Source organism: Centroberyx gerrardi, chromosome 12 (genome assembly GCF_048128805.1).
Source record: "Centroberyx gerrardi isolate f3 chromosome 12, fCenGer3.hap1.cur.20231027, whole genome shotgun sequence".
NCBI classification, from domain to species: domain Eukaryota; kingdom Metazoa; phylum Chordata; class Actinopteri; order Beryciformes; family Berycidae; genus Centroberyx; species Centroberyx gerrardi.
In genome coordinates, this window is record NC_136008.1 from 7,174,371 (window position 1) to 7,412,464 (window position 238,094).

The window sequence follows — 238,094 nt, forward strand, 5'->3', positions numbered from 1 at the left end:
CGACCTGAGTTGGCTGACACCAATAAAACCACACAATGGAGCGAGCCACATTCAAATGCATAGAAACATTGCATGCATGGAGTGTGAACTGAGTTCCACGTTGTCTAACAGTTCTATTCAATTTCTTGTTGTTGTTGTTACCACTAACAAACTTTTCCATACTATTACCACCAGTCAGCCTAACAGGCTTGAACCCCTTTCATGGCTGCTTGCGGCTATATTTATTTATTTATTGATGTATTTAAATTTTCTAACAACAACAAAGGACTGAATTCATCCTGAATAACTCAAATACCAAATTTCAGTCAGACAGATTCTTTTCACTTATCCATTTAGCAAATATTGACTTATTCTGATAGTGTTATCAGGAAATAAGGTCTCAGATAGATAAAGTCCCACTGCATGTCTGGCATAAGCATAACTAATAGCTTTATGTGCAATAACCAGTGTTTTTATTTCTAACCAGCTGCTTTCTGCCTGACTTGGCAAGGTGGGGCTACATGCTACTAGCTGTGAACAAAACAAAGACTGGTGGTTACACTTTATGAAGGATTTTGTTCCAAAATGCTCACTATTTGACAAAATAAGTGGGACAGTTACTCTCATGAAATGATTGAAACAACAAAAAATGATGGTACTTTTAAAGGATAGGACACATCTTAAGTCACTAAAACAAACAACCACTTCAACACTTTAACTGGATCCTGTAGTCTATATTTTAGAGATATTAATGATAAACTTCAGTAAATGATTTCCCCCCCAAATGGATATAAAGCATTTTGGAAATTAACTGTTTCCTCATTTCCTCATGTGTGTCATCTGCCATCTTACTTGGAAAAAAAACAAAACAGTAGTCATCTAAGACTGCAATTGTGTCGCTATCGGGTGAATTTTATCAGCAAGTCTTGTAATGTGGCTGAACGAACTCCGCAGAGGAAGAAAAAGTAAAAAAGCAACTGCTACAGTAGGTAGACTACTAAACTGAACTGTCGTCGTTTCAGCTTCACCAAACCATAGCCAAAATCACAGCAGGCTTTGCCATGATATACCGCTCATGTTTGCTCGCTGTGTTCACCCCTCACCCCCCTGTCTGCTCTGATGTAGCCCAGCTTGTTAAGCCAGCCCACTGGCCTTGATCCAAGAGGGATAATGCCAGATTGGAGGGGTGAGAGGCAGGCTAAGAGTTTACCACATGATACAGCCGGGACGTGACACAGGGCAAAACAAACCAGTCACACTTTATTGGCTTTGTTAAGCTGAGACGCCTTGAGTCTCAATATGTTGCGTCTCACTACATGATAATAGCATTAAGAGATAATAAACAAATAAACAGAGGTAAGACAAAATGAAGAGTTGTATTCCAAAACACTATATGGCCTAACCATTTTTGGGAAAAAAATAATTATCTCCAGTTCATCATTCAATATCTCTACAATATAAACAATCCACACAACTTTGTCATCCATTAACTTATCCAATTATTAAATAAAATAATTAAAAATACCATCATTTCTTTGTGCTATTGATTTATTTTTATTTTTTAAATTGGTGGATACTTTCTGTGGGAACTTAATCAAAACAAAAACATTATGTACTCTTCATGTTTCAAAATGAGATATCCACCACTTGAAAAATGTGGCGCCTACTAAGTGGGCGAGTTAAGTCTGGTTGTCAAAATAACACTTTTCCAAACTGGATCCTTGATATTTTAGAGATATTGAAAGTTTTATTTCATGATTTTTTTCATGATCAATGATTTTATTTTTTATTTAAAATGGATATATAGCCTTTTGAAGATGAACTTTTCAAACAGCATACTCATACAAAAATATTCAAATAGCATACCCATAGGGAAATACAGGGAAGTAATGTAAAGACAGATGCACAACTCTATGGACAGGCAGCTTTTTTGCATAGTTAGTCCAAACTATGGGCTCAGCACTGGCACCTGGCAATGGTGATGAAACCATCTTATCAGAACACAAGCTTTGCTGCCTCTGCTCTTTGGCTCCCGCCGCGATATCGTATTGCTGAGTCTCACTTTGCATGAGAAATCGAAGTGCCGTCCCGTTCTTTATGGCCGCTGCCTGCGACCTTTGTCAACCCGGCGAATTAACCTAGAGGCGTATCAGCTGCGCTGGCCCTTTTCTCCTAGAGCCTGTCCTATTAACTGAGTGAGGAGCGCGGTGCGGGTCACACTTAAGTAACCTTATCTTGTAATTGGGTTCAAGGTTAAGTGACCCCTGAGCAGGGAGGTCCGGGGGTTAAGGTCACCGTGTCAGGCAGAAGGGGGTGCTTTTAATCACTGATGGGGCTAGAAATCAAGACCCAGGCTTCTGCTATCTGGCTAGGCCGGACCCACCCGCCCCCATCACCTCCAGCCTCACCCTCATTCACCCGCATCCCGCATGAAGCTGTCCATGCAGGGTGGGGTGGGGTGGGGTTTAGGGGGCCGAATGGAGCAGTTGCCAGGCAACCCGTATCCAAGCCAAGGTCTTGGAAGCTTTTAACCTTAGCGCAAATCGATATAGACAGCAATTGGGCTAATATTCATCGAGCAGATGGGAAAATTAGGCGCAAGTCTGGCTGCAGGAGATGGAGGAGAGACACGCTGGTGGCCTAACAGTCATAGCATTGCTCACACTCCTCTAATTGAAATGTATGCACAGCAAGGGAAAAGATGTGAATAGTGAGAGAAAGATGAATGGGAAATAGCTGTGACAAGCTTTTTAGCGAGGCGGCACCTCATCGCTCTCTGGCACTTTCTTTCTCTCCTGTGCATATCCTTCTTCTTTTCATCATGCATATCACTTTCTATCTCTTTCATCACTTCCCCTGTTCTTTTCTTGTCACTCTCTTTCCTGCCTTTATAGCCTATCATCTCTCTCTTTCCTCATTTATTCCCTCCTTCCCTTTTCTATCTCGTTCTGTCAAGTATCTCCCCTTTCTTAGAGGATAATTCATTTTTTTGCATGAGATATTGAAACGGTTCTTTGGAGCCAGGTTAAACTGGAACACATTATTTTGTTTTCTGATAATATACAAACACCAGCTAGAATTGGTCATCATTAATGTTGAATTAATCGGACTCATAAAGTCAATTGCAATGTCTCAACTTCCCCATAACTTCCATTCATTTAGCATTTACGGTGGCTAAATTTAGCTGATTTTGTGTACTGATTACCAGTAAATCGAACCATGAACCATAATTTCACGTTTCTCAGACTGTTCTCAGGCCAAAGAACCATCTGAACATCGCATGAAAACAACAGCCATCTTTTAATTTGTCACCAATTGCTCTCTTCCTCCCTCCTCCCCCCTTCTCTCACTCCCTCTCTTTTAGAGTAGGAGATGGATGACCAGTGGTGAAGGGGTTCAGGCAGCATGACCCATAGACCTATCCATTGCCAAGGGCAAGGAAATAGCCCAGATTAAAGAGCTTGTAAATAATGGCCCATAAACATCTGCCTGTTAGCCCGGCCAATCCATCTCAGTCTCCCATCTGGTCCTCTCTTTCTTTCTCTCTCGCTCTCCCGCTTTTGATTTCCTCATTGTGCAAGGTCCACAGGGCAAATGCATCATCAGACCAAAGTTAGTCATATTCCAAAACAAACAAACACTGAGATTGACCCTGGGGTCGTGTACAGTTCAGATCCCCACCGGTCACAGCCACCATGACTCAACCCAAAGACAACAATGGAGCGCATTAGCTTTGTTTTCTTTCCTTGGGTTTCCTTCCATTTATTAGACCCTCTGTGTAGCTTTGGTAGATTAGCATATGGCAAAAGTGAGTGCATCGGAAATACTTCAGCATGTATTTATGTACAACTACAGCCATGAATTCTGCTAATTGTTTTTGCATGACTACAGTTGTTTTTCAATCTGCCCTCTCCTTTGCCAGACCGTACCCTTCACTGGGGCTCTTGTTAGCGGGGCCTCGTTAGCAACCCCGCCCTAATTAGTGATTAGGCGTCGTTAATGGCGAGCTCCCAACATCTGCTCCGGGTACTGGCCGCTTGCACTCTCCCCGATCTCCTCCCACGGCGATGTAGTCTAGCTTGAGCTGTGTGAATCCGACCAAACGACCCCTGGCACCGGTATTAACCACCTCATTTGTGGCCCAACTGCAGGTGGCAAATTAAGCCAAACAAAGGGCCGGGCGCAGGCAGAGCGAGGCTGAGCTCTCGCCAGCAAGCCTCATGTACAGTGAGTGTGTCAGCTTTTGTCACATCCAGGGTTTCACTGTTAATAAGTGGCAGGCAAAAAGAGTTTTTATACTTTGTTCACTCTTGGTTTTAGCTGTGTTTATGTCCTTTGCTGCTCTGAAGAGCACTTTGTGACAAACCTGTTTTGTTGCAAGTGCAAATTTAAATAAATTTGACTTGAGTGTACTGTGAGTAGCTTGATATTTTTTTTTCCAGGATATCTACTCACATCCTTATCTATTTAAATACAAAGCACAAGCTATAGACGTAAAACATGGATATCTGATGTGTAATGAAATTTACATACATATAGGTACATGAAGTGCCTAACATCTTAACCTCACTGTCTTCATGTTCATGCTCATATCTTATGCAGCTATTACGCTTACCTTGGCAAAGCGGCTCCTTGATGTTAGGAAGGGACTGGTGTGGATGTAATTGTCGTCTGCAACGCATGCAAAATTGAAAATGAATGAAATGCAAGCTAAGAGAATCACCAAATAATGTATTGATCCCACTGAACTTCCTAATTTTAAAAGTAGCAATCCTGTCCTTTATGAAATAGCTCAGCAGAGGGTGAACACTAACATGTAACTTGGAGCTACATGTCATGTAGACCAAGCTCCAACTTTGTGGTGTTAGAAAAAACATAACATAAAAGCTTCTGATGGCAAAGGCCTTGCCCAGCTCAGATATGCCAGTCAGTAGTAATTGCAATATGAGTTTAGGCTGTAAACATATAAGTAAGTAAGGGATAATGTACAGCGAGCTGGTCAGTATCGCTAAATAAGCCCCGACAGGGTGAATCAAGACCCGGGCCTGACGCAAAGCAGATAATGACTGGCTCCCTGTACATTATCCTGCTTATTACACAACTACTTAACAAATACATCAATCATTTGACATGAAATGTTGACTTAGAATGATTTTATTACAAGCTAAAGTAATTTACAAGCTTGCACCAAAAAATAGTTCGACAGGACTGCAACCATGGAAAGGTCCGTATAGCTAGCATCCATAGAAACATACACAAATCTGGTAAGATAGCTGTTCAGCCTCTAACCAAACTAAACTTTTGCACTCGCCGAATAAATTAAAAGTTATTGGAAAAATCTTCCTTGTCTCTTACCTCAGTTAATCAAGTGTTTGCAAGTAACCAAGGAGTTCACATGTCTTTGGCAGAAAGTGTTGCCAGTTAACACTAGAAACACCACTAGATTTTTGGTGCCTGAGAGAAGGCCAACAACCTGTTAATTCAAGGGGGTAAATATAGTAGCAATTTCCTTGCATGATTTTGAAAATCCAACAACACTGTTTTGTACAGAAGGTGGGTGTAGGAAATTGAGTGACATCATGAAATAAATTTAAATGCTAAAATTCAAAACAGCCTTTCTAGTATTGAAATCAGCAAAAAGGAGTGGGCTTCTTGACTGCGGAGTGATATGATTAGATGTGGAACAGCAGTCTGTTTTGTGTGTTATTCAGAACTAACAGACCTCAGAAAGCGCTCATTAGCCAATCAGAATTGACTATTCAACAAAGCTTCCACAACTTTCCTTTGTAAACTTCCATTGAGTCTGTCAGGAGGTTTCAGTCACCAGTCATTCTGCTCGCTGCCACTCAATATCACGACACACAGTGCGCACGCCAGCCGAAACACGACGGTGCTCATAAGTTTGAAATGAGAGGTAGGTAAGTGGATTTTCCAGGCAGGTGAGCTGTAACTAAAGCTTCATGATCTCACGGCGCTGGGAGGGACACTGCCCTTCACTTCTTAGATGAGCCCTCTAACCTCAAGCTGTCAAAATGACTGATATACCGTCTTACCGCGGAATCTCACTCAAGGTAAGGTCTCCCATGATGGCTCCTTATGTGTCTTGCTTTTATGCGTCTCGAAAGTGCGCCATCTCCTATTTTAGATTTTTTTCTTTCTTCATTTTTAAACCCACCTCTGATCTCGCCCAATTTTTCACCCCGAACCCTCTTCCCCAAAAATCCGTATCTTGTCCTCTCCCTTTTTAGTCATGCTTACCTTCAATTTATGAGCTGCCATTTTTGACCTAGTGAGTGACCCCCTACCTTAAACACATTTCAATGGAGCCAACAAATTTATTTGGCAGATAAATCACTGCTTACCAAATGCTGGCATGCGTGCAGAAGGTCAAAGTTGTGGAAGGGGATAAAAATGAAATTACAGAGATAGTGGGTGCAGATGAGAGGTGCCAACATCAATGTAACATGTGATGCAGTCTTCCTCTTTTGGGTTGGTGCTGGTCCCAAATCGCCTTCAATCGCCATTTTACACACATTGTAATTAGGGATTTATCCCTCTTAGAGAAGGATTTCACCACATGTGTTGCGCCTGGTGCAGGTAGGGGTCGGTCAAGTCAAGTCAAACTTTATTTATATAGCACATTTCATGCGCTAGAAGCTCAATGTGCTTCACAGAAAAGTAATTAAAAATAATAGTAACAAGAGAAAGTAGTAAAATAGCATTAGAAGAAATAAAAATGCACAACACAAGATAAATAAATAAAAAGGAAAAAATAAAACAATACAGCAATAAGAGCAATACAATATGAATATGAAATATTTTGGTGTCTTGTGAACTTTCAGTGATGGAACCACCAAGCCAAATAAGGGAAGCTGCTGCTATTCTGATGGAAGAGCAGGTTATTGTTGATTTATTTCAAGAGGAAGAATACATTTTAATTCTTGTCAGAGCTGAAGAATTCTCATTGTGATTAAAGCAGAGGGGATTGCAACTCAAGAAAAAATTATTGAGCCTGTGTTTGAGCTTCCTACACCACAGCACCATCTATGATCATCAGTTCATCGATTCATATTGCAAAAACAATAATGCGGCATCAGAATCACCGAGTATAATAACGTACAGGAAAATGTCTTTGTGACATAAGGGACATTAAAGGGATTGAGAAGAACTAAACTTGCTCAAACAGCCTGAGTCGAGATTCTGTCTATAAAAATGTCAGTGAAGAGAACAAAAGAGTTTACCGCAAAACGCTCGTTCAGTAGAAAAATATAGACTCTATTGCATTAAACTTTAAGGGATTCACAGGTCATAGTGACAAACATAAAAGCCCAACAGGACCTCGCATACTGCGCAGGTGGGCAGTGCATATAGGCAGCATATTATGGATAGTAGACGACAAACTTCACTCTAACAATTTACGTACAACGTTTTATAGGATTTCTAATGAGCCTTTATTAAATGGGTCCCATCGATATGCGCTGGTCAAGTACAACGAGGGTGAATTAAATGAAATGTGCGGCCACCTCATCTAATTCTTCATGGGTGGTGGTTTAAGAGGGGATCACCGGGGGATGCTAATTTGATTTGTCTGACCAATCAGCCAATAGGGCGGCTTATCCGTGACCTCTGAACCTGTGAGTTTTCCAGTTGGCTGGTCAGGGCGAGAACCTTCACTTGACCCCCTCAGCCTGTATGGTAATGTCGCACAGGGGGAGGGGCCGTGATCGCAGAGAAAGACGTTGGCTGGGGCCACACAGCGCGAGCTCAAGGCCAGTAGCCTCTCTCCATCTCGTCATATACATATATATATCACTGCTGTCCAAGAGAAAACATGCAACTGAAATGCTGGTGTTTTTCTTTCTCTTACTTGAAATTAAAATTGACATTGTCATTTATATGTTGCATGAGTTTCACACAGCCCTAGTTCACTTGAAACCTATTAAAAAACCCTGTAATTTCAAGTATAATTTCAAGTGAGAAAATAAACATTTTGTTTAGTCCTGAAAAACTTTTAGAGTTATTTATTACGCAGGACTTAATGCTCTACACCACTTAGGCACTTGAGACACTTTAATAGTTTATAGTATAGTCATAGTTGTATAGTTTTATATTTATTTATATTGCCTTATATCTTTCCTGTACTATTTTTTATTACCTTATTACCTTTCCTGTACTGCCTTGGCATTTCCCCTAGGGGATCAATAAAGTGCAATCTTATCTTATCTTATCTTATCTTATCTTAACTTACTCTTTGCAGATGTGTGGATTTTGCCTCACTACGTCAATAATGCTTGAAATAAACATTATTATCATCTACAACCATTGTGATCTAGGATTTCAAGAAGTCTACAATGACGTTAGTGATATTTACCAACAATGATCTGATGCAACTATCCCTTGTGCTATTTTGGGCGAGTACCTACGTCAAAACCTCTCGTCGATGTTACAGGAAACGGGGTATGAGTGAGAGCAGGTCTGTCATCGGGGTTATCAAGTGGGCAAATCCCATCACGGATGTTTTATTGAATCAGGCCCAGAAGCAGCAGCCCTGTCAACGCTGATCAGACCTGGACTCATCTACTCTGCACTATACCTTTACACCCAGTTCACAACATTATCTATAATCTCACAGTGTTAAAGGAAAAAACCATCCTCGGATACTCTTACGCTGTTAGACATCATCAATCTGTGATGCTCAATGCATTCCAGGATATTTTGTGATGAAGTGTGAACCCGCTTTCCCTCAACCTGCCTCCTCTACTTCTACTGCAGTTAGCGATTTCCTGCATTTCCCAGAATGACTTTCAACAGCCCCCAGAGAACGGGCCTGAACTTGTCGCATTCAGGACGTGTAGGTGGAGAGAGTGATAATGAGAGCAAGAGTTTTTCAAAAAAGAAACAGCGAGAGTTGCACCTCTTACTCAAAACACAACATGTCTTGTGGCTGCATTGCATTCTGGTCTATTGAGGCTAATGTCAGTGGAGCAATTGTCTCTCTTCCTCTTCTCTCTTCAGTGGATTTCTCTCTGTGTGATTGTTGAACATCAGTGCAAAATGGTGAGTCCAGAAAGAAGCTCTTGTTCTTTGATTCTGAGGGACTGACACCAAAACCTCATGTTTACCGTTGATGTTATAACTGAAAGATTTTCTGTTATCAAACTTCATTGTGACTGCTGGAAATATCTGTATGTCACATTACGTTGTCTACATTTGGCCAGTTATCCACGGGAGTAAGAAAAATACACCACTGAACAACAAAATGGACCCAGAAATGCAATTACATTGTCAATAGCTGCCAACAGTGTTAAAGTGTTTTAGGGTGGATTTTGCCTTTAATGCCTGCCGGTTTCTAGTCAAATAAGTTTCTGAGTAATCCTACAACTCATCACTTACTGCTTCAAAACAGATCTGCAATCTGCTTACAGATTACTGTGTACAGAATGAGATGTTTGCACTTTCTATCTATCTATCTATCTATCTATCTATCTATCTATCTATCTATCCCATTCATAAAAACAAGAGGCACACATATGTGTACATGTGTTAGAAGATCTGGATAATCCCATGTCGATGATAGCAGGTAGACAGTAAAAGGGATTTCCTGGTCAGACTCTAAAGCCCTGTGAAAGCATGCAGGGCTTTACATGGAAGCGCTGCGATCAGAGCGCCGGGGCTCAATTAGCTACTGTTGTGGGTGGGAGCCGGGGGGCCGAGAGCAAGCAGAGGTCCAAATCCTCTCCTCCGGGCCCAGCTGGGGGGATTAAGAAGGGTTCCTGTCCCGTGGCTGACCTCTTCAAAGCCTGCGCAGATGTCCTGACCCCCCGCCCACCCCAACACACACTCCAAACACTCCCTCTCCTCGAACTCTCTCTTGACCCCCCGCCGAAACAAAGCACTCAGGTGACATCTCTTATCACAAGAGCTCTCTCTCCCCCCGCTTTGAATCGGTATCTCCGGTATCTCTTCATCTCCCTCTACAGTACATCTCTCTCTCTGTCTCCTGGTCTCTCCGTTTGCCCTCTGGTCCTGAGAGGGCTCGCCTCCCAGTGTCGGCCGTCCCTCGACACGACACGCGGTCGGGTTTCTGAATGACCTCAGGATGGAAATGAGTCTGTCAGTCTCCATCCTCTGCTGCCCTTTTGGTTGCAGTGTGTTTTCAAATAGCCAACCAAGGTCAAGAGGCACTGGTGAAGACGCTTTGCATGAGACTGCGAATACCACATCTGGATCAAAATGTAAAAACATGAATCTTTTAACTTTTTAACTTAAAATCAAGCTCACCCAAAGGTTCTAAAATACGACAATTGCTGATTTAGCTGCTAATTGATGTATTTGGAAGCATACACTTCATATGGAGATTACCAAGAGCTCCTCTGAAGTTTGTGGTGGCCCTTTAAGGTTGTGACCCTTTTCTGGGGATATAAGTCACTTGGTCTTGGTAGGATAATGGCCACCCAAACAGAACTTCATTGAAGGCTAAAGGGGCATGGACAGATGAGCGGATTAAATCACCAGGTGGCACAATCCAAGCTTACTTTCAATCAGCAAAGACCCTCAGATGTTCTGAGAATAATCCAAATGTAAGATTAGGTGTTTAGATAATTATTTATTATAGGCTCAGGCTCCATGTGTTCCAAATAAGATGGGATTCATCAGTTTAACAATGTGGAGGTGGGATCGGACGGTGACACTCCTACAGCAGGCCTAGGCACACTTTTTCATTTCACCACATCAGTGTGTCCAGTTTGGGACAATGTTTAACATAATTTATGGCGATAACAACCCATATTGATACCATTTATGTTATTACATGAATGCGTGTCCTTCCAAAACTATACATGGATGGGTTGAATGTCCTTTTTAAAGGGGAATTAAGTACGCTCTTTACTGTCCCATAGCACAATGACCATATCTGCGGGGGTCAATGATTACTTCTTCAGGTAATCATTTCTTTCTGGTTTTCAAAACTCACTTTCCTGGCCGTCCTCTCTGTTTCTACTCACATTTTCAAGTCCTAAACGATGGAGGACGCTGCTGCATGAGAAAACAGCTTCACAAGACATTTCAGCTATACGAAGACTGAAAAAAGCAAGTGACAAAGCAATATTGTTATTCCAGTATTTTGCATGGTGATATATCACCTCTTCACTAGACATTTCTGTTGGATCTCTGCTCTAATTAGCCAACTTACTTGTCTCTTTTATGAAAATACCACTTTATTGTTTGTGTAAGTTGTGCCGGAGACCTGTTGATGTTGCAATTCCTTGGTCGCTGATAGAGGTTGATAAAAATCCTAGATTACTTAATGCCCCTTTAAGAGTGAGCATATAGGCCTCAGTAGGAGATGGAGTAGAATATATTAGTTCCTTGTGGTCATAAGAATGAAGTGCCGAGACATGGATGACTGCCTGTAATGTTTTGAGACTATTGTCCATTCTTTCAAACATCTTTTCCATCTTATCAGCTATCAACTCCTCATCTCCCTTGCTTATCCCCCAATCTCTCCATCTGCAATTTCCACTGTCACCTTTACATTCATCACATCTGCCATTCCATCCCTCCATTTCTCCATCCCTCTTCCTCATTCCTGCCATCTTACCCCCCTCCCCCTTAGTGCAAGGCTGTCAGAGTTTTAGGGAGCCATTGAGCTGTGAAATCGCACAAATTGCTGTTGCTTTGCGTCTGGCCCAGCGACAGAGGGGGAGATAGAGAAAAGAGGCAGTAGAGAGAGAGAGAGAGGGAGAGAAAGAGAGAGATTTTCTGCTCCAACACTTCTGAACCTTTTCTGCCAACCCCCCCCCTCCCCCCCCCCCCGCCCCTTCCTCCTCTTATTCACTCAGACATGGACAAGCACACGCACAGCTGCAAGACTGCATATCTACCAACACCCCCCCTACACACACACACACACACACACACACACACACAACCAACTTCTTCACCCCCACCACCACCACCTCTGAACATACACACACACACACACACACACACACACAGACACCCTCCATGCTAAAGACACCTCCACCACTTTGCTTCAGTGTGCGGGTCACTTCACAGAACAACTCAACAAGAGCAGCCCTCAAGAGCGATAAAAACCCCTTCTCGACCTGAGGAGAGCTATTTCAGCCACCTCTACTGAAAAGAGCAAACCCCCCCCCCCACTCCTGACACACACACACACACACACACACACACACACACACACCCACGGCCCCCAGCCCCCCACCCACTCCCTACCCCCCAGCACCACCCTCCAAAATGTGACGCGAAGTTGTAAAAGGTCAGAATTGTTCATGTTGTGTCTGTGTTTGCACTACTTGTATTTTTTCCGCTCTCTTGTTCCAGGTAACAAGCAGGTTTACATCACACACCACAGAGCGAGGGTTACTGACATAACCTCTACTGGGGCATTATGGGACTTTATTATTGTTGTGCACTGTTGTTCTCGCACACTTAGTTATTTAGATTGTTTTATTTGCACATAAGACATAATAAAAATGTATCACAATACACAGTGTGGAGTGTGTAGGCAGGTGAAGCTCAGTGGCTCCTCTTAGTGGTCACATGTTACTGATCATTGATAATAAAACACATAAATAAATATAAATACTGATGTATAAGGAGGCTTTGTATTCTTTTTTTTTGTTTTTACTATTATTTATTTCTTTTACATCTAATTGATGTGTTGAGGTTGTTATGCTGATATTGTTTGGTTTGTTGATTGAATTTGCCGTATTTGACTGTAAATTGCTGGCGTTTCAATAGAATAAATAAATTAATAAATAAATAAAATACACATTTGACATAATACAAAGACAATTACACTCAAGACATCATGTGAGGACATTAATCATTAGAGAAAAGCAAGTAAACGTTAAGTGAAAGACAAACATCATATGAAACTTCAAAACAAATTGAGACAGAAAACAGGAATCTGGACCTTGTTTGCCAGCTGAAATCTATTACTATTCATTTATTATAAATGTGTTAAATAAAGTGCTTGGGGAACTGTTCTTAGGACTTCTCCCATTACTCAGCCTGCTGTTGACCATGTATCCTATTATTTAAAGGACGTTTCTGTATACCACAGCTAACCTGGCAGCACATCAGAGTCACTTCATTTGCCAAGTACAACAAAGGTGCAGGAGTTTGTCTTGGTGACATTGGTGCAGGAACATATCGACAGCTCCCAGTGACATAAATGCATCCTGGCTCAGTGGAACAGGGACAACAGGACTGACGTACAGAACAAAGGGACAGTGCAGGACACACAATAGACAGTAGACTATACATACCACTCTACATATGTACAAAAATACACATCACACATCAGGCTGTCCAAATACATTTGAAAAGCAGCTTATATGTGTATTGGACATAAAGCAAAACCATTATTATCTAGGCTGCTGTATGCTGCCCTCTAGTGGAGCAAATCATCTATTTCACTGAGCAGCCAAGCCCCTTTTGGGTGGGCATAAAGACAAAAGTGCATTTGAGTTATGTAAAGATGCTATCATATCTTTTTTCAATATTGATTTGTTCATGAGGAGAACACTTAATATAAATAGAAGATGTGTGAAGATTTGTGATGACAGAGTAGCCTATCTGCAGATTTCAGAAATCCAAATGAAGCTTTATATACTACTCGGATTTAATTTAAGACAAATTCAAAAACAACAATAAAGAAACAAAGCTGGTAAAACCAACCTATCTCCAATTGAACATAGCTAATGAAAGTTCTGAAACTATAAGATAGCACTTTATTGATCCCCTTGGGAAAATTCAGGAATGGGCAGGAATGTGAAAAATGACAACTGGAAATGAATTATTGAAATGAATTAAGAATAGAATGCATATTATACTAGCCTACTAACAATGTTCTGTATTGATCTTGGACATGCGGTGCAAAGAAACATGTCATTACATTGGTAAAACAGTAAGACATCTAATAACAGTACTCAAGACATTTTAATGTGACTCTTGTTTTCATTGTGAAATAATAGGAGGTGCATTGGTTTGTGCGCACGCTTTATTTGGTTATTCCCCCCCCCCCCCAAAAAAAGCCTATTATTTGGAGGTTTATGTATCCAAGTTGCAGAGACATCACTCTGCCACACGGCGGCGCTGTGGTATTAACACAGTCTGTGCGCACAAATAAAGCAAATGCATGAAGAAGTGGTTCAGAGAGAGGCGCTGCAGCGTTAGTAAACATGGCCATGCTTTAGGTGAGGCTGGGCTTCCTGTCACTGTGTGTTTTACCTTTCGTTTTGGTTTCGTGTCTTGTTATAAATAGAAACACTGTCTTCGTTTACTGTAACTACCAAAAGCGCTTTACTCAATAAATATCCAGTTTGTTGTGGAGCGTTGCTGTGCCAAAACCTGCACTAGCTAACATCGATGCAAAATGAATTATTCCTCTATTAGAAAAATAAACATACACTTATATACAGAAGAGGAGGCCTTCGTTGTTGAAAATGTCGTCAAAACCGCTGTACGCGCTGTAATGGACACAATTCACAGAATCAGTGATGCTAAACTACATGAATACCAGAGGATGGTGGTCGAAAGGGACAAAGAGATCAGACGGCTGGAGGTCAAGCTGGAGCAAACTGAAAATAAACTGAATGCGTTACATGTGCGAGCAAGCCCGTGTGACTCACTGTCAGGGAAGGACTGCGGCTATATCCACAACTCATGCTATGGGAGAGCTACTGGTGAAAACGAGGGGATAAATGAGCAAGATGTGAAAACGGAGTTCCCCAGTGAGTACGTGCTCGCATAATGTCGTTACAGCACTTTCTATGTAGTTATTCCCGTTATTGAGATGAGAAGGTGTTCAAGCCAGCTGTGTGCGTGTGTGTGTGTGTGTGTGTCAGTATGTTTTGACAGTCATATGTGTGGTTGGACAATAGACTCTTAAGACCTCCCTTTAGGGTGGGACAAATTTATGAAAGCCAATACCAATACTGGCTGATACTTATTCAAATGTGACTATTTTCATGTCAGAAATTTCCCAAAAATGACAAGTATTCAGTGTTTCCCCCAAAATGTTATTCTTGTCAGAGTGGAAAGTCTCCAAAAAACTCCATTTAAACTAATTAAAGTCTTTTAGGGGGTTTAGCAGCTCCTTAAAGCAGGATGAGGCAGGTGTTATTGCAGGTTTCACAGACTTAAGACACCTGAAACTGTTGAGTAAAATCATATCCTCACCTCCATGGAAAATATTCACTGGCAACATCCAATTTTATATTCCAAGGCCAATATCGGCCTGATGCACTGGTCTAACCCTACCTCCCTTGCATGAAGACATCCCCCTTTTTGTTTAGTAACCTTATTCTCTCTGTCTGCGTTCGAGGTCCCGGGACGAGAACGCCTCCGTCAGACTCTGCAGAGTGCGGCGATGGCGTATCTGCGGCGGCGTCCCTCCAGCTGGAGCTTGAGGAGCAGATCTCCCGCTCCTCAGAGGGAACGACGGACTCGGTCTCGCCCGCCAGTCGAGTCAGCGGCCCTCTGGTCAAAGAGGAGCATCTTCCCGTCGAGACGGTCTTCATCACATGGGAGATGTGTGAGCCGAGGCTTGGAGGCCGGCAGGAGGGCAAGCAGGGCCACGGTTGTCGGGGGCAGAATCCCATGAAGAAAAGTAGGTTTTTATTGCACTATGACTTATAATTGGCCTTGTTTTCAATTATAATCAAATGCTATCCAGATTGGAACTCCTAATTTCCAAATCTGTTGTGTAGGTCTTGTCTTCAGTCATCATCTAATAGCATCATGATGGTTTTTTTGTTTTTAATAAATGTAAAAAGATTGTTTTGATATTAAAGCTGCACTTGGCACATACTTTGCGATACCAAATAGCAAAGAGAGGCAACTGCTTGAAAAATTTTGAACTTCAATACCCAGAAATCCTGTAACGTGACATCAGCAAACTGCACACAGCAGGCTCATGTTTACCAACCTGGCTGGTCTGTGATCAGTTTATGCCAAAGGAAACCAAAGGGATGTGAGAGGCAAAAGATCTAATGTTGGTGAGTCCACTTGCTGCTGTTTAGACAGTTTGTATTTTTATAAGTTTTGATTTGTCACTTTGTCAGAATTCATTTGGGCAAATAGGGAAAATCTTCGGTGTAAGTTAGGGGAGATGGGGCGCTTTTCTTTCTTCCACCCAAACTTTGTGCTTTAGGCTTATTTTTACATAAAAATCTTGCTTAGTGCTGCACAACTTCACATTTTGGCCGCCCCAAGTGGGGGATAATATTTGAAATTTTGAAAGTTTGAATCAGAGCAAGTGAGTGGAGTGGTGATTTTAAATTCCCTTCATCGCTCACAGCATTGAGTTAGAAGCCCGTCATTTGAACTTTGGCATCACCCACATGGACCAATGAGAAGAATGATCTCACCTCTGTCATTAAACAAAACTCTTCTTACCGTGTGGACACTATTGTAAGTAAACTTTATTTATGTAGCACTTCAGACAAGAAGTCACAAAGTGCTTCATATGATAAAAACAAACAATGTAAATAAACTAAATTAAAGAGCATGCAAAATTCAGGTGATGCAGTACAGTACCAGCTAAAAGGTACTTCAATGCAGATTAGGGCAGCACCAGCAAGCGCAACAGATACATGTGCAATAAAATGTAAGGAATCAGATCAAAATACATTATATGTGCACAGGATGGTAAATTTTGAAGGAACAATCCACTTCATAATTAAAAATCTCTCATTATCTACTCAGCCCATGTCAGTCTCTAAACAGCTTGTGCAGCAAAGTGTTTTGTAGCCAAATGTTTGCATTCTCAGGCTGTGTTTACCTCACTGACACTTCTTTGTTGTTGCATGTGTCAGTGATTCAGTGGTCGCCTGCCTTTTCATGTTCGCTCGCTGTGCTACGTGCTTCACCTCGCTCCAACACAGACACCTTGCTGCAAACAGTCATGTTGCCAGCAGCTCTGCAGCAGAGTGCAGCACCAATGTTTTAAACTTTTACATATGCGCTCCACGCTCAGGCTAATATATGGCTGCTCTGCTCTGAGGTAGATGCTGTGGTTTGAAGGACTTCATTACCCAGAAATCACGTGACATCAGTAATCTGCACACTCCTTGGACCTAAATATCTTCTCCTTAGTGGCTGCTAGAGGTGGAGATGGTGAAAATAAACTTTTGGCAGCAGGTTCAACCATCGTTAGTGAGTCCAGCTTTCTCTTGACGGAGCTTTCGCTCACAGCTATTAAGGAGAACGTTTTGTATTTTGCTCGTAGGTTTTGATTCGGCACTTTCTGTGTGCCGAGAAAATTTCCCGGCAGTCTTCATATCCGACACCTGAAATTGATTTGGGCAAATAGGGTGAATCTATGCTGTTTCAATTAGGGGGGATGGACGCTTTTCTCTGCTGCAGCCCCAATTTGTGATTTAGACTGATGGGACGGGTGTATTTTTATGTGAAAATCTTGCTTGGTACAACTTCGAAATGTCAGTAATGTTAATAAACGTTAAAACAGAAGGGCGCTACTTCAGAATTCTTTCTCTGACCGTAGGAAGGCTGACGAATGCAGAGAGACAGAAGCGCTACAGAGAAAGATGCCGTGCTACTCCTGAAGGTCTGCGTGCGTACAAGGAGAGGGAACGTCTGAGGTAGCAGCTTTTATACAGTTCACTGATGTGTGAGTCTCCATGCCACTTCAATTTTTCATGACCATAATTTGTCATCGTTTCCATTGTTTACTGTTCAGGCCCCTTGTAACGGTCTGCCTGAGGAGCTTAGGCTGGCAAAATTGGTGACATATTATAAATTAGGCTACTTCTTAAAAATGCAATTTGTATGAACAGGGTTTTATGTAATAGTTTTAACCTGTTTTAGGTTGCATCTGTTTGTTTCATTATTCTGTAACCTTGTTTTTTATTCATGTTTTGCATTGTTATTGTTTTTCTTGTTGGTTTTTAGTTATTGTTGTATTGTTTTGAGCACTTTGTTGCTCTTCGATTAGTAGTAGCATAAGTAAGGCACAGGTTTTAGTTTATGACTATTTTTCAAAATCTGTTTGTCCCATTCCAGCTACATGAGGAAAAGGGTCCTAATATCAGAGATGTCTGAGGAGACCAAGAGGCAGAAGAGCGCAGCGTGGAGAGCTGCAGCCAGACGGGCCCGTGATCACAAATTGGTCCAGACAGACCTTCCACAACCTGGGCACGCGGCCCAGCTGGACCCCTCAAAGTCCTGGCCCTTCCCCCAACACACAGACACGCCCAAATACACACCTAGATGTCCCAGAGGCAGATCCCGCACTAACAGCGGTGGAGGACGACTGCACAGCTGGTGTCCAACATACAGTAGCTCAACTTAACGCCCTCTGGAGCTTCTGTGTAAAGTGGATTTTTCGTATTCACAGTTCCCAGGATGGGAAGACTTGGAAGACTTGTTGGTTGGTTTATCATTTTGTTGCTGCTTAGAGATGTGAGTTTTTGCAAGGTAACTGTAATCACACTGGACACATTTTTAAAAATTGAAATATAAAATGGCATTAAATGGAAATAAAATCGGTTCAAAAATGAAGACCATTTATAGCTCAGAAGATACGAATGCCACACTGCCAAGGTTAGTTGTCCGGTTCCCACTGGGGCTACGACCGCTTGTAAAAAATATATGCGCACAAGGAGATTTGGATAAAAGGGTTCCCTAAATGGCCAATGTTATGCTGTTTATGAAAGGTTGTCATCATAGAAAAACATTGTTGTGTGATTTCAAAACCGGAAACACAGAGCTTAAAGCTTGTAAGCGTCTCCACTAGAAGCATAAGTAAACACCATCATATGCTTTGTGGGCTGCAGTGTTGTTTAGATAGAAGATGTTGATTAGGTAGCAACAATGTTCATTCATTCTTTCATTCAAACCTTTATTTAAACTCGAAGAACCATTGAGGTTGCCCTCATTTACAATGATGTCGAGTTACAGACAAGTTAAAAGTTAAAAATACATAGGACAAGACATAGATGAGAATAAAGAAAATCAGTTAAAACAGTTACACATTGAGGCAGGGAGGTTTGTGATCATGGTTTTAAATTGTCCATAGGTTAGTAGAGTATTGATTTTTAGCGTGTGTTAAAGATCATTCCAAGAATTAGGGGCACTAAAATAAAAGGCTGACTTTCCAAATTTAGACCGTGCTCGTGGGACCTTAAGCATAAGCAAGTCATTTGAGCGAGTTTGATAGGGTCTAAAGTTCCAATCCAGCATCATTGAGATGTAAGGTGGTAGCTTTCCAACAAGGGCTTTATATATATGCAAATACCAATGTTTATTACGCCTCTCTGCCAGAGAAGACCAACCCACTTTGTCATGCAGGATACAATGGTGAGTACCATAGCTATCACCAGTAGTAAATCTGAGGGCAGAATGATAGACCGTGTCTAGGGGTTTAAGAGTGGAAGGAGCAGCACTTCTATAAATTACATCGCCATAATCCAACACTGATAGGAAAACTGCTTCAACATGTTGGAGACAACATGCTCAGACAACACTTACAAACTGTCTTTTATTAGAGGTGTAAATGAAAATGATGCAGTTTCATTGTAGGTATATTAATTTAAAGCAAAGTCAGTAATCTGATAACATTTCAAAATCAGTTTCCCCATATGTATATGTCTGTATGCATGTGCACACAAAAAGACCAATATGATACTTACATCCTAAGCCCCTAAGTAAAGAAAGGGAAGGTTGAAAAACGGTTAAAGAATTGTTTTTCACAGTTTACCTCCAAACTGGCCAAAGCCACAGACTGGCTTTGTGTAAGATTTGGTGTCTCAGAATGACAATTGGCTTTGACAAATAGCGATACTGTGACATTTGAGAAGATGCCTACACACGGCCAGAGTCAGTTTGAATCCCACAGGAGCCCACCCATGGTAAAAAAAATAATAATAATAAAAAAAAATGGTGTCATAATACTGTAATGCAGTTCAGATTAAAATGCCCAGTAAATGGCAAATGTTATGTAGACGTGGCTCATGATCCTCATATGCTGCTACTCTAGACGGTGTATAGTATATGTATTATGTAGCATTGAAACTGACTGATATTAACATTTAAAGCCACCTCAAATCCCCCAGTGAACTTTGAGGGGCTCTACAGCAACATTACAACGCGTGAGGGGCATGACTCATTTATCTACGGACACACTCTGCAAAAAAACTGCAGAAAACCCCTGATAAACTGTTGTACTTTTTGCAGACATGTAGGTGTAAAAGATAAGGGTCTTATGAAAGGTATCTGAAAACACCCAGCGTGCCTGTAACCCTGTTTCACTACTGAGAATCGACTCAGAAGAAGACAAGAAGGATATATTGGGTCATGTTTTGAATAAATGTGTGACATTACATGAGCAAGGAGGTACTGTGTAGTGTAATATATTTTAACAGCATTTTTGTATACATTTGATCAGAATTCATTTCTAAAACACTACGCTCCTTTTGGAAAGAATTGATTGCAGTTCATCAGTATCTCCAAAATAAAAAAGGATCCAGTCTGTATTGTTCAATCATTTAGTCGACCAAGGACTTAATTTACCTCCTGTTGTTTAAAAAAAATAATAATTACTTGACTATCTTTTCATTTGTCTCTAGCCTTGTTCTCTGACTAAGTAGTGCATATTCATAGCAGCAGTGTGGATGTGGTGGGAAGGCACCACACAGGCACGGCTCAAAGGTCTAAAACCACATCCTTAGTCACACCACTGATGATGACGCTGTCAATGCGTTGGAGCCCGAACATTGTTCCATTAAGCACGCTCAGGCGAGCGTTGGTGCGTTAGTCTCCGTTAGCCTGTTGTGGCACAATCCTAAAATAGGAAAATAAAAAAGGTAAGATTGTTTGATTCTTTCATGTACTTTTACTAAAATACAGAAAGTGAAGTTATCTTTAAGATGTTTTAACAGATTAAGATGGAAGCCATTCACTATTGATACATTAATTGTTAATGTTGACTAGTAAATGCCGATGCTCTTTTATGAAACTATTTTATTATTGATTATCATTGATTAGCTATGTCAGTGAGACCTTAGATAGATATTTGATATTTGAGCCTTTGTCGCAACTGGTCAGCTAGTCCCAGATAAAGTCAAGATTGCAATGTTGGTTTAATGAAGTGATTTCTACTAGAGATCAGAGTTATAAGTACAGAACAGAGTTATAGAACTGTTATAACTACAGAACAGAGTTATAGAACAGAGTTATAACTACAGAACAGAGTTATAACCACCATGTCTATATTTAATTTCAGCTGCTGTGTTGCCTTCTGTCCAACCAGCGGATGAGAATAACTCGTCCCCATGGCTGTTAAACTTTTGTCCTTATTATTGTTGTGGAACCTCACTTTCTTGATTCAAGATGGTAGGCTGGCTTGTCATATTTGTTTAATCAATGTCTTGTTATTCTCATGTATTGTATTTTCAAATGTAGATTGTTTAGGGTGCTTTGGTGCCAAATTAATTTGAATACAAATAGGCTTAGTATTTTGCTTTTTGTACATTGTTGAGTGTTGTTTGTTTTGATGCTACTTGTCTGGACAGGTTTAAATAATATGAAATTATCTTGAACAGGGCAGAAGAAGTTCACACAACATTGTGGATAAAATTAGCAAATGCAACCGTGTAAAACTGACCACACTTTCCTTTGTGTTGCAGTGACATCTTTCTGCACTGTCACCTGCACAACAGACTATGAAAAATCACTGAACTGTTCCTGCTCAGGCTCAGTGCCGACATTTCCCATTCTACTAGAAGCCAAGTGCAGGTACAAGTTGCCCTCAATGTCTGTGTTTGTGGATATGATGTATATTCTATTATACAATATGAGGCTTCATCACAGCACACCTAGCTTTAACCCTTAGAGTAACCTGGAAGCCAGTTCATCTATCTTCCTTTTAACCCCTTTGAAAGAACACAATCGCAGTAAAGATCATCCTATTGGGTATTTTTGCTACTGTATATAGTGCTATTAATAATATTAGGATATTTGTGATCTTTATTTATTTATATTTTTCAGGATAGCTCTAAAAAAAAAACTGTTTTGTGCATAGCTTGGCATTTTTGGTAGTATTATTTGGTACTTGTTATTTTTATTTGTAAAAAGTAAAAATGAACCTTGTTTATTAAGATCATGATACACAGTGCAACAATGTCCCTGGAGTTGCCTCAGAATTGTTGCTTTAATCACATGGGAACATCTTGTTGCCAGGAAGCATCTGAATAGATTTTTGCCTCCCTGGCTCATTTTGTTGCTTTCTGCTGAGAGTGTTGCCCAGCTGAAATTACCCAAAATGTTTCCAAGTATATCAACATCCTTCACGGACACAACAATGCACAATTCATCCCATGTCTGATTGACACTGTAAGGAGCATTAAGTGCCAGTATAGTCCTGGTCAATGCATGCATGGAGAGTCGCCCGTCCTTAAGTGATGTACACTGAAACATACAAACATGAAAGTACTATAGCACACACCGAAAGGCTTCAGATCTGTTCCATTACTGTCAAACCTTGAGTGGATTTGAAGCCTTTCAGGATGCAGCAAAATACTTTTGTTGCTGTATGGATCATTCTTCCTGCTCTAACCTGGGCAACAGGGCAGCTACAAGCTGATCTCAGAGAGCACTACCGATTCTGGTTGTAATATACAGTTTGTCTCTTGTAGGGATTTTGAAATGGAGGTTAATGGCAGCTGTGAAATCAACCCCCCTCAATCCTGGTGCCTAATATATCCAGAGGAGTTTTATTTGATTGCATCCATTGGAACCACTACCTGTACTGCAAGTGTTCAACAAGACAATCAAGTCAAAGTGAATGTGAATGAGTCATCCAGCTGGGTACTGAGTGATATGGGTAAGTCAACAACATGATGATTTGACCTTTCGCTATTCATCACTTCTGATGAACAGATGAAGGGATAACACAGAAATGGACAAAGGTCAGAGATAACAAAAGTCTGATTGTAATTGACATTTACATCACTGATGTGTCAAAAGGCATCAGGATATGTCTCTGTAACTTGTTTTAAAGGATGAAATATTACACTCTTGTTTTACACATTTTAACCATTTGTAAAACACACTTTAAATATGTTGTCCTCCTGTTGTGTACGGCAGACCTGGGCCAAATAGTCTTCACAAATGTATAGTTTTTTTTAGCCTACTTTGGTGACAGATAGGTGGAGTGTGCCACATAGGACAATATGAATGCCAGAAAGTCAAAAAGAAGTCAGCAAATCATAGTATTTCAGGACAATTCATTGTACCTTTTTGTGCTTGACAATTTACCCAACCTATCCAAATTGTGACAGTAAACCTCACCCATCTGGTATTCCCTTAACACAAACATTAAGAAATATTTGCCGCTTGTGGTGTAGATTATGACTGCCCTATACCCATTTTCAGTTTCATAATGATCCCCTTATCCCCTTGGGTCTTTACTTTCACAGTGAAGCCTCTGGAGCCATCCGACGTTCAAGTGAAAACTGGTTCAGAGTTCTTCAACATCACCTGGGATATAAACAACCACCTTGATGACTGTCTTAGTTACAGGGTGCGGATAAGAGCGAGCGGAGACTTGTCAAAGGTAATCTTTGAATAAAAGAAAACTGAAATTGAGATACCATTACTGTACAAAATTGTCATGGTGACTCCCTGCTGACTACTCCCATGCAAAGACATTCTGTTTTCCTTTCCTTCCTTACAGGATCCAGTTAATCCCCTATCAGTAGACCAAAAGTACGTATTGATACACCGTACTAAACTGCAACCATGTACCAAGTATACTGTGGATGTTCAGGCCTTACTGTGTCCTGATGCGAAGTATAAGGGCCCCGGGAGCGAATGGAGCCCCACTACAGAATGGAACACTATGGGAACTTATGCGAAGACTGAATGTCCAGGTACAATTAGATTGCTTAATTTGCAAATTAAATTATGTATCTACCTGTGCATGTAGAAAAAGTCTGTATTTTGCACAGATGATAACTTTTTTGTTGCGCTAAACGAGGCTATTGACTCCCTGTCCCGTCCTATCAACAGATGTGTGTCCATGTTGTGATTTGTTATGTGCTTTTATTGTATTTTTTTTTTTTTTGGCTTTTATTGTGTTTGTCTATGTTTAAAATCTGTAGTCTTCCGCACAGTCTTCACTTACAAGGGTTTTATTTCAAGACAATAAGTAAAACCTTTGTAAGTGAAGAAGGAAAGTGTGCGGCACATACTGGCACATACAGTTGTGCAAAGATTATCTTTTTAAAAGTTTGTCTGTTTCCCCATATGTGTTTCTGTATAAATCCTTTATACAGACATTTATCCTTATGGGAAAATACATTTTGAATTTAACTGAATCAAAGTGCAATTTAGCAAGTAACCTAAGTCATGCAGACAGGGGTGAATTTGTTTATCCTCATAGAATTTTATTCAGTTCATATGTTTATACTTTTTACAGGCAATGATGCTCACTGGTGGTACCTCTTCCTATTAATGATTCCTGTCCTTGGTCTCCTGGTGCTGGGTTACTCTCAGAAGCCGTGAGTACAGTAAACCCTGCAGTTCTTTTAGTCTTTCAGGAAGTGTTTCTTTAGAGAGAAGACAGAACATTCACACTCTTAGAGCCACGTCATTTACATACTGATTGCTCAGCTTTAGGAGTAAACGAGTCTCTTCTATGTTCTGTTGAATTTTGGTTAGACCAAAAGTTCAGCAATAAATATGAAAGATGTATAGATTGCTGGGTGTGTAAGTATTCTCTTTCCTCTTTGGACTTCATTGTAGCTCCAGCACCTTAGCAAGGCTTTCTACAAGAAGTGTTTCTTTGGAGTATGAGAATTTAGCATTAACACATGCCATTTGGTAGATGCTTTTATCTAGAAGCATCTTACAGTACCACATTCATTTTTTTTTTTTAGCATGGTTGGCCCCAGTGAGAATCAAACCTCTAACCCTGGCGGTGGTGTTAAAGCCATATTCTATCTGTTGAATTATGCCTTTTTTCATTCATATTGTATTCTAAACATCAGTGGATTTGCATTTGAATTGCCAAAATACAGTATATCCATTTTTTATGTTTTCCCAGAGCACAATGGGGTTTGCCACTTCAAGATGTTTACAACATGAGATCAAAAGCACAATTCCTTTCTTTGAAACTAGTGAGCCTAGATGTTCCATGATAGCTCTAGTTTCTAGATTTTGGAGAAACTTGCTTACATTCATAAATTAAGACTGAATGAACGACCCAGTATCATAGAAATAAAATGAATGATTCCTGTTTAAGGGTGAATTTTCCATTTAGGTTTATACGGTAAAGTTTATCCCCATACATTGAGAAAACAACTAAGCAAAGCAGAAGTATATGAAGACTTAAGGTCCTCAACACTACATTTTGTCTTCCAGTAAATGATCAGCTAAGCCTCTCACTACTTCGATTTACACTTTCCTGGCATCACCTCCCACATATAGAGAAACCACTGCTGCGCTTTTTGTGCAGAGACACGATGCACCAAAATGGCTAGCAGACATAGGAAGTCATGCAGAGCATCAGTAGAAACAACAGACAGCACTTTATTGATATAGGTCTTACAGTCACAAGAAAACTTGCTATGAATCTGCTGTTTGATGTTTCTATCCAAGCTAATACTTTTATTATTGGATAATCATGAACATTGTTCCACTTTAGGTAAAGGATGATGTGATATGAATACCAAAACACATACAAAAAAAGAAACACCAGGAAACAATTGAACTTTTAATACTCATAGCACATGCAGTACCTCGTGTACTTGCGGTACAGCACATCCAGTACCAAGTAAAACTCATTTGACAGCTGTAATTTGATATGTTTCTTATAAGGCTTTAACAGTCTGCTTGAATGCCTGGTAATAGCCGTGGGCAATAATGATTTGAACTTTCGTTTTGGTTCATGCACAGCTCACGAAAGTTCTTTGCAATGCATCTCTATGGGATTTTTAGCTGCGGTCTGCATCTTCCTTGCAAACGTCTGTGACATCGATTTTTGGCACAGTGATTAATGTTATGTCCTGGCTCTGAGCAAGCGAAGGCACTCAAAACTATCATCTTCTTACTGCTGTCACTGACAAACATGGGTGAAAACTGACATTACAAGTGAACACTGGTGAATTGGCCATTGTCACTGTGATCTGTGGTGGTAGTAAGATGATAGTTTTATGATAGTTTTTACTTTCTTAGTGTCTGGTATATAAGTTAATATATGAGACAAAAGTCTATGACACACCAAACCCCCATTTTATGAAGATGATTCATTCCACAGCTACCTACTTTAAGAAGCAACACTACATCAGGATATACTTTATTAAGCAGTGAGAGCTGTGCATGTATTAAAGGCAAAGTTTAATTTCTTATGGTCTTGAATCTCTGTAAGAGTGTGACCCTCACTTACAGGGAACATTTTGTTAAAATTGTTGCAGTAAAATTAGATTTTGCTTGTTACTGTACAGGAGATTCACTTACCTCTCCATAAGATACACAAACATCTCATTATTCTGTTTTGAGTGATGAAAGAGTTCAACGTTTACAATTATTTCACCTGATCCATTATGTATATTTGAACTTGATGACCTCAGCTCGCAATAAAAAAACATGAGGAGAATACTTCACATGCTTTTCCTTGCCACTGTAGGCAGTATTGCTAGTTATGCATTGGAAAGCTATTGCTCTTGGTCATTACTTACAGCTCACCTACAGAGAAAGCGAAAACTGACAAACCACTGGTTAAATATAAATGGATGCCATTTCATTTTCCACATACTAATCACTTATTTTGTCGTAAACCGCTTTGTTTCAAATTTGTTTCAGGTACTGGTTGAAAAAACTCCAGCTGATTACATACATCCCCAAGCCAAATGAGTTTTTCGAGCCCCTCTACCACACCTATGAAGGGAACTTCAAGGTAAGAGAAAAGCAGAACAAAAACAGCTCATCGTGGCTTGTGTAACTTCCAAAATCGCCCAGCAGGTGCTGCCCAAGAGGGGACTTTCAGCACATCTGGACCCCGTTTGGTGGGACTTTCCCTTGACTTGACATATGAAGGCCCTTTTGTTGCGAATGACTCAGTGTGCAGGGGCTTCAAGAGTCTTTTCTTTTTCATCTGTCTTGCATGCTGTGGGTAGACATTTGTGTATGACAGTCGTGTGCATCACCACCAGACCCATTCCTCCCCAGTGGAAAATACCCCCGGTGATTTTAACTCAGATCTTTGATGTTTCCGTGAGTTAGACTAAATACAGTTTGTTTTTCACTCTAGGGGAACAGAGTGAGCATTGTGTGGTTCTTCCTCATGAGATTTGTTTTCATTCTTTATTCTTATTCTCACAGATGTTCTGGTGTTTTTGTGATTATCACCTCCATTATTTACATGTTTTTACATATTTTTTCTCAGTGTAACAACTTCTATCTGCCATTTGACATTAGAGATTTTTTAAAATGAGTTTTACTTACTGTGCATATTGAAGACTTAAAATGAAAAATCCTATATTACTTGGCAACAGCTGCCTAGAAAAGCATATGCTCCCTCACCTACATGTTTGGTAACGGCTAACCAAGGCAGATGGAGTGAAGACTGTATTTCTGCAATATAGGCATAAATGCCTCAGAATGATAAGAAGTCACACCTAACCTCTAAGAGATACCTGAAACATGTCCTAAATCTGCCCATAAATATGTATGAGATACTCAGTCATTTGGTTAAGTGTATACCCTAGAAGTAGTAGTAATGGTAATGGATTATTGTAATTTACAAAGGTAAATAGAGCTCAGCTCGCATTGTACACATAAGAAGCTGAATTGTGAGTACAAGAAATGCATAAACCTACTAATTAAATTAAGTTTGGATAAAAAACAAAGGATACAATAAAGCTTAAGACAAGAATCAGGTTAAAAAACATGAGCGTAAGTATGGGACAAGTGTTCAGTATGATGAAGTTGCCTAACTGTTGGAAGTAAGGAAACTAGATCAGGTAAAAACTGGAGTGAAAAGAGAAAAGGGACACGGTTTACCTACTGCATGCTTTGGTTTCTGAACTGATGAGCGGCCTGTTTCAAACCAGCAGGGTCAGCTGTCCCATTAGGCCAATTTTGTTGCGCAACTAGGGACAACTGGGGATAAGTGGAATACAACAGAAAATCCACTCTGGAAAAGCAGGAAGAGCGCTTTGCTCAAAATGTCACTTCTTAAAGTAAGGCTCCTGCAATTCTTCATACGAGAGCGTTCTTGCGTGCAGATCTTCTGTTGTATTCCACTTGATATTTTCTTTGATCCAGCACCTATGTTTTGGATGTGCGTGTCTTTTGTTTGATTTTGATTTTCAGTGGAACCAGGGATCAGCCTTAGCGTCTAGTAGGTGACTTTAGCTGTGTTTGGGATGCCAGAGCTTCCTGTTGAGCCTTCTGGAAGCGTCATGGGTCTAATTCAGTGAAACATCTGTGATGAGAGGAGCCTGTTTGATCACCCCAGTGACATACCTGCACTCACACACTCAACCCTGCAACACTTAGATTAGTTAGTGTCTGGTGTGTCCTGTAGATTTATGACAGCACAGCCTAAAGTACCCATTTGTAGGTTAGTGCATCATTCTGTTAATATTTAAAGTGGGCTTCTGCATGGATGTTTGCCCTGGATTATGGCACAAGGGTTTGTTGCATCACACCTGCTGTACTGGTAAATAGTCACTGTTGGGGAAAACCTCAATCTCCAACTTTTCAGGAATTAAGAAAAACAGTTTGTAGCTTGACCACCATGCATTTTTGAGTTTATGCAATGGGATTTTAAAGAGTTTCAGGCTTGTGGAAATTTCTCACCCCATATACTGTAGAACCGTGTAATCTTTCAAGTGAAGTTGCAAGGTTTTCGCATGACGGATGAGACATGTAGCTTTAGAACTGATGTGGTTTTTTGCATTTAAAATCAGTAGGGGCAGTGTCAATCTCTGGATGCCACTGCAGAATATCAATAGAAATCCATGTGCAGTTATACAAATATTCAGCAGAGTGCGCTAAGTCAATGAATAAAGAGAGGAAGCATAAGAGTCAGAGAGGGAGGCAGGAAGAGAGAGAGATAGTGAAATAGAAAGTGCTTTTATACTTAGTACTGCTGTACTTTGATCCACTATCTAAATGTACTACACTGTACTAAATGAAGAAGATTTAGTGCTATAATTAGCACTTAGTACTAAATGTGCTAAGGTACTCCACAAGGCAAATCCCTTAATTTTTCATCTTCCCCTTATCATAAAGAATTGTTCCTTTTCAAAGAGGAAAGTGTCGTGTTGATTCTTTAAACATTACTGAACACAGTTTATTGTTTCTTATTTTCATTTACGATATAGTGCAGTAATGCATCAAAGTCATACCAGGATTCACCAGAAGTTCCGCTATCTTGTAAAACATCACTGAATCAGTGATCTTTGCCCTTCATGCATACCACAGCTTGTCTGACTGGAAATGCCATGGGCAGGATGTTCATAGTGTGCACAGTGCACAGACAATTTTACCAGGCTAATTCATAATGTGTTTCCTTTTTTTTTGCCTGCATTTCACTCCAGAAATTGCAGGCAAAAATGTAGAGACTGCAAGAAAATGGTTTAGGAACACGGAAATATTTATTGGTCCCACACATATAACTTAACTTCAAACTTTTTGGTGTGCAGCTCAGTTTGAGCATTATTTACAACATTTTCTAAATGCTGAAAGTGTTTGCCCTATAGTTTCATAAAATCCATATACCTCAGCCTTCAGATTGTTATTAGTCTATCCTATCATGGTGCAGAGCTGAAGGAACAACACTCCTGACAAACACAAATGCTTGTAATTGATGCTCTTTATAGTATACCTCTTTATAACCCTTTGAAACAGTCCGCCCACCCATGTTATGTTAGGTAAGCAGAGATCAGCTTCAATAACAAGCCCCAGTATTATGTTGTATTAAAAAGCCACCACACAGCAAAAAGGGATATTTTGTCTGCAGTTGCTCATATTTATTATTTATCATCTCCTCAAGATCACTGCCACATACCTAAACAGCCCATAAATTTGCCTTTGCTGACTCCTGCAGCTTTGCTATCTTACCTTTGTGGCGGAGAATGCTTACGTTTTCTCAGAGGAGCAGAGACGATTCCGTTGTATCTCAGGATGTGGTGTCCTTCGCCTGACGAAACCGCGTGTGCTTATCTGGACATCAGCTTGCCCTACGGCGGCTCCGAAAGTTGTACAAAGCAGCTGTCCTCACAGGCTGCAGAACATAAGAGTTCATAGCAATCAGAGAAGAAAGGTTTCAATAACATGACTTTATCTAAAGCATGTGTGAAATAGTTTGGACTTATTTTAGCTTTTGATCTTTATCAAGCACTTCTCAATCATATATGATCAATCTAGTGACTATAGGGATTGTAATGCGTTGCTTCTATTAAAGGACACTATGGAGTTGATTCTTGCAATCTTTACTATTTCTTTGTGATGCTGGTGATCTAGGAATTTAAGCTCATTCTTTGGTCACACTCACTTTAAGTCGTTCTGCATAAGAGTGTACATTTTTTCCATGTGAAGTTATGAAATTGTGTTTTGGATCTAAAGATATTAATTAGCATACTGGCATTACCGCAGGAACCTCATGTAGTTTTTCCGTACTGTAGTGCCATGCTGCACCTGTACTGGGCCTGTTATGACTATGGTACAACATCTTTTTCCATAGGAGCCTGATGTTCAGATGTAACCCTGCTGCATCCTTTGAAAGAGAGCCAGTATCAAATATGCTTGGGTACTTGCCAGCTTGTTTCCAGCACACTAGAACAAAGCAGATTGGTGCATAAAATATAATGGAAAAACATGCCACACTGTGCTAGCATGCTCACAGCATAGCATGGTGCACTTAGGGAAAAAAATATATCAGATAAAGAGTAGGTCCTGTCCTTTCATAGATTGTGTAATAATTCCCTTGATTGTACTTTGCAACCACACTTTGACAGGTTTTTGAATATGCAAATGTAAAGGGTATTTTTGACTTTTGTTTTTACTAAATGTTTGTGAGTTTATGGCAAGACAAAGTGATCTAGTGATTGAATGGAAAACAAAACCACAAAACAAACAAGATATTAGTTGTAGTATTGAATGCAAGTCAGTAAAAGTGAGTTTTCAGTTGCCTCTTAAAAGAAGAAGAAGAGTTAGATGAACTTCAGGCAAATTGTTTCCAAGTTTAGTCATTAGTTTGGTCCGCCGATCCAAGATTGGTCTGCCTATCTAATTATGCTTCAGCACCATGGCATTTATTGCTTTATTAATTAACGGGAAGTCAGTGCAAGGTGGCTTAAATGAGACTAATATGATCTCTGCTTTTAGTTTTAGCCTGGCTGCAGCGTTCTGACCAAGTTTCAGACAATATAAAGCTTTACGGTTGAAAAATATATTCAAAGGCCATGCAAATCTACAAACATACATTCAGCATTCATATGCAAATGTAAACATTTATTTAGGCATATACTCCAAATTAATGTCTTCCATTTGCCCCATTGTAGGAGTGGGTGAGGCCTGTATTCAGCGAGTATGATGTCCTGATGATCAACACACCTATCGGGGGGCAGCATGACGTCTTTCACTGGAATATGGAGAAACAAAGCTGCGGCAAGGATGAGACGAAACAAGGTGGCTGCTCCCATCATAGCTTTCAGCCTCACAGTGCCTCACTGCTGCACTTCCATGAGGGCGGTAGTTTGCACGGCACCGGCCACTCCACCGGACACATCTCTATCCATACGGTAACCCTGTCTGGGGAAGAAGAGTTTGAGGCGGAAACTGTGTCTCGGAGCTCCATAAATACCCTCAGAAGTTACCAAGATGGCGAAAGCTTCGGTTCATATGCAGGAGACAACAGGGAGCGTGCTGGCTATGATTTAGGGGAACCTCAGATGTCCAGGATGTTTAGAGAGGGCGGGTTATTAGGACAGGACGGAAACCAAATGTCCAATCACTTATCAGTATCAAATATGAACTGTCAGCCCCGTGCCCATATCATGGAACCGGAGAGGGTCTCACTTGACTCGTTCGCCTCCAACGAGCAGTCGGAGGATGGCTACCCTTCCGTGGACTTGGACACCATTGATAGTGGTTTTGGAGAGGCGGACTGCAGCAGTCCTGTGACCTCAGAGTCCAACACAGCGGAGCAGATAGACTCTGATTTATTTCATGAGGGAGGAAACTCAAATTCAAACTACGTCAAGCAGTGGATGATATGTAGCACTCTACAAGAAGACCCCAGCGACTCAGCGAACACACTCCCCAAAACACTGTGATTCTCAACACACCAAGGAGAAGCATTGTAGATTTACTGTCGTAAGTGATGTGGGGTATGTAATGAAAACATAGAGGTCATTACTGGACTTTCCAAGCTAGTTATTTGCATCAGAACAAACTTGGTTTATCCAGTTATCCTGTATATTTCATGTGTTCATCTTGAAACTTCTTATTTTGTGCACTTTCTATGTATATTGTCATATTTCAATCATATCATTCTTATAGTCATAACTCAAACACAATATATTGTGTATTGAGAGTTGATGTATAGTATTGTTTACATTTTATTATATTTGTGTACACAGCTTCATAATCTTGTGGTCTTGCATGCTTCATTAGCTCGTGACACCAGTATGCACGCCACCTTATCAAGATCCAGTTGTCTGATAATGTCTGCTCTTCTTGCACATGCACTCCTGCAGCAACCACTGTAACCATCCACCTTGTTTTGTGCCTTTATCTGTAAATCTGCAGCAGTTTTTCTCACCTCTGGACACAAGACAGCCAGTTGTTTTCTCCGGCCTCCCTCTTCCCCGTTGGAGAGAAGTGGAGAGATGGGTCAGAAAAGCTTTACCAAACTCTTCTTTAACCTTTATTTAGGGGGAGGGAAGGTTTGCTGAGCACACTTCCTCTCTTTCACCACTGGCACTCTCCACACCTATACAGTTACATACACTTGCAACTGGGAGCTCCCAAGTCCAACCACAGTCTTCTAGTCTTCTACCGTTCAGTAAATAACTTCACAGAAGCTATTGGAGGTCAAAGGAAAAATCCACCCTAAAACATTTTAACACTAAACAAAACCGCTATTTGCGATATACGTTGCATTCCTGGGTCCATTTTTGTGATGGGTGATGCATTTTTCTTGTGGATAACTAACTAACGTAGAAGATGTGACGTCACCTCAAGATATTTCCAGAGCAGCTACAATAGAGTTTGATTGCACAATATTTTTCAGCGATCTAAACCCCCCCGTTAAACATCAGGTTTTGGTGTCAGTTCCTCAGAATCAAAGTGCAAGGGCTTCTTTCTAGACTCACCATTTTGCTCAACAATCATACAGAGAGAAATCCATCGTAAAAGAAGAAGAGAGACCAATTTCTCCACCGAAAGCCATTGAACCAAAAGTCATTGTTGAAAGGCATTCTAGGAAATGTAGGAAATCACTGACTGATGTAGAAGCAGATGAGGCAGGTTGAGGTAAAGTGGGTTCACCAAATCACAACACTTCATCACAAAATAACTCCTGGAATGCATTAAACGTTATATATTGATGAGATCTAACAGTGTAAGAGTATCCAAGGGTGGATTTTTCCTTTAATTGACTTGCTGAAGGGAAACTGTATTGGGAGGAGAAAGCGTGGCTCATTTACTTTCATAGATGCCTCAGGATCATCGAGGCACAAGTCTGCTTCTTTACCCTTTAGGCTACCGCTACAACACCTCACTCTGGCACAAATTTTTCACAATAACAGAAATATGACTAAGTTAAGACAACTTTGTCCCTTTAATTGAAGCCACTCCTGACATTTCTCTCACTTCCCAGGCTACTGCTGGGACTGGGACTACATAAACCATGACTCTCTCACACCTTAGCTGCAAAGTTTCACCTCCCACCCTCGTCTTAACGTATACAGCAATAACTATACATCATTGCAACATAGTAGAAACAGATTTCCAATCCAGTTACAAGTGGATTTCAATGCGGTCATGCATTTGCTTCTCAAAATCAGCAGCAAGATATGAGACACTGGACAAGACAAAGATCTATTAATTGCCAGAGTACCGTTATGAATTTTAGCATTGGCATGAATGGGTGGTGTCGGTCTGTCTGCTTCCCTGTCTGGCTGCCTGACTCACGCTTGTGCTTCTGATTTTGTGAATTTTGTTGAGTCTTTTAATCTTGTACAGTCTGCTAAAAATAATAATAAAAAAAGTCAAATCCAAACGCCCTGCTCTACGAGCATGAGTTATGAAAGCTACTGTGTTATTATTTTGTGGTTTTAGCATAACTACAATGATGTGGTGTCTCCAGGGAAATCACGGCATCCTTAAAAATAATGATACCTGATACACTATTCTTAAAAAGATTAAATCAATTACAACATATATGTTCTTAAAAGAAGTACTGGATATTGGATTGATGTGCCACAGCAAAATATAACCAACAGTGACATGAAAGGACACTATTTTAGTATAATGGCCATTCAATTATTATTATTAATCTGAAGGACAATACTATTAAATGATGCTGATGGAAACTGAAGATCTTTAAAAATTAGAATAACACTCAGATGCTACACCCACGCTGCTTGTAATGTCATTAAAGGGTCATGAAGGAAGGAGTCACAAATGGCAGTCATGCTTTACAAAGTGGAACGGGGCTGAATGAGTCTGATCTGTTTATAAGTCTGTGAAAGGTTTGTAGTGCAAGTAAGTACAACTGTATTTAGCCTATATAGCACTTTAAAGACGATAAGTCTCAAAGTGCTTCACGTGATAAAAACAAACAAAAGAGAATACAGAATTCGGGTGATGCAATGGGCGTAGGAAGCACGGGGGACAGGGGAGGACAGGGGGGGACATGTCCCCTGCAATTTTAAAAGATGCTTAAAATGTCCCCCTCAAAAAAGAAACCACAAAATTGTGTTAATTTGCCTCCGCATTGAAAAATCAACCGCGGGACTTTTATTTTGAAAAGCCTTTGACTTCGTGGCAGTGCATTGTGGAATGAAGTTGAATGAAGAGAGTATCTCCGTATGAAAAAAGTGCGCCATAAGAAATAGACTTGATAGGGCTTCATTTAAGCAGACAGCATCATACAGATTAAAGGCAGCGCTCCGCTCACACACGGTGAGTCAAACTGCAGCCGAAAACAAAGCTGCATAGATCAAGTGAAGAGGTGTCACTCTGGCCCTAAATTATAGCCTCTTGTAATTACGTGTTCTACAATATTAAAACCATTCTACTGACGTTTTGCCCCGCAAAGGCAGATTGTAAAGAATATAATGGCTTACATTCTGATGCAGGACTTTGTGGGCAAAACGACAATGGAATGATATTAATTGTGTAGAAAAAATAAATACATTTATATTGTGAGCAGAGTGATGCCTCTTCACTTGATCTGATGGAGCAGAGCAGTCAGTGGAGCACAGGGCCGTTAAAGTGTCAATCATGAAGAAATTCATGGTAATCAAACGCCAATATGTCCAATCAACACTACTGGTCAGGTGCCAATAGAGAGAGAAAAGAAAATAGAGGATGTGCAAGCACAAATGAAAGTTATTGCGCCAAGGAGGAATAAATGTACGTAAAAAGTTACATAATGCTAGTTTTCTTATATCATGACTGCCAACAACAAAAAGTCAATATTGCTTTGTTGCCACTGCCTCCAAAAAGCACAGACAGCTCTGTCCGTCAGTTATGTAAAGACTAGGCTATACTGAACTGGGTGAGGTAATGTTAGCTAGTTTCTTTGCATGGCTCGTTATTCTACTGTAATAGAACAGGTAGGCTACTGTGCTGGCTTTTTGTTTGTACTTTATAATTAACATCTTTTCATACTAAAGCCAGTCAGTGTTGTAGCAGGGCTTGGAGAAAAAACACACTTAGCTCTTAAAAAGGACCAGTGCACCGCAAAACATAAATGACTAGAAACCAGATAATATCAGTGCAGGTAGTTGGAAGGAAAATACAACTACATAAAACACTGTAATTCCAAGACGGAAATTATTATTATTGTTGTATTATTATTATTATTATTATTAATAATGAGAAACAGGCCAAACTAGATAGATTGGCTGAAAGCCTGCTGTAACCAATACGTTACGGCGGATTTGTCATTTGTTTAGCACCTGAGTCATTCTTTTTTTATTTTCAGATAGCCTTTTTAAAAGTTAGGCCTACTAGAAATTAGTATTGCAGAGCTGTTTTTTGAAAAATGTTCCTCCCGGGGGAGCATGCCCCCGGACCCCAGTAGTCAAATCTGCCCTCCCCCCCCAATGGCCAACTGCTTCCTACGCCCGCTACCAGCTAAAAGATCAGAGTCTGTCACTCAGCCTTATCAATCTCCTGCTATCTGCTGTGATGGGGTGATCTCACACCGAAAATGTGATTTCTCAAATCACGGATGTAAGCCCAAAATTATCTGATGACAATCGCAGCCTACAGTCGGAAAAAAACACAACATCGGATCTGGTTTTGTCACTGTTGTAATCGAGTGCAAAGTCTGTTTTGCTTAATAAAATGTATTATTATTATTTTAAAAAAGAGCGCAAACAGCAGCTACGCACTCAACCCTTTGACAATCTATGATTCAACCCATCCCACCACTCATCATATAAACCTCAACTTCTCTCTCCCTCCCTCCTTATCTTCAAGCCAATCTCAGTCTTAACGAGAAGCGACAGCCCGTGTGACATGCAGTGCAGACTCCGCCCAGCCGGTGCGTCAGTGATCCACCGGCAGCCCTTAAACGAGTGCACCCTCTGTCTCTTCTTAATATAAAAGTTGTTGAGCCTGGAGGGATACAGTAGCACAGGGCTTGAAGGACCCAGGGGAGGAGGGCGCACCTGTGTTCTCTAAAACTTACCTATGACCTAACCTCATGTAATCTACTGACTACATCAATATAATGAAAAACAACTTTATTGATTACTCAAAATATAAGAACAATATCAATTGAATGTGTAACAGAATAAAAATAGCAGATTACATTAAAAATGGAACATACAATTAGGAAAGTGTCAGTGTGTGTGTGTGTGTGTGTGTGTGTGTGTGTGTGTGTGTGTGTGTGTGTGTACTTGCTCAGTGGAAGTGGGGGCTTTTATCGGAAGTCATACCAAGGCTCGCCACATAAAACAATCAAGGGTGCAAGTATTACATCACGTTAGCCTACTGTAATTAGCTTTTTGTGTAGTTGTATTTTTTTATTTTTATTTAGTTAAGTAGTTTTACTTAAGTAGCCTATACATTTTTACGGAAGTAGCCTTTTGTACTTAGCTACATCGATCATATCCATTACAGAGGACAAACTTTGTAGGGTCTTCATAAGCAACAGAAACTGGACAATTATAAATTGTGGAGCCATTCGCAGTGGACAGCAAAGAAGAGAAGAGTAATCTGGCGTTACTTTATTTGTGCATTTTATTTTGTTATTTTCCAAAATTTCCATTGAAAATAATCTAGTTTGAACTCTTTCCTCTCGTTCTTTTAGTGTTGCATGGGAAAGATCACAGCTGACAACGTTCTCTTTTCTAAAAAGTAACTCAGTCACGTTTACTCTGAGTACATTTTAAATGAACTACTTTTTACTAACGTAGATTTTTACACCGGCATTTTTGCTTCTACTTAAGTAAATAACAACAATACTTCTACTTGAGTAGCCTATGACATTCTAGTCCTACTCTTCCCACCACTGTAATCAATGATATTATATATATATTATATATATATATTATATAACAGTCACTACGTTGGTCATCTACTACATAGGATTAATAGGCTAAAACAGAAATACTGGAAAGCGTAGCACAACAACAAAACCGTTAACCCTAACACATTGCTAAAACACTACCTGCAAGGCATCACGTTGCCTCGAAAAACAAACAAAAACAATAATGCAGGTAATTGCCGATGAAAATATCTGCTCAGTTTAATTCTGAGCGGATCAGAACAGCGCATACAGACAGACAGACATAGTTTTTTTTTTTCTTTCTTTAGACAGAGAGCTTGTGTAGGACCTCTGACGTCACACGAGGCTCTGACTTCCTCTGATGTAACCGATAAGTTCGATCTTAGAGTTCCATCTCTGGTTCATTCTCGCTTTGAGACGTCAGCAGCAGCAGGGCAGCCCCTAAGGTAATACAGCGCTTTTCCACTTGCCACCTGAACTTTACATTTTACAGGTTTATAGCACTAAATCTCAACTGATTCTTTTTATTTTCTTTGTCTTTTTCTCAAATTACTCTTACCTAGTTACACAGTTATTTTTATGCCTGTGTAATCAGATTGCCATGTTGCAGAATGATAAATTCCAATTCATAGTATTCCCATTCATATGTACAGTATTTCCTGCCAATATGGTGCTTGGTACAATATACGCACCTCATTAGCTTTGGCTGTCATTTGATTATAATCACCTGTTAATTTATTACAATCACCTGCTATTTACCTACTAAGATGATGTAATAGAATACTCTGAATATAGAGGCTGGCATAGATTCATACAGCACTATCCATTGAACCAGTTTCTTCTGATTATATTGTCTTGTGCCACAGAAGCAGATGATAGGCTGATGTAACTTTCACATAAAAAAAACACAAGACAAGCAAACAACAAACAGAATATAGAAGGAGTAATGTCATGTTAATTTCCACAGAAATCCATGGAAATATGAAGTCTCTGCAGCTTCTGTTTGTGTGCTGGTGCTCCAGCCTCTTTGCGGGGGCTTACTGCGCTGAAGGTACCGCTCACTTGAGGCATCCTGAACAGACAAAATGATGTTTAGCAAAATTATGTTTTCCCCTGAGCTATTTGTGCGAAATATTTTTGCGAGATTATGTTATGTCATGGCTCCTGTCATGACATGTGTCTTGTATTCGTGTGATCCATTTCTTCTCTTCATACATATGATCAATTTCGACAAGATTCCTTCACTTGTGTCCCATACGTGCCTTTCATCAACTGCAGTAGAAATTCAAAGAAGGCTCAAGGCAAATGTTATATCCTTTAATTATCATGCTATAATCTGATTACCATCTATGATTATTTTGAACATTTGAGTAATATATTGAAATATTCCACACAGTCTCTACAATGCTGTGACTGTCCTACACGTGTGTGTGTTACTTTTCAATATGTGTTGTGTCAATATATATTGTTATTAAGATATGTTATTATGGAAAGTTTTGCCCCAAACTAGACACAGAGATGTGTTGAAAATGACACAACCTTCTCATGAATGTGTATCTTTTCTTCCCACTTTCCAGCTGTAATTGATCACTATTCCTGCAAGACTGACTATTGGCTTACAATTACTTGTGTTTTGAACATCACTGGAGATCCTGCAGGACATACAAAGACCAATTACTCGCTGCATTTCGAATGGGATGTTGGGTAATTGCACTTTATCTCATTACATTGATGCAAAATGGTAAATTCCAGTATAGAGAAATTCATGTTCTCTCTTCCACAGAAAAGTCAAAATCAATTTCACCTGTCCACTTGTGAAGATGGATCATAGTTACAGCTGTACAGTTGCTGCAATCAAGACCTCCTACAGGACCTTCACGACTGATCATAGTTTAATCATACGCCTTTGTAATGAGACTGGCTGCCTAACTGTAACAGATGGGTTTGAGCCAGCACAGAACAGTAAGTATGAATTCATTGTAATTATATGTGTATACTGGGATGTGTGTTAATGTTTGCGCATGTGTCGTCTTTGCATGCAAGCATGTGGGTGTGTCTGTGTGTGTGTTGTTCAAAAATAATATATTTAATGTAATATTTCACCCACTTTTATAAGATTATTAATAGCACAACATTACAATAAATTATTTTATTTTCTAAAGGGCAGTCTTTAAAAAAGACCTCTGCAAATATTGTTTTTTTGTTTGTTTTTCTATGACTAGTTCAGCTAACACCTCCGCACGATGCTGTGGTCCAATGGACAGCAGAGAAATTCATCATTACTTGGAAAAGTGGGTATGAAAACCATCGCTACTTTAAACAACGAACAAAACAAAGCTGCATTCACTACGAACTCTCACTTCAAAAATCTTCCGGCATCGGCAATAAGGCAAGCTATGCTGTCAAAAACTGACATACTTTGATATCTTGCTTTGCTCTAATAAGATCTAACAATAATCTAAAAATCATCTTTTTTTCCCCAACTTTTTCTCAGGTTCACACGCTCGTCTCAGAAACCAATTCTACTTCAATTGAAAGATCTCAACTTGAACCACATACTAAATATTGCATCAAAGTGAAATCTCGAGTGAAGCCTTCTCTTACTGATTATGAAGCAATTTGGAGTGAATGGAGTGAACCGATATGTTGGACGACTGAACCCGCTGAAGGTAAAAAGCCATTTATTCTTCAGTGTAACGGCTTCATGGCACACTGGCTCAGTACTCCATTTGTCTCTCACTACACTTCAATGTACATGCTTGCTGCCACACTGTAAAGTATGGCATGCACATAGATGTTGCACATGGATGTGTAGAGTCTACAGTCTGCTGCATGTCTTGCACTGTGTGTGAGGTCTTGTGGTTCCTGTATTATGTGTCAGTCATGTTATGTGTATGTACTGTTAATCTATTTAGGTTGCTGAGTTGTTTCAGCACCAAAATTACCAAGAATTTTCAAGTACTTAGTGAGTAAAGTGAGTCTGAATCTGATAGACCAGCAGCTCCCCTCAAACAAAGCATTTATCTTTTCCAACACCGCCTACATAGAACAATAGAATCAGATTTTGGACATCACCCACCTAAATGTCTTACTGTCATATCTGTAGTATGCCTCACTAATTATGTGCTGTTACCTAGAACCTGACCCTGACCCTGAACAAGAAAATATATTACTCATCTTGATCAAGTCTGTGGGCCCAGTATGTGTGATTGTAGCAGTCCTGCTGTTTATATTCTACAACCCCGCCACAAGGTAACTGGTCTGTAGCTCAAAATGTTGGTGATCTAGGAATTTAAGCTTATTCTGCTGTTGTACTCATTTTTCAGCTCTGGATAACTGTGTCAGCTACATGCCTAAATTGTAAAATATAACTTTCTAATCATGATGTGTACTGCAGAATGAAGATAAAAACTCTGTTCCACACACCATCCCCGGCCCCTTTCTTCCAACCTCTATTTCAAGAACACAAAGGCAATCTCCAGGTGAGCTGTTAAGCCAACTCCACTTTTCTACGGTCTCCATTAACAACAGAATGTAACTTAGCAGTCACTTTTACAGGAAGATTGTACTATATTAAAGCTACAATACCCCACAGGGTGTTCTTATTATAGGTAAGACAGTGATGCGGTCGTCAGCAGTAATCACAGTGAAGTCCTCAAAGATGTTTTGGCTTTCAATTCAGTTCAGTTCAGTTCAGTTCAATTCAATTCAATTCAATTCAATTCAATTCAATTCAATTCAATTCAATTCAATTCAATTCAATTCAGTTCAGTTCAATTTAACTTTATTGTACCAGAGTGGAAGTTCTCCTTTCAGCCAAAGGCCTAATTAGCATAAAACCAATAAAGATAAGAGCATACAAAAGCACAAGACACAAGGGACATAAGTTATGAAGATCATCTATCCATAGAACAGCATTTGTAGCGTTCATACATCAGTTATCAACACTGGCTGAAAAGTTTTATTCAAATAAGTATACATGTATAAGGAGAAAACAAGGAAGATTGCCAGCTAGCATCCTGGTTACCAAACGAGTTGGCATAGCAGCCAGTATGGGAATTTTTTGTATTTATAGTGATGAATCATGTATTTAGTTTTCACATATAGGTTATGTGTATGTTGTAATATCAGTAAGTTCTTCCTGCCACCCAGCCAAAGACCCAATGGAAATAAGTCATGTGACTTTAACATGCCGCCCTGTGGTTATAGTCCTGTATTCTTGTTGATGAATTCTAGAGTATCACATAAAGTAAATCAATCAATCAACAGCATGTCTCAATGCTATTGTATTTACAGGAATGGCTTTCACCTCGAGGCAATGTTATATTACAATACAAGACAGACGAAATTGTGACAACCGATGCTTTGATTATTGTGCCGAAACCCATCACAAAGGACCAGGAGCTGCAGGACTGCTCAGTAACACAGCTGATGTTCACTCAGTGTCAGACTTCTTATGTCGGCTTACCTGGGATGGATGGGGCCCCCCTTCATTTAACTGGAAACTGTCAAGCGGACACGTCTTACACTCAGCTCCCCTGCGCCGCCCTGAAGTTCAGTTTCGAGGAGCTGGCTGTTGTCACCTCTTCGCCTGAAGACTTCCTGGACACCAGCCGGACCGACTCGGGCTGCGGGAGCGAGGATCTGACCCAAAGCCCAGAGTGCAGCTTGCCGAGCAGTCCTGTACCTACTAGCCTACCGCAATGCCTCTGTGATGATTACTGCATTCTTAACAAAACAGCAGCAGGCCTCATTCCCGTTTTACTAAAGGAAGTAGCCTAGATGTTCCACCCGCATCCCTGCAGAAGGATGAGAGCTAAGAATCAGAAATGATCCGGTCAGCTGGTTTGTGGAAAGAGAGCTGACTTAGACTCGTAACCCTGATGAGAATGGGCAAGGCATTCTCGCTGTATATTACACCAAGGAAAGGCTCACAATCAAGCACACCCTTACTAATGTACGCACACAAGTACAGACACACACACACACTCGCTTTGTTATTGTGGATGTGTTCCAGTTGGTGCTTTTCTTATATGTAGAATTAAGCCGAGGCAGCAGGCAGGTTATTTGTTGTCCTTTTGCCTTGAATTTCCTCCAAGCCCAATCAATATATTCCACTGTCCCTCTTTTTGTGGTGTAAACATGACATGGCATGACATGACTGCCACTGCTTTAGCTAAGCTCCACTTGTGTTAGTACCATACTGACTGCAGGAGGCTACTGTACATCATGGCGATGTAGCTGACGTTCACTTCAACTTTCTATGAAATGTATTTTTGTGTAGCCAAACTTTTCTCTTTACTTTGTTTCCATGCCATGTTTTTAATACCTGCACATTTCAATAAAGATTCATTAATCATCTCTAAATGCCAGTGGGAGGGGAGTTTTTGTTCCAAAATAGAGTTTGGGTCGGAAAGTGAGTTTTGAAAGACAAAAATCTGAACATCACTGATGTTCACTGTAATCACTGATTCAGTTGGTATTGATCAACAACCCTATCGACCCCACACAGATACAGGCTATAGTGTAATGGTCATTTTATGCCATGGGGCAGTAAAAATCTGATTTATTGCACCTTTAATTTAATTGTTCACAAACAGTGTGTGTTGGATGAGGCTGTTCTAGTAAAAGCATCACAAAATAATTTCTGGCCTTGATACAATGTAAAATAAGAAAGACTAAACAGTTTTTTTGAGCCACACGCAGTTTGTGAAGGCAACTCGAACCGGTATTTAGAATAATTCAGCAAACATCCTGCATTTGGCGGTAGTGCGCATTTTGGCTTGCCAATCGCAATAATGCACAAAAGAGGAAGAGGGACAAGACCAAGCAGAAGCATATCCATTGGCTTGAATTTGTTTTCTTTCCTCATGGGTATTTTATTTTCTTTGAGCAAAGCGTCAGAGAGCGTTTTAGCAATTTTAAGCCATTGGCACCAGATTATCACTGTGGATGTTTTCTGCTTTTGTCGTTGGTCGGTCGTTTGCAGCCAAGTGAGCAAAACAGAGAGAAGTATTATCATCTTACAGTGTTGAGTGACTAATAACGATGAATAACAACCTGACTGTCCGTGGAATGCACCCACGTTTGCATAACGAGGACGCATCTGTAATTGAAAATGCCATTAGAGCAGCAGTAAACACTGTACTGAACGTGATGTGCGGTGCCAGCAGCTGCAGAGGGACTGAAGATCAGAGGATGGTGGCAGACGGGGATAAAGAGATCAGGAGCCTCGAGTGCAAGTTAGAGAAAAGTGAAAGCGAATTGAAAATATTACGTCTACACAGAAAATAGACTTTGTCGCGGTGTCGCCGGCGCGTCTATGGCCAGGTTCAAGGGAAGGGAAAGGGAAAACTTTGGTGAAGCTGTCAACCGCGGAAATGAAACAAGAGAGCCCACGTGTGAAGTGAAGCTCTCGTGCAAGTAGGCCTATTAAAACTGAAATTAATTGTTAAGTGTGTGAGTGAGCACAGCTAAACGAAGAATAATAAGTGCCACCACCACAGCTTCACCTCGCCACCCACACACGTTTACTCTCTCGCTCTCTCTCTCTCTCACACACACACACACACACACACACACACACACACACACACACACACACACACACACACACACACACACACACACAGGTGGTTGGAGGGACCCGCCCACTGACTTTCCTCAGTTTATCTCTTCATCAGGAGTTGGTGGAAGAAGAACTCCTCCACAAATTTCCTCCAAGTGCCACAACACATCATCCCCGCCGGCCTGTCCCAGCCAGCACGCCTCTGCCTCTCTTTCATCTGAGGCTGCAGGGGCTTCAGAGGGAACTGATGTTAGAGGAGCCTTCTGATAGGCTATTGAGACAGTCATGAAATGGGAAGTAGGCTATGTGAGGGAAGTTTACTGGACCACAGTGAGGGTCGGTGGGGAGCAGAGTGTCAGCACAGAGAATAAACGGCAAGAAAAACTAAAGCAGGGTTTCTACACAAGGCTGGGGGAAAATAAAGGGCTTGAAAAGTTTCAGGTGACGTAACGCACCCCCTGGCGGCCATATGGGGGCATGGTCCTCAACTCTTTGGCAACATCAGCTGTGAGCAGCTGATTGTGTTTCGAAGTCAGGGTCGGGGCCGTTTGAACTGAACTGAGAATGCATAGTAAATTACAATTCAGTCGCTTAAGTTGGAATTGGAATTGGAATGTCACCCAGCTCTAAGGAAACAGAATTGAATTCCATTAAATTCCATTAAATTCCACTTCTAAGAGAGTTTGTCTTGACTCGCTAAACATTATAAATCAAACATTATGAATCAAATAAAAGACAGTTAAATCAAATACATTCAATCATAATGTAGGCTATGTGTAGTGATTACATGTTATGTATCAAATACCAGCTGAAAGGAACCATTAACATTTTATGATATTCAGTATTGATAATATAGGCTATAACACTATGTGTAATCTCAGGTATGTGTTAAGAAAAAACAAATAAACATGGAATTTCACGGAATTTCATTGAATTAAATTCAACTTCCTGAAATTCCAATTCAGTCCCAATTCTGTAGGTTTTTTCAGATTCCAATTTCAATTACACATTTGAATTGGAATTCATGAGTTCATTCATGAATAGGCCCTTTCCACATCGTCATGGTAACAGCTTCCACATTGAGAAACCGGTGCATTACAACTTCCTGTTGCCAGCTATAGCCTTCACTAAATCACTCCACAACCAAAAGTACAAAGACTTGCTGACCTGTTTTCAGTGACTCCTGGATCTAAACTGAACGGCTACAAGTTCCCTCTTTGATTATGAAAGTGAGTTTTAGCTTCAGTTTCTCCTCGTCTGCTGTCATCTCTTGGCAGTCATCACCTCATTTGCATAACATTATTACATTATGTCTCTAGTGCTAGTAACCATTACCATTTTGTTGTTTTTGTTATCACACAGGAAGTTGTGACGCACCGGTTTCTCAATCTGGAAGCTGTAACCATGACAATGTGAAAAGGGCCTCAACCCTGTTTCATACCGTATGATTATTTTGCACAACAACAAATATCACAATACATAAAATACCAGTGGAAGTATTGTGTTTTGAAAAGGTAGCATGTGTAAGAACCATACTATTGATCTTTGTTTTTTAATGAACCAATCCAATATGTGTTGAAATAATACAATAGCTAGGTAATACAATGTGTCAAAGATGTGTTCCTATAACATGGTGTTTCATTTTTCAACACATTTATATTCAATTCACATTCAATTAAATTACATCAAGTCACATTACATCCAATTCACTTTTTAAATTATTGTGCTGTTTTTGTGATTGTGGAATCGAGTAGGCCTATTGTAGACCAGTGGTTCTCAACGTGGGGTCTAGGGACCACCAGGGGTCCTTGAAGACGTTCTAGAGGAATGAATATATTTGATACAGAGACAGTGAGAGCTGCTATTTTTTTTAAAGACACATCTACACCATGAAACTTTCTGTACACATGTATGGCCTTCTGTTGACTTCTTAATGTGAATATGATACACTTTTGCACATCATATTGCTTTAAATCTTAAACTTCTTTCTTCTGTTTTCCCATATATTTCCCATATAGGCTTACTATTCTTTTGTATTATCTCTAACTATACATTTCATAATGTTTCCACTATTTCATACTATATACATGTTTTCATATTTAAGTAGGCTAAGCAATCGAATCTGTTAGTAACACCTCCATATTCTTTCCCATACATGTTTATATTTGTGCTTATAATCTATTTCTCTTTTTCCCCAGCAGTATCCTATTTTGCTGCTGCAACGACCCAATTTCCCCACGGGGACCAATAAAGCTTAATTGTAGTTGAGCTGCCAATGTAACCACCAGGTGGCGCTGTGGCCTCCGGTCCACCTGAAGGGGTAAAATACCAGAGAAGAAGAAGACACAGGAAGCAAGCAGCATCCCTGGCTCGCTGTGTTGATGTTTTCGTGTTTTACATTGTAGAAAAGCCTCAGATTCCTGTATTATTTCTAAGGCGAACTACTTTGCATGTTTTTTTTATTTACGAGTGTGTGTATTTGAATAACGTCGACTCAGTGTGGCGCAGCGACGTATCCTCACATCCTTGTAGGCTGCCCGTTTAGCTTGCTAACGTCAAACAGCTGATGTGAAAGATGAATTTAGTTCAGAACCGAACTATGCATCCACACCTGCGCGACGAGGAAGCTCTTGTGATCGAAAACGCGATCAGACTAGCGATAGATTCAATCATAAACGTGCTGTACAGTGTCAACAGTGCCAGGACGCACGAATACCAAAGGATGGTGGCCGACAGGGACAAAGAGATCCAACGGCTGGAGTGCAGAGCGAAGGAGATTGAACGTGAGCTGCAGGTTCTGCGGCGACAGGGACGCACATGTGGACTGTTTGGAAATGAACACATCCTCGACAGCTCACACACCTCCAATGAGCCTCAGCAGGAGGAGCAGAGCAGTTTTGAGCCCAGCTGCATTGACAGTGAGATGACAACAGAGCAAGAGTGTGAAATGAGCATCTCATGTGAGTAAGCTTTAATAATAATCATAATAATAACAACTAGGGATGGGATGATATGCTAGAATGCTAGAATGTAAACAGCAATGTAAAAATGTTGTTACAAGGTGCACATGCTATAATTTCGATGGAGAGCTTGTGAAATTGTGATGGGCAAGCCACCTCATTTGTGATTACTAGAATAAAATGGAGCTAATATTGATTCATTTTTCTGGTCCACGATACATATTGTCACTTTTTTGCATTGCGATATATTGAATTTCGATATATCGCCCCATCCCTAATAATAACTTTCTTTATAGAGCACTTTTCAAAAAAGTGCTTTGCAACCAAAAATTAAATATATATAGCTAAGAAAAAAAAAACATCTTTAACACAACAGCAATCTACTTAATCTACTTATGGCAGCAGTCATAAGTAGATTCAAAATAATCAAATTCATTCAAAGCAACCCTGAAAAAGTGGGTTTTTAAGAGTGATTTAAAGAAGACAGTATTGGCAAACCTGCTACTTCCAGGTTGCTACTACCAGGATGAGAGTATGTTGAGGATGAGTGCAAGATATTATTCACTGATTAAAAAGTGTCTGTTTCAGAAACTTGGCTGATGCAGTTTAATTGTTTTTTTTGTTTTGTTTTTGTCGTCTCACTCCACAGTAGGCCTTTTCGCAAGACCTCCTTCACACTTCTCTTCCCAAAGCCACGAGTCGGCTCCCCCGTCATCTCCCAGCAGGACGGGCCTGGACCGGACCTGCACCTCGCACTCCTCAGAGGTGTCGGGCGTGTCAGAGGGGACAAGAAATCTGCCCGCATCACCCGGCAACCTGATCGTAAAAGAGGAGCCTTGTGATATCGATACAGTCTTAATCAAGTGGGAAATGAGTGAGCAGAGGTTCGAGGACTGTCAGGAGAGCGCAGGCGCTCCGTGTCAGGACGAACCGAGTCCCAGCGTGAAAAGTAAAATACTCTTAAGTTATTTCCAGTCATTTCTGTTATTTGTTAACATTCTAAGGACTTGAGTATTTTTTTTTTTTACATCTGTTGTCTGGGTGATGTGGCTTTGATGCTTGCACACCCTATTGAGTGCTTGTAATGTCACTGATCTAGGTTTAAACTTATTCTACTGTTGCATTTAGTGCATGTAACTCAAGAGAAGAGCCTCAGCCAACTGCCATTAATGTAAAAAGCTGTTAGCATGGTGATACTGCTGTTGCATGATTGTGAAGGTGTTCATCCCTTTTGACTCCTTTAGGAAGACTTGAAAACAGAGAGAGAATAAAGAAGTTCAGGGAGAAACTTTATGCAGATCCAGACAGACACCATGCAATCAAGGAGGGAGAACGCCTGAGGTGGGTTACACTGCAGATACAGACCAGCCAACAGGATACTTATGGGCTGGGCTTGTGTGGGCTTATTATAGAATAAGATTCTAACTTAATATGATTAAATACAACCGGCAAACACCCCCCCATCCCCACCCCACCTGCTCTATAAATAGTGCATGATAAGAAGAGGATGTAGTGAAACACAAGGACCTCAAAGGAAGTGTCATTTTCAAATTGTGCATGTCCATTCTTTAAAGATAAGTTTATTTGTTCAAGGTGGAGTGTATTGGTCAGTTCACTGAGCCCTAATTTGACAGTAGACATTTATTTCTTCTTCCAAAACATCAAACATTTTTAGCTCTAATTAAACCATAGGAAAGAATGTGTGTTCTCTTTAATATGGATGTGTGTTCTGGCACTCCCAGTACAATTAGGATAGGATCTGGTTCAATATGGACAAGTAGTTCTGCAAATACATTCTCACTCCTTGACCTCCTCAGGAATGGCAAGAGGAGCGTGCCGATGTCGGAGCTGCCGGAGGAGGCCCAGAGGCAGAAGAGGGCAGCGTGGAGAGCGGCGTCTAGGCGGTATTACGCCCGGAAAGTGGCCCGCCAGCAGGCAGGCCCCGCACACCACGGCCCCTTCCCCCACGCCACAGACTCTCCATGTCTGCTGCCAGTCTCTTTTGTGGATAAGAGGAAGAGGACACTGATATCTGAATTGCCTGAAGCGACCCAGACCGTGCAGAGGGAGGCGTGGAGGGTGGCGTCCAGGAGGTACTACGCCCGGAAAACGTCTCGCCTCCAGACCGACCCCGCGCAACTCACCCACCTGCTCCAGAACGCGAAGCCGTCCGGGGAAACCGCGGGGCCGAGCGGAGGCGGATCACATGCTAACAGTGGGGGACTTGGAGGAATAATGTGTAGTTGATAGACAGTAATGCAGTTTGAGGTTGAGTTCATGCTGGGTTTTCTATTTTGCATAAGGAGAGCTTCATGTCAGTGTGTCAAACGACGTAGGATAATGAACGGACCATGGGGATGTTTGTATTTTGTAATATTTTCTGTTGAGATGTACTGACGGTGATATGAGATTTGTCTCAGATCTTCCAGTCTGGTGAGAATGCTGTGAAATTGGTCATTTGAAATGGAAAGCTTGCATTGGTGTTTTTTCATGGTTTAATTATTATTTAATTATTAATCTATGAGTCACTGAGGACACACATCCAGTGTTCACATTATTCACATTACAAAACCATGTTGTTACTAACTTTTCAGTGTTAGTTTTATTCTTTTTTTTCATTTGGACTTTATTTTGTATATCACACTGCATGCCTGTACAAAATGCTTGTTACAAATAAAGCTTGATTGAATGAATAAATTTAATCTGAGGAGCCAATGTGAAGTCATTGTACACACTGTCACTCATGTCAGAACAGCCCTATCAATTTGGCGCCCCCTGGAGTCCAATTTACAGTCATTTCATTAAAATCACACAGCACCAGTCATGATATATGAGCTTGAACCAACATCTTGAACATCTCTTCATGATGCTATCAATTGGTGATCAATTACCAATTAATTAAATTAAAATTTCACTGACAAAAATCCAAACACTTCTTTAAAGTTAATAGTATTTTTTTTTGTGAATCATCAAGTAGATATAATTACCAGTGAATGAAAACTAGGCTACTTTCCCCCTAACATTTAGGATAATTACAGTTCAACCAAACAAGTATCTTTCAAAGGGAAATGCCAAGAAAATAAAATACCACACTGGTCAAAACTGCACAAATTCCCGTAGGAATCAAATAATCTTGTCATTAAATTCAAACAATTTCGTCTGTGATTCTACTAACATTCATTTTATCAGGAGGTATCAGCCAAGTATTTGAGTCCCTGCAGTTAAACCTGAAGCAATATGACCTTATGGACTCAAATAAAGGGTTTGTTGTTTTAAAACTGAGTTGTTTTATGGAACTCATGCACAAATGATGAAAAACATAAAACATTATTTTTTAAATATAATTTTATTTAAACATTTACAATTCACATATCAAATACTGTGAACTCGTGGATTCACATGCTCATTGTATTTATCAATGTATTTATGTAGTGTACTGTTGCTGCATCACGTGACATGCATTCAGGTGATGTAATCGGGGTATTAAGGTTTCTCCAAATAAACACTGACTGAAGAAGAGACATAACTAACCACGAATAAAACGTTTTCTAGATCCTTTGCTGCAGTGCATCTTATTTGACTAGATATTATAATGAGGTAGCCTGTCTCTCCTGGAGATTTGTTTTTTTTTTTTAGCTCTATGCCTCCTGCCTTCTGTATTCTCTCCTAAAGTCGTTGTTGTGGGTTGTCACAGCCTCACACTGTCAACAAACCCCTCCTGCCCCCAAGGGCGTCTTCAACAAAGGTGGTGTGTTCACCCAGCCTCAATATTGCGCATTTTGACCGCCGGGCGCACAGCTGATCTTACACAAGGCAAGGCTAACGGTGTGGTTACTACAGTATTATCGGGGACTTGTGTGCTGTGACTATTTCCCTCGTTGTGAATTCAGTCTGAAATGTGATCTGCCTGACAGCTGCTGCGGCAAACGCGCAGTAGAGACAGGCGCGCGTCAGGCTGCAGCTCCGGCTGTGCTTTGGTAGCCTAAATTGTGGCACTGACTGCTGTAGGCTACACATATTCCTGTGTATTTTACAAGCAATAAGGTTTGCGTCGCTGTGGGCAGCCGTTGCTGAGCAGGTATGGGAAGGATTTTGTCGTTTTCAGCGGACACTCGCGTTTTATTCCAATATTTTTCTCCAGTTTCCACTAAAACTCGCAGGGTGGAGTGGGCTTTTGTATCGCTGTTGCCTGAGGCTTTAGCGTTACAGAATGGGGATGTGGGGTCTTCCCTCCTGGAGGCTCAGGTCTGGACACGCAGGAAAGCAAACGCCTATTCTGTTTTTTCAGTATCTGCTGTTGAACTAGACCTATACATCACCTCAGGCTTTTCACAGAGGATTGTCCTTCAACGCCATGCGGGCAGCTGCCAAGAGAATTTGCATAGGGGTTTATTTTGGGGTAAATAACGTCAAGCACGCGCGCTGTCGTTTTCCCAGTTGTGAATCTAAAGGGTTACATTTTCCTGAATGGTTTTTGCATTTTATTTTGTCTGCAGGACTAAATTCATAATGATGTAGCCTATGAAGAAATACAGGCGCGTTTCAGGACTAGTTTGGCGCACTGCTGTAGCTTACTGGACGATGCAGCTGCAGCTCAAGTTGTTGCTTGATGTTGTTGGATATATGATCTGTAGTTTTGTGTGTAAGCTGTGCCAGAGTTCTGTCAACAATATCACATCTATATTAAAATAAATAATATATTTAAATCAGTGATATGAATAACTTTACCCTGTGCACTGCACTTTGTGCCATTTGGTGTACTTTCCTTGTTGCACTTTGCTTACATGGGGACCCAAAATATGGTATTCCATTTGTGCAACTTTTAAATTGAGCATAGAGTTGGCAAAATTTAAAAAGAATCATTGTAATAATTACCTTTTTAAACTGAGGAAACTTCTCCTTTTTCTCCTTGAGCTTTTGGAGAGCTCTCTGTCCCCTTGGATACACCTGTGCACTTTTGGAGACGTCCATTTGGAAACATAGATCTCCTTTTGCCTGCTTGGATTCTACTCACATGAAAACATTTTCTTTCCGGTTTCTGTGGTCCAGTCCACAATAAAAGGGTCTCTTTGAGTCACAAATACCCTCCAATGGGTTATTTGTGGCCACTCAAAGATGCTCCAGGGCTTGGCAGATGCACAATATGCAGTAAAAAGCCTCAGAAAGCTCAGCTGCGCACTGACTGACAATTGCTCCTCAGTATCAACTGTATGACTACTGGATGGACCAAAATAAGTTGAAACCCTAGGGGGAGGACACAGTGTATTTGAGGAGGGGGTTTTACTGTGTAAGGCCATTGACATGCCATTTGAAAAGGGCAAGTTGGAGCTTGTGTGTATATGGGTCTATTATGGCCCTTTCTGGGTGTCAGGGGCTCTCTGGGCTCTTTAGAAATGGTTTAGTCCAATTTGAGCACCCCTACATATTCAACTTACATGGAAGTGTCCTTTTTTGCAGGGATTGCTGGGAAGAAGAAGGAGGCTATCGAGATTGGGACTTTGGAGAGGGAGGTATAGGGAGAGGCACTCTCACAAGGTAAGAAATCCTATGTTCTACTGTAGCCAAAGGTGCCCAAAGTTGGATAGAAGAGAGATGGAGACTGTATTCTCCACATTTAGCCAGAAAAAGGGAGGTTTTCAGGTGTAGTTTGGTGTCTGTACATTGTGATAGAGCAGGGAGGGACAGGGCATTATGGTGTGCAATAACAAGGAAATATGGAGGAACGGCTAGGGGGAGCCATAGCTGGGGAGGAAGGCAGCCTGCTGGCTCTGGGCTGCTGGGAGAGGGGATGTTAGCTTGATTTAGTACTCACAAACACAGTAGACCTCCGGAAGAGACAGCATTGTTGTATTTTAGTCTTGATTGGTTAGCTATTGTTTGAACTTTATTAGCCTCAGGGTTGTGCTTCATGGGAAATGTGTCCCAACTGCCAAACAGGCTCTGTTCTGTAAAGAAAAAGAGGAAACTGTCATGGTGCAAGAACAGGTGGCAGAAAACCATTTAAATAAGTCATGAACATGTAAATCCTGTACTTTAGAAAATATTTTAATGTAATATAACGTGTGGAATTTGATTAGCTTAGCATTGCTATGAACATAGAGAGAAAACATTCAAGATGGCTGCTCCACTGCTGGAAACTGGTGACAGCAACCACTCACTTCCTGATTAGACAACCGGAGCTGCTTTGTTTACAATCCTTACCTAGTCAAATATGTTTTAACAAATTTAACTAGAGCTTTAGCTTGGCTTAAAGCTAATTTGCATAGACATACATAGTAATAGTAGCATAAGCTGAGTCAGGACTTAGGCCTGGGTTTACTGACTCAGATGTGGAAGTGCTGTCGTCTGTTTTCTTTAAAGGCCATGCTGTCAAACGGCAGTGATTGGTTGACACAAGAAGAAGGCTTCAGCACAGGAGGCACAGGAGGCCTCATCTGTTCACACTCGACACTGAGCATTTTCAGTTATATAAAACACATGCAAGTATAGCTCATTCATTATTTCTGTTCAAAACACTTAAAATGTGTCAAAAAGGATGGAGCACACTAGTTAAGAAATGTTCTTGCAGGTGAAGACTCAGTTTAAGAATAATTTCATCTGCACAAAGGGTTAATTTTCAGTTGCAACTTACAGTACTGCTCTCGAAGGCTGCTGAATTGAGCAAAAATATCAAATTTATGATAAATTTAGCACAGATTATTCCTAGGTACTTAATTTTTTTTTTATTTTGTAGTGGTATTGTTTAAGACAGGTACTTTTTATCTAAAATATTGATTAACCCTTTCATTACCTGCATCTCATCAGACAGACTGGCGTATTGTGTTGAGACATGGGTGTTTTGTCTTGTAGAACTTCATCTGTGAAAATAGGAGCACAAAGAATATAAATATATATCATATAGCCTTACATTATTGGTAATTTAGTAGTTACTAATTGGCAAATATAAAACAAACAAGTCATTTTATAGGCTGTCACGATAAAAGAAAATCAGAAGATGGGGGCATTTTGGGGCAGAGAGGGTTTCAGGACATAGTGTGATTTAAAAATGACAAAATCTCCTCAACATTTTCCAAAATATCCTTCAAGAAACAACTCATGGGTACTTCCTCTGCTCTTGCACAATGTTGCATGTTTTTTTTTTTCAACTAGTTGAAGAAGTTAAAGATTTGCTCATATTCCTGTTGATTACGTCCATTTAAACCCACTGGCTAATGGTAACCTGAAGCTAAAGGGTTAAATCCTGGTCCTGAGTCACTGCTTCTCAGTCCATAACGGTGGTGCTGAAATCACATGGGGGGAGGGTGGGGGTGTCTTTAGGTTATAGGTAATTACTGCCCCCTCTGGTGGACACAAGTATTAAAACAATATTGGTCCACACAGACACACAGACACACAGATACACACACACACACACACACACAGACCACTCTGTTCATTATAGTGTGCCACAGTGTTGTGCTTCCACACTTGGGAGGCCTTGTTACAACTTGCACAGCCTTGTGGGTCATCATCGGCTGTCTGAGCCCCCGGTGTCGGCCCACGTGTGTTGTAATCTCTGACTGGTATGTGTTTGTAGCGCATGCTGATCCATAACTGACAGTCAGTGAGGTGTGGGAGACGAGGGGATAATGAACACACTCATTCTTCCTTTTTGCGTTGACAGTGCTTTTAGTCTGTCAGCCAAATTTAGCTCTGTGGCTGATACCACTGTCATACATTAAGCTTCTGCTGTTGAGGAAAAACATCTCAACATTATCAGCTGTTTTAACAAACATGAGTGTTACGTGCAAACAGAGCTATGACTGGTTACTGTTACAGCCCCAGCAGACGGTCAGCTCATACAGTTTTAAACTTAGCATTTAAATCCTTCCTCTTGACTAGCTTGAAACCACATCACTTCCTGGATAGTAGTTTCTGTTATTTAGTAAACAACGTTCCAGCCCAGATAGCCGTGATATCCATGTTTCTTTCCCCACCGAGCTGCGGTGAAAAGAGTCTGCTGTTGTCTTTGCTTTTCTGTGTCCCGCCCAGTTTGCTGCTGCTAGCGTCTCCCATGCACTTAACTGCTGTCTCAACATGCCTTTCACATTTAGCCCGCTAGTGCTACCGTCGCTGCTGCTCGGGAGCTATCAGTTCCCTTCATAGAAACACATAGGAAGCAGCCTGGTGCTGAAAAGCTCAAGTGCTGAATGGAAGTCGGTCATGCTGAAGGAGAGATAGCTGTTAACTCCTTCATTGCTGAAAACTGCAACCAGCCAGTCAAAAAATTGTAATTTCCTGGTTGAGAGAGGCATACTGATCCACATTCAACATTGGACATTTTCTCAGCATGTACTTTGAAGTCGTTGCTGCATTTGGTGTCAGTAAGGCAAATAAAATACATTTCTGGCTTAATGTGAAATTTGAATTCATTCAACTACACTGAGTACATTTGGATGGCTTCCTGACATCTAATCCCCATCTCTTTTTGTTTCAGTAATCATCTTGATCAGGACCAGCTTCACTTTGAAAACACAGGACGAGGTTCCTGTGTGTGCTTGAAGAGAAGAAATTGAACGTAAGATGCTACAACTCTCCCCCATCATTTACCAGCAATGTTGCTACAGACTGCCATCATAATCACTGGTTTATCATGTTGGCTTATTCCCTGAAACGGACCTAAAATGCTTATCATCTACTCCATGAAACTGCCATAAAATGCTTTTCATGTTAGATTATTCCCTGAAAGTGCCATAAAATGCTGATGTTCTGTGGTTATCAAAACGCCAACAAAACTGTTCCCGCCATAACGAACTGAAATAATCAATTTGTGATGTCGGGCCATTGTAGAGCTCTTGTGTGAACTCATTGTAAGTTGCTCCGCAGAAGAGTGTCAGCTGAATGCTAGCAAAATGTAAATGCTTTCATAGGGTTGGTTTTGCTTTTAGTCTTTATTATGTTTTATAGAACTAAGGAGTGGTGTCAGCTGCATGACAACTGTGAAACAAGTTACTCAAGCTTGGCCATTAAACCATAACAATGGACATTTGTTCAGTAATAGTTCCTTGGAAATAACTCTGGTGCCTTCTGAGGAAACACACCCGCACCTAAACATCACAATACAAAACAGAATATACTATTATCATTCCAATGATTCTTTGAGTCTGCGTGAATCTTAATCGACCCAATAAAAGAGTCGTTCATATTTTTGAGTCACTCCCACGTCCTGCCATTATAAGAGCCGGGGTTTGCCGTGGTACAAAGCAGGGTGAAGTCTGCTGGCTGAGACCACAAGGAAATACACGGTCCGCTGACTACCTTATACAAGGTAAGACAATTAATTCTACACAAAGTAGTTAACTCCAAGGTCCTTACTTGATTGAACAGAAAATAGTTTTCAATATCTATATCTTGCTTTTACAGTACAACAGTTTAACTGTTGTTAGAGCTAAATTTCTGAATAATAGCCATCCTCAATCTTTTGCAGTCTAGTGCCTGTTTGTACCCGATGCTTATAAAGCCTTGATAACTGATAATGAAAAAAGTAAGGCTGAAGTACATTTCTCTTTCTTTTTTATGTACCACAGTGAGATTGACTTGCAACATCAACTATGGCTGACAAGGTACAGCTCAAAAATGCAGCAGTCAGCCTCCCGACAGGAGTGGAGAAAGTTTCCTCTTTTGCTGCCACCATCAATCCATTCATCAGCATCGTCACTTCTATGGTGAGGTTGGCAAAGAAGGGACTAAAGGACGACCTGGCAACCGCAGAAAAACAAAAGATTGACGAAGACTTCAGTGCCATCCGTACCAAACTGGACATCATCTCTCAGACCAACCAGACGATACTGAGCCAGATGCTGCTGAATGAAGTGAACGAGACCTATGGAAAGTACGAAGAAAACATCAAACATCAGTACTCTGCTCTCACTGAAATGATGGAGCAGATCAAGAAGAACCCCGACAACTCCCAACGGCACATGGAGGAGTTCAAGAAAACGTTTAATGAGGATAAGGTGAACGATAGTTTAAAGGTCTTTTACGGGGGCATAACCAATAAGCAGCTTTTTGGAAGACCGTTGCTGGAGGTGTACTTCAAGCACTGCGATGGAAACAGAAACATCATGGAAGCCAGATGCTCCCATCTCATTCATCTCTTCCACATGGGTCTCATGGCACTGATCACATACACGGCTGTCACAGAGGGTGATGAAGATGAAGTCAAGAATGATTGGGAGGGAAAGTTGGAGGAGATAGAAGATAAGATGAGCTGGGAAAGTGTATCCAAAACTGAATCTGAAGTTCAGTTTTCTAAATACTGGGCAAACTATAGAGGGTGTAACTTCCTTAGTTAAGATTGTGTAAATAGGATGGTGAAGGGTGGTTTTGAAGATAAACTTACCATAGGTCAGGGTCCAAGGAATCATGGATATCTAGAAATATGTTTTTATTAAGTGGTAGACATTACGATGGATTTAGTGGTGTATCATTTATATGTTTTATGGGCAAACAGGGTCTATATTAGAAGTGTAACACTTCATTTATAAATTAGTATTTTTGATGTATTTTGCAATGTCAAACTTTTTTTAACATTGAGTAAATGTTGAATAAATTGTTTTCAAACTTGGTCAAGTAATTTATTCCACTGACAAATATGTACACTAACGTTACCTCAGAAACTGTTTTTTAGGACAGCCCACAAAAAAATAAAAATAAAATAAAAGATGTTAAGGGTTACATTTAAACTAACAGGACAAAACATTCTCATAACAAATGACAATGAATTGAAAATATGGTTGTGGGTGGGTGGGGGGGGGTGAGAGGGGTCCTGGTGGCTCAGTGGTCTAAGGCACATACCATGTAACTGCGATGTTCTGGGTTCGAATCCGGCCCAGAACCTTTGTTGCATGTCATCCCCTTCTCTCTCCCAATATTTCCTGTCTATCTCCACTGTGAACTCTCCAATAAAGGCTTAACCCCCCCCCCAAAAAAAAAGGAAATCTTCTCGCTGAAGGTTTCTCCTTTATTCATCCAGTCATATTAGTCATATACTATGTTAAAATCAGACAATACATTTCCAGAAGTATACAGAATGCCTGCAAACCATTAATGTATTTTTTCCTTGAGTTAAACTGGTTTCTTGCACTCAAAATTCCTCCACTATGGATGTCATGCAGAAGATCTGTAGAAGCTGGGTTTTGGGCAAAAAAAACAATCATGCGCACAAATTTACTAAAAGTGATTGCAAACTTTTTTTGGGGTTCATATTGATGTAGTAGCTACTAGAGACTAGAGTCCTTACTCCACCCAATTCGTACCTTTTTATGCTACTTTTGAAATGGAACACTGTGTCAGTAAAACACTGTGTCCTACGAAAGAAGCTGTTGTCAAAATGCTCTCATTTTGATTCGTCATTTGTGACTACAGCATCATGAATATCATCAGCTGTTTAGTAAAATGTGATTACCATCAAATAGTGAGTTTGTATACATCTGACTCTCTTTCTCTCCCCCCTCTCTCTCTCACAGACGTCCATATTGAGATCTTCACACAGTGACCTCAACATCTTCACCCTCTGAAAGCCATGATGTCAGAGGAGATCATTGAGGACAGGGCCAAGCTGAAGCAGGGCCTGGTAAAGGTACTGGAGTGTGTGGCCACAATCTCCTCAGCAGCAGCCGTGGTCAACCCCATTTTTGGCGTGGCCGGTTCCCTGATCCGGGTGGTGCTGCACCATGTGGATGATGAGGACATCCGCACCCTGAAGCGCGAGTTCGGCTCAGTCAACAAGTCCCTGGACGAGATTTCCCAGCAGAATCGCAGCGCTCTGCTACAGATCAAGAAAGAAACGATAGACGGCCAGTACTGCCGCGTGGAGGAGAACCTGCGTAACCAGTTCCGAAAGTTCATGGAGATGGTGGACGCACGGCCTGAGCACCGCGAGCGCAAGAAGGACGACTTTGAGGAGAGCTATGCCAACGACCTGGGCGACCAGAACCTGCACACGCTTTATGATGGTGTGGTGGGCAAACCGAAGCTCTTCAGCAAGCCTATCCTGGAAGTCTATCTGAAGCATTCCCAAGGCGACCGCCGCACCATGGAGCGACTCTGCACACGCCTCACCTACCTGTTCTGCATCGGGCTCATCGCCCTCATGGGCTACGCCGCCATCATCGGGGACGACGAGGAGGGTCTGAGCGAGGAGTGGGCGGAGAAGATGCAGCAAGTGCAAGAGAAGATGCAGGAGGCTCTTCGGAGGTGCAAGTGAAGGAAAGGAAGGAGTATTCGCGTCTGCTGCTTTTCCTTCATATTCAGAACTCTGTCCACATTCGTTAGACAGATTCCTTCCTCATTCTCTTATATTTTTTCTCCCTATGAGCACTGTGTATGCATACTCACTCACTGTCTGCGTGACCCATTAACAGGAAAACCCATCTGTCAGTGAGGAAGATGCCACTTAATACTCAACAGTAGTCCAATATTTTGTGATAGAGCTGCATACACTGTGGTCTTTGAATCAGAGGGGCGTATATTCAGGCCAGGCTGAGATATCAAGACACCAAAATCATTGGTCAATATTTGCCTAAGATTTTGTATTGGCTTTACATCACCATTGGCTCAGATCCACAGATATTGCAAATGCTTGTAGATATATGATAAATCCACAACGATAAAAGTATTGTGGTTTGAATTGAGATAGATAGATAGATGGAAAGAACTTCTCTGTCCATTTAGAAAGTGATCAGCCATTCGACCATTACAGTTCATCACACATTTTCTCTGAAAGCTAAATTTGAGCAATGTGAGGAAATGGCATCGCAAAAAATAGATCAGTTCTATCAATATCTGTTCTGGATCCAAAAATCTTGTATCAGTCAGGCCCTAAAGTTGCCATTTAAATCCCTGACCATTCATGCACTTTTTGCCAATTTGCTATTTATCAAGGTTTTAGGAAAATGCATTCATTACAATGAAATCAAGATGTTGGAATTGACAACTAGCCTGTGGAGTTAAACCTGAACACTAGAGGCATAACTTCATGCAATTAAAGGGGAATAGGAAACAAGCTTAGCTTATTCAAACTCTGTCATTTGAATGTAAGACCACTACAGGGCATCATGTCAATTCTTAAAAATTAGATAGGCCTATACCTTTATAATTGTGTTGTAGTATAGCATGCTATTGATGTAGTAACTGCTACTACATATGGCAATTTTTTGTTTTGCTCGCCAAACAGTGGGAGTTAAGTTGCCATTACATAGTTGATAACTTTAATCTAAAAAAAACAAAAAAAACCCAATGTGACCAAAGCAGGAACAAGGAACAACCATCCCAAAGTTTCCAGAAGTATGAATGTAACTACAGTGATATTATCATAGCTACTGCTGTGTGCAAATCAACATGTACCTGTGTGCTCCTTATACACTGCATGTATGGTCATGAGCTCATGATGTGTCTATGTGACCGTTGTTGTTGAACACTAAATTTCATCTCTTTTTACACTAATATTTCAGACAACTGCTGTACTGATTCCTGTTTGATTTTGTTTGCTTTTTAGTGAACAATTTGGTAGGACACTTAAATGACAACACTAATCGTTCATATAAAGCCTGATTTGATGCAACACTACATCTGGCACAGTAAACACTTTACCACGCTACAGGAAGTATACACACAGCAGGATAGCTATTCGCTGAACATCATTTTCCATCCATGAGGTCAAAGTAAACGGTGGCTTTACATGTGCTTCCATTCTCATCACCAATAGTAAAGTCATAACTGTTTCAGATATTTATTCAAGACTAGGCCTAATTTGTTGTGAGGAAACTGGCATTTCTGTTTTATAGGAAGTTATACTGTCGCTGGAGAAATCTTGCCACTCTTAGTTTGTGCAATTCTGTCACTCAGTATGTATTTTATGTTCTATTCAATGTATACTATAGCCTAATAACAATGCAAGAGGTGCACCTAGTATTCTACTAATATACATAAAAAATACCAATGGGTTTGTCTGGTAGGCTATATTGTAATTTGTGAAGTTTTGGAATTTGGTAAAATGTAAAAATGTACTATAACATAGTTTGGTTTTCCCATTCACTTCCTCATTTGACCAACAGTGCCTAAACATGTGCTGTGAGTTTTGTTTTAATTTTCTCAAAGGGGTTTTGTTTTGATCAGCTAACTATAAGATATCAGGCATTGTGTTTTGTACAACCCATTTGCTACTCCAAGCAGGTTAAAATAAATTCATTTTTTTGCACATAATATTTGACCCACGTGCTACTTAAAGATCCATTACTGCTCTCATGCTTTCAATACATAACTATACTATAATGGTTTTAGGTTCTGTGGCATTGCTCCCTATCTCTATTGTTACAATGGAGACATATACTATACATAGATTATAGTCATAATGCTGTTGATGGAAGAAAATTATATGAACCTGTTAAGGCTTTTTGAAATGTTATATTTGTGAATACATTGCATTTTTTGTTATGAATCTTTGATGCCTGGTTGTATACTATGCAGCACTATAAATAAACACTTGAGTGAATTATACTAATTTGTAGTCAATCATTTTAAATGAATAATACAGGTCTACTTTTCTGCAGTATGGAAATCAGAGTAATCAAGTCAGAGAAGACACTGAACATATAACATGGTCAATTTGAAAAGCATTTTACTGTTTTCAGTTTACTGTTGAGCCTCCTGCAGGAGTCCTGAACTAAATTCAATTAAATTCCAACCCCATGTTAACGGTGACAGCGGCCACGTTGCCGTTGTTGGAGTGTAGCACAGGAAGAGACAAACCTAGCTTTTTAAGCATTAGCTGCAGGAGAGCTGCAACTGAGGTTGAGCTATTGGGTTCATGAACAAGTCAAATATGAGAGTTTCTCAGAATTAATGTTGAAGTGCACGCCTTGCTCAAGCGGAAGTGTTAACAGAAGAGAAAAGGTACTAATTTCCCCACCAACAGACAGAGAACAGGCATGGTTTGTGGTCAGGTAGGCGTTGTGGTTTTAAGGTATAAAAACTTTTAGATTTAGATTTCAGATCAATTGCTGGCGGACGCTCTACCACTCAGGTTATTCTCTTTCTCATTCTCTTCACTATGATCTTTGATTCTATCTTCTCATTCTATAACCTTCTTAAATATTCAATATTGCTTGTTAGAATCTGATACATTTAAATTAATTGTTTGCATGATTTTTCATATCTTTTCATTATTGATTCAAGATTATTGATGACCTTTCATTGATGACTTTTCACAATTCTCAATTCTAGATTTAGTGACATTTTCTATTTTCTTTTTTGATATAAGACAGATTTAATTCATCATGAATTGAGTATGTTCTTGTTTTATTACCTTTTTTGACACCATTGTATATTCTACTTTGATGAACATTTAATTTCATACTTCATATTTTCCATACTTGGTTGTGTGATGTATTGATTATGTGCGTAGACACGCTTTGGCCAACACAACATGTGGCAAGACAGTTTTTCCATTATGCCACCCAAAAATATATATAGTAGTAATAATATATATAGAAAGCACGAGGGACAGAGGGGACATGTCCCCTGCAATATGAAAACAAGTTTAAAATGTATTCCTCAAAAAGTAAAATGTGAGATTGTGAATTATTTTGCCTCCATGACCATTATTCATTTTTTTCCAAATTTGCCAGTTAGACTAAATTTACTTTCAAATGTTTTCCTGTGATTGTCTAAACTTTATGGTGCACCTTGTATTTGCTGTACTCCAAGCAGGTTAAAATAAATTCATTTTTTTGCAAATGATATTTGACTCAGGTCTGGTATTACAGATCCATTATAACTCCACATAACTCTATACTATGGTTTTATGTTCTGTGGTGTTGCTCCCTATCTCTAATACTGTTACAACGGAGACATACTATAGCCTACATAGATTATAGTCATATTGCTGTTGATGGAAGAATATTATATGAACCTGTTAATCATTTTAAATGAATAATACAGGTCTACTGTTCTGCAGTATGCAAATCAGAGTTAACTCAGAGAAGACACTGAACATATATCATGGTCAATTTGAAAAGCGTTTTGCTGTTTTCAATTTACTGTTGAACCTCCTACAGGAGTCCTGAACTAAATTCAGTGAAATTCACACACACACACTCACACACACACACACACACACACACACACACACACACACACACACACAGTTAATAGTCCGTAAAAGTGTGATTGTGTCTATAAGCAGTATGAGGAATCAACAACAGTGAATCAGAGGTTTAAACCTAAACCTATGACATTAAATGTGAATAGCTCTATATGTGTTGTCTTAACCAGGCTAGAAGAGGTCCACGTGGCTAAGAAGTGAGGGTGCGATTCACTGATACGTCCACAAGGGGGAGTGATTAGCCAGTTTTTCCATTATGCCACCCTACAACAATTTTCAGAGTTTATTCTCAGAATTCTGACTTTGATCTCAGAATGCTGACTTTAATCTCAGAAATTAAACATATTTTGCAAGTGGCCCTAATCCTCTTCCATACACTTCCGTAGTACAGTGCCTGCGGGTTCATCTCTAACATTTTGCTGTCTTCAGAATGGCAGGACTGCATTCGTTTCAAGCATAGAATTATTATATCTCAGAATTCAGAATTCTGACTTTATTCTCAGAATTCTGACTTGATTCTCAGAATTGGATACTGCGTCAGTAATAGGCTAAAATAAGTCAAAATGCTCTCATTTTGATTCATGTGACTACAGTATCATGAATATCATCAGCTGTTCAGTAAAATGTGATTACCATCAAATAATGAGTTTGTATACATCTGCCTCTCTTTCTCTCCCCCCGCTCTCTCACAGACATCCATATTGAGATCTTCACACAGTGACCTCAACATCTGAAAGACATTATGTCAGAGAAGAAGGACACGGACAGGGCCAAGCTGAAGCAGGGCCTGGTAAATGCACTACAGTGTGTGGCCACAATCTCCTCAGCAGCAGCTGTGATCAACCCCATTTTTGGCTTGGCCGGTTCCCTGATCCGGCTGGTGTTGATCCATCAGGATAATGAGGACATCCGCACCCTGAAGCGCGAGTTCGGCACGATCAACAAGTCCCTGGACGAGATTTCCCAGCAGAATCGCAGCGCTCTTCAACTGATCAAGAAAGAAACGCTAGACAACCAGTATCGCAGCGTGGAGGAGAACCTGCGTAGCCAGTTCCGAAAGTTCATGGAGATGGTGGAGGCACGGCCTGAGCACCACAAGCGCAAGAAGGACGACTTTGAGGAGAGCTATGCCAACGACCTGGGCGACCAGAACCTGCACACGCTTTATGACAGCGTGGCGGGCAAACCGAAGCTCTTCAGCAAGCCTATCCTGGAAGTCTATCTGAAGCATTCCCAAGGCGACCGCCGCACCATGGAGCGACTCTGCACACGCCTCACCTACCTGTTCTGCATCGGGCTCATCGCCCTCATGGGCTACGCCGCCATCATCGGGGATGACGAGGAGGGTCTGATCGAGGAGTGGGCAGAGAAGATGCAGCAAGTGCAAGAGAAGATGCAGGAGGCTCTTCGGAGGTGCAAGTGAAGGAAAACGTCTGCTGACTTTCTTTCATCTTCAGGACTCTGGCCACATTCCCTCTGTTAGTCAGATTCCTTCCTCATTCTCTCGTATTTTTCTCCTTATGAGCACTAGGCTATGTAGAATAGGTAGGCTGTTATGTCTTGTTAAAATTTGCTATTGTGTCTTGTGTTTTGTTTTGCTTCCTTGTGTTTGTCTTACATCATTCTGTTCTAGGCTCATTCTCTGTAAAGTCCTTTGAGACATACTTGTGACAAAAGGCTATAGAAATAAATCAACTTGAACTTGAACTTGAACTTGAATTAATATAGCTGGAAAGAACTTTTCTGTCCAATTAAAAAGTGATCAGCCATTGGATCATTACAATTCATCACAAACTTTCTCTGACAGCTAAATTTGAGTGAGTAATGTGAAGAAATAGCATGCCGTCACAAAAAAATATATTAGTCATACCAGTAAATGTTCTGGATCCAAAAATCTTGTATCAGTCAGGCCCTAATATGAATGTACCTTTCTCTCCAAGAGTATGAGATTGCAATTTATATCCCTGACCATTAAGCACGTTTTCAAATTTGCCAATTTGCAATTTTATAGACTAAATTGACTTTCAAATGTTTTCCAGTGATTGTCTAAACTTTATGGTGCACCTTGTATTTTCCTTTGTTGCTACCCAACCCATTTGCTACTCCAAGCAGATTAAAATAAATTCATTTTTTTGCAAAATATATTTGACTCAGGTCTGCTACTTACAGATCTATTACTGCTCTCATGCTTTCAACACTCTATACTATAATGGTTTTAGGTTCTGTGGCGTTGCTCCCTATCACTAATATTGTTACAACTGAGACATATTCTATACATAGATTATAGTCATAATGCTGTTGATGGAAACAATGTATATGAACATGTTAATCATTTAAAATGAATAATACGGGATAATACACACACACACATACACACATACACACACACACACACACACACACACACACACACACACACACACACACACACACACCCACACACACACACAAATCTATTCAGAACAAAAAAGTTAAAAGTCAGTAAAAGTGTGGTTATGTCTATAAGCAGTATGAGGAATCAACAACACTGGATCACAGGTTTAAACCTAAACCTATGACATTAAATGTGAATAACTATATGTGGAAAAATCTCTTAACCAGGCTAGAAGAGGTCCAAGTGGCTAAGAAGTGAGGGTGCGATTCACTAATACGTCCGCAAGGGGGAGTGATTACTTCACTTGTTTCAACATCACATCTCATTTCTTTGAACTCCCCAAAAGCCCACAACACACAAGCATCACGTCTGCTTTCCAAACGGAGTGGCCAAAGCTTAATTCTAGCTTTATGGCCCCGGGTTTGCAGCATGGAAATCAAGAGTATGACTTGCAACAGCACAGTCCCGATGAATCATTGAAAAAATAATAATAATAATAATAATAATGAATTACCAGGTGAGGTGAAATGGAGACAAAGAGGAGCACAGGCTAAGTTAAGCGCCTTTGGCATGCCCCTCATGCATCATTATCCAGTAAAACAGGTTTTGACTTAGCCTACCGTCCTGAGTTGGTGGACCAACACTGGAATCTGTGCACTGTCGGCTTTTGAAATGCAGATTACTGAGACACAGAGGTTTGAAGTGCCTTACCTGCCCTGCGGATTGATGCGTGATGATCATCCACCGACGCACGTAGCCCGTCATGTGATGGAGCTCATTTTTCTGCCTGCGATGAGCTCATTTTCGAGAGTCAACCCAATTATTTTCACCTGAAGAAAATGGGATTGTTTCAGAAAGCCAAATTCAAACAAAAGCCTTAAGTCTCAGACATAAATCGAATAGAAAGTATTCTAAATGACGAGACGTCCTTCATGGCTTAGGGCAATGATTTGCGTAATGATTTTTTGGTGAGGGAGGTGATCAGCTTGCGCGCTCACAGGGCGCGTCGTGTGCGCACAGAGGAGGGGGTTGTGGGGTTTAAATTGATCTTCGTGAGGTCCTCTGAATAAAACAATTTTGGTTTGTATTTACATGTTTTTGAATGGATAGTTTAGCCCAACTTTAATTTGTCAAATGTGATTGCAAAGCATAGGAATGCGTGCTGTTTAAATAAGCACTGTTTGGCAGACAAATCTGCTACCCAAAACAATTTGCTTTAATGTACCGGTAGCAATGTAAATCTTAATCTAAAGCTAAACGTTAATGCAAGTATATTTCAACGCGGAGGCTTTGCGTACAGCCTATTTAGCACATCCTTCTGCTCACAAATTCTGTTTTGAGATGCGGTTGAGGTATGAGGATATCTAGCCATTATGTCAGGTTGTCATATTTCAGTACTGAAAAGACAAAACACAACCACAGTTTTCCAGTACTAGTCTTACCTTAAATTTGAATCCTTTAACAGTCAGAAACGTTCAAGTTCCACATGAGAGGGCATGTTGATCAGATATTTGCGCCAAGTGCGCAAAAGGCCGCTGTCGAAATATTATAGGCTAATGAAGAAAAATGTAAAAGGATATTTTATAGCGAAAAAAATAATTCCGGTCCGTTTCATTGAAGAGACTGAATCATCCTTTTATGTATGGTGACACGAAGACAGGGAGAGGAACATGGAACCGACGAGATATTTCACCGCTTACAGTGCGCTCGCGCTCTCTCTCTCTCTCTCTCTCTCTCTCTCACTCTCTCTCTCACTCTCTCTCTCTCTCTCTCTCTCTCTTTTCTCTCTCTTTTGCACATACTCAGGCTCATTGCAGATATTGAGTGCGCATCTCTTCTTCCTCTGTGGATCTTGTTTTTGGACCCCTCCTCAGCTCCACAGCGGATGAGAGAACCGTGGGAATTTTCTCAAACTTGGAGGAAGGAAAAAAAACAAAACTTGTTTGCAGCTGTTGGAGCTCATCAGGCGTGAAGGACAAGCCATTTCGTTCAGGTACAGAAAAAAACGCTGTTATTACAGGAATGTGAAGAATGGGCTTCTCGTCCATCAACAGGGGTAAATATACTGTAAGGTGTGTCCGATGCTCTCAGGGGACTTGTGCGTAAAATAGCCTACCACTGCGGATTTCTCTTGGGTGCGCATGACAGTTAAACATGGTGCATTTTAGACACATAACAATGTTTGTTTCATCAGTTTATACCTAGGATGTTTTTTGCGCATACACTGGTACATCATTTGAATTATCAGGTTATTAAATTTGCGTGTTTGGTCGTCTTAATTTTAATTACAGAAAATTGCAACAACTTGATGTTGATGTTCTGTGCATTTTATTGAATTTGTTGACAAGTTGGATGACGCAGCATCTGGGGTCTATGTAGACAAACGTCTGAACAGCGGACACGGTAATTTATGTCAGGTCGCAAGCAAGGATGAAAGGGGATTTTTAAACATGGTTTGGCCTTGGTCTGATCTGCTCTGAAATGAGTCATAAACAGACCCAAGGGCATGTGTGTCATTTTCTCATTCACGTATCCCAGGCCTCCATATTATTTATATGACATCATTACCTGCTTCCCTTTTGGGCAGATCCCCATTAGTTACTACTAAGATAACAGCTATTTTCCAAATGAAACATTTTAATGCATCTACTAAACTAAGACTAAAAATAAAGATTAAGACTTGAACATAGGACATTAAAATTGAGCTTATGTCACACACATTTCTATAGTTTCTTAATTATGCATGAACGTCTGACACCACATTTGATTTTGATCTCTTACAATCACAGAAACAAAAAGAAAATACTTTAACATTATTACATATAAATATGTAGTATGTACCAGTATAAATAGAAAACACTGTGCAAATGATCAACCTGTACATGGTAGGCTATTTTTATAATAGGAGACAGGAAAGCTTTCTGATGTTAAACATAGTAGGGTTTTGTGCTCAATGGAAAAAAGGGTCTCCTATAGTCATGAGGAAAAAATATCCAAGGTACTCCAAAAGATATTGATTATGAAAAGTTGAACAACAGTGCCCGTTGCATTTTGGCCCTGTGGCCTTCATCAGGGAAAGGAAGCGTTACATTTTCTGGGAGGTGAAGACTAGTGCTTCCTTACCCTGATGAAGGCCATGGGGCTGAAATCTGTTGGGTTCTTCAACTTTTCATAATGAATAGCCAAATAGAATAAAGACTTTTAACCTATTTGCTTTCTCTGTCTCTCAGAACATGACCAGTCCACTGGAGAGGGTTGTGGCCCAGAAAAAGGAAGCCATTGAGGCAGTGATGGACATGTTTGAGAGGGGGGCTGAGGTGTTGGCCAGCGCTGTGGGGGAGCTCTTCCCCCTCTGCGAGGCGGCTGCCCCTGTTCTTCGACTGGCCTTAGACAATGTTCAGAGCAAAGAGGTCTTCTACGTCAAGGAGCAGTTCCTGACTGTGAGGAACAAGCTTGATGTGCTCTCTACCCAACTGGACGACATTGACTGCGAGATCAAGAAGGGGAGATTGGATTCCCAGTACTTTTCCGTGGAGGAGAACATAAGGAACCAGTTTCGGAAGTACGTAGACATCCTGGAAGCAAAACAGCAGTTCCGGGAGGTGAAGACCAGGCTTTTTCTAGAGCACTTTGCCAAAACTGGAGGAGAGAAGAACCTGTATGTGCTGTATGATGCTCTGATGGGGACCAACAGCTTTGGGGAGTCTGTTTTAGAGTTGGTGGAAAGGTAAAGGGTTGTTACACAATTTATATTTCTGTATTTATTGTAGTTCTCCTCATCCACACCAACTGGATGGGTGGTCTTGATGATGTCACTTTGACACTGCTGTAATGTAGGCAATCTAGGAATTTGAGTTTATTCTACTATTGTACCTATTGAACATTGCTCTAGATAGCTTCACCAGCTAAATGCCTTAAATGTAAATGTGGTGTAAAATGGTTCCTCCACTTTGCAGGTATGTGGCAAGGAATCGGCGCCTTCTGGAAGACTTCTGTGTTCGGATGAAGGAACTCTTCTGCCTGGGCCTGATTGCTCTGCTGGGCCACTGTGCCCTAACCCAGGGCCCAGACGAGGAACAGGACAAAATCCAAGACTGGTGCAGCAAAATTGAAGAGGTAGAATCCAAGATGAAGACAACCATCGAGTCCTGTGTAGCAGCCTTCCCGGAGCAAGCAAAACTAGATGCCCAACGCCTCCTCCAAGAGAAGGAAGACCAGAATCTTCAAGATACCACCCAGGAACTTCGAGAATTCCTGACAAAGAAGTATGATTGGGTCAGCTGGTCGGTGCGACTGATTAACCATTCAGGAAGCACCTACCGCAACTGGCGAGCTGGGGAACACTTCCATCATGTGGCGGGACGGAACTGGTTTGAGGTGCTCCAGGTCAACAACATCAACCTGGTGGTGTCGTACAGCACCAGACCCCAGCCGGTGCCCCGTGACTGCATTCAGCAGGTGATGGACAGCCAGGGGAAGAAGGGAAATGCCCAGGCAGTGGTGGAGGTCTTGGAGAAGCAGCTCTGCGGGTTTGTTGTCCATGCTGTTAGTCGCCACAAGGAGAGCGCAGCCGCATGGAGCTTTCCAGAAGATTGCCACTACTGGGAGAGGCACAAGAACGTGGTGGTGTGCGTGCACTCAGAGTAAAGCTGACAAATGTTTAATATATAGGATTATTTGAGAACAAGTAATACTGTAGGGTGTTGTATTCAAAACAACATAGATTTGTGTTGAATTCTCCATCTGTGGGACTGAGCTGAGGATATCAATATACAAGTTTATCATAAAAAGCAAAGATATTGAATCTTAGACGCAATTTATTTTAGGTCTGTTTTTTTGTATTTTGTCAACCCTTTATAGACATTTAAATTATAGACATTTGAATATAGTGTACATTTTTGTTTATATTATGTGGTAGCTGTTGAAATATTTAAATGCTTGCACATTATGAACTGCATAAATATATATCCATTTGTAATTTATGACAGTGACAAATCACCTTATGTATAATTATACTTTAACAAATTTCACTATAATCTATATAATAATAGTCAGAGTAAATGCTTTTTACTTCAGCTGCATACAGTAATAATCCAAGCTCTCATGAGAAATGGCTACTGTACCCACAGCTCCAAAGACATGGTTTTGCTGAGGCTGCATCTACTGAGCTGTGTGCTCCCATTTTGACTCGGCACGGCAGGCTGGCCTACATAACACTGACAGGGAGCATGGAGGTTACTTTTTCAGCCGTGAAAACAAGAGGCGAGGACTTGGCACCAGGAATGGTACAATGTGCCTTGTGTTCTAAACACACTGAAACCCCTCACTGTTGAACCAAAACCAAGAATGCTGCAACAACTGAACCCCCACACTAATGCTGTGCCTACAATTATGTAAATGTTTGTGTCAGGTGTTCCAGCATTGACATGAAGTGATTTAAAGTGGTAATCCGCGAGATTCTTTTTTTTTTTTTTTTTTTGGCAACATCTTTGGTGACAAGTGGTCATTACTGTGGTGGTTTTTGCACTGCTCTTCCTACAGCTCACAATCAAACAGTGTGTCCACTACTGTGATGTCTTTTTCCTTGGATTTTCTGTTGATGAAGTTTGAGTTGCATAGGTGACGCTCCTTTCCTTGTCTGTTCAGCTATGGTTGTTATCACTGTTCGTGCTAACTACCTGAAAATGTCATGGATTACTACTTTAACCGCATCAGCTTCTTGATCCCTACCAAATCAGTCTTAATAAAATCAATGCATGGTGAATGTTCAGCATGATTTTTATACTTTATGACAATTAATGACCACACACGAGAGTTATTAGATGTGTAAACAAGTGTAATCTAATATCTGCCTCTATTTTCTTGTATAAACATTATTTATGAAGCACTGTTGGTATCAATACCCATTAAAATAAGTCAGAGCACCCTCAGCAACAGGGGCCCCGACTAATTTAATTGATATTTGCACACAAGTCAGCATTTCCTGACCGCGGATTTAGTTTGATAGTCTATGAATAACCTTTGGCTGAGCTAATATACTGGAGACGAGCAGTAAAGTGCTTGGCTCAGCGGGATGGAATCAGTCATTACGCCTGGTGTAGGTGCAGTGCGGGTGGAGACGGCCATCATTTCATAGCTCTATGGATCTGCAAGGGTCTTTAGCTGCTGGGCTTCTCTATCGTAAATCAAGCCTGTCAGAATCCATCAAGCACTATCTCTAATACATAGTGCAGGAGGAAATGGACTTTGTTGAATCATCCTGAGACTTCTCTATGTGCAGTGGAAAAAACTACTGTACGTGTGGGACATGTTGGGAGGATGAGGTTGTTTGCAGTTTCAGATTGTTGGGACTGAAGTTCAGTAGCATTGCTTTTAAAAGGGTCTCACAGATACATTTTGTGCTTATGACCAATTTCAAGCAAAATTTTAAAAATCAAAGCAAATTTTAATTAGATTTTTGATTGATCTTGATGTCAAGCTCAGTGGGTTCCACTGATTTTGTCCAGTTTTCTGTGACATAAAAGCTAAACCTAATTTCTAAAATTATCCAAATTATTAATAGATATTATTTTTATTTGTTTTTGTTGTGCTCTTTGCAATTATCAGGACTCTCCGAGTTGATTGCATCCCATAGCAGGTGATTATAGCAGATGATTGTAGTAATAAAACTTACATTAGGTAATATAACACACAGCATTGCACCTGCTACGCAGGCATAATGCCTTTTTATAATTAGAAATCCCAGACAGGTGACTAACACGCTTTACCACCTTTGATATCTCAGTACTCTAATCCTACGTTGAAAACACACAAAATGTAGGCAGACAGAAAGATGGGTGTGCCAGACAATAGCTAAGAATGAAATCCCTGTCTTCAAACACACCACAGAACCAGTCCCACAGAACAGACCACTGAGATGTCGCAACACAACAAACAACAAGCTTAAACCTTTCTCTGGTGTGAAAGGACATTGGCACCCGCTGGTAGCCAGCACTTCTTTTATTCATCCTTTATGCTTCATATTTGAGGTAATCTTGAATCAAATTCTGTCATACTTAAACACACATAGTCTTGATCATTGTAAATTTATTTTTTTAATGCAATATGGTGGATTTATTTGAATGTTAATTTTTATGTTATTACCAGAGTGTTAAATATTTTGTAGGTTTATCTCTTGTGTAGATATGGATAGCAGTGGCAGCCTGTAATGTACGCCAGTGGATTCATTAGTGGTTGTGTGGGCTTTGCCTAGGTAACAACTATTGATCCAAGAGCCTCTTCCCCTGCATAAAAGGCTTTGGCTGTGGTAGTACGTCAATCCTAACTGTCATTATGGGAAGACTAAAGCATCTGTTTACTGACAAGATCAATTGCATCCATCTCATGGTGTAGGAGCCAGAGTTACCTTGCTTTGCGGTTAAGCAAAGGTTAAGATAAGGTTTTCACCATACAAGATTGAAATCTGATGGGGAAATGGTACCAGAGCTGCTTTGCAGACAGAGGGCGCTATCAACATACAGATCAACAGTCAAGCATGTTGTTTTCACAAAACCAACACCAGAATTTCAGTAGTTTACTACTGTCAGTATGCCACTATGGGCTTTCTTATATTCTCATATTCATAGGGGCAGATTTTGGAGCACATCTTCATATATTACAATAAAACAATGTTTCACCATTGCTCTGTTTGGTTACATGATTTGTAAGACAATAGGTTTTTAAAGATGAGAAATTTTCAAATGGAGCAGGAAGCACTGATTTCCAACTGATTCCTTTTTTGCTAAATAATTTAGGGTTAACAGAGTCATACTCACTATAGGGAGCTTCCATATGCAGCTGAAGTGCAAGTGATGGTAGTTGTGAATGTCACAAGAGAGTATTAATCACCCCGGTCCTGATCTTTAGCATTATCCCAAGATACAACCATGAAAAACAGGGTACAGCTGTTTTCTTTTTTCAGCTGGATTCATAGGACTTGGCTCAATACAACCAGTTTCAAATGAGGAAAAACATAAAGAACGCCTATATGGCATCAAGTACAAAAGATTTGTCCTGTCTTATGATGGTTACTCTGATAATGATAAACTGATTATCTTTACCCAAAACAAACCCTGCAGTACACAAAACACAAAAAGCCTTTTCTAGCATCCCCAACCATTCTCCTCTCCATCAAGCTGAATTTCCTGTTCTCCAAGAGGAGATAGCAGCCAATATCAATATTTCATAAACAAAATGAAAGACTGGATGGAGGCTAGCATCAGACTGGCCCTGGAGGGGAGAGTCGATCAATGGTAGGATAGCTCTGTCCGCTGGTGTCTGCCAATCCCAGCCCTGGATAATGCTATTACCCATCAGTCCGAGTGGACCATCGACCAGCCTGCTGCTCTTTAAGTGGACTAATTCAATAAAAAGCATTAAAACATTTGTTCTGTGACACACTGGCTGCAGGTCCAGACCCAGAACTCAGGACAGACTTTTTTCAAGATCCATCCAAGTTGCCGATTCTACCTGTAAAAGTTTTAATTCTGTAGGACATCAGTGCACCTTTGTAGGACTTCAGGGTTTCTATCTATAGATGCAGTTGCATCACAAATCTAGTAGTGACAGTGTCTGACACCATTATGGAGGTCCAGTGGAGAATTGGCTGTGTGCAAACAGTGTCTAAATATAGAAGAAAGAAAAAGAGAAATACCTAAAAAATATTGACTTGGTGTTTGCAAGTGCAATATGAGTTGTAGCTTGAGAAGTGTCAGCTCAGTCAACCTGTTTTTGTTTTTGGCATTGTTTGTGAGCTAACTAGCCAGCAGGCTAATTTAGCAAAACAACTGATGTTAATATTAACATGCAACTACTAGCCACTACTAACGCTAGCTTTCTACAAGATACGTTAGTGTGTATTTTAGATGCGTCAGTTCTGCTGAGATGGTGAAGTTGTTTTAGACATGCAACTAGTGGTTCACAGCCATTGTTGGCAGGTGTGTCACGTCACCTGAAAGCCCTCTAAAGGTAACATCACTGTTGTCACATGAAAACCTTGCGTCTCCAATATGTCAACTTTTCAAGAACTAAGAAAAGCAGCCTTGTTTTTAGCTTGACAACCTTGCATTTTTCTGTTAAGCTGAGTTTTGAAAGGTTTTCATATACCCAGGGGTCATAACATTTTCTCAACCCATAGAGGACCATGTAATCCTTCACTTTAAGTTAAAACATGAAAATCAACTATATTGGAGTTACAAGGTTTTTACCTGGCAATGACAATATGCCATTTGGTAGACACTTTTATCCAAAGCACCTTGCACTACCATGAGTGGATACAGTTTTAGCATGGGTGGCCCCAGTGGAAATCAAACCCCTAATCCTGACAGTGTTAGTGGCATGCTTTACCCATAAAGCTGTAGAGGATCACTGTGTATATGTGCCTGGATGTGCCTGGAATGTCTGGAGAATCCATCTGCGCAGCAAAGTTTCAAAGTGAAATTCCACCGGGTGGTGAACACGCGTCTGGGCCATCTGCAGTGCCTCAAAATTTCCCTCATGTTTTCCAACGCTTCCTTTCTCGTCTGATGCCCACGCTGTCTGCCTTCCCCCTTCAAGGCCCCATTTAATGTGTGTCATGCTGCTCCACTCCCCCCCCCCCACACTGTTTTAGCCCAAAGCTCCCCTAGTTAGATTCCTCACCCCTGATATGCAGCAGGTCATACACTCTGTCGACACTGAAACATCTCAGCATATTTGTCTGTGTCATTGCTCTCTCTGACCTTTACTTACTTCCCTCTCTCTGACTCTCCAGCTAACCCATCTGTCTTTCCTCATACACAATCTGCAGTTCTGTACCTGTCTATCTGTCTTCTCCCATTCTGTTATTCTTTGTTTGTGTTATGGGATAAAAGCCAGAAGCCCTCTATGCTCCTAAAAAAATGAATACCACCCGCTGTTCACATATTGTGGCAATTTGTGACCATGTCATTCTAGTAACTGATTACAAATAATGATCCCATTATCAGAAGACTGGGAACTGTGATGTGTTATGTTCACCTTAAAAAACATATCACATTGTCGATTCTTGTTGCATCAGTCAAAGATATATTTGAAGGAAAAATGCCACTGAGTATGTGAGATTACAGCTCATAAAGTCATTTTTGTCATCTTAAATAATTGTTGATACTATTTGTAGATTATGATAATAACATAACATAACTATAATTTAAATTATAGTCTGTTAATTGGAATGTTCTCTTAATAGCATATTCAATATTTTTTAGGCAAAGGTGCCCATAAGTGGTCAGACTGTGTTACTGAGTTTGAACATTGAACTGGCTTATGTTTCTGGTTAGGATCTGGTTATAATACAAGTAATCAGTAATGTCTGATGAATTACATTTTGAAAGTAATCTTCCCAATCCTGTCTATAGCTCATCATTTTCTGAGGTGAATATAGTTGTTTGGAAAATCCAATTTCGATGGCCTCATCAACAACAGCCACTAGAGCTGGGTGAGAAACACTAAGGGGGAGGGGTCTGGGATAATGTCCCCATGGGAGACTGTGGGAGTAGGGTGAGTAAAAGCGTGAGAAAGAGGAAGTGAAAGAGAGGAAAACCAGGAAACACCCCATCATAGCACCATTGCCTTCAGCAGACATTGGGTAAACCTTTGCAATCTACACCAAATCATCATGAGAACGTCAACAAACACAGAGGATCAGATGCAGGGGTGGACTTAGTGATTTGGGGGCAATAAGGCAAAGGCATGGGGGCATGGGGCCCCCTGAATACCAACTCTCACCCTTTTCAATCCATCATTCAAAAAAAAATTCCTTCCAGTTGAGACCAAGCAAAGTATGCATGCAAGGGCTGCTGTTCCATAGCAAGAGTAATGTGTTGACAAAAACACTTTACACAAAAAATTATACACACATGGTGTCACTCAACATGTTTTGATACTGGTCAGCATCATCCTCACTTTCATCATTACCAATATTTTTAATATGATTTGCCCTTGGCTCTCAGCATCAGTTGGCACAGAGATTATGTTTACTTAGTAGAGCTTGTTGAATAGTGGTGATATAGCAGCAGTTGATTCTTCGATGAAAAAAGTTCTATTTTTCTCTCTCTTTTTTGTTTTTCTCCACCACTTGGGTAGCTTTGCAGCAACTGGTGCAGTGGAAAGGAAAATTAACTTAAAGTCAAGTGCAATAGCTAACCACAGCCTGACTAAGTGGGGGTGGAAGTGGGGGTGGGGGGGTGGGGTGGGGGGGGGGTGGGGGGGGGGCATGACTCAACATCAAGATAATGTAAATGAACAAAAACAGGTGTTTTTCCAAAGATAAATTTCTTTTAAATGGCTGAAAAATAAGTATATAGTTCTATTATAGTATTTTATTGGGCGTCCTGGCTGCTGAGGCCTAAGGAGGTCTCCTATCTTTGCCTAAAGGTAAGACCGCCCCTGACTGGATGTAACTAGTCCTTATTTAGGGTCAGCACTGATGCAGAAACCTGGGTTGGATGTTGGAGGAAAGGTAGCTGAGTGAGATCAGGTATGTAATACTGAGAGAGCAACTCACATTACAGATGTTTTAGTTGGATTAGGCCCAATGTGTGGGAGTTCAGTCTGTAACTAACACAGTGTGGTTTTCAAAAGAGATGGTATAATTTTAGGAGAGGGATGATGATGTTGAACCTCATGTTGAATCTCAGGGAGGTTCTGAAAGTTTCCCCCCCAGCAAGACTATAAATAGTCCCCGAGGCTTTTTTGTCTGTCCACAAAACCATTAGCGAATTAAAGTTGTAATCGCTATATTGATCTGCTCTCTAAAACATCTCAACGCTCTCTCTCTCTTGCATCAGTCCCTCTCTCTCCCATAGTTCTAGTGGCCCCTACATGCAAAGATACATGCAAACAATTTTTTTTTTCATAAATGCAGCAGTTACACTTAGGCAAAACACATTGATCACAATACATTTTCACATTCTACTTACCCTGTCTGTTGGTAAAACTCAAATCCAAAGCAATCCTTTTCGCTGCGATTGAAAGTAAAAAATGTGTCCAAACACTATGACTGCTTATTGCTGCATGCTATTTCTGAAATTCACACTCTGATATGCCTTCTCTCTATGAATGGCTGTAGTTGTTTGGCTGGCATAGCGTGGGGTTCTTATGATTGGGGCCCAAAATGGGGGACCAGTCAGATAACCAATGGGACAGTAAGGCACATAGAGAAATCATGTAATTCTCAGTTTGGACATCTCAGTTTGGACACGACAAATATAGATAAGTGCAAAGTGTAAACCAAGCTACTGTATTGCATTGTGGCAATAAAGAAAAAATATCAGAAAAGAGTCTAGCAAAAATGAAGTATATTAATAAAATTAGAGAATAAATTCACACAACTAGTGTATTGTCTGTGCAGTCTGACATGAAGTTAGAACGTACAGGCCATTTTTGGAGGCTTTCCGTAAGAGGCAGTAAATCAGGCGTAAAACAATATGATTAAACAAAATGCCTGCCAGCAAGAGTAATTGGATTTCCAATTTACATGGAGCTTGAAGGTGGTTTGACTCGGTTTTGTAAGGGCAAAGATGGACTCGGGGGTGAATTTGCCTGCAATCAATAAGCTGCCCTCTCCCAGCCTCTGAACATTTATCTGTTTCCTCAGATCGAGCCCGGGTTTGTATTGATCTGTACGAGTGACAGATGGGCTTGTATCCGCCTCTGTGGTTGCAGAGGCAGACTGACGTCCCTCACTGCCGGAGTCACTGTTGTGCATACAGATCAGTGATACATGACTCAGACAGGTCAAAGTTCAGTTGTGTTATGGATCATGAACCAACTGTACACAGCAACACAATAAAAAGAGGGTTAGTCCAGGACACTGTAAATTTAACACTGATAACCTTCAAATGGATAATTAGTGATACTCAATGAATTATTGCTAGCACAAAATTAAAACAAATTACAGTACTTTTAAAAGGATAGTAGGTATCTTAAGATTGACAAAACGATACAGACTGGATTGTCCATATTTTAGAAATAATGAATGATTTGGGTAATGAGTTTTAGTTTCCAAATGCAGTTTTAGTGCAAATGCAGCATTTTGGAATATAACTTAATGTCGTCTTCAGTTCTATTTAATGATTAGCTAATAGAAGTGCCTTATTAATTATACTCATGTCCGCCCGGTCGCACTAAAAACCTTTCATGCTCTCTTCTTTGCAATTTCTCTCACACCATTGAAATATACAGTATTTCAAAGTTGGACTTCACACCCAATGCTCAAGCTCCAGCTCAAGATAGGCAGTGAATAACAAAAAGGAGTAAATAGTACGTTGGTCCCTTTTATTTTCTGTGGTTACCGCCCTTTCATCCAACTAAGGAAGTACTTTCCCTCTGTTCCTTCCCCCCTTGACTTCTTCAAACCAAGTGATGCCCAATCTGTCGCCACACGCCCTGTTGTCAGTGACCTGGAAACATCTGGAGAGGGGAGGGGGAAGGCCGGCGTTCCAGACAAGTTATTCAGAATGAAAACACCACCTGAAACCAAAACTAAAGGGACATTCCTATCAAAATATATGCTTGCCTGTTATATGGGTTGAGTTATTTCATCACAAAAATTCCATCAAGGCCAAATTCAGACACAAAGGATTAATTATGTCGCTCGTATTGCAGTCTCCCCTTGTAGAATAAAACTGTGTGTATGCGTGTGCGTGTGCATGTACTTTCCCCATCTCTGTGTGTTTGTATATGTGTTTATATGTGCGTGTGTGTGCTTTACTCTAACACAATCAGTTCTTCATGAGATGTTGCATTGAATTATTTTGAATCGTATTGATGCTGTGCTGATATCCATGTAAGCATTTTACATGGCTGTGATGTTCACCTTCTTGGAAAAGAAACACTGTGCTCCAGCAGCAGGAGCAGAAATGCAATCATAAAATATTCAGAAGCACAAAAGCTGAAAGAGGCCACAATCTCTCTGTCCATTAAAAACACTTTTGTAACCAAACAGTACTTTTCATAAAGTGTGTGGATATCCATTTAGGAGGGATATTTAGCTTGCCAGCCAATTAAATATGATATTATGAAAAAGGATACTCACACACTGCACTGATGTAGTCTTAGTAGTTTACTGAGCAGTGTTTACACCTCAGGGTATTTGTTTTCTATTTCAACGTCTCACCTTTTGTATCAAGCACTTCTGAATACTGTCCTTCTTGCAGTTTAAAACAATGCAGAATTGATGGGAATGAGAATAGGTGATAATCTGGACATGGCCCAACTTTCTCCCTGGTGTTAGGGGCCTCTGGCAATATCCCACAATTAAGCATTCATTAAACCAAGAATAGACTTTAATTTTGGTAGCTGAACCGTATTCAAGGACTTGTCAGTCCGGCCCACATTTATTTTCCCATGGGAGTTGCCCAAATCCGGTCAGGATGACGGTTGCTAAATCCTGTCTTTCCCACTAACAACTTTCTAATCCTTCACTACACTCAGTTAATGCTACAGTATAGATATGTAGAACAAGAAAGCCAAGTTGTGTAAACACACAGTTATTGCTTACCATTTAACTTTTCCTTTTTATGTGACTGACTACAGCATCTATTTTAAATTACTGACTGCATACTAGTCTGCATAATACTGTGCTTACCACCTAACAAAATGTTTTGCAAATGTGTTTGGTGAAATTTACTCGTAAGGCTATACAATTTGCACAAAGTATTACAAGACAGTATTTAACTTTGCTGGTCTAACCATCAACATTTTTATCAACATTATTTCTCTCCTCTCCTCTTTCATGGCTCTGCTAACAGCCAAAATTAAGTATGTATTTCACTCTCAGCATGTATATCCTGTTATGTATAGTTCTATTTTCTTTTATCATGTGTCTAGTATCTCTTTGCCCTATGTATAGTAATCTCTCTTCCTCTTACTATTTCTTCTTAAGTATATTGCGTACTATCTCCTCTTATGTATTAAAGCTGTCTCTTCATCTCATGGATAGTGCTACTGACATCATCGCATAACAGCCCTTCCAGAAAATAATGTGTATATTCTGCCATGGGATGAGCCGCTGGGGGCTTTTCCTGTGAACTGAAGAGACATCTTGTGGTGAGGAGGAAACACTAGCCATTGGGCAAGGTCAAAAAGATAAAATGTGGTCAATAGCTTGACCGGACAAGGAAGTCATTTATCATTTCAATATCCAGACACAAACAACAAAGACAGGACAACCTCTGTGATTGAATTTTATTATTTGATTCATTTTCATGAAATAAAACAGTTATGCACTATGGTTCAAACAACCTAAATGCAAGAGAAAATAATTAAATAGCCTCTATTCATCGTGTATAATGGCCTTGCAACTGTGCCTCACAATCAATAACTTGATTAACCCGATGAACCTGATCATTCACTATTTACCCAATTAAGGTCACCCAAATAACAATCAACCGTAGTGCAGTAAATTAAAGTTACATTTATCATTTGGTGGACGCTTTTATCCACAGCATCACAGTCTTTGTACAATTAGTACGGTGGCCCCAGAAGGAATCAAACCCCTGATACTGGCAGTGTTAGTGCCTTGCTGCCCACTGATTTACTGGGACCACAAACTAGTGTATCAAAAAATGTATCTATAACTTCAGGCAATCCCTTTATTTCAGCTTTTCAGATCTTTTTTCAGATTTTTATTTTTATTCAACCATTATTTAACCAGGAAAGCCTAATTGAGATCCAAGATCTCTTTTACAAGAGGGCTGGCTAAGAAAAGCAGCATCAATGACAGACATAAAGGTTACCAACACACAACATAAAACAATACAAAGCATAAAAACATAAAATAAAAATAACACCAATTTAGGACATTAGCTTATAACAAAAGAGATCAGTCGATCAAATCTAAATCGATCAGATCACATAATTTCAAATCAAAGTGCAAAGAGTTCCAGGTAGTTTTGCAGGCATCTAACATGCTGAATGCAGGATTGTTTACCTGATGCATCTGCAAGCTGAGTAAAGCCAGGCAAAACAACAGCTAGATGTACACAGACCTCTCTGCCCCACCTTCCTCAGCTGGTTGTCATTATCTGGAATATTTTACCAGTGTTCCACCTGGTGTGCTTGAAGCCACAAACAACAAAGGCAAAGCTTTTCTACAAAACCAACACTTTCCATTGATGCTGCAGCGGGGACCTCTTTAAAAGGCCATGCTCTTTGTTCAGCTCCAAGCTTCAGAAGTTGAGTCACTGTGTACGGGTTGTGGATCATTTTCAAACTTTGTCAAAGTAACATAACTTCAAGTGCTTGGAAAGATAGGGCAGGAGAATAAGCACGCACAACACCCATAGAAAGGAAGTGAGGCTTTCCAGCGGATTGACATCACGCTCAGGCCTCTACAGTGCATGTTTACCAGCGCCAGTCTTGTACCGCCCATCACGCCACATACCGTTGAGTCCCTGCGAAGCCTATTCTCCCCTTTCTGATGGCAACAAGCTAGCAAAGTGTGAGATCTGACAGTGGGACGACACAGGGGAGACCCAAGGAAACAGGGAGGTACCAGGCGTTCTCGCCAAGCCCTCCTCTGCCCAGCTGACCAGCATCAATTTGCTACAGACGTCCCCTCCTCCTCTTCCTCTCTCCGCCTCCTTATGTTCCATTAAACAGCAGAGCTGATAGTGATATCAGGCTGTATGTGGCACTGTCTGGTTTATAAAGCACAAAGGCCATGAGTGAGCACTGACTGTCATGGTGTGTACTCAGAAACACAGAGGTCCTTTCACTGGTCGGCACTGTGACGGACTGATTCTTAAAGTGCTGCCGCCGCAGGGAGGATTTCATCCCTCCTTACAATGCTTGAATCCAGCGACCAATAACTTTCCTTCACTAATGATGCGATTCTCGGATTGAAGTAGTTCAACATTTACCATATCATCTCAAAAGTGTTATTCTCATTTTGCTCAAATAGCATTTTCAGATGATGCACAGAAACTAGACTTTGGCTGCGTGACTGTGTAACGTCATTATTTATGTTACTAACCTACTCTGAATACCAAATAATCAGCAAACTGGGGAGCTGAGTTAAGCTTTTGAGCATGCACAATCTCAAAGAAGTTAGAGGAACGAGTGCAGTGGCCATGGCAACCTCGGTGGAACCACAACAAGAAGGGTTTTGTGCTGATGGCAAAGGGCCGCTTAGCTGCCCTACTGTGACTGGTCTCCTTTTCATACTCTCTCTCTCACTCTTTATATTCTCTCTGTTTGTGTGTGTGTGTGCGTCTCTTTCTCCCTGTCTGTCTGTCGCTCTCTTGCTCTTTCTCACACATATACACACAAACACACATGCGCACACACATACAGAAACCAGTCTATTTTCTCTGTTTTCCCAGGGTGCATGGTGTCCCTGCATGGGGAGTGTTTACAGGATGTTATCTGTCTCAGTGCCGGCCCCTCATCCCTCTGAGTGGGTTTCCGTGGAATGCTGGAAGGGGATGGAGGAGTTCCAAAGGGGGAGTGACAAGAGTGAGAGAGAGACAGAGAGAGAGAGAGAGAGAAAGAGAGAGAGAGAGAGAGCCTATATATACATCCCAAGGAGGCTGGTGCTCAAAGGCACAGCTGGACTATTGGATAACTGGACCCCACTGGATACTTTAGTTTGTAAGGTGAGTTTATATTCTGTTCTAATTTGTCTTTTTCCTGAAAATTTAATTTAAAAAAAATATATATTATTAAAATTTGTTTGCTCAGTTTTTCTCATCATTATGGCATGCTGACCTTGATTAAGAGCTGTGGGAACTTGTAGACCTTTGAGAAACTGGTTTAAAAACAGCTTAAATTAAAGCACATATCAGGGGTGGAGATGGTATAGATGAGACATATGGTTCACGGATGTGGTTTTCATAAGAGACCACATCCGTGAACCATATATCTCAACCATCTCGAAAGCAAATTACATTGAACAGGACACCAGTGTCTCATTGAGTGTTTGATCAAGCACTGTGTGGGACTCGCCTTTTTTTCTCTCATAAAGTAATTCTACCTCTGGTGTGCCTTTAAAGAAGACAAACTTTTCCAAGCACAAACCAAGATAATTATTCAGTAAGTATTTTCTTTCTCTGTTATTTTTCTTCTTCTTTAGATTAGAATGCCTTTTGTACAATTGAAAATGAGTCACAATTGAATTCCACCATGTAATTCTAAATTTGAATTTACAGTTGCACCCTTTTTGTCATTTTCATCAGCTGGTTCATGAAGGAATGTGAAAAATTGTTTAAGCTCTGATGGTATCTGACTGAACAAAGCAAATCTAATTAGTGCAGTGATAGCCCTGAGAAAAGCCTGTAAAATGACACCATTGATCTCATCACTGCAGCAATTACTGGTAAGCCCAGGTTCTGTGGCTGTAGATATAAACCTGTATTTTGCTGTTATTTCATACCGGATCATTATAAAATGTAATATTTTATGTATTTGGTGATTGGGGTTTCAACCATATCCGAGGCTGTTATGAGGAGGGAAGTGTGGTTGTCATTATAGAACAAGTGCAGTGGTGGGGATTTTTTTCTCTCAGACCTGGGTGTGCCTTTTTCTGAACTAGATATGGGCTCCAGGGAATGACATATGTGTTAGGTCATCTCTCTTGTGTATTTTACATAGAAAACCATAATATAGTTACCAAAGTAAATCCCCTCTTTTTCCCATGTTGTGAACATCTGTGTTTGCTTTGGGTCTTGGCTATTGTTAGGGCAGTAAATTACATCCCAAAGGGCCAGTACTGCAATGTTGCGCAATACTCCACGTCATAATTCATGAGTACACATACCATGTTTGATGTTTGTTCTAAATTGTCATAAATGTTGACTGTGTGCCTCGTTTGTGTACTCTCATGCACTTTTTGATATGTGTCAATGCCACCAAGGCTCTAATCGAGCCCCTGTCATTAAATGAGACTCCAAGGGTGCGGCATGAAACTGGATACCTACAAGTGCTGACATGACCTGCCGTTTGCTTTATTGTAGGGTTTTGTTTGTCAGGAAACTGTCCTGTGAAAAAATGACTAAATGTCCATTGGTGTCTCTTGATAATGGGTTTACCCAATGTAATCGAAAAAGAAAAAGAACAGGACAGACACATTTTCTCTGAAATGTTGTAAAATCAGATTACAATGAACCTTACAAGGGTTTCGTGTTTCTTCTTCTTTCAGGCACCAGCATAGTCTCTGGCTGTGGAAATTCCAAGTTTGGATCAGTTAGTCTACAACAGATAATCTAAAGATGACCAGTGTGGCAGATTGGCTCCTACAGAACAGGGGCAAGATTGAGAAAGGTGTGGAGATCATGGGGCAAGCCTCTGAGGTGCTTGCAGCCACTGTAGGCCAGCTTCACCCTGTCTTGGAGGCTGTGTTTGTGGCTTCTGCCGAAATACTCAGCAACCCAGAAGGGAAAGAGGCTCGTTACCTGACAGAGCAATTTGACTTGGTCAACCAGAAACTTGAGGGAATCCAAGATGAGATTGATAAAATTGGCCTGGAGCTACAGAGGACAACGATGAACAAGCAGAACTTTGATCGAGAGGCCCAGATGCTCAGCCAGTATGAGAAGTTCCAGGACTTTGTCAATGCCAAGCCTAAGTTCAAAGAGAAGAAGATGGAGAAGTTCCTCAGCCATTACGAGAACACAGACGGTGACTTGAACTTGGACAGCCTCTACAATGCTGTCACTGGGGAGAACACCTCAGGAGATCCCATGCTGGAAACAGTAGTCGCCGTAGAGCAGAGAAGCAGAAGGGCAGTTGAGGATTTCTGTGCCCGACTGAAGAAGCTTTTTGTGGTGGGCATTATTGCAGTGATGGGCCATGCCGCTCTCAAGAAAGGGGCAGTTGGGGAGGAGATGGTGAAGAAGTGGCAAGAACGAATGGAGGATGTGGAGAAACGAATGAAAGCTGCGGTGGACGACTGTATGGAGAACTTTGCTGATCAAGCCAAGCTGGACATGGAACACCAGCTTCAGGAGAAACCTGGCAGTGTTGACCTTGACTTCACCAAATCCCTTTTGGATTCACTTGTGAAGAAATATGATTGGGTGAATTGGGCCATCAGGGTCTTCAATGACAAGGAGCGCATTTTCTTTTTCAACTGGTTGGCAGGGAAGAAGTACCACGGAAGTGGAGGAGGAGCTAACTACTTTGACGTTTTGACCAAGAACAACATCAAAGTGGTGGTCTCTTTCTGTGTTGACCCAAAGCCTTTTAACAAGAGTCAGATCCAAGAGGAGATTGAGAGCCAGAAGCTGAAGGGAAATATGATGGCTGTGGCCCAGTCTTTGAGCAAGAGCTTCCCCAGCTGCCTGGTTCATGCTGTCAGCCATTATAAGGAGGTGGTGCAGACCAACAACTTCCCTGAGGATTGTTACTACTATGGAAAACACAAAAGAGCCTACCTATGTATTCACCCTGAGTAGCTTTAAACAACATAGAGTAATGCAAAGTAAAGCTGCATATGAGGAGAAACAAGCTCCAAATACAATTCATGAATGTTTTTACCTGAGTTCTAGAGATGTCTTCACTGAAATATAGTGATTATTCAAAAATGCTATCTATGCTCGTAATCTGCTCTGTCTGGGGTCTGGAATGTGAATCATTGTCTTACTTCCATTGATTTGTATCCTTCTATAAATGTATTCATTTCTGTGTTGATAAGATACAGTATTTACCTAGATAACTTAGAGATTTCACCTACATGGTATTCCAGCATTTCAGAGCCATACATATCCATGCCAGCTTCAACTTAATGTTTAGTGTTACAGAAAACATATAGTGATTATTTCCCCATTGGGTATTACAGTATAAAAATGATTGATTCAAAACATGTTTACTGCTTCTGGTACAACAGAGTACTGCAGCTCAAAGTTCTAATACCTTTATTTTTTTTAGCTTGCTTTCATTTGTAATAAATCAAATATGAATTATTTTGTCATCATTGGTCATCATTACTCCGTTACTATTTTTTTTGTTATCAGCTGAATTGCAACTGTCAAAATAATTGTGTATTTAGCAAAGTTTCTGCTAATTGCATTTTGAATTGCAAATTCAAAGTTACTTCAACGGTTGTATGCTTTAATAACATGTGATTATTTATCAAAGGGGTGGAGGTTTCTCTTTAATAATATGGCCACAGCAACAACCTATTATGTTCAACAACTTTACTTTCCACCACCCAAGTTTTTCTGCCTGTCTGACTGGGTGTGCCTCTTCTCTGTAACATGAGAACCACATGACCAATAGGAAGACAAACAGTCTGGAAGTTAGTATATCTTCCGCAAACTTTATAAGGTGAGTCAATTTCTCTTCAAAATGATTAACAGTAGCCAAGTACCTTTAACTGTGTCTGTAATAATTGGCTCCTACTTGACACTTTAAAAGAAAATGATCGATTTATCTCACGCCAGTCGCTCGTTACATAATCGAGCACTTGGTACTTTTTCACTTGGGCCTGGTCGTAATTCCGTTTAAATGCCATAAACGCCTCCATATTTTGTGGGTCCAGCTTCGTTAATGAAGTTATTGCTATGCATGGAGTGATTAGATGAAGTTGCAAAATTTTACGCAGATAAAACAACCATTTCTTTTCTAATGGGCGTTGGTTGCCAACTTTACCGCTGCTTCATTTCTTTTCCAGGAAGTCTTTTTTAAATGCGTAATAGACCCGTGCTGCATGTGGCAATGTTGTAACATAACCCAATCGGTCGTGTTAACCTGCGATGTTTGTTTGGCTCGCTGTCCTTAGACGGTAAAATGATACAATTAGAGCCCTTGTACACGAAGTGATCAATACATTTTCCATTAAGAGGGCGCATTAACAGACCGTTTAGTTTTCATGTCAGCTGCAGGGTTTTCTCAGTGGTCAGGCTGGACGGTCAGCTGTCAGAGGGGTTATTTGGCCTTTTTACTGTTCAGAGAAAGCATTGGCAAATGATCTAAATGAAACATGCACTTTTCTCCCTCCAAAAGAGCCATATCCTACTGTTGTGTTTACTTGTAAATGTGTGTTCGAAGTAGATGGCAGCATAGCTACAAAGCCATCATGATGTGTTTATAATTTGTATATATATATATATTTTTTATCGTAATCTAAGTTAAATGGTCTTCATAGTATCAGAGAGGAACATATGTCTGTTGTGTAAATTGAATGCAATCAATACTGTGTGCAAACAATACATTCATAAAACTGTATATTACTGATTACAATTGGAAAATCTGTGTGGTTATGGTTCTTGTCTGTAGCCTAACATTCATATTTCTGTTACACGAGCTGTAAATGCACCTCCACGTTTTTGTGTCTGTAAATGTGATTTCTTCAAGCACTTCCTAGTTATACTTGTAATGTCTATGTGGAGGTGCTTGATGTGCACTCAGACTACAGTTAAACAACCCCTGGGACCCTGAGAGAGAGGACTTCAGTGGAAAACAGGAATCACATGTTTTGAGCATGGCCAAATCAAATGAGATACAGCACTTGTAAATGCTCTTACATTCTATTGGCATTTCTTGTATTTTGTTGTTTTGAATCATAAAAGCCGATTATGCAAGTAGCCTAATAGTTTTTTTCTGTATCACAGTTATAGCAGTTTCAGCTGTGTCGTTAACATTCATAGTATGCTCATGAATTTAAGTTGGAAACATCAGAGAGATAGCTTTGTTGCCGTTTAAGCACCAGTCCAGAGATTCTTGTTGTCTGTGTATGCTTCAACACCCAGAGCTGCCTCAGATAGCTGCAGAGGTGTGGAAGCTGAGAAAGACCTGAGAAATGGGTGCTGTCTCACTGCCGTCTTCTGCAGTGTAAAGAAACCCCCTTGGGACAGACCTCAGCAGAGAGAGGAACGAGCTGACAGAATATTTTCCATTGTCTGGTTGCCTTGGTTACTTGCTGAGTTGCGATGGAAAACGCACCCTTGCCCAGCAAGTTTAACCTCTTCCAGTTAATCACTTCCCACGCTTGCTGCTCTAGTATTGACTGGGCTGGCCGAGCGAGAGACAGGACTGCTGTTTAAAGGGAAACACCACCCAGTGTAAGAATTGAATGTGAACAACTCTCTCAAAGCCAGGAAACGGAAACCTAGACTGAAACTTGTGATGGCATGTCGGTGTCTAGAAATGCTCCTTTGACAATGAATGGGAGAATGAATTTGTGCAGTCACAGAAAGATTATTTGAGGGTTATTTAAACCCTAAATTAGTTTTCCTCTGGTAACCCTATACCCTAATTATCTTTCCCCAGTGTTGCACCAGGAAATGTACACTTGTACACCACAAAATCGACCTGGGGTCAACTTGGGTGACTGGGGTGCAGTCACCCAAGTTTCAGTTTCTGGCTTTGGGAGGAGTTATTTGTTTTCACAAATATTGATTTGACTGTTCTAGACCATAGGAATAGCAATTAAGTTAGTTTAAGTATAATTCTTAAATTGGGTGGAGTTCTCATTTTAAAGGGCTCTAGACAGGAAATTATTTTCCTCCATATCAATAATCTACTTATGTCAAAAAATACATTAATTTTCATTTAACCTTTATATAACCACATTAGTACCAGTGAGATCAAGGATTTCTTTTCCAAGTGAAACAGCAGCAGAAGGTTTATTTGCAGACAGAACAACAAAACATTTTCATCCTATGTAACAGAAAAGTAAAAGATAATAGAAGATAAGAGAAACTGTGGCACTTGCATTTCATGATTTATTGCTTATTTAATGTGTACTATAATTATCATTTATTATATTATAAATGTAGCAGTTTGTGGATAGCATAGTCCATATAAAGAAAAAAAAAAACAGTTGCCTTGGCTTGGCATAATGAAGCCAAACTGTGCCGCTCCATGTTGCCTTGACATTCCAACAAGAGATACAAGATACACTGAAGTGGTACATGGGTCAATGCAGTATAGCATCCACTCCCCTTTTGCCGTTCTCACTATGCTCAAGATAAGAAACTTAACAAATGAATTGGCCTTTTCACTTAATTGTTGATATACCAACAGTAAACACTTCTGTACCATTTCCAAATACAAATGTCCCAACTCCTGACGCAATTCTACCCCTACTGGTCTTCCCTCACTGCTGAATTCCCTTTGCATTGTTGACTCATTGCTCACTGGGTGTGTCCAGATATAATCCCAGCAGGCTTTGCGTTTTCTGCACTGAAACTCACTTTGCTGTTTCTGTCTTTCCTTATCAGTTTTCGCCGTGTGGTGAGAAGAGCAAGAGAGCAGGCCACAGTCCAACAATTCCAGAATAGAACTGTAAGTAAAGCAAGAAAACACAGTATTTGTTAAGAAAGAATTGGGATTGTATCAGTTTGTCATATTTTTGTGGTTATATTATTGTAAGTCACTGTGGACAAAAGCATCTGCTGTAATGTAATGTGTCAGTAAATTTGGTTGGTATTGTTTCCCTTACATTTTTGTTTGCTTTTTACCTCAACCAATATTGTTCTTTGTTAAAACATGATTTGCTATTTGAAATTCACAAAAAGACTTTGACATTTTCTTAACCATGCCAATATTTTTTTTTCTTGTTAGACTTTCCTGAAATCATTTTTCATCGCTTAATCTGAGCTACATCAGCAAAGATGGCAGACCAGCTACAGAAGCTTGTAGCAGAGAAGAAGAACGTGGTGGAGACTGTGATGGATGTTTTTGAACAGGGAGCGGAAGTAGTGGCCAGTATCGCTGGTGACCTCTTCCCCGTTTTCTCCATTGCTGCTCCAATTGTGAGGTTGGCTCTGGACAATGTGGAAAGCAAAGAGGCCGCATACATGAAGGAGCAGTTCCAGAAGGTCCGTGAACGCCTGGAGGTGGTCTCAGAGGAGATTCAGCGGATCACTGATGAGATCAAGAAAAGTGGAGTGGATGCTGCGTATTTCTCAGTGGAGGAGAACATCACTAACCAGTTCAGGAAGTACATGGACATCCTCAATGCCAAAGCCAAGTTCCGTGAGGTCAAGAAGAAGCTTTTCCTGGAGCATTTTGTCAAGACTGGTGGTGACAAAAACCTTCACACCCTCTACAATGCAGTGACAGGAGATAACTTCGGTGGGGAATCCGTGCTTGAGATCACTCTCAACTATGAGGAGAAAAGTCGGCGAGCAATGGAGGACTTCTGTGCCAGGCTGAAGAAGCTCTTCTGCATTGGTCTCATTGCCCTGATGGGCTACACTGCTCTAAAGGGATGTGATGATGAGGAAGAAATTCTTAAAGACTGGGGGGAGAAGATGAAGGCTGTGCAGGATAAAATGAATGTTGTCATTGAAGATTGCATTGTCAGCTTCCCAAAGCAGGCTGAGCTGGATTCTCGTCGACTGGTGAGAGACCAGTCAGACTTAACCAACCAGCAGCTAGCTGATGCCATCATACAGAAGCTAAAGAAGAAGTATGACTGGGTGTGCTGGTCTGTGCGTATATTCAGGTCCCCTTCAGGCCTGTTTGCCAACAAGAAGGACTTCCATTGCGCAACGGGGAAGAGTCGCTTCCAGGTCCCTTCATCGGATGAGAAGCTTATTGTCATGGTGTCCTACAGTGCCTCGCCTGAGCCTGTGGACAAGACCCGTATCCAGCAGCTGATCCAGAGTCAGAAGAAACCCTCGGTGGTGGGTGTAGCAGAGCTCCTGTTTGAGGAGTTGCCGGGTCACTGTGTGGTCCACACGATCAAAACCTGCAAAGACCTGGCCTGCTGCTGGAGCTTCACTGATGAGCTTCACTACTGGGAGGAGCACAAGAACTTCTACGTCTGCACTCACTCTGCTTGATGTTTTAAACGGCTCAGGAAAGAACAAGCCATAGATCCAATGTTTATAGTTTACTACATATTTGCACAGATACTGACTTTGCCAAAGATTCTGTCACTGCCTATCTACTCTGCCTTAGCAAAAAGTACACCAAATTTGCCTTAAAGTTGCACTTCTCTGATTGTCTTTAATAATTAAATATTTCTCCTTTCCTAAGAATTTTAAGTTTTTAATTTGTTGTAGACATATGGGTAATTTAAAAGAAACCAATGTAAGTTAGCCTCTTTAGGTAGCAATAGTAGATCATCATCAATGATGATCAATAGAGTGATCAATAGAGTGATCATAGTCATCCCATACTACAGTTCTTTCCTCATGGCAGCCATCTTCCAGGACAATGACCATTAGTTTGTACACAATGCTTGTGATGCTTACAATATTCCAGTGTTTTATCAATCTAGTAATTTGTGAAATTTAGTAATCTCCAAGTTGATCATTTATGATATTATGCCAGAATTTGTCGTAACATCTAAGACTGCATTTTCTACCACCATTATAAATTTGAAGGGGCCAGATGATTGTTTTGTTTATAGTGATAAGCTACATACTGGGATATTTGTTCATTTGAGGGATGGGACTCAGCTGTCATAGAGACATTATGTTATGTTAATAGTGATAAGCAGTGACCTCGCCCACTTGAAGATACAGAGCAAAACCATGCCAGAAAAGAACTCTAGACCATGAGAGATAGAGTGAGGGAAGTCTTGATCCTATTGTCTTCTTTATTTTTACCTCACTTATATTCAACTGACAAAACTAGTGTGCCGTGTTATTGGGGGCTACACAGTATGAATAGTTTCACTTCAGCACAGGTGCAAGCTTCAATACAGATTGTATGGCAGTGTGTTCCCATTCAACAGCAGAAAGCACACGTGACAGCAACCTCAACCCAATCAACATTTGTTGCCCGTCCTCCTGTTTTCTATCCCTTCGCTGCACTGAACTGGTGTCCATTTCCTGAAATTCTATCCACCCTCTCTAGGGGACAAGGCGTATTGATGGTGTGAAGATGGCAAGAGTGTGATTACCTACAAATGTCTAGCATAAGTGTTCTTGTGTCAAATCTTTACCTGTGGTGTTGTGCAACAGAAACTGGAATCTTGTGTCTGCTCAAAACCTGCAGTCCAGTCTTTTGTGTTGACTTTGTTCTCGATATTTTGTGTAATATTTTAAACCACTGTAAATGTGTGCTTCCACAAGACAACACATCTTTTTTCCTCTTCTTATGTATAGTGTTTATATACTATTTTACATGTTTTAAGTAATAATGAAAAATCGTTGAACATTTGATTAGCTGAACAAACCATGTCACATATTTACTCTAAAATTGATAGAGAATTTTTATCTGGATTTCTATTTTATATTATTCCCCTTTTCAAATATCGAGAGATATTGTGAGATACAAATCTTCAAGATTGAGGAGTTTTGTTTTTTATGGTTTGTCGGTGTCTCAGTTGAAATCCCTTTATCATACAGTACATCAAAACAATGAATGTAATAAATCTTACAAATAAACCCTGTTTTACACCATTCCATTGAGTGTGTGTTTTGTGAATGATTTTCACTTAATGTGGTACTTATCATCATTGTGATGAGATTGCACCAACTGGTTGTTGCAAGGGCCAAACCTCTGACTCTGTAGTTACAGGACTGTCTCTCCAAGAACGAGACCAACTTGGCCTTTTGTTTTTCTAAACCACTGATCATGGTTTTGCAATGGGTTTTTGTGTTTATATCTACGTTTAGAATAATCATGAACCATACCAGTACTGAATAGCTGAATAGGCTGCTATATATACTGTTAATCTGTTGAAAGCAACAACTAACTGAAAAATGTAATATTAAAAAGGGATAATGTTGATTGAAAAGTTTTATGAATGGGTATTTAAGAACACTGCTTAATTGCATCAGGTTTTTTCATGATCCTGCAGTTCAAAACCAGGTGAGATAATGTAAGTGTGACTGCTATTATTTTTTGTGACTTTTTCAAAAAAAAACTTTAGCCAGGGAATGTGTACTGTGCATGCATGTTCTTCTCAGCAATGCCCCACTTCACACTGTTTTTGTTGTTGTTTTGATTTTGAGATACTTGGATCTATGGGTCAGGGCCAGCAACAGAACAGCAACGATGGAGCTCGCAGGGATTCAGTGTCTTGCTCAAGGACACTTCAGCAGGACGGATGCTTGCGGTCATCGGGGCTTGAATCTGGGCCTTCTGGTTGTAGGATGGTCTCCATACTTGTTTCCACACCTTGCTTCCCAGTTATACACACACACTCATACCTGGGAGCAGCCTAAAGCCAGTCGTTTACCATTTGACTGCTTGCTGGTAAGGAACATGTTGGGAAAATCTGAGAGGGGAAAGGGAAGTGATGCTCTCCACTCCATCTGCAGCTACCACTGAGGCACCATAGAGCAAGGCATTTAACCCCTGATTGTGCTGGTGGAAAAAAAAAAGCTTATAGCTCACCTAAAAGAGAAAAAGAATGTTATGGTTTGCTAGTTTGGAAACACCCATGTTGCTCTGTAATTATGTGGTTGTGGCTTTTCTATCTTTGGTATCTAAAGTCTCATGTCCCTACTTTACATAGGCGGGTCAAGTGCCCCACACGGAAATGAACAAGAGCACAGAAAAACAGCTGTGTCAAACTTTTTTTTCCAAATGCATTTTTCCTGAGATAGTTTAGTCTCTTAGCTGGACATGAGCAGAAGGGCAGTTATATTGATTAGGTAAAGGGAAATCATTAACACCTCTCTTGTAAAACGTGGATGACACAGTTTGTGTCCCTTTCAGTGCCAGTGAATATATAATACTACATTCAAGATTATCAAGACTACAAGATTATCGTATTTTGGCATTTTGAGCAGAGGAGACATACTGACCCTCACAAACTCCTTCTGTCTCTATGGTGATTTGATCAATCAACCTTCTGTCAAGGCAACTTCCAACCTCTCTAGGCCAACTGGTGACCATGGCGAACACTGGCTAAATGGCTCGGACCTCCCGCCTATGACACCATGAAAACCGCAAAACAAATCAAATTTACTCATTAAGACGTTTTTACAAAGCTTTATTTCTAAATGCTTGCGACAAAGAGAAAACTAGTAGTATCTTTCAGGATGACAACGTCCCTTAACCACCAGTCTCAGTCTCGCCAATGTCTTTTCTACAGCATCTAGTCCCTCTATAAGTAGGCCACATCTAGTTCTGGAGTGTGCATCAGACACTGCATCATAAATTGGAGGGCTCGGACGATCGATATTTTCGGTACAATAAGCCACAACCTTGCCTTACAGGAGATGAACCTTGTTTGGATATGGATTTGGTATGCCAATGGAGACAGACGTAAACTTGTCACTTTGCTTCTTAAAGGATCACACCAATCTAGAGTTTTTCAATATTTACAATGGCTACAGTTACATCTATGCCACTTATGTTCCATCAATTGCTTCATCAGAAACTTTGTAAAGAACAAGCTTGAAATAAATCAGCTTTTTCCATATATACAGTGACACTAACAATGCTATACCAGAGTGTCTATACGTATTACGTATAGACAGTGCACTCTATCAGTTTTGAACGGGAAAATCTGTAACGCTAAAGATGGCGGCTCCGACAACGTAGGGACGTGTTGTCAGCGAAAGTGGCCAATCGACACACTTAGTGTGCGTATCATAAACAAAATCTGCCAATCATATTTTCAGGTTTACACAACGGCACAACTATGTTATGACAACTAACGTTAAGTAGCTGCCAATATCAACCGTCCCTGCCAGCAACCGTTTTATTAAAACATTTGAAATAATTTAATAACATGATATTCTCAGATAACCGTCATCTCCCTACTGTGGGCTGCATGCATGACATGACTGCTGACAAGTGATACAATGGGAAATGTGTGTATGGGAGCCGTAAACCAGATTTATCTTGAATGTTGTAATCTCACTGTTTCGTGAAGCAATGGAGGGTGCATGCATACAAGCATCAGTAAGTCTGTGACAACAGTATCCTTTGAAACAAATTTTAACACTCCATGTTGTTAACAAGTCATCAGTGTTTCTAGTAATGCAAATGATTGTCAGAACTTCAGATATAAACGACTCTCCATTCAAAGTGATAGGAGTCTTGTCTTGTTAGTCACAAACTTATTGCCTGGGGGGCTTTACCAAGATGGCACCCGAGTGAAATGACCTTCCTTAAAGGGATTTTGGCTATACTACACTGACAAAGTATTTGCAATGATGGAATTCTGAAGACTCTTTTAGATGGAAGATATATTAGATGTAAGTGGATTAGAGTCAATGGGATCCATGAGATGAGCACAACCAATACCAAGACACTTGTGCATAGTTAGAAATGGCGAACAACATAAGTTAATGTATAGAGACAGACACACTGAGATTAGGAAAATGCTCAATAATGTCAGTGTAACCCTTTAAATGCAAAAGCCAATGAGGAACTTTATAAATGCCCTATATTCATCTAAATCCATGCAATACATAATTGTGAAATTATATAAGATAATATATATCTTCATAACAACCGAGATCTATCTTATCTTATATCATCATTTATTATCATTTATTATCTTATACATCTACTGAGAAGTGTATTACACTTCTCAGTAGATGGAATAGAGTTCATCCAATAGAACCAATACAATTATATAGGCTATGCTCACATACAGGCAGCAGCTTTTTTGTCTGATACTTCAACTCTGTCCTCCATCTGCATGGGATGGCTCTACAGGCTAGTTTCTGTCCACGCCCAGGTGGGTTAAAGTAGCTGCTCACACACAACTGGTGAATAGGCAAAGAGATGCTTTTAATCAGACCAGAATTACTCTTCCATGAATATGATTTGGCCACACAGCCCTGCATTGAGCGTGGCCCATCAGGTGACCTCAGGAACGCAGAAAAACATCACGAGGCAACGAAAAGATTCGTCCGCCATGCAGGAATACATTGTACTGCCACCCGTCACCTCAACGTAACCCTCAATTTTGACTTAATTCGGTCTCAATGGAAATAGCATTCATTTTTTCCCCATAAAAGTGCTTACAATTTTTTTTCAGATGGTGGGTTCCACCAATTTGCTGGCTGCATCACAAGGCCTTAATGCTCGCTGCTGGGAGTGGTTGGGTTGTCATGGTTTGCTGAGATGCATCATGTGCTCAGAGCTCTGAATGCAGCACAGTTTAAGACCTGGAATCAAATATATTGGGTTTCTACCATGAGGAACCTGACAGACTGTCAACTGATGCTTGAGAAAATCGAGGGAGCAAATCACTGGAGAGACTTCAAAGAAAACCCAATGAAGTTAGTATGTTACCAAGCTCCTGATTAGGGTAATGATTAAGTTCTCTTGCTGAGCAAAAGGTAACTACACTGTAAAAATGACCCTTTTTGAGTCATTTTTTTTTAGCTGAGCTGTCAGCTGTCAGTCAAATGTCTTGTTTGACGACAGGTATTCTACAACTGAATGACTCACAGACATGTTTAGCGACCAATGTTAAGATGCCTACCGTACCGTCAAATGTGAGAACCAAGACATAGTGTTTCTGTTTTTTTAAATATTTGTCTTAGAAACTCCAGCGTAATTGACCAAGAAATACTGTATGTATCTGTGACGGATGCACCTGTTATTTTGTAATCTCAAAGAATATTCAGTTGAAAATAACCCAGCTGCCCACTTGACAGAGAATTCCTCTTACCGTAAAGAAAATCCAAAGGGTATTATGGCAATCAAACAATGGTTACCAATGCATGTGTGTTGTCTCTAAGGTAGTATACATATATACTCTAGGAATAAAAAGAGATGACAGAAAGAAAGACTGTTGATTTGTTCCCTTGTTATCATGAGAGTTGTCATAGCAACCAATTAAGCACAGCTAGCTTAGTTTGTGTGAGTTATCAGCACGATTGGAGCGTTGTATAAGTCATCTTGCCTAGATACTTACCATGCTTCTCATTAGCTGATGTTCTACCAGGGCTGCTTGACAGTTGTAAAAGAGAGAGAAAACACAACCATGTCATCTTTTATGCTTTAAGATGCTTTTCTCTTTAAATAGTCTAAAATGTAATTTCCATAACTTGGTATTCCATATGAGACTGTATCTTGCATGAAATTGGATTTGGATGTCTTCAGGGAAATACGTTCAAAAAGTTGACCCAAAGCAAACAGCTTAAAGTAAGACCTTGTTATGCTTTCCATGGATCACATGGTGCAAATCATTTGTTCCTTTTCCATACATGTTTGAAAATTACTACCACTTAAGAAAACTCTTGACTGGTGTAAACCCTTGGATAATGAAAATGTTATGACTTAGGCTTCTGTCTCTCTGACTAAATAGAGAGCCATGACAGGAGGTGGAATTTGTGAAAAGACCTTCTGAAACGGTGAACTCCTTGACTCTGTCCTCAAATACCATGGTTTCACTCTGCCTCTCTTAGTCCCCTTATTCACGCATGTTACTGCTGTCCTCTGTTACTCCTCCTTGCATACCAATTTCTGTGCAAGACCCAACAAGCTTATCTGGCACTGCCATCTGACTGTGTGTGAAAGAAATCCTCTACTATGGAACTTTATAGATGGTATCACAGTGAAGTCTGCTGTTGCCTGCAAAATGTAACCTGAGGCTTCTGTCAGAGCCTTTCATGCCCCTTTAAAGTCAAAGGGAATTCCCTTTGTCTTTAAAAAATACTGCATAAACAATGTGTTCACTGTCTCTTTTGCAACCTGATTACAAACAATGATACCAGCACAAAATAAAGTTTTTTTTAAGTCACCATTTCCATCCATTCAACACTTACAAATAACTGCTGATGGGTTTCTCTCCCAAGGGAACAATTGTCTAAACTTTAAGGCATGATGAACACCCTGAACCCTCTCTGACAAAGTACAGCCTGTGAACAACTAAACATAGAGCCAGAGGTTGATAGCAGCGACCCAAACGTTAGCAAAATGGACTTGTGACTTGAAGGTGGTGGGTCCAGATTTTTGAAGCAGCTGGGAAAAGCTGTGCGGGAAAAATAATGGAGTAATGTTTTCCTCTCCCTCATATGCTGTCGATGTGCCCTTGAGCAAGGCTCTTAGCCCCAGCTATTCTGAAGCAGCACATCTGCAGTGAACAGCGGAAGACTGTGGTTGTACTGGGCAGCTCCCAGTTGTGAATGTGTGAAGCAGGGCATTGCTGAAAAACAGCATGTGTCCTCAGTAACACTTCCATGGGTAAATAAAGGTTAAAAAGTCCTATGTCTCACCTTTCAGGATTGATAGTACATAAGAAACACAGACATACCTGTGGCTCTACCTTAAGCTGCTCTCTCACTGTCTTTGTTATTGTATTGTGCAACAGGAATTCAGCATGCATCAACAAGTCCAATTCAGGCACCTGCTGCCATGTATAGAATATTTTCAGATTGCACAATATATGACAGGTGCCTCTATCATATTGTAGAGTTTAGTATACAGAGATATAGAGTTTCCAAGAAAAATATATCTTCTGAAAAAAAAGTCCCAAATTCTGTATATCTAGGTGTGTTCTTACATTGTCACTTATTTGGCAGTGTGCTGTAAGTGTCTTATAATAGCATATCAACACTGGCAGCTAGCCATATCTGTGAGTTAGTTACAAAATATTACCAAACAAGAAGCTTGCCTGACAGATAAACCAAAAACAAACTCAAATGTGATCATTTTTTAAATGTAGTTTGAATGTGTTAATTGGAACAATTTACCAAAAAACGCGCTCAACCCTCAGTTGGATTTTTCAGTTATTTATGTGGGTGCTGAATCCTCAAAAAATGTGTAACAAAATATTCCAGGACAGCACTCCAATTAATTTATATTTATTGCCGCACAGACGTTTCGGGCAAGACGCCCTTCTTCAGTGCGCTTTTTAGGCAAACAAACTGAATCGGTCACTTGCATTTGACTCTTATTGGTAATCAGGCTGACGCAGCAGCCACAAATCACAAATTAGTTATATCATTTTTTAGATGTACTAACAACAACACTCAGAGGACATAAGGCCTAATCGTAACGTAATGTGTTAATTGGACAAACTATTATTTTTAGGGTAGTTAAAATGTAATTTAAATTCTTTGACAGCGAAGTAGTTGGTAATTTGGTAAATTACAGTGTCAATGTAGTTTCATTAGTTAGTTGCATAAAGATAGACTAAGATTGACTTATATTATTAGTATTGTTCAACTGCTTCCCATTACTACTATAGAAACTTGTTCTGAACTCAAAATGCTTGATTAATTAATATCAATGAATTAACAATATTACTAATATTAATATGAATTAACTAGATTTAAGTCCAAGTCTCAATCACCAGACCTTGAGTCAGTCTGGTCCACCACATCTACGAGACAGACTCAACTAATCCTGCTCTCAATCAAAACAAATGAAAACTACTAGAACTCTTTGATAATAATGGTTAGTTTACATTGAAACAAACATTGACTGTCGAAAAACATTAGACATTTTTTCTTTTGTAAGGGTTAATATGTTAACAAGCAAGGATTTATTTGCACTAATGTATGATCCAGTATCCTTTACAAGTTTCCCCACACATTTTCAATTGTTGAGTATCCTATAACAATATTTACTTTTAATAACATTTCTTTCATATTTGAGATGATTGTGTATGTATTTCAAAATATTTAATGTGCTTTTGCAATGTCCTTCTTTTCATCACATCGCCACCAACATTTCTCTCGTAAAACTTGAAACAATATCAGAAAAAAATATCTGATTGTTTGTTCATATTTAGCTGTCATAAATATTTATATTTGACATTCCATAACCCAATATTCTACCAGTTTCACAGATTTAAACTACATATTGCCAATATTGCCCCCATTATCTATCAGTTATGCAGTCCTGCTGAGAATGAAAACAGTCTGAATAATGGTTAAAAGAGAACAAAAAGAGGAAAACAGAAAAATCAACAGAAGAAACATTTTAAATAAACATTACCTTCTACTACTGGTAACCGTCAAAAGTTAAATTGGATGTCATACTTTGCTTCCTCTGATAGGCTATTAAAAGTCAATTTATCTGTGAAGATGCTTCTTCTTGGTTTGTATTTACCAAAAAATATTGAACTCAGTGGGTATTTTTTGCATAAAACAAAGCATGGAGATACTAATGGGTATGTATATGTATGTTCAAAATACATAGTAATAACTGTTGCCTACTCTAAATATCTCAACAGTGCAAATGGTAAAATTAGGTAAAGCACACTGTTCAGCAGATACAAAGTTGGTATTGTGTGTACTTAAGGTAATCACTGCCACCTAGTGGCAATGTTTAGAAAGCATAATTTTTACTACAATTATAGTATCACAGGCTGAATTTATGTGAGTAAAATCACAAGTTACTTTAAATTTTAAACAAAACAACATGCTTTTATTTAAGAAAGGAAAAAAAGAAAGGCACACACATTGCCTCAGTCCCCACACATCCTCCACAACCATTATACCCTCCTGCCATTTAGGATAAGATAACAGTCTATGGCCTTTAAAAAAAAAAAAAAGCTCCTTGTGCAGCTTTGTGCAAATTTGTTCAGACCTCCATTGTTTGTGCTGTTTGAGCTTGTGTGGCTATGCAAGATTAATGTTTCACTTAACCCCAAAAGCAGATTGAGCATTGACTAGAAGCCTCTTCTAGTCTGTAGTATGGCGCCCAGAGGATTTGAAACAGCGTAGGCCAAGTAAGTACGTTGGGGGTCAACGTACTCGGTCTCCACTGTGTCAAATCCTCCAGGCCCTTTGCTACAGCCCGTTATGCTGCTCTGTGTCTCAGAGATTGAAGACGCTGCTAGCCAATGCTCAATCTGCTTTTGGGGTTAAGTCAGACAGACAGAGAGCGAGATAGATACCAAAAACACATCAGTGTTCTCACTAAGAGGACATCAACCCTGTTTCTCCCCCACCCGGTGCATGTCAAACACTGACCCAAAGTGAGTTTGTCCCCAACACACACAGGCTGCCAAGTTTGATACTGATTTTACAAATGTACTTAGATCAACAAGCTATTACATGGTTATTACCAAATGTCATTCAATTTCACCAACTGGATTAGGACATACAGTTTTCTGTTCACCATGTTTCATGATGATTGGACAATCGGTCGCAAAGTTATAACAATTTAGTTTACAAGCCACGCCTCCCCAAATTTAGCAGTTAATATGAGCAAAACGAAAGCAGATCTTAAAAATCTAAAAATTTTAACAACTTTTAAAGAGTTTGGTCCTAGTGCCCTGATCAGACTGATTGGGTAAATATTTCTTGAACAGCATTTGCACATCAATATCTATGGTCCACATTTGATGTCTCAATCTACCAGCTCACATCAATTTGAGAAACAGCAGAAGAAGAATAACAAAGAAAACAAATAATAACAAAAAAGCACAAAAACAATAGGGTTTCAGCCCTGCAGGCTTGTACCCATAAAAAGAGAATAAGTTGAAACCCTATGGGGAGGACAGAGTGTGTTTGAGGAGGGGGCTTTACTGTGTAAGACCATTGACAGGCCATTTGAAAAGGGCAAGTTGGAGTTTGTGTCTATCTGGGCCTATTTGGCCCTTTATGGGTGTCAGGGGCCCGTTGAGGTTTTAAGGAATTTGAGCATCCCTAGATATTCAACATACATGGAAGTGTCTTTTTTTTTTGCAGGGATTGCTGGGAAGAAGAGGAAGACGTAAAGGGAGAGGCACTCTCACTCTCTCTCTGTTCTACTGTGGTCAAAGGTGTCCAAGGCTGGATAGGAGAGAGATGGAGACTGTATTCTCCACATTTAGCCAGGGAGGTTTTCAGGTGTAGTTTGGTGTTTGTACAGTGTGATAGAGCAGGGAGGGACAGGGCATTATGGTGTGCATTAACAAGGAAATATGGCGGGACAGCTAGGGGGAGCCATAGCAGTAGATTTGTGTCTTGCCCGGTAGTTGCTGCTAGCACCTCTCATGCATTTAACTACTCTACTGTCTCAACATGCCCTTCACATTTAGCCCACTACTATAGCTGGTGCTCAGGAGCTCTCAGTTCCCTCCTCAGAAACACATAGAGAGTGCTGAACTGAAGTCTGTCATGCTGAACGAGAGTAGTTCTTAACTCTTAACTAACATTGCTGAAACTACAACCAGTCAAGGACAAAAAACTGTTCATTTTCTGGTTTAGAGAGACACACTGATCCACATATAATACTGTACTTTTTCTCAGCTTTTCTCAGACTTTGAAGTGATTGGAGAATTTGGTGTCAGTATAAGATTAAAAATACATGCTTAATGTGAAATTATACTGCATTCCACTGCACTGAATATATTTGGATGGAGCTTCTGTATCTGTTCCCCATCTCTTTTGTTTCAGTAATCATCTTGATCGGGACCAGCTTCCCTTGCTTTGACAACATAGGACGAGGCTCCTGTGTGAGCTTGAAGAGAATAAAGGACAATGTTTTTCTAAAGATTATTTTTTAGGATTTCCGTTTTTCTCTGCTTTGCAGTATAGAGAGACAGGAAAGATGGGAGAAGTGCTCACATGTGACATGGTCCTGGGTCGGATTTGCACTGTAGGATATAGTGTGGGGTGCACTACTGAGCCACCAGGATGCCTTAAGAGAAGAAATGGAACCCAAGATGCTACAACTTTCCTCCATTCCCTACCAGCAGTATTGCTATAGAACGCTTTCATAATCATTGGTTTATCATGTTGGCTTATTCCCTGAAACTGCAATAAAACGCTTATCGTGTTAGCTGATTCCACGAAACTAAAATGCTAATCATGTTAGATTATTCCCTGAAACTGCCATAAAACACTTATGTTAGCCGATTCCATGAAACTACCATAAAATGCTAATCATGCTCATCAAGACAAGAATAAAAATGCAAGAAGAATAAAAACACATAAGAGCAGAAGAATAAAATAAGTAGACATATACACACACACACATATGCACACAGCCATGAGTATACATACATCCACAGACACCTGATACATTTTGCCGGGAGACTATTCCACAGTTTTATCCTGGTTCCAGACTCTTGAATCGCGACCCGCCCACTCTTCAGATTTGGTTGAGCGATTCAGAGAGTCTGATGTTGCTCTATTCAACGGCGATTTCTCGATCACAAAAACGTTCGGGCCACTCAGTGCCTTTGTGGGCGGGACTAAAGTTTGAACTGTTTATGCCATGGTTTTTAATTGCCGTTTCGGCAGAGTAATATTTGTTGAAATCACCCCTTAACCAATATATTGTCTTTGGAAAGATGATTTTTTTGTCAAAAACAACCGACATTCTTGGTAAAGTTAGTAAACCCAGCATCAGTGATAAGTGTCTGTAGATGTCTATCTTACTGACATAATGAATATTCTCATAACAGAATGAGCCGACATCATGAGGTCGTTCTTCTGTGTATCTTTACTGTTCAGTCACATGTACAACAACAACACTGACTAAAGCTACGTCATACTCTATTAGACATGCACACTCCATGTCAAGGTAATAAAGTGACAGGACCTTCTGATCATAACAACTTTCATTCATTACAATCCTCTCAGGCCCTCTCACCAGATTTCTTTAGTCAAGACCGTGGAATGGCTAGCAGACGTTTGCCAATGGACCTAAGGGGCCAGTGTGGGGGGTCAGGAGTTCAGAAATCGTTGTGAAAATCACAGTTGTATTCCACAATGACGCCGGTCACGGGGTCTCACAGGTTTCTTTGTTTAACCATCCGAGAAAACCATCACTCGAATCATTTTTTACGTATCAGCACTGGGGAGAGAAGCTACAGCAGCACGAAGCCCGAAGCCCGAAGACTAGTGTAAACAAGGAAGTGGAGGAGATTCACGACTGCGCACACGCAACCTTTTCCTACCGTTTTGCTTTAAATAATGGCATCAATATTGGTCATTTCCACTCACTATGCGATCGTTGGCTTCAGGAGACTTGGATTATGCTGCAAGAACTGTATGGAGTAATTATATTGATATTTTCTGCTCTTTTCAGAACTCTAAAGATTGGTAACCATTGACTTCAGTGCTGCAACGAAGTTGTTGCTCCATGCAACGAAGAGTTTACATTTTTTGGGTGAATTATTCCTTTACAAAACTCGCACTTGCCTGTTATCGATATTTATGTCAATACTCAGTCAATCAATTAGAGAGGGAGCAAAGTATACACCCGTTAGTATTTTTTCATTTTCTGGCACTGGGGCTACCCATTGTTTAGGCTTTAGGTTTGTATTGGGGATTCTGCCTTTAACTATGATATAGGCTAGCTCAACCAGTATAAATAGTTTCCTTTTTCAACTAAGCATATAAGCATTTAATGTTTGTTGCTGGTCTCATTCAAATGAAAAACAGTTGTTTAGCTTTTGTTGTCTTTCAGATTATCACATATCACAGCTCTGACACTCACTCTTCTTCTAAGTAGCCTACGTTTTTGCCATTTTTGCCTTTATTGGACAGATCAAAGTAAAGAGAGAGAGTAAGACTGGGAAGACATGCAACAAAGGTAGCCTACTGGACCAGATCCAAACCCAGGACATCACATTTACATGGCACATGCTTTGGACCAGTGAGCCACCAGGACACCCCTCATTCATCTTACAGTATTTGTCTGTGTGAATTGGAAAATGGAGGATCTCAGGTGGGCGGAGCTAGCTTGAGGTGTGTTTGTTTTTCTGGCACTGTTCTGTTCTCTGCTACCTGCTGTGTTGCTACAGAGGCTAAGTTTACCCACAGCTAACGTTGGATTAGACAAACATGCTGCAATGGTACAGTATGTTGCTGGAGACATGATTTTGGACAGTTTATTACATTTTGTATGTGACTAAGATATCCAACTTAGTTTGATCAGCTATTTATAGCAAGCCTAAAGCTAGCTAGCTAGCTGATATTTGCTAGCTAAGCTTGTAAACTGTTGTTGACATCTTAAAACAGTTCTCTATTTAACCTTAGCTTCTATCACATTAGTGCTTTGCTAATAGCTAAATAGTAGTTTGCCAAATGAAGCCTCTGCTGAGTCTGTGCAGTAATGCTACACAGTGGCTAGTGTCAGTAGCTAAATACATAGGCTACTGTTAGAACGTTGTGTTTCAGCTTCTAGTTATCATGTATGTGCCTTTGCTGATTCAAGAAGAATATAAGTGGAATCATAACTAACTTTAGTGTGCATGTGTATGTGTGAGTGATTGTGAGTGAGTGTGTCCATCATGTGTCCATCATGTGTCCTCCCTCAGCCACAGACCTCGACACTGTTGAATGAGGAGCTCAGAGCAGCATGATGCAGGAGGAAACATCAACCCCACAAGATGTTTCATTCAGCCCCATAACTCCTTATATTTCAACTATTGTCTTTTTTTTTTACATAGTAGCCACAAATAAAACTGTGGCTGTGCATAACTTCTCTGATGCCCTCACTGCCCTTGCTTTCTCATACTTCATTTTGTGGTAGCAGTATCCCAAAATGTACGACTGCACATTTAAATGTATACAGATACAACCCTAACAGATAATATATGGATACTATGGATCAGTCCCTGTCTGTTCGTCCGTCTGTCCGTCCATCTGTTCGTCCATCATGCAACATTTTGGATGCCACTGAACCAAAAGGGTGCTACAATGTTTATTTATTATTGTGTAATTGTCTATACAGTATACAATATAATTGTCACAGGATATCTTTGACTTTACTTATGATTTTGTATGAAACATAGGGACATATGATGTATGTCATTGCTTCATGACAGGCATTTTCAAAATTGTACTAATTGGGCTAAGGATAGCCCTACAATACGATATCTTGAATGCTGCTTGTTTATTGATGAAACTAAGATTTGTTTGTGACAGCGTGAATTATAAATGAAGCATACAAAAATGCCTGTAAAAGATATATTTTTCTGTCCTGATTTGTAGTAGCTAAAGCTATTTTACCTTATTGAACAATATTTGACAAATAGGTAAAATGATTGATACACCATATGAAGGTGTATCGATATGAAACAATGTAAAACAGAGTTACTGCTAAAGATAAACATTATAGTGGTGCTTGGAGTACATGAGAAAAGGGATTAAATGTAGCCTACCATAGTGGTGTCTGGAGTGTCGTAAAATAAGGTATCAAAACACCGTAGTGGTGTTTGCAGTCCATAAAAGTAAGGTATCAAAACATTTAAGTGGTGTTTGGAGTTGAGGAAAATAAGCTCCCAAAACATCTTAATAGGTTTCAGAGTTCCAGGTTTTACAGACCTCGAAACACTGTGCAGTCTTTCGAATCTCTAATCAGGGTGGTCCAATCCTGGACATTTGTAAGGTTTATTACATTTATTGCTTTAGTGTACTGTATGATAAAGAGATTTCAACTGTGAGACACAAACAAACCATCAAACAAAACTCCTCAATCCTGAACATTAGTAGGCTATCTCCCACTTTTTGAAAAAGGGAAAAAAAAAAAATAGAAATACAGATTACTGCATTCTCTATCAATGATGTTTAGAGTAAATATGTGCCCTGTTTTGATTTTTCATCATTATTTCAAACATAGAAAACAGTATATAAACATGACACATAAGAAGATACATCACACACCCAATCAGACAGCAAAAATACTTGGGTGGTAGAAAGTCAAGTTGTTAAACTTAATAGGTCATTGCTGTGGTCATATTATTAAAGAGAAACCTCCAACCCTTTGATAAATAATTATGTTATTAAAGCATAGAATCTGTTATAGAAACTTTGCATTTGTTCTAAGAAATGCGAAGAGAACAAACATTGCTTACCACAAGTATAATTATTTTCAACAGGGTTAGATAAGTACAATTCAGTTGATAACATGGAGAAATGATGATGATGCACTAAAAGCATTGTGTGGAATGTAACTTTTTATACTGTGATGCTCACGGGAAAATAATTACTATATGTTTTCCATAACACTAAACATAAAATTTAAGCTGGCATGGATATGTATGGCTCTGAAATGCTGGTGAAATCTCTATGACACACGATCTTATCAACAGAAAAAATGAATACATTTTTTTAAGGATTAAAATAAATGCAAGTAAGACAATGAGTCACATTCCAGACCCCAGACAGAGCTGAACATGATATCTCTAAGACTCGGGTAAAAACATTGATGAATTGTATTTGGAGCTTGTTTCTTCCCATCTGCAGCTATAATTAGCATTATTCTATGCTGTATGAGGCATCACAGGGTGAATACAAAGGTAGATTCCATTGTGTTTTCCATAGTAGTAACAATCTTCAGGGAAGTTGTTGGTCTCCACCACCTCCTTACGGCTGACAGCATGAACCAGGCAGCTGGGGAAGCTCCTCCTCAAAGACTGGGCCACAAGCTTCATATCTCCCTTCAGTTTCTGCTTCTCAATCTTCTGTTGGATCTGACTCTTGTCAAAAGGCTTTGGGTCAACACAGAAAGAGACCACCACTTTGATGTTGCTGTTGGTCAAAACATCAAAGCAGTTAACTCCTCCTGCACAGCCATGGTAGGTCTTCTCTGCAAACCAGTTGAAAAAGAAAGTGCGCTCCCTGTCATTGAAGACCCTAATGGACCATTTCACCCAATCGTATTTCTTCACAAGAAAATCCAAGAGGGATTTGGTGAAGTCAAGGTCAACACTGCCAGGTTTCTTCTGAAGCTCACGCTCCATGTCCAGCTCGGCTTGAACAGCAAACCTCTCCGTACATTCATCCACAGCAGCATTCACATGTTTCTTCACATCCTCCATTCGTTTCTGCCACTTTTTCAACTCGTTGTCCCCCCTTTCTCTGTCCTTCTGGATGGCATAACACACGACAACAATAATGCCCTTCAGAAAAATCTTCATCACCGTGCCACAGAAATACTCAACTGCCCTTCTGTTTCTCTGCTCAATGATAGCTCTTTTCTCAAACATAGGGCCTTCTGAGTCTGTCTTCCCAGTGATAGCATTGTAGAGGCAGCCCAAGTGGAAGTCTGTATTTTTTTTCTCATAATAGCTGAGGAACTTCTCCCTCTTCTTTTTGTTGTGAGGGTCATTGACAAAGTCCTGGAACCTTTCATACTGGTTGAGGATCTGGACCTCGTAATCAAAGTTCTGCATGTTCATCGTCGATCTCTGTAGCTCCAGGTCCATTGTATCATGCTCATCCTGGATCCCCTCGAGTTTCTGGTTGACCAAGTTAAATTGCTCTGTCAGGTCCTCGTCTGGGTTTTTGACTATCTCAGCAAAAAAACTTTCAAACAGATCCAAGACAGGGTGAAGCTGGCCTACAGCGGCTGCAAGCCCCTCAGAGATTTTCCCCACGATCTCCATACTTTTTTAATTTCCACAGCCAGAGACTATGCTGGTACCTGAAAAAACATGAAACCCTTGTAAAGTTCATTTTAATGTGATTTTAGAACATTTTAGAGAAAATTTGTCTCCCCTGTTCTCTTTTTTTATTACTTTGCATAAACCCATTATCAAGAGACACTGATGTACATCAAGTCATTTTTTCATGGAACTGTTTCCTGACAAATAACTGTACAATAAAGCAAATGGCAGGTCATGTCAGGACTTGAAAGTATCCAGTTTCATGTTTCAGTTTCTTATCAAAAAGTGTGTGAAGTACACAAACAAGGCACACAGTAAACATTTATGGCAATTTATGGCAATTCAGAATTATGACCCCTTGGGATGTAATATGCTGCCCTAACAATAGGCAAGACCTAAGCACATGTTTGGGTCTTCCTATTGTTAGGGCAAGACCCAAACATGTGTTCCCATGTTCACAACATGGGAAAAAGGGATTTACTTTGGTAACTATATAATGGTTTTCCATATAAAATACACAAGAGAGATGACCTATATCTCTTTCCCTGGAGCCCATATCCAGTTCAGAAAAAGGCACACCCAGGTCTGAGAGAAGGAAATCCCCACCACTGCACTTGTTCTATAATGACAACCACACTTCCCTCCTCATAACAACCTCTAATATGATTGAAACTCCAATCACCAAATACATACAAAATACAATGTTTTACAATGATCTGCTTTGAAATAACAGATACAGGTTTATATGAACATCCACAGAACCTGGGCTTGCCAGTAATTGCTGCAGTGATGAGATCAATGAGAGCTTCCTAAGGACTATCACTGCAGTATGATATACTGTAGATGTGCCTGTTCAGTCAGATACAATCAGTGCTTAACAGACAAAAAGGGTGCAACTATAACTTTGAATTTGAAATTACATGGTGGAATTCAATTTGAGACTTATTTTAATTTGAGCAAAAGACATTCTAATCTAAAGAAAAAATGTAACAGTGACAGGAATTTTGTTTGTGCTTGGAAATATTATTTTTCAAGTAATTTAACAGAAATACTGCTAATAACATGTTTGCCATCCAGTATTTTCCATTCCCCAGGGGACAAAACCAACCTACAGAGCTATTATAGAGACCACACTAAGACAACAATACCACATCTGTGAACCATACCAGCTCCACCTAAGACATGAACTTCATCTGTTTTTCAGTACAAAACACATTTTATGGTGTAGTCAAGTCGAAAGGAGATAAAGGGCTCTTTTAAAACCAGTTCCTCAAAGGTCTCCAAGTTCCCACTGCTCCTAATCAAAGTGTGCTTGCCATAATGGTGAGAAAATCTGAGCAAACAAATGTTCATATTGTTTATTTTTTTCATTTCATTGTCAGGAAAAAATACAAATTGGAGCACAATAAAAACTCACCTTACAAGCTTCAGCATCCAGTGGGGTCCAGTCCAGTTGTCCAGTAGTCCAGCTGCCTTTGAGCACCAGCTCCCTTGGGATTTATATATATGTGTGTATATCTCTTGTCACTCCCCCTTTGGAACTCCTCCATCCCCTCAAGTATTCCATGGAAACCCACTCAGAAGGACTAAGGGCAGGCACAGAGACAGATAACATCCTGTCCAACACTCCCCATCCAGAGACACCATGAACCCTGGCAAATTTGAGGAATGTGGAAACATTGCTCAGTAAAGTACTGAGACAACATCACTGCAGTGTGTTGTTATCATGGCTGGCAAGCTACATATCCATCCTAAATGGATATGCACTGTTAATGGAGAGAAGGAGTGTGGCCTCCATCTGCTTTTGTACTGAATAGTTATAGAATAGTTTATTTTCACGTTTCTGCTCCTGCTGCTGCAGCACAATATTTCTTTTCCATCTTCCATCTAAAGGATCACTATGATTCAAAATAGTTCAATGCAAAACCAAATGAAGAATGGACTGAGTAAAGCACACACACACAAATGGCAAAGTACGTGCACACACACATATACATTTTTACATTCATACAGTTTTATCATTTTTTATTTAGACTGTAATAATATTAATGAAATTGTTCTTGAGGGAATTTTGGGGTGAACTAACACAGCCCAGGTAAGTATATATTTTAATAAGAACGTCTGTTTTGGTTTCAGGTGGTGTTTCATTTTCAGTAGCTCATCTGGAATGCCAGCCTTCCCTCTCCCATCTCCAGATGTTTCCAGGTCATAGACAGCAAGGATGTATCGTGACAGATTGAGCATCACTTGGTTTGAAGAAGTCAAGGGGGGAAGGACCAGAGTAAAAGTACTTCCTTAGTTGAATTAAAGGGCGGTTCCACAGAAAATAAAAGGGACCAACGTGCTATCTACTCCTTTTTGTTGTTCATTCACTGCCAATCTTGAGTTACAACTTGAGCAATGGGTGTGAAGTCCAACTTTGAAATAGGCCAACTGTATATTTCAATGGTGTGAGAGAAACTGCAAAGAAGAGCTCATGCCAGATTGTTGTTGTAGAAGAGTGAAAGTAGCTAACTGACTGACTGACTACTCATTGTTGAAAGTCGAGAAGTGGCGTCAAGACCTACACAGTTATGGTGGTATACGTGATATCGCGTTGTTTGCACTGTTCGTGTTACAATAAAGTTGAATTGAATTGAATATCAAAATGTTTGTTTACATGCACTTCCCAGGCAGAAACCATTAAAATTGTACAAAGTGCCACTTATATGTGTGACAGTCTGGGAGAACCCATCGGATGTCACCGCTACACATTGTTGGCAATGAGCCAAAATAGATCAAAAACAAGTTTTGTGGGCATTTTGAGATTTTGAGCGATTTTGTTACTTTTATCTCTGTATTACATCATGGTGAATAATTATTTTCTGAAAACAAAAGGGAAAGTATTTATTTTTGTGGTTTTGTGAAGGGTAGTTGGCTAGCAAAACAAGTTAGTCTGTCCCTCGTTCCGACTGCTGACTGCTGACTGCCTCCGCACCAGTGCATGAGAGGAGCGGACTTAACGTTACTAACTTAACGTTACAGCTAATGTCCAGGAAAAAACACAGGCTGCCAAACACACCAAACACAGCAAAATGACAGTAACCTACTCATTATGAGTGTTAGCTAACAAGCGGTAGGACAGAGTCACTTACTATGAACAAAGCTACAGGCGGCTTTGGTCGTGTCAGCTATCCATCAGTCATGTCCACAGACAGATGATCCACTCGCATTATTCCCCTGTTACTGATACAACTACTACAATACATACTACTACAACTTATTGCAAAAACTAATAAAAAGCTTTAAGGCACAGATAACTGATCCCTTTTCATTTCAATAAATTAACTTTGACTATATAGATAGCCGCACTTGTTACTCCATTCTATTTTTGCCTTCTTCCTGTTTACCTTCTCACCACTAAAGCAAAGATAGATAAGTGTCCGATAGGTGTAAAGCACATCCACAGACACACACGTAAGGCAATCCTATGATTTCAGATTGCTGTAAGGAAGTGACCAATTTATTTTCAGTGCTGGTGTGTTTGTTCCTTACACTCTCCTGTAGACTAACTTGGAACGCCACTGGAGGAAAGGCAATGTGCTGGAATGTTTAAAGCCATTTTTCTCAGTTTTTACTTTTAGACACATATCACAAATTAAAAATGTCAAATTTTCATCATGTGAAGGGTTTTTGCAGGCCACCACACTTATAGTATATCACTACAATGCAGAGGGCAGTACAGAACACCTATTATACTAGGGTGCGAAAGCCAAGGGGAGGCCAGACATCAATGGCCCGGCTTGCACTAGGTCTACCTAGTCTTGATAGTGTTATATTTATCTATATTGCCTTTATCTTTCCTACAGCACTCGACTATATCCCTGGACTCAACTCACACAGTTTATATTTATCTATATTGCCTTTATCTTTCCTACAGCACTCGACTATATCCCTGGACTCAACTCACACTGTTTATATTTATCTATATTGCCTTATATCTTTTCTGCATTATTTTATATTCTTATTTACCTTATTATTTGTTATTACCTTATTTCTTGTACTTTGTTTCGCCATTGTACTGTACACCGCTGCTGTGACACCCGAATTTCCCCTAGGGGATCAATAAATCAATTAATCTTAATCTTAATGGCTGTGCGTAATGATACATTAGCTGCTTTGGCCTGTTAGATATGCCAATGCATCACTAAGCAGAGAACGAGTCTGATTTTTCTGGCCCATGATGAGGATTGATGTTTATGTCCCAACCAGGTTGTGAGAATATGCGATCCTCCACGCATGCACCATGAGCCAGGGACCATATTGACAAACATTCTGAGAATACTCTCAGAGAGCTCAAACTTTCTAGCAAGGACTTCTAGTTTAGGAGTGATTTAGGAAAGTTCTTAGAGCAACTATAAGCAAGGAATGGACAAGAAGTTTTATCTTAGTGAGGAGGTGTGGTTGACCCTGTTGCTAGGTATGATGCTCTCTTTTAGATGCTGTCATTGGTCCCTCAGGAAAATTTCAGCATGCCTCTCAGTCATTCAGAATGCACACATAGAAATTGATAATCACTCAATTTACAGTGTGGTTTACCTATAATGACAAAAAGGAAAATCCCTGTTTAATAAAAAGTTGGGGCAATCTAACGATTTAGACAAAATGTTTGAAAAGACGTGGTACTTACAGCCTAATAAGTGATGCCTTGTGTGGACACGGTAATGTTATTTTGACTTGTCTATCAAGTTGACCAAAAGATGTTTTGAAAGTGTCTCAAGACTGACTAGTACAATTGCTGGACTTTATCTGGAAGCCTATATGAATAGGGTTGCTGAACAAGAGTAGATTGTCAGTGATGCAGACGTGTGTCCCATCAATGTCTCATCAGTGACCCAATTCTGCTGATGGAGGGTTGCATAGACTTAAATCATCACTTCAGCAGTGTTACATTTTGGCTGTTGCCAAATTTCTTAACATTTGATCACTTTCATTTCGGCCAATATTATGTTGAGTGGGAGACGTGAGCGCATCTCTAATGAGATCAGCAACAAACATCATCCATTAGTCCATTAGTTAATGCTTATTAAGCATTAACTAACCCTTAACTTAGTGACCCTTATTGTAAAGTGTTACCAGTGAGTCTATTACTTTCTTCATATGTTGTTGTAGTTTAATGGTTATTTGTATATTCATGTAGATAGAATGTGATCAAATGCTTGACCAGTGTATCTTTATTGGTAAATGTTATAATGGTCACCTTGCCTGTTTGCCTTGAGACTACAGATTTATAGTATTGTACAAGTGCGCAATGCACATGATTTATTAACTGTAGTTCTTAATTAAGGAGATGCAACTTCTAGGAATCCTCATAATCTAATTTAGAATGTTGCATTTCTTTTATTGTGTAATTGTTAGATGTAATATTTCTGTAGTACTCTTTAATTTCAGCAGTGGTAGGCCTACCTCTCACCCCCTTGGTTAGAGTACTAATATTCATTGTTCTGTTAGGTACCTAATTGTGTTAATTGTGTGATGTTATACATTGGGTTACTTGTATATTGTAATTCTTGTGTGTTTTTCTGTTTATCATTTATGGAAAACCATAACCGTCCCAAGCCTCATCATCTCCTATTGCTCTACATGTGTGCATGGTGGCAATAAATGGCTTAAACGGAAACATCAGTCTACATTATCGATGTACCATGGTGATGCTCAAACTCCTGTGAGATAGACTCTACAGTAGATATGTATCACTAGGGAATATGCAATACTATGATCTTTACCATAAAAGCTCTGTGGTGTTTTAGTTTTAATTTGATGGGGAGTTTCTGAGGGAGAGATTAGGGAGTGGTGTGTGTGTGTGCTGTAACAGGGCCATGGATCATATATCTCGGACTGAGCCCAAATGCGACTTTATATGACTCATATACTAAACAGCTGACTATTAAAAGGCGCATTCAGAATTTTAAGAGTCTTATGCTTTTGATCATGAACAAATGCTCATTTCAGAACAAGACATTCAAGATTTCATCACATGTGTGTCTGTGTGTGGAGGGGGTCTGAGGAGAGGGATAAAGGGTGTAATGTAAGGTATTTTTTAAATTTTTTTATTTATCTTACCTAAGTATTTATTTCACTTGCATTCACTTATTTATTTCATTTGTTTCTTTGTTTCGCTTGTGTGATGACCTGCAATATATTTTGTTCATATAAGAATTGAATCTGGAATATAATAACTTTATAATAATAACTTTATTTATATAGCACCTTCAAAAACAGAGTTTACAAAGTACTTTGACAGACAAAATAAAAGCAGAATACTCAAAATATGAATTTAAAGGCAATAAAACTATAATAAACAGGGAATAAATTCAGAGGAGGACAGAGGTGGAAAAGAGTAACATTCAAGTAAATAGTGATATAATCATAAGGTGAAAACCAAAATAAACGGTAAGGTTCAAATAAAATAAAAGTAAGATAAAATTAGGATAAAATTAGGATATAGTTAAAATAAAAGGATAAAAGATGTAAAAAGGCAATAGCAAGACGATAAAAAGATGATTAAAAAGACAATAAAGAGACAATAAAAAGACGCTTGAAGATAAAAAAAAATAAAAAGACGACATCACATAAAAGTAAGTCCATAAAAATAGGTTTTAATAAGAATGGAAAAGAATGGGGAAAAAATAATAAAGCCAATACAAAAAAAAGAGATGTTTTTAGTCAGTGAGATACATATATTTCCCCACTTGTTGAGTCATTGTTGTGGCACAAACACATTATGTGAGTTACTTCACCTTTGCCACCTTCAGTGTGCTCCACACTCCTTGACAATTATCTTTAATCAATTGTTGTTAGAAATCATGTGATAAATTGAAGACAATAACACATATTGCTTGCTATCCTGGATTTTGAATTTTTGGCAGAGGGTAGACTTAAAGTCCCCTCAGTAAATATTTATTAGACACTTCCACCTTTTCCACCATGGTTGTTTTTAGATTTCTGATGTGACTTTTGTTTTTATTTTATTTTCCAAGACTCGGTTTTATTTCTTTTTTTTTTCCCAATCAGTAATTTCCTTTTCTCAACTCTCAAATATTTTAGGAGGACGTTGTCTGATGGTTTCACCTTAATTTTTAGCTTGCACTACAGAACAGCTTTCATTAGAAAGGATGATCTGGCATGTACAGCATATGACTAATTTGACTGGATGAATAAAGGAGAAGCAAGCGTGAGGTGTAAGTAAGATTTCATATTAATTTCCATTTCTCAAGAGAAATTTGAAATGCATCTTTTTTTATTTGGGCTGTCATTATAAAAAGGCTACTTGGATGTAAGGCAACTTTTGTGTAGATATTTTGTGTTGAGAAATAAATTACTTCACCAAGTTTGAAACAAGATTTATTAAATGCAAGAAAGCCAGTGTTTTGGCAACAAACATCACAAATACAAATTTAAAGAGTATAAGTGCTGCAATTCTGATTGAGAAACTGCTTACCCCATTTAAAGTATAATGATGCTTCACTAAAATAAACATAATGACCACCGCTTTCTACAGACCATTGATTATTTTTTAGACCTTGTCCTATGTTAGGTTAATGCTCAAACAACCTTTTACTGTCTCATTCAAACAATAAGGAAGTTACACCCTCTAAAGTTTTCTGAACATTTAGAAGTGCTTCAGATTCAGTTTTGAACACACTTTTTCAGCACATCGTCTATTTTAACTTGAATTTCTTTCACCCTGTCTTCCCATTTCTCCTTGACTTCATCTTCATCATCCTCTGTGGCAGCCGTGTGTGCCATCAGTACCATGAGACCCATTTGGAAGAGATGAATGAGATGGAAGCATTTGGTTTCCATCTTGGTTTTGTCTCCACCATAGGCATCGAAGTACAGCTCCAGCAGTTTTCCGGAAGACAGCTCCCCACAGATGCCTTTGTAAAAGGCATTTAGACTATCTTCCAACTCATCTCTATCGATGTGATCCTTGAAGTCTTCTGTGTGCTTTTGGGAGTCATCAGGGTTCTTCTGGATCTTCTTCACCATTTCAGTGAGATGATTGTACTGATTTTTGATGTAATTTTCAGACCTTCCATAGTTCACCTTCAATTCATTCAGCTTTATCTCCTTCAGTAACTTCTGGTTGGTCTCAGAGATGTTGTCCAGTTTGGTGCAGATGTTACTGAAGGCTTCGTCAATGTTTTGTTTTTCTGCATCTGCCAGGTCCTTATCTACTGTCTTCTTTGCCACCTTCACCACGAAAGTGACGATGGCGAAGAGTGGATTGATGTTTTCAGCAAAAGAGGACATTTTCTCCAGTCCCCCAAGGACAACGCTTCCTGCCCGTTTGACCTGCTCAATGTCAACCATGGCTGTTGCAAGTCAATCTCACTGTGGAACTTAAAAAAAAAAAAGGGGAAAAGAAAAATATTCAGCCATATTTTGTTATCACAGTTACCAAGGCTTTATAACTATCATGTACATACAGGCACTAGATTGCAAAAGATTGTGGATGGTCACTATTATTCAGAAACTTAGCTCTAACAACAATTCAAATATTATACTGTAAAAGCAAGATATTCAAAACTATTTCCTGCTCAGTCAAGTAAGAACCTTGGAGTAAACTACTTTGTGTAGAATTAATTGTCTTACCTTGTATAAAGTAGTCAGCAGACCGTGTATTTCCTTGTGGTTGTAGTAATCTCAGCCACTTCACCCCACTTTGTACCACAACAACCCCCCGGCTCTTGCTTTATAACAGCAGGACGTGGGAGTGACTCAAAAATATTAATGAATCCGATTGGTTGCCCATGTGTGGTTCTTTTATCCATGCCTGATTGGCTGAGATACATCCTTCTGTTGTTAGAGCAAATCAGTACACACAGTTTCTACAAATTCTTACACATACTCATACTTACGCATATTCAAGGAATCATTTGAATGACAAGAGCGTACTGTTTTGTATTGTGAAGTTTAGGCCTGAGTGTGTTTGATCAGAATCAGAACCCGAGTGGTGTCTGAAGAACTAATTGGACAACCATTAAAAAGTTATACTGAACAAATATCCATTGTTGCAGTCTGAGGGGCAGGCTTGAATAAATTGATTGACAGCTGTCATGCAGCTGACATCACTACTCAGCTGTTCAATAAACAGCACAAAGACTAAAAGCAAAATCAACTCAATGATATAGTTTTCATTTTGCTGCCAATCAGCTGATACTCTTCTGGAGAGCAACTAACAATGAGTTCATAGCTCAACAGTAGCTATGAATTCATTGTAAGTCGATTATTTCAGTTCTTTATGGTGAGAATAGTTTTGTGGGTGTTTTGATAACCACAGAGAATCAGTTTTATGGCAGTTTCAGGGAATGATCTAACAAGATAAACATTTTATGGCAGTGCCATGGAATAAGCTCAAATGATAAGCATTTTAGGTAAGATTCAGGGAATACGTCAACATGATGAACCAATGATTATGATCGCAGTCTGTAGCAACACTGCTGGTAAGTGATGGAGGAGAGTTGCAGCATCTTTGGCTAAATTTCTTTTCTTCAGGCTCGCACAAGAGCCTTGTCCTATGTGGGCAAAGTGAGTAAGGGACATTGATCCTGATCGAGATGATTGCTGAAACAAAAAAGATGTGGATCACATACAGGAAGCATCTATGTATTCAGTGCTGGTGAATGGTTTATTATTTCACATAATGCCAGAAATGCATTTGATTTTGCGTATACTGAAACCACTTGCTGCAATAACTTAGTACATTTTGAGAAAATGTACAATATTGAATGTGGATCAGTGTGTCTCTGAACCAGGAACTGGACATTTTTTTGTCCTTGGCTGGTTGCAGTTTTCAGCAATGAAGGAGTTAACAGCTATCTCTTCTTGAGCATGACAAACTTACATTCAGCACTTGAGCCTTTCAGCACCAACCTCCCTTCTATGTGTTTCTATGGAGGGAAGTGATAGCTCCGGAGCAGCAGTGATAGTAGCACTCGACTAAGGCGTGTTGACACAATAGAGTAGTTACATGCATGGGAGACGCTAGCAGCAACAACTGAACACAGAAACTCTTCAATGCAGTTCAGTAGGGAAAGAATCATGGGTGACATGGTTGACTGAGCTGGTGTTTTTCCCATAGGACAGTGGTATCAGAGTTAAACTGGGCTGATAGACTTAAAGCACTGGCAACGCAGAGGGAAGATAGACTGAAGGCTTGGTTATACTTTCGCCTGGGTGCTTTCACGGATGGCGCGCACACTTCAACAGAGCATGAAGGCATTTTATACTTGTCGCATTCTCCATTGCAGTATTCCTCACAAAGACAGGGGTCGGTAGAGAGAAAATACCCTGTAAAGCAGGAAGTTTTGGGCCATTTGATGCTCTTTGTAATCTCTCTATGATGGCTTGTACAAATGCTGGTATGAGCATACCAGCTCAGCAAGTCTTCCCTCAAATTCATCCATTCAACATTCATCCAACAAGTTACAAAATCTGGGAGGTGCGCAACCAAGCGAAACGACCAAGCGAAGCAACCAAGCACGGGTCTGACGCCAGGTTCGCGATTGCGTCATTTGTGGCGCACGAACCTCGTGACCTAGCGACTGCGTCAGGTATAAACTAAGCTTGACTGTGCTCATTATCCCCTTGTCTCCCACACCTCGTTTACTGTCAGTTATGGATTGGCATGCCTGCACTACAAACACATATCACTCCGAGATTTCAGACACTTGTCTTTTACCTGGCAGTGGACGAGGGTTCTGGCCCACCTGCCGAACTCCCATTTCCTGCTTCATCGTCTTTGTCTTATTTGTTTTGTTGTCTCATCATAATTGTCATAATTGTGTGAAAAGGTTTCTCCCCTATCTTTTCACCTGACCCTATTTTCCCAAAATTACTACATTCTAGCAAGTTATGTAAACTTACCTATGCAGTGTCTTACCTGTGTGGCTGCATCCCTTGCTTACTTGTAGGGCCTATCTCTTCACCAGCATGGATTTGGGATAAGACTGCACCCAGACCATCAAGAGAAGCACTGGTGGAAAGGATGAAAGGCCTGTCAAAGTCTGGGTGGCCCAGCAGTACACTGTTGAGGAGAGCGCTCTTCAGATCCTCAAATTGTTAATTACAGGCAGGATTCCAGTCCAGTGGTGTCAGCTCATGGAATGTTCCAGCCCTCTTACAGCCACCAGCACCCTTAACGGTCTATTTCTGGCCCGCTGTCACAGAAAGGAGAGACTTCAGGAATAATAATATAATAATAATAATAATAATAATATAGAACCATTTCAAGGGAGGCTCTGACTTTCCGCTGAGATGGAGTGCCAATGTCGATGTTCATAAGAGTGTTCTTCTTGAAGCTTGAGATGACTCCCACCTTCTCCTGGTCGACTGAGACACTACCACTGTCCACTACATGGCCCAGGAACTTCACAGACTTGCGGAAAAACGATCAGGCCATCCAGGCAACAAAGGAGGCTGGAAAAGTTCAGGTCACTGAAAATGCTGAACATCATACGCATGAAGGATGCTGGACTGTTGCACAGGCCCTGGGGGAGCGTGTTGTACTCATACAGGCCTAAGGGTGTTGTCAAGGCTGTGTACCGCCTGTCAGACTCATGGAGGGGGATGTTGTAAAACCCTGATGTTAGATCCATGGTACTAAAGAGGGCATTCCCAAAGCGGCAAGACAGTCGGCTTGATGGGGCAGCGGGTGAGCATCCTTGACGGTCTTGGCATTGAGCTAGCAAAAGTCGGTGTAGATCCTCAGATCACCCATTTTCTTTCAGAGGATCATTGGCAATTGACATATTCACTGATGGACTTTAATGGACGTTAATGATGCCCGTCATGAAGAGAAGGCACGATGAATCTGAATCCATAGACAAAAATATCCAAGTCATAAACACGCTTAGGCTACATAACAAGGCCACCACAGCCAACAAGCACCACATATTCTGTGCCTGGAAGATCTTTGGAGCTGACATCTGTTTATTTTCTGTTCTAACAGTTAACAGTTCATCCAAGTGCATATTTGTCACTCTGTCTCCTCTCCCATAGGGGAACACAAGAAAAGGGGGTAAAGCTAAGATCACAACGGGCTTGTGGCCTAAACAATGGTATGGCGCCACTCGTACATGCAGCGGTACTTCAAGACTTAAAAAGAATATGACATAAAACACAGTAAACATACCAGACATGAAATGTAAAAAACAGTTCCTCTAAGTGAATATTTGTCACTCCAGTTCCTACAAAATTAAATTAATTAAGGAAAAAAGGGGAATATTAGCTTAACACAGCTTTTAGGTAGCAACTTTAGTTCATTAAATCTAACTTTACCACAGGGCCAATACAAGAAAATCTAACAGGTGCATCCAGACTTTATCACACTAGGGATAACAAAAATATAAAATTATCAGAAACTATAAGATGGGTTATGATTTTATGAAAAATGACACCCACCTTTCCCATAGGGGAACACAGCAAAAGGGAAGAGGAACAGGAAGTTTATGGGGGCTAGGAGGAGGAGGGGTGCAGGAGGTGGGGCTCTTATACACAGCAGCATTGTCAATGGAGGTAGAAGAAAACAGTCAGGTATCTAAACTAAGATGACAGATTTAGTGTAATTATACAAGTAATCACAACTCTGTTGCATGAGCCCTTTGGAGGTCGGTAGGTGAGGATTTGTAGGCAGATCAGCGTTTGCACTTCTAAGTAAATTAGGCATCCGTGGATGGAGCTTAAAGCAGGCAGTTAAGAATATGTCAGAAGCAGCCATGTGAGCTAGTGAGTGGTTGTGGATGAGGAGGAAGCATGCTATTTGGGGCACAAAGTAACTTAGGTAGATAGCCTAACTGGGTTAGCCTTGTTTTAACAATTGCTTGGTAGCACGCTTTTACATTAGCGTAGTAAGACTTAGAGCCCGTATAAACAGGCCCATGTGTTTAGAAGGAACACTGAGGTAGCCTTGTGTTAGAATTAGCCTTGTAGCATTCTTGTACATTAGTGTATTTGTCAGAATTTGTTTGCACATATTAGTTTGGTAGTAGCCTAATACTTAGGGCCTCTGTGTAATTGTGTGACTTGGTTAGATACAGTGATGGTGGCTGGACAGCTGAGCGGGTCCTGACATCCAGATGAAGCTACTAGGTAAGTCAGCAGGGCCAGCCAGATTTAGGTTAGCCTAAGCAGATACAATGTGAATATGCAGACTGAGCTGGCCAGGTATCTGCTCTCTGCTTCGGCCAGTGTAGGGTGCAGATGTAGAGTGTAACTTTGTATATTGTAAACTAGCATTGCTGTGTAGCAAAAGGTGCAAGTGACTGTGGCGCAGTGGGCTGCTGAGACTGGGCAAAGAGAGAGGTGTTTCTGGGACACTGGAATACACTGTTGAGCCTTTTTGAGATGCCCTGAGCTTAATTAAAAAAACAAAAACAAAAAAAAAACAGAGGAAAGGTGCCCAGTTGATAACCCCACTGACTTGCCTACACTGACTCACCCTGAAAGCTAGAGTAGGTGGTGAATGTCGCTGTCTTGTTCCTGTAGATTTATGATGGTATTGCCTGATGCTTGCTATGGTACTCATTTACATGGTAGTATATCATTCTCTTAAACTCTGAATTGAGCCTCTAAATGAATGCTCACCTTGGATTATGGCACAGGGGATAATAACATCATACCCTGCTGGACTACTACTGAGTAGGCTGCTTTCTTTTACCTGTTGTAAGCATGAACTAACTGAAATTCTTGAAACATTAAAGAGTATAATGTTTTCTGATACTTCAACTCTGTCCACCATCTGACTAGGCTAGTTTCTGTCTATGACCAGGTGGGTTAAAGGGGCTGCCCACACAAAGCTGGTGAGCATAAAGCATCAAAGAGATGCTTTTAATCTGACCAGGATTACTCTTCCATGAATATGATTTAGCCACACAGCCCTGCATTGAGCCTGGCCCATCAGGTGACCTCAAGAATGCAGAAAAACATGACATGGAAACAAAAAGATTTGTCAGCCATGCAGGGATACTGTACTGCCACCCGTCATTTCAACATAGCCCTCAATTCTGACTTAATTCACTCTCAATGGAAATACCATTAATTTTGTCCCCCCACAAAATGTCACTTTTATGCTTTTTTGGATAATTTTCTTTATGACTAGTCTAAAATGCCATCATCATAACTTGTTATTCCAAATGAAATTGTATTTTTTCTGTGTTGCATGGAATTTGTCTTGGGTATTTTCAGGGAAATAAATTCAAAAAGTTCACCCAAATTGAACATCTTAAAGTAAAACCTTGTTTCTGTTCTACATGGATCAAATGGTGCAAATAATTTGCTCCATCTTCCTCACTGACTAAATAGAGGGCCATGACTGGAAATGGACTTTGTGAAAAAACCTTCTGAAACGGTAAACTGCTTGACTTAACTTCACTAATCTCTGTCCTCAGATACCATGTGTTCACTCTGCACCTTTGTCCCCCTATTTACCCAGGTTACTGCACCCAACAAGCTTATCTGGCACTGACTATGTGTCATAAATGGTATTGTTTAAGCCAGGTACTGCTATCCTTTATTACTCCTGCGTGTATGCCAATTTCTGTGCAACAACCAACAAGCTTATTTGTCACTGACTATGTGCCAAGGAAATTACCTTCTCTGGAACTTCATAAATGCTATCACAGTCAGGTGTGGTGCTCCTTGAAAAACGTAACTAGTTTTGAGTCATATAGGGCAGTGGTGGCCTAAAGGTTAGAGAAGCGAGCTTGTGACCGGAAGGTCATCGGTTCAATCCCCCGGACCGGCAGGATAAATCTGGGTGGGGAAAGTGAAAAGCAGCGCTTGCCCCTCTCTCATTACCACCACTGAGGTGCCCTTGAGCAAGGCCCTTAACCGCAACCGCTCCAGTGGAGCTGCTCAGTGGCCAGCAGATCAGACTGTGGTTGTACTGGTCAGCTTCCAGGTGTGAATGTAATCAGGGCGTTCCTGAAAAAGAGAGCATTGCTCTCAGTGAAACTCCCCTGAATAAATAAAGGTGAAAACACTGTTCAAACAATTGTGTTAAGGAGGTTTGTGATGTGCAATGAAATTATTCAGTCACAAATATAATGTCACGGTCAAGTTATTGAGCAAGAGCCCAAACAAGTTACAGAGCAAGAGGGGCATGACAACGACCCAAAGGTTAGCAAAATGGACTGAAACATTAAAGAGTATAATGTTTTCTGATACTTCAACTCTGTCCACCATCTGACTAGGCTAGTTTCTGTCTATGACCAGGTGGGTTAAAGAGGCTGCCCACACAAAGCTGGTGAGCACAAAGCATCAAAGAGATGCTTTTAATCTGACCAGGATTACTCTTCCATGAATATGATTTAGCCACGCAGCCCTGCATTGAGCCTGGCCCATCAGGTGACCTCAAGAATGCAGAAAAACATGACATGGAAACAAAAAGATTTGTCAGTCATGCAGGGATACTGTACTGCCACCCGTCATTTCAACATAGCCCTCAATTCTGACTTAATTCACTCTCAATGGAAATACCATTAATTTTGTCCCCCCACAAAATGTCACTTTTATGCTTTTTTGGATAATTTTCTTTATGACTAGTCTAAAATGCCATCATCATAACTTGTTATTCCAAATAAAATTGTATTTTTTCTGTGTTGCATGGAATTTGTCTTGGGTATTTTCAGGGAAATAAATTCAAAAAGTTCACCCAAATTGAACATCTTAAAGTAAAACCTTGTTTCTGTTCTACATGGATCAAATGGTGCAAATAATTTGCTCCATCTTCCTCACTGACTAAATAGAGGGCCATGACTGGAAATGGACTTTGTGAAAAAACCTTCTGAAACGGTAAACTGCTTGACTTAACTTCACTAATCTCTGTCCTCAGATACCATGTGTTCACTCTGCACCTTTGTCCCCCTATTTACCCAGGTTACTGCACCCAACAAGCTTATCTGGCACTGACTATGTGTCATAAATGGTATTGTTTAAGCCAGGTACTGCTATCCTTTATTACTCCTGCGTGTATGCCAATTTCTGTGCAACAACCAACAAGCTTATTTGGCACTGACTATGTGCCAAGGAAATTATCTTCTCTGGAACTTCATAAATGCTATCACAGTCAGGTGTGGTGCTCCCTGAAAAACGTAACTAGTTTTGAGTCATATAGGGCAGTGGTGGCCTAAAGGTTAGAGAAGCGAGCTTGTGACCGGAAGGTCATCGGTTCAATCCCCTGGACCGGCAGGATAAATCTGGGTGGGGAAAGTGAAAAGCAGCGCTTGCCCCTCTCTCATTACCACCACTGAGGTGCCCTTGAGCAAGGCCCTTAACCGCAACCGCTCCAGTGGAGCTGCTCAGTGGCCAGCAGATCAGACTGTGGTTGTACTGGTCAGCTTCCAGGTGTGAATGTAATCAGGGTGTTCCTGAAAAAGAGAGCATTGCTCTCAGTGAAACTCCCCTGAATAAATAAAGGTGAAAACACTGTTCAAACAATTGTGTTAAGGAGGTTTGTGATGTGCAATGAAATTATTCAGTCACAAATATAATGTCACGGTCAAGTTATTGAGCAAGAGCCCAGACAAGTTACAGAGCAAGAGGGGGATGACAACAACCCAAAGGTTAGCAAAATGGACTGAAACATTAAAGAGTATAATGTTGATTGAAAGATCATTTTTAGGTAAGCCAATATTTATATTGATTATTATGATTGATGCTGCTTGTCAATGGAGAGTGAGTGGATTGTTAAGAGAAAAGAAAATTCTTACCCTCTTATACTTTATTGGATAGTTTCTGACTAAAATATCATCTTCATAACCTTTGAAATGTTATTATTTCTTTTTTGCATGAAATTTGTCTTGGATGTCTTCAGGGAAATATGTTCAAAAAGTTGACCCAAAGCAAACAGCTTAAAGTAAAACCCTGTTCTGTTCTACATGGATCACATGGGGCAAAAAATTAGTTCCTTTTCCATACATGTTTGAAAAAGTCTACCACTTAAGAAAACTCTTGACTGGTGTAAACATCAGATAATGAAAATGTTATGATTTAGGCTTCTGCCTCACTGACTAAACAGGGAGCCATCACAGGAAATGGAATTTGTGAAAACACCGTCTGAAATGGTAAAGTCCTTAACCTGCAATCTCTGTCCTCAAATGCTCTGCACCTCTGTGTCCCCTTATTTACCCATGTTACTGATGTCCTCTTGCTCCTGCTTACACGCCAATTTCTGTGCAACATCCAACAAGCTTATCTGGCCCTGACTATGTGCCAAAGTAATTCTCTTCTCTGGAATTTCATCAATGTTATCACATCAGGTCCTTGGAAAACATAACTAGTTTTTTGTCTTTTTGTCTTGCACAACCTCTGCCTTTCAAACACTGCGCAAACATGTGTTCAATGTCTGTTTTCCAACCTAGTTACAAACAAAAATAATAATATTAATGTTTATTTATATATCACTTTTAAAAACGTGCTTTTGAAAGTGCTGTACATGGTATAAAAACAAAAACAGAACAATCAACAAAACTGGTGCACAAGAAATTTTAAGAAGCTAAGTGAAGTATTACACAATTTCACTCAGGAAGACTACTTATCATTCATTCATTCATGCTTTCTCTTTACCCAATCAGAATTAGCCATCACTTCCCTCTCTTTTTCAAAGAGTCAATCGTCTAAGTGAGGGGAGTATACACGTCACTTACTATGCTATTGCCCTTCTCTCAGATCTATGCCGTATGCTGCTGTCATTCCAGTCGCTGTGCTTACCTTCGTCCCTCCTCCACCCCATCACCACCAATGTCCAGGCTCCAGAGGAACTCCCCAGGGGGACATCCTAATTCCTATGTCCACTCCGGATGTACTCCTAACTTCACGAATGGGAGTCCGAGTTCCTCCATGGAGCTTATGCCAAAGTTTCCATCATGTTTCATGTCATGAATAAAGTTTTTCATTTGAGCATTCACCCTAGTCTCTCCTGATTGAAACAAAGTTTGTAAAAATGTTTCCCGTTGTGACTTAAAAGAAGAGAGATTCAGACATTCATATTTCAACTGGAAGACTCTTCCAAAGTTTAGAAGTTTAGAGGCCCTGACTGCAAATGCTTGAACACCTTTTCACTTGAGTCGAGAATGGGGACAGTCAGAAAAGCTTTGTTTGTAAATCTAAGGTTACACTTTTGTTCACAGGAAGAGAGGCTCTGCAACATCAGCCAATGCAGGTTTGTTAAAATGGGGGTTATATGATCTTTCTTTTCAATTGTAGTCAAACACCTGGCTGCTGCGTTCTGAACTAGCTGCAGACAGTAGAGAGTTTTTTGATTGAGACCAGAATACAGAGACTTAGAATAGTCAGTGTGAGATGAAATAAAAGCTTGAATAACTCTCTCTGTGTCAAAAAACCATAGAAAAGACATACTTATGGAGATGTTTATTAATTGATAAAAACAACACTGATCAACCCTTTGTTTTCGCAATTCAACCCAGAATCAAAAATGGCAGCTGATTTGATATTACTTTGATTGCCGAGATTGTCATGGATAAGGGAAAATGCATTTGGTGGGCTAAATATAACAGCCTCTGATTTATCTTAATTTGCTCAAGGTTTCTTCCATTGTTTTGTTTTCCTATTAAGGTTTTTTCTTGGAATTTTTTCCTCATACGTATGAGATTCTAAGGCGGGTAGTACCAGTCCTCTTTAAGAAAAAGAAGGGATTTATACTGCATTACATTTATCTGTGAAGCTCTACTTTCAAAGCATGACTTTGAAGTGGAGAATTTGGTGTCCGTATAAGCTTAAAATACATGCTTAATGTGAAATTATAATGCATTCAACTGCACTGAATACATTTGGATGGCTTCCTGTATCTGTTCCCCATCTCTTTTGTTTCAGTAATCATCTTGATCAGGACCAGCTTCTCTTGCTTTGACAACATAGGACGACGCTCCTGTGTGAGCTTGAAGAGAATAAAGAACAATGTTTTTCTAAAGATTATTTTTTAGGATTTCTGCTTTCTCTGCTTTGCAGTATAGAGAGACAGGAAAGATGGGAGAAGTGCTCACATGTGACAAGGTCCTGGGTCGGATTTGCACCTAGGATGTTGTGTGGGGTGCACTACTGAGCCACCAGGATGCCTTAAGAGAAGAAATGGAACCCAAGATGCTACAGCTTTCCTCCATCCCCTACCAGCAGTATTGCTATAGAACGCTTTCTGTGTTCCGCCGACTTCCCAGTCCTCTCCTACGCACCTGTCTCTCTGTATAGGTGTGCAAAGAACCACAGTTTCCTCAAAAATCATTGGTTTATCATGTTGGCTTATTCCCTGAAACTGGCATAAAACGCTTATCGTGTTAGCTGATTTCACAAAACTACCATAAAATGCTAATCATGTTAGATTAGTCCTTGAAACGGCCATAAAATGCTAAATACTTACTGAGCGGATTTTAAGTCCACCCCCTGCCAAAAGTTCAAAGCTCAGGATAGGAGGCAATATATGTTATTGTCTTCAATTTATCAAGTTCAAGTTCAAGTTCAAGTTTATTTATACAGCGCTTTAAAAAACAAAACAAGTTTGTACCAAAGTGCTTTACAGAGATTGGTTATAAAAAAATTTAAAAAAAGAATAAAAATGCAAGGAATAAAACAAGACAACAATAAAAATACAAGAAGCATAAAAACACATAAGAGCAGAAAAATAAAATAAGTAGACATATACACGGCCTCACACACAGATACGCACACAGCCATGAGTATACATACATCCACAGACACCTGATCAATCAGGACAAAAAGCTAGCGAGTAAAAGTGGGTTTTAAGACGATTCTTAAATGTGCCAACCGAATCAGCAGATCTACTTTTTTTTCGGGAGACTATTCCACAGTTTAGGACCTGCTATAGAAAAGGCCCTGTCGCCAGATTTCTTTAGTCGAGATGGTGGAATGGCTAGCAAACCTTTGTCAGTGGGCCTAAGGGGCCTAACAGTGGTGTGGGGGGTCAGGAGGAGTTCAGAAATGTAGCCAGGGGCGAGACCATGCAGCGCTTTAAAACCAAACAGGAGGATTTTGAATTGAATCCTGAAATGGACAGTGTAGTAAAGCCAGGATTGGTGTGATGTGGTCTCTTTTTCCCACGGCGCAGCCGAGGGCATCACACGGCAACTTCAGGTCATGCATTCAGTCAGTCAGTCAACTGTCAGCCAGTCAGTCAGTCAGGTAACGCTTAGTGAGATGTCGCTTCGTGAGATGGCCTCTAGAGGGTGTCTCTGACTAAGAGATGGGCTCTCGCCTATGGGCGCCACATTCAGCGTCATACACTGATAATGCCATATTGGATCTCACTAGCCCGAGTCTCTTGACAGAGGAAACAAATCTAGGCTATATCCAGGTGGTCACTGGGCCGCAACGCACCGGTACACCGTTCCAGGAGTGAATTTGACGACTACTTTTTCTAGGTCTGAGAAGGACAGAAAAGGCCTGATTTTGGAAATAACCCTAAGTTGGAAGAAGCTAGATTTCACAACTGTGTGCCTTCAAGTATCACCCCTAGGTTTTTGACATGTGGTTTAACATAGTTGGATAACTTATCCAGGCTTTGGGTAATGGTAGTAGTGGAGGCGGGGGGGGGGGGGGGGGGGGGGGGGGGGGGGAGAAAACAATAAAACCTCAGTCTTATTTTCGTTCAGTTGGAGGAAGTTCTGTGCCATCCAGGATTGAACGTCCTCTAGGCACTCAGTGTATGTAGCTCAGCCTGATTATCAGGTTTGAGCGGGAGGTAGAGCTGTGAATCGTCAGCATAACAATGAAAGGATATGCTGTATTTCTAAATAATTTTACCTAGTGGAAGCATGTATAGAGAAAACAAAAGGGGGCTTAAAATTGAACCTTGGGGAACCCCACAAGTACAGGCAGGGGTGGAGAATGAGTTGCCTACAGAGACAGTGAAACTCCTATTAGAAATAAAAGTGGAGCCAATTGAGAGCTGACCCAGAAAGGCCTACCCACTGCCTTAAGCGGTCGATAAGGTTTGTGTGATCAACAGTATTAAAGGCTGCACTGAGATCTAAGAGGATCAGGATAGAGCAATCACCTGCATCAGCTGTAGGGAGGTCATTTGTTACCTTCAACAGGGCTGATTCTGTACTATGTTGTGCACAAAAACCAGATTGAAATTTTTCAAATATGCCAAAAGTTCAAAGCTCAATGATAGGAGCACACTGAGAGTGCCAATTATGAGGCAAGTCACCATATTATACCACGTGTTTCTGTACCGCAACAAAGAGTCAACAAGTGGTGAAATACAATTATCTCACTGACCAAAAATGTTGGAGCTCAGCTGTTATGTTTTTATGATATATTCATAGTGTTAAGCAGTCCTCACCCTCTTTAAGACACATAGACCAAAACCATGCTAGAAAAGCACTCCAGACCACAAGAGAGACAGTGAGGGAAGTCTTCATCTTTTGTGTCTTCCTTATTTTGACCTCACTTCTTATATTCAGTTGGCAGTTGTTATAGGTGCTATACATTATGAATAGTTTCATTTGAACATAGGTTCAGGTTTCAATACAGCTTGCATGGCAGTGTATTCCCATTCAACAGCAGAAAGCGAAAGCACACAAGACAGCACTTCAATCAACATTTGTGGCCATTCCTCTTTCTGCTTTTTTGTGACTTTGCCGCTGAACTGGTACCCATTCCATGAAATTTTACCCACCCACCGGAGGGGCATGACAAGAATTACAGATGGTGTGAAGATAGCAAGAGTGCCCACAAATGCCTATAGCACGTATTCTTGTTAAATATTAAGCTGTGGTGTTGTGCAACAGAAACTGGAATCTTGTGTCTCAAAACACTTGAGTCCACAGTCTTTTTACTTTTATAGAGTATTTATAGGGTGATTGTTTCCTTCATGTTTTAGCCTACAGGAGAAATTCTACATTTAGACCATTCCTCAAGTCCAATGTTGATACTCAACTATCAGGTGACAAGAAGTAGATGCTAAACAAAGTGTCACTTGCCTTTTGGTGCATGTCCACAGACTATGTAACCCTAACCCTGACCTTAGCCTGACCCTAACCCTAACCCTAACCCTGACCCTAATTCTAACATTAATCCCAACCCTAGTCCAGACATTAAATTATCTATAGCCTTGATTTGAAACTTGTAGACTTTCTAGTGACACATTATAGTAACTTAATAGTAAGTTGAGTACATCAACATTGGACTATCCAAATAAAGTGTGACCATACATTTTACATTTTGTTTTGGGCATTTGTTTTTCAAAAGATTTTGATTTTGATTAGCATAACATGACCTGTCTGTATAGGTAGCACCAGCGGGCAAAATGCCCTCAGGGACACAAGGCAGCCTAAGTAAATAAAAACTCGCTTGGGTACTTTATTTTAAGTAGAAAATGAAAGAATGAAGTAGTCAGGGCTTGACCAGGGCTGGCAGTGTGAGAAGGAAGAGAGAGGGAGCCAGGTCGGGGAAGTGGAGCCTGGAGGAGGGAGAGATGGACTGTAGCCTAATTACATCCGTGTTAACAAAGCACGCCACTACCATCTAGTGTTTCGATGGTCTACGTGCACAATCACTGACGCAGAACCATGCGCTCGCACCGCCGTAGGCACCTACACCGTTGCTAAGGCGGCAGAAGTAAATAATTTTCCCTTTTGGCTTCGTCGAGGTGATGGCAGGGCTGCGTCTTCCTCTCGTGAAGCGGGCGCTGGCCGTGGTGCTGAATGTTTTGTAGGCCTGCACACACTGTTTCCAACAGTATATTTCTATTAATGCTGTAAGGTAGAAGAAGAGACTGTGTCGGTCCCGAGCTAGACGGTGCTATAGGGCTGGTTGTATGACAGTGAAAAGAAATAGGTTTTGGGTTTGGATTTGAAGGTTTCCATAGCTTCCGCAATTGCAAGTTGAAGAAGTTGGTTCCAAAGATGCGGAGCTATAGGAAAACTCTGCTGCCCGCCGATGTTTTCTTTCTTCTAGGGATACTAAGGTAAGCAGCGTCCTACGATCGGATCTGTAAAATACCGAAGTCAAGACACTTCAACCAGTGTATGATGCTATTTAGTTTTTTTTTCCTTTTGGTAATTTCATTATATGTCTTCTTGCATTTTGAGGTGCAAATGCTGAACATATTTGGACTGGGCTCAGATTTGAGCAAACGAAATATAATTCACTCCCATCCTAAAGAAAGTTCAAGAGACTTTAATCAGTGAAGAATGAAATCCATCAAGTATTGTTGCTGAACTTAGCTGTGTTTGATGGCTGGACAGCTCTTATCATGTAGGCTACTGTAACTGCTGCAAAAGAAGAAACGTAGGCTATATGTAAAAAAAAAAAAAAAAAATGTAATATTATTATTAAATTTAATATTATTAGCCTATAATTTAATTTTAAAAAAAGATTAAGAAAGAGTGGTGCAATACTGTCATCCGCCCTTTTTACTAATGTTAACTCTATGTTTCAACTGTTTGTGTATTTTAAAAACAATATAGCCATTTTACATGTTTGGTCACAAAGTCCAACAATAATTATTGTAGGCTCCTACTAAAGAGGACAAATCCGACAAAATAGTGGGCGTGTTCAGAGTAGGCATTACTTGGAAAGGGAAATACTTAGCCTAAATATATCACATATTTGCAAAACTTCTAAGCACAGGTGTAGGTGTACCATACTCATTTCACGACTTTTTAAGAGATCATGTTGCAGGTGGTTGGTCTGAGCTGGGCTTCCTCATCAGCGGGGACAGGATGCAGCTCTGGCGGCTCAGTGGCAGCAGGCAGGCGGGGCAGTGCTGTCTGTCTCTGTCCGTGGTGCTCAGGCTGTGCTAACCGTCTGCTGCCAGTACGGGGCGGAGCGGAGATAGAGGGCTAGAGGCTGTGCCGTTTTTCCACACGTACTCCACGGTCACTTGTGTAATAAAAAAAATCTCCACTAGATGGCGGATCGAATCCCCAATTAAATATGTGCCTTTCTTCTGCTTTCCTGAAGCTCAGTGCTCAGTAGTGTCTGACAGTGATTTATTACCCGTTTTTTTACTTTTACCAGCAACTCTTAGTTCACCCGTTTTAGACAAGTCCTGAACACGTTTATGGAATAATGTGCTGAAAGGCATCAGTATTATTTATCCTCGACTCAGCGTCCTGTTACAGTCAAGCCAAAAATCCCTTACATCAGTGTTTTGGTTTTGGTTTCTGAGATAGTGGAGATAGATTATGCTTGTGTTTGTTGTTGTTAATGTCAGTGCAAATCAAAACATTTCTCTGGAAAAATCTGATATGCTGCACATCCCAAAATTGTAGGCCCTTATGGTTTGACAGCTGTGTTCACTTGCACTGACAAATACTATTAACCTCTGCTTCTGATATCTCAAAAACCAAACCTGAAATGTTACAATGGACTGAATGAAGTGAACTCAAGCTTCATGATAAATCAGTCTACTTAATGACCTCACCCTTTAAGGTGATAGGTGCATACCATTTTTTAAACTAGGATGCTGTCGGGCCGACAGCAAGGGTATATCCCCAAAATTCCCCAATCCTCGAAGGACCCATTAAGTCAAATGTAATAAAAAGCCATTCAATAATCACACAATGAGACTCCAGGGTTAATCTTCCCAATTGTATTGGTTGTATGTCCTAACTATTTTTATTTTGCCAAATAATACAATTTTTCCTTCAGGGCTAATCTAGTTGTTAAGCTAAAATGTGATAGGCCACGCCCACTTTCCCTTATGATGACCAAACTTCAGATTTTGACTAGGACATGGTCCTAGAGCATGTATAGCGAATTTCGTGCAATTTCACCTATTGGATTAGAAGATATAGTTTTCTGGACGTTGTGGCGCCCCCTATTGGTCAGTATTTGAATGGCTTTGCACACATGTTCATTCGTTATATGTGAACATGTTGTCCATGTTTTATGATGATTGGACCATCTATCACAAAGTTATAACAATTTAGCTTATAGGCTACACCTCCAACTTTAAGAGTTAACATCTTCAAAACTACAGTAGATATCAACAATCTATAAACAAAATTTAAAGAGTGTAGGACCATAGATGCTGCTGACTGATTTTGGTGGTAATCTAGTCCCTCCAGGAACTTGCGATTTTGCAATAATTAATGCAAATTCAAGAAATCTCCGCAATATTTGCGAGAGCTTGCAGTTTTGCAAAATTGCCACAACTTTTCCGCATGAAATGGTCAAATCAACAGACCGCTTGTGATTTGGACCAATTGTCGCATTCGGTGTCGTGATAACTTACGTCATTGCAGCGCGCATTCAGGTGGAAGATGAACAAAGCTCACCTGCCAACAAAAATTACTGCCATAGACCGTGCAAAACAAAACAAAAGCAGCAAGAATCGAGGTGAGTGCAAAATTCAAGCTCTTGGAAGAGTTAATAGCTTAAACGGAGAGTGGGAGAGAATAGGGAGAGGCTGTGTGTGTGTGTGTGTGTGTGTGTGTGTGTGTGTGTGTGTGTGCGCACGCGCGTGCGCAGAGAGTGAGAGAAAAAAAAAATTTTTTCCTTTGCTTGCAATTTTTCCCAATTCCCGCAATTTTACCGCAAAAAGAGCACATAAAACCTTGCAAATTGTATCGCAATTTTCGAGAAAAGCCGCAGCAAAATCAAGCATTTTTGGCCGCAATAATCACAAAAAAAATCTGCGAAATCCTGGTGGGACTGGTAATCGGTCAAACGGTGTAGGAGGAGATGTTAAAAATTTGTTTTAATAATTCAAAATATCTCAAAAATTTTCGAGGCGGACCTTGAGGGTCCCTATGGCAAATTTGTAGAGTACGGTTAGGTGGACATGTGTACCAAGTTTCATGTAAATTGGACAAACGGTGTGGGAGATACAGCCCTTTAGACTTTGACCTTTAATTATAGCGCCACCATCAGGCCGATTATAATCAAAATCAAATCAGTTCTTCCTCTAGGGGTCATCAATGTCCATACCAAATTTGAAAAGATTCTTATAAAACCTGTTCAAGTTATCGCGTTCACACGAAGGATCTGCAGCGGACGAGACGGCGGCGGACGAGACGGCGGCGGGTGGGGTGAATCCATAATATCTAATATATAATATATAATTATATTTCGGGGATATAATTATTCACATTATTTTCTAATTATAGGATATTTACCCTTACAAAAAACACAACTGTAGCAATCCAATAACACATTTTAGAAGGATAAATATCACATTGAAACAAGAATGTTATTCTAGCACATTATAGTGACACCATAGAACGTAAAAAAAAAAAAAACACAGTATGATACAGTCACTTTAAGCTCTACTACCATAGACACACTGTGAGTTGTCATATTCTAAAAATGTTCTCATATCGTTTTGTTTCTTTCCAAAAAGACCTTTTCTTGCCCTGATCAATTCACTTATCAGGATTTGTTCAGCAGGTAGAAAGTTGGTATTGGCTATTTGAAGGTTGAAGGGAATGTCTGCCATCTAGTGGCAATGTTTAGGCCTAACCCTAACCCTAACCCTTCAGGGATTTGTGTAAGAGGAGATAAGTTCTGTCGAAGTTGGTGTCAATTCCTACTGGTAGAGGTTGATACAGGTAATAAAGGTTACAAATTACTGAATACCCCTTTAATTACAAAATAAATAAGATGATTGCTGCAACAAACTTTGCTCTCCACTACAGTTGTGTAACTTGTGTTTGCTGTATGGAAACAGCTGAAAGTCACCAACAAGTTGTAAAAGAAACTCTGCTATTTTCCTGTAAAGTGATACATTTGTAAAATTCCCTGATATTCTCTGACTCCCCCAGATAATTAGATAACTTTCCCTGCTTGCAACACACTTCTCAAAACTCCATGAACTTCCATGACCATTGGGAATCCTGTGGGAGAATTCTCCTGGAAAAGACAGGTTACCATTTTATTAGTATGAGAGTATGATATCTAAAGTATTGACCAAATGTATGTTTTACTTAATGTACATGTATGTGCCGTAATCTAAAGTAGTCCTATCTGGGAGGAAATCGATAGGGGGAATATTGTAATCATACTAACAGATTGGATTTTATATGAACCAGTCATGATCATTTTCTTTGTTGTTTGTTAAAATAGTTCTGACATAAATTGTACATTAGTAAAATAATTGATAGTCTCTCATTTTGAATGAATGTACCCTGGTTTTGCAGCAACAGACTGTCTAAGAGTATCTGCTGTTAGTTAAGTTTTCACAGAGGACTTTTTCTAGACACCATCAGGGTAGAAACTTGCTCTGTGGCTTTGTAATGTTGGAAAGAGGATGCAGTTACAGGTGTGTGTTTTTGTGTGTGACTGCCACCTACTGGCAGAGACGCCTGATATGTGTAATGATGCCACAGTCACAACAAGTTATAAAAACTATTTTATCTGCAGAATAATCAATACAAATCACTCTTCATGAATTCCTATTTAAATGCAAGCAGTAAAAGATTCAAATGTTCCATGAAAGTGAAATATGACTTTAAATGTGTCATTAGGGATTACCTTCTTTTAAACATGTCAAACATAAACATCTACAAAGAATATGATTATTTATTCTTAGCACTGTCACACTGTAAATGACCCACCACCCAGCATCTGAACTATTTGAGGGAATTTTTTGTCTGCTTTTGGGAGACAAATTTCACGGTTCCATAAATGGTCTGCGTGAGATTATTTCAGCCCAGGTAAGACAAAAAAAAAATCACGTTCATAAAAGTTAAATGTAGAATTATCCAAAATATGACCTTAATGTTTATTCTACACAGTGATAGAAAAGATTATTAGGCAAACATTTATAGACAGGTGATTCAGTTTGTGAACTTGCACAGTATCAGTTGTTGCTGTAGAGAACTGTATTACTAAGTATTATAAGTGGAGTACCTCATACCATGAAAGAACGCCACAAATATATTGTTACACATTGGTTGCCTGAAAAGTCAAACATTACATACATTGTAATAGTCTTGTGCTATACATACTTTTTATATACATAACTATAAATTGGGAAGTGGACATAAACAGTAAAAACTCAAAGTGCAATTTAGTGAAATCAACTCATCTTCATCCATTAACACAATGTATATATATGTGTTTGTCAATTTCAACTTGTAAGTGCCAGTTATGAGCTTCATGACATATAATCATGAGTTCCCGTCTTGTGACTTAAAATTATGAGTTGAAAGAACACCTTCCTACGCATTCACTATACTGATCATTATATAGTTTATTAAGAAACACTGGTAGCTTATTAGCAGACTTCCCAGTATGCATTGCATTTGGTTTAACACTCCAGACACTCTTCCTTCTTCTGGTTTGAATTAAGTTACAGGATGGAGACTTGTTATGTATGTATCTTATGTGAATCATAGGACAATTTATGATTTAAAAAAACAAAAAAAAAACAGGATTCAGATTTAGTTCCAATTTAGATTTTGGAAGTTCTGTAAGGTGAAGCAGGCATTCTCTGTTACACATGGCAAGCACTATCCACTTAAAGCACATGTATTGCAGCTGCATACTTTATGCCAAACAGTGTAATAATCATGTGATACATGAGCAACTCACACTAAAACCTCCCCACTAGTGAAAGAATAAGTCATACTGGAATGCAGCTCATCAATTAATGCATTCAACTTGTAAACACTTATCAGCATGACTAGACATTTGTTGATTGAACTTACTGTCTTAAGTTGACTCAGTTCTTCAGCTGACTCAGACTCAATGATCTTTGACCTAACTTTTCAGTACCTTTCAGTCAACTCACAATTTTAAGGCAGCAAGGAAACTTATGTTTTTAAGTTGAAGTGCCCTAATATTTAGTCTGTTGTATGTCTGTCACATTCCACTGTATTTTATGTCTTGTGTGTGTCAGTGTGCTGTGAAACTCTATAAATTGCCACTGCTAGACAAAGACAAAGTCCTGTATAGTACATTTACTGTATTAAGTGAAAAAAAATGATTGTGATAGTGATGTCTCTAATCTCTACACCAAGCTCAAACTAACAGAGTGCTTCCTTTAAACCACAGGGCTAGTGGTGCTGGTGATGTCCAGAAGTGGCTTGTAATATTTTACTTCCTCTGTGATCTGGCAATGAAGAACAACATTAGTGACATGCAGAAGAACAGGATTTTCAAATGGTTCATATAGGAGACACAATAATGGGGGCTTGTCAGTGCACAAGAAGGTTATCCAATTGCCATACATCTGGCTTAATATAACATATTCCTCTGAAATACTTGGCCATGGATCATGTGGACAGTCTGTCATTCCTAATTTAAAGGGGAAATCCATCATGAATCCAATGCACATACTGTATGTTATTCCTGTGATCCTGGACAGTTCATTCAAGATTTTGGAATATGAGCACAGCACTCCAAAAGCCTGAAGTCAGAAAACCAAGGCCCTAATGTGCAATGTTATCAAGCGGTAAAACTCAAGTTACTCCCTTAATCTGTGGAGTCACAAAATATTTGTTTGAGCCTTTATATGCAAATGAGCTCCAAAAAGATATGAACCAAAGATGTGTCCAAATAAAACCCTGGCTCATATAATCACCCTGGATACTGTCTCTGTCTTCACAAATTCAGTCTTCCATTCACTGTAAATAAAGCAACTACAGAGTTTGTCTTTTGATGAGATTATCAAGACTTTTCCCTTGTTTTAGGGCAGAGATGTAAATATGTCTAAAATCCTGTTGTTCATTTGGATGATCCATTTTTTACATAGCATACATCTTTTTATACTTATGTGTTTTACTCAGTAAAGATTGATTCATACCTCGTTCTGTTCCTGCTGGTATTTGCACAAAGCCTTGATGCTCAGCACAGCAGAGCTGATGGAAACACATAGCTGGAGGACGGCTAAGATGATTAACAAAGCATCCAGGCCTCCAAGCAGCATCTGAAAACAGATTAAAAGAAAGAACAAACATTATACAAACAACAATAATAAAAGTAAACTTGACTTTTATTGTTTCAAAACAGAGTTACAAAGAACTCTGCAAAAAATATTGCAATAAATGAAATACGATAAACATTAAATCCCTGAATTAAAAACAGGGTTACAATATTCAAATATTAACAAAAGCGTAGTCCCACAGACGAGAGATGTTTATATTCTCAAATTAAATTCTGATGCTAAGCATGAGTTTCAAAAATACTTGAAGATATTTATGTTTTTTATATGTTTGTGTTGTTTATAAGTATTGAGTGAAATATATTGTGAAATAACAATTTGAAGTATGATAGGATGAGTCATATATGATAGAAAAAGTGGCAAAAATCTCATTTTATTTCATCTGCAAGTTCAACCAATAAGGGAATCTATGTGATGCTGAGCTCATGCATCCTGGATTGGAGCCTCAGTGGCTCTGTCTGTTGTTGTGCTCGAGTTCATATTTTTGTGTTATGAAAAAAAAAAAAAACCCTCACCATTATAATATACTTGATTTCATGATATGTTCGTTCTTCCTTCAATGTCCCTCTCAGCATGTCATTGCGATACCAGTAGCTGAGTTTGTCATCTCCCAGGTCCCAGGTCGGCATACAGCACGATGCCAGTGATGGACAGGGCAGCGCTCAGCAGGTTCATCGATGCACTGATGCCTACCTAAAACACACCAATACATAGGAGGATGCATGGAGTTTCTGCTCGTCATTGGTTGATTCTACTGAGATTATTCGAACCTTAGTAGTTTTCCATCTTAAATACAGTGATATAGTAATTCAGCTAATTCCTACCAATTTTATGTAATAAGACATGCGTCAGATATTAATTGTAAATTGTTTTAGCCTGTCTAGGTGGGTCAGCTGGGTGGGGTTTGTCATACAGGACAATACTATAGCTAACTATCAAGAACATTAGTCAATCACAGGAGAGTATTTGAAAGTCAATGTTGCATACTTTACTGAGAGAATCAATCGGAAACTTACCAAGCATAGACTAGGAAATTTCTCAGCCAAGATACATACAATGCCAACTGCAATAAACTGGGAAAAGGGACAGATATAAACAGTCAATGTAAACAAATTTCAAGGATCAAGCCATTGGAATTTGGCTTTAACATTCTGTAGTAGATTTTTCTGAACTTTCCTGAGAGGAGTGTGCTCAGAGGAAATAAATTGCTGAAGCGAAAGTTCAATTTTTCAATTTGATTACATCTGACATCACATTACATGACTGGGTACTGGTCTTCAAAATTGTAACAGTTAGGCTACATCTTTCTGCCTTTTGGGGCCATCAGCGTGCGAAATTGCCTAGTGCAGGTTTAACAATAAATGTATGAATCTAAACTCTGTGTATACCATGTATGGTACATCTTGTTCTGACTATATACCACAGATAGCACAATATGTTTGCATATGACAAAAAAGATGTTGAATTACCACAGCGCCAAGCCAGTATGGAGCCCTCAGCGAGCGTAAGAACCATGAATTATTGCTGATGACGATTTTTCCAAGACCAATATTGAGCAGTCCGACCATAATCTGTATGGTCTGTCAGAGAAGAGAGAAAGAAAGAATGTTACACCTCATCTTGCCACCAACCATTACTCTGTGTATGTGTGTGTGTGTGTGTGTGTGTGTGTGTGTGTGTGTGTGTGTGTGTGTGTGTGTGTGTTCAAGATTCAAGATTCAATTTATTGGCCTCCGTAGAGAAATTTATCTTGGACCGTAAAGAAAGGTGCCGTCGTTACATTTCATTGCACTCTACATTAAGTGACATATTACTTTACACATAGACACATGTAACACATACACCACATTAAAGTGCATCCTAACCCTTATAACAAGCAGGGCCTGCCACATATTATACAATTCCCAATACCAGAAAGAAAGTCACAGTGGTACATATTATTCAGTTCAACAATACAATTTAGCCTACCATTGTGACCGAGAGTCAACTCCTGTTAGCATCCGGCTTAGACCTGTTGTTCAGTAACTTGATCGACAGTGGAACCAGAGTGTGTGTGTGTGTGTGTGTGTGTAGGTGTGTGTGTGTGTGTGTGTGTGTGTGTACATGTTCTGTCTGTGTCTCATGAATGTGTCCTCAAGCTGTTATACAGTTCTTCATCAGAAAAAAACAACAATTGAAATTTGAATAGCTGATTCATTATTGGGCTAAAACAATATCTGCCTTTAAACCAATATTCTTAGTCGCTTAAAATGCATTGCACTTATGCTGGTTTCTTCTGCCAAACAGGTGCCATCCCATGAGGCTAAATTTGAAGTTTTTCAGTCCATTATGTTTTTTTGTTGTTGTTTTTTTCTCCAGACCTCTGTCGTTTGAGCTGGAGGTGTGGTGAAATTAATGTTTCACTTACCCCAAGAGCAGATTGAGTATTGGCTAGCAGCCTCTTCAATCCCTGCGACACAGAGCAGCACACCGGGCTGTAGCAAAGGGCCGGGAGGATTTGACACAGTGGAGGCCAAGCACTGTGGGGGTCAGAGGGAAAACTGTACACAGCGACCTCCTCGCTCTTGGTCACAGAAACTGCCATCTTGATCAGACCTGGGTCAAATAGTATTGCAAATAATTCTTAGTGTTTCCTTAGTGTGACAATTCGATAACCCTAATTCCTTGGTGTCAAGTAAGTTTTCAGTCATAGAAAAGCGTGAAATACTTTTGAATAGTTTCCTGTGATTGTCTAAACTTTCTGACATGTATTATCGTATGTTGCAAATCCCACCCATCTGGCCCCCTGGCAGGCTAGAACAAACCATTTTAGAAAATAGTTTGACAGAGACACAGCTGTCAGGCTAAAGAGGACAAGTCAAAGTCAAACTTATAATAAAAATATTACAAATTTATACTGTACCTCAACATAACACAACCAGAAAAATCCACCCTACAACACTTTAACAATCTTTCAAAAAATAGCTGTTTGTGATGTACTTTGCAATTCTGGGCCCATGTTTTTTTGTCTGGTGGTGTTTTTTTTCATTATTATTTATTTATTATTATTATGATCTTTTACTTATTTTTTTCACATGTTGATATTACCAGTGTAGTTACAATGGAGTTTAATAGCAGAACATTTTAGGTAAAACCTCAACAGTAAACATCATGGTTTTGGTGTCAAAGAGCTTCTTTCTAGACTCTCCATTTTGCATCAGCGGTCAACAATTAAACAGGGACAAATCCATCATAAAAGATGCAGGTTTAACAATTTCTCCACCTACAGCAGCATCAGTAGACCAGAGTGCAATGCAGCTACAAGACATGTGTTGTTATTGTTTTTTTTTTTTTTGGTTTTGTTTTGTTTTGTTTTTTTTCCTATTGTTTTCTCTCTGTGAGTGTTGGGACATGCCGGATGGGCAACTACAAGTTGATTATGTATAAAGAGGATGAACATTTTTTTTTTAACATGTTCGAAATAAATCTTGCGACTGTCACCTTTTCTCGACTGGAAAAACTCGTTCTCTTGCTCTTACTATTCCTTTCTCCACCTGCACGTATAACCCACAGCTGAATACAAAAAGTTCAGACACGTGGGAAATATAGGAAACCACTACCTGAAGTAAAAGTAGATGAGGCAGGGAAAGTGGGTACAGCAAAAAGTCAAATTAAAACATCACAAAATATGCATTGAATATCACAAACTGTTGATATAAAACCGTGTAAGAGTATCCGAGGGTGGATTTCTCCTTTAATGGTTCACCATTTTGTCCATTACAGTACTTTTAGTCACCAGTGCTTGATCATCAACAGCGCACCACATTTTAATTATAACATCCATATTTTACAGTTAAGTGTACTCACCACTATGGCTTCTACTTTAGACTAAAACCACTGGCAGGGATTCTGTCACAAAGGTTAAAATGCTTTCACAGTGAGCTTAACGCGCAATGTACTTAAAAAACTGATCCAGACTTTGGAAAAGTTGAATTTTTTAAAAAAAAGCTTGTGTGTACAGCAGGTTAACATTCAGCCATAACTTGTTGAGCCAGAGTAACAGTAAACAAGTCTGCTTTGGTTTTCTTGAAAATGCATTGTACTGTATGTTTTCTTTCATTTCAATATTTCACAATTCACACATAAGGATACTGCATGAACTTAGCTTGGTTACTTTAGGTTTTCAATTTGTTTACCTGTTACGTGGTTTGGCTGAATACCCGTTGCTGTCCTGGATATAAAGTGTGTGACATTGGAGTCTATTCGTGTCATTTACTGTAATCGGGTGTACTGTAACAAGGAAGTACATTCCTTTTCTATTCAACACAAACAATATAGTCCAACCACCTCAAGCTGGAAGCTGGGGATTATTTTTTTCTTATTCACTTTACAAAGCTTGGACTTCTGCCTGTGTATCAGACGTGTACCCAAACTGACCTGTCTACACATAACAGGTCTCCAATGTACTAAGCTAAAAAGTAAAACCCTGAGCTAAACACACACACACACACAGGGAGAGAGAGTGAGAGAGAGATAGTGAACACTCTTAAACATTCAGATTATCACCTATTTCCAAGATTTTAAGAATAACATTTGTATATCCTATGCTACGGTGGAATCTCACTATCTAAATGCATCTCATTATTCATTTTCAGTCATCAATTCATTCAACAATCATGTGGCAAATCGTGGATACATCAATTAAAGTAAGAATCTGCAACATTTTTGTACATATAAATAAATGTCTGTTTTACTGCTCTCTATCAGTAGAGCTGTTACATTTGCTGTTCTAAACACCCGGTGTCTGGTAGGTCTTTAATGGAAAAACTGTATGGAAAAATTTGGAATAAACAGAAGAAGAACTGGGTAGTTAGCATGAGCAGCGATAGCCACCATGGCTGAACAGACAAAGAAAAGAGCGCCACCTACAGAAACTCAAACTTCATCAACAGAAAATCCAAGGAAACACTACTGGACGCACTGTTTGACAAGTGAGCTCTGCTGTCTCCTCCACCAGGTGTCACCAAAATAAAAAATAAAAAATTAGCATCTCACAGATTATTGCTTCAGCTCAAACAAATAATTTATTCCATAAAACAGCTATATCAGCAGTTAAGAGAGAAGTAAGCTCACGTGGCCGTTAGGAAGGAAAACACTAAAGATATTTTTTTATTGCAGTGTGCTGGTAATTCAATTCTGAAGGAAGTAGTGCATCTGGCTGGCAGGTGACATACAGTACCTCAGACTGGGGAAGGCCTATTCTGATGAGAGCATCTGAACCCCTCATCTACATTACTCACTTATCCCTTTATTGTTATTAGTTGTTTAATCACTACTAATCACTGTCAGTATTAAGTGCCATGCCCCCTCAGCCTTAGTTTGTATTGGTTGTGTGGTGATGTTTGCTGTCAAGTTCAAGCTCATCTTTATTCACATATAAATGCTAGCAGCAGAGAGAAAAACTATGCAAGATACAAAATAAATAAATAAATAAGGCAAGATAACAAACAACAAAATATGACATGACAAATATACAACTGAATTGGATCATAGAAACTGAGTATAAACTCATGAGGAAAATAACAACAAAAAGAAAAAGGGAAATAGAAAAATGCGCTCAGCACTTTAGGAGGAATGCATTGGAAACAGAGATTAAGCTCACAGGACACACAAGTTGGTAATGAGAGTGAATATGCTGAAGTTAAATCAGAGCAACAAGTATCCAAATACCATAACTTTTATTTTGTAATCGAACCAGATTAAACTTTGTGGTGAAACATTTTAATGTTCAGTCAGCAATGATGAAATAATGTCATTAAATTAGAGTAGTTGTATTTATGCACATGACTTCTACGTGTATATACAGTATCTGTATATATTCCTGCACATATGCTACTTCCACAAAATTGATCAAGCACTTGCACATACTAAGACCAGTAACCGTTTGTAAATCTGATCATGTGAACAGGCAGCAATGCACATTTGAACACCCTGCATAATCCTTTCTATTGTGTTTAGGCAAGGCGATATAATCTGTCTATGGGCTTGTCAGAAGGGGAATTTTATACAGTTCCTTCTCTGCTGAGCTAATGAGGGCTTCTTTCAGTAGAGGCTCTTCCTCCTGAATAGTCAGAAAAAAGATAAAAACATCACAAATTACCTAATAAAATAACAATAAAAAACAAAATATTAAAAAAGCTAAGTAGTTCCCATTTATTGAGTTTTTTAGTTCTTTATACTTTGAACATATCTATGTAAAGCATTGAATCTTGTTTTTAAAGTGCTATAAATAAACTATTATTATTAGTATTATAATTAATAGTAGTAGTAGTAGTGGTAGTAGTGGAGTTATTATCATTGTTTAGTAAGTAATAGTTAGTAATAGTAGTAGTAGCAGCAGCAGTACTAGTAGTTGAAGAACATCTAGTAGTAGTAATAATAATAGTAGTTCTAGTAATAGAAGTTAGAGTAATACTATCACAAGGCTATAGTATTAGGATTAGTATAAGTATTACTATTAGTATTATTGCCAGATGTTTAATCACACCTCATTTTCCATGTTTCTGTTGTGGCTCATCGCCTCCATAGCAAACACAGAAGTGCTGGTGTTGACCACAATCTGGAGTACAGCGAGGATGATCAACTGAACCTCCAAGATGCCTCGCAGGTCGGTGACATAGAGCCCGATGCCTGTAAGGGCGAACGCAGCTGCGACCAGGTTGATCACCATACTGAGGATAACCTGAACAACAGGTACAGTTCAGTCAGGAAGCATTCATGGCAAACTCTAACCATTTGAACAGCTGTGCTCCAAAACTATTGTGTTTCAAACATTTGTGAATCAAATGTCTCTAAATTGTTATCATTCTGTCAACCAAGATCTTTAAGGAAAAATCCATCCTCAGATACTCTTACACTGTTAGATAGTATCATCAGTCTGTGATGTTCAAAGCATTTCAGGAGTTATTTTGTGATGAAGTGTTGTAGTTTTCTTTTTTGGTGCACCCACTTTCCCTCAACCTCCCTCGTCTACTTCTACTTCAGTTAGTGATTTCCTACATTTCCCAGAATTACTTTTGACAACCCCCATAGATAGGGCCTAAACTTGTTGCATTCAGCTGTGGGTTATATGTGGAGGCGGAGAAAACAACAGCGAGGTCAATAGTGTAGTAGGTTTTTCCAGTTGAGAACAAGTGAGAGTGGAGAGAGAACAATGCCATGGTATGCCATGCCCGGTTGTTCAAATTACAAAAAATGAAAACATTGAAGACGGCTTTGTATTTCACACACCACCAATGACAGATCCAGAAAGATGCAAGCTGTGGCTGCATTGCATTCTGGTAATAAGGACACTGTCAGTAGATAAACTGGTATTTCTGCCTCCTCTACAATTGGATTTCTCCCTGTATGACGTCGGTGTAAAATGTTGAGTCTAGAACCTACCTTTTACCATTGATGTTTTAGATATCTGAAAAAAAAATCTGCTATTAAACTCCATTGCAGCTGCACTGGAAATATCTCAGCTTGACGTCACATTGTCTACGTTTGGCCAGTTATCCGTGGGAATAGGAAAACTACACCACCAAACAACAAAATGGCCCAGAAATGCAAGGTACATCGCCAAAAGCAGTTTTTCAACAGTCTTACAGTGTTTTAAAGTGGATTTTTCCTTTAAACTACCTACTATCCAAAAATACCACCATTTTGTTTTTTTTGTTTTTTTTGCACTATCACTCATTTTGTAATTGTAGGTGTCACTTTTTTTCAAATGATGGATATGTAAATCAAATCAAAACAGACACACAAAATAATCACACAGAGTGCACCATTATAAATTCCTCATACTGAGCAAATCCAAAGCAGGTGGAGGCTGAGTTGGTGGTGAAAAAGGCAGCAGCAGCAGCAGCAGTAAGCAACAAGGCAGCAAGCAGCAGAAACAGCAATTGTGTTATTTAATATCGTGTGTTGATTTCACAGTGACCTTAGTGTTGTATTTGCCCTTTATTTTCCACAGTGCAAGTGACATAGCAACCAACTATTTATAAACCTATGATTTGCTGAAGGTGATTTTGCAGCAAGATTATTTCTAGGTGAAGGAATTTAAGGATGATAAATCAGTCCAGGGGTTCTCAAACATTTTCATGTCACAGAACCCCCAAATAGACACGTATTAGACCACGGACCCACACTTAAGATTTTTTTCCCAGGGATCCATACATGGGAAGATTTTTGCCTGAAACCTATGATGACAACAGTGATTCTAATACATTCTCAAATTAATAATAATTTTCTAAGTGAATTAAATTATCAGGAACTTAACCTACTCCTCATTTCGCCCCTGGATCCCCTTCAAGGACCCCTGGAGGTTCCTGGGCCGCACTTTGAGAACCACTGAGTTCAATACTGTTGCCAGAACGTGCAACAGGAAAGCACATGCTGAAAACGGCAAATTATAACCAAACTTTTCATCTATTGGTCATCATTAGTTGTTGTAGCATCCCTTCTAACTCCCTTTAAATTGATATTCTGTGTTGCCAAAAGTGTCAAATGCTTTCTGTACATACAGAGAGCGTTTAATGTCTAATGTTGTGCATTTTCACTGATTCTGCTCTCACCAATATATTTTTCCTTCATCTCATTTTCCAATAAGGGCTTTTATATTATCTTCAGTTTGATTGTGTGGTCTTAATGGATTTTTTTTTATTTATTTTTTTTACTTTTGCACGAATCCCTTTGTTTAATGATAGATCACCATGCCAGTGTGATCTGCTTCAAGAGATTGCTGCTGTGCACAACCAATCTCGCTTAAACCGGTTCAGTCTGAAAATAGGTGTGCGGTTTAGTCCAGATGCAAACCTTCAGTGTTAATAAAATAATGTAGTGGGTACAGTGAGAAGAAGGACCAAGGTCTGAACTCTTTGTGCTTACTCACCAAGCACATGCAGGGGCGTTCTTCTGCAAGAATACTCACCATGCCAGATGTAAGGAACTACATTGGGACAAAATTCAAAAGATCAGATATCACAAAGTCTAGGCTGCGTAGCAAGATTGGTCTGAGTTGTGTCACGATAAAACTATACATGTAAACAATATGTAAACAATAATGTGATCCCCATAGGGAAAAGCCAAGATCTATTTAGGCCCCTATTTGGCCCCTCATCCTGCTTGTCCGCTATGGGACTACTGCCTTTCATGTGACTTTGATTGTAGCTATGCCTCCATGTGCGTATTTTACTACATATTGTTTGTTTGCAACTTTTATGTTTGTCATCAATGCTGGTTTCAAGGCCACGTTTCTTGACCAAGAGATTTCCCTAAAATCCCACCGGAAATATCTGGTCGAATAAAAGGTTAAAAAAATAAAAAACAATGAAAGAGGACATCTCACCACAAAGCCGAGCCATGTCATGTTAGAAGCTGCACCGTTATCAGAATGTCTGAGCGAGGCAACCAGAAACATTCCTACTAGGCCAATCAGCATTTGCACAGCCTATATGGAGAGAACAGATGATCATGACGTTATCTAAAACAGTGTGTGTGTGTGTGTGTGTGTGTGTGTGTGTCATATTCCACAGTAAACGGGAGGGTGGACAGGGGGGTTCCTAACTTTGAATGGACATATATTCCCCCTGGCACGTGAGTCAGATCCTAGTTTCCTGGGCTTCAAGAGGAAACCCAGTGGAAAGCTGGACAGTCGCTTCGGTGTGTGTGGTTGGACTGGCCTGACTTGAACGACCTATGTGGCTGGGCAAAAGTTACTCTGGAGTGGGTAGGGTCTAACTCCGAGGCAGTGAATGTCTCGGAGGAGGTTATATCTGACCCCAGTGTCTCTGTGAGAGCGACTGTGAATGTCGGCGGAACAGAACATCAACTTCCACTAACAAATGCCCGAGGTCGCCTCTTGAGGGCGCAACAGCAGAGACAACGGCAACACTGGACTGAGTTGAAACTTCAAGGGAAGCTAGCATGTCTCCCTGATGCAGATCACTCTGTCTCCCACACAGTGTTTAAAAGTGTAGCTATAGATGAGAGCATTGTCATCTTCACTATAAAAGCAAGATTACAGGTTTTACCAACTAAGCTTAATCTTTCCATCTGGCTTCCTGACAGTCATGCTCCTCACTGTAAACACGTGTGTGTGTGTGTGTGTGTGTGTGTGTGTGTGACAGAGACAGAGCATGCAATGAGAGCTTGTCAAACTGGTTGGTACGTTAGTGATAATCTCTGAACTCTCTCTCAGTTTCTTAGAAGCTGATTTTTACTGCACCCATGTCCGATATCTGTATCGTAACTGATTCAATATAGTTGCATCAGCCATATATACTATATATGTATTTATTCATTGATTCATGATATTCATCTAATGTTTAGTATTTTTCTACCAGGTGAACTGTTTTTAATACTATGGAATCATGTGATCAGGAATCAAAATTATAAATCGACTGCAGGTGGTGGTTGTGACTGATCTATCTGATGAAGAAAACATTGTGTTCAGATGTGGCAAGATAAATAAATACAGCATGTGAGAGTGCTGGCAGCAGTGTGCAGCGTTCTCCTTCTTTAACTCTTTAATGTGAAGCCGTTTGATTTTCAGTGCATTTTGGGGTTCAGCAAAGTGTTTCTCTCTACAGTTTCTGATTGTGTATGGAGGAGCGGCGGCGTCACTTACTCCTAGAGCTCTGTGATATCGGACTCGGAGAGGGCGGCTCTGATCCTCAGACACGCCGCTTTTCACTGTGTTGCAGCACCTGTTCCAAATTATTTGACACAGCGGTGGCCAACAGCTCCCGGGGTCAGAGGTCACCGTGACCTTGACCAGCCCCTCCTCCGTGGTCACAGTCAGCGACATCCTGACCACCTTCAGCAAAACAACTGTCATATAAAAGTAGAAGAGAACAAAGACTTTGTAAGACAGCTGTAGCCTGAGGGTCTTTAGTGAAGTAGGAGGCTGACTCAGAAGGCAAGTTGAAGGTCCCACAGGTGGACATTTATTTACAGTGCAACCAGGACAAATCTCCCAGGCATTCACCACTTGAGGGGTGAGCAATATTAACAGCTTTTACACAGATATTATTAACCATAGAGTTCTGTTACGCAGGATCTCCCATTTTCCTACCGTACCTGAATGCATCACAAAATACATAAATACTCTCCCTTAGCATAAACACAATACACATGTTAACAAAATAAGAACCCCCCTCCGACATGGAGTCATTTCCTGCAGCAGGTAAGTGTACTCGGTGAACAAAGAAAATATAACTTAGAAAATTATGTAACGAAAACAGCAATAAAGGTAACTGAAATAGCAACAATGTTTGTCTGTCATTACTGTGTTAGCCTGAAAATATGGGCGATGGAAATCTCAAAAAAACATAATGCTAAACACAAACAGACCCGGGGTAGTTATGTGCGAGATAATATATGAGTGACAAATGGTGCGGCCGTACCCACTTTGTCACGGACTCAATGAAAGGAGTACTGTATTGTGCACCAATAACTTTCAACTCTTAACCCAGGCTGCTTTTAGGTCGTTATGGGAGTTTACCTGACTATCAGGTTCCTGTATATGAAAGCAATGTTTAACTTTTAACAATGAAAAGAAAAGTTGTAAAGTTAATTACAAGTCACGGAGCAGTTATGTTACAGCCAAGCAGGGTTATGTTTTATTTAATAATGTGTGTCATTTTATTTTCAGTTTCAGCATCAATTAAAATTTATTTGTATTTCTTATAAGTAAAAGGATTTTTCAGTCTGTCTACTGGCAAAAGTGGATTAACAGAGTGATTTTTATTGTTTCTCATATTGATGTTGATGACTGAGAAAGTCAATATACTATGCTGGGTGAGAAAATGGACATAAAATAAGGCTTCTCTGGAGCATCGATTTCAAATAGGCAATTCAAGAATCAAAAAACTTGAAATCCGCACTCAGATATCTTGATTTATTTATTTTACATGTTTCAAATAAATGTAGGTTGAATGTACTCTACTTGAGAGATTTCATTCATTTTTTAAAAGTTGGAAAACATTTGTAACAAAACATTTTGTCATGTTCAACTATAATGAACTCTTTCATTATAATCACACTTAAATCAGTTACAGAGTGCCTTACCTAAAATAAAGCTATCACAAGTAAAATCCAATATGGTGACCAATAAAAATATCAGACATGAACTAAAAACAGTGTTACGGAACAAAAAAAGGAAGAATAGGTACAAATTATATGCGTATGTTTGAATAACTTCTATCTGGTTATTGCAGAAGAGCAAATTATACAATGTTTATAATCTTATTTCACAAAATTGTATTAAAATTGGATTGTCACAATACTTATAATATAAAAAAAGCATGAAAAACTGAGCTCACCTGGTGTTAGAAGGGGTAGTTAGCTTGTCACTGCAACAAATATTTGTTTTGCCTATGAGGAAGTACCTCAAACGTTTATCATTTCCAGGCAGACGTTGCCCTCTTGGCAGGCGTAACAGGATTGATTTGTTTTTCATGATATGTGTGTGTGGGTGTGTGTGTGTGCTGTAACAGGGCCATGGATCATATATCTGACACTGAGCCCAAATGTGACTTTATATGACTCATATACTAAAAAGCTGACAATTAAAAGGCACATTCAGAATTTTATAGCCTTATGCATTTGATCATGAACAAACACTCCTTTCAGAGCAATGTCTTGAATAACAAGACTAGATGTGTCTATAATGGCTGGGCCATTCTGGTTCTACAGGAAATGGACTGTTTATAATCCTAAGAAAATTTTTTATCTTTTTTAAAGCCTTAGTTATTTGGGCTACATGTTATAGCCTAAATTGTACTTATCAGCACCTACTACATTTGGCAAGTCATCGGAATCACTTCTCCTCTTTTGCATAATGTGTTGGAGAAAGTGGGACAGATGGAGCATGGGTCCGGTCGGGACCGCGTACTGCCTCCATAAGGAGAGGAGCCGGCGAGGGACTTCAGAGGGGACCAAACTGGGAAAGAAACAATGTGAGGAGGCAGAAGAAGCAGCTGGCCATCAGAGCAATGAGAGAGAGGATTGCATGTATGGAGAGGGAAAGGGAGGAGAGTTGGTGGAGCGGAGAGAGCACGCCAGGATGAATCTCCCCATCTCTCGCCAACTTCTGGGGGGTCATCGCCTCCCATCATCCCCTACTACCCCTCTGACTTCTCCTCTCCAGCATCGCCTGACACCTCTGGAGCTGACCAGGTGTAGGCCTCCAGCTACATCCAACAGATTCCCAGCTAAACAGCCTCTCCCCATCTTTCCCCTTGCCTCCTTTTCGTCTTATGGGACTGTAAGGCCCTGTGCAAGCCTTCTATGTGACCTAAAGTGTTGCCTGTACAAGCTGCTTCTACCTCTGCTTCCCCCTCATCACAACCGACGAAAAGCAAGAACATAAGACCACACGGTTGAATTGAACTGGTGATACACATGAACTTAGTGAGCACGTGGAAAAAATAAAAAATGTCACACTCGTCTTGTAACTTGTGTGTGTTAGAGGGCGAAGCCTGTGTGAAATAGAACGATAGTTACGTCTTGTAACTCTAGTTCTATGATCACAGGCGGAGCCCTCTAACAGCCCGCCCTGCCGCTCCACGAGTCGCTGAAGACTTAGTGGATGCTGAATGAGGGGCCGCTCGCCATTTATAGTGCGAGGCCCCATAGAGGGTGTATAGGCCGCCTGTGATCATAGGGCTAGAGTTACAATACGTAACTATCGTTCTTAAGGGCCTAGCCTAACTACAGGACAAGTAATGATGATGGTGATCAAGTAAAGCAAATGTTAACACATTTCTCACCTCTTTTATTCATTTACCTTCAAAGTCATGGGAAATCCCTTATTTACATAACCACTGCTGCAGGTAAATCCCCTCTTATTTTGAACCACCACACTTATCTTTTCCATTCTGTGGTCACAGCAAATAGAACACAAACACCAAGTTGGTGTTATTCCCCCCAGCCCACGCTCAGTCACAGACACCGAGTAAAACAAGCCACAGCTGTAAATACAATAGTTTAAAAACTTTTTTTCTATCAACTGTCATAACAATAAATTGTCAAAAGGATGCTGCAGCTAAAATCAGTTTGGTCTCATGAAAGTTCAAGAAATGTGCACAAAGTAAAATGCAAGTAACCGTAACTTTAACCTCAACCAAAGTTGTTTTACTAGTGTGATGGCCACATCTACAGCCACACACTGAATGTCGGTGAACACTCCTCCTACACTCCACTCACCTCTTGGTTAATTTACTTTGTTTCATTTAATCATTACATTTTGCACGTTTAGTCACAATGCAATGCTCATAGTTGATATTGTATGTTTTATATTGTTACTTTGTTTCAGTTTGTTTCATTGTTCTAATTATTATTTCTTTGAGTTACCGGTGCTGAGGAGTGGTGTCTAGTCCATGGAGTAAAAGATGCGTGAACTGCAGCTGTGCATCTAAGAAGCTGGAAGCCGGGCCTGGGCAGTACCATTACTCGCCACAACATGGGGGGAACTGCTTTAATGAAGATTTCTTCAGTTCTCACCTTAGTTGTTAATAATAATTTATTATTATTATTACAGTTGCATATTCTTTTGTTTAGATATTATTTGTTTAGTTAAGAACAGATGGCCATGTTATGTAGACTATTATTTGTTTAGTCAATGTCTATCCCCCCTCTGTTTTATTTGGTCTGATCAGCCACTATAAATGTTCCCCAGTGTGTAATTTTTTTTAGGTCAGTTTGTTCTGTTCAGTTGTGTTTACTTTGGAATTGTTTGAGTTAAATTCTGTTCAGTTGACCTCTTTTATGGGCCCAGAATTAGCCTATTGCTTATTGTTCATCTTGCTTTTTGTATTTATGTTATGTACTTTGAGTTTGGGTAATAAAACCCTGTATTTTTGAAAAATACCTCTGCAACCCCTTTGCCTGCTTGCTTAGTCCCTCACAACTAGCCTAAACGTTACCGTTAGCTAACCTTTTCATGTGATGAGTTGAAAATGTTGTGTCGAATTGGTGCTGTATAGTCACATAATCCATTGGTCGTGGAGGAACATAATCTTCACGTTATTAGAGCTCACAACATTTAATCAGCTTTTCAGAGTTTGTGGTCATTTCACTAAATTTTGTGAGACTGTCCCATGCACAGAATCCCATATTCCCCTTAAAAATGTTAATCTTGTCTTAGTGATATAAAGTAAATTTGATTTCTTATTGCGAGTGTTATAAGATCATCACAAGCATCGTAATGAACACCCATTCAAATTCATTACAATGACCTGATATGAAAATATAAGAAGCTGGAAACAAGAAATCCATATTTCACTAATGTCATGCGCAAGAAACAGTTTTTATATACCATGAAGAAAATAAAGGCTTCATTTCAAAATCCAGTTTTGGAAAGAAAAATAAAAGCTATAGGTGTCAATCTATATTCCAAAAATACAGATGATTTTATCCCCCAAAACCAAACTATTTTGTAAGATAATTCTTAAGATGACACATAACTTTGAATACCAGTAACCTATAATGTGTTTTACTTTCATGCCGCTAATCATTTCATGACTGTATGTGTCAATGTTGTTTTTTTTTTGTTTTTTTTTGTTTCTTACTTTGAATATTGGTGGAAAGAAGATATTGATATTTCAGTAACGTAAAACATTTCTTTAATGCCTTGAACTAAAACCCAGCACAGTAGTGTGTTTTAAGCACCAGGACTTGTGATGTTGAATTCCTTCAGCAGTGGCTTGTAAAACTCAACATCCTTAATGGGATGACTGACAGGTGGATGCTGTGACAATGTTAATGCAGTCCTCTCGAAATGCATTTGCAGTTACATTTTGCCAAAGAATCAGCGCAGTGGCGAGTGTATTAAATGGCAAAGACAGGAGGCGCTGTTTCGCTTTTTACATTTGGATAACCATTTACATTTTGCCACCTTTACAGCATAATATTGTCTTTGATAATGAAATGTAAAATGCCCTATTAGATAGTGAAAAACCATATAAGGTAAATGACATATGTTATGACTCTGGTCATTTGTGTTTGTGTGGGTTAACAGCTCTCTTCTCTCCTCCTCAATGTGTGCATTCAGTGTGTGTGATGAGATTCAGGTGTTGGTGTTCTCCTGGATTGGCTTAGGGGACGGGAGGCAGCAGAACCACAAGCCACAAGGGCAGAGGACCCAGACAGCAATAGTGAGACGGACACAGAAGTGCCAGTATTGGTCAAGATAAGTGACATCACCGTTCTTCTGTTAACAGTTCTAAAGCCACTGCAGTCTTGGAAGGTCTTCATTTTAAGCTCATGTCCACAGAGAGCCACATTCACCTTTGTATTTATTACATTTTATTTTGATATTCATGTGCTCTATCTTATAATAGGTAACAAAAATACAGTGCTTTATACACTCATTTTTTACTCAGTCTTTATTGCTTGATGGTGGGTAGGATTTGTCTCAAAATGGGGCCTCCACAGAAAGTTTTGCCATTTTTTTTCCTGAGTAGGTCTCACTTTTTTCAAAGGCGGATATGTAACGTGGATGAATGAAAAAACCTCAAAACTTGAGTCAAAGGAACAAGTAGAAGGGTTCCTTCTTTAGCATGCACAGCTACATCAACCAGCATTTATCTGAAGTATTTGCATGATGTATGATCAGGTGTATTTTAAGAATAGCTCTGAGGAGAAGAACAGGACATTTATTCAGAGTATCACTTGCTCTTGGCATGTCTTTGTTTTCTGTCTCATCTTCTTTGTATCAGTTATCCAAAAGCTAACACACAAAGGGATGCGCACAAAGGAGAAATCAGGGTCATGGATATATCAAATGTCGCCCAGCCACACACACACACGCACGCACACACACACACACACACACACACACACACGAATATTCTCACATTTGTATGAACAAACAATTAACTCATGCTCATAAATCAATTTGTTCTCCATAAATCATGTCACTCACAATCTACAGTATATAAACTGTACAAAACATAACATTTTTGTTTAACTTAAATCATCACACCCAGCTTAGGACTCACTCAACAAATTTCAAAGTTTCTGTTCAAAGTTCATGTGTTACAGATGCACTGATTACAGATTGTTATAAGTAGTGAGGTTGTGCAGAGACCTGTTTCTGGTTCATCACCAAGCTTACAGTTTCCTGACGGACGACGCTGTGGGTTAGTTTCACAGCTTCTGATTTAACAAGATGTGGGATGAGGGAACAGTCAGTATGATGTAAGTCCCTCCCTCATACCCTGATTGTACAAAATATTAGGGACATCTTCCTGATATTGAGTTGCAGCCTTTTTGGCACAATCCACATCTCACTTGTCTCAAAGCTTAAAAATCCTTCTCTGACTTGTCTGCTTCTCTTTATCTACACAAGGAAATCAATAAGGGATAATGGCTTTTACCTGGATTTACTTGATCAGTGTACCTAATATTTTGTACCTCCAGTTCTGATCATATTTAACAGAACTGAATATTTTGTTAATATTTTGTACCTTCAGGTCTCAAGTGTCCACCTCAATGGGTAACTGTTGAAATTCTACACTGCTGATCCCCTCATAATAATGTTAATTCTAGTACTAATAATAACAATCATCATCATCATTTTAAAGAAATACATTTTAATAACAACCTTATTATAAAGTGTTACCTACACAATTAATGAGCACTCTGAGAACTGCTCGTAGGGTTAAGGTGTAAAACCCCAAGAGGATCTAGGCAAGCGGTTCTGGGAAGTGTGGAGCTGAGGAAGAAGGCAACAAAAGTCCAGAAGTTTGGTTCTCTGATTTCTGGTGTACTTGGCATTCAATACACGCTACATGATGCCAGAGTTGGCCCAAAAAAACAGAAAGATAATGACACAGTGAAACTTACTGCAATGGCAATTCCCCCCCAGCCCACAGCCAGTCACACAAACTGAGTAAATCAAGCCACAGCTTTACAAACTGGTCAGTACCATTTATATTTGCAGCAGGGGTGCCACCAAAAGTACAAATGGCTATAAGTCATTTTGACATACAAGCAAGTAGTTTTAAGCTTGACAGTAATACAATGTTCAACTAGTATTATGCCATACAATTATTACATCGCTGGCAGGAAAGGGAAAGAAAACTAATACATTTCATTGGCCATTTTTCTCCCACATATCCCCATTTTTTCAGGACAGATGAAAATTAAAAAATATTTTTCTATGAACTGTCATAAGAATAAATTGTCAAAAGGACGCTGTAGCTAAAATCAGTTTGGCACAAAGTCTTAAAATTTAAATAACCCTAACCCTAACCTTAACCAAAGTTGTTTTACTAGCCTAAACTTAACTGTTAACTAACCTTTCAATGTGATGAACATTTGAAAATGTTGGTGCTATAGTCACATAATCCATTGGTGGTGGAGGAACATAATTTTCACAGCTTTTCAGAGTTCATGGTCATTTTACAAATTTTGTGAGACTGTCCCAAAACCACAACAATAGCATTAATACTTGTTGGATGTCCTGAAATAAAAATTCAAATCATCTGAGCATCTTTAAAAAAAAACGAAAATATCCACAATATATATCTCACTTTATTGATGCACGCGTTTCCTTTAAAACATCATTTGCACGCTAATAGAAAGCATTTCAACATTTAAAAATTTTAAATCAACACAATTATTGATTCAGAGTGAGAATTTTCTGCACAAAGCTGCAGCTATACGACCCATGCACAGAATGTTCCCCTTTAAAAATGTTAATCTTGTCTTAGTGATATAAATTAGATTTGATTTCTTATTGCGAGTGTTATAAGATCATCACAAGCATCATATTGAACACCCATTCATATTCATTAAAATTACTTGATATGAAAATATGAGAAGCTGGAAACAAGAAATGCATATTTCGCAGTTTTTATATACCATGCTAGAATATATCCAGTTTGGGAAAGAAAAATAAAAGCTATAGGTGTCAATCTATATTCCAAAAATACAGATGATTTTATCCTCCAAAACCAAACTATTTTGTAAGATAATTCTTAAGATGACACATAATTTGAATACCAGTAACCCATAATGTGTTTTACTTTCATGCCGCTAATCATTTCATGACTGTATGTGTCAATGTTTTTTTGTTGTTTTTCATTTTGAATATTGGTGGAAAGAAGATATTGATATTTCAGTAACGTAAAACATTTCTTACATGCCTTGAACTAAAACCCAGCACAGCAGTGTGTTTTAAGCACCAGGACTTGTGATGTTGACTTCCTTCAGCAGTGGCTTGTAAAACTCAACATCCTGAACACCCTGTTGGTACAGAAAAAAAACAGGACAAAGTTGAAAATCTAACATAATTCCTAATTTCATAATCCTCCTTTTTGTAATAAATTTTCAACAGTTTAAATTGTATGATAGTGTTAGGGGAGAGCAGGGCATATTGTCACACTTTTTACTCATTGGTGTATTTCTCAGTGCCTTACTACTGAGATACGATATATATTTTTCTAGCTAGATTATGGTCTTCTCTAAACAGTATGATATATTAATGTACATATATACACATTTAATTTGATGATTTATTATGTAAAATGGTTCTTAGTCACTTAAAGAAACAGTAATAACAGTAATCTGCCTATGCAGCCTACCCTCTGTACACAAGCCAAAGGTTTGTGGGTGTACCAAAATCATATTTATTCAGAAAAGAATGAGTGTAAAAATATTTCTAATCATAAAAAGGATTTGGATAGTTATGTAATGTGACAACATGCCCCACCCAGGCATTCCTGACAAAGGTCCCTTTCCTGAGCACAGAGCTTCACTAAACCATTCAAATTGATGATCAGGTTATAGCTGACCCTTGCTTTTATGCGTCACAAATTATTTTGATTCCTTTATAAGAAAAAAATGAGAAGAAAAACATTAAGATTTTCATTATTTACTTTCAGGTATACAAATTGCTTGATTGATTGAATGTTTGAGTTGAGCGTTTTGACATGGACTGTTGTATTCAACATAGGTAACCTCTTATTAAGAAAAATACAATTTTTGTAATTGGACTTTTGGCTCTAAAATATTTAGTTTCAGAAATAAAGCCACTCAGACAACTTACCTACGTGACAACTTACCCCGCTCTCCCCTACTCATATATCACTATCACTAAAAATAATAACACCACAAATACTGCTACTGCTGCTGCTGCTACTACTACTACTACCCTACAAACACACTATGTCCCTGCAACGTTGTGAGTGTGACTTTTCATTTATGACGTTGGAACAACGTTACTGCAACATTGCGATTACAGTTGCTGCCTCTGTTTGTGTGGTTAGTGAATTTGTGTGCGTTCTGTTGGTTTATACCTCTTTCTTCTCCCTTCGATTGACCAAAGCCTTGATGCCCAGAACAGCAACGCTAATATTGACACACAGCTGAAGAATGGCCAGGACAATCAGTGTGATGTCCATGGACGTCAGCAACCTCTGATGGAGGAGAAATGAAAAACAGTTCTATCCAAACTCAATATATATCAATTTGGGAGGGAAAAAACGAAGTTCATTATTTAATATGTTTAAAATATTGGTGATTCATTTTGTAAAAATGTTATTGTTTTGTCAACCAAGGACAAGTTACCAACTGTTCTTTAAAAATGTAGCATGATTTGTCTTGTTTACTTGTTTACAACTGTCTTGTAAGAATAGGTGTTGCAATTTTCAAACTCATCAGATTGTCAAGTTACAAGAGTAATGGCTGGCTGTTAAAGCCAGTCAGGCTATCATGACTTGTTTTAGAAGCATGCTCACCTGGGCAAAGAAGGCCACATTTTTGCATTTGTCACTGTACTGCTGCTTGAATCTCTCTCGCATCTTCTCTGCACTTGGAGTTTCCATTTTGCCTTCATAACTGTCATAGTATCCATAGCCATAATCATAGTAGTTACACATCCAAAACAGAGAGGCATCTCCCAGGTCAATGGCATACAGCGCAATGCCAGTGATGGCAAAGAGAGCTCCGACAATGTTCATGAACACAGTGAAGCCCACCTGAAAGGAAAAATTACTTAATTTAAAAGTTCTATTCCAATTCTAATATCAAACACTATTTGGTATTTGGTATTCTACTGAGAACAGTCCGCCACAGTATATGCTTTATGAATTTCCTTCGATTTTAGTCGCTGGTTGATAAGCAAAGAGGGTTTCACTTACCAAGCAAGGAGAAGGGAACCTTCCAGCCAAAATGCACATGATTCCAGCAATGATGTACTGAAGAGAGGTCAGAAGACAATCAATGAAAATATAGTATATTATATTATAGTAATTATTAAAATGTAGTCAATGTTTTCTTTAACAAAGCAATGTAAAACCAGTAATATTGCCACTAACTGTCTCTTATGTTACTTTCTAATGCCACTCAACTACTGTATCTGTTTATGATATCCACCTCTTGCCCTACAAATGAAAGTTTGTGTGGATGTCTAGTAACACTTATGCCAGTGTATTAACCTATGGAAAAGTGTTGTAACTACAACTCATATCTATGTGTCATATGTATTAATTTATACTGGATGTTATACAACCTCATCTTAGTGCTCAGTAAAAATCCACCATAACATAATTTCCACACAAAAAAAAAAAAAGTCATTTGTTGTCAAATGTTTGTAAATCAGTCAGCTTCACTTATGTCAGATGCTGGAACTGATTTATTTTAGTATATTATGTTGTCCAATTTGTACTTGTGTTGTTTTGTTACACATGTATTAATGTATAACATGTATAAGTACTAACACAGTATTATTGTTTACTTGCACCACGTTTCCATTTGTTAATACCCGGGATAGTGCAGTGGAATACAGTTATTGTAAAGTTAAGCATTACAAAACTTGTATTGGAAAATGGGGAAAACATTGTCCTGCTTTGGCCATTATCGTTTCTACTGTTTTTAAACATCAAATATTATGTTGTCTTGGTAAACATGTTACCACAAGAATATTGATTTACCACAGCGCCAAGCCAATAAGCGGCACCCAAATGGGTCAAATCCCCAGGATGTGTGCTTGTGCGTCCTGGCCCGAGTCCGATGTTGAACAGACCCACCATGATCTGTACAGTCTGAAAAAGATTTGAAACAAAAAACCTCTATGACCACCACTGTAGAATTTTGTGAATAATGTTTTTGTATGTGTTCTTTGTACTTGTGCTTTGTTCTTTTAATTCCTCTCACCCCAAGAGCTACCGGTGCACTGGCTTGCAGCAGCTCCCGGGACACGGAGCAGCATACTGGGCTGTAGCAAAGAGTCCCGAGGATCTGGCACAATGCCGGACAAGTGCTCTTACTGTTAGCTGCTATGGTGACCACAGTCACCCCCTTGCCTTTGTCCACAGTTACCGACATCCTAATCACTGCTGATGACACGCCTGTAACATGAAATGGAGGCAAATGTTTGCAGATCAGAGATTGTTGGAGTAACATAAAAAAATTCTTGACATTCTTGAATGTCTTGAAATCTCAGCACCTGGCAAAGTAAACACTGAGTCATTGGTATCGATGAACAACCCTTTCAACCTCCTGCAGATATATTATGGTCATTTCGTACTATGGGGCAGTGAGAATCTACTTATTGCCCCTTCAAAAAAAGTCAGTACCTACGTTTCATAATTCAATACCTCTAAAAGATAGAGGCTCCAGGGACTGAAGTTGCCTGCAGTCAGTTTTGTGCAATCATACATTTTCCCTGAGTAGGTGTCATTTTTTTCAAAGGCAGATATGTAATGTGGAAAGAGCTTGTGTCAATGGAACAAGATAAGGATTTCTGCAACAGCACACACAGCTGCATCAACCAACACTTATTTGAAGTATCTGATGTATGATCAGGTGTATTTTAAGAACAGCTCTGAGTATGACGGAGAGACACAGCGGTTTTAGTTCAGACTTATAATCATTCTTGAGGCTCTTCCTCCAGAAAACATAGGGGTATGCCAAACAGGTCATGTCTTCTGGAAGGAGGGAGGGTTATTGTTATCATTTTTTTTTTAAAGGTTCAGGTTCCCAGAAGGGGAAGAGTTTCACTTCCTTTTTTGCTATTTGCATGTCTTTGTTTCCTGTCTCAACTTCTTTGTGTCACTTATCCAAAAGCTAACACAAAAAGGGATGTAGGAAAGTATGCGCACAAAGGAGAAGTCAGGGTCTTGAATGTGATCCTGAATGTCGCCCAATATGCCCCCCCCCCCACCCCAATACACACACGCACACACGCACACACACACACACACACACACACACACGCACGCACACACACAAATATTCAAACATTTCTACAAAGAATGCACGCTCATAAATCATCTCATTCTCCATAAATCACGTCACTCACATTTTACTGTACATAAAGAGTGCAAAAAAATACAGTTTAGGTTAGTTTTGCTCTTAAAAACTATCCAAAACACCCAGCTTAGGACTCACTCAACAGGTCATTTCTGTTCAAAGTTCATGTTACCGATGCACTGATAACAGATTGTTAGAAGTAGTTGGATTGCGCAGAGAGCTCACCTGTTTCTGGTTCGTCACCAAGTTTACAGCTTCCTTATTGTAACAGTGACAGACGATGCTGTGTGTTAGCTTCACAGCTTCTGATTTAACAGGATGTGGGATGAGAGGAGGGGACAGTCAGTATGATGTTAAGTCCCTCCCTCATACACTGAATGTACTGATATTGAGTTGCAGCCCTTTTGGCACAATTCAATTGTCTCAAAGCTTAAAACTCCTTCTCTAACTCGTCTGCTTCTCTTTATCTACATCTCCTCCTTTGTGATCGGTATAGATTTAATAAGAGAAATCAATAAGGGATAATGGCTTTTACCTGGTTCAGGTAAAAGCCACTTATCAGTGTACTTCATGAAAAGAGGAAGTGTCCCTAATATGTTGTACCTTCAGTTCTGTTAATATTTAACAGAACTCAATATTATATGTATTTTGTGCCTTCAGGTCTGAAGTGCCCACCTCAACGAGTAACTGTTGAAATTCTACACTGCTGATTCCCTCATAATAATGCTAATACTAATACTACTACTAATAATAATTGCAATCATCATCATTTTAAAGAAACACATTTTAATAATGAAAAAAATTACTTTACAGAAGAAATACGACTGTATTAGGCATGATAATAAGAAAAATCTATTAAATGAAAGAGAATAAAGGAACTAAGGAACAGAACATGAAAACATGAAAACAACACACAAGTAAATAAATCAAATCAAGCAGTTTAGTAAAATAAATTTGTAGTGTCAAATTATTACTATTATTATTATTATTAGGTGCATTTATTACTTGTTTTATATTCCATTTGTGTGATTATACTCTATTCATCTTTTCCCCAGCTGAGTCTCTGAGAGATCAATAAAGTCTCATCTTATCTTATTTCCCCGACACATCAGGATAAAACACTACTAGTAGAGCATGTGGTTTTAATGAGGTTATGTAGCACTGGTGTTCGTTCCATTACATTCATTCATTAGGAGAAATCCAGTGTGTCATCCCTATGAATTTTGAAGGAAGACTTCTTTAGATGGCGTCTTGCAGTGTTCAAAGCTGGCCTCCGTCTGCAAAATCAATATTTCAGATTCCAACAAAATGGAAACATATGAGAAGGACTAATGGATGCTGAAGCTAACATGAATTCTAATTTGATGGTACAGTGTGATGTATCAAACTAACTGATCCCTGAAGCTCTAGCACTTTGTAACTGTTTAAAAAAGAAAAAAAAAAGTGCTATATTAATAACGTTTTACTTACTTTATTACTCTAGATCAATGGTTCTCAACGTGGGGTCCGGGGACCACCAGGGGTCCTTGAGGGGGTTCCAGGGGGTCCCCAGCAAATTGATGAATTGTTAAACTTCACCATTATTTCATTTATAATGAGTTAACACAAGTAGAGAATGTAGAAGAATGACTGTTTTGATCATAGTTTCACTGTTATCTCTCTACCTACAATACAGATAGTCATGGAATTCTGGACAAAATCATATCTAATGATAAAAATATTTTCAGAGAGAAGTCTGAGAGGAGAAATCTCATCAAATGGGGGTCCGTGGCCCCAATGTGGACTAAATTAGGGGTCCTTGATATGAAAAAGGTTGAGAATCACTGCTCTAGATCACTTGCCCACTGTCTATAGTGTGTCTTACTCTGTACCTTTACACTGTCTGACTTGTCCTTGACCCATGTGTGTCAGTATGAACTGCGTTACAGTTGTCAATATGTCTCTGGACCAAAATCACCACTACAAATCAAAGTGTATATTGACAGATTTCCAATGCCGAAAAAAATGATTCCACTTCTGATCCTGACTGTGTCCACTGGGAGAGGAGATCCAAAAGCGTTTAACAAGGCCTTCTAACCCACTGTATATCACATGGGCCTGTTTTACTGTCTTGTTTTCAAATATTACTAATGTCAACAAAACTGTTACAGACATAAAATATAGCAAATGCAATTAAAAACACGCACTTGCCTGCCAAATCAATGTGTCAATAGCTGTCAGTCAATTAAAGAGGGCAGTATACACCCATTCCCATTTTTTCATTTTTGGTGCTGGGGCTATCCATTTGTTTAGGATTTAAGTTGGTATTGAGGTATCTACGTTTAACTATAGATAGCTCAACCATTGTAAATATAGTTCCCTTTTTCAACTAAGCATATAAACATGTTTCTGGTCTGTGTGCCTAGTGGCCAATCATTTTTTATTATAACTGTTGAATGAAAGCAGTTGTATAGCCTTTCTGTTGTCTTTCAGAGTATCACCAATAAGAGTACGTTTTTGGCATGTTTGCCTTTATTGGACAGATCAAAGTAGAGAGAGACAGGAAAGACTGGGAGGACATGCAGCAAAGGTACTGGACCAGATTCAAACCCAGGACATTGCATTTACACGGCACACACTTTAGACCACTGAGCCACTACCCCTCATTTGTCTTGTTTGTCTGTGTGAATTGGAAAATGGAGGATCTCAGGTGGGCGGAGCTAGCTTGAGGTGTGTTTGTTTTTCTGGCACTGTCTCTGCTTCTTGCTGTGCTGCTACAGAGGCTAACTTTACCCACAGCTAACGTTGGATTGGACAAACATGTTGCAATGGTACAGTATGTTGCTGGAGACTGTTTTATTACATTTTGTATGTGTCTAGTATCTAAGATAGCCACCTTAGCCTAAAGCTAGCTAGCTGATATTTGCTAGCTAAGCTTGTGTACTGTTGTTGATATCTTACAACAGTTCTCTATTTAACCTTAGCTTTGTTATCACATTACTGCTTTGCTAATAGCTAAATAGTACCAAATGTAGCCTCTGCTGAATCTGTGCTGTAACCTACTACAGACAGTGGCTAGTGTCAGTAGCTAAATACATAGGCTACTGTCAGAACTTCAGTGTTTCAGCTTCTACTGTAATAGTTATCGTGTATGTGCCTTTGCAGATTCAAGTAGAATATAAGTGTAATCATAACTAACTCTGGTGGGTGTGTGTGTGTGTGTGTGTGTGTGTCCATCATGTGTCCTCCTTCAGCCACAGACCTCGACACTGTTGAATGAGGAGGTCAGAGAAACATCAACCCCACAGATGCTTCAGTCGGCCCTGTAACTCCCTATATTTCAACCACTGGCCCATTCTTACAGCGCAAAGATTTTACACAGTAGCTACAAATAAAACTGTATTGGCTGTGCACAACTTCTCTGATGCCCTCACAGCCCCTGCTTTCTCATACTTCATTTTGTGGTAGCAGTATCCCAAAATGTATACAGATTTCAACGGCCAAGGCGTCATGAAATTCACTCAGATAAATGACAACGGAAACTTTCAGCTCAAGAAGCAAAAACACCAGCACTGCAGTTAGGTGTTTTTTCCAGTGTTTTATCTTTTATCTATCAAATCTTCCAATAATTGACTGCCAAACTATAGAACATAAAGATCACTCTGCAGTCCAGCATTATATCTTTCATACTTTGATAATTTACATTAAGCATTCAGCAGGCCCTCTTATCCAGAGATACTTCTGACTGCAACAGTAGAATAACTTTAAATTCCTAGATTATCAACATCACACACATTGGTTAAGTTTGGAGATTTCAAAACAACTCAGATTTCAGAATGTGGGAATTTCCTGCCTTTACTAAGACGCAATGAACTATCTCTTACCACTCACACACAATGTAAACAAACCACAACTGAGGAATCTTTACACAGACAAATTTAAGAATTGCTGAAGGAGGTTAGGGTTAGTTCCTCACAAAATGAAGTCATTCTACAAGTAAATCAACACTGCAACGTGCTTACTAATGTCAGAGAACTGTCATTGATTTCATGATGGGTTTAATATAAGGGTATGTAGGCCTATGCGGCAAAACTTTTTCAAATGTTGAATTTGGAATCCTATCCCTGATCTAATTATAAGTTGGTTGAAGCCCATTCTGTTGCTGTTTTGATGTGAAGATAGTTTCATCTAGACACTTTCCATGTATTCATTTAATACCAAGTTATGACAGATAGCCCAAAAGGTTTGAACACTAGTTACTCAAAACCTTGTTGATGAACATGACTAATTTCACATACATGGTCTTACTGTAGTTGGTTTAGATTTGTTTATTTGCACATGAAAATGACACAACTCAGACCAAAGCGAGAAAAAATACAAGTGGTGCAGGTGAAACAAATAAATTGCTTGCAAAGAAACAGAGTAAAAATTCAAGATGACAGACACAATTCAATCAGATAACAGAAACTACAGGACAACAAAACTCATCAGAGAAAGAAATGGTACAACAACCAGAAAAAAGAAGAAATCCACAAATGCCTGACCTGTACCTGACTCTTTGGTTCGACCTCTTCTACAGGTCAAAGTCTGGTTTTTTTTTACCGTTTTTAACTTTTTCCTGGGTAGCATTCACACTCTTTGTGATTAAACTGTTAAAACTCTTTCCCCAACAATCATGCAGATTCTTTGCACACTAAATTAAGACAAAGTTCATGACCATCGACTCAAACTTAAAGTACATTCAGGAAATAAGGCACTAGATCAGACACATTTGCATATACCAATTTGATTACATGTAAAAAAAGATTGGTGTCACAAACTGGATTGACACTACTGAACAAGGAGCGACTCTAATCATTTAATTTTCATTTTCATTTGGTCAGAATACATATATGTTCAATACCATTTATTGGAAATAAAGGGACACCATGACATTTTGAACTCAAGTTGGTTATTTTCCTTCACCTGACACTTGCTCTCACATCGGATTTTCACTCAACACCTAAGAGAGGAGGTGCATATAACTAGGTCATACTATTAAATTTCCCAGTCACCCTTTGAGGCACCTCCTTCATTATGTTGTTACAGTTTGTATCACATGAACAGGAAATTCAAAACAACAATAATGTGTGCAGCTGTCAACAGTTTGGATGCCTTTATTTCTTAGCACAGGGGTTGATCTTGTCAAGATAATGGATATATAAGAAAAACAGTCCATCAGTCCATCAATCTCACACTGGAAATTAACGATCTTCCCGTTCATCTACAAACAAATCAACTGTACGACATATAGCTTGAGTAAAAAGACTTAAAATTCATAAGAATCAATGGGATATAAGTATAGTGCTAATAACAAAAAAGCATTACAATTCAGATGTATTAAAGTGCAGTACCATATGCCATATACTGCACATATTTACCAAGCCTAACCCTGAAATACCATAAGTGCATACATTTTTAGTATAAGCAGCCCCCGTGGGAAATGAGCCCTAACCCCGTAACAGCTCTATTCATATAAACGCACAGGACTTCAACACAAGTGATACCAGAAAGCAGAGAATTTCTTTTAGGCTATGGGGTTAGTGGTGACTTCCTCCAGCAGTGGTTTGTAGTGCTCCAGGTCATCAATGCTCTAAGGAGAAAAAAAAAACTGTGAAGTATACTAGAACAAAGGTGTGGATACACTTATTTCTTTAAAAGAGAAAGGGAGCAGCAAGAGGTAACGGAGCTCGCCATTTCAACCGACAGCTGACTCTGAAGTCAATATTCTCTGCGGGTCAAAGTACTACAGGTATGTAAGAGAAACATTATATATATATATATATATATAGGTCCAAAATCGCCAAACTTATCCTTTAAGTCGAATTGATACATAAAGTCAACAGTGGCATGGGCAGTGGTATCCTAGAAGTTAGAAAAGTGTGTTTATGACCAGAGGGTCACCAGTAACCACTGAGTAACACTGGCCTGTCTCTCAGCAACTACTGCCAACACTCCCTTGAAAACCCACAATTTAATTAAATTTAATTGACTTAAATCCTCAATGGAGCTGTTCAGGGTCCAACAGTAGAAGACTGTGTTGTACTGGGCAGCTCCAAGGTGTGATTGTGTGGAACTGTGAAAAGAGCATGTGTGCTCAGTCAACCTTTCCTGGATAAATAAAGGTTTAATAAAAAATACAATTCTGCACTGTACCTTGCTCACTTCCTTTCCATTCTTCCTCAGAGCCTTGATCCCCAGGACAGCAGAGCTGATGACGAGGCAGAGCTGAAGGACTGACAGAACGATCAACACAATGTTGATGGATCTCAAAAGCATCTGGTGGGGCAGAAGCATCAATGTCAGCTTTTAAATGTTAAAACACATTTGTGCATGGTTTTATTTAATTGAATTAAATTTTTATACTTGATCTGTTTCCTTTGTATTTGGCAGTTTTATTTATTTAACAATTTTTAATGGAAGACTGCCTTTTTAATATCTATTTCATTGGCTTTTACTTAATGTTTTGTTCTCTGTAAAGCACTTTATTATCTTGATTTGAAAAGTACATTATCATAATGTTAGCCATAAGTCATTGCCATAAGTATGGCAATGGAAAGTATGAATGGTGTGAATCCACTTTTAAGAGATTATGTCTAAATTATTTGAAGCCCTGTATTTTCCACTTGTCAGTTATACAACTGCATTGTATTTTGGGTCCTGCCCAGATATTTTCAACACTTACTAGAGTAGTCGCTCTGGCCTCCATGCATTGCTCCTTCATGGCCCTCTGCTCATCAGTAGGTGGACTTGGAGTTGAACTTTCACGCCGGTTGTACCAGCCGTAGTCATAGTCACGTTCGCACATCCAATACATTCCAATATTTGCCAAGTTAATGGAGTAGAGTATGATGGCCGCAATGGCGAAACCAACTCCCGCCAGATTCAAAAGCACATTGACAATGACCTAAAGTAGAAGAGTTGGCAGATAACATGTTTATGCAGTTTACAGTATTAGGATGTAACCAAATTCAAATAACATACAGTACACTCACAGTATTACAGTATTTGCCATATGTTTTACAGAGGCAGCAGGACTGAGGCTGACTAATAAAGTATCTTAAAGGTTGTTGGTTCACCCCGTTACACTGGTAGGAGGGTGTATTCCAGCTGTGGAAACTGGTGTGCGGCTGGTGTTACTTTTACAATGCCCACCAACCAAAGTGCCCTACAGAAAGGCACTACACCTGCACCAGGGGCTCTGCACTACTGCAAAATACTCACCAGGCATGGACTGGGGAACTTCTCAGACAAAATGCATATGATGCCAAATAGAATGAACTAGAGAAAAGAGAAAAAGTATTAATGTAACTCCACACTTGAAAACAAACCCTAAATCAGAATTGATATGCATGTTATTTCTATTATCTTTGATAGACTGAACAATATTTGTGAGCACCAACAACTCTCTCCCATAGCTACAACCCAACGACCCAACACTAACTTTTTGCCTCACCTGTCAAGGGCTAGGAAAAACAATATTACTTTCCAAGAATTATGTTTATTGGCCAAAATTAAAAAATATATACATTTTCATGAATATGTAGTATGTCACCCTTCAATGCTATTATGTGTAGAATCAGGCACTGTGTGTTAATTTAAAACTTGATATTAATCCTCAGCTAATGTTAGGCTTGTTAGCGATCCAGACAGTTTGCAGAAGTTTAGATTTTTCCTTCCTCTTTGTGTGGAGCCAGCCTAACATGCAGCCAATAAGGAGCCTGACTGATACAGAGCCACTGTTTTGCTTTGATTTGATTGGATCATGGTCAGAGAGAATCCCAGCAGGAACAAAGTTTGAGAAAAGGTTAAGGCTGTATATAACCGGAGCATTCAAACATTATGGTTTTAAAATGTTAGTGTGTCCGTGTCCCAGTGTGGTGGGAGACCCTTAGTGATTCATCTGCCAGTGACTAATTTTACTGGCATTTGGCACTTGGCAGGTGTTCATTTCAGACCCTGTATGCTGACAGTTCTCAACCAGGAAACGTACACATATCCCCCTGAGAATAACCCCTGTCATATTTCACCCTCAATCAACAAAGCAGCTCCAATTCATTTTTTCGGTAGAGTATCCCTCAGCTCTAGCTTTAGGAGAGACTTGTTCAAGTACACGGATAGAAAGTTTGATTTCTGGTGGATTTCGGCTATAAGACAAACACAAACCTTACAAATAAATAACACAAAAGTAACAAACATTAGCTTGCTTACCAAAGCTCCAAGCCAATAAGGATAGGCGTATATATCCATTTGATACCAAGAGCCACCACCGCTAGAGCAGAGGATGGCCCCAAGGCCAATGTTGAGCAACCCAACCATAATCTGCATAGCCTGTGAGGGAGAAAACACAGTATATAACATAAAATATAATAAACGACAAAGGTCTGTATCACTGCTGACATCGGGTGTCGCTGTTTAAGTGGATATTTACTGGTCCACCCTCAGGTGTTTGGGTTACATGCTGGTTTCTACCTGTTGCTCTCCTACCCAAACAAGTACAGCTACAGAACAGGAATAGTGTAATGGAAAATCCCTCACGCAATGACTATGTTAACATCCACACAAAAAATGTAATGTGATTAAGACAGTAATGCGAGTAAGGCATACTCCGATTGTGTTAATGCAATTATGTGCGATTACGCTCTTAGTTGGATTAAGTATAATCGCAGTAACATAATGTGTTGCCAGTCAGAACATGTGTTACTGTAAATATGGGAAATGGCCATATTGCCTCTTCTGATTGGCCTCTGTAATAAACTAAGATCTGACTTGCAGATCACAACATCGTTAAGGTAAAGTTAGCTAGCTTTTCAAACTAAAGTAATCAAAATGCTCTGTGGGCATAGATGAACAAGAGGGGAATCTTCACAGGGAAACTTGACTGTTCTTCTCAAACACAAATGGAAACACGGTGACAGTCAGTCGTGACACCTGCAATGTAATGCTGGTATCTCTGACAAGACTGCAGGAAGGTGAGAAGCCAAAATCCAAACGAGTACAAATGGAAGCAAAGGTGTAAAATCGGAAGAAGAGGCTAAGACGTTATTCTTGGATTTGTATGATTATTCAACGAAGCCCATAATAAAACAGGACACAGGGGGATGGATAAGGAGTTGTGTCAGTCTTACTGCAATGTCACTGTTGAGGCAATTTACCAGATTCTGTAACATACACCTCAACTGCATTTCTTTAATTGTGATCAAGTTGCGCGTGCGGGCAGTCACATGTAAATCACCAGGTGTCACGTTACAGAATTATATAAATGCCCTATTTACTTGCAATAATAAACAAAAATTGCCTTGCTCTCTTGCATGTGAAAACTTTAATGCTCAACTTTACAAAACTAGTTTGAACATAGACAACATACTGTATAATTCCAATCTCACAACTGGTGTGTATTTGAGCTGTGCCACTCACCCCCAGTGCGGACTGAGAAGTACTCTGGACCCTCCGCAGACGCTCCGTCACTGAGCAGCATGTTGGGCTGTAGCAAAGGGCCCCGAGGATTTGGCAAATTGGAGGCCAAGAACTTTTGGGGTTAGAGTTCATAGTGAACACTGTCACCCCCTCACCCTTGGTCATGGTCACTGACATCCTGCCCGCTCCTGGAGACTGAAAAGAGAATAAACAGCAGTGTCATTAGATGTCACTTTGAAGAAATTGTGTTGCAGGTAGCTGATGGTTAAGAGTGGAATATTTGGTTAGAAGAACGTTAGATGTTGTGAAGTCATTGTAGAACTGGGCTTCTTTTTCAGGGATGTTTTTAGTTTCATATCTTTTTCCTGTCTGAATCTAAAGTTTCTCTCTATACTTCAGCACCTCCGTAAGTTTGGCGAGGTCACAGTACCTACATTGAACTGAGGTCAGGTGAGAGAGGAGGTCCCACCGTTTATCCCTTCTGAGGAGACGAAAGTGACCACTTCCACCTCCCTCTCTCTCTCTCTTCCCAAGAGATTAAGTTATGATGTGTGATATTGGGACAAAGTGCCTCTAGGGATGGGACGATATATCGAAATTCAATATATAGCGATACAAAAACGTGACAATAGGAATAGTGGGTCAGAAAAATTTATCGCGATATTAGCTGCATTTTATTCTGCTGTAGTAATCACAAATGAGACTGTTTGCCCATCACAGATCGTGACGCCCATATCGCGTATCGAATCGTGTTGTGGGATAAGCACATCGTCCGATCCCTACTCTAATTATTCTTTTAGACTTTGAAACTCCATTCAACACTGAAGGAGAGCTGTACAGTTGCCCCTCGTCTCACTGAGAACAGCAGAGTTTGAGTTGATAATGTCACGATGAACAATGAACAAAGTCCTGTGGAAAACTGAACACATCTTCAAATAAACTGCTGCTATTCACTGTGAAATAAGATGCCATGGCTCACATTTAGAGATCTCATACCAGCTCAGATTTCAATACGTGGTAAACAAAGAGATTACAACCCCTCCCTCTCTACTAACAAACTATGTCCTAAACGATCTAGATCCCACGGAGATTTTTCAGAATTTATCCTATTCAGAATAAGGCTGAAATAAACAGACTTGATCTAAAATATCTGAAATAGTCGGATAAAGCATTTTAAAAACACATTCTGAACTCAGCCCAAATCTTTTAAACACTGTCCACACCTTACCTCAACCTCCATTATTTCATTATTCCATTAATTCACATATCTATAAGAAGCCAAACATTGAGAATAGAAACTGGCCTTACCTGTTTTTGACTGTTTGGGTGGACGGTAATGCCTAAACGTTGGTCCAAGTCTGACTCTGAGTTTGTTGCGCAGTTCCCAATGTTATGAGGAAGAGGGAAAACTGCCAGGCTGTTACCGGTAGTACCTCCCCCATCTGGAGGCGAAATGGAAACTTAACCCTTACCCGACTCATCTACCTAGATTTACGGAAGAGGATTAGGGCCAGATGTGAAAACAACAAACAGTTACTAATTTTTCACATGTGGATCTAATCTTCTTCCATAAAGATTCCTTTCACTTCCAACAGGTTTTTTTCTTCTTCTTGTTTATTGAACATTAGTCATGTACAAACAACAATGGCAAATTTTGCATCAGAGGCACTTTATTCACACACACAAAAAAAGTTTAAAACAAATGAGTAAATACAGAAGCAAACAAACTGAAAATGACATGGTCATCTTAAACTAACATAAACTAAGAGAAGAGTTTTAGGGCTTTTTTTGTCCATATTATTTTAAAGATTTTTCATAAGCTCATTCTTCCAAGTTTTGTCTTAATAAATCTACATTTATGGATAAAATATTTCCTTGATAGCATTACATTATTTACAGCAAATTCCAGGTTATTGACCTCCATAAATACATCAACTTTAATTGTCTCTGCAGTAGGTTGCACCATTATACACTTCCAACAAAACAATCACAAAGACAAAGTGAAACTGTAGCCTATCTGATTTTTATTTCCTTTCTTACAAACATCTAGTAGTCAAGCTATCTGCACACCTTCAAAGTCTTCTTGGCAGGTGCAAAAGGATAAAGACAGTACTAAATAGAACAGAAAAAGTCCATGCACACTGCCTTGCAATGCACAGCGCTTTATTGCTTTATTATTGCAATAAAGCGCTGTGTATTGCAGGCAGTGTGCATGGAATTTTCCTTTCTTACAAACATAAAAAATCGAGGCGAATGGTCTTGCTAACATATCATTTAAAGAGCAAGTGAAGGAAAATGGTGATGAATTTGGCAGTGAAAGGCAGTATGAAAATGTTCACATATTACGCTGGCTTCAAGTGCTGTCGAAAATGTTGATATTATAAGTTGAATGCACATGAATGACCCAACAAAGTGGAAAACATCTTGTGTTGACGAGATGTGAGGTTTAGGCTGCAGAGAGTATGGAAGTCATGTCAACAACTGATGGTAAAAGAGATGTGTTTAAATATTACATGATATTTATTGAAATTCTGTACTTAATACTCTATTTTCACTCTCTGTTTAATTTAACATGTCATGCATTTTTGTGCAGAATTGTTGTTGTTGAAAAGTTGTTATTTTGGTGTTGAAGAGACAACGGTTGCAAATACTGTTTAGCCTAAAGTGTCTTTATAGTGCAACAAGACCTACAAGTCTGCAACAAATATACATCAATGTACATCAATTAAAACATCAATTAAATTTCCTGATACACATTTCTGCTCTTATTTCTGCTGCTGCAACATAAAGTAGCTCAGTGACTCTTGATTTCTGAAATAAAACAACAGCTTCCAAAAAATATATATAAGTTTGTTGCGGGGTCTATTTTGTTATTATTATCAACCAAAAGCACTTCAGTGCATGACAAGTCTTGATTAAGCGGCGCACTTGAAGGCAGCATTATTGTATGTCATACAAAGTCACCATCAGTGAGAAACACAGGATTGAGATTATTGTAGAAGTATTGAAACAAACTTTAATTTGATTTATTACTGTCAGTGAAGATTATCCTCTTAATCTCTTTTTCATGATTATTTTTAAGACATTGTTACTTTATTAGACAGCATACAATGGAGAGTGAGGATATCTAAACTTTTAAATTACTTTTAAAGCGTTTCTACGACATCATACAGTAAACTGTGGACAAAGACAAAGACAATATGCATTTTGGATTACCTTGAAGGCATTTCCCGTTTATTAGACAGTATAGAGTGGAGAGTAATAGAGAAGAAAGAGGAATGATTGCATAGTCGTGCATCAGATTCGAACCCTCAACCTCACAAACACTTGATACACACCTAAGCTTTACTACTAATTTAAATTGATAACAGTCTGAATGAGGTCAATACCAGGGAAGTCCATGGCGATGACACCAAAGCATGGTCTGGGATGATTAGGGTAAAACTGCCTCAAGTACCGATTAAGCCACGGGTTTACCTTTTCAGCCACCCTTTTCGGAGTTAGAAACATGCCCCAGAATGTACCGAAGCCAGTACCGCTAGAGTAGGTGAGAACAATATTATCGCCTCCAAAAGCTTCAGCGGCTTGGTTCAAGTGTTTAATTATGGCGTTGTCTTTATCTTTAATGTGGTCAACCTTATTGCCATCTTTACCCTCTGTATCTATGAGAGGGATTCCTAGCGTGAAGGTGCTTTTCTGTACAAAGACTATTTTCCCCCTGACCTGACCCATGTTGGGCATTCCAGAGCTCACCCAAAAATGCTTGTCATTGCCAATCAGACTCTGCACCATTTGATTGACACTGTCTTTTTCAAAGGACTCTGGTTTGACTCGGATGATAACGGCCTCAGTCTTAAACTCTGACAGGAAGGCTTGCACGGTGTCCAGGACCTCCTTGAAAGTGCTGTGCTGGTACATTATCCCGTGCATGACGTACATGGTGTTGCCCAGCGCAAACACTTTGAGATCTAGGTAACGTACGCCGGCCCTCAGCTGATCCTTCAGGGACAAGACCTGGCATTCGGCCTCCGGGCCTCCGTGGAGGGCCATGCTGTCGTGGGTGCCAGGGATGGTGAGGAGAGAGAGGTCACGGAAGTCCTCAATGCCCGCCATCCAGGGAATGTTGTAGGACCCCGGGAGTACAAGGTTTCGATTGTCGTTGAAGAAAAGGTCCTTTCCATGGCACAAAATCCTAGAGATAGAGATTTAAAGATAAGTCAAAATCCTGTGAGGGATGATAACTCATATACCACCAAGTTGTAACACCCATATACCATAATCTTTTTAGTCACAACACATTTGATGATTATACTTACATGAGAGACAGCACCGTATAGGGGAAAAGCAGATTTTTGTGACTGGTCTTCATTCTCACAGACAAATCAGCACTCTGTCAAAGGGTTTGTAAGAAGAAAGTTATGCATTTACAGCTTGTTCATTAATTTCAATGTACAAAGATAAGCCTTGAGTATCTTCATCTGATACTACTTGTAAGGTTTTAATTAACAGTATCAGCTAAAATGTTCCAGATTTGCTACCATACCTTACAGTTCGGAAGATTTCACAGCTCACACACTGCAGCGGTCAGGCTTGAGGAACTGTCTGAGTAGTGAACTCAACAAAATCCATAACTTATACTGCTTGGTTATCTGCAATATTATAGGTGTGGACCGATAATATCAATCATATGATATAGACTTTTTTTTTGTGGTTAATTCAGGTCAGTAGAGCGTGTTTGTATTTCAGATTGTGCTGTTTGCTTCCAGAGTATTTGAGAAGGTGGATCCCTTGAGAAAGTCCTTGTGAAAAGAAATTAGGCCAGATTGGATTTGATTTCTTTATTGCTTTGTTGATGGAAAACAGAAATTATCTTGAATGTAGCCACACCAGTGCAACAAGAATTGATAAATACAGCATTTGGCAGTAATCCACTAGACCGTACAATAAGAGCCGAAAGATCAAAGTGTGTATCAACTTCACCATAGATTTAGTGACATTTGTAAGTTTGCCAATAGGTTCTGACTCACCAAAACTTTATCATAGAGTGATAACAGGCAAAAATTGGGCAATAGTAATGAATTACATGTATCCAAGTTGGCTGGAAACAATAAATAAACATTTTCTGAAATATTTTGTTGAAATAGGCTATTGAGAAACATGTTTAAAGGGGAAAATGCACTTATCCCATGCAAAAAAGAGCTATAGCAATCCTGTAAGAAATGTTATCAGGATTCTAACTTTGAGACATTACAATTACTTTTAAAAGTATTACTGTTACTTTTTAAAATAAGTAGTTAGCATGCTGTATTTCATGTTTAGAGCTTCTTTCTTTGCCTCCAAAATCTAGACAAGGTCAAGCTGAAAAGACTTTATCAAGGATTGTTTCCAAATACACATGTACGGAAAAACCTGGGTTACAAGCACAAACAGAAATGAGGATATCAGGCATCCCTGTCTGATACCTCTCCCAAGACAAGAACCTTGATGAGTTGCCGTTTGCAAATTTAACTGTTACATCCAGAGTATAAAGTCTCTATGGCCCAAATTTAAAATATTTCAAAATCTTGAACATAATATTATGCTCCATCATAAAATAAGATCAAGCCACCCTCATTATGGCAATCTGTTTTAACATTTAATCACTGAGGCTTACTAGTAACAACTTACTTTCAACCAGTTAAAATTATTTTGTAGCTAGTAAAAATGTATTTACAACTAGTTAGAATGACAATTTAAGATATCTGTAAAACAATTCTTACTAGTTATTAAGACATGTTGACATGTTGCAGTTACAATTCAACTAGTCAAAATTGATTTACACATATCTTTAATTCAGTAACTGATATCAGTAATCCCTTGCTACTAGTGAAAATGAGGGTTAACTATTATTCTGTATTTACATGTCAAAAAAGCATTTCAACTAGTTGCAATGTCATTTTAACTAGTAAAAATTCCAATTTCAGATATTAAAAGTCTGATCCACAAAGTCATTGTAATCTTTAAGGTCAAGAATTAGTCTAATGTTGTTACAAATATGTCGGCCCTTGACAGATGAACTATGCTATTAAGAGCCACTTTAATCTATTTGCAAATATTAATGCAAACAACTTTGCATCATTGTTGGGCCTCCAAATATCTAATGATAGTATATCTTTATTTGGTTTAGGTATCAGTGTAATACATTGCATAGGGAGGGAGGTAATTCACCTTTAATTATTGGCTCATTATATACTGCCAGTAAGGCTGAGCTCAACCTAAAACATTTTATAGAATGCATTAATCAATACATCATTACCTGGAGATTTATTATTTTTGAGTCTGTTAATGCTTTTACCTCCTTAAGACACAGATCCTCATCACAAATATTTCTAAATTCCTCACTGACAAACTTAACATTGTCAAATCTCTCTTTGCTATCTGCACAAAGGTCGACGACATCACGTTACACAAGCCGCCAAAAGGTCTTTGATGAATTGTTTATAGGCCAAGTGCAATTAAAGTACTTTAAGATTTGAAAACCTTTTATGAATTTTGCTAGACTCATTCTGACGCATTCCTCAGTCATTATTCATAGCATTCTTCATGTAAAAGGTTTTAAAAGAGTTGATGGCTGATAAGGACATTGTTAAACGTCAGTGACGTCACACAGATATGGGTGGCACCACTGTTGTGCAAAACTAAACCTTATAGGATAAATTAACTTCTAAGACAGTTATGTAATAATAAGAAACTTCTTTTTAGATGCAAAGCAACTCATGGACCAGTAAAGTAACCCAGTCCCTCCCTCACTCACTCACTCACTCACTCACTCACTGTTGTTAGCCTATCTGACCCCTAGTGGCCGTTTGGAGGCATGGCACTATACAGACACTGAACCAGCATCATTCACTCGCCTCCTCTCTGCAACACTGTTGAACTGTGTGGGCTGCGTCGCATCCATGACACTGTGTCCTTGTTATCTTGTGAACAGGAACTCTTTAAGTGTAATTTGATGTGTTTTGATCTGGTCACATGGTGAGAGTTGGCTAGACTCTCTAAAGCTAACAAAGTTTGAAGATTTTTACACAAACAAAGTTTGGCAATCTTTTTTTTCTTCAATTCCTCTTAAATTGGTGACTTTAAGTAAGAAAAGCCATTAAAAAAAATCATAATTCATGCAGTAAATGGTAGAGCAATAGTGATGTCTATATACCACTTCGGTGTGATCCGACCCTGAGGTTTGGTAGTGAAACCAAGACTGTAGCCTATTGAAACAAGCTTTACCTTCAGACACATTAACAAATATGGGAATATTACATAATCCGAGAAAACCTGGTGCGGCCTATGCTACACCCTTCCCAAAATGCATAGGATTTATTAAACCCTCCAGGTCAACATACTGTGTCCGGAAAGTAGTCTATGCTTGAACCTCTTTCCCAGTTTGTGGATTCTCACATTTGTGCGTAGCCTACATTGTCTTCCCATCTGAAAGACCAAAAGTAGCCTATAAAATAGCCTAGTAGCCTACTGCAATAAACAGGGAAAACAGCATGCCAAATACTTACTACAAAAATGCAACTGTAATCCTAAATGTAACTGATATGCTATGATATAGTCATATAAACAGAAAATACATCATTACCACGTAGCTATAAACGAGTAACTGTAATCCTGTAATAATGCCACTAGGCTTCACTGTTGTGATTCTCGGTAACAGTTGCTGCTTTGATCTCAGCTTTGCAAATCTTGTCGATTCGGATGATGCTAGTGATACCTTCATGTGCTGTCGGAATTATAAAGACGTGCTGAGCCCAAATTATCGAGGTGGTAAAAGACGGGGAAAACGCTGAGTTTTGTATGATGCACCAGTTTCTAAGATGTGATAAACGTTTGTAGCTAGTAGCTCTGTGCCGCTTGATTTCTAAAATAAAACAGCAGCCGACAAAAACTATTGGCGTTACGAGGTCGATTATATTACTGTTACCAACTAAAGGCACTGAATGCTTGACAAGTCGTAAATTCAGTTTCCTATCTCGGAAGTGGGAGTTTACGAGGAGTTGTTGAAGGCAGCATAAGGAGTAGTAAAGATGGCGGAGAACAGCGGTACAGACCCTACTGTGGATGCCAACGTAGATAAAAATGTTGCTGATGGAGGGACTATGATCGTGGTCACTGTCAAAACCCCGAAAGATAAAGAGGAGATTGCGATTTCGGAGGATTCTTCTGTCGCCCAGGTAGGCGTACTAACCGTTTTTACATCTGGCAATGCAAGTCATGCTATGAGTCAACGCTGGTTAGCTCGGCTAGCGTTAGCCAGTGCTAAACCAACTAACGTCTGCGGGCAGTCTGGAAAATAACTTCAAATCAGAAAGCTCTTTTGTTGTCACACAGGGTGGTCGTTTACCTTGACGTATTTATCGATGGGTAGTCAGGTTTGTGCACTGTCAACGACCGGTTAACGTTAGATTGCAAACACTAAAGATAAGGTAGCACATCAGAGCTAACGTCATAGCTGTGGGACATTGCGACATCCAAATTTGTTAGCTAAGTTAAGATAACACTGAAATGAAGTTGTTTGGTGGTTAATGTTGTCTTTAAGCCGCATTGAAGTGTGTGTTTGTAATCTTCAGTTCGTTCAAAAACGATAGCGACGGGTTATCTACCTGTCTAACGTTCAACCTGAGGAACAGTCAGTCATTGCTAGACGTATCTCGATGAGGTGGCGGGGTACTAACACTGGTTCTTGACCAACATTAGCTAACAATATGATAGAGACTCACTAAACCATATGGTTGCCTTTTTACTGCCTTTGACTACTGTGCAACTTGCTTCACCAACCCCCCTTATGCCATTCGTCCAGTTTAAACAAGAGATATCCAAGAGGTTCAAGGCCAAGCAGGAGCAGCTGGTGTTGATATTTGCTGGGAAGATCCTGAAGGATGGAGATACTCTAAACCAGCATGGCATCAAAGACGGGCTCACTGTTCACCTTGTTATCAAGACTGCTCCAAAGTAAGTCTATACCATGATACAAAAATAAATCTTTAGGTTAAGTAAAAAGGCCCATGCCTGTTACGGGTTTGTTTGATGTTTGCTTTGTCTCTTCAGATCCGCAGGTGGCAGTTCATCTCAGACGTCAAGCTCCAGTTCTGCTACACCTCAAGCCAGCAGCAGTAACACCAATACCAACCCCAACCCCAACCCCAACCCCAACCCCAACACCACCATCAACACCAACACCAACACCAACACCAACCCCCCTGCAGCAGCCAGCACAGGAAGTGGCACAGGTCCGACACCAGCACAGCCTGCTAACGTGCTGAGTAAGAATTTACTGCTTTTCACACTGTAATGAGGCATTTATTCATGATTACAATCAGTATTACATAGATTTATGCAAGAGTATATGTTTTCTGGTTACCCAACATATCATTATTGAGTGAATAATTGGGAAATGATGAATGGAAATCCCTAATGGCAAATCTCTACTGAGTGGCCCAAGAAGTTCAACTAATGCCACGTTCACGTCATATTGGATTTACCATCAAATGAGCTGCAGACTAGGGAAAAATCAGCCTCCAAGTGGTAATTACAAGCAGAACGTGGGGAATTTTTTGTGGGCTCCAATATCTCCCACTTAGCATCAGGAATTGCATAAGTATGTCAACACAGATGGTAAATGTGGCAGTGAATCGAGTGATGTCAGCAGTCCGAGGTAATAAAGATCAAAATTATGTTAATTTCACACTAATAGTGCAGTTAGTGTACGGTTTACGGAGTAAAAATTATTTTGGATGTGGGTGTTCCAATGAATTAAGCGCATGAAAGCTTCCAAGTTGTGGCAACGAGATGTCATTCTGTTTTTACTTTTCTTCCGATATAACATGAACTGGGCGATATATAGTATAATATCGATATTGTGATATGAGACTGGATATCATCGGGGATTTTGGTTATCGTAATTGTGTGTAAATATCTTATGAAAGCACAAATACTCATCCCCAAAATATTGTCACATTAAAGATATCAAGGTCTTCAGTCTAAAATATTGTGATTGTGATTTTGTCAATATCGCCCAGCCCTAACATGAACGCAGCATAAATACGAGCCACATACAAAAACTTGTGGCCTGTGATGGTTTAGTAGTTAAGACCCCAACCTGAAATCTGAATCCAAATGCACACCCTCTAGCTTTGGATTGGATCCCGTCAGATCCTTTTCTCCCTCGTCTCCCCTACTGTGTCTTCTTTATTTTGTAGGTAAATGTAGATGGCAAAGCACAATCCCACAAAAAGCCATTTCCTAACCCTTAGGCCAGGCCCTCCTCAGTACACACACACACACACGGCAGTAACTAATCTCCAGCGTGGCCCCTCCCCCTCAGGTGGGCTCAGCGACCTGTCCGGCCTGTCCGGCCTTTCAGGCCTGGGTATGGGTTCGTCCAACTTCATGGAGCTGCAGCAGCAGATGCAGAGGCAGCTGATGTCCAACCCGGAAATGCTGTCGCAGATCATGGAGAACCCGCTGGTCCAGAACATGATGTCCAACCCAGACCTGATGAGGCAGATGTTTGTGGGCAATCCTCAGATGCAGCAGCTCATGGAGCGCAACCCCGAGATTTCCCACATGCTGAACAACCCTGAGCTCATGAGACAGGTGAGAGCAGAGCTTCATGTTAGAGATGATGATTGCTTATTATTTGGGAGTCTGTGATGTAGAGAGAGGTCCCCCTCGCTTTGCTTGTTTTGTAGTCTCTCTAAATCACCTCCGTCCTTCCTGGTGCTTTCCTCCTCTACTTGTCTGCCCTGTCCCCCTGTCTTTTACCATTTCTGCCCGAGTCTTATTTCTTTACCTAGCACTTTTCTATTACACATGACCAGTCTAGGGATACAGGAATATTTGTTTCATCTATTGTTGTTCTGCTGTGATTTGGACCCTTGTGCTCCTGACTATTGGCTGCTTGTAAATATTGATGATGATTACATATTCTGTTCTGCTTGTGCTGTTTAGTGTCATATTTTCTTAGTGAGTATATCCTACAAGAAATGCGCATAATGATCCCAGGTGTAACTTGAAGGACCAGTTGAAGAAATATTTAGGAAAGTAAAGGAAAATGAGCGATAGTCATGTTAGACATACAATGACATACAGTGTTCAAAACATGGTACCTATCCCATTAAGAGTAAGTAAAGGATAACCCAGAGTTCCCGACTACTGATTCTTTTTTTTTTAAACATGTATTTATTCAGGGAAGATTTACTTATGTTCATATAGTTGTAAAGATTCACACCTGGGAGTGGGAGCTGCCCAGAATTTCCCAACAAGTGTGGGGAGTCAAACTGATGGCCATCCAGTCAGAAGCCTGCTTCTTTAACCTCTAGGCTACCACAGAACTGTTGTTGTTGTTGTTATCTGAATCCACTTTTGCTTCAACAGACCATGGAGTTGGCAAGGAACCCAGCAATGATGCAAGAGATGATGCGTAACCAGGACCGGGCGCTTAGCAACCTTGAGAGCATCCCTGGAGGTTATAATGCTCTACGGAGGATGTACACAGACATCCAGGAGCCTATGTTCAGTGCTGCTAGGGAGCAGGTGGGCTGTAACTGCCAGTTATTTTTGTCTGGGCTTAAATGCTTTCTAGTGAGTCAGTCCGTAAGGCAAAAATGAAGCAGAAAGGCCTTTTGATCAAGGCTATTCTTATAAATCGTGATTATTTCAATCTGTCATAGTTTGGAAACAACCCTTTCTCTGCCTTGGGGAGCAACGCAGACAACTCTGGAGTGCAGCCGTCCAGAACGGAGAATAGAGAGCCTCTACCGAACCCCTGGGGACCCCCGGCAACATCGGCGTCGGAGAATCGGGGAACAGGCAGTTCCACAACTTCCACCTCCACAGGGGGCGCTGCCCCCGGCGTCTCCAACCCCCTGGGCATCAATGCCATGGGCCTTGGCAACGGTAAATAGTTACAGATCCTCTGAAGAGGTAACCACATGTGCTTCAAAGGCCCTGACTCATGGTGTCTTAAGTCACAATGAAATTAAAAATGACTTGTTCAGCTTCTTAGCTAATTCTCCATGTCACAACATACATCTGTTTAACAATAAATGCCCCCAAAAATTACATTATTCTTGTATTTCTATATCACAATCCCATTATTTTTCCTGCCTAGAAAACAACATATGTTTAGTGCTTACTTCATGGTGTACCAGTAGGTGTATACGTATAATTCCAACCAATAATACCATCACAGATTTTTAAACGCTCAAACCTGCCCACATTTGAAGAGTCCCTCCCCATGTAATGTCCCACCCCAACATCCGGTTTCAACCAGAAAGACGTTAAATTTCAAGACGCGGTCAAAATAGTGTTTCCTTGTCAGCTCACCTGTTAAATAATAATGCTCACCTGTTAAATAATAAACTAATGGAAGATATACTTTAGATAATACTAAAAAGGAAACAAAATTGCATTTCTTTTTTTATTTGTTTTTTTCACATACTGCTCACTGTCCTCTGCCCAGGTGTCTTCAGCAGCCCTGGTATGCAGAGCATGATGCAGCAACTCACAGAGAATCCACAGCTGATGCAGAACATGATGTCAGCGCCATACATGCGCAACATGATGCAGTCGATGGCACAAAATCCAGACATGGCGTCACAGGTCTGCACGACGTTTGGGTTTTTTTTTTGGGGGGGGGGGTTTTAGGGCTTTGATAAAGAGCAATATGTTCTTGGGTGGGGTAGTGGGGTTTAGGGAGGGCAATGGTTTCATTCATTTGAATGTTGTGGTTTTGAGAATTTGGATCACATGTTACTTAATCTTTCTCAGGCTTTGTTGAACAACCCTCTCTTCGCTGGTAACCCCCAGTTACAGGAGCAGATGAGAAATCAGCTTCCTTTCTTTCTCCAGCAGGTTAGGTTTCTCACACTGAACTTTGATTCATTCCAGTGGTGCAATGTCATTAATTATATTAGTGATTTAAAATGAGCTTGTCCATAAATAACAGACATTGATATTGATATCAATTGATACTGATGAATTGTAAGGATAATGAAGTTAATGACAGTGATATTACTCCTACTACTAATGATAATAATAATGTGATAAGAAATAAGAAACTTTATATAGCAATTTTCACAAGAGTTCCAAAGTGCTTTACAGACAATAAGATAAATAAATAAAAGCTAAAAAGATAAGCAATGAAAATGCAAGACAGTTAAATTGAATTAAAAGCAGGATTACAGAAGAATAAAGTGGGCAACTATGTGACTATAGTGGGTAAAACAAATCCTGTGTAAAACTTTTTTTTTTTAAGAAGTCTATACAGAAGTAATTTGTTGAAGATGTGTAAGTCGATATGTTTCTCTTGAATGAAAGCAGAGTTTTAATTTGATTTGACCTGTGTCTTGTCTGTCATTGAGCAGATGCAGAATCCTGAAGCTCTGTCTGTTATGACGAACCCCAGAGCGATGCAGGCCCTCATCCAGATCCAGCAGGGCCTGCAGACCTTACAGACTGAGGCCCCGGGGCTCATGCCTGGGTACGGACATCAGCCACACTGCTCACCTCTCTGCTCCAAGTCAAATACGTTAGCCTGCATTATTGTCTCAGTCTGGGTGGACCCGCTTGGAAGTGAAATTACTCTAATCGGGGTTCCTACAGTCATTGAAGACCTGAAAAGTAAATGTCTCCTAAACAGCAGTGCGCTCCGTCCAAAGCTGGACTGACCAACGTCAGATCTTTTCCTCTCTCGTCCCTTTGTTATCCTTTGGTATAAAGCAATCACAGACCGGCCGGGTTGGTAAATACGAGCGTGCGGTGTGCCATTTACTGATGTCACATTACATGATTTCTGTGTGGAGAAGTTAAAGTTTTTTGAACAGTTACTTACCTCTCTCTACCGTTTGGAGCCGTCAACGTGCCACCTTGCCTAGTGTAGCTTTGATGACCAGCTTGGATGCAAGTAGATCTAGTTATTTTTGGAAATAATAACTCAAATAACAAATATTCTTATTCCAATTGATAGTTGATAATGACAAATATCTGTAATGGAAATTGCACTATTTTATCATGGACTAGTCATTTGAAAATCACAGAATGTGATTCACAAAAATCTGTAGAAACCCTGTGAAATACTACAAGTGTATCTAGAATGTGTTTTGTTTTGACAAATTTCTCTCCTGTCCCCCTAGCTTGATTCCTGGAGGTCTCCCAGTTGTTCCTCCCACCACAGGGGGCAGTGTTCCTCCAGAAAACCCTCCTGCCTCAGCACCAGGATCCAGTCCCACCTCAGCTACCAGTCCCTCTCAGCAACAGCAACAGCTCATGCAGCAGATGTTACAGATGTTTGCAGGCGGAGGGCCATCAGTATGTTTCGTCTACCTGCACTAACTTTGTCTTCTTTCCTATTTCTCAGAACCATAGCAATAGGTTCTCAATAACCAAGGTTTGACTTGTTGTTAACTAGCAATTTGTCACATTTCCGTCCGTCAGTTAAAGCATTTTTCTCTCAGCTACCTCTTAAACAACTTGTTAGCATTGCTAGCGTTTCTCTTTGAGACCAATGGGTAACACTAGCTGAAAGGTAATTGTGGCTTGCAACACCGATTGAATGCATAAAGTTAACATCATTAACAAGCCATTTTACAGTAAGTTGAAATCCAAATGCATTTCCACGCATTTTGACACTTGCCTGGTGAAGCAAAAATAATAGAGAAAGTGTTTGCCAATTGCCATAAACCTTGGTTGGCGGTATCTCTAGGGAGTATTAACCCAAATAACCAATTGTGATAGTAGTTGGCCAACACAAGACCGTGGACAGCTGTTCAAAACTTTAAAAATCAAACAGACAGTGACAAATATTGGTTGTGGAAACTGCGCTAATATGACAATGTGTAGGACTGGTGTATGTATTAGTTGCCAATATCTGACATTACACCAATATATTTCCCCGAATTTTAACAAGTGCCCGGTAAAGAAAAATATAACTAAAATTCAAAATGACCAACAGTTTCAAATTCTGCGTCTCAGTAGAGAGATCATATAATATGTATTGGTGGCTCGGGCGAAGTGTTGGTACGCTAACAAATTTTCAAACAGAAAAGTCACCACACGCTCAAGAGTTGTGATGCATAGATTTATTTGAACATAACAAAACATGTACTGCTGAAACGTTGGCCACCAATATTGATGATGTCTTGTCTGATTATATTTAGAAAAGCAAATGTATGTCAAATGTTTGTTTGGTGAAATGTTAAAAAAAGGCATGGAAAAAAGTCTAGTTTCCATGCCTTTATTCCATGCCTAGTTTATTGTTTATTGCAACCGGTATCAGAATCTGCAAAACTTCCAAAGATATCCAGCACTGTTTTAATATCCAGTATCTGACTTTGTGCCTCGTCTCCTCCGTCACAGCCTCAGACCCCGGAGGTTCGGTTCCAGCAGCAGCTAGACCAGCTCAGCGCCATGGGCTTCATCAACCGCGAGGCCAACCTGCAGGCACTCATCGCTACAGGAGGAGATATCAACGCTGCCATCGAGAGACTGCTGGGCTCCCAGCCCTCCTAACTCACCCAGCCCCCCTCAGCTCACTGCGGGGGTGGTGGGGGTGACAAAAGAGCGAACGAAATAGAGAGGGGGAAGAGGGATTCTGGGGGGAGGGAGGGGGGAGGGATGTGAAGACCGGTAGGGTCGAGGGCCGGGATGGGAGATTAAAAAAAAATATATGAACACGGCCCTCGGTCACATGCGAGTCTGCCCGCGACCCTCAGATGGACTCGATGGAATTCCAATTACTTCTAATCTCTTGAGCTGATCTGTGAATCATAGGAAAGATGAACGGGGAGGTTGGGAAATCACAGTGGGAGAGGTTGGGGGAGGGTGCTGCCGATTTCAGCCGCTAACAGAAATGGTCCCGTGCTAACGCTGTGGAATGACAATATCGCTGTGAAATGACGCCACAACTAACACCGCCGCCGCCGCCGCGTCCCTCCTGCCAACGCAACCGCAGATGATTTCCTGAAATGACGAGTGCTCGTTCACTGGACTTCTGCATGAGGGTACCAAGGAATTAACCCATATTTTTAACAGATTGTATGTAGGTGGTGATTTAGAGATTTCAGAAGTAACGTTTTGAACCAGAGTGTTGTTGCCGTTGGTTGGAACTCTCACTCTGCTTTCTGTCTGGAGAACCTGCTTGTTTTTACATCATTTTTTTTCTCTCCTCTGTCCTTAATCCTGCCTGATTGACTAGTATTTATTGCAAAAGCTGTAGAAATTATCCACTGTCTCTTCCCTTACATTTCTTCATCTCACACTCTTCTTTGACAAGTTCTTGACACTGTTTTTTTTTTGTTTTTGTTTGGTTTTTTCCTTCCAAAAACTTGACAATACACAAGGCTGTTGGAAGCTTGTTTGTATAGTCATCACAGCTGCCTAAGATGTTTTTTGGGGGGGGAGAAAGTGAAGGTTTTCAGGTTGGAAGACTAGCAAGGTAGTCCATCAACCCTGCAATAAGTATATATATATATATATAAATATATTATCAACACTCTGTTGTTCTAATGATCCTGCGGTTGAGGCTCTTGATTACTGAATAGAAAATGTGAAAAGATATCAGTGAAATGTTTTTAAACTGATTAAAGATGACAAGATGAATCCTTTTACATTAACAATGTTGTGTATTTTCATACAAGCAGTGTAGTGCCTAAATATAACATGTATTGGGTTCAGCAATATATTGCAGAATTATCTATGAAATCTCATGGTATCTGTGTAACTCATGGTATCTGATTTTTCTGATTTGTTTCCCCCTTAATCCAGTACATTGTTTGCAATACCTGCCCTTAAAGGAAATCTGTTCAGCTCTGCCTTTTTCTTGGACTCCATTTACTCTATCTATTCTAATAATACCTTTCAAAAAAAAACTGAAGCATGTGTGAATAATTTATTTTGTCAGTTGCAATTGGGAAGGTGTATTATGCTAAATTTAATCCTTGCTTGGCATATCGGTGTGGACCCGCAGTGTGCATTGCCTTGAGGTAGTAAAACACAGAGTTGCCTATGACAGATTGCTTGCTGCTTCCAGTGATATCTGTAAGGTCTGACAAGTATATTACCACTCCTCAGAGATCAAAATAAATGTTTATAGACACCGTGGTTGAGAGGAACCAGCTGCTGATGTACACATTTTGTGGGTGGATGTGTTGGTCACTGACCCTCATCCCTACTGCAACTGTGTGTTAAATGAAAGTCGGTTTCAAACACTACAATAAAATAGCACTTTTACAAACAGTTGTTACTAAGTGCTTTACAAAAGACTAGATAAAAATGGAAACAGACATGAGAAGAAAAATAAAAAGGAGACATACAAAAATTACAACAGGGATGAAAAATGAACATTAGAAAAAGGCATTTCTGTACAAGTGTGCAGTGAGAAGTGATTTATCTAATATGTTTTTCTGATGTAGTTTTAAGGATAAGATGTTTGTCAAGTAACAACCTTGAAAATGAGTTAATGAAAGGAAAAGGTTGTGAGAAGAGATATTTGTGTACTTCAATTCCCATAATGCATTGCGAGAACGTCCGGAAAGGGAAGAAAACATCAGCTGACTTGATTGTGTGTCGATGAAGAGGCTGTGTGGGGATTTAAAGACAGTTTGCAGCCATCAAAAATATATTTATTTTACGTTATCTTACGTCAATAAGTAGTTAGCTATGTTACGACCAAAGGCGTTGACGCAGGTACTCAGCCAAGCGAACACAAGCGGAGTCCAAAGCACACTGTGAGTAACGTCAGTTAGCAGGAGAGCTAGCTAGATGCTAGCTACTAGCTAGACAGGCGATAATACTAGTTGTGCCACTACTTCTGGACATAAAAGGGAATGTGAAGCTTTAGCTGGCTTTCCTGAAGAATAAACGACAACTCCTCTCCAGAATGTTCTTGTACAACTAGTAAGCAATGGTATAAACATTAAAATGTTAACCAGCTTTTGGCAATATTATGTAGTAGTAAGCTAAATTAAAAATTAGGCTAAATTGACCTCCATTCTCGGACCATCACAAGGCAAACAACCAACAGTATGAATAAAAATGAATTATTGTACTTTCTGAGAAGCTTTTTTTCACATAAGACTCCACTTTCATATAGGCTAACTTACATCAGTTTGATACTAACTTAATATGATGGATATTATGAGCAGGTGGGTAGACAGAGTTTAGGTGGATTAATTCTCCTTATATGCTTGGAGTTAACAGAGAGTGTCCTTTAAATTTAGGTAGCTATGCTTGATGGAAATAAAAGCTTTAGTAAAAACATGTCACGTGTCAATCTGCTGGGTACTTAAACACCCAACTTTACCTTTTCCCCAGTTTACTGAATAATGAGGGTTCACTTCTGGCCTACTCTGGATATGGGGACACTGACGCCCGAGTGACAGCCGCCATCGCCAGCAACATCTGGGCAGCCTATGACAAGAACGGCCATCAAGCCTTCAATGAAGACAAACTCAAATTCATCCTGATGGATTGTATGGTAAGAGATGCTTTTTTCAACACCATAGCATCGGTTTATTATCAAGTATATGATGTATGGTGTGTGTGGTGGCAGTAGAGGGGAGGGATTTGGACCATTTCAGCCCCAGTTTTGAATAAAGATTGTCTTTTTAATAACTGAGTGAATTCAGACAATTGGCAATGCAGCTCAATGTCAATTTCTGTTGTTTTTCCCTTTCAGGAGGGCAGGGTGGCCATCACGCGGGTAGCCAACCTACTCCTGTGCATGTATGCCAAAGAGACAGTGGGCTTTGGGATGCTTAAAGCCAAGGTGAGAGTTTTAACACCTGAAGTGTGCAGCGTAGTGTTATTGTATCCTAACACAACAAATTAACTTAAAGCTATTTCACTTTCGATATTGGTAGAACATTTTCACTTTTATAATACACATACCTCCTTATGGGTTCATGAGCGGTTAATCACTGAAATTAGCTAACCTAACCCAGGTAATCTCTAGGGACCACCAGCATTTGAGTTTTTATCCTCAAGTCTCTTTATTGGACATTGCAGATAGGCAATTATTTAATGGAAGTTGGAATGATGGACTTTGGTGGTGTGAAATCTGCTATTTTTTCCATAGTTTGTGTATGTGTTAAAAGATGTTTATAATGTTTTCAAAATGTATACAAGTGAGTAATATCACCACAGATGGCAGTGGCGACCAATACTGGTGTCAGGCTGACATGAAGGTATGCTAGCGTAATCCTAAATAGTCTGTGCTGACTGTAACACGGTGAAGCCACAGCTATCACAATCATGCTAATTGTTGCTGTAGCTACTGTGCAGACAGTAGCATATGACACATGACAGAGCTGAGAGAGACTGACTAAACATGTAAGCAAACCATGTGTTGATCTTTCCCAAAATAAATACTGCATACAACTCTCCAAAAATTCCTCAGCTACCTAGATATGACAGTATTTACCCAATTATGGTATTATATAATTGCATTTAAAACTTTTTATATTAATTTTTTTTAAAACATTTTAGACATTTAGCTGACAGTGAGCAAGCAGGTTATAGTCTCAGAAAGTGTGATAGTATCTAATCAATAGGCATATATCTTAATGATTTTAGGAGGGAAGCAGGGTCATGTCACAACAGCACTCAACCTGGTTATAAGCATTTTCCTCAAAGGTTAAATTTGAAGGAGGCCTGACCTTATGGCAGAGTCTGTAGGCTACAGCAGGGAGTAAGGACATACATAAAGGCAATGGCTTAAAAAAGACTATTCCAGCATTGCCTTCCCATTGTGATTGCTGTACTGTGTGTGTTGTATTTGCAGGCGGAGGCCCTGGTGCAGTACCTGGAGGAACCGTTAACCCAAGTGGCAGCATCATAGTCCTGTCTGCTTTGCAAAGAAAGCATGGTGTGATCCAGTTCATACATGGACTACTGTGACATTCTATATGTTCACATTGTGTACATGAATTTATGAGTGAGTGAGAGGGGGTGTGTGTGGGTGTGAGTGTGTGAGTGTGTGTGTGTGTGTGTGTGTGGTCAGTGTATTTATAATCATGCTATCAGTACTAACCCTCTGTATGGGTTGTTAACTCTTTGACCCCCTGTGACTCCATTCAAATACCTGTCTGCTCCAAAAGTCCAAGCAAAATGTTGTCAGGAAGTCTGTATGTAGAGCTGCTGAAATGATTCCACTCTCAACTGGTGCAATGGTTGATTCATTCAATTGCAGCTTTATTTCAGATATGCTGACCACAGTGTAGCAGTATATAGAATATTTTGAATCCTATGAGGGGGGAAATGTATATTATGACAAAGGTGTACGAACACTTACACAATTGAAAAAGCTTGTCATTGGTAAGATACAGTTAAGATCAATTGCTATGTTTTGTTTCAAAGCTGTAAAATAAACTGTTTTTGGATCAAAACTTTGACAATTTGATTTTGTTTCTTATGCTGTGAACTGAGAGCATTGAGTGAGATGAGTGGGCACAGAGATTTGGAGTTCAAAGTCAAAATGTCAAGTTTACCAAGATTAACACTTGTAGCTGTATTGAAGATCGCCTGTCTTTCAAAACTATATTTACCAGTTAAGATAAATACTGTATCAGTTACATGAATGGCTTATTCCTCAACCCAGGCAGCAGGCAGCTCATCAATCCAGTTGTTTACTTTGCCCAGGCTATCTTCGTTTGCCTGTGTTGTCACTAGTTGCCACTTTGGTTATATGCAAATAAAGTCAGCCAGGAACTCCTCATGCCTTTATTTTGTTCTTACTGAGAAAGATGAGGTAATTCTGTCATTCAGAAGCAGCATGGCTAGTCCAAACAGTTGGGGAAATTCATTAATTTGACCTTATTTACATTCTCTTTTTTTGTCATGATGCCGTTAAAATCATAGTTTCTACATCAAAAAGTATTCTGGTTTTTTTCCAGTGTATTAAATGTATCAGTGTCTGTCATGCAGACATACCCATGAGCCTATTTGTCAGAATATCATGTTTATGAAGATTTATAGATAATCACAGGATATAACCCATTCAGGAGATATACAATGGATATCAAAAGTCAACACACCCTTTCAAATTTTCCAACTTTTATTGCCCTAAAGCCTGAAATGAAATCCTATAAAATAATCTTTTTTCTTTTTCATTTGGATATAATAACCAGCAAAATCAAGGTAAAAACAACAGAGTACTACTTTATGACGATTTATTAAAAATGAAAAACTAAAGCACTGTGGATGTATAAGTGTTCTCACTCCTTGTAATGGGGGGTTGTAATTGTATTAAGAACTAATCACAGTCCAAGGCATGCGTAAAGTTAATTTTCCTTCCCCTGAGATCAATTGGAGAGATTGTAATTAGTCTAGATCAATAAAAAACCTAATCTCACTGAAGGTACAGTGTATGTCAGGGTGCAGACAAACATGGGCAACAAAGACCTAACACAAGATGTTCGACAACTCAATGCTGAAAGGTCCAGATTAGGAGCCCAAAAAGCCCAAGTTAAAAAAGAATTTCACCTTTTAACATGACAGCAATCCAAAGCACACAGCCAAATTAACCAAGGAAGGGCAGCAACAAAAGGAGTATCAGCATCCTGGACTGTTCCATTGAAAGCTCAGACCTCAATTCTATGGTAAATCTGTAGACTGATCTAAAGGAGCATGCACAAGAGGTCAATGTGCATTTTGAGTGAGCTTGATTTCTTCTGCAAAGAACAATGTGACAAAAAGATCCTTAATCCAGATGTGCTCCGTTGGTGGAGACTTCTCAAAACTGACAAAGGAAATCGGTTACCTGAAGGGTGTGCACACTTGTGTTTTCCACTGTTAATACACTGCCAGTGTCAATCAAGAGGAGTAGACTTTTGTTTTTACCTTGGTTTTGCTGGCTACTATATCCAAGTCAAAGTGAAAAAGGCCTCAAAGTAGTAAAAACTAGAAAATCTGAAATCGTGTGTAGACTTTTGATATCCACTGCATTTTTAATCAGAATCACGTAAATCACCAAGTTCAATAAATGTGCAGGAATTTGTCTTGGTGACACTGCAGCAATTGACTTTGAAACAGGAGGCTAGGAGATGAGAAAATCAAGAAGAAACAACAGAGGGAGAAATGGGGGTATAACACAAACACATGCATCAGGACTTTCATCTACTCAGTCTTTTCCAGGACGTGCTGCCACATGTATTTCAGTGGCAAGCTGGCCTGGTAGAGAGATGGTCCTGTAATCAGGGCACGGGTTTGATCCCTGCAAAAGCCCTGCAAATGTGTCCGTCCCTGTTGAAGTGTCCTTGAGCATCACTGAACCTCTGCCTCTCATAACTGTTCTGATCCCTCCAGTGAAATGGGCACATATATGTATTTGTGTGTCAGACGGATGCACAAACAAACAAACCCTAATTACAATCATGTATGCAAACATATATATTTTGGACTTCCTGCTAAAATATTGCTTTCTTGTTGAGCCACACAAGACCTTTTTGGATTCTGTGTGAAACCGGCTACTTTCTTCTTGGTCAGAGACACCTAAATCTAAATTCCAGTCAAGGACATCAGACATGACAGACAAGTGGTTTAATGATGATGTAAAGAGTCGTCCCCTGCTGCTTCCTGCAGGCAGTAATGTGATTGGTCCAGCAGGAGGCGCCTGGCCGTCCCTCTCAGCCGTACCTGCCGGTCGCCCCACCTGTCCAACCTGCCCTGCTCTGCCACTATCACTAAGACACACCTCCCTCCTTGCCCCACCCCTCCCCAACCCAACCCCCACGTCCACCCACTGCAGCAGACCAACCTGGCTACGCACAGCACGTCTTGTTCAAACAAGCCAGCTCTCTGCTAACACAGATAGGGAAGGGTAGTGAAGGACAGGCTGGCGGTTGGCATTCATGTCTCAAAACATTTATGCAGCCATTTTCTTAGCTGAAGTCTGAGGATCCGGGAGACAGTTTGCACAGTGGTGTCTATTAGTGTCATATTACATCCTCCGATCAATCTGTGAGTGCTGGGGTCGGAGACAAGGCAGCACACTGTGGGGTGGCAACATTAAATGGGCAGAATATGGGGTCAGATGAGGTCTACAACTTTGTCTTTAAAGGTGAGCACTTGTTTTCTCCCACTTATTTGATTTAATGCCCAAATAGGCACAGTTCTTAAGGTGTCATTTTATAACATGCCTTGGTTCTTCAGATCATAGTCCACTGGATTTTATGATACAGAGGCAGTAATGGATGCTGTGTGCCAACAGAATACAGTAGATCATTAATAATATACTCATACAATTAGGCTGTATGTCAGTTAATGTCCTGAATTTGCCTGTGCATGCAGATATAGGCTTTTATGGAGATATTTGCATTTTACAAAGCTGTCTCAATTGATCTGTTGGTCAGTTATGTAGGTAAACACAAGACTTTATTTAGGCATTATTCAGAATGCTTTTGAGTGCTAAAGATCTTTGGGTGGAAGAGTTGCACAACCACAAGACGGAGTGATATTGCAATCACATTACCTGCATCTTGTCTCTGCTGAGGCACGTGCATAATATCTGAGATGTTATTGTTGCAACCAGGATGTGTAGCCTACTTGTAATCCTGCTTATCAGTAGCATTCCACGCAAAATAACATTTCATCATACTCAAGAGTTTGGTTTCAAAACAGTACATCCAGTTTCAAAACAAACACAAAAACCGTAATCATAATCTGAAGTACATCACTCAATTTTCTCCAAAATATAAAGGATCCAGTCTGTAAAAGTGTTGTTATTGCATCGGGATGGTTACGCACTATCCTTTAAAAAGTATTATAATCTGTTTCGATCTTGTGCAACCAATCATTTTGTAAGGTCAAGTGAGAAGCAAAACACTCATTCCATTCATTCTGCTCTCAACCCAGAAGAAAACACATGGTAGGTTTCACTACAAGGCATAGTGATTGATGATATGCTGCTGGTTCAGGTACTGGATGTCTCTAAACAGACATAGAAGATAAGCAAAGAGAGGTGATATGGTTCACGATAAGTGATTTGACATTTGGGTAATAGTTGGTAAGGCATTGGAGGTGGATGGTGAAGCCACGGTAATTGTTTCCAGAGTCAAATAGTATTACTGTTAAGTGTTATGTTATTCTGTAATACAGCATGATACATTTAAAGAGTTTCTTTGCAAAGTGAGATATCCACCAGCTGAGCTATGCAATACCTACTCTGACAAAATTACTGCTAGCATGAAATAAACTCATCACTGCAGTGTTCTACAATCATGCGCCATTGAGGCTGAAGAGTCTGCAGGTTTTCATTCCAACCAAACACTATACCATGAATTCACTGATTAACACACCTTCAACCAGAGAGGGGGAACTAATCAGTGAAATCAGCTGCTGTAGTGTTTGGTTGCAATGAAAACCTGCAGACTTTTTGGGCCTCAATTGCTCATGGTTGAATAACGCTGCAAAAGTGAATGTATTTCATGCTAGCAATCGTTTTGTCAAGGTAGGTATTGCACGTTTCAGTTGGTGCATTTTTCATTTTGCAAAGAATCTTTGCGCTGTTGCATATTATTGAAGCCATTACCCATTTCCAACCCTTTACTTTTTTGTTGTTTTGTCAATTAAACTTTTCATCTGTTGAATATACCCCCTTGCTATTTTAAGTTTCCACTCAGATTTCAGAGCTGTAAGCAGTAGCAGTGCTGTGTACAGTACAGCACAGTACAACTGCCTATATTGGCAGTCCTGAAGGTCATGACAACAAACAAAAGGAAAATTTAATCCTTTCGGCAAGGCGTCAGGTTCTTCCCAACTTCCTCAGAATGGACAAACCGGGCCGTTGGAGAGTCTGAAGGCCTCTTGTCCTGTATCGCCATAGAAACCAGGAGTATTGTTTGCATAAGAAGTTACTCAGTAGTGGAGGAGGAGAGTGGGGAAAACAGCCATTCTCATCTAACCCAAAGAAAAACAGAAGTACAATGATCTGGCTGCAGTGAACAATTACCCAAAACAAACCAAAGTAGAGCAACTTGTAAAACATTCCTTGCTGCTGACTTTTTTTACACTCCAGGTTAAACATAAGACCAGAACAGGGTGCAAGTTGTGCTTTTATAGAGTGTGCTTTTATGAGAATGAGCAGATGTTGTGGAAACAGTGTCAGCATTTCTAATCATAGTTCATAATGATTTGTAGACTCCAAATTGGACCTCAGCTTCAGTGATTTCACTGTAAAGTTCAGTAGAAGGTCACTGCTCTCGCTGAAGCAGTCTGAATTTCTGCTGTCTCTGTTGTGGCCTAGGACAGCTCAGTAAATATGTTTGTGGATCTAAACAACTCAGTCTTGTTTCTTGTGTGGTGATTTATGCACATGATGTTTCACTTTTACACCCAAATAGGTTTAATTTTATAGTAATACTAACCGATGTGAATCAGCAAATGTAGCGGCACTCACAGAAAATCATCTGGGGGAACTGTCACATTCACTTTTTCTACATTGGTGTGTCATACATTAGGGGGCAGAACTATTAACTCTTGTTTCCTGCTGTAGTGGACAGTAGTGAATGGTGTCCTGTGGCATTGGAGAAGCATATTTGTGTGCTGAAATTCAAGATATTCCTCTTTAAATTATTAGGTGTATCACATATGATTTTCCCTGACAGGAGATGTTACAAGAGCTTGGATTACTATCTTTGTCTAGGCAGAAACTGTCTCATCCAGTTGTGCAGAGATCCTGGTGCCAGTGTGGCTTCATTGTGCGGTCATAGATTCTTATCTGTGTCAATATAAGCCAAGCCCTTCTCTATCTGACTCAGCTACTTACAACTGAAACCCAAACATGCGTCACTGAAAAGTACCGAAAGCGGGGGGTTCTCTGTTGTTCCTTGTCCCTCTGTTTACACGGTAGATAGGTTTCTCCGACCAAGATAAAAGGAAGTAGCGGCTTAACCTGTTACGCCTGATTTGGAATCGCCTTCCAGCCTTAGAGAGACTATTTCATTACAGGAAACAAAGGTTTTCTTTCAAAGGTTGTCAGTTTTCTGCAGGAAGAAAGGTGTGTGTGGGTGTGTATTTGAGTGTGTGTGGGTGGTGTGATGGGGGCCCTTGTTCCTTTGCATAAGCAGCTGCTAAGTCCCTTTTTCTTGAAAGTCTTGACCATTCTGTGTCTATCCCAAATAAACAAATACAGTAGAATGCCTTTTAACTTTATCAAACTCTCTAAAAGGGATGTTTGGACAGTTTGAGTTTTAGTTGCTTTGATCTTTAGTTTACTTTTTCTCTCCAGAGACTTGATAAATGAGGAGCAAAAAAATAAATATTTGTCCTTCAATTTCCCTAAAATGACTTTTTTTGGGGGGGGAAATGAGGGACAAATGTAGATCCTCCCCAGCCCAATCTGACAAGTTCTGTGAAGGAAAAATAACAACAAAACTTCAAAATGTCTAATGTTAAGTCCCTCGCCTCTGAAACCACATCTAACTCACTGGCATAGATTCAAATCCTGCCTTCTCTACTCTGTCCTCTTTGTCCCCACTGTCTAAATAAAGAAGTAAAACATACTAAAAATGAGTGGACTTCATCATGTCAAATTATCCCTTTCCCAGTCAATACTTTGACCTTTTTTATTATAGCCAAGCATCTCACATCTTTTAGTACTTAAAAAGTCTTCTCCCTACTCTCTCTCCTCCTCTCCTCTGTTTGTTCTGTATACCTCAGTTAGGATAATTAACTAATTTACCATGCGGGCGTGGTGCTGTTTTTAAAATAGGACACCATTGCCCTAATACTACAATGATCCACAGTATCAGACAGCTAAGACTAAGGGTTTATGTTAAGACGAGGGAAATGGAGAAGGACACACCTAGACTAACGGCCTCACTTAAGAAAGGCTGTGAAGTGGAGCAGGAAGGAGCGGGCGTCAGAGCAATGGCTCATATTAAACTCTGTGAATGTAATAGAGAAGTTGCAGGAGTTTTGTCTTCTTAATCCACAAGGTACAGGGGGATATATTGGGTTTAGTCTTTCGACAGCCAAAACAAGATGCTGCAAAACATCACAAATACTGCGTCCTTTGTGCCTTCCAAGTGTTACACTCGATACCCCATCATCCCCCTTCAAACACAGAATCGCAAGAAGAGAGGATCTTGCAACCAAAGGGGTCAGCACACCCGATATTCTTGCTACACCATACAGTAACCCATCACTCTGTCCTGGATCTGATATTAAAAAAAAAATACCTTTAGCTATTAAAACTAAGCTGAGCATGTAAATCTGGCTAGGATGTTAGAGGGAGAGGGAGAGGTATGTCTCAAGCAGGTATTTCCCACATGATCTGTACTGTACCTGCTATGGATTCTTGTTTCCATTTTACAAAGCCCCTCCATTCTGTCCTGTCTCTCCGCTGCAGTGGTTCTGATAGGAGAATCAGGTGTAGGCAAGAGCAACCTGCTGTCCCGCTTCACCAAGAATGAGTTCAACCATGACAGCCGCACCACCATCGGGGTGGAGTTCAGCACGCGGACGGTGCAGCTCCAAGGCTTCACCATCAAGGCCCAGATCTGGGACACGGCCGGCCTGGAGCGTTACCGGGCCATCACCTCTGCGTGAGTTACCAAGCAACCATCACAGCTTTTGCATCAGCACTGCATATACACACACGTACTCCCTCCCTCTTCACATATGCACACACACACACTTTAAAAAGGATGTGTCATTTTCAGCACATCTGTGTGTCTAGTTTGTGTTAGCAAGAAAACATTCACCATTGGATACACTTCTAGATATCATCAATCTGTGATGTTCAATGCATTTCAGTAGTTATTTTGTGATGCATTGTTTTAATTTAAGTTTTTGGTGTGCCCACTTTCCCTCAACGTGCCTTGTCTACTTCTACTTCAGTGATTTCCTACATTTCTCAGAAAGACTTTCAGCAACCCCCAGAGAATGGGGGTGAACTTGTTGCTTGGTGTGTGGGTAAATAGCTTGAAAGCCCCTTATTCAAAACTCAATATGTCTTGTGGCTGCATTGCATTATGGCCTATTGGGGCTAATGTTGGTATTCTACAATGGATTGCTCTCTGTATGATTGTTGAACTTTAGTGCAAAATAGTGAGTCTAGAGAGAAGCTCTTTGATTCTGAGGGACTGACACCAAAACCGTTTACAGTTGACGTTTCAAAGATTAAACATTTTCTGATATCAAACTGCATTGTAGCTCAGCACAAATATCTTCAAATTAATGATGTCACACCATCTTTGTTTGGCCAGTTATCCACTGAATAAGAAAAATACACCACCATACAACAAAATGGACCCAGTACATCGCCGATAGCTCCCAGGGGAAGCGGGAGGTAACTTAACATTTTAGAAAATTTGAAGGACTTCATTACCCAGACATGATGTTAAGTGAGTGGCATCAGTAGACCGTACACCTTGGTGAGTCCAGCTTTCTCTGGATGGAGAACTCGTTCCAGAGACCAAAAGTGACCAAACCCAACACCCAACTGAAATTAATTTGGGCAAAAAGACTGAATCTACAGGGTCTCAATTAGTGGGGATGATGTTCTCTATTACAGCCCCACTTTGTGTTTTAGCCCACTAAAATGAGTGTATTTTTACATAAACATCTTGTAGCCTTCAATAAGTACGTGTGTGTTGTCCTTATGTGTTGTTATTAACATATATTGAAATGTAACACAAATGTGTGTTGTCCTACACTTGACACACTGATGTGTTGGAAATTGCACATTCTTTTTAAGCATGCACACACACTGTCACACACATAAACACTCACATATTATGCTTGTTTTATTTCTCCATAGTTGTTAGGCAGTCTGTATGTTGGTGTTTTAGGTGGTGCGGCTATCTGCCAAAACACACGTAAGGACAGGCACTGATCTTCAGTTTCCTCCCACATAACCTGAAAAACAACCAGCAGATTCTCGTTTCCAGCCAATTTCCAACTGGCACACTTGGGTCCAAAAATCCGATTGGTTAGAAGAGAGACCTTTATTTGAACACTCAGCCCTCCGCAGCTGTCTGTTCTAGCTGAGGAAATCCCTGATTTGTTCTTTTTGTAATGAAGCTGGAAGGATTAACAGTATGGAAACATGTTTTAAAACAATAGAACCATGTCCATTTAATTTTTACAACACGGAAAATCTGAGGATATGCTACGACCGCAGGATTAGCTCTTTTCTGACAGCCTGGCTTTTTGAGTAATTACTTTGCTGACTTATTCCAATATGCTAATTTGCCCTCCCATGGAATTTCCCATTTGTGCTCTAACAAGTAGCTAAAACCTATTAAACTGGAATTAATCACACTGCTGGAAGAGGGGAACTTAGAAGGGGAACTTGCGAAGGAAATATTGATTGGTTCATGACTTCAGAGCAATCATTAGTGATTAAAAATTCTTTCAATTGACAGTAAAAAAAAAAATACTTGCTCTCTCTATGAATGATAGGGCAATGCTTACGTCTATTATGTATGTATATTGCTGATGTTCTTTCAACATTTCCTGTTTTATTTCACCTCCAGCTCCACTGGCCATGAAAGTAGCATCATGGGAAAAAAAAAGTTCAACAGATGCTGATTAAAAACAAAAAAGCAGACACATAATTAATATCACATAATTGGTAACTGTAAAGTAAATCTTCTCTAACCAGGTATTATCGAGGGGCTGTTGGAGCGCTGCTGGTCTATGATATCACCAAACACCTGACCTATGAGAGCGTGGAGCGCTGGCTGAAGGAGCTGTACGACCACGCTGACCCCCACATAGTAGTCATGCTGGTGGGCAACAAGACTGACTTGGCCTCAGAGCGATCCGTGCCCATTGAGGAGGCCACAGACTTTGCAGGTACAAATCTCTCAAGTCTCAAAGCATTACAGCTGTGTTGAACCATCACATAGGATTTGTAAGTTCATTGCATTTTCTTTATGGAAAATGGACACTTGCTGTTTGTTGAGTGTTTACTAGGGATGGGACGATTTATATCCAAATTCAATATATTGCAATACAAAAATGTGACAATATGCATTGTGGGCAGAAAAATGAATCACAATATTAGTTATATTTTATTCTGCTGTAGTAATCAAAAATAAAATAAACTTGCCCATCATAATTTCAGAAGCTCTCCATCCAAATTATATATATAATATTTGCACTTTGTAATGACATTTTTAAATTGTTGTTTACATTCCAGCAAGCCAGTGCCATTGCTAGAAAGATTTGTGTCTTAGAAATGAACATAATTCTGCACAGTCATACATTGTTGTAATTTAACTTTTATTTATTACATATATATCGTGGTTGTATTGAATCATATCATGAGGAAAGCATATCGTCCCATCTCTAATGTTAGAGAAGTCTACTAGTCTTGTACTGTATGTGAGCTCTTGTTTTCCTTGCACCATGTGTGTCAGTCTGCAAAACTGTTAGTTATGTCTCTGCACCAAGGCCACCAAGGGAAATTCCTGTTCATTTATGCTGCTTGCTGATTAGAGTCACTCTAAATCTGATAAGCAATAGATTGTTTGGGAGCATGGTGTAATAGACTGCATTTCTTGTATGGAAACTGGTCAAGTAGAAGTGTTTGCACTCTTAACAAAAAGGCTTACAGAATATGTAAATCAGGTGTGTAGGACAAGCAAATGATCAATGGGTTGAAGAAAGCAGCCCGCACACTGACAGAAAATGTATAGAAACTGGTCAATTTTCAAATGGCTGTTAATGCAAACTGTGGTCCTGCTGGGATCTACCACTATTTACAGTAGAAAATGACAAAAATTAGTATTTAATGAATAATATACAGTAACAATGTTATTGCTCTTGCTTGCTTGATGCTCTATCCAGAAAAGAAAGGTCTGTTGTTTCTGGAGACCTCAGCTTTGGAGTCAACAAATGTCGAGGCAGCATTCAACAATGTCCTAGCAGGTAATTCATTTTCATGTATTTTACATACTTTTAAACCAGTGTCTTGCTGGTTTTTGGCCCTTGTGTAAATCTATTATTCATGTCTAAAATTGGAATAAGAATCAAATGAACTGTGTTTTGGCACTCAGTGGTTACTCACTACTGTCAAAGGCTGCAGCTTCTCTCTGCGTTAGTCTAAAATGTAGGTGTGCCATATCTGTGCATAGAAATTCACAGGAAGGTGAGCAGTAAGGAGGTGATCCGGGGCTCCATCAAGGCCTTGTCGCTGACCAACCCCGACTCCAAAGCGGACAACACAGAGGAGAATAAACCCTGCTGCAGGAACATCTGATCTCACACCCCTCCCAGCAGGACGGGGGCCTCAGGGCGGGCGACAGGGGAGCTGCTTCTCCCACAACCCCCTGCCGCAGCCCGACCAGAGGCAGGCGACAGGGAAACCTTGGGGACCGTAATGCTGGTGCTGGCTTGAGTGACTCCACTCTAAAATGACTGATTTGTAAGTTATGCAAGCTACATGGTGGCTTTCAAAAGATGATGGAAGGCGAATGAATGTAGCTGGAGGCCATGGTCCGTCTTTTAAGGGTTTCTGCTAATTATCTGAACGTAGGTCAAAGGAGAAATAAACTGTGTGAACTGTAAGATGATATAAATGTTTAGAATCAATGCAGAGGAGAGGAGAAAAGCTTAAGCCCATGTTATGTTATGTGTGATGTTTTAAATGTAAATTACAAGTGGCTGTTTTTATGTTTTCTTCATCTCAACAATTTACATGGTGGCTAATATTTTATGCGCTGAAAATGAGTCTTGCTGTCACTGCTTTGAATGTGCTCCAGCTGATGATCTATGATGAGACTGACTGCATCTCTGGTGTGAAATAAATGATTTATGGAGACAAATTGAAAAGAAATCTGGCCTACATGTTATTGGCAAATAATTATTATATTTATTTGTTTTAACCTGCTTACCAGATGAGTGGAGTTTACCACATCAGAAGCGATTCAATTCAGATGTCATGCTAGTCGTACATCACAGAAAGGTACACCACTAAACTGACTTTCAAATACTTTCCTGTCATTAACTAAACTTTCTGGCACACACTGCATCGTCTTGTGAGTCAAACTCCAGTCGTCTGGCCCTTGAGTACGCTGAAACAAACCATGGAAATATTCAAAAATGTTATTTGGCCCGGGTCTGTTTCTAATCCAGGCCTCTCTCACACTGTTTCAGATCAAAGACTTGCGATTAGATGCATCAGAGTTTTCCAACCTTATTTCACAGCAAACCCGATAATGAGGTCTGAACATTCTTGAGACCCCAACGTTTAAAAGATTTGAAAATTGTAAGATGCAGAGAGTTTTTTTCCTAAGGGACTCAATTTGGGAAAGCCAGAAACACATATCAGATTTAGGACTTTCAATCTGACAGAATAGGTCAGGGGTGGGCAACCTTTTTAGGCATGAGATCTACTTTTCCCCTGACTGGGTTGGAGTGATTAACTGGCCCAGGTCATATTGGCTATATCATACCAGAATTATACAGGCATGGAATGAGTGTAAAAACCTTCCTAAAGCTCACTGGTAAAACACTGGAGAGAGGTATGATAAAAACAGCTTTCCGTATACTGCAGTAAATAAAACTAACAGTGAAATTAAACTACTCTTCATTTTTATGGGGACCCATTGGAGCGCAGTTAGAGACAGTGAAAACAAAGGTTAGACACATATTGGACTATTATTAAATATCGCATATCAACCAGTTAATGTCATCCAACTTTGATATGATGCAGGTTCCCTCCTGGCCACAAATATATACATGAAAAGTCTGTAAAATCTGCATTTCATTTATTCATTTTATTATTCAATTATGGGTTTTGGGGTTTTTTTTTAATCAATTCTTCATTTAAAGGCCTAATGTATCCCAGAGTTTACCATTGAATGTGCAGTGGAGAGTTTCAGTGTCACATCAATGTTTTTCTAACCACGTGCAAGAGCCATGTGTACCCATGTTATCATTTCAGCCAAACACAACAGCAGGTAATTTCACTGATCACTTCCTCCTGTCTGGTTAAAAGTGTGCTAATGATTGAAATCAGTTGGTTTGGTGTTTGTGTTGAAATGAAAACCTGTATACACATGTCTCTCAATGGCACATTGTTGGAGAACACACCCTGAATACTTGTATTTTTGGCACAAAATGTTTAGATTTAAAGATATTGAGTATTGGCACAAGATATCGGCTATCGACTTCAAGTTATAAATATCGGTATTGGCCTACAAAAAAACTCTGTACATTTCTATACATCCCAGTAAATGAAACAACAGTGAAATTTCTTCATTTTGATGGCGACCTCCTCAGGAATCCATGGGGGTTCCTGAATCTCACTTTGGGATCCACTGAATTATTCTCAGCGTACAGACAAGCAGTTGTGGGTCACCTTGAATTGTCTGTCCTCATGGGAGGGAGGGGAGAGATTTGATTAAATTTCTCAATATGGCTCCTTTGGCTTCCCCGGGGAGCTCTAGTCTGCCAGGAAATGCTGTGGCTGCACTGCAGGCTGCAGTGACACGTGTTGCAGTGAGATAATTGTGATAGCTCTCACTGTATGCCAGCTGGGCTCTGCTAACCTGAGGCTCAACATACCTGTAGAGAGGCTTGGGCCCTGAAGACGTCACCCAAGTAACGACGAGCAGTCAAATCATGAACGAGGGCTGAGTGAGCCAATCACACCAACGTCAGTGGCAGGTGTCGATCGTCTATCGACCAATGGAAAACGAGCGAGAGGCGGTACTAAGCAATTGACGTTACGTCGTTCGGAAATGGCAAATGACAGAGGGTGAGGGAGACGAGGCGAAACTTTTGTACGCTAGTTAGTAGTTGTTATTGGGAATTTAATGTCTGTAAACAACAACAGTACCGTATCGTGTTTATTTGTTTTTTAAATAAGTCGGTTTTGTTGTTGTCAGAGTGAGAATTGACCTTCTTTCGTGCGAGACAAGAGTCGTCAACGGTGGTCGGTCGGTCTCGCAGTAAACACACAAGAAGTTTGTCCGAGTAACGTAACGTAAATTCGTAGCTAGAGAGTAGCCGAAGAGGAGAAACTATGACCAACAGAGAAGACGAATATGACTATCTTTTTAAAGGTGAGTCGTTGTTTATATCTGGCACATTAAGTTCGTGTATTTCGCGTAACATACAGCCTGTCGTCGTCTCGACCTTAACGCTACGTTCAGCACTTCCCTATGAGTACATTTCATGTGGTGTCGAGATGTCAGATGTGTTAAATATGTAGTATACATTAGCAACAACTTGTCAAACACTGCGTGTGGGTCGCCAGCGACATATCAGGCCCGAGAAAATACGCAGCTGGGGCTGTAACTTTGTTTGGGACATATGGCATTGCATTATAGCCCGGCCAGCCCGTTGATTGCAACAGGATAGGTAGCTAGTAAGGACTCTTAAGTATCGCATTAAGTAGCATCTGCTGTGGAGTCATCATCTTGCAGGCCGATGATGCAATCATCTTGGGATGCAGTATTGGCCAACAAGGGGTCATAAGCTGTGGCGGGATGACACATCAAAACAGCGCTGATCCCTACTTGTTTTGGGGGAGAAAACAGAGTCGGCTATAAGGCAGCCGCATAGTGTATTGTATCTGACTTTGTCTACAGGAAATCACCCGACTGTGTGTAGTCAGGCTAGAATATGTACAGATCTTGGCACTTGAACAGAACCATCCATCTTTATTTGTCCTATCTTCTGTAGTTTTTAACTAAACACATATATACCAAAAATGACACTACTTATAATAATTAACATTTGTAAATATGCCCTAACACAGCTTTTTAAAAGGTACTATGTAGGCTACCTGGTTTGCCTGGTGACTAGATATTTCTGTCATATATTATGCAGTAGGACTATGGCACAATGTATCCTATGGCATTGACTAAAGATACTGAAGCAGGGGGAAATCTTTAAGCAATAGTCCCTGTGTTTACCTGATATAAACAGTAGTTCCCCTTGCACCTTGTCATGAGCAAAGGGAAACGAAGTGCTCACGGTCCTTTGTCCAAATATGGAACACTAAACAAGCATGTGTAGTCAAACTGGAAATACCTGCATGGAGTCAGTCTGTTTGTGTGTGCCTGTGTGTGTGTGTGTGTGTGAGAGTGTGTCCACACAGAAGCTCTCTGACAAAAAAAAAGAGAGAATAGAGAAGATGAGATTTACTCTCTCACTCTCAGATAAAATGCCTTGGTTTCTGGTGGCCAAATAGCAAATTTATCTGAATCTAGTGCAACACTGCAAGGACACGCCACTCCATAGAACTGCTGATAAGGTGTCGGCTGCCAGTCTATCTTTCACCTCACCAGGAAAGAGCTAGTGTGATTGTTAAGACTCATTTGTTCCTATCACTTCCTTTTGTTCCTCGCCGTTGGATAACATGAGTCAAGTCAGGTGAGCTGTCAGTGAGTCACAAACGGTTCAGCACAGGAAGTCATCCAGTTTTCCTCTTATTTGAGCCATACCCACTTCCATATTACTTTTCATGGCCGTTTCAGTGATTGTGTATGAGCATTACGGCTGGGGACTGTGGGAAACTTTTGAATATAATACCAATTCTGATGCTTCAAATACTGGTTCCTCCTTCAACACATTTCTTTGTTGATTGAAAGCACATTTCCCTATGCAAAAGGGTGAATTATCTTAATGCCATCTGCTTTTCCCAATGGATATCTTTTAAAAATGTCATTAATTCAGTGAAAAACCTGAAATCCCACTGTAATAAACCATCATTTTCAAGCTTTTTGATCCATTTTGATGCCTCAAAATCAGTACTGGTAACAAAAATAATTAGCCTACTGTACTGAAAGGATTCTGTTTTCGATAGCTAGCCTTAGCCGGCATTATGCCTCAATTTCACATGAATGGAAAAGGAATGCACTGGATGAATTCAGACATATGATGATAATCTTTCTTTTCATTTTAAGGGATTCAGGGGATATCAGGGAATCTCACTAAACAGATGGACTCAGATTCTCAGTATTAGATTGCTTTTTTCATCCATCTGACAAATTTTGATGTGAATTGTCCCCTTAATCTTCATTCCTACAGTCTCAGGCAGACATAGGCTATGCCACGTCACTTGTGCAGGGTTGTACCTATAATAGAAAGGTGTTGTATCTTTTCAGCTGAGGAATGCAAAGCCACACAATAGGTTGGTGAAAGGGCGTGTAACTTGGTCATGATATTACATTTCTGATGGCAAAGGACCTGGAAATGGTTGCATAATGATTTTTGTCCTCCACCCAAGATCTTTTGTGGCAGACGAAATAGAGAATGTCAGTGTTACCCATTTGGCATGTTGGGTAGCCGCATTTTTGGGTAGTGTAGTCCCCAGAGGCCTCCAGTTGTAAGAAAAGGCTGCTCTTTCTTCTTTGAACTACAAATTCTAACCAAGGCTGCGTTAATGAAAGATGGCTTATGGGACAAGTGGACCATTGTTTGACTTTTTCAGCTTGAGCGAGCCACATCACTGCGGACAGGTTTCCACCTGTGTCTGTTACACCATAGTTGCATGTGGCGAATTTGAACGCATACGGTTTGCCTTTAGGATGAGGATTGCTTAAATACAAATGTAGACACAGTGGTTGATTTGTTAACGTGATTTCAACATTCCACAGCTAGTTCCTATTTCCTAATAACAGGGTGGTGTGCTGTTGAGTTGGTAGAGTAGGTTCCCTTTGACAGGCTGACTCACCTGACAGTTGTGGAAATAGCTTTCCACACTCTTCCCCATAATGCTTGTTTCAGTACATTTTAGAGGAGGTTCCAGTAGAGGAGGAGATAAAGCACAAAAGCCATCGTTATTATCATCATGAGTCAACACTAGACTTTAAAGGAATAATCCACCCTAAAATGAAAATTCAGTCGTTAACTACATACCCCCTTATCAGTGGAAACTCCACTGAAATTTGTACAAAACCCAAGCAAAAAGCGAGTTAGGCCCCATCGTTCGATCTCAGCATTCTTCTTCCAAACTATTGAAGTTAACAGAGCCATCTTTTTACGAGAGCTGTTAGAAGAAATTTGATGGATATTTTGTGCTTTTGTTTTTTTGGAAATGTAAAAAGATGGCCCTGTTCACTTCAGTAGTTTTGAAGAAGGCTGAGATGGAACCAAGGTGCCTGACTCGCCTTGTGTTTGGTTTTCATACAAACTTCAATGGAGTTTCAACAGACATGGGGGTGAGAAGTTAATGACTGAATTTTCATTTCGGGGGAACTGTTTCTTTTAAATTATGCACACGGCCTACAAAATAAAAGGACCACCTTTCTAACTGGTTTGCACATACTTCTCCCTCTGCCCAAAACACCTTTTCTCCTGTAGTGGTGCTGATCGGAGACTCAGGCGTAGGGAAGAGTAACCTGCTGTCCCGCTTCACCCGGAACGAGTTCAACCTGGAGAGCAAGAGCACCATCGGGGTGGAGTTTGCCACCCGCAGCATCCAGGTAGAAGGCAAGACCATCAAGGCTCAGATCTGGGACACAGCCGGACAGGAGCGATACCGAGCCATCACCTCTGCGTGAGTACAAAGCATCAAGTCATCGCTGCTATGCACACTCCCTTCCTCTCTCTTTCTCACACATGTACAGAGATACACTTTATACAAACCCATGCACACGTAAAGAAATAATAGCAACTCTTTTTAATTAAGATAATGTCTCTATAGTCAGCGATTGGGTAAAACACACATATAGACACACATGCAGGAACCCACAGGCTGTGGTTGAAACAAGCATGCTATCAACACAGGTTCATACTAAGCACAGGAACCTAAAGGGCTTGTAACCAAATGTCCTGTGACATCCCTGAAACTTGATTGAATGCTTATGATATAAAAGTGGATAAAGTGAGTGTGAGGCATCTTCATGCATTTGCGTTAATCTGTGTAAGTTTGTCAAAACTGTCATTCACAGTCCCAACCGGATGAAGTTTGGCTGGTTTACCAGCGATGGGGGCGGGGGGCGTTGGGGGTTACAAACTTGCAAGCAATAGAAAATGGAAACAGAGGGCCATCCTCTGTGTCATGAATTGAATCTACAACCAACCTGTTTGACAGTTGTATCTTTCCTGGAGTAGCTGGTAAAGGATGCTCTAAAGTCATTAAAGCTACAATAAGCAACTTTTCGCCTTGAGGCAGGAAGTGTATTGTTAGTCCTGCCTTCCTCCCCCTCAGTTTGTCAATTACCCACCCCGACACTTGTCACTCATCTTGACGAACTGTCTACCTTAAAACGGCATCTAGCCTGAGGCTGAGGTAACTGGCATGCATAAAGCCGCCACAGGCATTGAAGAAGCAGACGACAAACGCAGCCAATCTGCAATTTAAAAAATACCTGCAATGCCAATGTTCACTTCTGTTTTCCGAGTCTTGTCTGCAGCATGTCTAGCTTCACTGTTCTTTCATTTCTTGCTGCTTAGCGCTATTGTGTTTGTTGCCAGCTTACCCACCTTACTGTTGGGCGCGCCCATAATAACACACACCCACAGCAAATGGTGCACCCAGAAATGTCCCCAACATCATTGAAAAGCCAATTTCAGGCAAATGGGGGATTTTGTCAGGTACACACAGGGTGACAGACTGATCATTTGTAATATACTTTTTACTTATTTGTTAATTGTTATTTTAATGTGAAAAAAGTTATAGCCCATATTGCAGCTTTTTACTGTGGGGCAGCAGGTGTCAGAGGTGAGACCATCCTGTAACCAAAAGGTGTTTGCCCTGTGGAAGTGTGCTTGAGCAAGACACTGAGTCCGTACAAGCTGCTCGGATGCTGTTCTGGGTCTCACCCTGACCTTTGACCTCCCCGTGGAGGAGGGCGGGTGATAAATCTGAATTTTCACCCTTGGGGGTCAATAGACTGTCTTTCTCTACTTCTATTTATATTTTGTTCATCGCCTCTTCTGTTGTCCAGGTACTACCGCGGGGCAGTCGGAGCTCTTCTGGTTTATGACATTGCCAAGCACCTGACGTATGAAAATGCAGAGCGCTGGCTGAAGGAGCTGCAGGACCATGCCGACAGCAACATCGTCATCATGCTGGTGGGCAACAAAAGCGATCTACGCCACCTAAGGGCGGTTCCCACAGACGAGGCCAAGGCCTTTGCAGGTACTCTCACTTTAATGGCATTATTTATGTGTATGTGTACATACATGTGTATATGGGCCAGGCCTTTTGATTTGGGGAGATATGAGGTTCTATTACTCTGCCAGGGTAAACCTATGATAATGAGCATAGACCGACTGACCCCCAGCCACTTCAACTAGGTCTTCATGTTGCCTTAACTACTATATAACACTTTATCAAGTGTGTTGCTGACAGTGAATATAATTAATGCTCTTCTTATGATTAGTTTTCTTTAGTTTTTATTTATACTGTTTGTTATACTCTCCTGGTAACACTGCCAAGGCTAGAGGCTCTATTTCCACTGGGAACACCCATGTTAGAAATGAATGCACTTGTGATACTGTAAGGCACTTTGCATAAAAGCATCCACCAAATGGCATTTATTGTAGGCTTGATTGTGTTTGAGCACATAGGTGTGTATGTACTAAGCTCTCACGAACGCACACCACCAGGTCAAAAGGACTTGATTTAAATTCACTGAACTTCCCACTTATCTCGGCCCTAAGAGAATTCCAGGGCATTATTTCAGAACAGGGTTAATTTTTTACAGGCAGCCTGGCAGTCCACTCAAGTATGACTTTGTCAACCTTTTGTCATTTTTATTATTGTGGATTGGTTGGGTCTATGTGTTTGCTCTTGACCTTGAGTTCAGTGGCTTGTGTCCGATTCAGTGTGTTGCATATGCTTTGACTTGTAAATGACTCATGATAAGACTGGCTAGAAGAAAGACAAATACATGAGTACAGTTGAACCATATTAGAGTAAAGTTCGAAAGTAGGCTAGATACATTACTTTTTCATTTTATTCAGTGCTACCCGTTTGTTCTAACTGTTTTTCTATGCCATAGACCACTGATTTGATACCTACTTTACATAAATGGCATTTGGTGAACCAAAGTGTATTAAAATACCATGAGTGCACACATTTTTACACAGAGTAGGAATCAAAACCTTAATCCTTGCAGTGTTAATGCCATGCTTTACCACTTGTGCCATACAGGATCAGTACATTAGACTTCAGTTGAGTGTACTGAAATTATGAAAAAAAAAAAAATACAGCCCTATAAACACAACATGATATATTATGGTGTTGTGTGCTTGTGTGTTTCACAGAGAAGCATGGCTTATCTTTCCTGGAGACATCAGCGTTAGACTCATCAAATGTGGAGCTGGCTTTCCAGACTATTCTCACAGGTCAGTTTCAACAATTTTGCTCAGTTAATGCCTTGTTTGTGTTTATTTCAGATCATAGAATGGAAATGTAATTGATCCTGAAGGGCAGTAGTGCCTGGAGCTCTCAAGCCCTTTAACCATAATTTTTTGATTCATTAGAAAGTTGGATCCATCTGAGAGTTAGCTTTGATGTTTTACATGACGGTGCCTATCCTCCACCACTAGATGGCAGCAAAATCCAGCTCATCAATTGGCCATGTCCATCACTAATATGTAGTCAGTGGCATGAACACCACCTGAATTTTTTTTAAGGTCAAAAGCATGGGTAATTGGCACGCTGAAAGGCCACTCAGCCAATCAGGCCTGGTGAGAGCCTGTATGAAGACGGCCATTCCCCAGCAAACCAGTGAGCGCTTGTCTTTGTTTGTGGCCACAAATCCACTCTGGAATGCAAGTCCCGACCTACCAGATGCATCTGCGTGTTCAAGAAGACATTTTGATATTGGTTCACAGATATGTCATATTTGGTACATGTGTATAGGCAATTTTCCCAAGAGGCATGTTTAGCCACCCTAACAAAGGCATTTGATGTTAGAGACTTGGTAACATGGAGAGAAAAGCAATTGCCAGTGACTGGCTCAACCCTGGAGTGCCTAAAGGGACAATCCAGCAGTTGAGTGGTGCTTCCAGTTCAATTGCTTCAGGGGCTATCAGTCTGTGAGTATGCGCCACTTGCCATTTGTATTCTGCTTCTCCTCCGCGTTCAAATCCCCTCTGTCTCCATTTGAACAATTAGCCATTCTGCCCATGCTACGTCTTCAACAGTAATTTCTAATTCATAAAAACTTCAAACCAACGAGCCCCATTGAGCTAACGACAGTGCTAATTAGCTCATTAAGGGAGGAGAACAGAGGGAGTTAGCAGTGCGTTAGCAGGCCAGTAGGAACTGAACTGAAGACCCGCTGGAGCAGAGTACACATACCAGGTGTGGACAGCAGCAACAGGCAGATCCCAGGTCGGCAAAGGTCATCTTGTCGGGCGATTCTCCATATAAGCCCTCCATCTGATGCTGTTGAGGATCTGTAGAAGTGGTTTCACCACCTAACGTGCCATGTCACAGTCTGAGCCAGGAGTATAGTTTTGCTTTTAAACCTTCCTGCTTCATATGCAGCTTTGGTTTCAGGACCGTTTTGTACTACACCTGTTATAGTTTTTGTTGAAAGTTAAAGCTACAATATAGACTACAACTTTTTGCCCTGAGTCAGTAGTCCCGCCCTCCTCCCCTCAGTTGGTCAAGTTCCTTCCCCAACACTTGTTTCTCATCTTGATGAGCTGTCTACCTTCAAATGGCAACTAGCCTGAGGTTGAGGTAACTGGCATTCGTAAAGCCACCACAGGCGTTGAAGAAGCAGATGGTGAACACAGGCAGTCTGCAATAAAAAAGCAATGCCAAAGTCCATTGTGTTTTTGAACAGGTCTTGTCTGCCACACCTTTAACTTCAATGTACTTCTTCTTTTCTTACTGATTTCTACCATTGTTGTTGCTATTACTTCCCAGTGCTGTGGCCACTACCCTCACCTTGATAGCCACAACCCAGCTCACTGCTGGCTGTGCTCATATGACACACCCACAGTAAATTGTATATGCCCCAAAACGCTCCAAACATAAAAAAAAAAATGAAAAGCCAATTTCAGGCAAAAGGGGGATTAAGGCATGAGCACACAGGGTCACAGAAAGCCACAGACTGGTAATATATAATATATACTGGTGCATAATATATCCCATTTATTTATTGTTATTTTAATGTGAAAAAAGTTGCATATTGCAGATTTAAGGAATGCATATAAATAAACTTGGTACCGCCAGATGATATCACGATGCCAGTTTAAGATGCAAAGAGTCTTACACGGTGCAGTTCCTGCAGCCAGGAGCCTGGATAGCACGCCGGTTGAGTTATGCCGTCCTTTTTGTCCTTATCACAACCTGTCCCACTGTTGCCTTGATTTATCTGTATCCACACCTAACTCCTTCCCTCTCACCTTTCTCTCTCCCACAGCCATCTACAACATTGTGTCACAGAGGCAGATGTCAGGACGCAGTGACTCGGACTTCTCACCCGGCTCCAATGTAGTGCCCATCACGGTCCAGCCCACCCAGAACTCAGCCAAGCAGGGTTCCTGCTGCCAGAACAACTGAGACCTTGCCATTGACCTCCACCTTCACCTCCACGCAATGGAGAAACAGCCAGATAGAAAGACAGAGACAGACAGATGGACAGGGAAGATGGAGAGACAGGTAGAGAGAATCATTTCACACGAGGACACTCGTACTGGGGTTGATTTGGTCCATTGTACTTTTAAAGAAAAGTTTATATGAAGAGGGGAAACATGGGAGGAGGGATAACAAAGCAGTTTAGATAAACAGATGGGGGAAATTAGTACAAAACGGAAAGAAAGCAGGTGACCATCATCTTTGCTTCCATAATGTCTATATTGTATTCTTTCCACTGAGATGGTCTGTCCGTATCCAATGCATTAAGCTTTGCAGTTCCGCTTGGAGCTTGATCAACTTCTAAATATGAAAGAGGCACATGAGCTGAATTCATTTACAACCAAATGAGAAATTGAACACATTATAAGGTCCCCTTGTATCTCGTCACATTTTCTGTCATTGTGAACTGCCCACCCATTGAAAGCTCTATTTAACAAGCCTGCAAACGCCTTCCCTCAGTTCCCCACTACTAGGAGAATGGGCAATAAAAATCTGCATTGAAGAGACCTGGCATCTCTGAATTGTAACCCCTCTGTCTCTATTGTCATTCCCATTGTCCCAAAATGTATTTAGAGTTTATGTCCCTTTATAATATTTATTGAACACTAGATTAAGGTCTCGTTTGGCCAAAGGGTTTGCGCATTAACTGGGTGGTTTAGATTTTCCACACTGATTACTTCCCAGCGAAGGGAGTTCTCTTGCTTTTTATGCTTCTGCTTTTGCCCATAATCAAATCTTTTTTATGAAGTATATGTTAAGGTCAACTACAGGAGTTTAAGCCATCTCCCAAAATGCACCTGCTGGAGTTTGGTTGAAGTTGGTTTGTTCAAGCTGTGTTCCACAGGGCATTTCAGAGCAATAACTTCCGTCCCTAACCTCGATGTATGTAATTTCTCTTTTGATTGCTTTTGATCTGCGCTTGGTACACATTCCTGCCCTGTGCACACTTTGGATTCTACAGACGAGCCATGCTCTTGCAAGCTTTTCAGGGTGTTGTCTTAACTCTAGATGGGATGGGATAACTGCATCGCTATTGGATGGGATAACTGCCTCACAATTGGATGGGATAACTGCATTGGCACTGCTGATGACCATTTCACCCCTGAACCTTTTGGGTAGAGGGGGGAGAGATGAGGGAATTGGTTTAAATGCATGGACAACCCTGTGCTGCTGCCTGCCTGCTAGCTGGGATGGATGGATGGATGGATAATGTTTCAGGGGATGGGGTAGTGAGGGCACTCAGCCCTGCCCTGCTCCCTGGTCTCTGATGTACCCAAGATGGCTTGTTTTACTGTAAGTGAAATCCTCCACTGCCCGCCCGCCTACTCTCTCTCTCTCTCTCTACACCGCATGTAACTGGAACAGGACTATGCCTTCTGGGATCTCCCTGAGGAGTGCCCTCACTCTCACTTGTCTTTATTTCCTGGGGAGGGTGGGGAGGTGGGGCCAGGATTGGTTTGGTTGGTATCTAATAGTCTAATAGATGAGGGGAAAAGGAGAAAGTGTGGTCATGTTAGGGGCGGCATGATTAAAGCCAAAGGGCATGCACACAAACAGCTATTATCCTGCTGAGGTGTTTCCACATCAACACTGAGTTCTCAACTGGGTGGTGTAGGTTAGGGGTTTTTAAACGTTTATTCTAATATGTGTATATTTGGACTGCATATGTATAAATAAATCTCATTTGTTAATAGCCTGGCTCTTTTTATTTCTCTTTTATTAGGAATTGGATTTTTTAAAACAATTAAGAGCTGTAAGTAGCAGGCTCCTCTATGGCATTTCATTAGTGAATCTGGTAGAGGTGCACAATTAGTTGTGTATAATTGTATTATTTGTCATGATTTTTGTTAGAATTGATAATCGTAGAATATTGACTTGGCCACATTGAATAATTTCATTTAGGATGTCTACTGTATTTGAAATACAAAACATGTTAATATAATATAAAATAATTTTGCTCCTCATATCATTGGGACTAAAACTTAATTGTCATGATCACACTACTCAGCAAAATAATTATCATTTTAACCATAATCATGCAGTCCAGGTATCTTGTACAACAACAAAAAAAAATAGCACAATGAGTTTCAATTGGAGATTATTTCATTTTTGTTTTATTAGAAACATTTACAATACATCTTGAATCTTGGAAAAATAACAAAGAACCAAAACTAATATGGCGCAGATACAATAATAATAAAAATGTCTCCAAAAAATGTAATTCACAAAAAACATGTGCTATAAGAAATAAACCTGCAATATCACATGCCTTGTAAGGGCACGGTACACTGTAACAGAGTTCAAAGACTTTTTTTTTTCCATCCATCAAGTTGACGGTCAGCCACGGAGGGCCACATGGGGAACCCTCTCTCACTGTTCACAGAGAAACCAGAAACTAATGCCAGGTGATGCTGGCCCAAAAACTAATGCACTAAGACCACTATTAGACCGGTATGAAACACCTCTACTGTGCTGGAAGAATCGGAAACGCTACCAAAGACAAACTGTCAGACTGTATCGGCCCCTTTGGAAAAGGTTGTGAGTTTCAACAGTGAGTGCCACTTCAGTCCCCATGCTTCACATGAGGCAGAAAACGTGCCATTGTAGTGTAATTTGTCAAGTTTTGTTCTGTATTAAATATCAACTCTTATACCAACTAAGAACTTCAAGTCAGTCCATGTAATGAGGTGCCAACAAGCTTTTCATCATTTTCAGGTTAACTGAGAACACAAAATCAGGCGTGGAAACGTAGACATGGGGACTGAAATGGTCTCTTTGCCTGGCCTCAAACTCGTGTCAACTTTCTTGTTTCCAAAGAGACTCCAACTATGAAAATCTACAGAGGAGAAACAGCCCAAGAGTGCTGACGTTAAAGGATAACACAGGACCTGCGCTATTTCTCCTATCTAAGTGACCATACAACATACATGCAAACTAGTACGGATATGAATCTGTTGTTGTGTGTATATGTGTGTGCAGCTAGTTACATAGATCTACTACACGGTGCACTGTTCTCCACTCTTAGATGCCCCCGCTCAATTTGCGCACTCCGTCTTATTAACACATTAGGGAAACTCGCTCATAAAGGCTTTGATTCTCTCTTCTCCAAGCTAATTACGTTCTGTCACTATTGATCGCAAACTGTCCCGAGTAGTAGATATACAAAATGTATGAATGAAAGTGTGTACAAGTTATGTGCGACCCTCTTGGAAGAGTCACAGCTGCCTCATTCATTCCAAGCATTGCAGTCATAACATGTTTTATACGTTTGATAAGTAAAAGCGAGTTTAGATTACAGAGGAAATGAGTAATGGGTTCAGTCAGTAACATGGGGTTAGTCGAAGGGGGAAAAGGGTTACAGCAAGCAGCACTGCACAAAGAATGCTGATGCAGGAAAAATATATAATTGAGGCACAAAATTGATGCTCTGTGACTAAAATATCTCCAAATCCTAAAAAATATTATATTATTTTCTGTCATTATTCCATCGTGAATGCACTGATGTTTGAAATAGTGCATGTCTGAAGTTAAAATTTAAGCTATGGGGAACTCACATCCCATTTACTTCATTTACTGTGAAGTACGTGGAAAAGGTGAGCATCCATAGCTTTCATAAATAAAACTTCTAAACTTTTCTCATTTTAATTATTAGTAGAAACTGACTTCCCTGTGTTTAGAAATATATTAACTTCTTGTAATTTTAATTAAAAAACAAAACGTCTTGAGGTTACTCATAAATATGTTGCTTCATTTTTTTTAACTTTTCATAAATAACATCCAGATACTGACTTTTTCCTCCGCTTTCTATGAAATAATAACCCATGTTAGCAAAATAGATTTGAGAAACTGTAATATGTTTTTTTTTAATTCATTTTAAGTTACTTTCTATAAATGTACGTGGAAGAACTCAAATATAGTCTACGTTGAAAACCTCTCGCAAATTCTTTCCAAAAAACAAACTAAAACTTAAAGCTCACTTGTAAATTGACAAAACAATAAGCGTAAGGAGTGCATTAAGTTGAGTGGTCATTTTTTTACATTCAAATGCATTACTTGCTCACCGTGTGATTTAGACAGGTTGGTACAATTGCTTAAGTGCATCGATTGAAATAAGGATTTCCTATCACTCCTTAAAAGGGATTCTACATAAATGCATAAAGACCTTTTCATATAAAGAGAAGAAAAACACCAACAGTTTCTACCATTACTATTATAGTAAGCTTAATACAATATTGTAAATAATACTAACAAGAAATCAACGAATCAAATGTCACCGTGTGAGTCGCCCCACCCCTTTGTTCCTCCACTGAATCAAAGTGTGTTTCATACTGGGTGAGTTGGATAAATGAAACTTACACCTTAGCATATTCATAAGAATCATAATTAAACTTTCTATATCAATTAGTTAAACTACAAGGTAAATATATGAATTTAAACTGACGTCCATTTTAAGGTCTTAAAGCTTTTTATACACTTCAGGTATCAGGTTGATGAATTCTTTATGGGATCTTACTTTTTCCAATAAATCTTACCTACTGAACTATTATTTTACTAACATGCAATTAAACTTAAGGATACAGTTAATGGCTCTCTAAACAATATTAACTAAAACCACAGTGTCGTTTCATTCAAACAAGGTGGTACTATTACACTGTCAACTCATTTACATCTTAATTTACCGGATTACTGATTACTCTGGGAGTTTTAAAAATCAGAAATTCAACCTGAATTTTGACTGGCTTGTCAACATACTTCCATATCCTTCACAGTCTTTTTATTACTGGGGCAGTCCCGTTTGATCATAACTTTTCAAGGTGGGTCAAGGAATTCAAAGAGACAAATATATTCCCTGGATATTATTTTTTGAAACCTAACCTGGACAATAGAAAACTACTCATAAAAGGACTTTTACACCTGTATAAATGCTATGATGTGCTATAAGGTGGTCTCTTTGGGGAGTAGTAAGTCAGTTACCGGCGCCTCTGTAGTATTAAACTAATCTTACAACACTGAAACATGATATGCCTTCATTTCACAGATATTGATTGACTGCACTCTCCATTACTTTTGGGTAAACAGTCAAAGGAATTCTATGAACGCTGATTATTTATCACATTAAGCTTAATCACCCCGATTCAATAAACTCTAATCCATGTTGATTTTCAAACAAAAAAAAAAAGTTAACTGATGCGATAAGTTAGCTCATGTCCTTGAAACTCTCCTTGTGTTTTGTTCTTTGGCTACATTTGACCTTTTTTCTTTCAAAAGCAATACAGATGAAAAGTAGTTACAACACTAAAAAGTATCAAATAGTGCCATGAAGTCAGAAACTTAACATTGTTAATATGTAAACACAACTAGTCTCAAGATATGCTTCATCTAACTGAGAATTTTGTCCCTACATGTAAGTAAATACAAAGAAGATAGTGTAAAATAACTGCTAGGAAACCATTTGGCTCAATGCATTTCACATGGACAACATAATGATAGCAGTAAGAGAGTGAGAGGTAAATCTCAGCATGTAGTCCTACCTCCTAGTTCTTACTACTGTGTCTACGTTTCTGACCAAAGCCTCCACAAACATCAGTCTGTCACAATTGAAGTCCCCAATTCCTGCTTTTTTTGACAAACAGGAAACATCTCAGTGTTCATGCTGTGCTCTTGAAATGCAGTTTGTTTACACTTGACTGTTCACTTGTACAGCGCAATGAGGTTTCTTCTAAGTCACAGAAATTGCATTCTCATAATTTCACTGCTACTCGGGAGAGGGAATCTTAAGGTTGGTGTTGGCCCACTGTGTGTTGGAGTCTGATTGATATTCAACATAAAAAAGACAGGGAATTAAGCAATCATAAATGACTAACAGCCTGATGAACACAACAAAAACAATTACTGTGCCTGAAACCGTTACTAATTAATTATATCTCTCTTTCTACATTGGCATGAATCCATAATGCATTTTAAGCAGATATGAGACAAAAATGCAATGGTATTATCCTAATAATCAAGGTCAAATTCTGAATAGCGTATGGTTTTTAAGAACTGACTAAGCAGGCTCCTCTGTTTATTGTCCCAGTATAGTCCTATTATTGCTTTTCATCCTAATATACATAGAAACTGATTCATTCAAACTGTTTTGGGGATAGGTTATTACACATACTATTCATTTTTCTATTTGAGAGTTTGGATTTATACATCAGTGGCTTCATAAAGGATATTCATCATTACAGTATATAGTAGTGTCTGGTTAATTTCTTATCTATATATTTGGATGAAATACGTTAATCCGTTTAAATAATATTTCTTACATGTATGGATCTATCTAATATACTATTTTAATCAAAAGGATGAGGGGACGCGCATATAAAAATTAATTCTCCCTAAAAGTCAGAAACATTTTTGAATTTCATACGCTAAAACATTGACAATGATATTTTCAGTTTGTAAAAATAATCAAAACCTCACTTTAAGTGGGCCTTTGTCTGGATGTTCATAACCGATACACATATATACATAGATGCTCAGAGTCCTTTCCCATAAAGTACAATACTCATTAACTTATACAGCGTCTAAACAGGGAGAATCTCCAATAAGCCCTCTCTTAATTAAACCAGTGCAAAACTCAACCAAGTCATCAGCATCGACTGAATGGATGAGAGGTCTCCCAAATTACCACTAGTACTAGTATTAGGAATAACAAGAACCACCATAATACAAAAGATGATAGGGAATCCTTATGTGCATGTCTTTCAAAGTCTATGAAGAAATATTCACCATCAGTGGTCGGTTTGGTATTAATCAAATGCGCATGTTTTGTAATAAGGTGCTTTACTCTACATTTTAAGTAAAGTGTTTTAAGAGCCTAATTTCCTGAATCCCTCTAATCCCCACCCAGGCAGGTTGATTCACATTCTTTTCTCCAAAAATAAGTACTTTAAAAGTTGTTTTAGGGGGCAATACTATCAAAAGGCCTACGTTGCTACCTTGCATGCCAAAGTGAAGGCAATATCAATATTTTAATAATAATAAAACATTAAGGCGGAAAACAAAATAACAAAAATACTAAGTTCAAAGAACAGTATCATACTGCCTTGAATTTGACATTGAAAGCTTAGGCCAAACCACTGTGCAATTTCCCCATCCATAAAATGCTCACTATTATTTATTTCTACATCTGATAGAATTCAGGGTACTTTTTGCAAGTATAGTGCTTTCTTCACAGTCCACACACAAAGTGAGCGGTCTGCTTATAGTATAAAAAAGAAAAAAAAGGGAGAGGGGGGGCTGTTGTGTCCTTGTATAGGAGACAACAGTCTACTGTAATTATTCATCCTTTTTTGAGACAGAAGCTGACTGAATTGTTCTCCAATACTACAACACAAGAGGCCTGCTGAATCACCGGTGTTCACCTGTCATCACTACTGGCCCACATGTGGCAGCACCTCAGACTCTCTGCAAGACTTGAATGATCCATAAAATTGCCGGATCTGCAAGGTCTCTCTTTTTTTTGAGCAGACTTCTCTCTTTCTCTCCCCAAAACCCCACCCCCACCGCACCCCCCACCCCACCTCCCCTCACCCCTATCCTTCAACAGCTTTAATCCCTACCCCCATCCCCTCTCCTCTAGCCCTCTGAAATCCCCAGGCTGGGGCTAAGGCAGACGCAGAGGGTGTGTAATTTGATTCAGCATGAGTGGTGGCTAAATGGGGCGTTTCCTCTGCTTTCCTGTCAATTACAATTGTCTGATTTCATTCTGGAAGCTCAAAGCTGGCCAGCCATTGGCTGAGGCCCGGGTGTCCATAGTGAAGGGGCAGCTGCAGGATGTCCCATACAGTAGGGAGATGGCAGGGGGAGCCTGGAGGTAAGGAGGGGCGGGGGCTCTGTGGAAACTTCGATCTGCTCTAGCGCTGTCACACAAACAGGCCTCCTTCCAAATTTCATGGGGGTGTGCTGGGGGGGGTAATGCTGCACCCCACGTGATAAGATCACACAATCTTGCTGATACTCTAGTATGTGAACGCATACATTTTTTATCATCTTGAAAGGGAATACTATACATTGTGTGCCATTATGGTTGAAATAGGTAATTGGTGTATCTACTGATAACTGTAGATAATTTATTTTGCTTCTAAGCCTCCTCATTTCACAGGCGCTGCCAAATTCGGCTAGTCTCTTTTCTTTCAAATGTTTTTTTTTTTTGTGTGTGTTGGGACAAAAGAGGCCCCTCTCCCCAGTAGGGATAGCTCAGAGCAGCAGAGAAGGAGAGGAAAGGGAGGGAGGAAAGGGCGAGGAAGGAATGGAAGGAGGGGGTCCTATTCGCCCAGCTGCATCCAGACTAGCCTGACTAGCCCCCTCTATGCTTTTAACAGTGGGGCGGGGCAGTGAGCGGCTCACTGCGGGACCCTGTCCTACCCTCTATACAGCTCCAGAGTCCCCACACGGTCCGCACCTGGACCAGCCCATTTGCCTAATTATCAATGAGTAGATCCAGGCCGTGTCCGAGCACTCGGCAGCCCACGCCACTACTGGGCCCAGACAATACGCCCCACTCAGGGAGGCAATGCATTGTGGGACGGCTGCAGTCATTATGGCCTTCGAAAGCCAACGATCGAACTGTAAGCAGGGGGGAGAAATAAAGGCCACTCCCAAAGAAAAGAGAGAAAGAGAGGGGGCTAAGCGAGACCTCCAACTTGAGGTCACAGCCACAGTGTACCATGAAACACCTGCTCCTGTACAGCTCTGCTAATTACAGGGGAGACAGCAGGCCCCTCAGAGCTCACATACAAAGCTGCTAGCATAGGGGACGTGGAGTAAGGATTACTGATTTGGGCCTCTGTATTTTACAGTGTTGACTATTTTAATGAGAGTCTGTTGCTGATTCGGGAAACAGCTATACGTTTTACTCGGCTTCTGTCCACACACTAATTCTCTTTCTTATTTACACTGTGTACACCTCAGAGAAATGCTTGTCGACTGGAGCTCTCGTTTTGTCCTATATCGTTCAGCGATCGTGGCCAAATGACCACACAAGACAATAAAGCGCGGTTAAGGTGGCTTTGAAACGAGTCCATCGGGGAGACAGATCTCGAGAACTAGCCAACTGGATGAATTCCAAGGCTTTCGGCCTCACAAATTAAATCAGTGCTTAACGCCAACCGAGGAACCACATGCTTTTCAAGTGCCACGAGGAGCAAGCATTGCTGAATCTTTTCAACAAACTGCAGTGACCAAGGTGTAATCAATGACTATTGGAAAGAAAATTTTACTCATATATTTTGTACAACTTTCATCTATCTCTGTGAATAATGACACCAATAAAATATAACCAAATACTATAAATAAGTGATGGAATGTCCTATCCCTATGAATTGTTAATCTGGTTTACTACCAGGTATAAGAATGAACTAGGGGGCTGCTTTTTCTTCTTTTTCATTAAGATTACAAAGCTTTGACCAGAATCAATCTATTCTCTTCTTCAATTTGTTAAAATTAATATCTGTTTTGGACCAATTATATCAAATCACAATAAAAATGATAGGCTGAATTCACCTTCACATCAGCTCCCTAAATTTCAAGGTATGATTGACAATCCTATTTGAGACCAAGATGATTGTAAGGTGCGATGAAAATTCAATCTTTTTTCCTTCTAATAATAACATACTGACTTTCTAGGTAAATCAGGTGCAGATTGGGTACCTCAACAATCATCCTCTTCCTTCCATATAAACCCACTTCATGGTAAAATAAAAATTTGAATAATAAAATGTTCACATTACTATCTACTTCTGCCTACACTGTGATTCATGAATGAAAAACAGCAGCAGTCAAAAAACTGAAAATGCAAGGTACTATACTTCTCTTATAAACAAAACTTTTATAAAATATATATGCATATATATATATAAAAGAAAAACTTAAAAATATTTCTTATACTTTTTAGTAAAGCAAGCAGTGCCTTCTAAAATATCTGCTTGGTTGTTTTTAAATTTTCTGAAAAACAAAAAAGTACTTACGTATTATAATAATAATCATAATAATAACAGTAAATAATTATTGAACAAACACTGATGAAACTAATGATAAAAACTGATGTGGTTTTTCCTTAAGAGAATATTCGGATGGCCTGCGTGACCAGGGTGTGGCACACTGGGCACTCTGGGTGGTTGAGCTCACAGATTCGGATGGCACACTCCATGCAGAAGAGGTTATGGCCACAGGGCACCAAGGCAGCCGTCACTTTGCTCTCGAAGCAGGTCATGCAGTCCCGCACAGTGGCCGGCGGTGAGTCCGGCACCGGCAGACGGCCAGGGAAACCCCCACCGGCCGAAGTGGGCTCGCTGTGGGCGCGGCGGGCCTGGGCATGGGGTGAGCCGGCCACGGCCACAATGCTGGTGACTGAAGAGTTGGTGGTGCTTCCTCCCCCGCAGGGCTCCGGCAGACCTGGGGAGAGTCTGGTCAGGGGGAGGGGCAGGCCGCCAAAGCTCTTGGAACGCTGCTGGGCGTAGAAGGCCACCTGTTTGGGGTAGTCAGGGTCACCCCAGCTCTGGGTGCCCTCTGATCCAAAATAAGAGCAAGGCTTCTCTCCGGGGCTGGAGAAGTTGCCCTTGGTGTAGATTCCCCCTCCCTCACCTCCTCCTCCCCCTCCTCCCCCTCCAACCATGGCATCTGAGAAGTTCTGGCGGTAGCTGCTGGTGAGAGGCTTGCGCTGGCCCCCCTGCAGCCCCCACACCTGCTGTAGCCGGCTCTCCAGACCACCGCTGCTGCCCGCTGGGCTGCTTCCGCCATCCGGCCCCAGACAGTCGTTCTCGTTATTGTGGTCATGCAGGCCTCCCGTTCGGAAGGCGATGTGCGCCTCAATCTCCTCGCGGGCCCGCTCTGCGTTGCTCGGTGACCCCGTGATCTCAAAGACGGGGTCACGGTCTCGACTGGGAGTGACGATGTAGGTACAGGTTTGCTGCTGGATGCGTTTGATGGTGGAACCTTTAGGCCCCACCACCAGCCCAACAACACGGTACGGCACTCTCACCTGGATGGTGGTCTGACCTGGCAAAGGTGTGGGCGGGGACCCGCTAAAGGACACGCCCAGCTTGTTGCGGGATGCCCGGAGCATGGAGAAGTGCTCTGCAGCAGAGATGATTTCACGGCGGGCCAGTGCAACATCCTCCTTCCGGCCAGTAATTAAGAACACAGGCTCCTCTCCTCTAACAGGGGTTTTGATGTAGGTGTTGGTCTTGGCCCGCAGGGCTTTGATCTTGCAACCTGCAGAGACACCAGCAGATATTTTAACAAAGCCAAATATGATACATTGATTCAAATTTTGTGATACACACATCAAATAAAGAAATTACAAGTGTGAAAACACACAACTGTTGTTGTCAAGCTGAGCTCAGAGAAATTCTTAAATTTCCTTTGTTCAGTACATGTTCATATTTTTTTCACCAGTTTAGCTTTAATATGTTGATATGTTGTATGATTTCACTGGCAAGAGATTGACAGAATATTTTACCATAATTTATGACATTTCCAACACCTAAGCATTAGTGTACTTATCAGGTGTACCTATCAGTGTCCACTAAATCAGACACACCACTTGTTAATATGGATGGTACAGAGCTGTTGGCCAGCAGACAGATCATTGTTTTGGAGAGGTGTAAGAGCTAGAGCAGATGCAATACATTTGCAATATGCTGGTGAGCAATCAGCTTCTGACCTCTCCTTGAACTTACAAGACAATACAGCCAGCCTACACATGCATCATTTTTGTGCCATTCCTTGCTCCGCATTTGCCCTGTTTTTGATCAGTGTGTAATAGCTTACTCTATTAAGTGCTTTTAGGGGAGAGTCTTGATGTGAGAGAGTGCAGGTTAATGTTATTTCATGTCAAATTACCTGAGTCTGCGCCGGCATTGGAATGGGACAAAACAGGGCATAAATGAGTAATTGTTGAGGATTGTCAGGTACATTTGAGGTCAAGAGGAACATGATGAGAAAAGACACAGCAATTCTGTTTATATTACACTCCATGAAGAATGCATCAAGCCATTAAGTGTGTCCATTTCCATTCAGAAATCCAGGCAGCTTTCTCATTAAGACTGCCGCATTTATTGACGAGTCAACCATGCCTTTCCTGTCTCAGCAGTGTCTTAAAGAAACCAGTGTGTCTCTTTGGCCTGGTAACAATCATCAGGCATCTATTCAATGAACAGATCTCAGCTCATCTCACCAGACTCCAGGTGCTTCAGATCACACAGCGTACTGTTACTTTAGCTACCAGAAAATCACAGCAGCATGTATCAAAAGGTTTAAAGACACCTCAGATTGAAGACGAAGTGTCTCCCTGCTAAATAGCCCCACTTACTTCTGGAACACTTACTTCACTGGCACCAGTGGCATTGACTTGGGGATAGTGATATTCTGGGGGTTTAGTAGCTCATACTCAAATGAGAAAATACCCTTTGTTGCCAATGCCTGATATTAGGCTAATAGACTTCTCCATGACATTTGGGGTCAAAGAGCAATTGACAAAGCCCTTGTCTTGGAGTGCATCACACATTTTAATTGGCACAAATTGTTAATGTCACAATTAAAGAGCCATCTGTAAGCAAAATTGGCAAGGATGAATTAATTCTAACAAAAAAAAAAAAATGAAGGCCATCAGAGACAAAGACTACATGAATAGTCAAATAGAATTTCTGTAAGTTATCCACTAAAACCTGTGACTTAGGTAAAACCCAAAGATCATTCTAGCTCAATTCAAAACTGTATGCTTTATTTTTTTCAACTGGGGAGCACGTTTTTCATTGCTGTGCTGTAAGGGGCGCCTGTGGTTCAAAAAAGCACACCCTTGATCTAGTGTGGTAATGAAAGAGTTCCAGAGGAAGGTACAAGAGCATCCTCCGGAATCAATGCCTGTGACTTTGACAGAGGAGAAAACAATCATATCCATCCCTTTTCTCCATGACAGGATGCTCCACTTGCCAGATTCACCAGGCGGGCTACGATGCACGGTCCTGAGAAGAAGGGGTGTGTAGTGCCAACTAACGAAGGCCCTGAATCAAAAGCAGCTCATCTCAAATCCCCCCAAATCAGCACTTCTTCTCGGTCAAGGCAAAAGGGCCCTCTTGCTGCACTTGTGCTCACTGGATCCACCCTCCGGCTGTCTTCAGTTACCCCATTAAAATTCAAAGCTTACACTTCAGAGTAACGAACAGGAGCCGCAATGGGAGATGAGGGGCACTTAGCGGCACAAACTAAATCCACATTACCACAGCAGTGGAGCAAGAAAGGGGAGTATAGCTAAAAGAAGCCATCCCAACTCTTCTGGACCCACTTGACATTGTGAAGACCTGTTTATTTTGTGGCACAAAGATAAATTAGGATTCACTGATGATACCCTTTCCACTGTCTCTCCACCTCTCTCTGCTTTACCCCCTCTTTCTCCCTCTCTTCCTGACTTAGGCAACCATGTGGTATTGAGAGTGTGCAGTGAAGTGGGGCTCATGAGGAGCCCTTGTGTTGAGCTCCTAGGCGTGACTCCCATTCAGCTTTTAGATGCTACTGCCCCCCCATCCATCCGTCCATCCTTGTTTTCCCTGCCCCTCTCGAACAATTGGGCTCATCACAACAGTCAACAATGGGTGCAGCCACATAAGCACCACCACCAAGCACAAAGAAAAGGGGAAAATTCAACTTCTGGTTTCTCTGGTTCTGAGAAAAAAAATCTACTGAGGTTCAAACTTGACAGATACAACTTGGATTGACTCAAAAAATCACCTGACAACAGCTTTACTGAAATGAGCTCAAACAATAGACTATTCTGTTTTTATCAGAAAAAAAGACAAAGACTAACCCAGAAAAAAAAACAAAAGATTCCCACTTCTTGGTGCAACTTCTCGCTGAGTCACCCTTCAAGACCATCCCGTGTGCCAAGTAGCAACACTGTCTAATAAGGCGCCCCTCCCCTCACCCCCCCCCACTTTCACACCTTTGTTTGACAGCTGCTGTCATTCAAGTTCAAGTCCTGGTTCAAAAAACCCATCCTACCGTAAGAAAAATGGATTGAATCTGGAATTTGACTGGAATTTAACTTTCCAACTCACTCATTCAAAAAAAGGGGGGGAAACAAGCTCGCTCTATTGTCCAATTGTGTCACTGGGGCAGTGCGCAACATAAACAATGAGCTGAATAAATTTGGAGAGAAGCAAAACATCTTCAACCATCACAGCCGAATGGGTTAATTATGTTATTTTTTTAGTAAACCATTCAAGGCGAAACGCATTCCTGTTTTCACCAGCTGCACGTTGCCTTTTTTGAACAGTCTGGCGCGTTTCAGACGACAAAGGAAGCAAGTGCTCTCCCTGCTCCAGTGTGCGTCTGTGCGCTGACATTGATGGCGTGGATGTAGAATAATGCGCCCAGGAGGGAACGGATCCACTCATGCTTTTGTGCAATTCACTTAAAGCACAATAAGCACAAAGGAGCGAACGACTTGTTACAACGTAGCAGTGTAATGATGAGTGCACGAGAACTTGCAACATTGTAGCAAAAGTGGGAGGCTGATGTCTCTGGGGAGTACAACAAAAAAAACACACGCACACACACCACTCCCTTTTCTTTGTCAATAACACCAGGTAACACTTACAGAACAAAAAACAAAATATACTGGAAACCACGGGGGTGATAATGCATCACAGTTAGTAGGATAATAGCATAAGTTTGGAGGGAAAGATTTTGCAACCCAGCGGTTTACCTTGTCTCCCCACTATTTCGGCCACATGTTCAGAGCTGGGCACTGGGACGCATTCTGTTATGTTGCAGCCTCGTCCTTTCGTCTCACTTGAGGAGCTCTCGTACAGGGCGCACAACTTGCTTTTCCCTTGCAGAATCCCCGTGTCCCCGCCACCTCCGACGTTGTTCGTATGGTTGTGGTGGTTGTTGTTATTGTTACTCCGGTCCTGTACTCCTGTTGTTGGGGCTCCGCCGCCGTCCTCGCCTTCCCCAAGCCCCAGCAGAGACAACTGGCCCAGCGCGACCCTGAGGGCACGGGAGTCGTCTTCCTCTTCATCGGGCGGCACAAGGAGACCCTCGCTTCCGAAGCCGGAGCCGGCCAGATCCCCGCCGTAGCCCCCATTTTTCTCCATGATCCCTGCTAGAACCAGCAGGCTAGGCATGGCTAACAAAAGAGTGTGTGAGACAAAGACAGGGGAAAGAGACTGGAGAAACAGCACCCGTGCCGCCTCCTCCTCGCCCCCCTCCTCCTTCCAATTCCCCCCTTTGCGCTAGTCCCTCCCATAGACCGGCCCCCTCTCTCTCTGTCCGCCAGACTTTCAATACAGTAGTCTCTCTCCGAGCTCTAGGCAAACGGGACACAAGGCCGTCTGCACGATAGATGGGGCTAGGCGATGTATTGCTCCACCCAGTCTGGTTTACACAGTCCCCCTCCTCGCCGAGACAAAACGAGCCGCCCTCCCGTTGTACCATTCCGTCTCAGGTTCCCAAGCCTGTGGCATCTCACATCTAGCTGCCTTCCTTCACCTATAGAAAAGAAGGAAAAATATATCGCCGTTTCCCCCCCTGTACCGCACTCATATTCGTTTGAGCCAGACTCGTTCATAGCTCTTGAGCTGCAATGTAAAGACCGCATTTTGGCGACTTATGTAAGGATATCAGGATGAAAACAATTGCGCATCAAAAGGTGCAAAGACTATATGCAATTAGAGTGTACACGTGGTCACCTAGAGGTGCAGCTGAAAAAAATGGTGTCAACTTTATCATTAATAGAGGAAGAAAAGAGCAGATCCTGTATACTGGGGGGTACATTGTGGACTATCCAACATGTTATTCGAGAGTGAAGGAGTTAAAGTGACATTTTTGGGGGGTCCGCCCACCTCTCTCCAGCCGTGGTTTGCGGCAGGTCACCGCGTTGTTGTCTCCGGCGCCGTTGCGCATGGGGATGTTATGTATAGGAGGGAAGAGGGGATCGGGGGGTGGGGGCTCTATACGAGGAGGAGAAGAGAAAGGGAGTTGTCAGACAGGCGTTGCAGACCCTATGCAGCGGGGGAACATCAGAAAAGCCCTCGCACATTTCCCGTAAAAGCAAGGCTTTTGCAGCAACCCCGGTGAACAAAGAACCGCGCCGTTCGTTTCGCGTAACAGACTCCCCAAGATGTCCTCGACAGAAGCCACGCCTGACGGCATGGCTGTACAATAACACAAAGACCCAACTGCTATAGTAGGCTAATAATAATAATAATGATGATAATGACAATGATAATAATAATAATAATAATAATAATAAAATAATAATAATAATAATAATTTTATAATAGTCAATAATCTTTGACTTTTTTCTTTTTTTAGGTTTCAAACATTGGAGTCAATTCACTAAACCTTAAGGGTTGGCAAAGTCCCTGCATCTAATATCAATTGCCACCAAAACCTGAAAACCCATTTATATCTACAAAATGTATTATTTGGCAAGATATTATCATTTGGTTATCATGTGATAAATGAATAGACATAGGTCATCAAACTATCTTGTACAGGCGCATACAGCTTAGAGGGAACATTGGGCCTGGATTCTCCCCTGATATTATTTTATTGGATATCGTCTAAAACTACATTTCTGGCAATTTTTGCGTGACCTTTGCTCTTGAGTACAGTGAGAAAAACTACAAGATCAAATCTGGACTGACTCACTTAGGCAAAGGTATGGAAAATGCCATACCTTGCCATGCAACAATTGACGCCCATGTTTTCAAAGGTTTCAACTTCTACAAAGTGTCATTCTCAAGTGACCAACATCCAGACTCCAGTGCTGAACCCCAGCCTCTCCCTACCGTCTGTGCATGGTGGGATGTGCAGTGTAGTTGCGCTGGGGAAGATTATCTGAATGGCATGGCAAACTCTGGGGATGTTTGCACTGAGAAAACATTAGATACTTAATTTCAACAGTAACCGACCGTCTACATTACCCCTCCATGCCATAGGAAACTGAAAACTTCCAATTTCTTTATATGCATGCGTTTGAAATGGCACAGTGAAACAATCACACCAACTAGTTGATGGGTTCTGTACCTGGAATTGTGAAATTTATTGTAAATTGCTGTTAAATTAAATTGCTTTTAAATCTGTTGACTGGAAACTGCGTGTGTGTGTGTGTGTGTGTGTGTGTGTGTGTGTGTGTGTGCGTGCGCTTTGTGTTCCCAAGGGAGGTGTTGAATTCACTCTGTAGTCTTATCCAGATTATCTGTGCATTTTAACCTCATTTATTAAATTCAATTTATCATTCACCATCATATGTGTTTTCCCACACTGTAACTGGGTTACAAGTATAATAACAAAAACAACAACACACAGTCTTTCATTTGGGCTTATATGACAGACTGAGCATGGCATGTGACTATTAGAGAGATTCAGCATGAATATTTTAGCATTTCTAGTGTGAATGCCTTCTGCCTTCTAATAACACACAGAACAGAATAACAGTATAACCAGAAAATTCCCAAGCACCAGGTCTGAAAATAGAAACAACATAAATGTTGAGATAAAATGTTACCAGAAAGACAGAGCAGGTGTATTTACATGCATAATCATAGTCTAGACTTCCTCCCTGGGTGCCAATCAGGAAGGGGCTCGTTCCCCAAGGGCATGTTGCAGATGAGAACTCACAGGGAGACTCCTGGTATGAGGCCAGGATTAAAACATCCCCCATTCCACCCAATAACTCGAATAAAAAACAGCAGCAGGAGGAGAGCAGGATGGCGTGATGCATGAAGGACCAGAGGGTGGGCCCAGGGGGTCTGCCCCCCCTCCCACCCAGTGGAGAGGCCTGAGGATTGGTGTGAGAGCGCGGTCGGGATGGGGACGAGGACTACACGAGGGCCAGCTTTTCAGCGGTGCGCCAAGTATGCCAGTGTGTCCAAGAGGTCGTCTGGCTCCATTAAATGGGGTCCGCTGGGAGCCCAAGGCCCCAATCAATAAAAAGGATGGATCAGGGATAGTGTTTCCCCCCCTCTGTCTGGGTGTGTGAGTTTGGTGTGGCTTTTGGGAGCCTGGTTTGTGATGCTGCTGCTTTCTTTCTGTCTGCCCCATTCTGTCATACATAACCTGTGTGACCCTGAGCTGAACCTGCTTCACTAACAGGAACACTTTCTCCTGCTCTGAAATCCAAACGGGGCACAGCGAGTCTGGTTTACATTCAGACCTTATTGCCTAGTTGAAGGGTGCAGTTGTCAGTTGTACACTCGTGTTTGTGTGTGTGTGTGTGTGTGTGTGTGTGTGTGTGTGTGCGTGTGTGTGTTACGGGATACTTGTAAAACTCAGAGAGCTGAGGTCATGTTACTTGCACATGAAAAAAACTCTCAATGATCTTGACCATCTGGTTGTCAGACTAGTCCCGTCTCTCTTTTTTCTCCCCTTATGAAAGGCTGACTGCATCTTTGGGGAGATGCTTTGGTTTACTGTGCCGCAGAGACAGACACCAATCTCTTTGTCCAACGGCCCATGCAAATACAGCATTCACCTATGGACAGTATCCGTCTTTCAATGAAGACAGGCTTAATAGGCTGTAAAGACATCTCTGAGAATCCCAAAAGGGCATCTCTTTGACTTCCATGGCCAGATGTCCTTTTCATGACATTTCTGGTGCCCCGCTGTCACTTGAATGAGGCTTCTGCGAGCACAAAGGGACGTGTTGGCTAAGCACCACGTGCTGATGCCATAGTGAACCGGCACTCAGGGATGATGTAAGACTTCATGCAAATGATACCACATCTTGCGCTCCTGAGCTGACGAGAGCCCTGCCTTGAGAAAGGTCGATAGGCTGAAACAATGAAACGGTAAATGCAGCGGTGACTTTGTGTGCGGGGCTTTCTCCTTTATGCTTTGAATGAGTTGAATCATTTTATTTATTTATTTATTTGTTTATTTATTTATTCATTTTATTTAACCTTTGTTTAACCAGGTCAACCTGGCCAAGGCAGCAGCAGCACAGATATTTCCAGACAGACAGCACAGCACATAATAATGATACAATATAACACATAAAGTATAAAATACAATAGTTTAAAATAGTAAACAGTTTCCAATAAATTAATCTTCCTTCGATTGAATAGTTGCTTTAAACTCATTAAGAGTCACCAGTTCCTTTAGTTGCATGGTATTCCATTCAGCAAAAATAAAACCTGAAACTGCAGACTATACTGAGCTCCACATTTCTGACTAATATAGACACATATTACACATATTACACACCACTTGTGGTGCGTACTGCCACTACTACTCTTCTGAGTAAAGCATAGTTATGTGTCTGTCATCTTCATGGATGCTCTGTCCTGGAAACATCCCAGACAAGACTTGGGAGTCTCTTTGTAAAGGGATCAATTATTGCTGATTATATCAGACAAAGCGGAAATCAGATCAAATCAGTCTTACTTGTATGTAATTCAGTTGAAATCTAGGTTCTCTTTGCACTCTGGAGTCAATCCTATTGGGCGTGCTTATTCACCTGTACACCTCTTGAATGCTGGGGGATTTTCTCAATGAGCGGTGTGACCCATAAGTACAGCCACAGAAAACTCTGCTGTGTGTGCCTCGTTCCCATCGCTGGCTGTTTATGTGAATGTGTTTGTGTCAAAGGGTCGGTGTGTGACAAACATGCCGGTACTTTTTCCCCCACCAAAAAATCCACATGCAGTGTGATTCTGTTGACCCACACACTCGGGCAAACACAGTCTCCCCTCACCTTCTGACAAATACATGCAGATGCGCACGGATTCATGCTCACACTGAGGGATATGAGACTGTTGACCCACACAAACACAATCTCACCTCGCACTCAGACAAGCACACACACACACACACACACACACACATAGAGAGATGTTGTGATTAGGAGAGCTACTGTCAGCTGGGAATATGAGTCAGGTGCTATGACTTCATTGCTTTTTTCGGGTATTAGGTCATCTCTCTCTCTCACTCTCTCTCTTTCTCTCACTCACTCTTCCCCTCTTTCTCCCCCTCCCCTTTCTTTCTCTCTCTCCCTCTCTCTCTAATCACATTGATGCTGTACAGCTAGTGACACGCCTAGTGATGAGTAAGGTTCACCTCACTGCTTGTTTCCCGTACGCTGGTGATCTCACACTCACTCTCTCAGTTCAAAGCAATAAGCTTTGAAGTGAGAATCATGCTTGGTCTTCACTTTCTCTTGGCATCTATTTCTCATTTTATTGAATGTAATGCAGACAGTGTAAAAAGCAGGTTGATTCAGATATTGTTTATACTGTGCTATACACCGGCACAATGAAAGATTGCTACTTTAGAAGATTGAGTCACAAGATCAGTATCACATGTTTGTAAAATTATTGATTGGTCAGCATTTCAATTAAGCATTTTCTATTACTAAATAATTATGATGGCTAATTAAAAATAAAACATTTTGACATTGCAATTGAGGCATATGCAACTCTGTTGTACTGCAGGATATTTTGATTTCATGGAGGAAATTGTGGGTGGATAAGCCTAGAGTGAATTTTAAAGCTCTACTAATTTCATTTTCAGATATGTATCATTCAGAAAGACTGATACCTCGACATGACCCACAGCCCTGTTGTTATCCATCATTCATGAACATTATAAATGTAAACAAACCATTTACAGCTTGGTAAGATAGGCCATGTAAAATTCATGTTCAGCTGTTACATAATGATAAGCATTTCCATGAAGAGCCTCTGTTAAAAAAAATACAGCAACATGCTTCGGTTTTAAATTTGTGTTTTTGTTTGTATTTAGACTGAGGGTTAGATCAGTGGAATTTAAATTGATTATGCCATTCTACTGCATACAGGTTGATAATGGTATTGTGCTGGTAGTTGCTTTGAGGAAGGGTTGTATCATACTCCCTGGCAGCTAATTAAATTTCCCAATTCATATACAACCCAGCTCAGGTCACTAAGGCAGTCATTCCCAAAGTGTAGACCCCCAGGGGTCAAAATTCAAGATTCAAGAGACTTTATTATCCATAGAATGGAAACTTCCCTTGTGCAGACCGTCAACAGTTAATTAAAATCACACCAACACACTACCACACCACAAACACACCACCTATCACTCAAAATAAATATATAAATAATAATAAAAATAAATAAATAAACAAATATTATAAAAGGTCCAGTCTTTCCTTGAGAAGATCTAAGGGGTTCCCAGCAACATGAGGAATAGTTTAATTTCACTGTTATACTGTTATTGTAAGTGAGCGAGAGAATAGTGTATGATTATTGTGATCAGATGTGTTATCTTCCTGTCTAAACTGTTATCCAGTTCTGTCCCAAATCACGTAAAAATGATCAAATTAGGATTTGTGAGGCCTTGAAATGAAAACGTTTGGAACCCCTACACAAAGGCACATAAACACTTTATGTATTCTCTGAACACGTTACCTGCCTTTCCATCTGACGCCTCATCAGCTATAAGAATTAAGTAGGCTACGAAGCGGACGAAAGGATTAATTATGGTCGCCAGGTGGCGCGTTAGGCTGCAGTGTAATTAAAAGAGATTGGCAGCCTAATCAAGTATGTTGATTTGCAGGTGGCTGCTGGCTCGGGTATAGTTTGCTTTCACCGATTCGCTGAAAACAGAACCGGCTCAGTGGATATCATATTTAGCAGGACTGTCGACATCTGAAAGGTCCACAGTGAGTGTGGTAAGTGAAAACACATTTTGAATTACAGTGGGTCGGACACGCTGTATTTTTCCCAAGAGAGAAAAGGGAAGCAGTTCAATCCACCGCACTGTTTAGTTAAATCTAGTCGCTGTATGATATATGTTCAGGGTATAATACTGCGTTCAGTCTATATTTTTTAAAGCCGACACACTTCAAATGGTTCATAAACCCTGTGACCTACGTTGAGAGAGCTCACCCACATGGCAGCACAACTTTCCATTCTGTTTTTTAGCCGGTGGATGGCGCTTCTTATCTTTTCTGTGCTCGTGAATGACTCCCAACACAGGCAGCAGGAAGGCAGGGGGCGCCCGAGCTGACACAATGTGGGAGCTGCACATTCATTCTTGAGGAAAGCAGACAGGGACAACGGGATGACAAAAGTCATGTTGCAGTTAACTATTTGTTGCCTTCTTGCAGTTGCTTGTGGTTTCCCCGAGGGCAATGTCAGTACCTTGTCCTGCTTTGTCTTCTCCCTATGAACATCACCAGTCACCCACTAAATGTAGGACAGTTGTCAGTCAGTATTTTGTCTTTATTGAGACAGCAGGAAACACAAAGTGGAGGAGACACTGGGGGAAAGGGTCAGGTAGGTGGGTGGGTGGGTGGGGGGCACATGTGGCTCCAGAGGTGAGATCCCCAACCATCACACCATCTCCAGGCACACAAATAAGATTTCATAACCTGCAGTAGTTAAAGATTATTCAGACTGGATTCAAGTAGAGTTTCCTTCATTCCACCACCCCCACCCCCCCGGGACAGTTATCTCCTCATGTTGTTAATTGAACTAAATTGAGGCAGTTGCTTTTGATCCTTCCTCCCTCATGGTTTTATTTGGACACACCCAAGAAAAGTCTCCTCAGCAAAGTTAACACATTGTGTTGCCTGTCCCAGCAATGTTTTCTCCACATTGCCAGAGTGTTATGGACATTCAAATCTGATACTACTAATCTACATATGGCTAAAGCCTGCCATGATAGTTTTGAGTCTGAACGGTGTTGTGCATCACAGAAAACCCACAGCAATGCTCACAAAACAAGTCTTAGAATTGTTTGACATTAAAACCACACGCTCTCAACAGGATGCAGAGCTCTGAACATTAAACTAACATTTAGCGTTGCTGTGAAAATCAGGAGGTATTCGTTGTTTCTATCACTCTCTATTTGACTGTGATTTCCAAAGCAAATCTTCTTCGGCTGGGGATAGAGAAAAGGCCCTTTATTAATGATTTGATATAGATGATGTGTGAACAGTGTGCCCAGCTCAGCAGATGTGTGGGGGTTACTTAGTCGCCAGAGATAACACAGTGAGAATCATACTGTTGTGTACAAAGCAAGCACACATGTACACTTAAGGACTGTTAACGTGCTTCTGAGTAACGGCGACTATATTGGTTTGTCAAACGAAAGATAAACGTATTCATGGGCAGTTTGATTGTGCAAATCAATCATTGTTGTATCGCCACGTTATCTGAAAAATTATAAAGACTGAGATATTCGTCTGTGGAGGACAAGGGAGCAAAGGTGATAAGGGACTGGCATGTAAAAGGGAAGTACTCATGTGTACTGCACTGCCTGTGTGAGCTGTTTCTCAGGTTGTGAAACTGGAATGGTTGGCCCAGTGCATTAGACATTGTTTTCAATAGCCTGATTGCCTATAAAAAAAATAAAAATAAAAAATAAAAAGCCTCGGAGTTCCCTCTTGCATCAAATATTCTCACGGCCAAATTCTTCCTTTTCAGGGCCCTTTTTCTCCCAGGACAGCAGCAATCAAAAGAGTAGCTTGTGAGGGAGAAATAAAACGCCTAGATTGCTGAACGGGCACGCCTTGTATTTTTGTTGCCCCCTTGGAAAGAAAGAGAGAGAGAGAGAGAGAGAGAGAGCTGACTGCAAGCATGCTGTTCGTTACTTGTCATGTCTGGTGAGTTGCATCACAGTCTGTCATGCCTGCTCCTGTCTTTTCACTTGATGAGTGCTTCTGGGATTTAGACTCCGACTGCGTCTCAGACAAGCAGCTGAGGACTTGCATGCGGTGGTGGCACAGTGTGTCCGTAGTTCAAAGATGATCATTTACTTTTCGAATTTGTCATGTTTTACTATTTAAAGCAGCACTGAATAATCTATTACCTCTATCGACCTCTATTGGCGACCGGTAGGAATTGCAACAACATTGATAGAAGCTTATCTCCTCCCACACAAATCTCAGCTACAGCCCCGCCCCCCCAACACACACACGCACACACACACACACACACACACACACACACACACACACA

General features: G+C 40.2%; 20 protein-coding genes, 1 long non-coding RNA gene and 1 pseudogene across 29 annotated transcripts; 14 read left to right on the forward strand and 8 right to left on the reverse strand.

The window, feature by feature from the left end:
* Positions 1-14,251: 14,251 nt before the first annotated feature.
* Positions 14,252-18,622, forward strand: LOC139917899 (uncharacterized). Of its 3 annotated transcripts, XM_071907132.2 has the most exons (5): positions 14,252-14,741; positions 15,335-15,619; positions 15,957-16,007; positions 17,516-17,612; positions 18,034-18,622. In XM_071907132.2, the coding sequence occupies exons 1-5, from the start codon at positions 14,384-14,386 to the stop codon at positions 18,320-18,322; spliced, it is 1,080 nt and encodes a 359-aa protein (XP_071763233.2). In that variant the 5' UTR covers positions 14,252-14,383; the 3' UTR covers positions 18,323-18,622. The 3 variants fall into 3 exon arrangements, 2 of the variants coding, with proteins under 2 accessions (XP_071763233.2, XP_078143466.1); XM_078287340.1 differs by lacking the exon at positions 15,957-16,007; XR_013506932.1 differs by lacking the exons at positions 14,252-14,741; positions 15,335-15,619; positions 15,957-16,007 and having other exon boundaries at positions 16,891-17,641; positions 18,034-18,156.
* A 2,092-nt stretch (positions 18,623-20,714) lies between these two features.
* On the forward strand, positions 20,715-32,558 carry LOC139917928 (uncharacterized). The gene is made up of 9 exons (XM_071907160.2): positions 20,715-20,834; positions 21,254-21,363; positions 21,657-21,765; positions 22,665-22,852; positions 23,448-23,584; positions 23,705-23,900; positions 24,449-24,530; positions 26,833-26,926; positions 31,542-32,558. Exons 2-9 carry the CDS (start codon positions 21,303-21,305, stop codon positions 32,313-32,315), a joined length of 1,641 nt encoding a protein of 546 aa, XP_071763261.2. The 5' UTR covers positions 20,715-20,834; positions 21,254-21,302; the 3' UTR covers positions 32,316-32,558.
* Positions 32,559-40,883: 8,325 nt separating this feature from the next.
* LOC139917948 (uncharacterized) lies at positions 40,884-43,055 on the forward strand. The gene is made up of 3 exons (XR_011784944.2): positions 40,884-40,981; positions 41,127-41,211; positions 42,026-43,055. It is a non-coding gene; the product is annotated as an uncharacterized LOC139917948 (long non-coding RNA).
* Positions 43,056-46,670: 3,615 nt separating this feature from the next.
* Positions 46,671-49,896, forward strand: LOC139917944 (uncharacterized). Its single transcript, XM_071907180.2, has 4 exons — positions 46,671-47,257; positions 47,907-48,206; positions 48,502-48,598; positions 49,075-49,896. Exons 1-4 carry the CDS (start codon positions 46,873-46,875, stop codon positions 49,502-49,504), a joined length of 1,212 nt encoding a protein of 403 aa, XP_071763281.1. The 5' UTR covers positions 46,671-46,872; the 3' UTR covers positions 49,505-49,896.
* Positions 49,897-52,712: 2,816 nt separating this feature from the next.
* On the forward strand, positions 52,713-65,715 carry LOC139917916 (protein rapunzel-like). Of its 3 annotated transcripts, none has more exons than XR_013506934.1 (4): positions 52,713-52,792; positions 55,734-55,814; positions 58,765-61,579; positions 65,621-65,715. XR_013506934.1 is itself a non-coding variant. In XM_071907148.2 (3 exons), exon 3 carries the CDS (start codon positions 58,821-58,823, stop codon positions 59,502-59,504), a length of 684 nt encoding a protein of 227 aa, XP_071763249.2. In that variant the 5' UTR covers positions 52,713-52,792; positions 55,734-55,814; positions 58,765-58,820; the 3' UTR covers positions 59,505-61,795. The 3 variants fall into 3 exon arrangements, 1 of the variants encoding a protein (XP_071763249.2); XR_013506935.1 differs by lacking the exon at positions 65,621-65,715 and adding an exon at positions 65,311-65,593 and having other exon boundaries at positions 58,765-60,115; XM_071907148.2 differs by lacking the exon at positions 65,621-65,715 and having other exon boundaries at positions 58,765-61,795.
* rpz2 (rapunzel 2) lies at positions 56,426-57,783 on the forward strand. The gene is made up of 2 exons (XM_071907185.2): positions 56,426-56,564; positions 56,824-57,783. Exon 2 carries the CDS (start codon positions 56,848-56,850, stop codon positions 57,589-57,591), a length of 744 nt encoding a protein of 247 aa, XP_071763286.2. The 5' UTR covers positions 56,426-56,564; positions 56,824-56,847; the 3' UTR covers positions 57,592-57,783.
* LOC139917947 (protein rapunzel pseudogene) lies at positions 62,307-65,015 on the forward strand (annotated as a pseudogene). Its single transcript, XR_013506933.1, has 2 exons — positions 62,307-62,321; positions 64,094-65,015. The product of XR_013506933.1 is annotated as a protein rapunzel pseudogene (transcript).
* A 3,293-nt stretch (positions 65,716-69,008) lies between the features above and the next one.
* rpz6 (rapunzel 6) lies at positions 69,009-70,422 on the forward strand. The gene is made up of 2 exons (XM_071907097.2): positions 69,009-69,502; positions 69,732-70,422. Exons 1-2 carry the CDS (start codon positions 69,009-69,011, stop codon positions 70,420-70,422), a joined length of 1,185 nt encoding a protein of 394 aa, XP_071763198.1.
* A 12,879-nt stretch (positions 70,423-83,301) lies between these two features.
* Positions 83,302-86,732, forward strand: rpz5 (rapunzel 5). 3 transcript variants are annotated; one of them, XM_071907169.2, is made up of 3 exons: positions 83,390-83,429; positions 83,798-83,865; positions 84,971-86,732. In XM_071907169.2, the coding sequence occupies exon 3, from the start codon at positions 85,041-85,043 to the stop codon at positions 86,223-86,225; it is 1,185 nt and encodes a 394-aa protein (XP_071763270.2). In that variant the 5' UTR covers positions 83,390-83,429; positions 83,798-83,865; positions 84,971-85,040; the 3' UTR covers positions 86,226-86,732. The 3 variants fall into 3 exon arrangements, with proteins under 3 accessions (XP_071763269.2, XP_071763273.2, XP_071763270.2); XM_071907168.2 differs by lacking the exon at positions 83,798-83,865 and having other exon boundaries at positions 83,302-83,429; XM_071907172.2 differs by lacking the exon at positions 83,798-83,865 and having other exon boundaries at positions 83,303-83,424.
* A 2,986-nt stretch (positions 86,733-89,718) lies between these two features.
* Positions 89,719-130,753, forward strand: rpz4 (rapunzel 4). 2 transcript variants are annotated; one of them, XR_013506926.1, is made up of 3 exons: positions 89,719-90,057; positions 90,337-92,650; positions 130,716-130,753. XR_013506926.1 is itself a non-coding variant. In XM_071907161.2 (2 exons), the coding sequence occupies exon 2, from the start codon at positions 90,387-90,389 to the stop codon at positions 91,560-91,562; it is 1,176 nt and encodes a 391-aa protein (XP_071763262.1). In that variant the 5' UTR covers positions 89,719-90,057; positions 90,337-90,386; the 3' UTR covers positions 91,563-93,131. The 2 variants fall into 2 exon arrangements, 1 of the variants encoding a protein (XP_071763262.1); XM_071907161.2 differs by lacking the exon at positions 130,716-130,753 and having other exon boundaries at positions 90,337-93,131.
* Positions 107,801-108,925, reverse strand: LOC139917898 (protein rapunzel-like). The gene has a single exon (XM_071907131.2). The coding sequence runs from the start codon at positions 108,923-108,925 to the stop codon at positions 107,801-107,803; it is 1,125 nt and encodes a 374-aa protein (XP_071763232.2).
* Positions 116,594-117,280, reverse strand: LOC144541920 (protein rapunzel-like). The gene has a single exon (XM_078287069.1). It carries the CDS (start codon positions 117,278-117,280, stop codon positions 116,594-116,596), a length of 687 nt encoding a protein of 228 aa, XP_078143195.1.
* A 7,183-nt stretch (positions 130,754-137,936) lies between the features above and the next one.
* LOC139917897 (membrane-spanning 4-domains subfamily A member 15-like) lies at positions 137,937-141,420 on the reverse strand. The gene is made up of 6 exons (XM_071907129.2): positions 141,244-141,420; positions 140,306-140,416; positions 139,853-139,909; positions 139,443-139,529; positions 138,699-138,821; positions 137,937-138,005 (listed from the first exon to the last, which is right to left on the reverse strand). The coding sequence occupies exons 1-6, from the start codon at positions 141,418-141,420 to the stop codon at positions 137,937-137,939; spliced, it is 624 nt and encodes a 207-aa protein (XP_071763230.2).
* Positions 141,421-143,880: 2,460 nt separating this feature from the next.
* On the reverse strand, positions 143,881-153,228 carry LOC139917882 (uncharacterized). Its single transcript, XM_071907104.2, has 6 exons — positions 153,213-153,228; positions 149,485-149,687; positions 148,204-148,305; positions 147,748-147,804; positions 145,363-145,557; positions 143,881-144,936 (listed from the first exon to the last, which is right to left on the reverse strand). The coding sequence occupies exons 2-6, from the start codon at positions 149,662-149,664 to the stop codon at positions 144,853-144,855; spliced, it is 618 nt and encodes a 205-aa protein (XP_071763205.2). The 5' UTR covers positions 149,665-149,687; positions 153,213-153,228; the 3' UTR covers positions 143,881-144,852.
* A 4,609-nt stretch (positions 153,229-157,837) lies between these two features.
* LOC139917912 (uncharacterized) lies at positions 157,838-162,446 on the reverse strand. The gene is made up of 7 exons (XM_078287294.1): positions 162,345-162,446; positions 161,022-161,215; positions 160,799-160,909; positions 160,007-160,063; positions 159,605-159,844; positions 159,164-159,283; positions 157,838-158,111 (listed from the first exon to the last, which is right to left on the reverse strand). Exons 2-7 carry the CDS (start codon positions 161,190-161,192, stop codon positions 158,043-158,045), a joined length of 768 nt encoding a protein of 255 aa, XP_078143420.1. The 5' UTR covers positions 161,193-161,215; positions 162,345-162,446; the 3' UTR covers positions 157,838-158,042.
* Positions 162,447-166,406: 3,960 nt separating this feature from the next.
* LOC139917881 (uncharacterized) lies at positions 166,407-172,951 on the reverse strand. The gene is made up of 7 exons (XM_071907103.2): positions 172,863-172,951; positions 171,555-171,749; positions 170,349-170,468; positions 169,362-169,418; positions 168,823-169,044; positions 168,294-168,416; positions 166,407-167,730 (listed from the first exon to the last, which is right to left on the reverse strand). The coding sequence occupies exons 2-7, from the start codon at positions 171,729-171,731 to the stop codon at positions 167,665-167,667; spliced, it is 765 nt and encodes a 254-aa protein (XP_071763204.1). The 5' UTR covers positions 171,732-171,749; positions 172,863-172,951; the 3' UTR covers positions 166,407-167,664.
* A 1,954-nt stretch (positions 172,952-174,905) lies between these two features.
* On the reverse strand, positions 174,906-175,923 carry LOC139917911 (1-phosphatidylinositol phosphodiesterase-like). The gene is made up of 2 exons (XM_071907144.2): positions 175,871-175,923; positions 174,906-175,746 (listed from the first exon to the last, which is right to left on the reverse strand). Exons 1-2 carry the CDS (start codon positions 175,921-175,923, stop codon positions 174,906-174,908), a joined length of 894 nt encoding a protein of 297 aa, XP_071763245.2.
* Positions 175,924-179,619: 3,696 nt separating this feature from the next.
* Positions 179,620-187,109, forward strand: LOC139917927 (ubiquilin-4). The gene is made up of 11 exons (XM_071907159.2): positions 179,620-179,767; positions 180,394-180,545; positions 180,642-180,856; positions 181,918-182,189; positions 182,970-183,128; positions 183,266-183,491; positions 184,057-184,196; positions 184,365-184,448; positions 184,961-185,076; positions 185,729-185,903; positions 186,951-187,109. Exons 1-11 carry the CDS (start codon positions 179,621-179,623, stop codon positions 187,101-187,103), a joined length of 1,839 nt encoding a protein of 612 aa, XP_071763260.2. The 5' UTR covers position 179,620; the 3' UTR covers positions 187,104-187,109.
* A 2,011-nt stretch (positions 187,110-189,120) lies between these two features.
* On the forward strand, positions 189,121-192,128 carry lamtor2 (late endosomal/lysosomal adaptor, MAPK and MTOR activator 2). Its single transcript, XM_071907106.2, has 4 exons — positions 189,121-189,319; positions 189,906-190,068; positions 190,270-190,359; positions 191,374-192,128. Exons 1-4 carry the CDS (start codon positions 189,252-189,254, stop codon positions 191,428-191,430), a joined length of 378 nt encoding a protein of 125 aa, XP_071763207.1. The 5' UTR covers positions 189,121-189,251; the 3' UTR covers positions 191,431-192,128.
* A 2,241-nt stretch (positions 192,129-194,369) lies between these two features.
* rab25b (RAB25, member RAS oncogene family b) lies at positions 194,370-203,369 on the forward strand. Its single transcript, XM_071907125.2, has 5 exons — positions 194,370-194,649; positions 198,940-199,135; positions 201,199-201,392; positions 202,389-202,469; positions 202,676-203,369. Exons 1-5 carry the CDS (start codon positions 194,613-194,615, stop codon positions 202,798-202,800), a joined length of 633 nt encoding a protein of 210 aa, XP_071763226.1. The 5' UTR covers positions 194,370-194,612; the 3' UTR covers positions 202,801-203,369.
* Positions 203,370-205,275: 1,906 nt separating this feature from the next.
* rab11al (RAB11a, member RAS oncogene family, like) lies at positions 205,276-215,794 on the forward strand. Its single transcript, XM_071907163.2, has 5 exons — positions 205,276-205,609; positions 208,857-209,052; positions 210,446-210,639; positions 211,770-211,850; positions 213,887-215,794. The coding sequence occupies exons 1-5, from the start codon at positions 205,570-205,572 to the stop codon at positions 214,024-214,026; spliced, it is 651 nt and encodes a 216-aa protein (XP_071763264.1). The 5' UTR covers positions 205,276-205,569; the 3' UTR covers positions 214,027-215,794.
* An 8,309-nt stretch (positions 215,795-224,103) lies between these two features.
* On the reverse strand, positions 224,104-229,271 carry mex3a (mex-3 RNA binding family member A). The gene is made up of 2 exons (XM_071907182.2): positions 228,851-229,271; positions 224,104-225,360 (listed from the first exon to the last, which is right to left on the reverse strand). The coding sequence occupies exons 1-2, from the start codon at positions 229,269-229,271 to the stop codon at positions 224,204-224,206; spliced, it is 1,578 nt and encodes a 525-aa protein (XP_071763283.1). The 3' UTR covers positions 224,104-224,203.
* Positions 229,272-238,094: the final 8,823 nt, after the last annotated feature.

Coding starts and splice junctions, on each gene's coding strand:
- LOC139917899 (XM_071907132.2), top strand. CDS start 14,384: ATGAATTATTCCTCTATTAGAAAAATAAACATACACTTATATACAGAA. Junction 15,620..15,956: donor GCAGAATCCCATGAAGAAAA/GTAGGTTTTTAT, acceptor GTCTGTGATCAG/TTTATGCCAAAGGAAACCAA. Junction 17,613..18,033: donor AAGGAGAGGGAACGTCTGAG/GTAGCAGCTTTT, acceptor GTCCCATTCCAG/CTACATGAGGAAAAGGGTCC.
- LOC139917928 (XM_071907160.2), top strand. CDS start 21,303: ATGGCTGTTAAACTTTTGTCCTTATTATTGTTGTGGAACCTCACTTTC. Junction 23,585..23,704: donor CGAGCGGAGACTTGTCAAAG/GTAATCTTTGAA, acceptor CCTTCCTTACAG/GATCCAGTTAATCCCCTATC. Junction 24,531..26,832: donor CTGGGTTACTCTCAGAAGCC/GTGAGTACAGTA, acceptor AATTTGTTTCAG/GTACTGGTTGAAAAAACTCC.
- LOC139917944 (XM_071907180.2), top strand. CDS start 46,873: ATGAATTTAGTTCAGAACCGAACTATGCATCCACACCTGCGCGACGAG. Junction 48,207..48,501: donor ACCGAGTCCCAGCGTGAAAA/GTAAAATACTCT, acceptor TGACTCCTTTAG/GAAGACTTGAAAACAGAGAG. Junction 48,599..49,074: donor AAGGAGGGAGAACGCCTGAG/GTGGGTTACACT, acceptor TGACCTCCTCAG/GAATGGCAAGAGGAGCGTGC.
- rpz2 (XM_071907185.2), top strand. CDS start 56,848: ATGGCTGACAAGGTACAGCTCAAAAATGCAGCAGTCAGCCTCCCGACA.
- LOC139917916 (XM_071907148.2), top strand. CDS start 58,821: ATGATGTCAGAGGAGATCATTGAGGACAGGGCCAAGCTGAAGCAGGGC.
- rpz6 (XM_071907097.2), top strand. CDS start 69,009: ATGACCAGTCCACTGGAGAGGGTTGTGGCCCAGAAAAAGGAAGCCATT. Junction 69,503..69,731: donor GTTTTAGAGTTGGTGGAAAG/GTAAAGGGTTGT, acceptor TCCACTTTGCAG/GTATGTGGCAAGGAATCGGC.
- rpz5 (XM_071907168.2), top strand. CDS start 85,041: ATGACCAGTGTGGCAGATTGGCTCCTACAGAACAGGGGCAAGATTGAG.
- rpz4 (XM_071907161.2), top strand. CDS start 90,387: ATGGCAGACCAGCTACAGAAGCTTGTAGCAGAGAAGAAGAACGTGGTG.
- LOC139917898 (XM_071907131.2), bottom strand. CDS start 108,925: ATGGAGATCGTGGGGAAAATCTCTGAGGGGCTTGCAGCCGCTGTAGGC.
- LOC144541920 (XM_078287069.1), bottom strand. CDS start 117,280: ATGGTTGACATTGAGCAGGTCAAACGGGCAGGAAGCGTTGTCCTTGGG.
- LOC139917897 (XM_071907129.2), bottom strand. CDS start 141,420: ATGGCAGTTTCTGTGACCAAGAGCGAGGAGGTCGCTGTGTACAGTTTT. Junction 139,910..140,305: donor CATACTGGCTTGGCGCTGTG/GTAATTCAACAT, acceptor CCCTTTTCCCAG/TTTATTGCAGTTGGCATTGT. Junction 138,006..138,698: donor ACCAGCAGGAACAGAACGAG/GTATGAATCAAT, acceptor CTTCATTGCCAG/ATCACAGAGGAAGTAAAATA.
- LOC139917882 (XM_071907104.2), bottom strand. CDS start 149,664: ATGTCGCTGACTGTGACCACGGAGGAGGGGCTGGTCAAGGTCACGGTG. Junction 148,306..149,484: donor GATATCACAGAGCTCTAGGA/GTAAGTGACGCC, acceptor CTCTCCATATAG/GCTGTGCAAATGCTGATTGG. Junction 144,937..145,362: donor ACAGAAACATGGAAAATGAG/GTGTGATTAAAC, acceptor CTGACTATTCAG/GAGGAAGAGCCTCTACTGAA.
- LOC139917912 (XM_078287294.1), bottom strand. CDS start 161,192: ATGTCGGTAACTGTGGACAAAGGCAAGGGGGTGACTGTGGTCACCATA. Junction 160,064..160,798: donor CTTATTGGCTTGGCGCTGTG/GTAAATCAATAT, acceptor ACCTCTCTTCAG/TACATCATTGCTGGAATCAT. Junction 159,845..160,006: donor GGTTCCCTTCTCCTTGCTTG/GTAAGTGAAACC, acceptor TTTTCCTTTCAG/GTGGGCTTCACTGTGTTCAT.
- LOC139917881 (XM_071907103.2), bottom strand. CDS start 171,731: ATGTCAGTGACCATGACCAAGGGTGAGGGGGTGACAGTGTTCACTATG. Junction 170,469..171,554: donor CTTCTCAGTCCGCACTGGGG/GTGAGTGGCACA, acceptor TCTCCCTCACAG/GCTATGCAGATTATGGTTGG. Junction 169,419..170,348: donor CTTATTGGCTTGGAGCTTTG/GTAAGCAAGCTA, acceptor TCTTTTCTCTAG/TTCATTCTATTTGGCATCAT.
- LOC139917911 (XM_071907144.2), bottom strand. CDS start 175,923: ATGAAGACCAGTCACAAAAATCTGCTTTTCCCCTATACGGTGCTGTCT. Junction 175,747..175,870: donor TATACGGTGCTGTCTCTCAT/GTAAGTATAATC, acceptor CTCTATCTCTAG/GATTTTGTGCCATGGAAAGG.
- LOC139917927 (XM_071907159.2), top strand. CDS start 179,621: ATGGCGGAGAACAGCGGTACAGACCCTACTGTGGATGCCAACGTAGAT. Junction 184,449..184,960: donor TTCCTTTCTTTCTCCAGCAG/GTTAGGTTTCTC, acceptor GTCATTGAGCAG/ATGCAGAATCCTGAAGCTCT. Junction 185,077..185,728: donor GCCCCGGGGCTCATGCCTGG/GTACGGACATCA, acceptor CTGTCCCCCTAG/CTTGATTCCTGGAGGTCTCC.
- lamtor2 (XM_071907106.2), top strand. CDS start 189,252: ATGTTACGACCAAAGGCGTTGACGCAGGTACTCAGCCAAGCGAACACA. Junction 189,320..189,905: donor AGCGGAGTCCAAAGCACACT/GTGAGTAACGTC, acceptor CCTTTTCCCCAG/TTTACTGAATAATGAGGGTT. Junction 190,360..191,373: donor TTGGGATGCTTAAAGCCAAG/GTGAGAGTTTTA, acceptor TTGTATTTGCAG/GCGGAGGCCCTGGTGCAGTA.
- rab25b (XM_071907125.2), top strand. CDS start 194,613: ATGGGGTCAGATGAGGTCTACAACTTTGTCTTTAAAG. Junction 199,136..201,198: donor TACCGGGCCATCACCTCTGC/GTGAGTTACCAA, acceptor TTCTCTAACCAG/GTATTATCGAGGGGCTGTTG. Junction 201,393..202,388: donor GGAGGCCACAGACTTTGCAG/GTACAAATCTCT, acceptor TGCTCTATCCAG/AAAAGAAAGGTCTGTTGTTT.
- rab11al (XM_071907163.2), top strand. CDS start 205,570: ATGACCAACAGAGAAGACGAATATGACTATCTTTTTAAAG. Junction 210,640..211,769: donor CGAGGCCAAGGCCTTTGCAG/GTACTCTCACTT, acceptor TGTGTTTCACAG/AGAAGCATGGCTTATCTTTC. Junction 211,851..213,886: donor TTTCCAGACTATTCTCACAG/GTCAGTTTCAAC, acceptor TCTCTCCCACAG/CCATCTACAACATTGTGTCA.
- mex3a (XM_071907182.2), bottom strand. CDS start 229,271: ATGCCTAGCCTGCTGGTTCTAGCAGGGATCATGGAGAAAAATGGGGGC. Junction 225,361..228,850: donor CGAAATAGTGGGGAGACAAG/GTAAACCGCTGG, acceptor GTGTCTCTGCAG/GTTGCAAGATCAAAGCCCTG.